We start from the raw sequence: 288,358 nt of genomic DNA, 5'->3' as shown, positions 1-288,358 counted from the left end.
AAATGAGCATGGGAGTTATTCTTGTAAAATTCTGAAATTGCATCAGAAATTATTTTTGAAATGAATGTTGGGAACAAATTATTACTGTTACCATAGAAACACTAGGGAGTTTATACTGAGTCAGCCACAGCTGCATATATGTCTGTAGGCGATATGTACTAAGCCATGAAAAGTGATAAAATGAAGAGTGATAAACCACCAACCAATCAGCTCCTACCTGTCATTTTTCAAGCACAGCCTATGACATGGCAGGTAGGAGCTGATTGGCTGGTGGTTTATCACTTTTCCAGCTTAGTACATCTTTCTGCTGTAGCATTTGTAACTTTGTGCTAATGCCGCTATGAAGCCCTTCCCTTTGACTGTGCAAGGCCTGGGATGTTCATTTTGGTCTTTGCTCCATCAAAACTTACACCAGTCCTATACTACTGCACACCTCCCAACAGTCCTGATTACAGCCGGACAGTCCCGCTATTTGGACACTGTGTCGCTATCCCTCCAACGGGTGGCAATGTCTCACAGGTGGTAGAGCCGCTTGGTGGGAGCCCGAATGCTGTGCAGAGCAGCGGTGAACACTGAAGAGATGCCATGTGCATGTGTTATCCATAAATATGCTTAAAGCCCCATAGACACTAGACAAGAAAGTCTTAGATATCAATAAGTAAGGTGTCTCATCAATAAGGCCCTTAGATTTCTTGCAGCAGTATATGGACACCCAATCCCCCTTGAGCTGCCTGGGACCTTCCTGGGTGGCAGGATCACATGCGATGTGTCGCATGCAACCCCGTTCCCCGCTGACGGGAGCAGGTTGGAGGTCGGACGTGCTAGCAAGTCCAACCTCCGACTCCGGTCTGATGCACACAGGACCGCACATCGGACCCAATGGGATGTCAAACACATCCGATTTGGGCCGATTTCTTGGCCCGATCCATTGGAATTGGTTGAAATTGGCCCAAATCGGACCAGTGTATTGGGTCCTAATGCTTACAAACTAGGTGGTTATGTTGGGGGGGGGGGGGGTAGGTTTCGGATAGAGGCCTAATATAGAAATGATAATCAAGTGTAGATTAACCAAACTCAGAGGAAAGTTATTTTTCCCCCTTCTAGCTCTTTAAAGAGGCAACATTTTTAACACTTTTGAATGTGCTATTCATGTTGGGTCATTGTGTATTTTCTGTTCAAGAAGCCCTGAAACCATAGGAAAATTTCCATATTCTTCCTCATATGCACTGGCTGCATTAGTCTTAGACACATTCTGATGTATACTGATGAAGTTCTTGCACATGTGTTCACCGCTACTAGCAACTGAGCCAGTGCAAGTACGTTAAAATATTTGTTACGCCAAGCGAAGCCCAATTTTTAATACAACACGGATATTTCATTTTCTATGTTAAAAAATGATCATATTTTCACAGCATGCCTCCTATAAAACAAACTGAAATGGTAATTGATTCATGAAAACCACACATAAGTCTGCTTTTGATAAAATGGAATGTAATAGGGGAATAAAATAAGGCAGTGCGTTTAATATCATCACAGTATGCGCGTTGGCGTTGCTTTCAGAGGTCAGAAAGTGCTTTATGAGTCCTGGACATAGAGTTACTTGAATAAACTTTAAGAATCCCCGGACTCTGTGTTATGCACAGAAATTCCCGTAAAACGTTTATGATTAAGTCACATAGACGCTTGCCACGTGCCAGGTCCTGCGATGTTTACTAATTCTTCTCTGTGATATATATTACAGTATGTGATATATCTGCTGACACATGGCTGCTGCAGAATAATGTGTTTTCCACACATGAGGACTTTTTGTGTGTGTTTTAAAGCACTAACACCTATGGGACCTTATACTGGTCCGTTCGTACGGTCGCGTGTGTTCGCACGGGGACAATGTTTGCCCTTTGCGCATTTCTGAGCATGTGCATGGTGAGTGCGGCCACGATGAACAGAATGTTCGCCAGGTGCACCCACCCAACCTTGTGGTCAGTGGGTGGAAGGAGGCGGCGTGGTGGCCCATTAGTATATGGGAACGCCCAGCGTTTCATGGGTGCTCCCATGAGAATGCTGGGCATTCTCATGCTAATGAACTGATGACGCAGGCGCGAGGGGCAGGCAGCTGACATCACCGGATGTCAGCTGCCCGCCCACTTCCCTCAGATTGTGCAATCAGATCTAAGGTTGCACTGAGCAACCTTAGCAATGCGTGCACATTCCACATCATTTGATGGATGCTGACAAACGAATGATGTGGGTGTTACCCAGCAGGCTGCGAATGGATGTTTATGTAAAACCACCATTCGCAGCCAGTGCGTGTGAACGCATGCTGCAAATGGGTGGCAACCAAGTGAATCAACCGGAATACCCCTCCAGCACTTTTATTGGGCTGAAGATAGAAGGCCATTAAACAAACTGAAATATCAGTACCTGTGGGAGGGACAGCGAGAAAGTCTCACTATTTGGAGACTGTCCCTCCCACAGGTGGAAGTGTCCCGCTAAGCAGCGAGCCTTCCTGAATCAGGCCCATATTGTATGGATCCAAATAAGGCGCCTAGTGAATTATGCTGCTTGGCCTATACCTTTACTTAACTCTTAAGCCTAGAAATAACTCACATTGAAACACCTTATCCTAAAAATAAGACACAGACACCAACTGCGTAATTTTAAAGGTCATGGAATATTTATTGTAACTGGTATGACCCTATTTGTTAAGGGATGGCAAAGAAAAGCACTTGAGACCAGCACCCCCCGCGGATGTTACTCATGGCAGCGCCAAGGGCGCCCCAAAACGCTAACATCTCTCCATTGTGGGTACAGCCTGCGCTGTGACGGATATGCCACACGACTCCTATGGCCTGACGCAGACACTTCGTCCTGGCAGAGGGGGGGCCATACCGCACAGAGACCACCTGACACCTGAGAGCGCCTTCTCACTGATTAATAATTAAAGCTATCAATTAAATTTGGTGAAAGGCCCGTGAGCCAGGTAGCACAGAGAAAAGGGAAGGGAGGGTGGGGATCCAGACTCAAAGAGGAAGTCCTTCCTATCCACTAGCCTATATATACCCCTCTCCAAGCTACCTCCCCAATGCTACCTGATTGGCAGATCTAAATGCCACTCACCTGAGATTTCCTATGGCCTTATTCTATCTTTCAATAGCTTTATTTAACAATCACAAATTCACAGGCTCTTAAATACACTCGAGCCTATGCCCTTGTTCTATATAGACAAAATTGATTTACATAATAGTCAATTTATAAAGTCAATACATAATTCTCCTTCCTTGTTGCCATGTACTTTCTTCTGACCGAGGCAAGATGCTCATATCTTGGCAGGCACACTCCTGTTTGCACTCTTTTAGCCCTAGTACAATCAATATGTAAAAAAAGACTGACATACAGTACCACAACCACATCATATAAACCACAGAACTATCTCTGCACAGAATTGCACAAGTCATAGCCCACGTCTGTACTACACAGCATAATAAAAAGCACATGTAGTGATAGCAAATCATAACATCCAATGAAAAGGTGACTAAGGCACCAAAGGATGCATTTCTAAAACAATTTTTGCCTGTAGCCTAATTACCGGATACAATATAATGTACGCTGTTGACCACATACCTGGCATATCACTAGGAAATCATGGCACGGGCGTAATATTTGAGTTAATGGATTTAGACAGCTCCAAAACTGTTTTTTTTTCTTTTCTGGAGAGAAGACGGCCATGGTAATGAAAGAAATACACACAATAATATTTGCTCCGTGGTGACTGTGAACATATCAGCCACTAAACACACCCTTATACGGGACTAACAGGGAGTTCACGCACCCAAGACTGCGGGCAGGGGGCATGGGGTGGCGGCAGATAGTTGCGCCCAGCGTTTCATAAGCGTTCCCAAGAAACCGCTGGGGGTTACCATGGGAATCGCATGTTGACATGGGCACCAGGGGCAGGCAGCTGACATCACCGGATGTCAGCTGTCCGCCCAGTTCCTCCCGAATGTCCACGCATATCCAAGATTAGCTCAGATTAACCTTAGATGTGCGTGGGCTGTCCACATCATTCGATGATCTGCGAACATGGAATGATGTGGGTGTTTTTGTTAAACAGCTATTTGCAGCCCATGTGTACAAACGCATGTGCGAGGGGGGGGCATGTATATCACCATTTGCAGGGCTGCGTCTGGTGGACACGCAAGGCTGGGAATTCGTCATTCATCATACAAGTGCTCTCTTATGTAAGTTATCCCTAATAAAATCAGACTACATTCAAAGTCGGTAATGGAAACACCATTCGTGAGACGTGTTACTATGGGCCAGATGTATCAAGCTTCAAAAAGTGATAAAATGGAAAGTTATGAACAGCCAGCCAATCAGCTCCTACCGGTCATGTTACAGGCTGTGTTTGAAAAATTACAGGTAGGAGCTGATTGGCTGCACATGTTACATCTGCCCCACCTGCAGTGCACATGGTTTTGCCCATTTTCCAAACAAATTTGTACTGCAATCAGATCTGAATAAGGGCCACTGAGTGCATGTCACTTGTGCACATTATTTAATAAGAAAGAAAATTCCTGACAATAGGTAAAAAGTCATATGCAACCATTCTAGACAAATGTATGCCTCTGGTAAATCTGTTCATTAATGTTAATCCCAAAACCTACAGCAAAATCAATGATTTATTGAATGATATTAGGAGACATTATTTTGGAGGGCCGATAATTTTCAGCTGCAGAAGAGGAACTGCACCTACAAAATGCATAGATAAGTTACAAAATCATCGTAAAACACACAATACTTACTACTGTGTCACGAAAGAAATACAGTACCTACATTATAATGTTACATACTCGGTTATGTTAAAATTCATTAACCCTAATTTGGACACTAGCGGCACTGTCATGCATTTTCATGTAGTTAGCAGGACTCAAGAATTCCAATAAATGTAGCCCCAGCACATGAAATCCTTGTCATATCCTTTTAAACCTTTTTTAAAGGGTTTTTCATACGGTATAGTGATCGGAATGTATTAATTTATTAAATTCAAAGACATCCTACTGTTCTCTGTTCTGGTGCTTCAGCACTCACCTTAACTTTTCTTTACCCGCTGCTGCTGGGTTTTGGACCTTCGATCAGCCTTTGGTATTATTGGCTGATAACTCAGCCAATAAAAATTGAACAGACTGCCAACTGGAGTTCAAAGCAGGTCAGGGAATCATAACCCACAACAATACTATGGGCTGACAGCAGCTCCTAGAGAAACATGAGCCTCAAAATAGGAAGTTTACAGTATATTATTGTACACTAGCCGTCAGAAGAAGAGGATTATACCATGTGTGTGTTTGTATGATGAAGGGGGGGGGGGGGTATTTTTTTTCCTTTAGGGGACAATGGGGGAAATTTACTAAGATGTGTATTCTACTTTACATGTGATGTTGCTATGGGCAACCAATCAGAATCTACTTCTTATTTATTTAGCACCCTCTATAAGATAGTAGACAGGATCTCATTGGTTGCCCACAGCAAATGTGTTTTATTGTTTTTACTATTGGGGCCATTGTTTTACTTTATTTTTCCTGAGAGGGCCAATGCGGTTGCTTTTTTGCTTATTTGAGCATATGTGTTCACTTTTTTGTTCTCTTGGGTGGCAAATGTGTTGGGGGGGGGTTTCTTTCTGGGCTAATGCGTCTTTTGTTTCTTGTAGGTGACAATGTGTGTGTGATTTCCTGTGGGGGCTTACATAATTATAATAATAATGGGTACGGGGGGAGGGTATTCAATTAGCCACATTAAAAGATTGATAGTGCGATTTTCGACCAAAGGTCATTATCGGACTATCTAATCCATTTTTATTTAATGCATTACATTTTTTTTAGAGAAACATGTCCTGTTTTTTGGGTGGTAACAAATGGGATCCAGGATAAATATTGGGATGCTATGTGTTATTGCTGCTTGGAGGGCTGCTTATCGGGGTTTTAACATAATCCCCTGAGCAGTGTTGGCATCAGGGCAAATTCAATAGCACCTGGCGAATCAATTAGCTGTGGTATATTTATTGCATAGAGTACTAGTAGACCTGGGGCTTCCCTAATTTTGTCATCCTTCTGGTCTTATCATTTGAAGATATCTCATACACGTTATCTTTTGATTTTTCCATATATAAACATCATCATAATCGCTTCACCATTATCGATTATTTGGAGTCAAGCGCCATCAGTGTTGTTCCCCAACTACAGTGTTCTTCGAAGGAAATATTTCCCGTGAACTCTCCATCAACATTGAGGCAACAAGGACTTCCACATTGCACCTTGGGACTTTCTATTTTTGTTGTTTCTAAGATAAAAAAAGGTCTGTAGAGTACACTGGCCACAAGAACGGCTTTTATAAACAATGCAATTCTAAATTGGACAAAGAACTTAAAGCAACTTGTTTTATTTTTAACAGTTTTTATTTCAGCGTGTTTCTTGGGCTGTTTTTGCCACTTTTCATTGGCAGATGCTCTGAGTATAGAGCGAAATACAGGCGTGTTTAATAGTAGTAACAGATGCAGCGAGAAGTAGTACGTGTGTACGCAGCTCATTAAAAACCACTGTCACACAGCAAGAACTGGGGATACATACAGTACACTCCATCTGTTCCAGGATCCTATTGTTCCATACCTCAGTATTTCTATCGTTGCCGCAAAAAAAAAAAAAACGCTTGGAGGACAACAAATGAGGAAAATATGTCCCTAACACATTTGCTGCATCACTCAAGTAACCAAACACGTTTGTCAGCAATACTTGTTAAAGGACTGAACTTTCCCTCTCATTAGAAGCAGACATTGGAGAGAGCTATTCCAAGGTCAGCGGGTGTTGGCACAGATAAAAGCAAACTCTCCAGTCCAACTTGCTGATGTTGAGCTGTGTTTACGTAGACACAACTTGACAAAATCTGCCTCTGATTAAGCATTGCACTCATTTGTGATGTGATAGTACACAAGCTGCTAATGAGGTTGTTGTAAATGGAAAATGATATCTAAAGCACATCATCCCTATGTAAAAGCGATTAGTACAAACAAATCCCTGGGATGTAATATAATAATAATAATAATAATAATAATAATAATAATAATTTTATTTATATAGCGCTCTTTCTCCAACAGGATTCAAGGTGCTTAGTAAGTAAGTAAGTTTAATTTATATAGCGCTCTTTCTCCAACAGGACTCAAGGTGCTTAACAGATGGAATGAATATAATACATGGAACAATTAACTATACTTATAAGAATTGCACAAAAGCTTGAATAAACAGGAAAGTCTTGAGTCTGTTTTTAAAAGACTCTAGAGTGTGGTCTCTCGAACTGTGCAGGGAAGTGAGTTCCATAGAATGGCTAAATATAACATTTTAATAGTGATTTTAAAATGTGACATTTAACAAAATGACAGTTGGGAGCTGCTTGGCTGTAGCATTATCAGCTTCCACTTTATCACTTCACCATGCTTAATAAATTCCTCGTGTTCTCTCTTATTGCAGGAGATACATCTACGGACATTGAATATTTGCTCACTATTTTAATAAGTCTCCCCACATTTCTCAACAATAAGTAAATTCAGTCCACCACCCAAACAAAAGAGCATATGTAACTGCGCTCACTAACTGAGTATGTCATCAGGTAGCAAGTATGTTATGGTCACTACTTCATAATATAACTATCCTTTATTTATATAGCACCGCAAGGGGTCTGCAGCGCCTAAGTGAGTGCTGAAACAGTATGAACAAAGCAATAAAAGAGTGACAAACGTGGCTGATCACAAAAGTATGGTGCTGTTGTTAGCAGAGGGGAGGAGATGATGTGTATGTGAGGAAAAGAAAATCGCATACAGAAAGAGGGCCCTGATTGTGAGAGCTTAGTGTCCTAAGGATATGCATACTGTATGCACATGTTATAGGTTTCCAGATGCCCAGACAGTAGATGCAGGTGAACCATTCCTAAGATCGCGTAGACATTAGGAACGGATTGCTTTGTGTGTATGCCCCATATTGACGGCAATGCGCAGTCCCACACATCACCATCGCCTGACTAGCTCTTGACTACATATAATCAAGCTCTAGTCACATCGCCAGTGTTCTAATCAGAGAACACTGGTCAGTACAGATGGCCCATACACACATCGTTACGTGTGTATGGGCGAACTAGCCGCCGGGAAGCAGAAGGGCAATTTCCCTAGTCTGCATTGTTCAGCATGCAGGCTAGCAGAAATTGCCCTGTATTTCTGGGGCTTAATAGTTGGGTGGGATGAGTTCAAACTGCAATCTAAATTGCAGTGTAAGAATAAGGGGGGTATTCAATAACAGGCGATATTTCCGACTGTGGAAATAGCACCCACCGCCTATTCAATGCTGCCATTGAGGTGGATCCCGACAAAACATATCTGACTTTCAAACCAACTGGATCTGTTTTGTTGAAAATTGACGTGGATTGTCCAATTCACAGCGGTATCTCGACAATCCACAACCGTTTTCGCCATCACGCCCCCTTCTTGACACTCGACAGGAGGAACATTGAATTCCACCTGTCAAGTTGCAGGACTGAAAATGGACCGGTATTCCGACTGTTGGGGTGTTCCGACAGTCTGAAACTCGAATTGAATACCCCTTAAAGCAGCCAGTATCTAACCTGCACAGAACAAAATAACTGTCTCTGCACATGTTACAGTTGCCCCACCTGCAGTGCACATAGTGTTGCCCATTTTGAGAACAAATTTGTCCTGCGATCAGGCCCTTTGGCTACCAGCTTAGGGAAGAACACTGCAATATATTTCCATAGTTACTCTTATGTGAATATCAACAAAGGGGCTACTGCACTCTTGCTGAGCACTGTATTATAATGATCTCTGCTCAGGAGTCATGTCAAACGACCTTGAAATTAGAATATATGACAAAAAAATACATCAAAAGTATTTACTATTTTTCATTTAAACACGAGCTTAGAAATTAAAAACGTAGAAAATATGAAATCATTAATATACATTTTTCAGACATTTAAAGTTACGTATGTAATAGTGTGTGTGTTAAATAGGGGGGTATCATTTGAATCTAAGAATTTGTATGATTGGAAATTATCTTACTTCTTAAAGGAAAAATTGTGAAAGATGTATGTCAAACACAAATAGAATGAGACCCCCAATTCAAGGCTTCATTGAGACCCTGTACAAAGCAAGTTGTAATAAATGCAGATTTTAACCCTATGTTTACAGCCTGTATAGAAGGAGAAAAGTGGTGTAGTAGAGGGTGGATTTTGGATAAATTCAGCAACAGAGTCAACCTAAATTACACAGATTATACAGATTTAGGATAAAGTACTATGTCTATGCATATCTAGTACAAATAATGGAGATTTATGCATTGTGAAAGCATAACAGCCGCTATTAATTACAGAATATCTATCATAGTATAACCCTACATGTATACATCACTCAGTCAACCCAGAAATTTCTGTGCCACAATTAGCTATTTTAGCTTTTACCTGATTTAATTACTTCACAATTTAGTAACATTTTAAAATGCTTATTTAAACTTAAAAAAAATCAGTTCATAAATTCAAACCTACAGTATGGGTCATGACCCTTAATCTGTAGACTTGATTCAAAATGAAAAGTTAACAGACTTTTACTGACTGCATGCCAGCAAAGTCACATGGCTAATTTCCAGAGAGATTATCTTTATAAACTATAGCATTAATCACTATGACCAACTATTATCAGCACTGTTGCTCCAAGGTAGGCTTCTATGATGGGATAGAGTTACAGTATGATGAGGGCTGAGTTGTATAAGATAAGTGCTTCATCTTTGTTCTTCAGGTTTATTGGGAGTAGTGTGTTACAAATAAGATAGCCTTGTCCTCATTGATTGGGAGCGATCAAGTGCACATTGGTTGATATTGACATGGTTGTGCTGTGCTTCTGATTTCTTTTTTTTATTTTTTATTTTACTGATATTTGCTGTTGACAATTGTGGAGAATTTAACTATCCACTTTAGGTTACGGCAGGAATCATTGATTCCCCCGGAGCTATTCAATTAGCCCCAAAGCCAGGAGTCATTAAGATTTTGTAATTTAACCTGGTGATAAGAAATTCCCAATAACTCTGGGGTTAACAGGTGTCACGACAGGGTTAACACACAAATCCATAAAGTTTTCACAGATTCTGTGATTTAATGCCTGTAAACCTCTATCGAGGCTGGTTAAATGACTAAGTGTTAACAAGCCTATTCAGAGAAGTCGGGAGTCTAATTAAATCACCCGGGTGTTAAAGGCCGAAGTAATTGAATCTCCCCCATGTCTTAAAACCCTCCCCTTATTTTTATTTTTTTTACAAAGCAATATATTATGTATGTAAAAAATATATATATATATATATATATATGTATATATGTATATATATATATATATATATATTACCAGCAGATAAGCGACGGCATGACCGCCTTTACATAGCATCCTGCCACCCCCTTGAAAATCACTTGGACGGGCAAAAATTGATTAGGGCAAGATGTATCAAGCTTCAAAAAGTGATAAAATGGGGAGTAATAACAGCCAGCCAATCAGCTCGTAACTGTCAAGTTACAGGCTAGGTTTGAAAAATGACTCTCAATTTTATCACTTTTTGAAGCTTGATATATCTGGCCCACTGTGAACTGAGCAAATTTCAGCCCAGCGATGTTCCCCATCATTGGTTTGCATACACGTTGGGCAAAAACGGCCAGTGTGTGTATGCACCTTAAATGTTATCTGTAAGCATTGCCTAATATGTGTGATATATGGATAACCATTCATAAATAATAATTATATATCTGTTAAGTATATCTGTCACAAATCTATACCTCTGAAAGGTCTGTCTTGAATACTCTGGATTGTTGCTTAAAAAGATACTTACGGATTTATATAATGTACAAGATTTAAAACTGTAGACCAATTCCCAGTGAACCCATTCCCACTGCAGTACAAATAGTAGATGTTTAGTACCTTTGTCATTCCCTGGCTTCTGTTAAATAAGTCCCTGGATTTGTTAAAATAACTGGAACTGGTACAGAATTCTTTAAGTCTTATGAAGGACTATGATGTTACTATTTAAATGTTCCAGAAAATTTTCCGTTCACCTTTCTGCATGTACAAAACAGTATTACACTTTTTTCTTTGTCTATCTTGCCATCACTTAGACGACACAGTTGCCAACACATAACCGCCTTAGATTTGCCTTAAATCTGTTGGCCAAGAAAGAGGACTCAGGCACCTTACTAAACACCGTGGAAGTTGACTTCATGTTAATTACTTTTGGTTTTTGGATTTTTATTCATGAAGTGCCTGAAATCTACATTTACCAGTGTGTGAATTGCAAAAATAAATAGTGTTTGTTTTTTCTATGTTTCATTCTACTTTTATGAATATATAGCAATTTATGTGGTCTCTGTATATTGGAGCCAAGGGCTGCGGAATATTTAGTATTTTGGACACAGTACAGTGTGTTTAAAAGAAAAAAGGTGTTAATGTTTAGTTATCATTAAATAAATTACTGAACCATGTTATTTGTTCTGGAAACTGTAATTAAAATGCAATGTAATGTATAATGTAAAACCTAACGTAGGCTACAATGTAATTAAACTTGGAGACGGATTACTTTAAAAAAAATGTGTCGTTGGAATATATATACATCATGAATGTCCATAGTGTTAGTGCTCAAGTTCTGGTACAAGGTGGCACCACATATCTTACTGCAGTATTACAAAACGCACGCACCATGCAATGGAATGTAGCAGAGCTGACCGTAGCAGTGATAGAGTCATTTACAGCTGGGTGGTGGGATAGGAGACTCAATGGCGCACAGGGGACACTGCTACCCTCCTAGCACCGTGGGTGGATTTTGAGTTGCAGACACATTTCACTCTAAGTACAGGGTTGTCGCCATTCCAACTGGGCCTACCATTCACCATTTAAAATCAGATAGTGGATAGACAAGTTAGATTTCTTATTATTGATGTTGAAATCCTGCAGTCTTGCTTCACGTTAGTTAATGTTTAGGCACCAAATGTGGACTCTGATTTTATTACTGGATTTTTGCAGCAAAGAGAGAATTAACCCTTGATATTTTGGAGGGGATCTCAACTCCCCAGACCATTTTCCCCAATGTGGTGGTCACTTCATCTATTGGATACTTGCTGCCTCCTACACCCTACTGAGCAGGTCTTTATTGCGCATTGACTATCTTTTATTATCTGATGTTTTAATGTTCCGTCTACACAATGCTCAAATAGATGACATTCTGACCTCTGACAATGCTCCGATTACATTGACATTAACATTTGAATCCTTGTCTTGACAACATATGGTGATTTCCTGTGCCCCTAGCCTCATTTGCTGATTTCCTATCTTTCCTCAAGTCCAAATGGTCCAACTTTGTTGATGACAACATTGGGACAATCCTGGGCTCATGTTGGAAACTTCGAAGACTGTAATGCAGGCCATCTTAGTTCTATAACTAGGAGAAAATGCAATGCTACTTGTACATCACTACAAGATGCTGTTACTTAAACTTTTACTGCCAATACTTTGGACTCCTCTCCCAAGAAATTGCGCTGGTACAAACAGGTCAATCAAATGTTCGAGGATTTCCTTCTTTTGCATGCAAAACATAACTTAGAAGTCTCCAAACACAAATATTACCGCTGGATCAATATAGCTGGATGTTTTTTGGCCACCATCACGGAAATCTAGAACTCATATCTTAGCATTCTTAACCCAGCTTCTCTGTCTCCTATCACTGACTCGCAGGGTATTTTGTTTCTATTTAATACCTATTATTTTCCATATACTCACCTAAGACTATTAAAACAGAACAACAAAGACTTTTGTTAGATGAAGTTCGTCTACCTAAGCTAACTATTAGGACCTTGCCTACCAATAAAGAGCCTGGTCCAGATGGGTAGTCAGGAGAAGATTACAAAATCCTCCAGGATGATTTCTCCCTGCTATTTAGACACATCCATCTCCCCTTCCCTCTTTCATTTAACGTATCTCATACAATTATTTTACCTAAACCCAAGAAGGATCCACATCTTCTGGGTTCCTACACTCACATCACTCATGTCAGCATGGGGCAGATGTACGCTGATGTCTGAGGGTATTGTGGGTATCTCCCAGTGGATTGCTGGTCAGCCAAAAGCACGAGACAACACTGATGATGCTGCAGACAAAACTGGAAGTGAAGTGACGTAGTTCATCTCCAAAGCAACGGGAACTTCTTCCATCATCAGGAGACTCCTTTCTCTTCTTACAACATTACCAATATCATTTTTAAGTACCCCCCAAATGGTCTGCAGTGTACCCTCAGGGGTACATGTACCCCAGGTTGGGAATCACTGCACTAACACATACCTCAAATCACAATTCTTACCTACAATGGCTTTAAAATACTTTCTTCACATTCATGACCAGGAGGTTCCACTAGAGGTCCATGACAATCCTCTACTAATGACAACGAGATGCCTTTGGCACATCCTGCGCCATAAATCTTGCTCTATGCATCATGCTCAAGAATCAATTCATCTATATTTTAAGTAAGGGCCTGTATCATGACTTGGTCAGTTAGGGGATGCATCAATGGCTCACACAATTCCCATCTCTTTCTATGGATGTTCTATGAGAATTACTAAGATCACTCACACTGTTAACTGCTAGAACATATAGTGAGCTCTTCTTAAATGTGAACCATAGGATTTATTTATCTTCCCACAAGTAGTTTAGAATGGGTTTATCTGACCACCATACTTGCCCTAGATGTGCCAGAGAATAGGCTGTTCTTTATCACTGTCTTTGGGAGTGCCCGGTGGTCCAGGGCTTCTGGAGGCAGGTTAGAAGGGAAGCTGGGACCTACTAGGTTAAATTTGTGCCTTTTATCCTTGAGTGGGCCATTCTAGGCATCTTTATGAGGCTGTATTAAGTGATTACTTGCTATAAGTGCTGCAGAAAAAAAGACAATTCTGCAAGAATAGATACATCAACTCCAATGATATAAGGAGAAACTTAAATGTATTATCCAAATGGACTGGGTGGTTTGATAAGGAGAGGAGGGAGTCTTTCTTTTTCGACACATGCGAAAGACTTACAGTATGCCAACATCAACACAATCTCAGTTTTAGAATAGCATGCGTCTGACCCAGTGGTATGAAACCCACATTCTGCTCGGAGATATCCCCATTGTGTTATCTGACAGGTGAGTGCCAGGCGCCCTTTTTCTTTTCTTTTGTCTTTAGTTGTATCTCACTCATGCTGATATTTAGATATTATGGGGTAAATTTACTAAGATGGGAGTTCTATTAAAGATGGGATGTTGCCCATAACAACCAGATTCTGTCTACTAGAGGGTTTTAAATAAATAAGAAGTAGAATCTGATTGGTTGCTATTGGTAACATCACATTTTTAATAGAATGCACATCTTAGTAAATTTACCACCATGTATGTGCTTACAACATACATATATATATATATATACCAAGTCCAGCAGACCAGCACCCTCCCTCCTTGATAAACCGCCGTGGTGCTATGGAGAAGATTCAGATAGATGCGCAGTATCCAGCACCCACGGACTTTCACTTAGTAAGAATTCATACCAAACAGGCTCCTTGTTCAGACAAGCTTTCGGGTTTATTACCCTTCGTCAGGTCCACAATATATACAAATGATACAATAAATCTCACCTTATATTCCTAAGTGCGCCGCCTTTCCTCCATTTCCAAACGCCTCTGATCCGTCCCCCCACGCTGCAGTCTGAAATCCGGATCCAGGTTGCCATGGTTACGTGATACCGGCGTTGCGGAGCACGGGGAGTGCACACCCAGGTTCCGGTGAGAGGGGAATGTTAGATGGTGCACCCGGAAGTGTCTGCAGCGTGGGGGGACGGATCAGAGGCGTTTGGAAATGGAGGAAAGGCGGCCCACTTAGGAATATAAGGTGAGATTTATTGTATCATTTGTATATATTGTGGACCTGACGAAGGGTAATAAACCCGAAAGCTTGTCTGAACAAGGAGCCTGTTTGGTATGAATTCTTACTAAGTGAAAGTCCGTGGGTGCTGGATACTGCGCATCTATCTGAATCTTCTCCATAGCACCACGGCGGTTTATCAAGGAGGGAGGGTGCTGGTCTGCTGGACTTGGTATTTATTTTGGAAACAGGGTGCACCTGTGTTCCATATATAGACCTGTATTGCACCTCCGCTATTTGTACTTACAGCCTAAGTCCACAGTGACTAGTGGATGACTGGAAAACAATATTCTGCTGCTTTTTGTCTCTATTGATTAGATAGAGAATACTGTCATTGATTTTAAACGCTACAGACGAAAAAACTCTCTATTGTGATATGGATGAGGCAAGTGGCTTCAGTTGGACTGAGATACCGACAGGAGAAATCCTGAGTCTATCAGAGAGTGAGACTGAGGCTGTGTTATTTAAAGAGAAATTTGTGGACACTCTTAGCGATTTGTCTATTGATGAAAAATTTAATGGACTGCTGCGGTTGAAAAAGAAAGAGGTGGATTACTTCTTACATGGAGTCACTCTTTCTGATTATGTACGTGAGCGTAAAATCCCGAGGGGATTTAGAGTTAAAAATACACCGACAATCGGCAGTTTTAACAAAATGTTCTGCAGAAGGTGGATCGCAGTCCTCAACAAGTGTTCATTGGACTTAATGACACTTGTTGTGGAGGAATCAGCAAGAGAAATAAACGTGTTAAAAACCAAAATGGCTGATTATGAATCTATCCACAAATCTGCCTTAATACAAGATAAATCGCAGGATTGGTACAATAAATTGCAACAACAAGTTGCTGCTTATAAGAGTGAATTGGTTGCCTTTAAAAAGAAAAAATTGGATATAGTGCATAAAGATTATGACGAACATCAGGTATACCGCTGGCTCTCTGGCAAGCCTGAATCCTCCTTTAGAGACAAAAATCGTTTCAGACAAAGGAATTACAAAAATCGTAATGATAAATTCTCCTCCAGTGACCATCCATCTTCATCGGGTGAGGAGTCCAATCGGGACTCAGGAGTTGAGAAACCCCCTTTGGGGAACTCGGGCCAAGTTGGCAAAGTACGAGGCAGGGGGAGAGGGCGAGCCACAAACGCATTCGCAGAGGGGGCAAACGCCGGAGTAAAAACACGGCGTGGAAAAAACCACAGCAAGTAAACCTGGTGTACAATCTATCCAAACGTGTACTCACTGATACTGAAGAAACAGTGTTAAATAAAGGACTAAGCTTTATACCAACAAATAAGTTTAATAGTTTAAACTGGAAGATTGATATGCATTATCTACAGCGCCAACTGAAGTTACGGGAATTCTTCTCTAAAAATGAAACTCGACCAGAGGCTACAAGTTCTACTGTTACAACGACATTTAAACGAAAATCCACTTTTGAACCTTTCACGCATAATCCAGCCATCCTGGGATTTACAAGAGCCCTGGATGTTCAAGTGACAGAATCACAAGCTAATTGCCTGCCCTATAGAAATAATTTAACAGCACAAGAATGGAAAGCTTTAAAAAACCTTAATAGCTATAGAGATATAGTAATAAGGTCAGCGGACAAAGGGGGAGGGGTTGTTGTCCTTGACGTGGAAGACTATTGCACAGAAATTTATTCACAGCTGGCTGACCCCAAAGTTTACCGGCGTCTGAGAACTGATCCTACTGACGCATTTAAAATAAAGGTGGATGCGCTGTTGGATAAAGCGGTGAAGGAAAAAAAAAAAAAGGGGGATGGGGGAATGGAATGTCAGTCGCACTGGTCTGATCTAGGTATGGGGAAAGAACCGTTCTCCCATTTTAAACATAGAACCTCGTAGTCATCATAGGGAATTCACAATTATAGACTGAGGCGTGCTACCACTGGACAGGAAAAAGCATACAGAATTGGGTTTACAGAGAAAGCAAGTCTCTATGTGGTGCATTTTCAAAGAATTAATATCTAGAAAATAAAAATTAACTTTTAATAAGTCAAAAACATACATACAACATGTAACAATTATAGACAATCTAAAAAGGATATAGTTATCCTGACGTGGCAGAGGAAAGAAATGTCTTTACTGTGTCTCAATTACTAAGTGTAATGGCAGAGATAGGGACCGTGCCACTCTGCTTCGTTTATTATAGCTATTCAGGTGTTTTAATTCTTGATATTGGTTTGACAGCTAGAGTGTTTCAGGAGCAGACACGGTCGGCGTCCCGGCCGTTCTGGTCCTGCACTGATTGCTGTTAGCAGGTAAAGGTAAGTGTTATCTTCCTTCACATAGTGGAGATGTGCGGATGATTCCGCTACAGATGTGATCCCACTGTTGTAAATTACAGTGGCAGCGCCGGCCGTAGCTTGTATATGCGCTTCCCACTGGCGAGTGCACGCAGGCTTGAAACAGCGCTGTGTACACGGACGGAGACAGTTGATTCTCCTCCGTGCTATCAGCGCCCGGTCTTGGCAGAAATCTGCCCTATGTGAACTCACTGATGTGAGTCACTGGCAGCGTCGGCTAAGAGCCAAGTAGACGCGCCAGAAGACCGGAGGATGCGGCACCCAAATTTTTCCTATCTAAGCAATCAAAAATATATACATTCAAATAACACAGTGTGACATTCGCCTCTGCTCACGTGGAACGCCGACGCGCGTTTCGCACAGAGCTTTTTCAAGGCCAGAAATCCGGATCCAGGTTGCCATGGTTACGTGATACCGGCGTTGCGGAGCACGGGGAGTGCACACCCAGGTTCCGGTGAGAGGGGAATGTTGGACGGTGCACCCGGAAGTGTCTGCAGCGTGGGGGGACGGATCAGAGGCGTTTGGAAATGGAGGAAAGGCGGCGCACTTAGGAATATAAGGTGAGATTTATTGTATCATTTGTATATATTGTGGACCTGACGAAGGGTAATAAACCCGAAAGCTTGTCTGAACAAGGAGCCTGTTTGGTATGAATTCTTACTAAGTGAAAGTCCGTGGGTGCTGGATACTGCGCATCTATATATATATATATATATATATATATATATATATATATATCTACAGTATATGTAAGGTATATGTAAGTCAGCATACAGTATTGTTATGGATCCCTAAGGAAGTGTGCTGAATTATATATTCTATGGTATCTCTTTTATCATTGCATGTAACATCTGATACACTTAACTATACATTACATACTCAGTGTTTTTGCTTCAATAAAATACATTTTATAAAAAAATAGAACAGTTTTGATTGAACAAAATTTCAAATTGTATTTACAACAGGTGATCTGGGCATGAATAGGGGTATATGTGATAGCATCAATTGTTACTTTCTCAGATGATCAAAGTTGGAGAACTGTAATTCAATATACGCGTGTCTATATTTACACTGACTGCAGTGTGCCATATACTGTAGCATTATTATTCTGCTTTTATTTGTTTACAGTGATATACAGTACTGTACACTGTATTTCCAGCCAAAATAAATTAAATGTAGTTGCCACCTACCCAAAGTGGCATTTTTTAGGTTGAGCAAACATACAGCTTCTGCATCACTAGGAGCTTGGAACGATACTATGGCATGAGGAATAAAAAGCCTTGTGTCTCCATGAAATCCCTATTGAAGCAATAGGCTGTATTCTCAATAAACACATTTGCACCTGAATAAGAAACATTGACAAGGTCTCCATCTTTGGCCATGGGATTCTACTGCTTCTGTGCAGGAGAATGTTATATGGTTTATTTAACAGTCATTGTAAGATGGCCTTGTTGTCTTCTGCACCTGCTTTGCAGCTATGTAATTAACACACATGGCTCCTAAAAGAATATCCATCAAGACATCTGCTTTAAGGAACAGGACTCATCAAAGTAAAAACACAAGCCAAAGTTCTTGTGCAAGCTACTGATGTATCTTCCTGCCAAAAAGATAAGATAGCGGCTGGAAAACATCATCCCCAGCATGATACTCAACGGAATTGTGACTGCCATCCAAATAAGACTGGGTGTTCTGCTGTTACAGAGTACAAAGTAACCCGACAGTGACCCTATAGTCAATCACAACTACTAAAGCTGACTTCAGAGAAGAACTCCAGTCCCATGCTAATATCAAGTAGCCACATATGTGGCATGTGTCTGGTTCCCAACAGTATTAAGAGATCCTGATGTTAAACTAGATGCCGTTGCTATACAAAGGACTGGTTGAAGGTTCCTTGTTATAGATGTACGTATAGTTCTTCTGCATTTACTAATGCAGATTGAACATACCTCTAAAATACTATGTCTTTTTAGTCTCCCTAGATTCAAATCACATCCTCCCTAATTCTTTTTTTTTTCATGTGGTGTAGAACACTTTTTGAAGGAACCCCACCCAGTATGTGCCTCTTCTTAATGTAACACACTGTTGCAATGTTATTACCACTTTTCTTTCTACACCGAAAATGCAGGTGCACACTCTAAACCAGGACAGGCCAACCTGTGGCTCTCTAGATGTTGTGAAACTACAAATCCCAGCATGCCTTGCCACAGTTTAACACTCCCTTATAGCAAAACTGTGGCAAGGCATGATGGGATTTGTAGTTTGACAACATCTGGAGAGCCACAGGTTGGCCAGGCCTGCTCTAAACTAAACACTGTTATTCGTAATAAATAGAATAACTCCTGCAATATAACAATGAGTAAAATTGAGGTGCATAGCATATTTTTTTGGGCCAAATGATATTAAGTATCTCAATTTCACACTTTGTTCTAGTGCAGAGTTTATTACAATTATTCTGATTGGCAGTGTTTGCTTTTATTTTTTGATAATTCCCCTTAAAAAACATTCACCTGTGAGAAAGGAGAACAAAATGTTTACTATCTAGGAAAATTCTATGCAGAAAATGAAATGCAGATGGAGAAATATTGGCGGTTTTCTACTATATTGTTCAGCAAGGTACAAACAATGGGATGTATTAGAAGTGCTGTTTCTAAATTATTTGGCTCCCAATGTGAAGAGGTAAAAATGCACCACCCCTCCTTATATGCCTTTAAAAAAAAACCTTGCGCGTGTGCTCCAGAAAAGGAGTGTGGCCTTGCATGCAGGGGTGTGGCTTTGCAGGAAAAGACTACCGAGCATGGTACTCACTGTGACAGTCTGCTGTGCAGTGCTTTCTGAGATGGTGGCCACTCATACCTCTGTGGGGTCCCCTTATCAGTGAGGCCACCTACTATGTGAAATATGACCTAGTACACTACTCTAGTACTGAATGATGCTGCTGCATCCTAACACAGGAATCCTGTGATAAGATGTTTGCAGTAGTGCCATTTGGAGTAACTCCTCCCACCGAGTAGAGTACTAGAGGTCGGGTGGGAGGGACATTGACGAATGGAGCACTGGGAAGGCTCCATTTTCAGACAGAACTATCTACAACTCGCTGTGTTGCTATTAAATAATCTGAATACAAGTAATAAATTGTGAGTTTACAAATTGCCAGCAAACATACGCCAAAATAAAAAAACAAAAAATACTGATAAAATTCCTCAAACAGCATGCAGTGTCTAAATAAGAAATAAGAAAACATTTTCAACAGATCTGCCTTGGAATTTGGCCATTCAAAAATGTAGCAAATTGACGGACATCATCGGTGACAAAGAAGTTGGATACAACAGCCAGCAGTTTAGAGGTTAAAATAGCTGGCAATCTTTTTGTTGGCAATTCTCACACAAATTATGTTATTTTTTCAAAAGACGTAGTTTAGCATTAGTTTGCTTATTCCTCCTTACATGGCAAATAAAATCTAACCAAACTGGTCCATAAAGTGTTTCTTTATTGAAACTGCAAGAAAGTGAATTATAAGAAGTGTTTGTTTTTCTTATAAACACCACCAAGAAATACTTTGTGGCTCTCTCTTTGGCATAAATCCACTTTTCCAAAATAGCAAAAAGCTGGATACTACACATAGGTTTTCATAATAACATCTGCACACAAAAAAAAGGTTGTGCATTTTGTTTTTACACTTTTGAATGAAACTCATAAAAAATGCAGTAATAATATGTTAGCCCAAAAAGCAAACTACATTGAAAAGAAGACAACCTACCACAATAAAAACAAAGCACCCTTTAGGCTTATTGGAACCAGAACAAGGAAGATCTGAGCATTAGAACCTAGAATTCATGATGCTTTCAGAGAAGAGCAGACACCCTTTTTCAAATGAGGGTAACCCCAAGATTATAGGTAGGCTGCTTGTGTAGGGTGCTACAGCATGCTTATTACATTTTTCACTTGACAACCACTAAAGGGTTACAAAGAATGAAAGAGGGGATCACCTCATTAAACAAGAGGAACTCTGAGTTCTACTGTCCAGGTTGGAGATGATATGGCACTTTACCTGTATTAACTTCATGCCAAAGGCCTGTACTTTCTATTGTGCAGTGGCTTAAGTCCTGACTATCAGTGACCTCAACACGCACTGATCCAATAACATCTCCTCCCCTGACCCCCACCAGTAACAATTGCCAGTGCAGACAAGTATATTCCCCCGCCACCCCCATTAAGCTGATTTGCTGAAGACAAGTGCGATTTTTAATGTATATGCTGAAGACAAGTCTGAAGGGGTTGGGTATGAAATCACGACATTCAGTATCCCAACAGTCAAAATCCTGATGGACCCTGGCAAGTATTTAACCCTTACCCCTTATCCACTCTTACCATATAGTCTAACCCATGGGTCTTCAACCTGTGGCCCTCCAGATGTTGTGAAACTACCTGTTCCAACATGCATTGCCACATTATTTTCTATAAGAGCATGCCAAAACTGTCAGGGCATGCTGGGACATGTAGTTCCACAACATCTGGAGGGCCACAGGTTGAAGACCTGTGGTCTAACCCTAACCACCACCTCACATAGCTTACTCCTAACCAACACTCCCTCCCCCGAAGCCTTACTCTAACCTCACCACCCTTGCATCCTAATGCTAATCTAAGCTAATACTTTCTGGGGGATCCTTTGTGATTCTTGTCGTCAGGATCCCTCTGTTGGCATTCTGACGGTCAGCTCTGAACCGCATTCTGTCTGAAGGGCTTAAGGGAAATAAACCTGCTTTTAACTATGGTATTTTTCTTTAGATAAATCTTTAACAAACCATTTGGCTATAAGTTAAATCTCTCATTAATGCTGTTCTTGAAGACATCACCTACAACCCCTTAAATAAAGGAAAGTTAATATAAATCTGGGGAAATAAATATATATTTTGCCATTTTTAGGTACCAAGGTTACTATGGGCACAACAAAAATATGTACTAATGTGTGAAATTATTATACTTCAAAATGCAAGAACACAATCATCTCTTGTCACCAGCCAGTGTGTGAATTTAAGGGATCTCATGCAATTTAGAGAGGGAATGTTTTTCCAAGTACCTTCTCTTGGATAAGTGTTGCTGGACAGTGCCCCTTGTGGCCAAAAGAATGAATGAATGGTCATCCTTCAGGCCATTTCTGGATTACATTTCCCATCACGTTTGGCCAATGACTGAAACTTTGCATCCAGCCATCCTTGGACTAGGCACTCTCACACTTGATGAATAGAAACAGCACTGATGCATAATGCATTCCAAGTATTAATTCATATATAAAATAGCCCATCCAAAGTTTCAATAAAAACATCCACCACACGCTTTTTTTTAAAGCAGTCCTGGCACCATATTGTTTTTTAACACTGTGATTGCTTTGTTTTAAGCACAAGTAATTTGCCCCTCTAGATTTATAAAACCAGGCAATAAATCAGAATTCTCAATTTTCCAGTAGAAAGTTTCTCACTGTCTGAAAATTGCTGGCAGGGTCGGTACATCGCACGGTCAGCATGTGCAATCCACTCACTCTATATATAGAAGGGGAAGTGGAGACAAATTCCACAGACAGAACCAGAGAAATTCTTCAGGGAGACCAAAGGAAAAAATGTCAGCTACATCACAATTACTCCCTTTTCTAGTACAGTGTGTAGCCCGCCAAATAATTCCACATCCATTAGACTTTATGTTGTAACGTAATTTCCTTATAATGAGTGTGGAATTCCAGGCAAAAATCTTAATTTCCTTCCCTTTACAAATGTTGCCGGCAGCAGGTGTATTCCTCTTTGTAATTATAAAGTAGCCAAATCTCTTTAACTTTCTTGAAATCGGCTATGTCCTAAGCACATTCCTACTGTAATGTGAGATTTATGCGAATGTCACAAGCTCTCTCTGTAAATGCAGAAGGTGTGCGGCACAGGAATCTATTGTAATAAAATAAAAACGTTTATATCAAACCGGGATAATAGTCTTAAAGTAACAGATTGTACTTAGCGCAAAATATGTTTTTAGCTATCCTTCTATATTTTATATCCGTCAGAAAAATGTCTAAACAAATGCTACCAGATGTTTGTAATTTCATTTTTTCCACTAAAGTCTTGTATTAATGTCACTTGAAAGATAAATAAAGGAGAATGTACCGTACTTTAAATGGAACAGAAAATTCGGGAATAACAATATGTATTTAAGTCATTCTTTTGGAAAGTTATGAATGTTTCTCTCAATAAGTTCATTTTTGAAATTGACCCAGTTATATTGCATATAGTGCAATAACTAAAATGATGTGACTCTTCCTATACACATTGTGTTTATTCACATTAGTATATTCTTTATATGGTGACATTGCTGCTGTTGTTTTTAGTGCAAGCTACACACTTTGATGTACATATCCTGTATTTTACAGTGCACATAGTTCACATTAAAAATGTTAAAATAAAATATTACATAGTGTCTTAATGTTATATTGATTAACAATACTAAATAATTTCAAATGAATGTGAACTTCAACAAATTACAAACTGCAAGTGTAAAGGTCCATACACACTGGGCGACTTTGCGCGCTCCCGCATCATCCCGCTCAGTGTGTATGCACTGAGCAGCTTTCCCCCCAGCGATGTTAGTGATCATCGCTGTCCATACACGCTGGGCATAATCGCCCAGTGTGCATGGACCTTAAATCTTAAAATGTTTGGTAACATCAAACCTGTTAAAGTTAAATGGACTTAATATAAATTCAAATATTTTGAGCCTCCTATTTGTCAATCACTGAGGAATAGAGATGCCCAAATGAATCAAGACAGTTTGAAATTTGATTGAACACATCTAGATCAATGACCTAGATCTATCTCTATGAGTGTGATTGACATGACACCTTTGCTGGTTCAATGTACACAAACTTTATTAATAAATGAGGATTAATTGAATTTCAGGCAATGCGTATAAGGTGTGTATAAAGCAATAATGCATTCTGTGTTTACACGTGGGTAACATCCTGAAAATATCTCAATACGGTATGCAAAAATATTACAAAATATGAAAATATCTGATATACAAACTACTTTTTGCATATATATATATATATATATATATATATATATATATATATATATATATATATATATATATATATATATATATATATATATATATATAGGAGATTCAACCAGTAGCAATATTTTGTATTTTATGAATGGTTGAGAAAATATCTATATATTGCACCATATCAATGCAATATATACGGTAGTAATGTATTTTAGATAAGATAGCGAAACAGATGAATAATTGCTATATAAAAAATCTGACTGTGGGGAGCAGGTTAACCCTTCTACATTTTGAATTGTGGCAAAAAAAGCCATCCTTTCAATGTGGAAACAAGGCCAATCAACTCAAGTATGTACAAAAACATAGGCATTGGGGTGCAGAAAAATGTCAGTAGGTGCTCTAGTCACTAACGAGGAGGGTTGGGGTCAGGCTACACAATGGAAGGGTTAGGGTTAACAGTGTGTGGTTTCGGCATTCTGAAGGACAGCATCCTAAACGCCAGTCATCTGTATGTATACCTATGTGACTAGATCACCGTGAGACATCCCTGTCATTTGTTACCCCCGGTACGTGTTTGTGCTAAATGAGTCAGACCCCAGTTGGACAGCAAAGTTTTTCATAGCTAGCACACTGGCTAGTGGCCAGTTACTCTAATAGTCTCAGTCTCGCTTTCACAAGCCTTATTAAAATTGGGAGGGAGAGGGATGTAAAAAGACAGAACTTACAGTATAAAATAAGGTGTGACCTCTCTCTAATATATATATATCCAAAACAAAACAAAGATACATATTGTGAGCTGTATTACAATTTTACACTGGGGAACTGTCTATAATAAATATTTGTGAGTGTATGGTTTACCCTGTGTATGTCATCTCTCCTTCCAGAACCAGAGTGATTTTCAAAAGTTTGGAAAGAAAAGTGGAGAGGCATTTATAAATGAGACGCAGATGAAACATGGACACAAAAGAAGAAAGGAAATGAAACACACAGATCTATAATGGTGTTTATGATGGGTTTTGATAAAGTGGTTACTTTGTGGCAACTGAGCAGAACATTCAGAAGATGAGCCAGAGACCTGGTATATGTACAGCCTGGTCATTTACAACATAAATCTTTGCAAATAAAAAACACTTTATGTACATGTGCAATCTAATGTAGACATACTGCCGGGACAGAACACGTCGATGCGATCTGAAGTGAAATAACATGTTTTAACTTTTGGAGACTGCGTAGCTTTTCAGGCATAGAAAGATGATAAATAGCCTCAATACTGCATACCATAGCCTTGCAAATAGCGGCTGGTTGCATTGCATTTATGTTATGGTCAGATCATACTTGCCAACTCTCAATGAATTTCAGAGACCCGGATATAGTAGCAATTTCCCTGATTCCCTGATATAGTAGCGATCTCCCTGATATAGTAGCGATCTCCCTGATTCTCTGATATAGTAGCGATCTCCCTGATATAGTAGCGATCTCCCTGATTCACTGATATAGTAGCGATCTCCCTGATATAGTAGCGATCTCCCTGATTCACTGATATAGTAGCAATCTCCCTGATATAGTAGCGATCTCCCTGATTCACTGATATAGTAGCAATCTCCCTGATATAGTAGCGATCTCCCTGATATAGTAGCGATCTCTCTGATTCACTGATATAGTAGCAATCTCCCTGATATAGTAGCGATCTCCCTGATATAGTAGCGATCTCCCTGATATAGTAGCGATCTCCTGATATTCTGACTGAACCCGCCACCACACTCTGCTGCCTTCCCGCTGCTCCCCCGAAGCTGCCCTCACCCCCACTAACCCTGCCCATCTCACTGAAGCAGAGATGGGCAGGGAATCCACTCACCGCCGCTGCGTGATGGAGATGAGTGAGTGTGTGAGATGCTCGTGCATCCCCGTCAGATGGAGTGCCTCTCCACCAGCTCAGGGAATCTGGAGCTGTCCCCTGCAATCCCCCCCCCCCCCAGTGTTTAGCGGCCGGGCGATGTATTAAGACCCGCCCAGGTGTTAAATTGCCCTGGCTGCTTTCGCCAGCTCAGGGCTAGCGTTGTCCTATCCCCCACTGCGGGGACAACGCTAGCTCAGCTTCAGGCTCAGGTTGCGCTGGAGATCTCGCAGTTTTAGCAAGATCTCGCACATGCCCAGACAGCTGGGGGGGGGGGGGGAGCGCAGGGCAGCCGATAAAGAGAGCCGTGGCATAACGGCTCTCCTTATCGGCGGGGGGGGGGGGGGGTGGAAGGATGACACATTTTCCCGTAACAGGTGCCCGCCTCTCCATTTTAAGCAGGAGAAGTGTGACACGTTATTTTACAATCATTATGGGCAGATTTATACATCTGCCCCCTTAATACTTATCAGCCAGGAACCAGTCATCATCCTGTGCTATTGTTTTCAGGCCTCAAGTGTTTGTGCCCCATTATGCTGATACAGTATACCATGATGGCACACCATGTCTCACAGTGTTGAGTAAGATGCCAATAACACTTCTACCCTAAAAAAAACTTTGCATTGTCCCCTACCATTCTATTGATTATCCTTACCAACCAAGGCACTTGATAACACACCTCTCATCTTCCCAGGAGTTAGGAGAACCAACACGCAGGACATAAAAAAGTCTTCTCAATTCCTAAATCGTCACAGTTGGGAAATATACTTTGAAATGGTTAGTAAGGCCATTTAGGAATGTTTAAGCGGTAAAGTATTCACTGACAGCGGCGTGTGTATACAATATCCATGTCAATATATCAAAGACTGAATGTGTTTGACGTTTTCTGGGGAACAAGGAAATTACTAACAACAGTTGAATGTTTCATTACTTCTCAGTTTCTAGTTTTACCATCAAGTATTTTTTTTTTTTTTCATTTTTATGTTTTGATGTGTGTTTCACAACATAGTTTTTGTGTTAATAATCTGACAGCGGCATATTAATTACATAGAAATATCAGCGGGTTTTGAAACTGACACATTTCCAGCCTTTGCTTTATATACAATTTAAAACTAGTCGTCCATAGAAATTTGGCAAATCAAGTTGAGTTCTTGAAATGAATGTTTTTGCCACGTTTCACCAAGATCAGTTCAGAAGACTTGTAAAAACAACCAACAAACGTGATGATATTACACATTTCAACACAGCTTCTAACGCCAACTTTCACATTAAAGGGGAAATGCACCCAAAAAACAGGTTCATATTGTAAAGTAAGTTACTTCACTACAAGAATGAAAATTACTAATTAAAATTTGCACTGCAAAGGCCCCCATACACTATGCAATTTTGGCCTGATTTCACCCAACTCTGTCAGATCGTGCAGAAAATTTGGATGAAATTGTCCCAAATCGCATTTGTATGACATTCACTCTGAGGCGTGGTCCCATGCGCATTGGATCAGAGTCAAAGGATGGATGTGCTGAACGGAGTTGCATGCAATACATCACATGCAGAAAGGTCACATGCAATGTATTGCATGCGAGGTACCGGCCAGCTCAAGGGGGATCAGATGCGACTTTTCCCCTTAGAGAAGTCGCATAGTGTATAGGGGCCTTAAGTAATGATATAATAAAATATATCATTATGTTTTTAACACATAATAGACCGGGAATTTATTAGCTTCCCTTCAAGTTAGATTGATTTGTGTAATCAATCAGATGTAAATGCATCTGTATTAAGATCTGAGTATAAGCTGGGTACACATTTGAGGACATTTCAAATGAATTGGCCAATTCTGATGGGTTTGGAATGACAAATTATTTACATCATCTAGAGCAGGGATAGGGACCATGCTACAGTGTTAGCATGGTCAAATAGCAAAACCTTAGCAGGGCATGCTGGGATGTGTAGTTCAACAACAGCTGGAGGGCCAAAGGTTCTCCGTCCCTCTATCATGATGCCGATGTGCATTCCCACTGGTTGTTGGTTGCTTCTTCTGACCTTTTGAACATGCAGGAAGATTTGTGAATATTGATCACAGCAGCATACACCTGGATTTGGCCACTGATGACATCTTTTGTGAGATTGCACAGTGTGTATGTACTATATCATTTATCTAGGAGTTTAAGAGAAATCATCGCTGACTGCATTGTTGCATAGTTGACTGATGTGTGCACAGCTTTAAAAGTGTTGACCATTATCCCTGCAGAAGCTGAACGGGGATGGGTAGGCATATATATGGAGTGCCTCTCGATCAGCACTGGGGCTCGGCAGAATGCCCCCGCTGGTGAACTGGTGCTCCATCTGACTGGGACGCACGTGTGTCCCAGTTACCGTGCATGCTAGAACGTGAACCCTGCCCTACCCTTCAGGGAGACAGACAGGGTAAGCGGGGGGAGCAGGGAGGTGGGGGATGGCATTGGGAACTGGTGACGGGGACCCGGGGGGAACTCCGGTTGAAGGGGATGCGCGTGCGTCTAGTGTGTGCGCAGGGGGCAGACTAGATGGGCCAAATGGTTCTTATCTGCCGTCAAATTCTATGTTTCTATGTTTCTATCCCCTTCCGTCGGCTGGCGGGGGCTGGCGGCTGCCGATCCAACCGCCAGCCCCTGCTAAGATTAAGGGCACTCCATCTGTAGGTTGCGAGTGTAAAAAATGTGTATACACAGATTTAGTAAATCCTCTGGTGACTTTAGCGTCTTATGCGTCTACAGGAGGCCTTTTGTCAAGATCAGTTGAGATGATGATACTGTAGATACTGTATCTTCAAGGACCCAAACACAGCTAGTAAGCAGTAAGCTGCCTTTTAGCATTCCAATTACTCTGATGTGCTGTTGCCAAGAGAAGGCAAGGCTGCGGGCGGTATAACTAGAGTATAAGTCAGCCCAGCCCTGTGTACGTTTGCATACTCCTCCTTTATTCATCAGCATCATGGTTATATGTAGCCTGATTCAGAGGTGGAAGCTAACAGAATCCAATGCTGATGTTGGTACAGCTGAGTGATTATTTGCTACAGCACCTGTGTGATTTATGTTGGAAACATCAATGGCACATGTGTTTCCCTGATTATATGCACAAAGACCCTGTTGCACATGGAGCAGAGGTTCTGGTATCATAGATATTGACAATGGGAGTACCTGGGTGGTGTCTAGGTGGTGGTTTGTAGGAAGTAGAAGAAAAGTCATCTCGGTGGCATGTTATGGTAGTGTTGTGGGAATGACAGTGCAAGTGCATTCCCAGACTCATAGCCACTTCCATGGAGGCCATCTTTGATCCAGGTCCATTGAGTCAAGTTTCAGCCAATAAGTGACATTTCATTGACATTTCCATTTGAGCTGCTGTAGGAAATAAGATTTGTAAAGTGGCGGCTGTGGTGGCATTTGCATTTCATTACCGTTTGCATGGAAAATATGGTTTTTACATGTTTTTTATTATTTTCTTATTTACTTTGGGCTTTAAGTCCAGCAAGAATTTAACCCAACTTATGAGGAATGACTCCCTGCAAAAAAATAAACCAAAGCTAGCAAGAAAACAGGAACTAATTTATTTTAATTTTATATTGATAAATTATTCGGTTACAAATGTAAGCACGTTAAAATAAAATATGCTTTCAAAATGCTTTATTTCAATAATAAGGTTATAGAAAAGGTTAAAGCAATTATTTGAAAGTCTTATCATTCGGTGGTTGTAAATTAAGATTTCTATGGCATTCTAGAGGGCAGGAGTTAAAAATGCCATTATGTGGTGTTGTATCATGACACAGCTGTTATTCATCCAGTGTACTCCCGCTTCCAGCCAATAATTATTGATATAACCTCTGACTGGAGGGTAGAAAAACACCTTTACTGCCTTTACTGTGAGATGCCCCATTAATCGATAATTTGGTTTGAAAGAAAGTAAAAAAAGAAGGCAAAAAAAAAAATCTTGGCACATAAAATGGAATTATTTCACTCTTTTTACTTCAAAAATTCCCACAAGGGCTCAGTTAACAAAAAACGTTAGTTTTCCACTGGAAAAGACAAAGAGAGGTCTAGCATGCTCAGCCACATGCTAAAGCACACAGTAAAAGAGTCTATACTTTCCAGTCACGTTTGTGGAGCGGGCTATTTATTAGCTGTTTGGCTGCCAAGTTCCACTATTATCATAACTATAGAACATTTTTACTAAAACCAAATTATATTTAGCTTTTCAGTCTGAGAACTGCCGCTTTCAACCATAAAAAAAAAAATGTTCAATGGAGTGTCTTAATAAGTTAAATGTCCGTGGCGGACCGTATATCACAGAGAAGTGCTTCCTACACTTTTAAATCTTGCGTTTTGCCGTGTTCTGCTCTTTATACAAAATGTAAGATCTTTTTGTACACGAATACGGCATATAATGAGGTGGGAGATATCAAATATTTTACTAGTAGAATTTGAGGATCACAGTATACAGTATTTGGAACTGAATAAAGTTTAGCACATTAAATGGACCATATAATAAAGGGACTTTCAGAAACAAAAAGAAATCTCATTTATTTAAATGTCTGCTGTTGCCAGCCAGCAACAATAACGTAACTTGTAAATGTTGCTGTTGTGTATTGCAAAAGCCATACATACTGTATCACGGCTATGTAGAGTAATTTATATGGGATGCAGTCAACATCCAGGTAGTTGGGATCACAAGAGTCAGAATCCCGATGGTTAGAATCCTGACGGATCCCAGGGGTAAGTATGGGAGGATTAGCTATTAGGGGGAGGGTTAAGGTTAGGGTGTGTGGGTTGAGGAGGTTAGGGTTATGCTGCGGTAGGGGATAGGTGGGTTAGGCTACGGAAGGTGGAGGTTAGGATTATGCCACTAAGACAGTGGTATATTATTATTACAGAGCAGAGAAAAAAAAAACAGGGCCTACACAGTAACAAAATTACACATATACATAAATACATGTGTAGGCATGATTATTATTATTATTAATAATAATAATAAAAAAAGCCTAATGCATTTGTTAGTGAATCTATAGGGAGGGATAAAAAAGAAGAGAGGGCCCTGATATTCCAACAAGAAGGAGGGGGAGTATTGGGGGGGGGGGGGGGGGGGAATTATAGCTGAGTTAAGTCCTAATGTGACATTTAGTAACAGATAATGAAAATGTCTTGAACTCATGAAGACTAAAATATTTTGAATGATTTTGCCAACTCTGTCGATAGGAACAATATAATGTACAACTAGTCCAGTGTGTACCCATGAGATAATGGCTTTATGTTTAATGTTTACGAGATCACAGTTGCACGCTGAAACTGCCCTGAAAACGGTGACGACATGCCTACATTTTTGTAGCAACTCTGCATTACTTCACTGAAACGGCTTCTTCCTGTCAATCACTCTGCGACAGAATCCTTACTGCAACTGGCATTACAAAGATAGATTGGTGCACTGCAGTCATGCACGACCTGTCAATAATCGCACAGTTGAGAAAGAATCTGAATAGGGCCCATTGTTAAAGCTTCAGGTTCTTACCATAAAACTGTTCTGTATCAGGGGTAGTGTTAGGAGACTGTAAACTTCTTACAATATGTTCCAGTTTGGTTACACTGATATGAAAATGGTGCAAAAATTCAGCATAGATCCAGTAATTTGAAATACCAACAGGGTCCCACACTATGGAGCCATAAAGAAATCTACTTGATTCTTATTTTAATCAATTCTTACAATGTATCTTGCTGAGATTGTGTCAGTAAAAATGAGGCTTCAGGCCTGCAATGGCAGTCATTGCAACCCAGCAAATGTGTGTTTTTAATGGCAATTCTATTTCTTCCATTTCCAGAGTGTGTAGCTTAAATAAACCAAGGTTAAAGCATCATCAATGCGGGACAGAACGACCTGTTAAAGTATCTCGTTATAAGGCTAAGTGTCTTGGGTTTACAGTAATGAGACCATTTAAATGACATCTTGAAAGCAAGCCATAAGAAACGATTTATTGCGGTCGTAAGATCATAATTAATACTGTTACCTGCAATGCAGAAATAAAGAAAACATGGAGAAATAGGAAATCTAACACTGTGTTGAGTTTTCATAACCTCCTAACAAAGGTTACAGCAATAATTACTGGTTGGTACCATAACACAGTCCATGAACCACAGCTGTCTTGTATGAGCTGGCACTGAACCAAATTGTTTAGACTATTAACTGGTTTCTGCACAGTACTGACAGGCAGCAGATGTTTACTGACGTGTACTCAGCACACAAACAGTCTGTAACATGTTTTCTGCTCTGGAAGTGATGTCTACAGTCCAGACTGCAGAGCTAATTAAGCAATATATATCGCACTTTATCAGCTGGGTTTAGCACAGCTGCTTAGTTACCCACAATTCTATCTGCAAGACAACTGCAAACTTTGGCGCTAGTTTACAAATCAAAGGCTTGCCTGCACTGTATATAAAGGACAAGATGTAATGTTAATAACCTTCTTCAGGGGGCACATGCTCACAGGTTTGTTTACATGCAGCTGTAGTGTAATAGGTTAAAGTTCTGGTCTGGATGTAACACTTCAGAGATTATATTATTATTACAGGGTTGCCGACTTTGAGAATCTCCTCTCTGGGAGAAGCCCAGAGAGGAGACTTTCAGCAGCAGTTCTGGGGGCGGGGCTTGAGCGTGGCGTCATTAAGCCCTGCCCCCATGATGCAAAATAGCCGAATTAACGTATCTCTGTGGAGGGGGCGGGGCTAAAATGATGCGATTGAGGCATTTTAGCTCCGCCCCTCCTCTGAGACCCGCTGATTGCGGCATTTGAATGCCGACGTCGGGGAAGATGGCCGCGATCAGGGGTCGCAGTGGGGGTCCCCCTGAATCTGGGAGGGTTGCCCACCTTTCCGGGGGGGCGGGAGGGGGACTTGATTTTCGGGAGACTCCCGGCCATTACGGGAGGGTAGGCAACCCTGTAGTAGTATTATTATTATTATTATTATTATTATTATTATTATTATTATTGTAACAGGATACTGACGTGTGTAGGCTTCATAAGATTTGGGTAAGATGTGTTCAAATTGAAATCTAAATTGCAGTGTAAAAATAAAGAAGCCAGTATTTACTCTGCACAGAAACAAAATAACTTACACAAATCTAACTGTATCTACACGTTACGTGGTTTTGCTCATTTGAGAAAACTTTTGCATTTGCGATCAACTTTGAAACAAGCCTTTAGAATGGAATTGCCCTTTTTTGTGCCTATTAGGAGAATTGAAGAGAATGTTGTCACTCCTGTACTTTTATGACTGTAGATATTATGTGAGGCTTAGAATTCATGTTTGGTTTTGTATTGATTTTTTTTTTGTGTTTGACAACTTGGGTAAATCACCCAGTACTATAATGATGGTCATTCAATTATTGAATCCCTCTCTTGTTGACCATTTGATGGCCGGACAGTTGATGGATCTTTTTATTAACATGGCACTTCTTACTTATGACTGTAACGACTTCTATAATTGTTGTATGAGTTTGAACGATGTAGCACATACACAGAGGATGACTTCACTGGGACCACTGCAGGGAATGCACTCGCTGACGATATTAACAGGTTGAGCTGCTTCAGTAGACGTAGGGAGGGGGGGTCATTAACAACCCGTGGGAGTGTGCATCGTTGTGCATCGTTCATTGTTTGGAGCATACACACAGGACCTTATTCAATTCGCCGACCATCAAATGATTTGGAAGGTGCACGCAAAACTAAGACACTCTCTGGTGTCTTTGCTTTGCGTGCTCCCTGTATGGGAAGAGGGCGGGCAGCTGACATCTCCGGCACCCGAATCATGGCCTAATTTCCATGGGAATACCAATGAAATGCTGGGCGTTCCCATGGGCGCAGCCTGTTGCCGCCCCCCCCCCCGCCCGCACTGGTAGGTGTGAATGTAAATACGAACTAGCAGATCGCCATGCCCGCACATGCGCATAATATTGACAACATTATCGCTCAGAAGGACCAAAATAAGTGCTATCATTCATTATATTCTCAGTCACTACAGCAGACATAACTAGATCTATAGCAGGACAAAATCATGACCCTAGTAGAACGGGGGGTGCTTTCATGGTAAGGGATCTTTGGGGGGTACCGCGGCATGTTACAGCTGATTACGCAAGTAGTCAGGAATGAGGGCGATCTCTCAAAAATTCCAACATGGGAAACAAATTTGGCTGATCATTTTTGGGTGAATAGAATAAATCTCAGAGGGTTCATTTCATGGAACAATTTATAGTACTGGGGTCAGAAGTCAAGTTTAAGTGAGTCAATCTATAAATAAAATTTTAATAAAAATGCAATAAAAAAAGCAATGTTACCGTTTTGTTTATGTTAAAGCAATGTCATATTCAGAACAATCCAATTAATCCTCCCTATCGCCAAAGATTTAGCAAGGCAAAATGAGAACAACAGAAGATAACAATCAGCACAAGTCATGCCCACACTTCCCCTAAGGCCTGCCTGCTTTTCCAAACCTGCTAACAGTATCTTGGGAGTTATGCAGCATTGGCATGGCCATGTACAGTATACTGTATTTTATTTTAGTATATTGGCTTAATGTTACTGATACCAAGCAATCATTTCTCGCGACTGCGCATAGTCATTTATGCGCATGTGCAGCCGATGTGTGCGAGTGGCCACGTCGAATAGATTATTCACAGGGCACTCGCACACAACAGTGCGGGCGCAGGGGGTGTGGGGTGGTGGACCAGGGGATGCACCCATGGGAAGGCTGGGCGTTCTCATGGTAAATTCCCGATGACGTGGTTGGGGGGGGGGGGCAGCTGATATTAGCGGATGTCAGCTCCCGGCATGCCACAGGGCGCCTGCAGATCTCAGCGGATGTCAGCCTCCGGCATGCCACAGGGCGCCTGCAGATCTCAGACAGCATAGAGATGTCTCAGATCTGTGAGTGCTTCCAAAATCATTCAATGGTCGGCGACCATCGAATGATTTTGTTCCCGCACGGCTGCGAATGGATGTTTATGCAAAACATTGATTTGTGTGCCTGCGGGGATCGCGGCGTGAGAGGTGGGAGCAGGCGGCTGTGCGAGCGGCGTTCGGAGGAATTTGGTGGAAATTTGCAGCCAAAATAAAGGCCCATGTGAGATTTTCGGCTGAAATTTCCCCAAAATCTCGCACATTACCAAAAATCGCACCCTATTACATGTCCCCCCGCATCTCATTTTTAAGCAAGAACACGTCAAGTTTTAGTACAATATTAGTTAAACAGAGCTGGTCTCAGTATTTTGAACATGTGTCTGGCTGCCGATACGATAAAGTCAGGCTGCAATGTTGCATGGAACGCAGCCTTCAGAACTCTGAAAGTTCTATTAGTCACATAAAGACCACATGTGTAATCCCCATGTACAATAGTAAATTATTCCCAGCCTGAAGGCATATAATTGGATTTAAAATAAAATAAATCATTGTAATAAGCTATTTTACCAGTGTAACTAAATATAAAGGCTAAACATGCCAAACAGCAATGCACCACCAGGACGCGCCTAGGGGTTAATGTGCAGCCAGCTAGGATTACACAATAGCCAGTGCTAGTGAAATTAGTAAGTATTCTATTGAGGTAAGGGCAAGTAAGGGATAACAGACAGAAAGCAGAACATCCAACCACAATAATGAGGGCTCGGAATTCCACCCTCACTGAGATTTCTCTATTATACATTTAAAACAGATTTCCAAAACATTCAAAAACAGGACATAGAATTGTTCACATAATTTAGTATTTATACAGCATATTATAGGCAATTACTGAGTTGCACCCTCTATGTTGTCTGCATGCAACCACCTATACAACTCCTTAGATATCAGTTGTCAGCTCAAATCATTGCTATTGGTTGAGATGATGACCAAAAGTGTCATAATGTCTAAATTCATAATATCAACACGAGAATGACAACATGGTCATAATGTCGACATTGACCATGTCAACATTCACCACTTAGATACTGAGAAAGTGTCAACAAATTAGTATGTCGGCATATCATGGTGGTCCAGTGGTGAAATATGTGCTCTACTGACAACTGCAGCAGTTCCAGCAGCATCCTCCAATACCATGCGGACATGTGAGTGGGGATTCCGGCAGTGACCTGCCCTATTCCTAGCATCCTTTTAACATACCCTCTCCCCCGTAGTCTGATCATAATCCTGGTACAGATGGAGAGGTTCCAGCTTATGATGCTGAGTACAAATGGTGCAGATGTCGAGGCTGCAGTTTACAATGCTGATTAGCACTGGTATAGATGGTGAGGCTCCAGTTTATGATGCTGAGTAGCACTGGTGCAGATAGTGAGGTTCCAGCTTATGATGCTGAGTAGCACTGGTACAGATGGTGAGGCTTCAGCTTATGATGCTGACTAGCACTGGTACAGATGGTGAGGTTCAAGCTTATAGTGCTGAATAGTACTGGTGCAGATGGAGAGGCTCCAGCTTATGATGCTGAGTATCACTGGCATAGATGCCGAGGCTCCAGCTTACGATGCTGAGTAGCACTGGAACAGATGGAGAGGCTCCAGCTTACGATGCTGAGTAGCACTGGTGCAGATGGTGAGGCTCCAGTTTATGATGCTGAGTATCCCTGGTGCAGATGGAGAGGCTCCAGCTTATGATGCTGAGTATCACTGGAACAGATGGAGAGGTTCCAGCTTACTATGCTGAGTATCACTGGCATAGATGCCGAGGCTCCAGCTTATGATGCTGAGTAGCACTGGCATAGATGCCGAGGCTCCAGCTTATGATGCTGAGTAGCACTGGAACAGATGGAGAGGTTCCAGCTTACGATGCTGAGTAGTACTGGTATAGATGGTGAGGTTCCAGTTTACAATGCTGAGTAGCACTGGCATAGATGACGAGGCTCCAGCTTATGATGCTGAGTAGCACTGGCATAGATGCCGAGGCTCCAGCTTATGATGCTGAGTAGCACTGGTGCAGATGGTGAGGTTCCAGGTTACGATGCTGAGTAGTACTGGTATAGATGGTGAGGTTCCAGTTTACAATGCTGAGTAGCACTGGCATAGATGACGAGGCTCCAGCTTATGATGCTGAGTAGCACTGGCATAGATGCCGAGGCTCCAGCTTATGATGCTGAGTAGCACTGGTATAGATGGTGAGGTTACAGCTCATGATGCTGAGTAGCACTGGTGCAGATAGTGAGGTTCCAGCTTACTATGCTGATTAGCACTGGTATAGATGCCGAGGCTCCAGCTTATGATGCTGAGTAGCACTGGCATAGATGCCGAGGCTCCAGCTTATGATGCTGAGTAGCACTGGAACAGATGGAGAGGTTCCAGCTTACGATGCTGAGTAGTACTGGTATAGATGGTGAGGTTCCAGTTTACAATGCTGAGTAGCACTGGCATAGATGACGAGGCTCCAGCTTATGATGCTGAGTAGCACTGGCATAGATGCCGAGGCTCCAGCTTATGATGCTGAGTAGCACTGGTGCAGATGGTGAGGTTCCAGGTTACGATGCTGAGTAGTACTGGTATAGATGGTGAGGTTCCAGTTTACAATGCTGAGTAGCACTGGCATAGATGACGAGGCTCCAGCTTATGATGCTGAGTAGCACTGGCATAGATGCCGAGGCTCCAGCTTATGATGCTGAGTAGCACTGGTATAGATGGTGAGGTTACAGCTCATGATGCTGAGTAGCACTGGTGCAGATAGTGAGGTTCCAGCTTATGATGCTGAGTAGCACTGGTACAGATGGTGAGGCTTCAGCTTATGATGCTGACTAGCACTGGTACAGATGGTGAGGTTCAAGCTTATGGTGCTGAATAGTACTGGTGCAGATGGTGAGGCTCCAGTTTATGATGCTGGGTAGCACTGGTACAGATGGTTAGATTCAAGCTTACAATGCTTAGTAGCACTGATGCAGATGGTGAGGCTCCAGTTTATGATGCTGAGTATCACTGGCATAGATGCCGAGGCTCCAGCTTATGATGCTGAGTATCACTGGCATAGATGCAGAGGCTCCAGCTTATGATGCTGAGTATCACTGGTACATATATGGTGAGGCTCCAGTTTATGATGCTGAGTAGCACTGGAACAGATGGAGAGGCTCCAGCTTATGATGCTGAGCAGCACTGGAACAGATGGAGAGGTTCCAGCTTATGATGCTGAGTAGTACTGGCATAGATGCCGAGGCTCCAGCTTATGATGCTGAGTATCAATGGCATAGATGCCGAGGCTCCAGCTTATGATGCTGAGTAGCACTGGGACAGATGGAGAAGTTCCAGCTTATGATGCTGAGTAGTACTGGCATAGATGCCGAGGCTCCAGCTTACGATGCTGAGTAGCACTGGAACAGATGGAGAGGTTCCAGCTTACGATGCTGAGTAGTACTGGTATAGATGGTGAGGTTCACATCAGATATGGTTTAAGGTGTCAGCCTTTAAACTTTGACTCTGAAGACTGTATCCCATATTAAACCAGTATTTGATAAATGTCCCCTATAACTGAATGATTGTGTCCAAATACTGTGAAGGGGATTTATGAAGTGAACGCTATGGAGTGTTTTGATTTTCCACTAGTAAGATTTGATGGTTTGGCCATTGCGCTACAGGCATACCTCCCAACAGAACCTATTTCAGGGCCCTGCGCTGCCAGCCCACCGTCAGCATGTCTGTCCTCACCAGGTGCTGCATGGAGCGGATGCAAGCAATAACCATCTATACATTTAAACATCACATTTTTCTAGGTATACTAATTAATAAGAAACATACAGTTTACATAAAGGGCATTTAGCTATAGTCTTACAGTAATCATTATGTTCCAAATAACGCTAGTACATGTTGCATTGAAGAAAGGCACATACACTTTACCTTCTATAGCTATATTTATTTTAGCTGACCTCATTCCAGCGTCTGTTCTGCCTCCACCCGTTGCTGGATCCATTTACTCCTTTTTTTGTTTTAGTCACACTCACAAATCCAAATACAGCATATCCACTTCTGCACCCCCTTCCAAACCACACCATCCATTCCACCCTCCATGCCGAGCCAAAGACAATCTCAGTCTGGAACACTGAACCTTCCCAGAACTGCCTGGGATCTATGTTTTCATTTATCCATTCTAAACTACTTTAACCGAACTCCATCCAATGGGTTGGAACAGGTGGAGAAGCATTTGTTTTATGGGCTTCTGTCAAGAGCATTGTTTTAACATTTGAACTTTCTTGACATTGCACACATCCTTTTATAGTTTTCAAAACTCCTGTAGTCAAGGCTGTCAAGTACGACTGATTGGTGCATATTAAGAAATCTTCACCGCAGGTCTACATGCCAGACTTGTTGCAGTAACACATCTGATACAACAAATCTCATTTACTAGGCTGCAGTGTGTTCTCTGCTACACAGACAGGGGCCCTTATTCAGATCTAATCGCTGTACAAATTTGTTCTAAAAATGTGAAAAACCGTGTGCACTGCAGGTGGGGCAGATGTAACATGTGCAGAGAGATAATTACATTTGGGTGGGGTGTGTTGAAACTGAAATCTAAATTGCAGTGTAAAAATAATGTAGCCAGTATTTACCCTGCACAGAAACAAAATAACTCAGACAAATCTAACTCTCTCTGCACATGTTACATCTACCCCACCTGTAGTGCACATGGTTTTGCCCATTTTGAGAACAAATTTGTACTGCGATCAGATCTGAATAAGGGCCGGGGTTGCTAGGTGACCCAAATCCCAGACTGACACATTGGAAGTATCTCCTACCAAATACACACATGGCATAAACTTACAGGTAACATTAACACTGGAAATGTATGTTTAATTAAGATATACTTTGGACATGAAATAATTTTTTTTTTTAAGATTATAAATGGTTCTGATGTACCGTATGTACGGTTCCTGGTGAAGGCAAATGTCTAGGTACTTTGTAAAAGAAGTAAATTCATCTAATCCTCAATTTAGCAACCTGCCAACACAAAGACGTCCACTTAGCCCTGTCTTAATCAGAATGTTCATATGAAAATATTTGTTGTTTCGTTTGGAAGACACAATAACTATTGTTTTGATTAAAAATAAATGTAAGTTTCAGAAACAGACATTTGTAGTTAATCAACATTACTGCTCTATACGGCATTTCAGAAAACTGCACGCCAAAAAAGGAATGGAAATACATTTAATTGTAGTTAAAGGGTGTGGTATAGGGGTCCGACAGTTGGGATCCAGACAGTCATTATCCCGATGTCGGGATCCCGACTGGCCGGACCCAGACAGCATGGTGAGCGCAACTAAGCCCCTTGCGGGCACGCTACGCTACGCGACCCACCTATTCTATTCTTCCTCCATGGGGTCGTGGACCCCCACCGGGGAAAATAGCGGGTGGCCGTCGGGAACCCGGCTGTCTGTGTTTTGACAGTCAGGATCCCAACGTCGGGTGAAAGCCTGTCGGGACCCCGTCCGGCACCTGCAGTAAAAGAACAAGGAAGTTCTTAGTTAAATAAAAATAATAATACAACTGGAAATCCCCAACCCCTCCTTCCAACACCATCATGGGGCAACCATGGCTGGATATCAGAAAGGAATAGGTTCATGACTGCAGATCGATATCTCCATTGCGGCAAGTATATCCATGGCAGTCTGTGATAAGTGCATGTGTAATACAGATGCGTCCTACACTCATTTAGTCTCAATATGCCGTGCAGCATGAGATGCCGGGTACGAGTGAGCCACCAGGTCCTGTGCAAGTCTGCGAGCATCAGGACCTTTTTCACTGAAAAGGCTTCTTTATCGGGATTCACTATGAGACTATGGTTGGTATTCAATTAGCTGAGACTATTTCTTGCTGGTGGCATGGGTGTAACTATAGTGGGTGCAAGGGGTGCTATTGCTTTGGTGCCCAGAGGCTTAGGAGGGCCTGGACCCAGGTTATTAAGTTGCACACCAATTTCTCAGTGTGTAGTGGATGTTTTAATGGTAATAATGTGGTATAATTTGATCTGCTCGTTGTAATGTGGAGGGCACCATAATATCACAAGAAATGGGGCACAAATATGATACAATATTATATGGAGGCACTATAATGTGACATCATATCAACTGCGGCATAATTTGAACAGGAAGGGCCCTGTAATGTGGCACAGTATGAACAGGGAGCACTGCAGTGTGGCATAATATAAACTGGGGACACTGCATGTCATAATGTGAATCTGGTATACTGTGTGACATAGGCCCTTATTCTGGTTGGCACGCAAAGCTGCGAACCTCGCAGCTTTGCATGTCATCTATGCACTGCCTGCACGAGCTTCTGCCCCCGCTCACACGCCCAATATCCCCACGTGCATGTGAATGGATGTTTAGCATAAACATCCATTGGCAGCCTTATGTGCGGGGACTTAATTCGATGGTCGCCAACCACCGAATGATTTTGCAAGCGCTCGCAGATCTAAGACACCTCTGTGGTGTATTTGATCTGCGAGCACTCTGTATGGGAACGGACAGCTGACATCCACTGACGTCAGCTGCCCCCCGGCACCCGCATCACCGGCGCATTTACAAGGGAACAGCCTGCGTTTTCATAGGAATGCCCATGAAATGCTGGGCGTTCCCATGGGTGCAGCACTTGGCCGCCACCCCACGCCTCCCGCCTGCACTGCTAGGTGTGAAGGGGCCAGCAAATGAGCAATTCACGGCACCTGCTCGCTCAAAGCGGCTGTACATAAAACTTTATGCGCATGCGCAGTTGCTGACCATCGCTCTCCTGTGCAAACGCGCAGGGGAGCGAATGGATAAGAATAACCCCCACAATGTGTACTGGCAGCCCCACAATGTGGCATCATGTAAACTAGGGAACTATGATGGTTCTTAAATTAAACTAGGGCACTCTTATGTGCCAAAACTGTAATAAATGCTCTGGCAATGTGTCTCTCTAGAAGCAATAAAACCCTTAGTTTATGTTGCTATGGGGCCCACCCCTTAGTCCCAATACACTTATCAGTGATTATGGTTCAGTTATGTCAGGCTATTGAAGCATAATCCCTCAGAGCCGCAATACCACATAGGGTCCTGGTACTTAGTCTGGATAATATGTGTTATTGCACGAAACTGGGACATTTTTCCTTAGGGAAAAAAATCAGGCTTTAATTGGATAGCAAATAGCAGAAGGGCTGATGGCCTCTTGGGCCAGTCTGACCACACAGAGAGCCAGGATGGGTTTAGTACTCTGGCTCTCTATTTGACAACCCCCCCACCCCCACCCCCAAATGTCGGGCTGAGCCTGTCCCTGAATACCAGCCTACGTTGATTTGTTTTATATATGACACTTCTATATTGTGCTGTATGTGACAGTGACCATCTGTTCACCATGAATAACTTTTATCAAGGCCAGCACCAGTTTAGCTAAAAACTTAGAGTTCCAGTAATAAAAAACTGGGTACTTATGTATTATCTGGGCTCCCATGTTAAATGCACCCCATTTTTTCATACCCCTACTATCCAACTACGCATGGAGTTGATTTTATATAGTGTGGCGAGCGCAGCGAGCCATCGTGCCCGAAGCGTGGCGAGCGGACGCGGTCTCATAAGAAAAACGGGAGCCCAGATATTACATAAGTACCAAAAACTCAACTCAGGCAATCCCGTTTATATAACATATGACCAGTAATATATACAAACCAAAATCTCACATAATGTGATAGACATCATAAACCTAGACCCCAGGTTCTCAAAGTCGGTCCTCAGGACCCCACACAGTGCATGTTTTGCAGGTCTCACAGAATCAAGTGAAATAATTAATTAAAAATGTGTCAGTCAGTAATGAATGCACCTATGGACCTGTCAGGTGACCTGGAAAACGTGACCTGTGTGGGGTCCTGAGGACCGAGGTTGAGAACCACTGACCTATACAGTGCAGGTTGGAATACATAGACAAGGTGGTCATAAATACCCAAATAATATATGACCTAAAAAAAAAAGATTGCTATAGAAAGATAAGTACCGCAATCTGGTTCTAACTACTGTAACTGAGAACCGCTGTGAAGCTGCAACCATGCTGAGTGATGTCACAAATAATTGATAAAGACAGTAGCTGTTTTATTACCAAGAATTTTCTGGGCAATGAAAACGAAAGGACTGTCCCAAATATCAGAATTTTACTTCATGCCTTTCATTTGCTGAATATTTTTATTTCAGACGTACTTTTTCAGACATAATTAGATATTTATTTTTCCTGTTAGGGAAAAAAACAAACTTTTATCGGCTTATATTGTAAAGCTGATCCTGGCAGAGGGAAGTCTAGTGCTACACTGAAATGACTTTTTCCAAAATAAAAATCAAACTCTGAGTTCCTATTTGTAGCATTAGGTCAGTCAGACTCATCACTTTACTGTCAGTCCTAAGGCTGCAAGCAGTAGCAGCACTCCACAACTCTAAAGGGCCCTATACACTTGGGAAACTTCTCAAAGTGAAGAAGTTGCCTGTGATCCCCCCTTGAGCCGCCCTGGACCTTCCCGGGTGGGAAGATTGCATGCAATATATCGTATGCGGTCCTTTCACATATACGATGCACTGTACCAAGGCTGCCCGGCTCGGATGCGATCCATCAAATCGTTTCTGCAATCGGTGCAACTGGCAAACTCCAGTGCGATATGCACAGAAAAACACATCGCATTGGACCTGCTGTCAATGCATGCGATTTGGATGCTTTTTATGCGATTGATCGCAGCAATTGCATAAAAAGTGTCCAAATTGCATACAAATCGCCCTAGTGTATTGCCAGCTTTAGGTTTTGAGGTTTATTTGCACATTTTGGTCCACACGGAGTCTTTTGAATGACTACCTAATATATACAGTACATGTTCCTATTGTTCCTCCTACTGCTACAGTGTGCCCTAATAATATGTAATTGCCCTAACCTCATCTAGCTTTATTAGTAGTTTAACAGGTCTCTTAGGGCAGTATTCAATGAGAAAAGTTCTCAGTGTTTTGTGGAGAATTTGTGCTTTGTTCGCCTTGGACGGAGCATTTTGCTCTCCAAAAGTGAACCACCCTATTCAATGTGAAATATTCTCCGTCTTTCTAAGTGATTTTCGCCGTCTCTCTCCGTGTAGAAATTCTCCATCTTTTGATGGAGAGCTGGAAAGTGAACTTTTAAACTAAAAGGTTTTTTTTTTAATTTTGGTGTCAAAAAATCAGTTTTTTTTTTCTGAGAAGGGGCATGTTATTTTTATTCATGTGCTTATAGCACATGAATATATATTTAATTTAAAAAAAAAAAATTCATTTTTTTTTTTTTTTTTACACAGTGCAGCCAGCAGGGGGCCGGAGCGCTCGAGCCGCTCATTACATATTCATATATTCACTGCACCCGATCGTTAATATGCACGAACGGGTGCAGTGAATACTGGGTCCCCCGCTGGCTATAGGGGGGGGCAGCCTGTGCTGCCTGGGTCCCGGAGAGCCCCCCTCCCCTAAACATTCCTCTGGAGCAGCCAGGGAGACTATGGCTGCTCCGTCCCCCGGCTCCCTGAAAGCTCCCTGCCGCGGACGCTCGTCCGCTGCAGGGGTTAAAACTCGCCGCGAGTGGCAGCGAGTCTTAACCACATTGAATACAGGGAGCAGGAGTGGCAGCGAGCCCTCCGGAACACGGAGAGTGCATGGAGAGCGAAATAAAACACTCTCCATGCACGGAGAACTATGACATTGAATACTGCCCATAGAGGGGAAATGTGGTGAATATGCACTAAGGTTTCTTTCAACTTCTTTCTCAGAGAGGCAATTCCCCTACTTCTTTGTCATTACTAATTAGGGCAGCATGGATGGTGTAGTGCAGTGGTTCCCAACCCTGGTCCTCAAGTACCCCCAGCAGTGCACGTTTTCCAGGTCTCCACACAGAATCACAGGAGATAATTAGCTCTACCTGTGATCTTTTCAAATGTGCCTGAATAATGAGTGCACCTGCCGTGTGACCTGGAATACATGCACTGTTGGGGGTACTTGAGGACCAGGGTTGGGAACCACTGGTGTAGTGGTTAGCATTACAGCCTCACAGCACTGAGGTCATGGGTTCACTTCCCACCGTGGCACATACTGTGCAGAGTATGTATATTCTACCGGTGCTTGCATGGGTTTCCTTCGGGTACTCCGGTTTCCTCCCACAATCTAAAAATATACTGGTAGGTTAAAAAAATTAACCCTAGAATGTCTGTGTGTGTGGCGCAGGCACTGATGTGAATATGTGTGTGCTATATAAGATCTTAACAAATAATAAAATAAATAATAATTACTTTACTGTATGTTACCTTCCTTTATACTTGTAGAAACACTTTCAAAACTGAACTTAAACTCTCAGCATAGTTCATCCAAATAATTGTCGTAACAATATGCCAGTAATGTAATTGCTGGCGGCTGTGTGCAGCTGAAGGGAGCAACACTTTAATTCCTCCATCAGGTACCATTTAGTAGTCACCGGTATAAAAGACTTAAATATCCCTATAGATTGGATTTCCTTTGATGAACCATTAGTTTCAAACCAAACAATGTGTATAATGCAACATGACTACAATTACAGTATACAGTACAAACTGACTTGTAGAACTCTATAAACAGCCTGTTTGAAACAGCTTATCCTAAATATTCTATTATAAAATGCTATTTACCAAGTAAAGATTTGGTAAGTGTGACAGAAATCACATGCACTGGATGAAAGCAAAGTTGTTTGTTTTATTTATCACAGGTAGACAACATACAGGCTTGACAGTTTGACAAATTACAAGTCACAGCATTGTAGGTTTTCAGCAGGCAACATACATGCTTAACAATATGGGTACAACACTCCAGGCTCTCTAGCGTAATCCCGACACCGCAAGCCTATTGCCGAGCCACTAACTGACCCTCTGCTCTGTACAGACGTTTAGCAGGAAACTACAGGTGATGTTAATTAGCCAAACCATGATTCCAGCAGATCCTTAGGAAAACCTGGACTGGAACTAATTGGTCCTGCCGCTGGGCATATGGTGGGCACAGATTTTTAAGTAACTCCTGTACAAGAAACTCATTGACTGCCTCAATAGCAATTTGGCTGAATTTTTGGTTCTAAGTAAGGCATTCTGACACTTTTATTTAAAATGCTTTGAGGGGTATTCAATCACCCGCAGCCATCTCCCGACATTGGAGATGGCTGCGGGGCCCTATTCAATACTGTCTTTCCTGACAGCATTGAACAGGGTATCTCGGCAGAACGAGCCTGACTTGACAAGCAGTCTGGCTCATTCTGCCGAGAACGGCCGGGAAGTGATGAGCTCCCGGCTGCAGCTCACAGTCACACCCCCTTCTCATCCCACAGCAGGCGGGACATTGAATCCCGCCTGCTTGTTCTCGGTCGAGTACCCCCCTTTAACTTACACAAATATAATATTATATATATATATATATATATATATATATATATATATATATATATGTACCTGGGAATGGCGAGTGCTGTTTGCACCCCATTCATAGGAATGGCAAGCAATCAAAGAACAAGCGTCACTCCGGATCTTGTGCTAAAAGTTTACTGTGTGCGGTCTACAGCTGTTTCGGACATGTTGTGAAGACAGGCTTACTGCCCGAAACAGCTGTAGACCGCACGCAGTAAACTTTGAGCACTTTTAGCAAAAGACCCGGAGTGACGCTTGCTCTTTGATTGCTGCACATTAGAGGACTCATTCTCTCAAGCGCAGCACTCTATGCTGAACCTGATAGCTGGGTAGTGCCGGACAGCTTTGCTCCAATATATATATATATATATATATATATACATATATATATATATATATATATATATACATATATATATATATATATATATATATATATATATATATATATATATATATACTAGTCAGTCCAAATAACAGGCAATGGCGCTCAGGGGGTCTTGAAAACATCTTTAAATAGTGGTGAAAAAGCTCCCAATGTTTCGGGGTTAGCAAACCCCTTTATCAAGGTTTGCTAACCCCGAAACGTTGGGAGCTTTTTCACCAGATTTTTTTAAGATCCCCTGAGTGCATCTGCCTGTTCTTTGGACTGACGTATTAATGCACCGAGAGGGCACCAGGGTTGCTGCACCCACTCAGTTAGAGTGCCGGTCTGACTCATATATATATATATATATATATATATATATATATATATATATATATATATAGGGACACAGTACCCCAACCGCGCTTCTACAAATGTATGGCAGCAACTCTGAGAGGCCCTCTGTTAGACAGGACCCGGGATAGAGATAGAAAGAGATAGATTCTCAGAATGCGCCCTTCTCACAGTACTGGTAACAGGACAGTTTTTTTGTCCAATATACAACAAAATTATAATAACAATTTATGACTATAAAATTTTGACAATAAAAATTCTTTATTAAAAGATGTCTTTCTCAGTGGTGGTATAAGCCCAACGCGTTCCGTCAACAACTTGACTTCATCAGGGGCATTTGACAGCAGAACAATACATAAGAATTTCACACCGAAATAGGTTCCTTTTGTAAGGCTCATATACAGCAGACATTTCTCATATGGTGATGATAATTTCAACAATAGGATCGCTGAATATTATTATGAAAAATATCCTATGTGGAAATGGTGTCCACTGATCCTCCTATAATTGCCAATAAATTCTGAGGGAGATTTGGTGACCCCAGGGACAATGTAGAGGAATTGGCACCAATTGATATTTTATAAAGTGGTGGCAAAACCGGATGTGAACTCCTGGATTCCAATCACTGAATCATATATATATGTGTGTGTGTGAAAGGCTCACACGTGCCACCAGCCACTTTGGGGCACACGACAGAGCTACGTTCAGGATACACACACACTCTATGTGCACTGCACCCCCACACCATATACTGCCCCTATATATACTGCACCCGATCTTCTTCCATATTCTGCACCCCCTACCATAAACTGCCCCTATTTATACTGCACCCGATCCTCTTCCATATTCTGCACCCCCCCACACCATATAATGCCCCTATATATATGTACTGCACCCTCATACCCCTCCATATAGTACCTCCTATACACAGAGCTCTCCCCTCCATATACTGAATACTCTGTACCCCCTCCAAAAATGTAATTTTATTCTATAAACCTTCAGCAATTACATTAGTCATGCCAATGACACCCTGCAATAAGTAACTGTCACTGAGTATGTCTTGTGTTATTACTGGAGACAGACACCCTCTGTATGACTTTAACAACTATTTTCTTACCCCCAAATGGAGATACAGTACACACTCTTATAATAAAGAAATGATGGCAAAGACCTCTCTTCTTTCCAGGAAAACACCAAGCATATAGCAATTTTACACATAAAAAAGTGTCAAATGTGTCGCCTTTTTTCTACAAGTTTATTTCCAACTCCACATTAGTTACTTTCTCTCTGTGTGATTAAACCTGGTTTCAACAGATCATAAAACCGTTTTTGCAAGGCCGGGAAGAGGGGAAAGGTGTAAGTTTCCGCTGGGTGATAATCATCTTAGAAATTAGGACTGCAGTAATGCAGAACGGTTTGCAAATGAAAAGTGTTTCTAAATATAATAGTTTTTTTGTACATCGTTGCTGTGATCTCAGTGTCCAGACTCCAGACTTTGGTAATAAGTCTCAGATGGATAAGAACCTAATGCTAGACTCACTCCGTGCCTTAGGAGCCACACCTATAAAGTGTTATGTACAAGCTCAGAAACAGCAGCAATAAAGTTTTAATGATTCACTCTTGACTGGCATCTTCTCTGGCAGAACCAGGCATTGTCAGAGTGATGGCATTCTATACATGGATCTGAAATTCAGAGAGCTTATGGTCTATGTCCCATGTGTCCCACATGGAATTTCCAGGAGACTCCTGATTTTAGCTAAGCTCTCCCTATATTCTGGGAGAAAAGTTAACCCTCCTATGAGATGTCATAATGCAATGCGCTATGACTCGGGTTACCGTGTACCCTTTCCATACACACACAACAAAGTGCTGCAAAGCGCTTTATTACATATATCACACAGATGGGGCCATGGCAATGCAGTAATTAGTATCGGTCGCTACAATGCCAGCCTTCCGGGCATGCGAGCCCTGACATCATGCAGTGGAGTGATCTGCTCAGATTCCCTGGGCCTTCTTCCCATAGGAAGGAGTGGGGACCTTACAGAAACGCCATTTGAAGGTGGCTGGTGTTTATTCTTGCAGGCAAACTTAACAGAATATTAGCCAGCCCTATCAGACTAATAATAATAAAAGGGACCAAAATGGATGGAATAGGCCCCTTAATACCAAATGAAGTCCCTTTGAGAAAAATAAATGCAAATAATGCACCAACAGAAAAGCTGTATTATATGGACCGAACTACCACTTAAGACCAATAGATGGCACTGCAAGGCTCCTTTCTGCCCTATACCATACTTTCTAGATTATTTAGTAGTATGATTAATATACATACCGACATGTTCAGCTACAGAAACTCCCAATTATTTTCCTCTTGCTTTAATTTGTAAATATCATCTTTCGCATAAATGTAATGGTGGTAACTATAATGCATACTAGTAAGCCCGCTCTAAGCAAATGCTTCGAAAGCTAGTCTGCAACCTTGTGATTGCCTCTGTGTTTGTGCATGTGTGAGAGAGAAATAGATGTAGTTTCACTTGCTGCCAACACATGGCAGTGTTTCAGAGACACACAAACGTACACTAGACATCTATATAAATGATACGGCCAAATTCAACATGGATCGCAAAATCAAAATCTTTCTTTAAATGGACAAAACCATGGGGCAGATATAACATGGGGCAGATATAACATGCAGAGAGTTAGATTTGGGTGAGTTATTGTATTTCTTTCCAGGGCAAATACTAGCTGCTTTATTTTTACACTGTAATTTACAATTTAATTTGAACACAACCCAACCAAATCTAACTCTCTCTGCGCATGTTAGATTTGCCTCACATGCAGTGTGCCTGGTTTTGTCCATTAGAGAAAGATTTTTCTTTTGTTACCCATGCTGAATCAGGCCCATAGTGTAAGCCGAACTAATCTATTCTTGGGAATACAGCCTATCATATAAAAACCCAGCCGACCTGGCTGCTGGGCAGACCAGAAGTTGGCACTTAAGTTTTGGGGTGAAATTTAATAGGATGATTCAGAAAGTGAATCTTACTTGGTAAGAAATCTTCAGTTTTTTTAAAGCGGCAATCATTTATACTGCAAAATCGATTAAAAAAATGAGAGATTTGTTAAGAAATCTCCAATTTTTTTTAATGCGGCATTTGTTTACACTGCAAAATCAAACTGGTTTTGCAGTGTAAATGATTGCCGCTTTAAAAAAACTGGAGATTTCTTACCAAATCTATCACTTTCTGAATCTCTTGTCCTATTACATTTCCCCCTTGGACCTACTTTTAATCGCAATTCAAGATGTACTGTACACCCAGTTTTGGAAGTGCACCCTAAAAACATGGAAATATACTTTTGGGCTTGCAGGTGCTCTTGAAAAAAACGAAAGAGGGAATACTAAATGCATCCAACTTACTTTAACTTTAAGGCCATCCTCTTTATTAATTTAGCTTACTACATTTTTAACATTGTTCAAAATTGTCAGAATGGGTACAATGCATATCATTCCTTCCCAGCCTTATCCTGCGTGCATGAGATCCACCTGTAGCTGCTGCATCTCTACATACACTCAGCACTGAAGAACCAACAATTCCTTGACATCAATGTAAAACTTATTCTAAGTGTGAATTCCCTATTGCCACACAGTTACACTCATTTAGCCGCAAGTGGAGATCCGGCTAAGTTCCACGCCCCACCTAACTAATCTGCAGATCTGCAGAGATGAATAAGTACGTCTTGTTTGACCTTATGAGCATGTGCAGTTCCAAATATCAAAGATGTGGCTGCTTCGGCCTGAATTAGGTTAAATGTAGGCATATCTTAGTATCTGCTCTCATGCTGAATGTTTAGACAGTTTCTTCCCGTGTCGTGTATGTGGTGGAATTCCCAATGTAAGTTACTACATGTTAAAATAACCACAGAGCCGCACATAGCACTACTAGCCTGATCCTGTATGCGGGTTACAACAGACTCTTACCTGTTCGGTAGACGAAGTTGCCTTCAGTTTCCGAAGACGAAGGGGACACAAGCTCTTCCTCAAACTCATTGGAACTAAATGACCCCGAGTGGTTCCTCTGTCTTGTCTTTTCCCTCATAACCGCATTAGTGGCCATGACATGCCGTAAGGAGTCATTGAGATAACGGTGCAATAAACTGCTTTTGTATTTTGGAGGGGACACATAATCTTCATTGTTAGTAGCTTCTGCTCTGATCCCGGACTTGATGACTGAGCTCTGGTTATTAATCACAGTATGATGGATGGGCTTGTCATATCCTTCCTCATTAGCGTGACTCCTTGGATCATTTTCTCCATCTGTAAAGCAATAAAGAGGCAAAAGATTTTCAGTTTTCTTTATATTACAAATCTTTGTTTTCAGTACAAATCCATCCATTTACACAAGTGTGGTATGGGAATCCGTCAGTTGGGATTCCGACAGTGACACCAATGTAGGAAACCCATCTGCTGGTACTCTGACAGTGGGGCGAGTGTAAAGAAGTCCCTTTTTGACTCACTGCTCTCGCCACACTGTGGATTCGGTGGCGGTTATATACTCCCTCTATGGGGGTCGGGATTCCGACTGTTGGGCTATTAACAATTTGGATTCAGATGACTGTTGGGAAGTCATCCGGCACCCATATACGTTTATGTACCCTGTAATTGCCATCTATTGTATTCAATTGGAAGTCCCTGTTTCCTGTCATGCTGTGAATCCCTTGTGGCACCATATAAATAAAGGATAATAATAATAATAATAATAATAATAATAATAATAATAATAAAATTTGCTGGAACTTTTTAAAATTTTAATTATAATCCACCAATTTTAAGCAGATTAATCAATGCTTGAAGTAGTTCTACCATGTTTATGAGTAAATGGGTTAGAGTTTAGAGAACCTTAAATGCAAATGGCATTTACAGCTTTGAACACAATAGTATTCGCTTTTAAAACTATTAGAATATTAGGTACTTGTGAGTTATCTGGGCGTCCGATTTGGGTACTTACGATTTGCATGCGATTTGCATGCGATATCGCATGCGATTTACGATTTGCATGCGATTTAGCATGCGATTTGCATAAGATTTGCTATTCATTTCATTACCCCACTATCCCCAAAGTGTGTCTATTAACGTGAACCCGAAGCGTGGCGAGCGCAGCGAGCCCGCGAGGGGCGGCGGTACGCGTCCTCCGACCTTTTCATGCCCTACTATCCACTAGGGCGTGGAGTGAGAATAGAATAGTGTGGCGAGCGCAGCGAGCCACCGAGCCCGAAGCGTGGCGAGCGCAGCGAGCCCCGCGAGGGGACGCGGATGTCATGATTGGAGGCCATTTTGTCATGAGCGACCGCCATTTTTACGCCAGAAGGAGCGCAATTGTACCACGCCATTCTTCCCTAATCGTAAATGTAATAGAGAAAGTGACCTGCCTCTGCCCTGGATGGTTGGGAGGACTAGGGGGGGGAAGCAGGAAGGCAGATGGGATCTCTTGCCTTTGAAGTCCATGCTCTGTTTACAATACTGTTTCTGATATGGTGTGCAATCTACTCATCCTGTATTTTTATGTGGGTAAAAAGGTTATTGCAACAACCCTTGCTCATCTGTTTGAAACCTCAGAGGTTATCTCCTTCCCCCCTGCATCTATAAATCTTGTATTGAAGTCCAGTGTCTCTGGCAAATGTCTTCCCAGACCAGAAGAGATGTCAGAAAAGCAATTCCCTTAGACCTCTAGAATGACACCTTATTTGGGATAAGAATTAGCAGGGGGGTGATTGAATGGCTACATTGCTCATCTTCAAAAGGGAAGTCAATTAGCCAGCCCCTGGGTATATCCTCAGGAAACCCCATGGACAAGGAAGATTCCTGAGGTGGGGGCTGTGATTGTGTGTGTTTTTGCCAATCTTAAAAGTGTGTGTCTCACAAGACATTTTTGTTCATTTTCTTGGGAATGGGACGGGTCCGATACCTGTCTCTGAGATGATCCAGTATCCGGAGAGATTTCCACTCCAAAACCCGCTTCATGCTGTGTGTCCTTGAAGTGGTTTGTTTCTTTATTCCCATTTTGTTTTATTCTGAAACTGTTTTTACGTTTGACTTACCTATTAATCATATATCTTGTAACTTATGTTTTCTGTAATATACTGTAAGCCTTGTAGTGTTTTCACTTAATTAAAAAGTCATAATTAGTTCTGGTATCTGCTGTTTTCCAGCCCAAGCCTCTGACGAATTTGCCAGGGCGCTACCCTGTAACTCATAATTTGGTGTGTCGGCAGAATCAAAGCTGTCGCGGACTAAGTCCAAAAGTTTACTTTGATTGGTGGCAAGCGGAATCGTGGTGAAATACGCACACGCTTGGGATACCCAGTGAAAGTGTCACGTGGCCGGGATACTCAGATTGTCGTATCTGGGGAATCGCCGACTAGGGTCGTGACAAACTGGTGGCCAGCGGTGGGGATATTTCAAAAAGCAATTTTTGTTTTTTATTTGGATAACTTAAGTGAATACATTTCACCAGATACCAAAACTCAAGGCTTATGTAGTAGTGTAAGTCACTGTAAAAGCATTTTCTGTTCCCCATCCCTGTTTTATTATTTTGGAGAAGTAACTGCAGCAGAATGGCAGCTACTTATAAGGAGGCACAGATTAAGTGGAGATTGACCTGTGACTCTATGGAGGAAGATACAGAGCATCACGATGGCGGACTTGTGCGTGAGAGTTCACCAGCCAGGGCTACTGAGGTAGCAGGAGGTGGACTTCGTACTGAACTTTTACTTTCTGCGGAAATTAATAGTGTGAAGTTGGATCGTGATGTGGTCTCTGGTATCAACCGAGTGGAGCCTGCCAAGGGGCAGACCAGGGAACAGATGATCCAAGTCCTCAGAGATGCGGACCAGCAGGTAGCTGGGGGGAATCAAGCGGATTCCAGGTCTGAGGTTGGGAATCATTCTGGTTCCAGAACAGAGGAAGAGGAGAAGCGGACAATGAAGATTGCAGGCCCCACAAACCGTGGATTGGATGCCTCCAATTACTGCTCTGCCTTGGATCTGTATATGCAAGAGGCTCTGAAGTATGTGAAAGAGCCAGATAATGCCGTGGTGCTGAAACTGATAATGCAGTTTAATAAAAGGGAGTCCACTGCTGCAAAGGAAGCAGCAGATCGCAAGCTTCAGCTGGAACTAGCTAAGCTCAGCTGGCAGCCTGTGGCAGTGGATGCAAATTTCAATGGACTGCGTCACAAGGATTTCCCTGTCTTTGAAACACACAGGGAGAGCAAAGTAAATGCCGGCTTGGTTGTGGATAACCAGCTGGACCTGGACTTTACTCAGGGGACTGGCATTTCTGCTAGTACCAGGGAGACTGGAGGGTGCATGGCAGTCACAGAGGCTGCGGAGTACCAATCCCCTATGGTACCGGAGGAGTCCAGTGGGTATATTGACCCAGAGGATGATGATGATGTGTTTACCCTAATGAGCACAGAGGAACTAACGGAAGAATGCCAGCTGCAAGGTATCTCCTGCCACAACCATACTCGTGGGGAGATGATCACGCAGCTCACCCAGGCAAGGGACGATGAGTACAATGCCTTCAGCCAGTATCGTGCAGCATTTCGTGTCTGGGGTCCATCTGCGTCTCCTGAGGTGCTGCTGAGAGAGCTGGGAGAATGTTACCAATTCGCGCAGCAGGAGGTCGCTGCTTGGAGAAAGCTGGATACCCCATTTTGGAGAGATCAGTGCCGCCGGGTAGATGCGGAGTGGCATCGCCTAGAACAGCTGCTGTTACCAGCTCTGGAAGCAAAGTCCCAGTTTAAACTGCTGGGAGAAGCAGAAGCTGAGGATGTCAGCAGCTTGCTCTCACCAGGAATGCCCTACCAGGACAAGGTAACTCTGCCTACTACAGTCGTCATGGAACCTGCTCCGGAGACCTCACATCACAAGGCCCAGTTTAAACTGCTGGAAGATGTGAGCAGCATGTTCCCATCCGTTGCTCCAGATTTGTTGCCGGAAAAAGAGGCTGCCTGCATAGTGAAAGTATGCAGGGAAGGGACAATGTCGGAAAGAGGAATGGGACTTTCTGACTGCATGCACACAAATGTGTGTGGGACTACGGATGTGGGACTTTTATTCACTCCACACATATGTGTCAATGTTTTACCCACTGTCGCTGACCCTTCTGAACCATATGATGCATCTCAGGTAGTATGTAACCATGCTGAACATTGCAATGTTGTGATTTCTTGTGAAACTCCTGGGATGATCTGTGATAGTGCCGTACCTTCTGTAGAGGTAAGGGAGGGTGAATTAGAGACAGGTATAGTGGGTAATCCTTGCCAGTTTGTGGGGTTAAACGAATGCCCTAATCTACTTGGGAATGAGACACCCTCACTCACCAATGGTAGGAGTGCTGCTGGTGATGTCATTCAGGTTGCGGTGCTAGAAGCTAACCCTATTCTTCCCCAGGGACCTGAGGCTATAGAGGTTTTATCACTGGCCAATTGTAAGCCAGCAGGATGGGTCCCATGTGTTGTAGAAGATGCACAGGCTAATTTGCAGGTATTGCAGGATGTCTCCCCAGGTTATGAGATTGATGTTACTGTTGATAATGTGATGTCTTGTGCTACTGTGGGAAATGTGGTACCAGGTATAATCAGTGACCTGGTGGGTCCTGGGTGCACTGCAGAACTGTCAGATAGGGAGAGAGTGTCCCTTACTGCAGCTTCCCCCATAGACCCCCCTTCTTCTTGTCAGGACACAGTCACACAGCAGGAGGTCCCTGCACACCCTGAGGGCTCAATAGAAAGTGAATCTTTCAAAACTGAATTGATAACGAGTCTCAGGGCTGCAGCAGCAGCAGCTCAGGAGTCAGATGGCTCCCAGGGTACTCCCAGGCTGTACTGGGAGAATGGTTGTTTGCATAGAGAGTATGGAGTCCACAACACTCCACCAGGGCAAATTACGGAACGTCACCTGGTCATACCCCAAAGGTATAGGGAGGGTCTGCTTAAGGTAGCTCATGAAATTCCCCTCTCTGGACACCTTACGGTTAAAAAGACCGGGGCTCGCCTGCCTAAGTTCCACTGGCCAGGTATGAGGAAAGAGGTGGACTGGTACTGTCGGACCTGCCATACCTGTCAGATAGTGGGGAAGCCTGGGGATGTGGGCAAGGCCCCCCTCATTTCTTTCCCCGTGGTATCAGAACACTTTGAGCGGGTGGCTGTAGATATGGTAGGGCCCCTTGCAGTGCCCAGTAGCTCCAGAACAGAGTACATTTCAATAGGGGTAGATTACGCCACCCATTACCCAGAAGCTGTAGCCCTTTTATCCATTAGGGCCGACAAAGTGGTCGATGTCCTTGTCCCCATATTCTCCCCGGTATGGTTCCCCAGGGAGATATTGACGAACACAGGAACCCAGAAGGGGTCCCCTCCAATCACGGAGAGATTCCGTGACCAAACCGTCACGGAGGCTGCAAGCCTGCAGATGCCAGGTGAGCCGCCTCCCACTGCGGCTGCCCCGTACCTGGGAAGTGTGAAAGATACACATGGGTATAGTGAGAGGGTTGCTTCAGTAATAGAGCCAGTGGCAAGTGCTGTGTGTAACCAGAAGGGTCTGAGGGCCCACGGAGCACAGATAAACTCAGCTCCATTAACCTCTGAAAGGCTGGAATTGGATGTTTCCAACACAGGGGACAATGACCTGTTGGTTTTCCCCCCTGCAGAAACCTGCCCCCCTTCACAATTCACACACACAAAGGCTTTGAGGGAGTGTACCTTCCCCCCAGTGAAAGGGAGGGGGAGTCAATCAGCTCAGGCAAGAGAGCAGGACAAGAGATTCTTGGAAGGTGACAGGATTACCTGTCCCACTGTATGTAGTGCTGAGGTAAACACAGGAAAGGCCCTAGCCCATATGATTTGTATCATATTTATTGTTGTTAACCTCATGTCGTGTAAAGGTACTTTACAACACCTGATAGCATTGTCCCACAGTCCTCTTAAGGCTGCCCCAGCCAAGCAGAGGCTCTGGAATGCCTATACCTCAGGGGAATGCCCGTGTGGGGTGTGGCAGAAGAGGTTGGTTCTGACCCCAGGATGGCAAACGGAACTGCCGGCTGCAGGTGAGAATCTATGCCCAGGAGTCCAACGCACAGCTGGGGTGGGCTGTGTCCTTGCCAGCAAGGATGGCACAAGGGGACACAGCTTCCACTGTATCAGTGTGCCCACAGTTGGCTTGGGCAGGGACACCTGTTTGCCCGCAGCTTGCTGTCTCCTGGAAGAGGAGCAAGAATCCGGTAGTTCGGAGACCCCGCCCATAGCGCTGGTCCTAACCTGGAAACTGCAGCAGTCTGTCGGGCAGGGCGCTGACAAGTGTCAGGGCTCAGCATGGGATACTGTGGCTGGTTTGGCCACTGCTCCCATGCTGATCTTTAAAGGGGGAGGTGTCATGATTGGAGGCCATTTTGTCATGAGCGACCGCCATTTTTACGCCAGAAGGAGCGCAATTGTACCACGCCATTCTTCCCTAATCGTAAATGTAATAGAGAAAGTGACCTGCCTCTGCCCTGGATGGTTGGGAGGACTAGGGGGGGGAAGCAGGAAGGCAGATGGGATCTCTTGCCTTTGAAGTCCATGCTCTGTTTACAATACTGTTTCTGATATGGTGTGCAATCTACTCATCCTGTATTTTTATGTGGGTAAAAAGGTTATTGCAACAACCCTTGCTCATCTGTTTGAAACCTCAGAGGTTATCTCCTTCCCCCCTGCATCTATAAATCTTGTATTGAAGTCCAGTGTCTCTGGCAAATGTCTTCCCAGACCAGAAGAGATGTCAGAAAAGCAATTCCCTTAGACCTCTAGAATGACACCTTATTTGGGATAAGAATTAGCAGGGGGGTGATTGAATGGCTACATTGCTCATCTTCAAAAGGGAAGTCAATTAGCCAGCCCCTGGGTATATCCTCAGGAAACCCCATGGACAAGGAAGATTCCTGAGGTGGGGGCTGTGATTGTGTGTGTTTTTGCCAATCTTAAAAGTGTGTGTCTCACAAGACATTTTTGTTCATTTTCTTGGGAATGGGACGGGTCCGATACCTGTCTCTGAGATGATCCAGTATCCGGAGAGATTTCCACTCCAAAACCCGCTTCATGCTGTGTGTCCTTGAAGTGGTTTGTTTCTTTATTCCCATTTTGTTTTATTCTGAAACTGTTTTTACGTTTGACTTACCTATTAATCATATATCTTGTAACTTATGTTTTCTGTAATATACTGTAAGCCTTGTAGTGTTTTCACTTAATTAAAAAGTCATAATTAGTTCTGGTATCTGCTGTTTTCCAGCCCAAGCCTCTGACGAATTTGCCAGGGCGCTACCCTGTAACTCATAATTTGGTGTGTCGGCAGAATCAAAGCTGTCGCGGACTAAGTCCAAAAGTTTACTTTGATTGGTGGCAAGCGGAATCGTGGTGAAATACGCACACGCTTGGGATACCCAGTGAAAGTGTCACGTGGCCGGGATACTCAGATTGTCGTATCTGGGGAATCGCCGACTAGGGTCGTGACAGCGGACACCTGTGAAGCCCGCAAGGGCACGCGGATACCTGTGAAGGTGTCCGCGTCCCCTCGCGGGGCTCGCTGCGCTCGCCACGCTTCGGGCTCGGTGGCTCGCTGCGCTCGCCACACTATTCTATTCTCACTCCACGCCCTAGTGGATAGTAGGGCATGAAAAGGTCGGAGGACGCGTACCGCCGCCCCTCGCGGGCTCGCTGCGCTCGCCACGCTTCGGGTTCACGTTGATAGACACACTTTGGGGATAGTGGGGTAATGAAATGAATAGCAAATCTTATGCAAATCGCATGCTAAATCGCATGCAAATCGCAAATCGCATGCGATATCGCATGCGATATCGCATGCGATCTAGTACCAAAATCGGGCGCCCAGATAACTCACAAGTACCGAATATTATTTAAAAATAAAAATTTGAATCTCACAATAAAAGAGTCTAGAATGCAAACAGCGAAACATAAACTGCGAGTAACAGTATAGTGGAGATTGTACCACAAGCATCTCTGTGGCCATCAAGCCAGTGAAATCAGATCACATATCAAACCTCTATAAATTTTTAGATCTCAACTATGGATAATTCAAGAGTTTTTTTTGAGATTCAGCCCTTTAAATGCCAAGTAAAAATGCAAAATTACCTTTTTGAATATATTTATATTTATATTTTATTCTGGTGCCAGAATGTACAAGTATTGGACTCTGGTGCAGAATGGGTGGTTTAATGGTTAGCATTACTGCCTCACAGTAATAAGGTCATGGGTTCAATTCCCACCATGGCCCTAACTGTGTAAAGTCTGTACTCTGGTTTCCTCCCACAATGCAAAAGTATACTGGTAGGTTAACCCTTTGAGTGCCAAGTGAATTTGTGAAAATTGCCAAGCAAACATTTTTATTCATCATAATGACCTGTAATATTTACCTTATTTAGGAACTACAATATTTTTTTACACATTTTTTTATTTGAATTTATATAACAAATGTGAGCGACGCTGATATTTTTAGCAGATATTTTGCGCATCTCTCACAGAGATTTTGGCACTCAAAGGGTTAATTGGCTCCAAACAATATTAACCCTAGAATGTCTATGTATGTATATGTGGTAGGGAATATAGATTGTAAGCCCCTCTGGTGCAGGGACTGAATATTCAAAGTAATCTTTCTTTGAAAGGCTTTCAAATGGCGCAGCACGGACGGTGTAATGGTTATCACTGCTGCCTCAAAGCACTAATGTCATGGGTTCAATTCCAGCCATGGCTCTAACTGTGCGGAGTTTGTATATTTTTTCCTGTGCCTGCGTGTGGTTTCCTCCAGGTACTCCGATTTCCTCCCACAATTCCAAAAAAAACTGGTTGGTTAATTGGCTCCTAAAAGAAGAACCCTAGAATGTCTGTGTGTGCGTGTACATGTGGTAGGGAATATAGATTGTAAGCTCCACTGGGGCAGGGACTGATGTGAATGTTCAAATATTCTCTGTAAAGTGCTGCGGAATATGTGTGTTCTAATATAAATAACTGGTAGTAGTAATAATAATAATAATAATAAATACCTAAAATATTTTAAAATAACTTTAGTAGAACTCCCTTTTAATAAAATCCCATTTTGTTTATTATCCCTTAGCTCTACCTATAATGAACAACTTTGAATCAGTGAAGACTGAATGAATCTGACAAGATTTATTTTGCTAAGGCTAATGATACAGGGATGACCAGGGTCACACACTCAGGAAGGATAGGCTAGGTACTGTATTAAACCTGTATTTCAATCATAGGTACAGTCGTGACCTTCTTTATGATCTGTATTCTTGTGTTACATCCTTTACTAAGAAACTCCATGGACTGTACCAATAAACATTCATGGCTGGCTCTGGGTAAATGTGTTTTTAGACTTAATATGCAACTTTGTCTTCACAGAAATAGTCCTCCTTTTCTTAGAAGGTCTGGCTAACCTCCAGTATAAATATAAATACAGTATACAGGGCAGGCTACCTCTGCATAACCCGCATATGAGGGATCAAATACCACCACGTGTACCTTTCATGCATGGCATCCTGAGCTCCTCGTTTATATATACAAATTAATATGATATATATATATATATATATATATATATATATATATATATATCATGTCAATCTTTTGCATGTGTCAACCTTTTGTTAATGTCGACCTAGTGCTTGTCAATCTTTTGACAATGTCAATCTTGTGTATGTCGACCTTTAGGTGCCGACCTATTGACCTATGTACCCGTATACGGAAGGAGTGTAAATATGTGCCCTGATACAGAATGCGTGCCAATATGTGCCCGGATATGGAATGTGTGTAAATATGTGCTCGGATACGGAATGTGTGTAACTATGTGTCCGGATACGGAATGTGTGTAACTATATGTGCCCAGATACGGAATGCGTGCCACTATGTGCCCGGATACGGAATGTGTGTAAATATGTGCCCGGATATGGAATGCGTGACAATATGTGCCAGGATACGGAATGTGTGTAACTATGTGTCCGGATACGGAATGTGTGTAAATATGTGCCCGGATATGGAATGCGTGCCACTATGTGCCTGGATACGGAATGTGTGTAACTATGTGCCCGGATACGGAATGTGTGTAAATATGTGTCCGGATATGGAATGCGTGACAATATGTGCCAGGATACGGAATGTGTGTAGCTATGTGTCCGGATACGGAATGTCTGTAACTATGTGCCCGGATACGGAATGTGTGTAAATATGTGTCCGGATACGGAATGCGTGTCAATATGTGCCCGGATACGGAATGTGTGTAACTATATGTGCCCGGATACGGAATGCGTGCCAATATGTGCCCGGATACGGAATGTGTGTAAATATGTGCCCGGATACGGAATGTGTGTAACTATATGTGCCCGGATACGGAATGCGAGCCACTATGTGCCCGGATACGGAATGTGTGTAACTATGTGCCCGGATACAGAATGCGTGTCAATATGTGTCTGGATACGGAATGTGTGTAACTATGTAACCGGATACGGAATGCGTGTAACTATGTGCCCGGATATGGAATGCGTGTAAATATGTGCCCAGATACAGAATGTGTGTTAATATGTGCCCAGATACAGGCATGCGCGTAACTACTGTATGTCAATATGGAAATGTTCATCCCACAAACATAATAAGACAAGAAACAGTAACAATATTACTAAATTGTACAGCAACAATACACTGTAATAACCATTGGACGTATTCATATTGACAGTATAAACAGCAAAATCTTACCCCTGTTTTCTAAATGGAAGGTCCCACAAGTACACAGCTACATAGAAACACAAAAGCTAATAAACAAACCTTCGGAACAGGAGTCTTCGCTGCTGACACTTAACCGTTCGGCATTTCCCTGTACGTATTTATTATATAACTTTATCCGCAAAGCCCAGCTCAGATCTGGTTGTCTCACAGTATTTTTGAGTCGACGTCTTGCATTTGCAAACCAATTTGAAACCTGAAAAGAAAACACAAGTTACACTGTCAACAGCAGACTGAAATGTAGAACAAGAAGCCCTGAATACATCCATATGCGCATATTAATATCATGATTAATGTCCTGATGTACTGGGTAGCAAACTACACAAATAAACCAGTTGTGGAACTTGTGATGGACAGTGGACACAGTATTAGTGTACAGCGCCGTAACCAATTGTAAAATGGCAAAGTCTAACACTTGAACTATAGACAGTTTTTCCTAAAATAATAATGGCTGAGGGCCAGATGTATCAAGCTTCAAAAAGTGATACAATGGAGTGATAAACAGCCAGCCAATCAGCTCATATCTGTCATTTTTCAAATTCAGCCTGTGACATAGCAGGAGCTGATTGGTTAGTTGTTTATCACTCTCCAATCTATCACATTTTGAAGCTTAGAGCATCTGGCCCTAAAAGAGGGTTAGTAAAATTACTGTAAAAAGAAAAAAATAACAATAATAAGTTTTTATCCAAATATAAAACCAGGACATGCTTTAACCTAACATGTATACATTTGCAAACAGATGAGACTAGACCAATAAGTAAGAGACAGGAGTGAAGTTATTGGGGAGCTGAGTGCCAATATGGGGGTGCAGGCTGGTTTAGAAACTACCAAATGTATGACGGTGATGAAGGTGCAGGTAGAGGTATAACCCTCTTATAGCTTCCAGTTACAGGGATAATATGATAAGGTGTTTACGAGATATTATATACAGACAGACAGACAGACAGACAGACAGACAGACAGACAGATAGATAGATAGATAGATAGATAGATTGATTTATGGTTACATGTGCGCCTAATAAGATATCACAAATGGGAAAATGACACTAGCAAACTTGCAGATAGCTCCTTCAAATTGTCTCCAGATTCCTGAAAAACTATCAGCTACAGAGAAAACCTAAATTACACAGCATTGCTCACAAATACTGATTCACTACATTCCGCCCGTTACATCTGTATGCAGTGCTGAAATCTTACACCATATTGGTCACATTATATTCAGCTTTTCTAAGATGGTAAATACTGTCTTGAAAAGATCACTTAGTAGTAATAACCATCGTCCAGTAGATCTGTTCCATATTATGCCACGTGATTAATGTGTACTACCTCACAATGCAACCTGTGGAGTTGCAGCTGGCCCAATGAAATAAGGTAAACCCTTCTAGGGTGACAAAGTTGTTTACATAGTGTTGGATTACTGTACGCCTACATTACTCCCTGGATTTGAAAGGAAGGACATCGTATAAATGTATACACACTGTACCCCCAGAAATTGATGATATATCCTGCTTTTTTCCCCTAGACCAGTGGTTCCCAACCTGGGGTACTAGTACCCCTGGGGGTACTCTGCAGACCAGTTGGGGGTACTTTAAAATTACATTGGTAATGGCAGAAGAAGGAAAAGTCTTTTGATGGCTGCAGAAGACTCCCATTGCCATGAAGACGAACCACGTTGTGTCACTTTTGGTTCTGTCTGCAGCATCATTAGAGTTTCCTTTTGCTTTTGCCTGACCAGCAATCCACTCGGAGCTACCTACGCTGCCCACAAACATCAGCAATCATCTGCCCCGTGTCAGGTGTCGATAAAGCAGTGGCATTAATCCTACAGGCATTAGTGGGAATCCCGATGACAGTACACAGCCAGCGGCCAGACACAGAGGGACAGGATTCCTGACTGCATACTACTCCTCCGCTACTCCTTATAAAGGACACGCATTTTAGTACACGCATACTGCTCACTTCCACTACACTCGTAAGTACTGTGGATATTTCAATTTGAGATGAAGGGGTACTCATAAATTAAAAGTCTAATTAAGGGGTACGGGAGGTAAAAAAGGTTGGGAACCACTGCCCTAGACTAGAGATGGGTGGACTGAAGAAGCGGGTGGACTTGAAGGCGGGGCATCACACAAGGAAGCATGTTATACACAAGGGCCTGATGCACTGCACTGAGTCAGGTCCTTGTACACTGCAGCACACACAGCCGTGCATGCATACAGGGCCGGCACCACCACTGGGCAGCTTTAGGCATTTGCCTAGGGCGCCGGCCACTGGAGGGCGGTAGTGAGCAGTAGCAGCAGAGCTTCTGCCGCCGCCGAGGAGAGCAGGAAGAAAGTGGCTGGGACTAGAGCAGGTAAGTGAGCCATACCCCTGCCCCTATATAGCGCCCACACACCACTGACCCCTGCCCGCCCGCCGCATCTCCAATCCCCCCTCCCCTGTGGAGCGATATGCTGCTCCCTCACTCTCTCACCACATCTATATAGACACTAACAGAAGTTAGATACCAGCGTTAGAGCGATGGGAGCGTAGAAGACAGTCACATGATCGACATGAGTTTTTCACAGTTTTTTGGAGACGAATGTCACAGAGGTCCCCATGGACACTGTATATGTGCACAGTGTCCGCTTGCCATGCTGTGGCACACTAATATAACCTCACTCTATTTCTACTTGGATAGTAAAGTATGGACCAAGTCAACCTGTGACATCCGGCATCCAAAAAACGTGAAAAACTCATGCTGACCACGCTTCCATTGCGCTAATGCTGGCATACTGTTTCATCTAGATGCGGTTGATTATCTTTAGGCGTCTAACTAGACAGGTTCGACTAAGCGCGGTCAACCATAACATGGTCCATCTAGACATCATAGATCTGTTGAGCCAATACCGTTTAGAGCAGTATTGTGTTTCCCACTTACAATGTTGCCTTATCCATCTCTACCCAGAAAACAATAGATTTAATACATACATACAGTGAGTGATGTTGGCATCAAGTCCTTAGCAATGATACATATACAGCAAGTGTAACTGTAACATGTATGATATGAACCAGTTTGCATATAATAATCAAAATAAAAAATTTGAGTGTGCTATAACAAAAATGTGGCAAGACCACAAGTCCACCAAGACAAATATATAGCATTAATCACAAGTCCAGCACATCCCTGTACAGACACTTCCACTGCCCAGCATAGCCGCTACAAGGCACAGCCTCAATAGCAGCCTTTTCTCTATCCATACAGGGGGATCCGCTCATTCTGTCGACAGTAATTAGGTCAACAGTCATTATGTCTATCACTATTGGTCGACAGTGAATAGGACGACACATGAAAATAGCTTGACAGGCTTTAGGTCGACATTGACAAAAGCTCGGTATCCATGTCGGCAGATTTCGACATAGACACCAAAAAAAGGTGAAAAACTCATGTAGGACTTTTCATTTACAATAAACAATTGGGGCCAAATGTAATAGGGTGAGAGTTTCAGAAAGTGAGAGATTTTGGGAGAGTTTCCCCGTGTTTTTTAAAGCAGCAATCAATTACACTGCAAAACCAGGTTTATTTGGCCATGTAATTGATTGCTGCTTTAAAAACATGGGAAAACTCTCCCAAAATCTCTCACTTTCTGAAACTCTCATCCTATTACATTTGGCCCCTGGTATCTTATTGCTTTACCTCTTGTGATGCTTTTTATGCACTGTCAGCTAAGCATGGAATCTCTTATATATTTGGCTACATCTGTCACTCAAAGTGTGTGAGTGTGTGTATAACGCTGGGTGGAGCCTTTGACTCACATGACTGACTCACATGACAGAGAACCAGCCCAGTGAGCCCACAGACAGTGCCAGACACCCTTTGCCTCCCCCTGCGACCCCCCTCCCGCGATTCGCGGCACACCCAACCCCCCGCGACCCCCCCTCCCGCGATTCTCGGCACCCCACCCTATGACCCCCCCTCCTGCGATTCGCGGCGCACCCCCCGCGACCCCCCTCCCACGATTCGCCGCAACCCCTGCCCCCACAACTCCCCTTCCCGCGATTCTCTGTAACCCCTCCGCAACCACCCCCCCACAACCCCCCCTCCCGGAATTCGCGCCCACCCCCCCCCCCCCCGTGACCCCCCCTCCATTTCATACAATTCTAACCATATTTCTCATATACAAACGTTCACAAATTAAGGGGGCGCAGCCCCTTACAACGGTGTGAAGAGCGCCCGTAGGGCACAATGAATCACCTAGTTCCTAAATATATGTCATTATGACATTGCTGTTGTATTGGCCTATTGCTAGATGGCTTTCAAAAGGGACAAGCGGAATGTGATATTGAATTTACGCTACAAAGTGATCCTTAACAAAGACTGCAGGTTTATTAGGAACAGCAGTAACAGCCATATGTGCACAGCAGTACAGCCTGCATACATACACTGGTGGTGACATCAGCGGTACGGCAGGTAATATAGCAATATAAGGAAGTCTCACCTCTGAGGAGCTCTCTGCTATGTGGCTCTACAGCACCATGGCTCTCAAAACAGTGGTTATTTATTTATTTAATGCCAGTTATTTATATAGCGCACACATATTCCGCAGCGCTTTACATAGAATATTTGAACATTCACATCAGTCACTACCCCAGTGGAGCTTACAATCTATGTTCCTACCGCATGTACACGCACACACAGACATTCTAGGGTTAATTTTGTTGGGAGCCAATTAACCTACCAGGTATGTTTAATTTCACGGTGGCCGATATATCGGATGCGATATCGGCTGATCCGATGCGATTTTTTTACCTGTTCATAACCCCACTATCCACTATGCATGGAGTTGATTTTATATAGTGTGGCGAGCTCAGTAATCCGCGTCCCCTTGCCACGCTTCGGGCTCGGTGGCTCGCTGCGCTTGTCACACTACACTGGAAAAGGTCGACGTGAGGTTTTCATTTTTTGCTATCTATGTTGAAATCTGCTGCTTGTGTCGACCTTTTGTCGATGCCGACATAAAGTCTGTCACCTTTTTCATGTGTCGACCTGTTGCCTGTTGACCTAATTACTGTCGACCAATTAACCGGATCCCAAATGTTGAGTTTTTGACATGTAAACACATGTTTGTATATTGTTTTTAGATTACATGGTACTTGTGTATTTTGGCGGCGCCCCCGATGTCCGTCGTACGACGATCAGATCGCATTGCATCGCATGCCATGCACCCGATGGCATACGATGCGATGCGACGCGATTTTGACCCCCTATACGACCAAAAATCGTATAAGCACCCTAAAGGGTGCTTTTGAGCACCCAAAATGGGTGCTTACAATGTTAAATGCACCCCCACGCCACCCCCCCACTATAAACGTGAACCCGAAGCGTGGCGAGCGCAGCGAGCCCGCGAGGGGCGGCGGTACGCGTCCTACGACCTTTTCATACCCCCACTATCCACGTTGGCGTGGAGTTGAGAATAGAATAGTGTGGCGAGCGCAGCGAGCCACCGAGCCCGAAGCGTGGCGAGCGCAGCGTGCCCCGCGAGGGGACGCGGATACCTTCACAGGTAAACGCGTCCCTTCGCGGGCTTCACAGGTATCCGCGTCCCCTCGCCACGCTTCGGGCTCGGTGGCTCGCTGCGCTCGCCACACTATTCTATTCTCAACTCCACGCCGACGTGGATAGTGGGGGTATGAAAAGGTCGTAGGACGCGTACCGCCGCCCCTCGCAGGCTCGCTGCGCTCGCCACGCTTCGGGTTCACGTTTATAGTGGGGGGGTGGCGTGGGGGTGCATTTAACATTGTAAGCACCCATTTGGGTGCTTAACATTGTATAAGCACCCATTAGGGTGCTTATACAATGTTTAATCGCATCGCATCGCATCGTATGGCATTGTATGCCATGTACAACGGCATACAATTTCAAAATTGTTTGCCATCGTGCACTATCGTACGATATCGCGTCGCATCGCATACCATCGTATGCGTTATGGTATGCGATGTGATGGGCGCCGCCAAAATACACAAGTACCGATTACATTCTTTTACATTTGAGTAGCTCCATATTTATGAAGCAGGATGCTCCAATAAATACAAGCACATCTCACTGTTTATTTCATGGTTTCATGCCCAAGATGGGTCAGCACCACCGTCATTTCCATGTTATTAACATCAGCCAATGCATAGAATAGAATATATACAGAGCACAGGTTACAGAACCATCTCAGAATCAGACTCAGCTATATTGGCCAGGTATACTTGCGTATATTAGGAATTTGATTTGGATTGCTGTGCAACAGCCAGAGAGATAACCGTTAAACAGTGACAGTACAGATATACATAACACATACAGGTATACGCTAGGTCAGGGCTGGGCAATTGCGGCCCTCCAGATGTTGAGGAACTACACATCCCAGCATGCCTTGCATCAGTTTCAGCATGGCCACATAGCAAAACTAATGCAAAGCATCCTGGGATGTGTAGTTCCTCAACATCTGGAGGGCCGCAATTGGCCAGCCCTGAGCTAGGTGTACCTGGGGATTATAGACACAAGGAACATATATTTGCTGAGCTGCACAGCCCCAAGGCAGCCATCAGCGGTGCCACTGGTCGCCACAACAGCCAGACAGGCAACAATACAAACAGGGACAGTACAGTTATCACACAGGGAACATATACCTGCCGAGCAGTCCAGTACCTATGCAGCCATCAGCGGCGCCACTGTCCGTTGCAGCAGCCAGGTATGTAACAATATAAGCAGAGACAGTACAGTTATCACACAGGTAGACAATTGTTATAACCAAGCGCAGGGCACTAATTATAGTCCTATGCTGCCACTTATAAGGGATACTCAACCCTTAGAAAAGACAAAATCAAAGAAAAACAATGTAAGCGGCGCTTTAGGGACTACAATTCAAATATCAAAATATGATTTATTTGTATAAAGAGACACAATAAATATAATGTACAATACCACCGGCCGGCAGGAAATAAAATTATTCCAACATAAACAAACAAAAATCAATTCTTAAAAACATAATGCTGCATAAATAAATGCCTCCTCCCCAATTGAAATAATCCAGCAAATGGACCCTTTTCGTTTAAAAGCTCTTTTTAGCCTTGGGTGAAATTTTGCGTAAATTGCTAATGAAATACTGTCCTGTTAATCTCAGGGAGAATCAGCATCAGGTAATTAGCGGTAAGCAGGTTAGTCAGTCACACTTTCAGAACTTGGTTAGTCTTTCTAGACCAGGCAACTTTAAACAAGCTGTTAAATGCTCACTCATTCAGCAAAAAAAATTGAATTTGATACTTATGCTCCTTTTGACCCAGGCAGGACGGGTTGGAAGTGTATTTCACTGGGGGTGAGATGCGGCTCCCTTAGAGCGGGTCCCCGGCTGCTGATGTTTCCAGCTTACGCAGCTCTCTCAGGGACTCCCGGCTCTGATGTTAATGTCCCCGTTTTGAATGGTGGAGGCGAGGTGCGGCTCGCCTGGAGCGGGTCCTCGGCTGCTGCGAGGTGCGGCTCACCTGGAGCGGGTCCCCGGCTGCTGGTCTTCCCATATTGTGCAGCCTTTTCAGGGACTTCCAGCTCCGGCGTTCGTTTCCCCGGCTCAAGCGGTAGCAGTAGTCGGAAGTGACGGTAGTTAGATGACGCGTTTCCCCGCCTTCAATACGTCAGCGGCTTCATCAGATGAAGCCGCTGACGTATTGAAGGCGGGGAAACGCGTCATCTAACTACCGTCACTTCCGACTACTGCTACCGCTTGAGCCGGAGAAACGAACGCCGGAGCTGGAAGTCCCTGAAAAGGCTGCACAATACGGGAAGACCAGCAGCCGGGGACCCGCTCCAGGTGAGCCGCACCTCGCAGCAGCCGAGGACCCGCTCCAGGCGAGCCGCACCTCGCCTCCACCATTCAAAACGGGGACATTAACATCAGAGCCGGGAGTCCCTGAGAGAGCTGCGTAAGCTGGAAACATCAGCAGCCGGGGACCCGCTCTAAGGGAGCCGCATCTCACCCCCAGTGAAATACACTTCCAACCCGTCCTGCCTGGGTCAAAAGGAGCATAAGTATCAAATTCAATTTTTTTTGCTGAATGAGTGAGCATTTAACAGCTTGTTTAAAGTTGCCTGGTCTAGAAAGACTAACCAAGTTCTGAAAGTGTGACTGACTAACCTGCTTACCGCTAATTACCTGATGCTGATTCTCCCTGAGATTAACAGGACAGTATTTCATTAGCAATTTACGCAAAATTTCACCCAAGGCTAAAAAGAGCTTTTAAACGAAAAGGGTCCATTTGCTGGATTATTTCAATTGGGGAGGAGGCATTTATTTATGCAGCATTATGTTTTTAAGAATTGATTTTTGTTTGTTTATGTTGGAATAATTTTATTTCCTGCCGGCCGGTGGTATTGTACATTATATTTATTGTGTCTCTTTATACAAATAAATCATATTTTGATATTTGAATTGTAGTCCCTAAAGCGCCGCTTACATTGTTTTTCTTTGAAGTTATCACACAGGGAACACATACCCGCCGAGCAGCCCAGCACCTAGGCAGCCATAAGCGTCGCCAATGGTCCCCGCAACAGCCAGGCAGGCAACAATACAAACAGGGACAGTACAGTTATCACACAGGGAACACATACCCGCCGAGCTACACAACGCCTAGGCAGCCATCAGCGGCGCCACTGGTTGCTGCAACAGCCAGGCAGACAACAGTACAAGCTAAGACAGTGCAGTTATCACACAGGGAACACATACCCGCCAAGCTGCACAACGCCTAGTCAGCCATCAGTGGCGCCACTGGTCGCCGCAACAGCCAGACAGGCAACAATACAAACAGGGACAGTACAGTTATCACACAGAGAACACATACCCACTGAGCAGCACAGCACCTAGGCAGCCATCAGCGGCACCACTGGTCACCGCAACAGCCAGGCAGGCAACAGTACACGCAGAGACAGTACAGTTATCACACAGGGAACAAATATCCACTGAGCTGCACAACAACTAGGCAGCCATCAGCGGTGCCGCTGGTCGCTGCAACAGCCAGGCAGGCAACAGACAGGCAACAATATAAACAAGGACAGTACAGTTATCACACAGGGAACACATACCCACTGAGCTGCACAGCACCTAGGCAGCCATCAGCGGCACCACTGGTCGCAACAGCCAGACAGGCAACAATACAGCAGGGACAGTACAGTTATCTCTCAGGGAACATATACTCGCCGAGCTGCACAGCGCCTAGGCAGCCATCAGAGGTGCCACTGGTCAACACAGCAGCCAGGCAGCCAACAGTTAAGCAGACAGTACAGTTGTCGGTTGCTATGCAGTGTACGAGACAGGGGAGGTACAGGGTACAAATGGCTGAATGGCACAGGTCCTAGGCAGCCATTTGCGGTGCCTTCTTGATCATGCTGCTCATGGGCAGCAGCTAAGCAGCAGAAGGGCTCAACAGACCATCTCCCTACAGCACACCACAGGATGGAACCTAGGCTTTAGTGCGAGGGGGGGGCAGCGTGTCAGGGTCCTGGCTGGAGCTGCACTGGGGGGAAGAGCCAGCGTGCAGGGAGGGGGGGGGGGGGGACAGTCAGATAGAGTCAGTCATTTAGGCCGGGGGGCCAGGAGTCCCCATTGTCCTCTACTACAGTATAATCAGGCCAATAAGGGAATAATTGCAGCTTCTTAGCTATTATTTCCATATACAACCGACTGTGATTTAATCTTTTATTTTACTTATATGGCAAATTCCAGATTTTATTTATTTATTAACAGTTTCTACACACAGAATGACCATGGGTTGTCAGGCGCACAAAGGTGCTGTTTTGCAGATCACATCCTCTTTCCGCACTCATCCTCTGAATTCTCTCCTGTGAGAGTTAATGAACTCTGATGCTTTGTACACAACCCTCCTGTAAGTCCAATCACTGTACAGCACTGCTGTCTTCCCAAATCAATGCTACACTACTAATCCTTTCTTCCTTCTCTAGTAACTACTCATTTCTCCCACATGATACATCCTGATGGAACTTATTAGGAACACAGTTAAGTCACACATTTTATTGTGGTTTAGCAGAGGTATTATCGATGAATGTGCTGCTGTGTTCCTTATATATTATCCAGACTCTTTATATTACATTTACTAACATCTTCTTTAGGTTCCTTCAGTCAGCTTTTATTTTATTATTACATTTGGGCCAGCTAGCTACCCGGCATCAAAGGACAGATACTGACTTCTTGTACCCCATTCACATCGCAAATCACACACAAGTTAATTTAATAAAATAATATAACAAATATATACTGGTGTGTCCAATTCTGAACGGTATACTTGACCTCGCCACAAAAAAGCGTGCTTGGAGTTTGTATGTTCTCTTATCCCACAATTGTCGGAAATTAGGTGGATATAGACAATCTGGTGAATACTGTATGTCCAATTTCTCTGTATACTTAGGGTGTTAAATGTCCCATAAGTGGTTTTATTAGCTTGGCTCTGGATAATTCTCCGTATCCATAATAAAGCTGCACACACGGTATATCATACTTGCCTACTTTTGAAAACTAGTTTCAGGGAGATTATAGTTGGTAATAGAATTTTGCAAAGCGCCCCATTGAGGGGGCATGTCATGTTCCACCTAAAGGGCGTGTCTAGTTCTTTATATGGAGAGATTGTGAAAAGAGATTGTGAACGTGGCACCTAGAAGTGTGGGTGTGTGCTGCTACATCTGGGAGGAATCTTTTAAAATTATTTATATACAAATGTAGATGAGCCCCAAAGCAGTTAGGAAGAGATACTATACTTGGTAAAGTGCTGGGAAATGGTGCTGATGATTTAATGTAAATGTAGCTATCTCTCAATCATTTTCCCCCAAAAAAATGTAACAGTGTAATGTGGGCTAGGTGAAATGAGGGAGATTGCTTGACTAATGCTGGAGAGAGGGAGATTGCTGCTATTTCAGGGAGTCTCCTGCAGAATGCAGGAGGGTAGGCAACAATGCGGTATATCCACAAAAAGCAGTAATTACTCACACTGGGGAGAACAATCAGATGACCACGGCTTTTGGTGACCATGCTGAATGCGGTGAAAAGCCAGTGAGACTTGGTCATCTGATCATAATTCCAGTTATCTGGGAGCTGCAGGATTGTAGAGGGTTAATGTTGGTATCAAATTATATTTACTTTAATATATTTATACTATATACTATATACTAATGTTTACATTTTAATTCTTACGTGCGCCTGATTTATTGGAAAGATCCCATATAATCGAAAAAAAAATAAGCAGTGGTTGAAATCCTATGTGCAGTGTGTGTCCTTCTGTTATACAGTATGTGCTTTACCAGTGACAGTCCAAAATATAGCAGAATCTAATGGACCTATAAACAAGCATTTATTTCCATCTATGTCAGCCCTGCAGTGTTTAGAGGTTGTACTGTGTGGTACAGAGAACACTATGCTGCAGGCGGCTGTCAGTGCGCTGTAACAAGTGTAGCAGACAGACTGCTCAGTGTTATACACACATGTAACATTTTTGCCTCCTTACATCTACATGTAAAGGCCCTCAGTGAGGATGGTAGGAATGTATGGTATATGCATATAGATCCATGTCAGATTCCTGAAGATGTACAGTAGCTAGTACTTAATAATGGCTACAGTTATATCCATAATGGCAGAGGAGAAAACTGGACTCACACAGATTGATACCACTTTCACACTGCCTAATCGTTTTAAAAAATGGTATTTTAAAACAGTATTTAAAACGGGTCTGAGCCTTGACATTGCAGTAGATTACCATTTTAAATACCATTTAAATACCATTCACATCAGTCAACCCGTTTTGATCCCCCGAACACGTTTCAAGGCAGATCTGTTGTTTTTACTAAATACCGTTTCAGAGCCATTCTCGCTGCATAAAAAAACGGCTCTGAAACGTGTCGGACTCTGCTTTTTAAACGTGTTGAAATACCGGTTGTCTTTAACCGGTAAATCAACTCTGGCACCTTCACACTGCAGCCTTAAATGTTTTGAAATGGGAAAAAACGTCAATATACCATTTTACAAGTGCAGTGTGAAAGGAGCATGAGACTAGCAGAATTGGTATGGGTAATTGGGTGAACTCTATTTAATGTCGACAGGGCTTAGGTCGACACCTGATATAGGTCAACATGGCTAAGGTCGACAGGGTTTGAAGGTCGACACCTGAAATAGGTCAACATGGCTAAGGTCGACCGGGTTTGAAGGTCGACACACGCATTAGGGGAAGGTCGACAGCCACAGGTCGACATGATTTGCTCATGCTTTTTTGTCCTGAATGACGGAATAGTCGACATGGACACCGTCAAAGTGTACTGCATCCCCTCGCATTGGCTCGCTGCGCTAACGATGCTTTGTGCACTATTTTATTCTTCCATCCCGCTGTAGCGGATGGTCGGGCATGAAATACCGCTCGTTGGCATACGTTGGGTTAAAATTTTTTAAAAAAAGCTCATGTCACCTTTCAACTGTCAGCCATGCCATTGTTGACCGCTTTTGTTGACCTTTCAACCCTGTCAACCTTAGCTGTGTCAACCTATTTCAGGTGTCGACCTAACCCTGTTGACCTTCAGTGGTCAACCCAATGCATGTTGACCTAAGTAGGTTCGTCCTAGTGACCGTTATGCCAGCAGAATACCTGGGTCCTGTGTGCGGATACATACAGGTCATTTCTCTCTGGGCTTAGGAATTCATTATTTTAATAAAGGAAACCATTTAGCCAACAGCCATATTCTGCTTCCGTATGCATTACACCAACAGACCTTAAAAAGCAATTAACATAATACGAGGTTTTAAAATTGAAACAGGATTCTCATTTTCTTCATATTAATGATGTAGGTACAAGACACAGGAAATACATCTGCAGGAAAGTGGGCGTGAGCGAAATGAGAGAGTAATGCACAAAGCAGAAGGATATATCACGTGTAGTAATGTACAGTATATGGCATCTTTCCCATATGTTCCCCAGCAACAGGTCACTGTTCTGAGAGATAGGCAATGTATGTCACTCTGAAAAGCCATCATGCTGAATTCCCTCCAATATGTTTAGCATTCAATCAATGTATATTTGAAAAAGTTTCTCCACCTTTGGACAACTCTTTTTATCAAAACCATCAAAGACAGTAACAATGAACAGCAAGCCACCCGCCAATCCAATTCTCAAGCCTTCTTGTACTACAACCAGCATGAAACACCTTATGTAACGGAATTTGTGAGCTGCTGGGGGCTTATGGGAGACGCAAGTGGACATATAGTATCCTGTAACAGGGTATTATATTGATATAAGGTACTATATGGAAGGTCACGAATGCGCACAGTCATAAGTCATCAAGTGCAGATGCGGCGGAAGGATCTACTTGGATCGCACTTCACAACCATGAACCTCATTTCCTTAGGAAGGAGCAAGGCTCTGTGAACTAGAGGCATCTGGAGATGGCTTTGGTTTCAGCAAGCAAACTCAGAATACTTTCAGTTTTCCGAGTTACTGAATACTAGGCCCCTTATAATGAACATTACGTAAATATATTGAAACTAGCATTTCTGCATACGCCATTAGTGATGATTAATATATCCCAGGGTATCTTAACAAAACAAGAGGATTTCTCTGAAAATGTCTGACTAAGTTCATACTCACTCTGACCAAGTGAGTGGCAAAGGACTGCCTGCCATCCTTCCTTGTTCAAACTCCTTATTCTAAACGCCAAGTGCCTCTGCCTTCCTGCCTGTGTGGCCTTACACTGCCGGAATCGAAGAAGTGTATAGGAGACTATAGTACACAACAGCTAATTGTCTATCCCGCCATCTCACTACATAAGCCCTAGTGCTGTGCTATATTATACTTATTACACGTTATTTAATCATAAAATGTTCCTTTAAATACAACATGTCAGCGAATCTCATGTCATAGAACACACACAAACGATAACTACTGTAATCATTGATTTAATTGGATAGAAATGTCTGCACAGTATTTAGTATATAACTTTTCTATTAATAGGGACCCTTCTAATATATCATGGATTGCTACACAGCATATCTGCAATTAAAGACCTTGTTCAATCGTGCTGTTTTCTCTCATATATTATATGTTGCAAAACCATTCGCTGGAAAGGTCACGTATTTGGGATTAGTTATGTGACAGCTCTGGGATTTAATATGTCCACATGTATTGCAAAAAAAAATCAGTTTGCCAATGACTTGAGTTATAAGCATATTGCAAGGAAATGCTGTTAGGTAACACTATACACATAATCCATAAAACCATCTCTCATTTTCCACTGCAATGATTCCCTCGGACAGAGACGTCTGAATTCTACATTTTATGTAATGCTAGCGGAGACGGCAGTTAATCTGTTACTTAAGGGCTGCGTTGGGGGTAATGAAGAAGAGTGTAACTGCAGAAGACACTACAGTCTATTAATTGGACCACCAGTGTGGATCACATGTTAAAATGATGACTGTGAGATTGTTTCAATGAACAGTGATCCAATCAATATATTTCGCAAAAATACACATCATCATTAATGTGCAGATGTATTAAGTGAAAAAGTGGAAGGTGATAGCACAGCAGCCAATCAGCTACTAACTGTCATTTTTCAAACCCTGTCTGTAACTTGACAGTTAGGTGCTGCTTCACTGGTGTGTTATCACCGGCCACTTTATCACTTCACTAATGCATCTGCCCCAGTAAATCCAGTACATGTAGTGTTCACTCTAGGATTTTTTTAGGGCAGGGAGCTGACCACCAGGTAGGGCACATTTATATTCGAAACAAACAAAAAAATATATATAAAAAATTCCACACTGCGCTAGGATTACGCCCATTACACATGGTCATACTCTGCTATGCCCATTACATATTCTGTCATGACAATTACACATTATGGCACACACTGTAATGCCTCTTACACATTATACCACACACCATAATGCCTATTACACAATATAGCATACATCGTAATACCCATTAAACATGTGGTATGTCAGCATGGTGGGGGGGCAGCGTAAGGGTGGGTGGGTACAGTGCCACACACAAAAAGGGCAGGGTGCATTTTGAGGTTTTAAAAATGGACAGTGTGCGGCACCCTGGAAAAAAAGCTTAGAGGGAACACTAACAAGTAATTTACATCTTCCAAAATCTTAAAAGACCATTATACTTCTAACATGTCATGCTACCTACATAAGCCACAGATAATATTCACAAATATATATTTTCACAAAAATCATACTCTGTCCTCTGTAGCACCAGGAATCAATAATGTCTGCTGTGTGGGGGGCGTGGCTACGACGGACAAGTAGAGGCAGCTAAACTCCGTCGCTCTCCTCCAACTAAATCCTGTATTGCCATCCTGAGAGCGCTCGACTTATATAAACTTCGCACAGAGGTGGGGGAAGCTGCTAGGAACACTCCGGGAGACTTGTGGTGATTCTGCTGTGGGTGATATCCTGCTAACCTGCGGCGGTAGTTGGCGTCTGCTGTCAGCTGAAGGCCTATGCGGGTGCCATCTTGCTGCTGCCGTATGCCTGGGAGAGACGTGCACAGACCATTCCTTGCCTCCGTATCATATATGGTACCCTGCGTGTGCTGCGTGGCGCCCTATTCCTGGTGAGTGGGGTGAGGTGCGCTGGTGATCTCCCGGAGTTTATAGCGGGAGAGCGGGAAGCGGTCTCAGCAGAGAGCCGCTGCCGCAGTCCGCACAGGGGGAGCCAGCGCCATCTGTTTCTGAGATGCCGTGGTATATCCTACCCAAGAGCTCTGCAAATGGTGAGGCTCATCTGGGATCGATTTCTTTATATCTAATGACAACTGCACAATTATGGGACCTTTTGTCCATGTATTCTGGACATTCTCCTGATCTGCTATCGATGATTAGGTTATGTTTCTGGACTTTGACCTTTAAGTGCTCCAGTCACTCCTCTATTTATCCTTACGAAACCAGTGATGCAGAGTGTTGGATTGCATGCTGTGACATTGTCTGCTCTATGGCCGTTGCTCCTCTGTTGATCCGGGATATATACCCACAGGGTCCTGGTTTAATAATTGGAAGCTCCTCTAAATCCCTATCCTGCTACTTCATGCTTGCTGACACTTGCTCAGGATTGCCTCACTTTCGTATACTGTGCTCTGCATTGGGCTGGTTATGGTCATATTACCATTGTGGAACTTATCCTGATATCCCGTTTGATGATGGCGAGAATCCTGCTCCCATAACCACTTCTTTTCCTGATTTTGAAGATTAATAATGTACACTAAATTGTAACTAGTGCTCTCCCATCCTATTTGTTCTTAAAAAAATATGTTGATTATTTCCTAAGCTCTCTAGCTTAGTGAGTGGCAGTATAGCCTCACTTATACAGTCCAGTATATACTATTTAGATATCCTATTTTCTTTGCCCCTGCCAGCTATTCGATTAATATCCTTATTTGTGTGTGTGTGGGGGGGGGAGTTAAATTTGGTAGTAAGGTAGGGAGGGGGTTTAGAGGTAGTATGTTGTAGGGATCCAGGTACACCTAAGTTGGGGGTGGGTAGTACAGGGTGGGGGGTTATATGGAGGGTTGCTTTGGGTCCTTTGGGAGGTTTTTCCTTTTTGGGGTTTATTTTTCTTTATTAATGTTGGTAGTCTATTTAAGTTAGACAATGGTGTTACTGTCAGATGATTATCTCAAGATACAGATCAATGGTGCTCAGTGAATTGCTATACGTTATATCCATGTACTTATAACATCCGATTATCTCTCTGCTAATGGAAACCTGGATGGCGCCTCCGGGTAATCGACTCAATATATGTTCACCTAAATCCTGAGAGGATGATTTTCATTCTGTATATATCATACATGTTGTGAATGTGAATGAATATGGTTTCTATCTTATGGCTGTTACATATCCCCTGTATATGCACCTTTTGATCTACTAGTACACTGCTGTCTGCATAGTTTATTGTTTGGTATCGCAAAATCAATAAAAATTACTTAATTTAAAAAAATAATGTCTGCTGTGTATCTTGTACATAGCACTGTATAAAAAAGTGTAACACAAATCAAAGTACACATTCCCTATAAGGGTGGTTACTCCATTTAAGCTATAACTGACCAAACTCTGTCCATGTCCTCAAGTCATACTAACAGTCTAGGTTTTAGGGATATAAACAGGGCCGACGCCACCACTAGGCAAGGTTAGGCATTTGCCTAGGGCGCCGGCCACTGGAGGGCGGTAGTGAGCTGCAGCCTGCAGGAGGAAGAAGCAGCAGCAGGAAGCTACACTACCGCAGAGGAGAACCCGGCTGGAGGAACTTTGAAAAAGAAGCTGCAGCCAGCGTAGCAGCTATTAGGTGAGTTGATTCGGATCCTCCTCTCCTCCTCCTCCCCCCCCCCCCCCCCCCCAACCTCCGCTCCAGGCAGTGTGATATTGCGCTCTGCTCTGGGACGCCGGGTTCCTTAATGATGGACAGCCTAAGCCGCCCGCGCCTAGGATAGGACAGCTGAGGCGAAGGTCCTGGTCCCCTCCCGGGCAGCAGCATGAGCTCTCACACTGTCAGTGTGTTACAGCGTGAGAGCTTATGCTCTGCCTGTCAGCAGCACAGCACAATCATACTAGAGTGTGCTGTCACTCACCCCTGAGCTGTTTTAAAATATTTTTAAATTGTTCCTGGTAAGGGGGCGTGGCCACGTTGCCCGCGATTTAGCCATGCCCCTAACACTTCCTGTCCATGTCCAGTGTCCGCCTGATAGCTCCTCCTGCCCTCTGATCAGGTACCTTTAATCACCTTAGCCCCTGACCTGCTCCCTTACTATGCACTGTATAGGCATCCCCATTTTTCTCCTTGTCCTCAGTGTGACTGTCTCCACAGTACTGGGCACACAGCTAGTCCCCCAGGTGGGTGTATGATTATACTGTATAATCATGCACCCACCTGGGGGACTAGCTGTGTGCCCACTGCGCAGTACAGTATAATCATGCACCCACCTGGGGGACTAGCTGTGTGCCCACTGCGCAGTACAGTATAATCATGCACCCACCTGGGGGACTAGCTGTGTGCCCACTGCGCAGTACAGTATAATCATGCACCCACCTGGGGGACTAGCTGTGTGCCCACTGCGCAGTACAGTATAATCATGCACCCACCTGGGGGACTAGCTGTGTGCCCAGTACAATATATATAAAATATATAAATATAAAATATAGCTAATGAAAATTATAAAAGTCAATTGTGTATGTGAGAAGTTGGGGGGGGCGGTATCCTGTAGGTTTGCCTAGGGCGCCTAGATGCCTTGCACTGGCCCTGGATATATATAGTGAAGAACAGATGTTGTAATGAAAATAAATAAGAAAGTAACTAAATCACCTGTGCTCAAGCATGGCTATTATTAACACCTGGATTGTTAGTGCGCCTTACGAATCTAGTTACAGAACCACTGATTTAGGGAACAACTTCAGAATATCTAATAACAAGAAATATACATACGACATCATGGTGTTGCATGGCCAAGCTTATATCTGGCAATGATATTGCTGGTGGTAACTCACAATGGGCCAGATGCACAAAGTTTCAAAAAGTGATAAAGTGGAGAGTGATAAACAACCAGCCAATGGTCCCATCTGTATTCGATATACAGATGGGACCATTCTCTTTGTGCATTCTCCACCAGTGCACCATCCGCTGGTATCTGGCAGATAGCGATCCGGCATACATCTACGCACGAGTGTCTCACACGTTCACATGTCCATTGCCGAGAATGGGGAGCGCAAGCGTATGGTGCGCCTGGAGCCACTCTGATGAAAGAGGCTCCATCGGTAGACTAAACGGTAAGGACGTTCCATTTCAATTCGATTTTGCTTATATAAGCAAATTCGAATATAAAAAATAGACTAAATCGAAGCGTATATACACCCTATAAGATTTCACAATGAATGAGATATACATAAATATATTTTATCTTTAAAAGTGGTTCTTATTATTATCACTATTATTCCTTAATTTGTAATATGCCCCGGTAATGTCCAGCACTGGACAGAAAAGGGAACACCATGACTACAGAATGAGATGACTGCCCGGGTGATAGCTAATAAAACCAAAGGCAGCATGAACTGCAGCTGGACAGGGAGTTGACCTTCCGAATTTCCAATGGGGCCAGACAGAGTAATATGGTCTCCCAGGGCACAGCAAATGATTCCATGTGTGTGCATCTAATGTGATGTTACATACACATTTTCAGAAGCTTACTGTTACACTTTATCAGCCAAGAAGACAAAAAAAAAAACAAGTTAAAGATGATTTTTACCAAATGTACAGTACAGTATTACACAATGTTGGGTGTAGTCAGTGTCTTACAGAGTACCTAGCATTGCCATGATAGACTTATCACTACTTTCTAAAAAGAAAAAAACATATGGGAACACTTTAGGGGAAGATAAATCTTTTTTTAGCAAAAAAAAAGAATATTAAGAGGAAAGACCTCATTAATTTATACTAATAGCCCATAGTTACAGACATTCAGTTTGCAGTAAATCCTCGGAGTGATGAAAGTTGGGTTCATCTCTAACACCTGCTTCCAGCAGATTTTATCTGTACTAAACCACTAAGTCTCACAGGACCCAATTAATCAAACCAAGACCACCATTAATCTATCTTTATATTGTAACGTTTCAAAAAATGGATACTTAGCGAGAAAGCAACGTAGTCACTTATTTTACTGACATGTGTTCTTTGTCTATTTATGTCTATAAGACCACGTCATAATTCTAAGCCAATATACAATGGGTGTGGTAGGGCGGTCCGACAGGGGGAATCCTGACGTCAAAACCCCAACTGCTGGTGCTCCGACAGGGGGCGAGCACAAAAAAGCCCCACAAGGGAGAATAGTCCCGGTCAGTCGGGATTCCCCCTGTCGGTGCACCGGCAGTCGGGATTCTGACGTCGGGATACTGACTGTCGGGATTCTCCCTCTCGGGCAGTCATATGATACCCCATACAATAGTATAAAAACAAAATAGGACATTAGGCAAAGGCGACATAACATGACACATATTACAATTTGATGATTCTTGAGCTTATTCTTGTATAACTTAAGCAGAACAATAGTATATATACCTTATGGAACCACATGCATCTATATTAGTCCTGCTTTCTGGATGCTCTGACAAACACAAATCATGCTATATGTACCTGCACCAGAGTCATCTGTGATCCGAGTGCTAAGAGAATTTTCTCTGTCTTGGTAGGGTATGGGTTGTCCCGATGCTTGTAAAGCCACTGTTTCAATGGCCGGGCCATGTCCTGCAATGCCTGGCGTTTATGCCTCACTTTACCGCTGGTTCCTCTTGAGCTGCTACAAAATAAAGACAACAATTTCATTACAATGGATTTGCTATCATCTGCAGTGGGTGCATATAAAGTGTTTAGACCTGTCACTGGACTTTTCATATTCTGGGTTTCAACTAGTGACTGCAATGTCACCTCAGCTAATGCCAAACATAGGAGTTTCCCCTATTCCAGGGGTAAAAACATGGTAGTTGCTAGATCTAACTTGGAGAAAGTACCTTTCACACCCAGGGGGAGAAACAAGGCCGTTGGCCTCGCACATTCCATGCCTTGACATATTGCCTTTAGTAACCAGGTCTGAAGTGTGGTGCGTGAAGCGAGCCCACAAGGGTCCATTTGGGTTTCCATGTTCAGACCATGTTCCTCCCTCTGTGACATCAGAGGTCCTTTCTCCAACTAGGATCAAGATCTTACTGTGAAAACATACCATATGCAAATACATCACTTTGCTAAGACATAACTTGAAAGAGGAGATATTGGGGAAAACTTACTAAGATCGAATGGGTATGAATACACATATTCGTACCCATTCAATGTCAAATACAGCCGCATTTGCCGTATTTATATACGGCAAGTTCAGCTGTATTCTGTTGTACGAATGAATACACCAGGAGCCGTGTTCTGCACAAGTATAACACAGCATATTGGGCCCAAAGGATCTGCTGCACTATGCACAAAGTACTAATGGCCAGTACTCAGGGCATATGCAGGTGCTCTATTGTGCATATGCAATATGGACCCTGCATTGATGAATGCACTGCAGATGCAAACGTCAAGAGAGTGACAGTTTGTATTCGTTTGGGAGTAAGGAGGCGGCAAGAATGGCCTCGGTTTTTCAAGATGATGTTGCAGGTGATCTGGTGCTGCCCTCTAGGATGCAGCACTGGATGACAAATACATATCAGACGCCTCCTGCTGCATTACCATATTAGAGCAGAACTTCTGCGTCCAAATAAGTAGCAGCAATACTGTCTCTAACAACACCTGAATCAGGCCCACCTTCCCAAGGACAGTACCCATACTGCTAAACATTATATCAGAAGAATTACAGCAACAATGGAAACCTTGATACAGCAAAATATAAAAAAAATTGGAGTGGCTTAAATGCAGCAATCACCTGGAATGGTCCAGGCCAGTTAAAGCCCAGAGTTCATTAGGAAACTAATGTGCAGTTTGCAGTTTACCAACAGTCCAACCCAGTGGATCTTGAGGAATGTGCAAAGCTGTTAAAGACACCCTAACACACTCAACGCTGTAATTGTGGCTAAATGTGCTCCTACCAAGTAAATACTGTACATTTCCATGCGGCAAGGAAACATATTGTACAAATTAACAAAATGAACTGATTGTATTGTATGTCCCCTTGTGCAACTTTCTTAACTAAAGTAGATTCACTCTACAGAAATAGCCACACTCATCCAGCGTCCGCCAAGTCGCATGTGCGGCATGCACGGCAAAATGCTTGTGCGTCAGTCACGGCTTGTTGAAAGCATTAGCCAGTGCATGGAGCAGCATAGCATATCCGAGTTGTGGGTATGACTTGCTGCGCCAAGCGGGCCCTAGTGGCTATATTGCAGTGCCAAAAAAATGCGGCTATATCTGTACCTGCCATTCTTTTTTTGTTTTTCAAAGCCTTTACATTTAGGCAAAGTTTGACAGTATTCTAAGACACAATACATGTTTTTTACAGAGCTCTATACATTCTGCTGGTTAGCATTATGTCCACCAATAAAGTGTGACCCTCTTCTATAATAAACATTGTGATTATATATAGTACATGATTTGGATGAAAAGCACAGAAATGGGTTCAAATATAAATTCACTAGTTAAAAGCTTGTCAAAATGTACCTTCATTTTGAGCTGTTACAGTTTTTACTTTCACTTTGAGCTGTTTTTAGCCCACAAGCTCTCCACCCTACTACCAGTCCCTATCCGCTCCTGCCTCCAATCTCACAGCTCTTTATCTCCATATCTAGCAAGTTTGTAACATATCAGTGTCCCTGCAAAAATTGCATTCACTTTCTGTTATGACATCTAGTGGCCTCCAGTAGTCAGTGGCAGACTTCACCTCATAGAGGTGAGGAGCAGTTAGCCTTTTCTATGTATATATATATATATATACAATGTAGAACTGAACGCACAACACTCCCCAGCGTTTAAAGATGACTGTGCCAGGTCCAAATCACATAGTCAGCACATCCCTGTTTGTCAGACAGAGAAGACCAGCACCAGTCCAATTATAACAAGTAAGTAGTTTATTGTCCATTCAGGACATTTCCTTGCTTATGGATTCAGCAATACAACATTATGAGCATGTAATACAACACCCAGCAGGCAATACTTATCGCACGTCGTCCTCGACGGCCGTTTCGGTGCTCCCCGCACCTTTATTTATTTATACCCTCTTGATAAAGGTGCGGGGAGCACCGAAACGGCCGTCGAGGACGACGTGCGATAAGTATTGCCTGCTGGGTGTTGTATTACATGCTCATAATGTTGTATTGCTGAATCCATAAGCAAGGAAATGTCCTGAATGGACAATAAACTACTTACTTGTTATAATTGGACTGGTGCTGGTCTTCTCTGTCTGACAAACAGGGATGTGCTGACTATATATATATATATATATATATATATATATATATATATATATGCATGCAGCAAAAAATGTATGTATAAATTTAACAAGAGAGAAATAAAAGAAACATTTCATTATAAAAAAAAATATAAACAGCACAATGAAATCTCTTTCAGTTCATACATTTGGATTTGATGATCGATTGTATTTTCTCCCTAACAGATGTGTTACAAATTACAATTTCAACAGTACGACTGGCCCAATTTAATGCATTAAAGTTTTGGCAGTTGCTTGATAATTTATGTATATATGACAGCCTGTCACACACCTCATTTACGTATAATTGGACATTTAAAGCAGTCATTATTTAAACTGCTTGCATAGTAAACTAGACAAAGTACAGGCAGAGTTGCCTGAAGTTTAAAGGTAGAAGCAGAAAATGTTGGCACTTGGGCGTCCTGTCATTTCATCAATTTATATTTTAATGTCTTTGCTGGCCCTGACAATGCTGAGGTAAATGATGACAGAATTAATTCCCATTAACCTCAGTTACCTCTTCTGTGTCATTATTGATTATGTTATAGCATTAACGTAGCAGCAGGAGGACAATGTACATCAATTCTGTTAACTTTAATAGCATTCTTCAAAAAAAACACCACTGAAATAAAATTGGCAGTTACTGTGACAGAAAATGACAGCCCTTATTCTAATGGTGCATACACACGGGGGCAATTATAGCAAATATCGCTGGAAATATGGTCGCTGAGTGACCATATTGCCAGCGATGGGAGTGTGCACTGGCAATAAATCACCAGGTCCGCGCTCCCGTTTGCTCCTGCGACCAGCTGATTTCCACTGCCGGGCTCCCCAGGCAGTTTCTTTTTCATCAGCGACCATCTCTGGTCGCTGATGCATACGAGACACAGAGCGATATATCGCTCAGCGTGAGCAATATATCGCTCGCCAATATATCGCCCCATGTTTACAGGGCTTAATGCTGCTACATGTGACTAAAGTCTTTTAGTGGTAATGTTTGAACAAGCAGTTGAAATAACATGAAAAAAACATTAAAAATACGTTTTAATAAAGAATCTTCAATATGTTCTACTGTCACCATACATAACATAATTCTAAAACTGCTGGAGAACTAAAAATGTCATCATGGCCACAGCAGATCACATGTGCATAAAATGTGTCCAGGTATTTGTATCCTATTTCTAACACCTGGGAACTCAACTTCACTGCATTCACATTAAGGCAGACATGTCCAAACTATGGCCCTCAAGCATTTGTGACACAATACAAATCCCAGAATGCTTTGCCATAGTCTTAGTATTCCCTAATAGCAAAACTGTGGCAAGGCATGATGGGACTTGTAGTTTCACAACGGTTGGAGGGCCATAGTTTGGACATACCTGCATTAAGGACTGCACTGTGTATGCCAAGAAACAGAATTGGAGTTACACCCTCTTCATCTTATGCGTAGGTTTCTTTATTGCAAAAGGATGATATCAATATAGTTATTTCAGTTTATTAAAATGACCTGTTTTAATATATATAACATAATGCAGAGATGTAACTATACAGATATTAGTAACAGTGTATACATATTTGCAAAATGTGTGTATTACAAATAATATGATTAAGAAATGCTATTTGAATATAATGCACGTTTAATAACATCACCCTTTTATTGTACACTTATTAAATATTTGATGTTCATGATTTTCCTAATCACATTATAGGTCATTTTAATTTTAATATTGAATGCGGAGTTTTAAATAGTTTCGAAAGGCAATTCCATTAATATTACACAATGCACATTTCCCTTTATTACTGTGAAAAAAAAAAAACCTGGCACTTTATCTTTTGCATTCTGTTAGTTGACAAAGTGCTGTCTCTTGTAGTTTTCTGTTCCAATAACAGACTCTTTAAACCACTTTCACTACCTGGAATTTGTTACTGACATAAACTTTTCCTTGGCAGCTGACGTTCGAAAGCATCTTTTGAAATTCTGGCTGAGAACCAAATACAGCTACAAATGCCCAGACATGAGTAATAAAACGCAACAGGCTGCAAATGGGATTCCAGTAGATGTCACTGCAAGTCAACTTCAGCCCTGCTAAGTGTGTTCAAGACCAACCTCATTAAACATCATCGTAAATTTTTCGAATTTCTGAGAACATCTGAGGAGAAACTCTGGAAAAACCAGCCACTAATGAAAGCTGGTTGACGAGCAATTACACAGTTATTTATCAAATCTATCCCCTGTTAAACACATTAACAGGTTGTAAGTATGAATATCATTTTATCTATTAGCGATGAGAGCTTTAAATGCTCTAATGATGGTTTATGTTACATGCTATTGCTCATTCCCGATTCTGATTTCTGTTTGGCGTCACCACCCAAGGTGTTCTTGTCCATGCAAATTATCTCACATTTGTAACCAATAGAGAACGTGATTTTGAATACAGACAGCAATTAATACAAACCATAGCAGAAATCAAAACAGACGCATGCGAGCAGGTCTAATACATAAACTACAACAATTACTTATTTTAAATATTCAGTCCACAAAAATTAGGCAGTAAGTTTTGTGAGGCAGCAAACAGAAGGGAATATATTCATAATACAATTGGCTTATTCAAATTTAACCCTTTGAGTGCCAAGGGAATTTGTCAAAAAAGGTGTGAAAATTGCCAAGCAAACATTGTTATTTATCGTAATGATATGTAATGTTTATCTTATATAGGAAATATCATTTTTTTACACAACATTTTTTATTTGAATTTATATAACAAATGTGAGCAACGCTAGCATTTTTAGCAGATATTTTGCGTATCTCTCACAGATAGTTATATTCAACTTACTGGTAGAACAATGTTTAAAGTGCAAATAATGCACGTACAAATAATTTTGATAGTCTACAGCAGCGGTTCCCTAATGTTTCTGAATCATGGTACCATGGAGTATAAACATTTTTTTTTCACGGTAATTCATGGTACCCCATTCTAGGCCAAAAGTTTCTTATTGAGAAATTCTGAAAAAAATAAAAGATACTAAATTAAACTGTGCTTATGTTATCCTTCAGTTCAGTTATGTATTAAAGGATTTGCTTCTGTTTGTCCACATTATTTATGACCCGCAGCCACCAGCACTGGTTTTGTGCATTTAATTGACCATAAATAATTTGAATAGATTTCGGACCACCAACTAAGAGCATCCCCACAGGTGCCACGGCACACAGTTTAGGAACCACTCAAGGGGGTTTTCAGAGAGGAGGAGGCCCATGTGCAGCCTCCTCCAGCCGTGCTACCACCTCTCTGCCAGGGGCAGTGACAAAAGCAGTATGGTGCACTAGAGCGGTCAGACTGCACATGCGCGAATCTACTGGATGCCAGAGGGTAAGAATTAGAAAAATGGGTGCATTGTGCCCCCCCTTTTTGACAATTTTTATAAATTTTAGTATTTGTTTTTATTATCTTGTCAATCTTTCTCTTTCTCTCTCTATCTCTCTATATATATATATATATATATACACATATATAGATCTATATATGTACATATCTATATATATATATATATATATATATCTCAATATTCAATTTGGAATAGGTGCGCTGACACCTGCTCTGAATTAGCTAAGAGTCTCTGATGTCCTCTTAAAATAGTCACTTATTTTTTCCGGGCTCTTGTCCGAGTTGACCGCAGCTCCCTTGTTGATACCCCGATTCCCCCGAGGTCTCCAACACACTCTACAAAAACATAAACCACGGGGCGCCCAATAGTGCAGTATCTTTCAGTAAAATTTATTAAATAAACCACATGAGGATGTACGAAATGCGTACCATAAATTTCCTCAGTGGTGGATTAAAACCCACTTGGTATAAAACACATCCACACTGGCAATGCATGAACAGAGAGGGTACATTGAACTCACGGCTCTGCCCGGCATACACACTCAAACAGCGATTCCCGGCACCGCCCGTGTCTCAGCTCACACTCCTGCTCCAATTGCGCCAGTTAGGCCACGCCCATATGTGTTTCCTCATGGACTTTTTAGAATTATGCCTCTGTCTGAGTGGATCTATATATGTACATATCTGTATATATATATATATATATATATATATATAGATCTATATATATATATATATATAGATATCTATCTATCTATCTATCTATATATATATATATATATATATATATATATATATATATAGTATTTATATTATAAATACAGATTTGCTACTATTTTTTAGTATAGCTTAACAAACAGCACATATCCCTTTCCTCCATACTCTCTAAAATACATTTCAATGTGTTTTTGATGAATGAAAGGAAAAGCTTCTGTCGTATGACTGATAAGTCTACAGCATAGAATCTATTCATCTATTATACCCTAATGCTAATAAATCACTTCCTCAGAGCACTGACTGGAAATTCCACTTTGTGAGCAGACACTAAAAAATGCTTTGTATTATTTGATCTATTTCTCCCATCGACAGCAATTGCAAAGCCACGAACACAACTTTTCAACAAAGATATATAGATTACACGGATTTTACGACTGATTCATATTTCACCACGGTGCATTCTCAGTTCAGTAGTTAATCAAAATTATTCTGCCTCGAATGGCATTGAAGCTACTATCAGTGTATCCTGCTCCGCCAGACTAATAGACTAACATATATCATGGAAAATCTAGTGGAATATAATGATTTCATGCATTCTACAGTACAGGTTGAGTATCCCTTATCCGAAATGCTTGGGACCACGAGCATTACGGATAAGGGATTTTTCCGGTTTTTGGAATAATTTTTTTTAGGCATACTTACCTGTCCCCTGGTGGTGCCCCGATGGTCCCTCGGCTCCCATGTTGTCCCCCGGAGTCCACGGCAGGCCTTAAGCACCATCTCCAGCAGTCCCAGGAGTGCATTGCGTGAGTTCCCAGGCGCGCCGGTGACGGCACCGGCGCGCACGCGCGCAATGCACTCCTGGGACCGCTGGAGACGCCGGAGAGGATGCTGAAGGCCTGCTGTGGACGCCAGGGGACTTGGCAAGTATAAAAAAAGGGTTAGGGGGGGACAATTTTTTTTTCGAATTGTTCCAAAAAAACACGTTTTTTTGAATAATTCAGATACAGGATGTACGGATACGGGATACCGTACCTGTATATGAATTCTCTAGAATGTATATATAACATATTTCACAGTATTACATACTGCATAAAGATATCAGCAGTCAATGTTAGAAACCATGCATCTTGTGTGTTAGGGTGAAATGTACTAAGCCCTTAAAAGTGATAAAATGGAGCGTGATAAACCACCAACCCATCAGCTCCTACCTGTGATTTTTCAAACACAGGGGGTTATTCTGGTTCACTTGGAAAGGCACAATCACTCTCTAATGGAAAAAACCATATGCACTGCAGGTGAGGCTGATGTAACATGTGCAGAGAGAGACATGTTACATCAGCCCCACCTGCAGTGCACATGGTTTTGACCATTAGAGAGTGATTGTGCCTTTCGGAGTGAATCAGAATAACCCCTACAGCCTGTGAAATTGCAGTGAGGAGCTGATTGGCTGGTGCTTTGTCACTCTTCACATTTTATCACTTTCAAAACTTAGTACATCTGGCCCATAGTGTGAGAAATTCACTCTTTAGAAAACCGTAAAGAAACCGAGTGCACATTCCCAATGTGTCAGTTCTAATGTAACGTATTAAGATGTGGTATTTAATAGCAATGAGAGTGTTGCACTATAGGAAAAATATATTTTTATTCATTCCCAACCCTTAGAAGAGTTGACCTCACTGTTGTCCCCGCTATCAGTTTAGTCCAAGACTCCCATACTGCTAAGGAAGTGGAACTGCAAGTCCTTTGGCTGGCAGGGTATGCTGGGACTTGCGGTTCCATAGCAGAAATGCAACTCAAAATCTACCAATAATATCCCCTGTAAGAAGCTCTAATGCAGATCCACTGCCAAACATTATTAATCGTCACAAACTGTATCTGCTCTCTATAGTATATATTTCCGTCCACAATATTCACCTTAACTTTTATGTATGACTCTTTAGCTTTACTTAAAGACATGGACTAAAACAAAGAATTTCAAAATGTGTAAAAACAACAACAATTTATGAATGTAATTCCTAAGATGTACAGAAAATGACCAAATTTGCAACCCGCTCAGTGCCTGCGAGCCAGATGCAGTCCATGAGACTGCATTGGCTCACTGTGACTGGCAATGACAATGAAGACCTACCTGCAAGCCACAAACACTACAGGCAGCCCCATTGGGAGGTGTTTCCTCCCTCCCGGACTGACAGTCTGGGCTGCAATAAGCAGAGAGCTGGTCTTCCTGTAGGAATGCGCTCCGTGTCTTTTGTGCAGCCCTAGCCAACTTCTTGCGGCTGCAGCCCATAGAAGTTAGGATCTTGCATATGTGCAGTACCATTGCTGTGACTGCGCATGCACTGGGCCAACATATGTGAACTACTGTATATTGTACAGATGGTGAGGCACAGCGGGTGTCTGGGACAAGGCAGAAAGGATCTGACAGCACAGCAAGCAGCAGCCCCCATTCTACACCCAGTTAGGAGCTGCTTCTGATTGGCACTCTACCTGGTTTGTTCCAGACATAAAGTTAAGCTGGGTACATAGTCACCCTGTATGATAAATTGGATGCTATTGCAATCACAACAAACATTGTATATATGGCCTTATTCCAAATGGATCATTAACCAGAGAATTCACACAAATCTAACTATTATCAAACAAGCATGAGCAGGGTCATAAAGCAACAAAAATATTGATACGCATTTAAGTTGCAGAGTAGTGCAGTTTGAAATACAGGAAGATAGATATTTGGGGCAGAATCATGGCACTGTCTGGGTGGCTCAAACATAACTTGTGCAGAGAGAGTTAGATTTGGGTGGGGTGTGTTCAAACTGATATCTATATTGCAGTGTAAAAATAAAGCAGCCTGTATCATCCTGCATAGCAACAAAAACAACTCCTTCAAATCTAATACCCCTTTCACATCGCACTTTTAAAACGGTAAATTGCCGTTTTTTTCCCTTTTTAAAACGTTTAAGCCTGCACTGTGAATGCACCACAGCCGATTTACCGTTTAAAGTTAACTGGCATTTCGAACCGTGTAAAAAGCAGAGTCCTACACGGTTCCTTGCCGTTTTTTGTGCAATGTGAATGTGTACAATGCTATGCATTCACAGTGAAGGCTTAAACGTTTTAAAAAGGGAAAAAAAACGGCAATTTACCGTTTTAAAAGTGTGATGTGAAAGGGGTATAAACCGGTATTTAAAACGGTAATCTTAAGGCTCTTAAGGCTCTGACCCGTTTTAATTACCGTTTTAAAATACCGGTTTTTAAAACGTGTCGGCGATGTGAAAGTGGTATAACTCTCTCTGCACAAGTTATGTTTGAGCCACCCAGACAGTGTCAAGATTCTGCCCCTCAAATCTATCTTCCTGTCTTTCAAACTGCACTACTCTGCAACTTCAATGCGTATCAATATTTTTGTTGCTTTATGACCCTGCTCATGCTTGTTTGAGCATCTGCCCCACCTGCAGTGAATCATCTGCCCCACCTGCAGTGAAGCATGGTTTTGTCCATTAGAGAAAATATGTGCTTTGTGATCCAGTGTGAATTAGGCCAATATTACTAGCGCAGCTATAAAGGCTAATGAATAATGGAACAGTATTCATTCTGTCTTACATTAACATCGCTCAATGTGTAGGTTTCAGTATGTCATCTCACCAGGCCGACGTATTGACTAGGTACACAGCACTCCAATGTGTACCCAGCTTTACCTTTTTTGGGGCACTTTGATTTCCACTGTCTAAAGAACTTTTAGTGTTTGCCTAGAAAGACTTTAGAAACTTTGGTACTTATGTAATATCTGGGCTCCCGTTTTTCTTATGAGACCACGTCCGCTCGCCACGCTTTGGGCACGGTGGCTCGCTGCGCTCGCCACACTATATAAAATCAACTCCATGCGTAGTTGGATGGTAGGGGTATGAAAAAATGGGGTGCATTTAACATGGGAGCTCAGATAATACATAAGTACCGAAACTTTAAACCGACTGAAAGTCAACTAAAAATTTACTTTAAACCTAATTCAATCTCATACTGCTCTCCTATTGGCCAAAACATATCACATGCACATTTAGAAGTATTGCAGAAGCTGAGCCTTGAATAGACATCACAATGAGGTTTCACATTGGTTTTAGTTTTTTGAGTCAATTTTCAAACATACTATTAGTAAATTGGAGATTTGTGTAGGCTTCTAGTAAAAAGTACTGATGACTAGCTTAATGGTCTATATTAGACTAAAGCCAGTTTTGACTTTAGTAAATTGGAAAATTTTAAAATCGGGTATGGATCATTGGATAGACAGCAGCTAGGTCGACACCAAGAGGTGGACATGCATGAAGGTCGACATGACTGGGTGTCGACATGGGGTTAGGTCAACAGGGTCATTAGGTCGACACGAGCATTAGGTCAACATGGGGAAGGTCGACAGTCAAACTGTCGACATTGGGGTTTTCACTTTTTTCCAGAATGTCGACACAGTTGACATGGACACGAAAAACGCTCGGCACACTATCTTTTCTATCTATTATTCTCCCACCACACCCTAGTGGATGGTAGGGCATGAAATACCACATAACGGTTAAAAAAAAAAGTGAAAAACCCCATGTAGACCTTCCCCATATTGACATAATGCTTTTGTCGACCGAATGATCCTGTCAACTTAACCCCATGTCAACATTCAGTCATGCCGACCTTCATGCATGTCCACCTAGTTGTGTCAACCTAATGCTTGTAGACCTAGCGACCGTATCCCTTCAAAATCTACTAAAATTCAAAATAGAGTTTGAGTAAACTTACCCCCAGGTGTGTGTGGGTACAGAATATCAGAGACAACAGACTACGATTCATGGAATAGCATCATTATAGTGTGAGCAGTGTGGCCTGTACTATTAGAGAAGCAGCATGTGCCCATTTATGCAAGCAGTACTGCTTAGTGTGCACCAGTGCATCCTAATGTCTCAGGCCGGAGCTACACATAGCATTTTAAAGGGTCCCATTCAGCTTGGCTGGAAGGAGATTGTACACAATCTCCTATGCGGCCGCCCACACATACAGTATGCAGCAGGGCCACAACCGCTGGGTCCTACCGCATATAATCCATGGTCTTTTGAGTCACTCATACCAACTGGATGCTCCATTATTGAATCCTATGGACTGTGACTTCATAAATCATAACCCCTCCATCCAGCTATTGGAGATAGGAACCGTCTTATTTCATTAGACTGGTTCATAAGAGGATAACACATCCTCTATGTTTTTATATTTGATGATTCTATGTTGATTATTGTAGGTTACATAAGTATCACTTTTATCAATATTCTTATTTAAATGTCTACATTGTCATATATTAATCTATTGTTGAATCCACAGCGCTGTTCTGTCTGTTGTAAGGTTTTAGTAATATAAGTAATGTCGTATATGAGACTATCACGCTGCTGTTGAATAGCAGTACTAGACAGCACTGTCGTGGCTGGAATCTGTCCCAATTAAATGGTTATTGACAATATAATATAATATAATGTCACTACTAGCTGTAGCATTTATTGTTTCTATGTAAAAAAAATAAGAGATTTCATTAAATCTTTCTGCTGGATATCATGGCTGGTCAATGTTGACTGCACGACCTGTGTCAGTATTAGTTACAGAAGAAAAGAATGTCTTCTCTACATTGTCCTGCACTCGGCTTGACCACCACATTACAGTGAGTCATACCCAGTGCAGACAGTGGCACACCAAATAATCCAGGGGCACATTCAGAGTGACACCAAACCAGTTCTAGCTGAATCGCCTGACCTAATTTTCCTAGGCAATACATCACTCAATGAAAATAAGGTTTATTTGTGTATTTATGTTATGTAACTTAAGCATCCATGTGGGGAACAGACCAACACTCACTTTGATGTGGCACTATGCAAAAGCTCTTACCCAGGGCGCCGGTGGCTAAGACTGGCATTGTCCTTCATTGAAACACTATCTTGTAGACCTAGGTCAGGATTGGGGCTTTCCATTGCCACTACGTATGGCCGAACTCCCCTTTCACGATCACTTGTGGCCTCCTCAAACAGGACCTGACCGCTGATCTTATTGAACATAATGGTGTTCATGGTAAAAGGACTGGAAATGACGTTCTTGATTCCTGAAGATAATATGGAGTTCTGCAGTGCAGGAGAATCAGTTCCTATGGAAAAGAAGAAGACTTAAGGTCACTGCTCAGTTGCATATAAATACGGTATGTATCTCTCTCTCTATATATATATATATATACAGTATATATGTGTGCGTGTGTATTATTATCATTATCCTTTACACAAAATACTGTTCCATACACGAAGCAGAAGGTGCCAAGAGCCCTGCACAAAATTATCTTAAAATCTAAGAAGTTTGAGGGAGGATTAATACACAATGTAGCTGAAGGTGGGTAATGAGCATATGGCTACTATAAGCCACCTATAACAAAAAGCTGTTGGCAAATAGAATTTACGTGCCACTTGTGATAGTGTGGAATGGGATGGAAGGTGGAGAGACAATGGAGGATGGAGATATCACAGATCACGTACAGTGGTTAAAAGCAGACCATGATTATACACATGATGGTTTATACTGGAACACCGTGAGTCCTGGGGTCAGTGTGACCTGGGAATTTCCCAGGTTTTTGGTGTAGTGTGAAGAGGGATCTCAGCATGAGACCTGGGTTGAAGCCAGGTTGATAGATCTGAATCCTACCAATGTATTTTCCAGCACTTATGTCCTAAAGGGGCATTGATGAGCAGAAACATATTGTCCTGCTACTGTGATATCATAATGCGCTTTAACAAGACCTATAAATATAATGTGATGAGCGACCAAGGACCCCTTATGTCTTTAAATCTATTATGCTGCATGTCACTTCATAGACAGCGGTGTATTTGCCTCAAAGCAGGATGATATACTGGAGCCCACATTGTTCCTGCTGGGGGCAGACTGGTGGAATACTATATTTTGAAAATGCAACAGCATAATATACAGTCCATTGTCATTGCCTCGATATTACAGGGGAGAACACTGATGAAATGTGACGCACTACAATCAGAATCTCTTCTCACTCTGGCCCTTATTCTGATCGGTGCGGATATATCCGCGTGCGTTCGGCCCGCCGTTGTTTTGTGTCTGCGCATGTGCAGAGGCGTCTCTGTGCATGTGCGAGCGGGGCGTACGGCCAAATTCCGCATGATATGTGAACACTCCGAACAGGGGGTGGAGAGGGGCGTGAAGGGCTATTTGGGCTCATTACCATATGCATACGCCCCGCGTTTCATGGGAGTTCCCATGAAAACGCTGGGCGTACGTATGGTAATGCGGCCGTGACGCACGTGTAGGGGGCGGACATATGACATCGCCGGATGTCAGCTGCCCGCCCAGATCTCTGCTTTTGCACGGAAAAATGTCCGTGTGGTCTGAGGTTGCGGATGCTGGTGGAGCACTCTGTCCTGCATGCGATGGTCTGCGACCATCGAATGATGGGGGAGGTTCCCTTAGATGGAGAAGGCGTATTCCGTGAAAAATACACGTGCGGTCCGTTCGGACAGCTTCTTACCGCATACGGACGGAGTTGGCGATCCGTATGGAAGGCGGGGTTTCGCACGCACGGTCCTGGCCGCATAATCGGCTCCGGCCGCACCGATCAGAATAAGGGCCTTTGTCTACCGTACATCCGTCAAAATAAGACTGTTGACAGGGGAACATGATTCCTTTTATTAGACAAGGGAAGACTCAAGAGAGTGAATGGTAATTATAAACGATAAGTTCGTGAAAAGGAAAGCAGTTTAGCTTGTCTGGTGTAATTTAGGATTTGAAGAGATTTGTCTGGTTATTTCATAAATTGGGTCCATGCGTAAATGGAAGGCGTTGCTATGGAAAAACTAGTAAAATGCAACCATCCATGTTTAGGAATGCGCTATTTATATCACAGCCCTTCTTCCAATTACTGTAATGTGGGAGGGAGAGGACACATAGTACCACAGAGTAAAATAAAGATGTGGACAGTGTAAGATAAATGGATGAAGACAATGCTAGAATTTGTTCCGCTCAATTTGCCTCGACCCAATTTCTCCCTCCCATAACAATTTGCCAGAACCTGAAATTGTTGAGTTCACTTCTTAATCAAATTAAAAAGATGTGCACAGTTTATCCGTTGCCTATGCCCCAAGCATCTAATTCCCTGTAATTAACCGCAGACATGTTTGATCAGTTGTACTGAAAAGTATTGCAATTACGGAAAGGTCAAATTTAAGAACTTTATTAAACATTCATTCATATGTTGTTTTGTTTTTGTTCAGGCCTGGAAGCCAGAAGGAAGACTATAAACCCCGGACTGCTAGAGTAATTGTCAAAAAAATAATTAAGATCATTTATATATCCTAATGTCAAGACAAATATTCACAAATATTGTGTAATAAGGAATATTAATAATAAACAGTGTCTCCAACAGTGCTAAATTCAATTAAGCTACACAGAATCTATTGTAAACATATAAGATGGTGTTAGATTGCAAGCTTTGCGGAACAGTATGCTACTCACCATGTGTTACACTTGTTATGGTGTCATACATTTAAATGTTATACATGTGGAAAATGTTTCTAGATCTCTCTGTGTAATGAGTGTACAATACGCGTACTTTGTATGTCGAAATAATTGCTCATTTGAAAAAACTAAAAGATGCTGTCCTGTATATGTACAAATCAATAGTGAAATATATTGTTATTTTTTTATTTGTGTTACAGTAAATACTTATGGTTTATAAAACTTAGAAAAAGGAAGTTCAATGTTCGATTAACATATGGGGGGGGGTAATTAAAGGATTATGTATGTTATTAGAGCATCAAATTATGATGAATAACTGCAGCAGTATATGAAATATTTACAAACAAACGCATTTGTTAGCAATGTTTTTATGTGGGTCAGTAGTTATATACATGTGACATACACAGCATATACTCCTAGAAATTAGATCTGCTTTGACTCTATCGGGAGGAAAATGGAGTGACTGTACTAAAGCCCTGAACACACACACACATCGATTTGCTTTTGATTCGATGTTAGATTAGATTTTCTATGAGATCTGGGATTAGATCTTCCCATTCGATTTGGCATTAGATCTGTACTTTTGCATTAGATATTGAATTCGATATACATTCATGGTACATTGTACACATTCGATTTACTAGATCAAATTCGATATTTCCTTGGCTGCACAGTAGATTTTTCTGTTCGATTTTGTGAAAACGAGAGCGCGCATCGAATCAAATGCAAATGGCACAAAAACCATTCGATTTTGTTTAGGATTCGATTCGATTTTGCTTCTATAAGCAAAATGGAATCGAAAATTGGGAAAAATCGATGCATGTGTACAGGGCTTGAGATTTAAGATACATTTACATATTTTTAGATAGCTATGTACCACAGTCAATTATTATCAGCACAGATTAAACAATAGCTTTATTACTGTGAATGATGAATTGTCTAGCTTAACTGTAGCGCTAATAAGCATTCTCTTTATGATACATTAATTATAGGTTACATTTTTCATGAAATTATATCTGAGAAAGCAGATTCTGATCATATATATATATATATATATTATGATAAATTGCTGTAGAGCACATGTATCATAACTTAACCCTTTAAGTGCCAACATTGCTGTGAGAGATTCTCAAAAATATACGCTAAAAACTTCAATTAACTGACGGCTGTATTTGTATTATTTACACTAGAAGAACAGTCGCTGTGAGCGACGCTGGCATTTTCAGCAGATATTTTTGAGAATCTCTCACAGCAATGTTGGCACTCAAAGGGTTAAGCAACAAAACACCACACTATTCAATTCCACGAATGAATGTACTACTTGCAAAAAAAAAAAAAAAGTATATATTTTAAAATATTGTATAGAGAACAGCGGACCCCAAATGTTCACAGCCCCCTAGAGTCATTGTGAAAAAGTTTTGCCCACCTGTCATCATTAGGCTAAGATAAGTGGTGAAGGGCTGGCTTGTGCTTGTCTATCACATTTACTATGAATCATTTTATTTTGTCCTGGACTGTGATGTCGTGGCACCCCTGCATGAGGTGTCAGCCAATTGCACATTTTAGAAGAGACCTGCTTCTTATTAGTTGGTTTTAGTTTTTTGAGTCAATTTTCAAACATACTATTAGTAAATTAGAGATTTGTATTGGCTTCTATTAAAACGTACTGATGGCTTGCTTGCTGGTCTATATTAGACTAATTAGACTAATGGTAGGAAATTGGAATACTGGGCCAGGTTGCATTGTATAAAGAAAAAATAAAATCAACAATAAATGTTGCAAAGGTAAATATTACACAAAATATTTTTCAAAATGTTCTCATCTCTATTGTGCATATAGGGTATATCAGATCTCTATTGTGCATATAGGGTATATCAGATCTCTATTGTGCATATAGGGTATATCAGATCGCAATTGTGCATATAGGGTATATCAGATCTCTATTGTGCATATAGGGTATATCAGATCTCTATTGTGCATATACAGTGCATCAGATCGCTATTGTGCATATAGTGTCTATCACATCTCTGTTGTACATATAAGGTATATCAGATCTCTATTGTGCATATAGGGTATATCAGATCTCTGTTGTACATATAAGATATATCAGATCTCTATTGTGCATATAGGGTATATCAGATCTCTGTTGTACATATAAGGTATATCAGATCTCTATTGTGCATATAAAGTATATCAGATCTCTATTGTGCATATAAGGTATATGAGATCTCTATTGTGCATATACAGTGCATCAGATCGCTATTGTGCATATAGGGTCTAACAGATCTCTGTTGTACATATAAGGTATATCAGATCTCTATTGTGCATATAGGGTATATCAGATCTCTGTTGTACATATAAGGTATATCAGATCTCTATTGTGCATATAGGGTATATCAGATCTCTGTTGTACATATTAGATATATCAGATCTCTATTGTGCATATAGGGTATATCAGATCTCTATTGTGCATATGCAGTGCATCAGATCGCTATTGTGCATATAGGGTATATCAGATCTCTAATGTGCTGTATAGGGTATATCAGATCTCTATTGTGCATATAGGGTATATCAGATCTCTAATGTGCTGTATAGGGTATATTAGATCTCTATTGTGCATATAACATAAATTAGATCTCTATTGTGCTTTTATTATATATTAGATCTCATACAATTACAGAATATAAAGTGACGTATGCAGTGAAGATATCTTAGTAGGAAATTAAAGGAACCAGTTATCCATTTGACATTCAATTGCAGTGATGATGGATAACATTTTAATGGGGAGAGAGAAAGAGAGAGAGAAAGAGAGAGAGAGAGAGAGAGAGAGAGAGAGAGAGAGAGAGAGAGAGAGAGAGAGAGTCTATGTATATGAGTGTGGACAGGTTTAGTAAAATAATAAGTATGTCTGACTCCTGTATCTGTATATACTATGTAGTTACACCATTCCCTGCCCTCTCATGTGCTGATGGCTGCCCTGTAGTCACCCTCTGCCCTGTCCTGCAGTCCCTTCCATCAGGGCAGCCCAGTCTGTGATGGAACTATGGCCTCCTTCCCTCCAGATGAGCCTGCGCTGCCTTTGATCATCCCACCGCCTGGGAAGCGCATAACAGTGTTCCCAGTGTAAGAAGAATTGGTGATATATTACAGTGACCTTCCTTCATCCACTACCATCAACAACCTGCTGCAGCGTCACCCTCCGGATCTCAGTGCGGTTTTACTGTGTTTAGATTGAAGTGGAGCAACATGAAAGGGTGGCCACTATAAATATTTGCAGGGATGTAATTCAGACGTTATTTGTCTGTACTACATAACATATGAGCAGCTGTCTGCCTTCCCCAGACTGTGCCACCGTATACTACAGGAATCTGTACATGCTTCCTACTGGCTACTGTACTGCAATGCGTGCCTGTTATTTATAGTGTACAGTACAGCAGCCCCCAGTGTCCGGGTGTACTACACTGACTGGCCGGGGCTACCCTGTTTCCCCACACTATGCCACCATATACTGTACTACAGGAATCTGTACGTGCTTCCTACTGACTACTGTACTGCAATGCGTGCCTGTTATTTATAGTGTACAGTACAGCAGCCCCCAGCGTCCGGGTGTACTACACTGACTGGCCGGGACTCCTTCACAGGTAGACTATGATAATGCTACCACCGTATACTACAGGAATCTGCACATGGCTTGTATATAATGCGCTTCCTACAGTACTGCTATTTATAGAGTGTACAGTACAGCAGTCCACAGTGTGCGGGTGTACTGCACTCTGCACAACTCACACTGCACTCTATCTAGGATATCTGTACACCGCACCTACTGTGACAGCGATACACGGCGGTTTGATTGGACTTTTAGTTCCACGAAGGCGGCGGGAGGGACGGGTGACTAGCGGGAGGTCCCATCAGATGGCGCATACTCATCATTGGGAGGAATGTTATCCAGGCAGCACATTCATTCGCATTCACCATCCAAACTAGAACCCATAGCGGTGCATATTTTATATATATCCCATAAATATATATATATCACTTGTATACAGAACGTCCCAGTAATACAGATCACGTCTGTATATATCCCGTACAGATAATGCAAGTACACAAGTACAGTATATATCACAGTACAATTTTTTTGCATACTTCCAAGTACAGACCCCGCACCTCTGTCAGCCAGCGATCTATACGGGCCAGAAACCCCGCACCTCTAACCTCTAAGGAATCTATAAGGACCAGACAGCCCGCACATCTGACATTCAGAGATCTATAAGGACCAGAGACCCCGCACCAGGGTTCTATAGGGGCCACATACCCCGCATGGCTGACATTCAGGGATGGGATTTACAGGGACCAGAGGATCCCGCACCTCTGTCAATCAGGGATCTATAGGGGCCACATACCCCGCATGGCTGACATTCAGGGATCTAAAGGAACCAGATAGCCCGCACCTCTGTTAGTCAGGGATCTATAGGGGCCACAGACCCCGCATATCTGACAAGCAGGGATCTATAGGGACCAGATATACCGCACCTCTGTCAGTCAGGGATCTATAGGGGCCACACATCCCGCATATCTGACAATCAGGGATCTATAGGGGCCAGAGAACCCGCTCCTCTTAAATTCAGATCTATAGGGACCAGAGACCCCGCACCTCTTGTCAGTCAGTGATCTATAAGGACCACAGAGATCCCGCACATCTGTCAGTCAGGGATCTATGGGGACCACAGAGATCCCGCACATCTGTCAGTCAGTGATCTATAGGGACCACAGAGATCCCGCACATCTGTCAGTCAGGGATCTATAGGGACCAGAGACCCCGCACCTCTTGTCAGTCAGTGATCTATAAGGACCACATAGATCCCGCACATCTGTCAGTCAGTGATCTATAGGGACCACAGAGACCCCGCACCTCTGTCAGTCAGAGATATATAGGGACCAGAGACCCCGCACCTCTGTCAGTCAGGGATCTATAGGGACCAGAGACCCCGCACCTCCGTCAGTCAGGGATCCTGTGTACACTTTGCCACTTGTTTCCCCCTGTCACTATGCAGAGAGCCGCAGTCGTGCTTCTGTGGGACAGTGGATGAACCAGAATAAATCACTGTAAGATTAATGGTGTTTCCGCAGTGAATCCGAGCTGTGCTGGGGCAGATCTCCCACCGGTGTGTGGCTGGCATTAGTAGCTGGCATAGAGCACATGGAAGTGGTTAGTAAATAAAGGTTACTACAGAAGTCAGGCATGCTTTATATAATACATGTCACACCTGGGTAGATATATTCTGGCTCCCCTGCTACAGGAATGGCTCCCGGTGATCTGAGTGTCAGCTCTGCGGGTCAGCAGACACCCGTAGTCCCGAAGGTCTCTCTCCAGTCCAGGTAGAAGCGGGGAAGCAGCACAGTAATCCCGGCCGTCCTCCTATTCCCATCCCCGGTGTCAGCAGCACATGTTTCCTCCGCTGTCTGTCCCCCAGCACTAACCACACGAACCGCGGCAGCCTCTCCTCTCTTCTATTTACTGAGCCAGGGGCTGCGGGCCCCGCAATGCGCATACATCAAGCGCCTCATGTTTCCCAGTTGGGAAGAGCAGCCTGCGAACATCGTGAGCTCCGAGAATGCAGGTTCCGGGGCAGGCAGGAGGGAGGCGTGTGGGCTGCTTGTAAGGAGGGCTGTGTAATGTTACTCACACACAGCATACCTCGCTGCTTCTGGGCACACATCACAGGTACAGCCCCTGCTACCTTCACAGCAGCACAGAGGACTACAGCGGGGGGCTGCTTGTTCGGCGGTCAGTACAAGGTATCTACACTGCCACGAGGATTGCTAGCACATAAATTGGGTTACAATGGGAAACATGAAGTGGTTTATGATGAGCCATCCCTGCTGACTGTGAGACATGCACAGAACATAGAGGATACATGTATAAACTTAGCAACATTGTAGTAGAATGAGATCCGATAAATAGAAACATTGCTCAGTGTAGTGCAACAGTGTAGATGTTTTATTTACTAATATAGGCTAAAAATAACTCTTGACACCAAACTGTAGTAGTAATATAACGTTTCTGTTGTTCAAGTACACGGCACCAATTTATTTTGCCTGGTATTGTGAATGCACTCTCTTCATCCTGTTACTGCACTCCCTGCCACTCACTAAAGTGCTCTTACTGCACTGTCACACACTCCCCATCCTCTGTACTTATCTGTCCCACACTCCTCATCCTCTTACTGCACTACCTGTGACACACTCCCTGTCCTCTTACTGCACTACCTGTCACACTCTACTCATCCTCTTACTGCACTACCTGTCACACACTTATCATTCTTTTACTGCACTACCTGCACACATTCCTTATCCTCTTACTGCACTACCTGCACACACTCCTCATCCTCTTACTGCACTACCTGTCACACACTCCCTGTCCTCTTACTGCACTACCTGTCACACACTTATCATTCTTTTACTGCACTACCTGCACACATTCCTCATCCTCTTACTGCACTACCTGCACACATTCCTCATCCTCTTACTGCACTACCTGCACACACTCCTCATCCTCTTACTGCACTACCTGTCACACACTTATCATCCTTTTACTGCACTACCTGCACACACTCCTCATCCTCTTACTGCACTACCTGTCACACTCTACTCATCCTCTTACTGCACTACCTGCACACACTCCATATGCTCTTACTGCACTACCTGTCACACATTCCTCATCCTCTTACTGCACTACCTGTCACACATTCCTCACCTGTTACTGTACTAACCTGTTCCACACTCCTCATCTTCTATTCTGCACTACCTGTCATACACTTCTCATCATCTTACTGTACTTCCCCTAACACCCTCCTCCTCTTACAGCACTGGCACTCACTACTCCTTTTACTGCCCTACCCTTCACTCAATAAATGTCCTCTGCTGCCCACTCATCTGTCCTCTTACTGCCCTACCTGTCACATTCTTATTGCCCTGGTACTGCACTGTTGCACACTTATAATTTTCTTACATCACTACTTGTCATTCATCATTCTCTTACACACTTATTGTCATCTACTGCACTGTAGCACACTCACTACCTGTCGCACACTCACCATCTGCACTACCTTTCACACACCGGACCTTATTCTGGTCCGTTTGCACAGAGCAGAATATTCGCAGTGGCTCCGATGGTGGGCGTATGCGCATGCGCAGGGTCATTTCTGCATATGCCAGGTGCGTGCGGAAAGGGTGAACAGGTGTTTGCTGGGTGCACGCACCCAAGTGTGCTGGTGGGGGGCATGGAGTGGCATCCCGGGCCATTTGCAGTCTTCATGCAAATGTCCCAATGACGCGGGTGTGGAGGGCCTCCAGCTGACATCACCGGATGTCAGCTGCCCTCCCACTTCCTCCCAAGTATCCAGGCATATCAAATGATGTGGATGGATCCCACTAGGCTGCGAATGGATGCTACTATGTACCATCCATTCACAGGCCTTTCGGAGCCCTGTCCCTGCAGTGCCAGGGATGATACATTATACATGATACATGATACATAAAATTGTATATCCCACCGTTAGGATCGCAATTTTACAATGCGATCCTGGGTGGTAATATTCTGCCCAGAACACATTGTAAATGTAATCAATGATAAATGGGCCCCTAAGTCTTAAACTAATGATAACTATCAGGGGTGTAAATTCATACTAGGTGCCCAGAGGCATGATAGTTGTTGTGCTACCCCCGATCTGATTGCTTTCAACAATATCCGGTCCCAGAAGCACCCAGACACAGACTCTCTACAGGGGTATCAGGGGCAAGGCTTATAGGAGCGGCCCATTATCTACTAAGAGGAGAATGGTCCCCCAGTAAAGCTGTGAAGAAAGGGGCGGCAAAGACATTTAGGTGCACTCAAGAGAAAGTCTCTCCCTATAGGTATTGTCTGTTGCGTGAGGGGCTGTGGGCCCTGCCCCCTACAGATCACATTCATCCTCCGCCCCTCCTCATATACTTCTACCACCCCGGAAGAACCATGGCAGGGAGATGGCACATGCCCCCTGGGCGCAATGGTTATTCCTGCTTTTTTTTTGTACATTAAGTAAATCTTTGAGAAATGAAGGGGACATTTATACTATCTATGCACCCATATTGAAATATGAAATCTTGTTTTTCCACATGCAGTACTCACTGCCCTTGTCACACACTCACACTTACTACACTTGCACATACACACTGTCCTGTAATTGCACTACCTGTCACACACTCACTATGCTCTTACTACACTTTCACATACACACTGCCCTGTAATTGCACTACCTGTCACACACTCAGTGTGCTCTAACTACACTTTCACATACACACTGCCCTGTAATTGCACTACCTGTCACACACTCACTGTGCTCTAACTACACTTTCACATACACACTGCCCTGCAATTGCACTACCTGTCACACACTCACTGTGCTCTAACTACACTTTCACATACACACTGCCCTGTAATTGCACTACCTGTCACACACTCACTGTGCACTTACTACACTTTTACATACAAACTGCCCTGTAATTGCACTACCTGTCACACACTCACTGTGCTCTTACTACACTTTCACATACACACTGCCCTGTAATTGCACTACCTGTCACACACTCACTGTGCTCTTACTATACTTTCACATACACACTGCCCTGTAATTGCTCTACCTGTCACACACTCACTGTGCCTTTACTGAACTTTCACATACACACTGCCCTGTAATTTCTCTACCTGCCACACACTCACTGTGCTCTTACTACACTTTCACATACACACTACCCTGCAACCTGTCATACATGACTGCAGTCTGGTGTTAGATACTCATTATTATCATTCGCTGTTCTTAATCCTCACCCACTCATTATCGGATACAAAGTCACCATCCAACTACTACACTACATTTCAGATATTCACCATCCTAAAGTCTTCACTGTCAGCCACTCATGTATTTTCTGTCACCAACCTATACTGCACTACTTACCTACCACACAATCCAAGTCTCATTAGCCTTGTACCACATCACCATCATATTACTCCACTACCAATCCCACTCTCACTACTCTAAGGGGTACATTTACTAAGATTAGAGTTCTATTGTAGATTTGATGTTGCCCATAGCAACCAATCATAATTTTAGCACCTTCTAAAAGATAATAGATAAAATCGGATTAGTTGCTATGGGCAACAGTACATCTACAATAGAACTTCCATCTTAGTAAATTTACCCCTAATGCTCTCAACCACTCATTATTTCACCACACTGTCACTGTTCCAGTAACTGCATTTCACATCCACAGTGCCCTTATATCTCACCACCATTATCCTCCTACAACACTGTCACCATCCTTTTTCTATCCTAACCATCACACAATCATTATCATGTTACTGAACTTCAGTACCTGTCTCATATGTGCTATATTATTATATATTATGTACTACACTCACACATTCCGTATGCACTTACTGCATGGTTCCACACTGGTTGCCCTGTTACTGCATCATCATCTCCCTTGTTACTGAACTGCCTGTCATTCACTGCCTTCTGATTGCACTGCCTGTCTCACATTACCTTCTGATTGCACTAATGTAACACACTATCTGCTGATTACCCCACCTGTCATACACTACCTTCTGCTTGCACTGCCTGTCACACACTACCTGCTGATTGTACCACCTATCATACACTACCTTCTGTTTGCACTGCCTGTAACACACTACCTAACAATTGCACTACCTGTCACACACACTACCTGCTGATTGCATTACCTGTCACACACTACCTGCTGTTTGCACCACCTGTCACTCACTCACTACCTGCTGTTTGCACTACCTGTCACTCACTACCTGCTAATTACCTGCTAATTGCATTACCTAACATACAGTTACTACACTGATGATGCACCGATATATACTTACTGATGCACTACACCTGTAGCAGATATCAGCAATTCTTAATCCCCATGAACACCAATCCCTTGTACTTGTACAATTATTTTCCCCTATTTTATTCCCATAAGCAAAGGTGCACAGAGCTGAGCCAGTCTGACATGTACATTGTTTTCTCAGTGAACCTGAGAACCTTCAGTACATTCAAAGTAAAATCACTACTTAACTGTACAATGTATACTGTAGCTGCAAACGCTGTTCTTTTCAAAATACATATACTGTTACACATTGGACATATCATGTATGTGATCCACACAAACATATTTCGTGAAATTGCACTTATAAAAGTACTATTGCTTTGCATAGAGATGGACATAGAACCATATAATAGTCGCACAGTGTATAGGCTATACTTCTATATTTCTACAGAGACCCATATAGTCTATGCAGCTGATAGATGGATCGCGATATAGAAGATATGCAATGTGTATATTCTCACTGATCATCCACTGACTGTATGTTCAAAAAAACGCTTTAGTAAATGTTATTCAGAAATTAATTGGCTTATTACTGTCCTCCTAAATATATTGCTGGGGTGTAACAGCGGTCACCGTGGGTAATATTAAATGGAACGTTATTTTATGCAGTTAGATTTCGAATTAATTAGTATTCAAATGAGAGGACATAAGAAAACCTGCAGATGTGGGATCGCTTCATTTATTTCGTAAAATCGAATTTCTGAATTTGCATGAAACATCCTCTTCATTCCTCGAATCAATTTTTAGCTCAACTCGTTATTTCGTTTTTTTACAATTTTTTTTCATCATTGTGTCTTATGTGTAGATTGCAGTAGGCAGTCCATTATCCTAAAATGATAACAATAATAGGCATGTTCCTATTCAGCGTTTATTGTTGGAGACCTGGCAGGCGGTAAGAAGTATTCGTTTAACCCAATGAATTCAACAAAGCACAAATTTATCAAGAGAAGAAAAAAACATCGATCACAAATATAACGCTCTTATTGAATGATAAATGGGGCCCTTAGATGATAACAACCATTGCTAGATAGAATTGTCCCAGAACCACGAATAATACATTTCGCTCAGATATATGGAAACGGCGTCACTCTCAGCCGGGAGTTGCGCCCGCTCGCTGCTCGTGATCGGTATAAATAGCAATAATCTATCTACACAAACTTCGCTTCCCACATGCAGGTAACCATGAAACTAGGTATCATTTATTCTAAGCTATACTGATGAGTGAAACATTATTTCTCCATGATCTACAGTAGTCCCTGACGACACGAAATAAATGCAATAATAGCAACAGTCCCTGTCGCGACATTGCTAAATGTCAATAGCTGACAATATCGCATAAGTCGCGATGGACAAGTGTGCATTAAAACTGTAATTACAGATATAAAACAGGCGAAAACTCCACCAATCGAGTCAATAAAATACTTTTTGTTTTTGCAGAGATTAAAAACAAAAATAAAAATGATGGTACATTGAGCAGATAGGAAAAAGCAAGACGTACCCGGGAGCTGCAAGCATCGGGGTATCCCTGTAGGAGCGGAGTGAGGGCTGCTAGTCTATGCTGCAAGTCTTTCCAAGCCTCCCCTTAACTCCAGCCCTGCTCTAAAATCCCATTTTCTCTAATTAGAGCCAGGCTGAAATGTAAAAGAATCCTGTTCCTGCAGTTCTGCTCTAAGATAATACTTTACGGAGGGGACGCTGCTGCCGGTTCCTTTTAGGGCTTGCTTTAAAGAAAAATAGTGGAAAAAGTTAAACAAACATAGACAGATATAATGTAGTCATTTTGCAGAGCAATTAATGGCTAGTAAGGCTACATTGTACAGTGTGGCAGTGAGGATTAATCTGTGCCGTCAGGAGATATGATTGCTATTTACTTAATTACTCTGGAATGTGACCTGAGATCAATCACTTGTTCTTTTTTTTTTTTTTCAGAACTGATTTAAGAACAAACAGAGATCAGAATTCTAAATGGTTTATATTAACATTTCATGTACCTATTTTCATACTGCAATAATCACCTGCAGTAAAGCCTTAGGAGATAACTGGTTTGCCACGTACTTTCCAGGATCCCTGTGTACTGTATATTGCAGCAGGTGAGTGTCAGGTACAGTACACCTGTATCTCACACAGGTACACTGACAGTCTGGGAACAGGCTGGCTCATCTCAGCACTATTGGAGTAGACATAGACATCAACTTGCTAAATAAAATAAGCAAGTTAATACAAGAGATGAAACATTAGCTTTTAAGAAGGGTGGGTGGTTAAATGGTTATTTTTTATGGAAACATTGTGATGTTGCTATGGTAACTAATGTCAATGGGCTTTAAAAATTAAAATAATAGTGGTGGTTGTGGTGGTAGGGTTTGTTAATGTATTACATTTCCCTTTGATATCTTTCGCAGGTCTTCCATTTTCCTGATTACACTAACATAGTGAAAAGTAGAAATGTTGTGTAGTTTATTCCAGTTTTTAGTAACAATTTATATGCTATAGTGTATATACAGTATTTATTAATATTCTTATATAGCGCACACATATTCCGCAGCGCTTTACAGTGACTAGTTGAACAGTCACATCAGTCCTTGCCCCAGTGGAGATTACAATCTATATTCCCAACCACATAAATACACATGCACATATAGACATGCTAGGGTTAATTTGTTGGGAGCCAATTATCCTACCAGTACATTATTTGGGACAGTGGGAGGAAACCGGAGTACCCGGAGGAAACCCACACAAGTACGGGGAGAACATACAAAGTCCGCACAGTTAGAGCCATGGTGGGAATCAAACCCATGACCTCAATGCTGTGAGGCGGTAACGCTAACCATTACACCGTCCGTACTGCCCACATGTAGCATTGGACAGTAATACAGCAACAGTGCAACAGTAGGTGACCAGTTTTAATTTCTTTATGAAGGAATGTCTAGGATTGTACATTGAGTAACATATGAGCCATGTTTTAAAACTTTGAGTGTTCTCATTTCTTGCCCTCCTCATTCACCACCTTACTCCCATGACTGTAAATTGTGATGCATAGACATGGTTAGTGGTAACACTAATATTGGAATGCTGAAGACTGTAGAAAAGCCAGAACCTTATTTGCCATTTTAGTCCTTTACATCTACTGAATTTAACTGGTAATAAATAAATAAATAAATAAATAAATAAATAAAGTAAACTCTTGAATCCTTTCTGCCTCTAGACAGACCTTGTGTAATGATTGTCTAAAGCTATCCATTCATCTACAGATTGATTGTCAGATTGGGATGGTTGGATCAAAACCCTGGTAACAGATGAGAGTAAATAACAGTTGACCATTTGCTTTGAAATGCTGGAAAACTGCCAAAAACTGTCACATCCATTTCCAGGTTTTTGTTCCAACCGGCCCAATCTGACAATCGATCTGTAGATGTATGGCCACCTTTAGATTCTAAATCTCAGGCAAAGCACTTTATACAGTGCAGCCAATTCTTACTGGTGTTTGTCACCCATCCTATACATTCATACATCATGATATACTGTATAGGAGCCCATTTATCATTGGATCATATATGCAATGCAATCTGGCCAGCGTTTACCACCCAGGATCACATTGCAATATGTGATCCTTTCAGTTGAATTTATGAACCTGCAGACGCAGGGAGAGGGGCATTCCGAAAGGAGCCTATCCCTGCGCTTTGCTTCACTGGGTGCCGGGGGTCTGTGCAATGCGGGGCACTGCGATAATCCACGGGATCCATTGCAATGCCTAGTAACCTATGAGGGATGCAGCAGCAAGCAGATCAGGAGGAATCACATAATGGACACTTAATATTTGCGGCTAACCCTGGAAAATGGGTGTTTGCTGAGGCAGGTGAAAAAACAGTCCAGATAAGCTGCGGTGTGTTATTGGGGCTAATTGCAACACCCGGCAAAATAAATACTCACAGTAATAGGATAACCCGCATAGAATTTAAAATCAGATAAAGACTGCTTGGCCCATTCAGTTAGCACCAAACACATGCAAAGTAACATAACAGTATGTATTTTTTGGATTTTGGGAGAAAATCAGAATACCTGGAGAACACCACACAAGCACGGGGAGGATATTCAAACTCTGCACAGTGCTGGGAGTCAGTTACAACATCCATACTGCTATAGTAGTGCCCAGGTTTGTTACTATTACGTTTTTCTTTTTTACCTTTTTGTTTTAAAACTTCCAATCATACAAAGAATCCCCAAAACATAAGTGAAAACATAAAAACACAAGCCATAAACACAAAGGCAGCATTAGGCATTTGCCTAGGGCGCTGCCACTGGGGGGGCGGTACTGTGCAGCAGAAGAGGGCAGCAGCGGCAAAGAAGAAGAAAGGAGCTGGGAGCAGGTGAGTGAACCCTGCCCCCCCCCCTAGAGCCCGCCCAGTGCCGCATCCCCAATCCCCTCCCCCCGCCGCATCTCCCGCCAACTCTCCCCCCCCCCTGTGGAGCGCAGTGGCCAGATCACCTCCCCCCCCATGGAGCGCAGCAGCAGCAGCCGCATCACCCATTCCCTCCCCCCCTGTGGAGCGCAGCGGCAGCAGACACTTCAACCCCCCCCCCCTCCAGTGGAGCGTGTGAGCGCCGGGGCCATGCACCGGCCCTGACAGTAGCTTTGATAATTAGCAAGTTATGCATAATAACCTGTCACTCAAAGTGATCCTAAATTCTAGTGATCCTGTCCTCTCCTATGGTCCTCTGTGTTATCAGTGAGTTGGAGAGCTGGTCCCTTCTGTGCATATGCCAGGTCACCTTACAAGTTTTCACAGTGGGGTTCTTGGGGGGAGGTGCCTTGTGGGGTGCTGCACAGACATGGGAGCAGCGGGCAGTCAGCGGTGACTTGGCATATGCAAATGTTGGATCACCTCATTATTATATAGCAGTGCCAGGGCAGAGTGTTTAGCAAGCATAAGGTGACACGGCACATACTGTACAGTTCAGAGTGTCCATGGTAGGGGTCCTCTAATTAACTGGTGCCGGAGAACAGGGAGAAGGCAGATAGACAGCCGCCTTGTTTTTTAGCAATTGTTTTTCTAGATGCAAAATGGAAAGCATTGCTTTCTCTGTTTTCCTGAGTCGCTGTCCCCATACTACTGTATTGGGGGAAGCAATCCTTAGGCACCACTGGAGACATCTGAGATTTCTTAATGGTAACCGATTCTGTGAATAGGAAGAAGCAGTGAAAATCCCTGTTATCATTGTTAAAGGAACCCTTTTTGTTCTCTGGTTTTATAAGCACCCCTTGTAGTGGTTTCCAAACTGTGGACCTGGGTTGGTGGTCCTGGACCAGTTAAAATTATTTATGGTGAAAAAAAAATAGTACTTGTGGCTTCTAATCGTAAAATATATGGGCAAACAGAAGCAAGTGCTGTCCCTCATCAGATAAGTGAACCTAAGGGTGACAATTTACTTAATTTAATATGAATAATTTGGCATGGGGGTGCCATTAAAAAAATTCTAATACTTCAGGGTGTCTTTATTCAAGAACATTTTTGAACACTGTCTTAAGGCCCATACACACTGCAAGCAGCTCTGTCTTGTCGTTTGAGCTGCTTTCAGCTTAAAAACTGGCCAGTGTGTAGGCTCATGAGTGATGAGCGCTGAGGCGTGCTCCTGAATCATCGCCGGCAGGCGCTGTTTGTTTTACCAGCAGACTGAATGACTTTCTATGGAGTCCTTCTATGGAAAGCCATTCACAGTGGTTAAAATCACTGGGCAGGGGGGAAATCGTGTACTGAGCGATTTTTCAGCCCAGCGATAAAATTCCTCCTGGAGAAGTTGTCAACTAAAGAGTCCCTAGTCAGAAAGTCAGGATTTGGAGGAAGACAAAGTTGTTTTTAAAAAATGTTTATTATCTGATAGCTTCCTGTAGCTGCCATGCCCCAGCTCCCTCCCCATGGAAAAAGGCATTGTAGCTTTCCCGGACCTGTTTGGCCCTTGCAGTGCCGCGTAAGGTTATTGTAGGAGCTGACAGCGAGGAAATCTGTACTAGCTCCACTGTCTGGTTTGGGTCTTCTGGTCCTGCTGGGAGCAAAGGCATTCTGCTGCTGGCCTTGCGACAGAGCATGTTGTGTAGTAGACAGCCTCATGTTGATGGGTCAGTGGAAGATCCTGAACCAGTTGCTGAGAATGCCAAATGCATTGTCCACAACCCAATGGGCCCTATCGTGGTTCAGGACTCTTTGCGGGTAGGGCTTCATTATAGGTTTGTGCAGTGCGAAGGCCTCTTCTGCCATGAACACAAATCCCAGGCCATTCTTTGTCTGCGCAGCAGGTGGCAGATGAATGGAGTTGGTGGTGAGCCTATCGTAGAAGTGTGTATTTCTTAGTGACCAGCCATCTGAGCATTGCCCATTTTTCCCAACATCCAGGAAAACAAACTCATAGTTTGTGTTGACCACCGCCATGAGTACAATGCTAAAGTAGCCCTTATAAATAAAATAGTCCGACCAGCTGTTGGTGGGTTTGGTGATGCACACATGTTTCCTGTCTATGGCACTGCCACAGTTTGGGAAATTCTAGCGACTGCCAAATTCCTCTGCTATGGCTTACCATTCTTCCATGCTTGTAGGGAACTGTAAAAAAAAAGTGTGTGAGTGTGTCTGTAACGCTGGGTGGAGCCTCTGACTCACATGACAGAGAACCAGCCCAGTGAGCCCACAGTGCCAGACACCCTCTGCCTCCCCATGCTGCCCAGGAACCTACTCACAGCCACCAGGTGAGTGCCCCCCGCCGCCCCCCCTCCCGCGATTCGCCACAAGACACCCACCCCCGCGACCCCCCCTCCCGCAATTCGCGGCACACCCCCCCCGCGACCCACCCTCCCGCGATTCGCTGCAAAACACTCCCCCCACGCCCCCCTCCCGCGGTTCACGACCCCCCCTGCGAACCCCTCTCCCGCGTTTTGCGGACACCCCCCACCTCCCCCCCCCACGATTCACGGCAACCCCAGGATTAAATGGCACATGCAAAACACTGACATGGCTATGGTCGACAATGAAAAAGGTTGACATGAGTTTTTAAAGATTTTTCAATTTTTGAATGTTTTCATATTCATTCTCATGTGTCGACATGGACACCATTGAAGTGCCACCCCACCACCCCCCAGTGATTTGCGGCACCCCCCCCCCCCCACGATTCTCAACCCCCCCTCCCACGATTCGCGGCACCCCCCGCGACTCCCCCTCCCACTATTCATGGTGACCCCCCTCCCACGATTCGCTGCAAACCCCAGGCCCCCTGACCCACCCACCAACGATTCTCGGCAACCCCCCCGCCCCCACGACCCACCCTCCCACGATTCGCTGCAAACCCCCGCGCCCCCTCCCACGATTCTCGGCACCCACACCCCCCGTGACCCCCCTCCCGCAATTCGCTGCACCACCGCCCCCCCCCCCCCGCGCGATTCACGGCAACCCCAGGATTGCACAAGCAAAACACTGACATGGCTATGGTCGACAATGAAAAAGGTTGACATGAGTTTTTGAAGATTTATTTTCCATTTTTTGAATGTTTTCATATTCATTCTCATGTGTCGACATGGACACCAATGAAGTGCCACACTTATGTCAACATTTACATCTGTCACTCAAAGTGTGTGAGTGTGTCTGTAACGCTGGGTGGAGCCTCTGACTCACATGACAGAGAACCAGCCCAGTGAGCCCACAGTGCCAGACACCCTCTGCCTCCCCATGCTGCCCAGGAACCTACTCACAGCCACCAGGTGAGTGCCCCCCGCCGCCCCCCCTCCCGCAATTCGCCACAAGACACCCACCCACCCCCGCGACCCCCCCTCCCGCAATTCGCGGCACACCCCCCGCGACCCCCCCTCCCGCGATTCGCTGCAAAACACTCCCCCCCACGCCCCCCTCCCGCGGTTCACGACCCCTCCTGCGAACCCCTCTCCCGCGTTTTGCGGACACCCCCCACCTCCCCCCCCCACGATTCACGGCAACCCCAGGATTAAATAGCACATGCAAAACACTGACATGGCTATGGTCGACAATGAAAAAGGTTGACATGAGTTTTTAAAGATTTTTCAATTTTTGAATGTTTTCATATTCATTCTCATGTGTCGACATGGACACCATTGAAGTGCCACCCCCCCCCCCCCAGTGATTTGCGGCACCCCCCCCCCGCGCGATTCTCAACCCCCCCTCCCACGATTCGCGGCACCCCCCGCGACTCCCCCTCCCACGATTCATGGTGACCCCCCTCCCACGATTCGCGGCAACCCCAGGCCCCCTGACCCACCCACCAACGATTCTCGGCAACCCCCCCGCCCCCACAACCCACCCTCCCACGATTCGCTGCAAACCCCCGCGCCCCCTCCCACGATTCTCGGCACCCACACCCCCCGTGACCCCCCTCCCGCAATTCGCTGCACCACCGCCCCCCCCGCGCGATTCACGGCAACCCCAGGATTGCACAAGCAAAACACTGACATGGATATGGTCGACAATGAAAAAGGTTGACATGAGTTTTTGAAGATTTATTTTCCATTTTTTGAATGTTTTCATATTCATTCTCATGTGTCGACATGGACACCAATGAAGTGCCACACTTATGTCAACATTTACATGTGTTGACCTCTCTGTGTTTATTTTTTCTTGTGGCGATTCGCCACATGTGTCGACATGGACACCAATGAAGTGCCACACTTATGTCAACATTTACATGTGTTGACCTTTCTGTGTTGATTTTTTCTTGTGGCGATTTGCGGTACCCCCCCTTCCTTCCCCCCGCGATCCCCCCTCCAGCGATTCGCGGCACACCACCCGGGACCCCCGCAATTTGCGACCCCTCTCCCGCGACCCCCCCTCCCGCGATTCGCGGCACCCCCCAAGACGCCCCCTCCCACGATTCGCGGCAACCCCCGCCCCCGTGACCCCCCCTCCAACGATTCACAGCTAACACCCCCGCCCCCACGCCCCGCTCCCACGATTCGCTGCAAACCCCCGTGCCCACCCTCCCGGAATTCACTGCACACACCCCGCGATTGGTGGACCCCCCCCAACTCCCCCCCCCTCCCGCGATTTGTGGCACCCACCCCCCCATCCCCCGCGATCCCCCCTCCCGCAATTTGCTGCACCACCCCCTCCCCCCCCCCGACCCACCCTCCCGCGATTCATGGACCCCCCAAACCCCCGCTCCCCCCCAATTAACGGCAACCCCAGGATTAAATGGCACAAGCAAAACACTGACATGGCGATGGTCGACAATGAAAAAGGTTGACATGAGTTTTTGAAGATTTATTTTTCATTTTTTGAATGTTTTCATATTCATTCTCATGTGTCGACATGGACACCAATGAAGTGCCACACTTATGTCAACATTTACATGTGTTGACCTTTCTGTGTGTATTTTTTCTTGTGGCGATTCACGCCCCCCCCCCCCCTCCCCGCAATACAGGGCATCTTTCATACAATTCTAACCATATTTGTCATATACAAACGTTCACAAATTAAGAGGGCGCAGCCCCTTACGACGGTGTGAAGAGCGCCCGTAGGGCACGATGAATCACCTAGTATATATATATATATATATATATATATATATGTATGTATGTATGTATGTATGTATGTATGTATGTATGTATGTATGTACTGTATATATTCTCTTAATCAATAGAGAACATTATTGGGTTATTGTGTAGCAGTAGTTCATCAGGTCAGTGAGCTTAGAAGCAGGCAGAAGCAGTTAAGCAGAGGATGTTAATAGTGCTGCTGTTGGTTTGTGCTGTATGTATGCCGTATATTTTGAAAAAGCATATTTATTTTAAGATATCTATTTTTTGGTTATATTGCAGCAGATGTGCTGCATTCTGCTACTATGACGTTGAGTGTCCCCGCTACAGGGGCACAATGCACATATGCTGCTAGGGACAGGTTGATGGTATTGGGGGCCCATCTTCCTACCCAAAGCTGCATGTGTGCATTGCGCCCATGGCTGCGGGGCCACTCAACGTCATAGTAGCAGAATGCATCACATCTGTTGTTATATTGTTTGCTAAAGTTCACCCATGTTGGCCACATATTTGTAAGATGGTGATGTTTTGAAATTAATAAAAAATGTTTCTACAAAATGCAGTTTTAAAATAAAACATTTTGTTAAAATGACAAGCAATGTGTGGTGTAATTTTCTTACCTTACAATACTTGTACTGATGCACCTTGATAATAGCCTTGCAGGTTTCAGGGATGATGTGTCCCAAAGCCTGCGCAGAGATGCATGTCCCAAACTCGAGGTCCTCAAACGACTGCCCAGTAGCCAGGGTAGCCATGAGACTCTCTTAAGCAGAGATAGGAACCATCTGGTCTCCCGCTTCTCGATATAGGGGGTCACCAGACCCTGCAACTCCTGGAAGGTGTGATCATCCATACGCAGGAAGTTGCGGAAATCATCAGGATTATTTTCACATATATGAGCCAGGAGGGGCAAGTAGGACCGATTAGGCCTTTGAAGTAACCAGGCCCTCATCCAGCAAGACCTCTCTCTCCTCCTTTGATGGGCCCTCTCCCTGTCTCCCCTCACATTGAGCACAGTGTAGCACATCAGAGCCTGATAGCAAACAGAATCCATCTCTACACGCAGCAGTATATAAACACTTTGTTATGCAAGCAGAGCAAAGCAGTACACAGTAGCTAGCAATGTGGAATGAGCAGCAGGTATAAACCAAGGGGTTATTCACGTTTGTTCGGTCTTGCGTGCATTCGCACACAGGACCAATGTTGCGCTTCTGCGCATGCGCAGATGGGTTTCTGCGCATGTGCAGACGTATGGTGCGTGCACCCACGGCGAACTTTCGGTTCGCCAGGTGCACACGCCCATGGCGGTGTGCGGGGGGCGGAGATGGGCGGGGGGCGCCATGCTGCCCCATTACCATATGGGAACGCGCAGCGTTCTCATGGTAATGAGGCAGTGACGCTGGTGCGGGGGGCGGGTATCTGACATCACCGTATGTCAGCTGGTCGGCCATATCCACACCAGCGTGTACGCATATGTAAGTAACTTAAAAGTTATTTATATATGCATGCACACAACACATCATTCGAAGATGTGGGCGGTTACCCGAGGCATGCGAATGGATGTTTATGCAAAACATCCATTCGCAGCCTGTGCGGGCGAACCCATACTTCGAGGGGGCGGCGGGTAGGCGTCCATTCGCCGGGCGGGGTTTGGTGGACTTGCAAGGCTGCGAAATCGCAGCAAGTCACAAAGCAAAAATGAGTGCAGGGAGTTTAAAATGACTGCCTGTTTATATATCCACCAGATGACCCAGCTGACCCAGACCTCAATTAAAAATTTTCAAGATCTGTTCGATAATCTGGTGTGTTATTGTCAGCATTCAATGCAATTGCATTCTATCATGTTATACCGTCCGATTTTAAAATCACAAGGGGCATGCGGTAAATCGCAATCCCAAAAAAGCATTTTCAATATGATTTATCGAAAGATGAGCGTTAAGGGAAATCAAACCGGATATCGTGTTGAATGTAATCGCACAATTGTATGGGTAGAATTAGTTAGAGGAGAAGTTGCCCAAAGCAATCAGACTGTTTCTAGCTATCATTTACAGTATCTAGTACAGTCTATAAAATTAGAGAAGCTGATTGGTTGCTATGGGCAACTTCTGCACTTTATCTCTCTAAGGTTTGCTACATCTCCCCAATGTGTGGCAGTTGATCCCCTCCTTGACCATATATGGTTCTGAAGTGTTTTTTAAGTGAGTGAGATCAGCGGTGTCCCTACCTCTTTAGAGACCCAGTGTAGTAGTAACTGTCTACATGGCTTCACCGCAAACCAGAGAGCAGGGTCATGGCCTCACAACTTGGGCGCATGGCCTTGCGGGATGGGAGCATGGCCTTGCAACCTGAACCCCCACTTGGCGCTGTGGGGGTCCAGAAGATGCAGGTTGTTCCCGGAGACTGCCATTCGTGCACCTGGCTCTTGTTACTGTGCAGGACATCCCAGCATTGGTTGCAGTGGAGGAGGGACACGAGTCTGCACACAAAATCAGAGAGCATGGCCTCATAATCAGGGGGAATGCCCTATGCCCATTGGGCTCCCATTTTTGCCACACCCCCATTTTTGACACTGTTGGGGATGCAGCACCGGACGCGGGGCCACGGAAAGGTAAGTAGTAAAACATGGGTGCATTGTGGGCCCCCCTGGACTCAGGGGTCCGTGTGCACCATACACATTGCACCCATTATGGTAATGCCTATGCCACTGGGTGTGGTTTATGAAAGCTTGGAGTGATATAAATTACAAAGAGCTCAAGTGTACCAACCAAACACCTTTTATCTGACATTTTAAATATCTCCCTATATACAGTATGGTAGGAGTGTCAGCCTGGGATATGAAAAGCAAAAGCCCTACAGGGGAATACAAGGTTAGGGCCCATTGAACAACTGGCAGAGCTCGAAAGGGGCATAACCACACCAGAATGTCATTACCCCTCCCTCATATCTTATACACAGACCAGTAGTTCTAACTCTCTATGTGCTCTGGAAGCCTGGAGGTTGCCCATGCAGTAGCTCCTCCTCTTCCTGTCTCTATGGTGAGGTGACTACACTCTGAATGAGGGATGAGCTGTGTAGCCTGCCCCCTGCTGGATCTGCTTTCTTCTCTTTCCCAGCTCCACAGCAGACCGGTTAGAGTTAAGGCCCCCATACACTATAACGATATACCTGATGGATGCAATTTCCCTTGAACTCCCCCTGGACCTTCCGGGAGTGATCCCAGCATTTTTGGTACTTTGGTGTCTTTTTTTCCATGAGATATATCTTACGCGATTGATCAAACCGAGATAAATTGCATGGGATATATCTTATGGTATACAATTGTACCATAGATATATCTGATGGGCTGGTATTAGGGGGCTAGAGGGACTGGAATTGTCAGTCCAACTTCCTGCGATATATCGCCTATGATATATTGCATGCAAAGCACGCCCTTTTCCCATCCGATTCCATCAGATTACGATAAATCACAGGTGCAGTATGACCAACCTAGGGGCTCCTAGCCTACACTGACGGACCGTGCATCGGATCGGATGGAAAACACAAACTGTGTGGCACTTTTCAAACAATATAATCGTGAAATCGTGAAAAATTGTTCTAGTGTATGGGGCCTTTAGACTCAGAAAGACTGAAATGCAGGCTGGTTCCACGCAGATCCCTGAGGCACCAGGCACACTAAGGTATACCCCAACTACCCACCTGCCCAGTCTGACCCTGTATAAAAGTATACTGCAGTGATGCTGGCAAGCGATGTTATAGTGTCAGAAGTAATTATTTTTCAGTTTGTTTCCAGAACAAAGAAACAAAGTTACCATCTCTGTGCTGTATCCTGGATTCACTATTATACAATATTCACGGAATTAATGGATAACCATAGGCGTGCGCACGGGGGATGCCAGGGGTGCACAGGCACCTCCTAATCACCCCCCGCACCATTGCCGGCATTTACGTCCATATTCTTTTTTTTTTTTTTTTTACTAAAGTCTGCTTACCCCTGCCGCGCCGCGGACGTTGCACAGTGGTGTGGTGATGGGGGGGATGTTGCGTGCGGGGGGGGAGGTGGGGATCGGATCTCCATTTGGGATCCGCAGCAGCACTCCTCCCCGAGTCCGTCACAGCCACCGGCGAAGTGCGGGCTGTGACGGCTGACTAGTATGCTGTCTGTGATTGTGCAGCCTGCGCCGGACCTGCGCAGGCTGCAGTAAAGAGACCAGAGCCAGCCGTCCACCTCAGCAATCCCCACCTAATCCTGCCCAGCTCCCGCAATGTGCCAGCCTAACACAAGGAGGGGACCAGAAAAGATAAAGTAGGTGAAGTTGCATATGAGGAGGGGGTCAGGGAGGGAGATATGGGATGTGTCCAGCCAGTCCCAGTGGGTCTGGTCCTCTGCCCCATTTATGCTGTGTTCACACTGTGTAATGGGCATCATGTGTGGCAAAATGTTTAATGAGCATCACAGTGTGAGGCATAATGTGTAATGGGCATCAGGGTATGAAGAAAAATGTGTAATGGGCATCAGGGTATGAAGCGCAATGTGTAATGGGCAACAGGGTGTGAAGCGCAATGTGTAATGGGCATCAGGGTATGAAGCGCAATGTGTAATGGGCATCAGGGTAGGAAGCGCAATGTGTAATGGGCATCAGGGTATGAAGCGCAATGTGCAATGGGCATCAGGGTATGAAGCGCAATGTGTAATGGGCATCGGGGTTTAAAGCGCAATGTGTAATGGGCATCGGGGTATGAAGCGCAATGTGCAATGGGCATCGGGGTATGAAGCGCAATGTGTAATTGGCATCGGGGTATGAAGCACAATGTGTAATGGGCATCGGGGTATGAAGCGCAATGTGTAATGGGCATCGGGGTATGAAGCGCAATGTGTAATGGGCATCGGGGTATGAAGCGCAATGTGTAATGGGCATCGGGGTATGAAGCGCAATGTGCAATGGGCATCGGGGTATGAAGCGCAATGTGTAATGGGCATCGGGGTATGAAGCGCAATGTGTAATGGGCATCGGGGTATGAAGCGCAATGTGCAATGGGCATCGGGGTATGAAGCGCAATGTGTAATGGGCATCGGGGTATGAAGCGCAATGTGTAATGGGCATCGGGGTATAAAGCGCAATGTGTAATGGGCATCAGGGTATGAAGCGCAATGTGTAATGGGCATCGGGGTATAAAGCGCAATGTGTAATGGGCATCGGGGTATGAAGCGCAATGTGTAATGGGCATCGGGGTATAAAGCGCAATGTGTAATGGGCATCAGGGTATGAAACGCAATGTGTAATGGGCATCATGGTGTGAGGCATAATGGGCATCATGGTGTGAGGCGTAATGGGCATCACCAGGCCCTTATTCTGGTTGGTGCGGATATTCCCGCTTGCGTACGGGCCGCCGATGTTTATCTTCTGCGCATGTGCAGAGGTCACTCTGCGCATGTGCAGGCGATTTCGCCGCAAGGATTCTCTATACGCCGCACAGGGGGCGTAGAGGGGCGTGAGGGGCTACTTATCCTCATTACCCTATGCATACGCCCCGCGTTTCATGGGCGTTCCCATGCAAACGCGGGGCGTATGCATGGTAATGAGGCCGTGACGCGTTGGTACGGGGCGGGCATCTGACATCGCCGGATGTCAGCTGCCCGCCCCCATACAAGATTTCACACGGACAAGTGTCCGTGTGGTCTTGTGTTGCGGGACCTGGTGGAGCGTGCGGCCCTGCATTCGATGTTCGGCGACCATCGAATGCAGGGGCTGCTCCCACCATGGAGGAGGCGTATCCCCGTCCAATTTCATGCGGATCGCCACATATCCGCGTACGGACGGCCGTGGCGATCCGTATGGAAAGCGGGGATTCGCCTGCACGGTCGGAGCCGCATATGCGGCTCCGGCCGCACCAACCAGAATAAGGGCCAGTGTGAGGTACAACGGTTAATGCTCATCACGGTGTGTGGCGTAATGTGCAATGGGCATTATAGTGTGTGCACAATTTGTCATGGACATTACAGTGTGTGGCCTGTAATTGGCATTACAGTGTTTAGTATAACATGTATTGGATATTACAGTGTGTGGCGTTACATGTATTGGGCATTATGGCATTTAGTATACTAAGTACTGGGTATGTGATATGTAATAGGAAGTACAGTGTAAATTTTTGGCACGTGGCTTCGCCGTGCACTGTCCCTGTTGACCCTATTTAAGAAACATTTGTCAAGCCCTGGCATAATGTGTAATGGGCATTATGGTGTGTGCAATTATGTGGCATGGGCATTACTGTGTGTGGCATTATGTATAATGGGTAATTATGTTGGGTGGCATAATGTGTGATGGGCATTATGGTGTGTGGCATTATGTGTAATGGACATTATTGTACATGGCATGTGGCATTATGTGTAATGGGCATTACAGTATACATTTTTGCAGTGCTTTCGGCACACACTGTCCCTGTTACTAGTATGTGTGTGTGTGTGTGTGGGGGGGGGGGGGGGGGATTCATAAATAAGTCACCTTCTATTTACAGTAATACACCTTCTATGCCCAGTAGGCGGTGATGGACACGCCCAGTAGGCGGTGATGGACACGCCCAGTAGGCGGTGATGGACACGCCCCTCCAATGGTGCACCCCCTAAGAAAATGGTCTGCGCACGCCTATGTGGATAACCACTAAAGATAATATTTAGGCGGTTATTTTGGTTCACTCCTTCTGACAAATTCCTTCTTAGATGGACAAAACCATGTGCATTGCAGGGGGCAGATGTAACAAGTGAAGAGAGAATTAGATTTGGTTGAGTTATATTGTTTCTGTGCAGGGAAAATACTGGCCTCTTTATTTTTACACTGCAATATAGATCTCACTTTGAAGTAAAACCCCACCCAAATCTAACTCTCTCTCCACAAGTAACATCTTCCCCACCTGCAGTGCACATGGTTTTGTCCATATAAGAAGGAATTTGTCAGAAGGAGTGAATTAAATAACCCCCTATATGAGGAATACTATTTTTTGCTACATGTGAATTTGGTACGCTGTTTATTGCTATACATACCACCTTGCATTGTGTATGAACTAAAGATACCTTTATGTGAGGAATTGTCCTGTGTATCAGTGCCTATTTTCCGATAGGTTGTAAGCTTGTTAGTAGGGTCCTCCTATCTCTATATCTGTCTATCAAACAGTTTTGTCAAAATTTCTATTGTTTCAAATTTTAAAACGCAACAGAAATTGCTATGTAGGAAACTGTTAATAAATAAAAAGTTAATAAGCAATAAACTCCAAATTCCACAATGCATGGTGGTGTATTGTACTTGTGGCAGCTTACAGACTATGCACACAGAAACACCAGGGAGAAAGCCCCACAGAGATGTATGTCAGAGGTTGAACCTCTCACTGGGCTCTGGCAGGACCTACAGATGGCCAGCCTACTTACGTGTCTGCGGCATGGATGGAGAAAGCGCCAGAGTGTTCTTCATCTAACAATGAGACACTAATATATTTAGTTGGTATGAGTACACTCTTCTCACAAGCCCCATACACACGGGGCAACTCGGCCTCCGTGCTGAGCGACTTGCACGATCACTCAGCATATATTGTGGTACACCCTGGATACACCCCGCCATAGGTGCCGATTCTGTGGGTGCTTGAGGTCCTGAGCACCCATGGAAATTGATGAGCACCCACCCGCTTAGCAGCGGCCCACTTGCCCGTGTCCCATTGCACACCCCCTCCCTTGTGGCCGGCACAGGTACTGTAGGGGCATTTATGTATTTGGCACTGGTGGGGGCATTTATGTACGTGGCACTGTGGGGGCATTTATGTATTTGGCACTGTTGCCATAATTTGAATATTGGAGACAACCGTTCTGCGTAATATAAAGCAGTATTATTTTGTGGCCACGCCCCTTTCCCATGAAGCCACTCCCCTATATTTTTGGCTTGAGCACCCACCAGAAAACATAAATCGGCACCTATACATCCCGCTATATGTGCTAAGAAATCTGTGCATCTCGCGGCTTTGCCTATTTGTTTACCCATGATCTAGCAGGAAAGACAGTGCAAGCAACAGTCGCCCAGAGCTATACCAACAGCGCAATCAGTGCTCCATTTCCAAGCGATCTAGTCATATCGCTTAAGGGGCCTACATATGCGGCAATTTCATGGCATTTTCTAAGTGATCTCACTAGATCGTTTAGAAAATGCCTCTACATCACTCCGTGTGTAGGGGCCATAGCGATAGCGATGTGCGGCCCCACGCATCACTATCGCCTGGCAATAAGATCCAGCAGGATAAATCTAGTTAATCACCGGTCATGGCTAGTGTTCTCACTGGAGAACTATGGGGCAGTTGTATTAATATGGCTTTTATGTTTTTAAAATAATGGGTCCCGCTTCTCCTGCATAACGAGGAGAAACAGGCACCCGTTTTGCCCGAATGTATTAACCCCCCCCCCCCCATGCCAATAAGGAGAGGCATTATGCCCAGCATTAACGGCTCTCCTTATTGGCGCCCCAGGCAGCCTTGCGCATTTGCATTTTTTAAGAAAACCTATTCTCTCCACCCGGGTCGGCTCTCTAGACATGCGCGAGATCTCACTTTTATAGCGAGATCTTATGCGCAGCCCGGAGCCAGCAGCAGGGCTAGCATTGTCCCCGCAGTGGGGATAGGACAAGGTTAGCCCTGGGCTGGTGAAGTGGACGATTTAACACCTAGGCGGCTGTTACTACATCGCATAATTACTTGGGTGGATTGCAGGGGACAGGGGGGACAGCCCCGACGAGTGTTACACGGCGGGCTGTCCCTAACGCACGTTAGGTGCGCTTTTAGTACATCTGAAAAAACATAATTTCCCCCAGTAAACTAGTGTTAAGTGCATAAATGCACTAAACGCTAGTTCATACATTTGCCCCACTGGCCCTGGCAGATCGTTCAGCAGATGTTGCTGACACATTGGTGTTCTGTGTGCTGAGCGATCTTGCAGAGCAATCCTAAGCAATCTACATTGCTCAGCAACATGTACACCCCTTTAGAAATGGGTCACTGTGTGCATGCCCCTTTACTCTCTATTATCAGTAACTTTCCTTCTCACCAACTGCTGAAACATTTACATCTATCTTTGCAAATTCCTTGAATACATTTTTATAGGATTAAACTTATATTAAAGGCTCAGTGGTCCTTTAAATTGTGTGGATGGTTAAAGCTCAGTAAATATTCATCCTTTGACCACTAGGGACACTGTTCCACTGTGTACTTTCATTATAGCTTGGCCAGGCAAACAATATAGCAGCTCACACTCCTTCTAATAAATTGGATATCTGGATAAATAAGGCTCCTTGTGATGAATACCTTAAGCCGATATGTTTTACTGAATGTTTATAGAAAACTAAAGTGAAAATAACCCTATATAAATAGGACATATTTTTATGTAACAACAATTTCAACACAGTTCCCTGAGAAGAGGTTGACTGTGACTCATTTTGAGAAACATATCAAAAATGTTACAAGTAAATAAACAAATTGCTGTTGATCTTAAGCACCTTCTATTTATTTTTTTCAAGAAAATCCTTCCAACCCCCTTTTTGTTTAATACATACAAACTACTTATTTCTACTCTCTTGGATTTGATCCATATTTGAACATATCTGATGCTGCTGGTTTTATATGTGGCTCCTGGGTTATTACTGCACTAGTCATACCTCCGGCTTCTAAAAATACATTGTTGTATGAATATACATAGCGCTTTCCCAGTTCCCTGAAATTGAACACAATTTCCTGCCTGCTATAGAATACAGTATGGGCAACAAGGGCAGCACTGCACACACAGAGGTATATGTGTCATAAGTCGTGGTGTATATTGATGTGCAATTCCAGAAGAAATCATCCTTCCCTTCTAAATGTTAAAATACCCATACCCTCCAACATCTGAAGAGCAAAAACCGGCACAAATTCGGAAACAGGGTGTGGTCATGGGCAAAGGGGCGTGGCCACAACCCCATTCCTATTTTTGCAATGGGCAGTTGGAGACCCAAGAAAAGGTGCAGCCATTAAAAAAGGTACAGTTGGAGGGTATGCTACACATGCAAACTGGGAGTGGATCATTAGGTCAACAGTGTCTAGGCTGACAGTCAAAATGGCGACACAAAAATGTCGGCATGCAATAGGTCAACATGGATAAAAGATCGACACAAGCAATAGGTTGCCATGGAAGTGGTCGACACAGAAATGGCTGATACAATTTTTACACGGTTTCATTGTCTGTGTCGACATATGTCGACATGGACCCCCAGTTAGTGTACTGCACCCCCTTGCGTGCCCCTGGGTAGTGTAAAGCATCCTCACTATTATATTCTCCATCTATGCTGACATGTATGGAGAGGAACAAGTCGGTTTAAAAAATAATAATAAAAAAACCCATGTCAACCTTTTCATGTGTCAATGTCGACCTATTGCACATCAGCCTTTTTCATGTGTCAGCCTATTGCCTGATTGACTGTCGACAGTCAGTCATATTCTTTTCTGTGTCAAACACACTAGGGTTACAAGTGTCAAACACACTAGGGTTACAAGTGCAGGTGGGCTGGGGATGTACATGGTGCTCAGTTTTGGTGCCACATATCCTGGGATGGATAGAAAAGGATTCTCACAGAAATATTGCAACTTTCTATGTTGAGTGAACATTAGTGGAAAGCGAGACAGGATTGTTTTTGCTTAATATACACTATGGACACATAGTAACGTCTTTCAAAAGGGAAAAGGAAACTCCATGCATCTGATTTACGGTCTATTCTGCAGAGATTTGGCAATTATGTTCAGTTAATGGAGTTTGGTGCAGAAGTGAGAACTGGTGTCCCCTTTATGACCTTACAATAGGAAACCCGTTATTACAGCTCTGTTTATTTTCCATTTACCAGATGTTATAAGTAATATTTGACCATCATTTAACCACCATAAAGTTTTTGCCCTTCTGCATTAGACTGTATACAAATGTATTTTAGAGGCGCATTAAGGAAATAATTCACACTATTGTTTATCTTTTTATCAGTTTCCATTGGTTCTTAGGAACATATGAAACAATCCTCAGCGAATTAAGGGGTTAATTACCTCAGAGACTTTCCCCATACGCTACCCCTAGGAGTTGTGCATCAGCTTTGGTCACTCTTCTGGAGGCACAACTCAAGTGTCAAAGAGAAAGATTTACAGTGTCCTCATGTAGTTACAGACTCCGACTGGGACTGCACAGGATGAGGGGGGTGAACTGACACTCGCACCTGATTGGACAGGTCTCAAAGCCTTGTACTGCCCTGGTCCATCAATAACTCTTGTCCTGGATACTCTGGAAGGCAAAAAGACACACAGCTCCTCTCCTGCTGCCCACCAGCAATGCTGCACAGCTGGTATAAGGCAAAGGTAGCACCATGGTGGTGGAGTCCAACTGGTGCATTAACTGAGGCCACATAACAAAGAGGGGGGAGGACCATGATGTACAGCCATTTGCAATTGGCTGCTAGTGTCAATATACTGTATGCAAGCATTTAAATAAATTAAATAACCATAATACAGATAATTAATAGGATAACTGTGTCTTGAAAAACAAAAATTATTCAGTCATTAAGGATACAGAGTATATGGGAAATGTAGTTACTTAGCACAGTCAGGGCCATCTTAATGTATGTGCTCAATGGGCAGCTGCCCAAGGACTCCTAAATTCAGCTGAGGCGGATTGGTTTGTGAGCATCTGCCTCCTAAGCCACTAGCCAGACAGTAAATGGCTACCAGTATACTGATTGGTGGATGGCTGGAGCTATACACCAGTAAGAGTGCTGACAGCCATTCGCTACATGGAAAGATAGCACAGGACCACATGAGGGATATGTTATGGTTTTTTTTTTTACATTTTCCTGTGAATAAGTGGTAGAGGGGCCCCCAATGCATTGCTTTGCCTAGGGCCTACAATGCAGTTAATATGGCCCTGAGCGCAGTAGCAGAACTCAGCACAGCCTGGCCCTGTCGTACTTGATGTCGTGATATCAAACAAGCGTGTAGGGATCGGGAGCCTGGTCCCCAGTCTGTGGCATTCTATGTAGCAGAGTCACTCCCAGAACCCCATGCAAGCTGTAAACAGGCACTGACTCTTCTTTATGACCTCGACTTAGGTGGCAATTCAACTACTGGCCATGTGGCACTAAGTATGGCCGTGATGTATATATCAGCCAGTTACAGCACCACCATCATCGTGAGTATTCCTCTAAGGGGTCCATGGCAAAGCTGGCATAGCATCACTCCCTTTACTTTGAATTAAAAATATTTAATTACAGATAAAGCAATATATTAGAAGTAACGTCCGCTTCCAGTGGGAAATGGATACCGTTCTTAATGAATATCATAGTTATCTCATTAGAACATAAAATATCCCTACAAAAGTTTGACATTTCTTTGATTGTATCATATAGAACTTAACAAATTTATTTCTTTAGGAAAAACATCTAGTCCATTATATATCGGCAAAATAAATAAATGAATCGGGGGAAACTATTTAGACCTTATTTAATGTTGCAGAAGGGGCTGCACAGCATCTACGGGGGACATTTACTAAAGGAAATTTGTAAAAAATAGGTGTATTTGTATTTAGAAATACACTTATTTTTGACATTTACTATCCCGAAAATACGGCAATTCGTAGTTGTATTGATGCGCTATCAATAGGAATACGAATTGCCGTATTTTTGGGATAGTAAATGTCAAAAATAAGTGTATTTCTAAATACAAATACCCACTATTTTTTACAAATTTCCTTTAGTAAATTTCCCCCTACATGTCTAAAAGCAATTAACATTTAAGTTCCAAACCCCTACTGATTTGGGGTTGTGGGGTTTTGATACTTTAATCAAGAGTGTAACTATATTCTGAACTTTATAATGTGTATATTCCGCTCACACCTGTGTTTTAGTGTTCTCTTGGTAGTAGAGGTTTTATGTAAAGACAGGTCAGACTTACATAATTTCCTATTAAGCTCACATTTGCATATTTCCTAACTAGGGGTGGGTGAATACTGCCCTTTAAGTCATCGGTAACATATGCACTAGAAAGATGTTCTGTAATTTGCTAGGATTTAGAAGACCAAGGAAATGCAGCCTGCTGTGGGGTCCAAGTGACAGATTTGTGAGGCCTTCTTGTAGTTCTTTAGCTGTTAAACGAAAAAAAAATTCACTGGATGAAAACAATCTCGACCCAAGGTGGCTATAAACTTGCCAACTCCAGCATAAAAGCAGGGTTTCACAATTAATGAGTCAGCATCCTACGTACCTACAGCAGTTCTAGACACAAAACATATTCATACTGTGAATTCATTATTCCAGATAGAATGCCTTGTTGGATTCAAATATATTCATGTGTTGCAGCTATTTATTCTTCTTCACAATAACAAAGATGACTTATTGATTTTTGTATGTTTATAGGATAAAGAGAGAAAAGGGAAGACTGGTCTAACACGGAGCAGGCTGGTTAGCGACTAGGTTGGGATAACATCTCAGTATATAACCCTAGCAAGACCATCCTTTCTGATCAAAACAGGAATAACTTCAATTGGATTGGCTTGGATATACAAGGTGGATGGCCAGATGGCTTCACATTATAGGGCCATTGATGGACCTCACAGATGTGAGTCTCTCATACAGGAATTCAGATCACTGTGAGGGTTTTCTACAAAAATGACTAAAATAAATTTTTGAGTAAAAAAAGAAAGGCATAGCATTATTTAAGACGAAATGAAAATGAAAATGTGAGAGATGTAATTAGGTGCGATCTTTAGTAATGTACAATTTCCAAAAGCACGTGTTTACCAAAAATCGCACATGTATGTATGTATGTAGATTTGCAGTAAAAATGCCATGTTTTGCCGTGAACAAAAAATTGCACATTCAAAATCCCATCCAGATGTTATCAAAATCGCAAATGTTTTTTTTTTCTGGCAATTTGTAGAGCTTGATACATATTATCCAATTTATCCAGAAAATTTCATGTAAGCCCAGTTTACTGACACAGAATTTCAGGGTTTTTTTGTTTTCTCCATTTCTATTTAATTTATGTGAAAAATACTTATTTTTTTCTCAAGTAATCTTATAAGACTTTGGTTAAATAAGACATTTACTATAAACTCAAAATTGCTCCCATGTAAAGCTGGGTCACTATTTATGCTGCTAAACCAGTTGGCAGAGCCATTCTGTTCCACTGAATACGCATGCCCTTAGAGCAGAATCTGAGAGGATGTATTACAGGTTGAGTTTCCCTTATCCGAAATGGTCGGGACCACGAGCATTCCGGATAAGGGAATTTTCCGGTTTTTGGAATAAAATTGTGTTAGGCATACTTACCTGTCCCCTGGTGGTGCCCGGGGGTCCCTCAGCATCCACGTTGTCCCCCAGAGTCCACAGCAGGTCTTCAGCACCGTCTCGGGCGTCTCCATCGATCCCAGGAGTGCTTTGCGCGACTTCCCAGGCGCAAAGCACTCCTGGGACCGCTGGAGACGCCGGGGAGGATGCTGAAGACCTGCCATGGACGCCGGGGGACTTGGTAAAAAAATTTGAATTATTCCAAAAAAACACGGTTTTGGGAATAATTCGGATACGGGATGCACGGATAGGGGATACTCAACCTGTAATGAAATATCACCTTGCACTTATAACATGAATGTCTCAAAGTTGATAGGGCAAAGTCTTCTCTAGCTAACTGAATGGACATTTATTTTCTCCTTTAAAGCAATTGGGAAAACATTTCACAATGTGTATTAATATTATTACCTTACCAAACAGGACACATCATAGCTTAGTCATTTATATGGGAAATGTGGTAGTTTATATAAACATATGAAATGTCCTTGGACTATACTGCCAAGTAAAACATGTATTTATATATATTTATATAATAATATGTGATACAACACATACGTGATGCTGTTTGAGGTTCTGTAGTGATATTCAGATATCAACTTTCTTTGTGAAATATAATATTTTTCATGTGCATGTGCAGTGGCAAAACGCAGGATTCTTAGAGGAGGTTTCCAAATGTAATCCAAAATCTCCCACTCTGCAGGGCATTGGTAGAGCGTTAACACCACCGAAAATTGGTCTTTTTATACACTGGATACAGTATCTGATACAGTATTGATATTTAACCATACAGATTGTCCGTAGTATAGGCTCTTTCAAACATTGAAATAAGATAAGTGGTCAGGAAAAGGTTAAACATATAATAAATAAATAAAAAAACAAACATAACAGAAACAGTATTGCACTTTCTAATCTCACAATCTCCCACTTCATGGTAAAGCTCCTGTCTCTTCCTTCTGGCAGCTACTCTCTGGTCCATTGCAATGTTTGAGAGCTCAGATCCACACATACAGTAAATGTGCTATAAGAAGCCGGTACACTAGACATGTGCAGCAGCTCTGCTCTGTCCCTTACACTGCATGATGTGGTGGCAGCTTTACTGATCATATTAAATACCAGTGCTATTGTTCTCATAATTTAAGGCACTTGCCAAGAGGATGGGGTGTCTGGGCAACCAGAAACCCCCCTGCGTTTGCCTATGTGCACAAAGCTTAATAGTGCCTCTTTCACACTGAAATCCTGAGTCCAGCCTGGGTTTTTGAACACAGCTGCAAGTTGTGTTACAACTTCTGAACTGTGTTCACACTGCAGACTGGACCCGTGTTATTGCTGATTCGCCTCTTTCAGACTGCGCCTGTGCCTCATGTTGTCAGATGTGTCAGCACTTGGAGATGACATTATCTACTAGAACAGCTGTTCCGCCTCTCTGGTCCTTTTAGCATGACCAGGATTGTGGCCTTTTATACTGCAACCTACCAGGTTTGTCCTGGGTTCCTCTCCGGTTGCAACCCCGGTAACAAACCGGGACACATAACCCAGGTACACCCTTTCACAGCAATGCCGGATCTGGGTTGCACCAGCAATGGGCTTAATTCAGACCTGATCGCAGGACAAATTTGTTCTCAAAATGGGCACAACCATGCACACGGCGGGTGGGGAGATGTAACATGTATAGAGAGAGTTAGATTTGGGTCATTTTGTCCGTAAATACTGGCTGCTTTATTTTTACATTGCAATTTAGATTACATTTCAGTTTGAAATCTGATTGGTTGCCCATAGCAACATCCTATCATCAATAGAAATAAAAAAAATAGGCCCTCTGCTGATTGGCCGGCCTATCTTTTGAAATGTTAAAAAGATTCTGTCACCACTGACCGCAGTGTCCATTCAGCATTTCCCGGACACTGTGGACTGCCCGTCCCGTCACTGCACCCATACCCCGTGCCCCAACAACACCCAGGTTTTTTTTTTTATTCTCCTGCCCCCACAGCTACCTGAGAATTTACATGGGATAAATCACATGCAATTTATCCCATGTAAAAAATCATCAAGTGCCAAATCGTTAGTGAGCTCTACAGGGGAGCTCAGGGAAATTAGGTCCAACTTGTCCGCCTAATGTATGGGGGCCTTTACTGTGTACCTAGGCCATACCATGCTGCACTGCAGGTGGGGAAAATGTAACATGTGCAGAGAGAATTAGATGTGAGAGCGGTGTGTCCAAACTCAAATCTAAATTGCAATGTCACAATAAAGCTGTCTAGCATTAGTGAGCTACATTCATATGAAGCCAGTATCTACCCTGCATGCAAGAAAAATAAGTATTTCCACCCCATGTCTTTTGTTACATGGTTTGTCCAGGTGCACACAATACCATACAGAGAAACACCAAAACGATCCCTGGCACTGTCTCCTCTTTTCGCCTTTCAGGAATTTGTATCCAAAGAAACAGAAAAAATAATAATAGTGTAATATTGTTTTACAGGAACATATGAAAACATTTTTTTATATGATTTTGTCCCGTACCGCTAAGTTTTGTCTACTTTTGGGTAGACTCCAAGCGTATGTGATGGAAGCGGTAACGTCACCGATAGGACCCCAGAAATATCCTTCTCTGTACCAATAGCTCCAAAGAAAGAAAAGAATAATTCTTTCTTAGTGTGATACCGCCTAAGTTCTGCGTATTATATACAGAAAAACTTTCCTATATTAAAGACTCGTACCATTATATTTTGTCTCCTTATACAGGTAGACAAATTTACATGAGTAATACTTTCATCCGGGTTGTTTTCAGCTTTCTCCAATTTCAAATATTCAGATCTCATGGAAGATATAAGACCTATATATGGTGCAATACATCCTTTAATCACATAAAATACAATTTAAAAATACAGAAGCCAAAGAAGGACTCTCACCCTGTGTTTTAGTCCACAGTAATTGTAGACTAAACAAGCATGTTGTGATGATATCCCTAGGCGTCCCCGGAAATTGCTCCACCTGGTGACAGTTCAGTTTGGCATCTACCCCTCTCCCTTATCTATATACCCAACGCGTTTCAATACTCCAGTATCTTTGTCAAGGTGTAGACACCGGCATATTCGGCTGCAGAAGCAGCGAAACCCATGGCTAAATGCAGCAGGTTCGCTGCATTAGCCGCGGGTTTCTCTGTTTGGGGGAATCCTCACCGTCCTGTGACAGCAAGGATTCCCCGGGAATGTTGAATAGGGTGAGCGGCCGGCGAGAGGTTTAACAGCGAGGATCGCTTTCTTTTTGCGATCCTCGATGGTTAACCCCGTTTTTGGCCGCGACGACCGGCATTGAATACCTGTCTATGTGATTTTAACAAAGGATATGCATATTATTTAGTGTGTACCCATAATGTAAGGTAATGATGTACGCTCATGTACGCCATTAATGAATCCCCCTGTCGTCTGACTATGCAGTGAAATCTGACTACATCTTCAGCGACTGCATGTTCGGCAGAGGGCTGGTTGACATCGCTGTGTTTTAGCTGTAGGTCGTTTGTGCATCAGCACCGGCAATATTATTAACGATAAGGCAGTGCCACAATTTGTATAGTGTGTATCCACTTTTATTTTAGTCCCAAATCCGAATCAATCAATCAATCGATGGTTACCATCATTGGAACCATTTATGGTTAACCTTGATGGTGTGAAACAATTTGTAAGGAAACCATCAATAGTGCCACCCAATCAAGGCCAATCAAGGGTGTGGCTTCACAGGTGTCAGGGGACTGAGCTATGATCTGTGTCACAAAACTTTTGAGGAAAAAAAAATCCCTCCCTCAATTGTAAATGTAAGTAAAAGTTACCAAAGGTAAAACCAACTGATGGTTAATGGCCATTTCTAAGCTGCACTGTCTGCAGTCATCACTGTAATGATGCCACTATGGACTGCCAGTACCACTGGGGGAGGAGTTTTGAGACTGCTTGATATCTGTAAGATTAGCAGACATGGCTTCTCATTTGAAGCCACTGCACAGCTAACTCCTTCTCGCAGGTCATACAGACTATCAGTGAGTGGAGAGGTTCAGGATCTGGGGAATGGGGTGGGGTGGTGGTAAAGGAGCCGAGACCAAGATGATGCGCCAACATATCTTTAGATATGCATCATTGGCTGTGCCACACAGCCAACAGAATATGTCTATGAACGATGTCCTTCACAGACATATTGCATTAGAGTCATCACTAGAGAAGATGTCACTGAGAAGATGAGGCTGTGGAAGTGATGGAATGTGTTTCGCAGATTAATCAAGGTGACTATACTCAGGAGAAGAGGTGTGTGTGGGGGGGGGGGGGGGGGGGTTGGGGCGGAGAAGACCTGGGCCCATTCAGCAAGCTTGTGTAATTATAACCCGGTTTCCCCCCTCGTGGTGCCACTGGATGTAGGGCTATGGTCAAACTGATGTGAAATTAATGTAGTGATAAACATACCTCTACATGAAACTTCAATTAATTCATACATCACACGTTTATGTTACCTTGAGGTCCATGGATATTCTGGGACATGTAGTGCCACAACAGTTTGGGAAATAAAGGTTGCCAAGTTTATTATATAATGTTTCATAATATTTACTTAAGGCAGCAAAAATATAGTATGAAGTACTTTTTTTCAAATATATTGGTATAAGGATTCTGTTTTTACTCTGTTTCGCATGTGGTAGAACTTATGTTAAAGTAAATCAGCACTTTTTTGTGGTTAGAACTGCTTGGTTTGTGTAATGACCTCATAAACCTGTTCTTTTCAGGAATGGTAATAAAACATAGACTTTAGGAAAATAAAAACTTGTGGGACTCCATTGGGCCTATTCTGAGGGAATTCTGGTTTTCAAAGCGTAAGCATTTTTGTATACCATTTATTACAGTACTGCATATTTGTGTTTTACTTGGATTATTTTTTATGTGATATGGAAATTGTCTTTATTCACAGCTAAATTAAAAATTAAATGTTATACTCTATCTTATGGGGATTTTCAAGTGGTGTAATACTATATTAGAATTGGCTCATTGGAGGTCACAAGATCTATAGCAATTCCATAACAAGATCTATAGCAATTATTGTTCTTGGAGATATGTAGATACATTGGGTCAGACACAGGCGCCTGATGCTATACTGTGACATTATGTGCAGCACTTGGCTCTTTTCACAGTGTGGGAGTTGGCAGCGCAGCCAAGAGAGAGGGGCAGACCAGCATCTCTGAGCATGGCCTTGTGGGAGACACCTTTTTTTGGGCAAGTGCGAGGGGCTTGCCAGCGCATCGGAAGTCACTGAACTCAGTGATGCCCCTGGTCAGAAAGTCTATATAATTTGAATTTAAAGGCTCAAGGTATACAGACCATGGAGTCAATCATTTTGTGAATGGAAGTAAAATTCCCAACAAAACAGACTAATAATGATGTCACAAATTGTGCCATATCTCAGGGATATCACTAGCTCCTATTGAATGGATAGGCCACAGTGAAATATACTGTGCACACATTCCAGTGAAACCGCTCGTCGGAACTACTTCAAAGTGTCACCAAAACCTCTCCACAGAGCACCAGGGCTCTCACTCAGAGCCGTCCCTAGCCTAAATGATGCCCTAGGCAAGATTTTGGTTGGTGCCCCCTAGCACCGCCACTCTTTCCACCTCTGACCCTGCTCCCCTTTCCCAGCACCATCAACCCTCATCATAGCAGTCATCATTTTTGTGCTCCCACCCGCATTATTTTAAATAGAAACAGTGCACACATTCGGTGCGAAGCCCAAATAGGGGTGTCTTCTTGCTGGGAAGGGGCATGGCCACACAATAGTACCCCCAATTTAAATTATGCCACACAGTAGTGCAACTTTATTCACATTATATCATGTAATGGTGTCCCTTATTCAGGTTACATCACACAGTAGTACCACTTTACCTTGTGTACATTACTCCTCACATTATTCACATTATATCCTTAGAAAAAAATCGTGAGACAATATTGTATTTTAAGCACCTCCGTGGCCACACTGTAACCCAGCACAAAGCTGCTGCTGTCACTTGAGGGGAGGGGGCCCGGGGCCCCCACTGGGCCTTCCATCAGACTTTGGCCTGGGTAATTTGTACCCCCTACCCATTTCTCTCGGCACCCCTGATAATACACACAGTACTGCCCCTTACACATGGCACACATTATTAATGTCCTTATAACCATAATGCCCCTTACACATTATGACAACCTTTATTAATGCCCTTCATACACATAATGACACACATAATGCCCCTTACACATATGTTGCACATTATTAATGCCCTTATACACATGACACACATAATGCCCCTTACACATATGTTGCACATTATTAATACCCTTATACACATGACACACATAATGCCCATTACACATACAGTATGTTGCACATTATTAATGCCCTTATACACATAACACACATAATGCATGTTACACATATGTCGCACATTATTAATGCATTTATACATGACACACATAATGCCCCTTACATATATGCCGAACACTATTGCACAACCAACCCACCCACAGACAGCACTCACACAGCCTCTAACACTGTGACCTCTGCCTTTGCTTGGATACAGATGTTTCCTCATACATCTTGCCTCAATAGGCCATGCAGCTCCTGGCCAGTTCTGCTAACGTTGGGTGCCTTTTTTGCGGAAAATTCGTCTTATTTGCACCGTTATGACCAGCACACACAAGGAGCTTCCGATGATTGGAGTGATATGTGGCATGCCTTTATTCTGTGTGCGACTGTGGCTGTACCTGCATACAGAATGCTATGTTACAGTGATTTCCATGAATACACTATTTCATATGCAGATACAGCCTCACTCACACACATAATATAGGCATGCTGCATATCATTTTAATCAGCAGAAGCTGCTGATGCCCCTGGGCATTCCAAATGCCCTAGGCAATTGCCTAGTTTGCCTATACCTAAGGCCGGCTCTGCTCTCACTCCACAAGTGTAAACAACTGCATCACTAACCGCAGAACATAGTTGCCTCACTGACAGCAGCACATCCCTGTCCCACTGACAGCAGCACATCACTGGCTCACTTACAGCCATTTCTGACTGAAAGATGCAAACTGTGTTATTCACTTACACTGTTAGTCACATGTTTATTCATGAAAATAATTCAAATTAAACAGCCTTTCTGAACTATTTTTTCCTCCTTATCTGTATTAGTTTCACCCTATTTGTTACAACAGGGGCCATTTCATAATATAGATATACCACTCTTGGGTGTGCTTTTGTGTTCTGATATACAGTATGCACACCTTGAGCAGTCACAACACACAGCAAGGTGTGCATATATCAGAGCCTGCCCACACACCCAGCAGCAGTATATCTACTATATTTTTCTTTTTTTTAACGAGCTAAAAAGTCTCCCGAGTATTTACAATTTTGTTTCCCAGTTCCTAGCAGCCCTGCATTCTATAACACCATTAACATCTAGTGACAGAATAGCATTGTTTTAATGCTGTGATTACGTCACAAGCCTGTCTCAGGGTACTGAAGATCTGGGTTTCAAAGCTGAGGAGATTTCACGGCTGTACTCATAACAACACTGGAGCCATGAGTCCAATACCTCACTAGGCCACTGTTTATGAGAAGTTTGTATGTGCTCCCCAAGTCTGCAAAGTTTTCTACCAGGTGCTCTGGTCTGTTTGCTTGACTTGTTAATTATGGGTCTAATTCATGTTTGTACGCAATGGAATGATTATTTTTGGACTGTGCATGTGCTGCAATCATAATCTGCATGCGCCAAGATGCCTCTGTGACTCCGCTCATAGGGCCTTATTCTGCTTGGTGCGGTCCGTTCCGAATTATTTCGGAGGGCGCTTTTTAGCCGTCTGCGCATGCGTAGGCAACGCAATACGCATGTGCCACGCATGGTCTCCGTACTCGTTCTCACTAATACTGTACAGAAATGTCCACCGAATTGACTCTGGAAATATGGGCGTAATATGGGCGTCATTCGGACCTACACAAGGGCGTGGTTTCAAAGTTGGCAAAACTGGGCATAAATATGGGCGTACACGAGGGAGTGCACGAACTCTGGTAGGCGTGCATTCGGACAGCACACCGACTGCAAACGAACCAACACGCATGAAATATGCGGTCTTCATAAGCAAGTTTCACTTTGCGGAGACCACTTGTTCATGCGCTAGGCATTCGATTCGCCCAATTAGTACGCCCGCACCTGAATCACTCTCAGCTGAACACAATACAATCCACTCCTCAACTCATTAGTGATTAATTACACTCTTTTCATAGCTTCAATTGGAAGCATTGCTGCCTAAATGGACCATTACTAAATACACAAACATATGCTGAAAGCACGACTGCATTCTTGTTATTTTACACACATTTACACTGCAAGCAATGGGCAGAAATTGGTATCACTAATATAAATATACATGTCACTTTTACGGAAACACCCTGCATCGGTGCGTACGGGCAGCTTCCCGTCTGTTCTGACGCTGTTAGACCATGCAGAATCGTTGTGTTGCCACCGCACACGCACGGTTTGGATGTTGTCCGAAAACACACCCTCTTCTTAGAGAGTGAGTCCGTCCGAATGCGGAGGACCTGTGGGCGTTTGTTCTTACAATCTCCGCACAGCGTGGCGTTCGGTCAGCTCTGAAAGAATTCGGAAAGGACCGCACCAACCAGAATAACCTCCAAAGTGAGGATTTAATGGAAAAGTGATTGACTAGAAGTGACCATTTGGACGTGTTAACAGTGAGTTTATGCGGGGTGGTTGGAAAAACACAGGTGCTTCCATCATGGCCATTCTTGGGCATATCTGCTATCAGTTGTGAGCTTGTTCAAGCACAACGATGGTGCTTATGTCGCTACTGCTGTGTCCAGCCTGTGTCCAGTCTGTGTGTTCCTTAACCAAGATGTTCCTCATTTCTGCATAAGGCTGTGAATGTGTATGACTTTGTGATACCTCCGTAGGGGAGGGGCGTGTTTTTATTTCATTGCTGGGCGACAGCTTCAGGTTGCTAACATTAGCAGCTCCATAACCTAGAAAATCACAACTGCGATTGCATCTGTGTACAGACATTGGGGCCAATTTAGACCTGATGAGCGAATTTGCACAGCGGACAATTATTAATGAACTGCGCATGGGCCGCGATGCATGTGTGCGACACCTGCTAGTAAAGGAATCCTGCTACTTTTTGCCTTCGCTAGCTGTTCGCAAGGTGATTGACAGGAAGTAGGTGTCTTGGGGTGGTAACTGGCTGTTTAGCGGGAGGATTAACAAAAAGTGTGCCCAAAAAACCCACTGGGAGTGTCAGGGAAAATGCCCAAGCGTTTTAGGGGAGGGTGTCAGCGATCAGCTTCATGCTGGATATGCCTGTATTCATCGCAGTTGCTGAGTAGGTCCCTGGCTAGTCCTAGCTTCCGATGACTGATGCCCAGTGGAAAAATCAATCGATCGTGAGCGGCTTGCGACAGACAGGATTTGTACATTTTCACTCGGCTGCGAATTCTTTGCCTACTGTACACATCCATTCGCAAGGTGGGATTTATATATATAAAAATATATATATATTTTCCAAATGACTGATGGAATTTTACATCATTTAGAACACTACATATGCTGACATGACATTAACTGGCAAACAGTCACAAATTGTTGATGATAACATGTGTAAGAAATGACCTACAGAATTTATAACAGCGAGTAAAACTAGTAACTTCACTCTGTGTAATATTGGTGTGACCGGCAGATTTGGCCAGGAACATTCATGTGGATCACTGCAATATTTACGTTTGTGCTCGCTGGGTACGGCCTTACTGGTATATTTGTACTGCGGACACAGTACGGTTTTGTTCCCCTGCATATTTGCTGAGCGTAATGAACCAGATGAAGTATATATATTAGCTGTTTGGTTATAATTAGATGTCATGCTGATGTTTGAAGCTGGTAACATTGTAACACTGTAAGAAATGACAGCATGCTGGTGGAATTATGTAGACATTCCAGCTATTCGGGTTTCTTATTCTGCGATGCCAGACCTCAGGACGGATCTGCAGTCAGCATGCTTTTTTGCGGGTCTAAAAACATGGCACAGAACACAATACCGGAGTTATAAGATCCAGTTCTGTAATATACAGCGCGCTACACAACACATGTTGACATAACACGGACACATTACATATATTGTGTTTAGTGGCTTTTAATGATGAAGAACACTGAGCAATATACATAAAGATGTGGGAAGAACACCTATACATGTACACTACGCGTTACATAACAGGGTCTCACTAAATCTATTTAACAAGTAACCAAAGTGGAGGCAGCTAGCTTGTGGGGTGATCGGGGAACTAGGGTATGGCACCTCACTGATGAGCTGTGGTCTCATGAGCTCACAGAACGACTGCAGCAATGGCGTGCATGGGACGGATTTCCTATATCCTTTCATTTATTGCGAAGTGGGGTGTAGAAAAAAAAAATAGTTCTTCTTCATCAAGTGTTAGCCATATCTTACTTTTTCATTGGCTAGAGCCAGTCGACGGATGTTGGCTATGCAACCAGCAGCAGCCTCTTGAAGAACGTCATCCGAAGAGCCAACCATGTCTATAAGCAGCTAAAAAAAAGAAAAAGGACAATCTGTCAGTCTTGTACATGGCACGGGCACAGTGTTTTGGACATTTTTAGGACTACAATCTGTGGCTCCTTCTGTCAGCCAGTAGAGTGTTTCATTGGGGTTGATTCAGACACTGGACTGCGAATTTGCAGCCACAACGATTATCAAACAACAGTAGATGTGCACAGTACGCTGTGAGCGAGCCATCCCCCGAAGGCACAGAGCCAAGGCTAGTCTTCTCTCGCTGCTCATAGGTGGTTAACACCCTGCAGGCATTTGTGGGTGTGCCTCCGGCGTTTTCTGGGCATTCCCCAGAAACCACAGCCGTTCCCCAGCCATCGGGAGGGATGGTCATTGGGAGCTGATGTCATCAGCATCCTCCTTCTCCCCACAGCCTTTGCAGTGCCCGAGTGAGTCTTGGCTCACTCAGCTCTGCGAGCAGGGGGGAAATCATTTGATGGTAAATGATTTCCCCCCCTGTGTGCACAGCTGTGTATGAGTTCTCAGCCGTGCATAGGGGTGAGGAAGTGGGAGGGGGGGCATGCGTTTGGGGGGGGGGGTGGGCGGCTACCTGCTCGCTGAGCTCTGAACACTCGCAGCCCAGCAAGAGAACTGAATAGGGCCCATTGTATTAGAAAGAGGAAAGATTTGACCCCAATACGCATAACAGCATTGCCAACAACCTGAAGACCAGGTATTGTATGTGTGTATTGTTGAAGCCCATATGCTGTTCATATACATCTTCCCAGCACCTGCTCTGTTCTAGCACCCAGGTTTTTTTCCCATGTGATCCTATTTTGTAAAACAAAGCAACTGGCTCTACCATGACTCTATTGGAGGTGTGTTATCCTGTAATCCATCATCAATCTGTAAGAGCAAACCTGTATTACATAATTCCCTCCATTCACTACTCTGCATCCGATACTGTCTTTTACCTGTCGCTTCCAATGCAACATACCTCTTCCTATGTGAATAAGCACCGGAATGGAGAAAAAAAAAGTAGGTAATTATGTTATATACTAATGGTTTACTTATGTTATCATGTAACTATGCCCCATACATACTCTTCTACCACAACATTGCTGAGCATAGAGAGTAAAAAATCATCCAAAATGTAATATAAAGCCAAAGAACTGGTCTAATGAGATTACACAGAATTACTAGACGACTTCTGTCTCAGTATATGAAATTCATCTGATGATTTTATGTAGAAATGTAAACAGCTACTTTGCTTGTTTCTACGTTCTGCATAAATGCAATCAAATGTATTTTACACTACATTCCAATAGTGTCTAATAAAATATATAAAAAGTCATTCAGGCAGAGAATACCAAAACGTGACACTTTTAGCAACAACAGGAACACAAGCTCCCTGTTCTATCAGTATAAGAGAACATACAACAACATTTCCCTAACCTTTAATTAAATTTGGGATTATTTATATTTTTTTGGGTGGGGGCTATTGGTCTTAATGGATGCTCGCAGAATTCTGCCTTGTGTTCTGGGATTGTATGATTAAAAAAAAATTTGGAACAGCTGTGGCATTGTTTTTTATATTGTCCAAGTCGGTAACTTGTATTAAACATTTTAAAACACGATTAGTTAATGTGGCAGTGGAACTCAGTTGCTATAACTTGACGTGCTAAAAGGTGGTCTGAAACCTGAGAATACCCACTACTACAGGCTAACAACATGGGTGAAGTCTAAAAGAGGTAAGTCGGGAAGCTATATTCTGAATCCAGGGGTGGGTTCTACCCTGCACACTGCAGAAAGACAATTCCATTGTTAGCTGAGCTAGAGAGAGTGGTCAGGTCTCCTGATGCCAGCAAGTGGCCAGGCAATAGGTCATGGAAAACTAGCGGTGGGGAGCCCAAGCCAAGCGAGGTGAACAAAAGGACCTAGAGCTATCAGGTTTTCCATTATATGCAGCTGAAAGAGAAGAAAGACCACGCTACCTTGCAAGACTGTTGGTGTCGTGCTTCTTCCATATTAAGTGCCTCACATTATTTATGTTAGCATCTTTTAACTGTGAGTTCACAATGCAAACAAACTCCAAACCCTTCAGTTCAGGATGAGAACTTTATCCAAAAAACAATTATATAGACAGTTCAGATAACCAGAATGATTAAAAGGTTATGCACACAGACTTGATAATCCAAGTCTTTTGTTTTACAGTACTGTGAGCACCACTGCTAAACATTTTAATTAAAGAGACCCCAGAGACATTATGAGAACATTTTAAAAGTCCTCATCAGGAAAAACAAAGCATTTTGCACAATGGATTCCATACGTACAAAGCAAATAATTTGAAATAACCAATTAAAGATACTGTACGTTGTTAAAGGAACCAGCTAAGAAAAATCCTCTGTATACGGGCACACTGAACAGCAGATTCTCAATTCAGGTATGTGTTGAGGAAGTCTCACTGCATTAAACATGAACTCTTTCATTTCTATGAGAAAACATTGGTAAAATAAAACTGAAACCAATGTTTTTTTATGTTTTATCAACCCACTTAAATGCCTACTGTACTTTTTGCTTTTTTGTTTTTATACTGTTTACACCGATCTTTGGTTTTTATCATTTTGCACTTTTTTTTTTTTCAGAGTAGCATAGAGAAGTGTAGATTTTTACTAGAAGTCCTCACAATAGCCAATCCCTGTGCTGGAAAACATCTCAAAAGTTCTGTCCCCTTTTCTAAGGTCAGTAAAAATGAGATTAAATCATAAGACACGATGAAAACGGGTAAAACAAGGCAGTTGTAGGACATCTGAGGAAACATCTTAGGACACTGACGTTTACATGTTTCTTGGACAGCTGCTTCTCATATTCCAATGTACTTCATGGCATAAAATAGCAGAAAGTCATTAGACTTCTTACAAGGGCGGATCTATTTGATTAGATCCCAGGTGGCGTTCAGCACAGTAGGCAATCAAAAGTGAAGCCAGCAGATAAAAACGTAATCCAGATCATTCTCTATTGAGGGAATTTAATGGAATGTGCTGAAACTGTCCAAAAAGGTAATATTTAGATAGTGTTTGACAATGACAGGTCTGCTCAAATAGTGCACTAAACATTCTTTCATGTTAAGTGCACCAATGAAAGCCATCCCCTCTGATAAAATATAGCAGATCTTCTACTCATACTGACAATGTGGCTGATAACCACAGGGAAATCTGTTATCACTCATCCCAGCTGCATAGTTTCCTTATGGCTTTAACACAGCTCAGAATCCTGAGTTTTACTGAGTATAGGCATAAATTGAATGCAGACACTGGCTATATCTGAAGCCTTGTTACTTGTGACAAATAGCTGCATTTGCAGGCTTACAGGTAAACTAAATACATTTCCAAGTTATGTTCTACATGGGAACATATGAAAAATGTGTTTTATAACATGGTGTAATGCTCTATCCAGAGCAACCAATTAGATGCTTGCTTTCATTAGATTAATGTGCACTGCTTTATATGTGGGTTATACTACATTTGTGCTATTAACATTGTTATTTAATGACCAGAAATGTTCTCACCATGGCCCAGATATACTAAGCTTGAAAAGTGATAAAATGGAGAGTGATAACCCGCCTGCCAATCCCCTCGTACTTGTCATTTTTCAATCACAGCCTGTAACATGGCAGTAAGGAGCTGATTGGTTGATGGTTTATCACTCTCCATTTTATCACTTTTCAAGGCTTCATACATCTCCCCCCATAACCGAAGGGAAACACAATTTTAAATTTAAATTTAAGTTCTCATTAAATTATTAATGATGTATTTAAATGTATGTTATTAGTATGTATGTATGTAATTGGTATAGTTATCATTATGTATCATTGACCAGCTGAAATGTGATGCTCCAGCTTGCATGAGTATGCACTACGCATAGGACGGCAAGGCTGAACAGGAATGTGGCCTGATGTTTTCACGCAGACCAAGGCCATTATTCAGATCTGGTCGCAGTACAAATGTGTTCTCAATATGGGCAAAACCTGCAGTGCACATGGTTTTGCCCATTATGAGAACAAATTTGTAGTGTGATCAGATCCGAATAAGGGCCCAATTTCACATAACTGTGGGCTAAACAGGCCAGGATTTCAGAATCATTTTTTTTTTTTTTGCAAATGATACTAATATGTACAAAATATAAAATATAAATAAAAAATAATATTTTGGTGAAAGGGAAAGATGTTTTCTTTCTGTCAAAATCCAGTATCGGCTCATCTCTTATAGCTAGTTATTGAGATACTGCGATGTTAAGGGCTATGTTAATGTTTTTATTAACATAAGAAAAACTAAAAATGATCTGGCAATTTGCCGTACTATGAAGTCATCCAGAGTACGTCAACTTCAACCAGCAAAAAGAAGTACTTAAAATCTAAGGTCCACCGTGCTTTTACGGTATACAAGAACAAGTCTTAAGTAGCACTTTATCTTTTATTTTATAGCTGTCAAATTAAATATACATTTGCTATTTAGCAGAGCCCCAGCCTTGTACTGTACATAAAGCTGAACAATTGCAAGACGTTGCTCTGAGTATTTCTGTGGTTTATGGAAAGAGCCAAGTCGGAAGGAAAAGACATTCTCTGAATTTTCTTGAAGCAAGATAAATACAGAAAAGAAATACAGATGAAAGATGAAGTTGCTGACCGTGGACAGTGCCAGATTCCTCTTTTCTGGCTCGCTGCGTTACTGGCAGACATAGTCAGTAGCAATCTTTTCCATTAAATTGAGCTACACATATATATTTAGGTCTATTTGTTTATACATTGCATTTTACCCAAGTTTAAAACTTTTTTTTATTCAATTTTTTTTTTTATATATCATAATGATTCAGCCTCCAAAAATAGCGGCTACCTCTGACTTGAAATGCTTCATTTGCTCATGGAAGGGCTTCAAGGGGCTGTCATTGTTGAGTCGTTCAAGAAAACAGGCTAAGCAGTACAAGCTCCTTTTTATAAGGCTAAAGAGATGCTTGACATCTGCCAAGAGAAGCCCTCATGCCAACCGCATAGCAAGGTATCCAAACGATACTAAATTAGATGTCTTTCTATGTACACAGTTAGGCAAAGATAAGCTAGTCTCCCCCGCTGGAGTTTTTCCCCCAGATGAGATCAGACAGACTATAATGTAGGACTTGTTGTGTATTCCAACCGTCAAGTCATTTGATAGTTTTACTCTAGTTTTTGAAAAATTAACTCCAGTCAGAGGTCTAACTCACAGAGATTCTAAACCTTCCTGACCTCTCCAAAAAAAAAAAAAGACTTGAAAAACAAATTTTCCTCATTTGGTGGCTTTATATAATAAACTGCTGTTACTTGTAGACACCTTTGGACTAAACTGGACTACAACAACAGTGTTCTTAGAACCATCAGTTTGCTATTCCCTTCAGGATTTGGGGAAGTGTTAGCACCTGACATACCATTAAACACAGTTTAAATTACGAGTAAGAGTTTTCACCATACAGTAGCCTCTTCCTAGTATAAACAAAGTCTGCAAAAGAATGATGGTGTCTAATGAGTTCGCTTGTCTTTGTGAACTTTCCTCACAGTGAGATGATTGATGCTCTTGCAGCCTGGTGCAGAAAAAGTGGGATTAAGATGTTTTTCTGGAGATGATGGATTAACTAGTGAGCTTGTTCCTGGCGGTATACAGACCAACTAATTAATAGCGAGTGACAGGCATCACCTTAATTTATACTACTTTCACCACTGCACTGCTGGCACGTCATCTGCTCTAGTAATAATAAAATTGCAGCTAGTTATTAATTGGGTGTAATTGCTAGAAGACAAGACAAAAAAAATCTTTCGGATTCATGGTTCCGTGAGCACTTTGCCTGTTGATGCTGCAGCATCTGCTAAATGGTGCATTGTACATCAGTACAGTTACACTGAATAGACCTTTTATGATATGTAATGAAGCCATCCTTTTTATTTCATTAGATCTTACTTCCAATAAAAACAAATATTAACATTAAAGAACAAGCAAATAATATATGTATGACAAGGAAATAAGGGAGCACTGAATAAAAGTATGAAGGGACCTTTTATGAGAAGAATGAGCTGGTTGTAGATGTAGACATGTTTAAGCAGAGCCATACAAGCCCTCTAAATGAAAGGAATATGGAGCTTTAGAACCCTGTGACGTTTTTAAATCTATTGCTTTACTTATTAAGAATAATTCATGGTTTCCCCTGTAATAGCCCCATCACATCTATGACTCCTTTATGGCATTATTGGCCTCCGAGGGTTCATCTCAGCTGCATCCCAGGACTCTTTGGCTAGGCAAAACTAAAGCTGCTATGTTACCTAAAAAAATCTTAGCAATATATGCAAAAGGTTGTCTTTAATTTTATGTATATTCTGAATACAGTGCCAGATTAAGGCCCACATGGGCCTGGAGCTGAAGTTAATGAAGAGTCTATTGTGTGCTACCACAGGGGGTGCGGCCATCATGATGGGACGTGGCTACTATTTTTTGGGTTTGGTTTGCACACGGGGTGTGATCTGTGCCATGTGATCCACCATAGAGAATAGCTACCACAACATACAACCTCAATTTCTCTGCCTTCTTTGCTTATGTTTTGCAACACCATGCAATTTTATTCAATAAAGTTTTTATATAAATTACAGATATCTCAGTAACATAATTTCCCACAATAAACCTTATGCCACATTGTAGTGTCCCAATGCACCTTATGCCACATTGAAGTGTCCCAATACACATTTTGCCAGATTGTAATGTCCCTGATACACCTTATTCCACATTGTAGTGTCCCTGATACACCTTATACTACATTTTAATTTCCTTGAGACACCTTATTCTACATTGTAGTGCTCCTGATACATATTATGTTACATTGTAATGCCCCTGATACACATTATGCCAACAAACACAGCTGTTGGAGAACTGCATGTCACAACAGTTCTGCAGAGCATCAGCTGGAATGCCACAATGTGGCACTCATATCAGCCACTAACAGATGAGAGTGTATGGAAAAAAGGGGTGGTGGAGGTGTTGAGTTTAAAAACTTGCCCAAGTATGTGATCCTGGTGGTACCATACAGCTCGTATTTACTTTCAGTCTACTAAAAGATCTAGCCATCCCCGCAGTGAGCCTGCCGATGTTACTTCTCTGCACTGTAACAGAGAAGCAAGCAGTACTACCGAGAACATTCATCATTAGGGAATAAGCGAGGAGCAAAAAGGAAAGAGATTGCTTCAGAGTTCAGGAGAGGCGACAGGGATTAGAGAATCTCCTCGCCGAAATTAATATGGCAACATTAGGCAACTATTGGTCCACCTTGTTTGTCAGTGGTGGCTATTGGGGTTCACCCTGCCAGCACAGAACCATCTTCTCTGCTAAGGGCCCTGACAGTAATAACTGATTAGGGGTGGAGGCATCTGGGAGCTGGCAAAGTAAGGCTTAAGCTGGGAGTAGACAACTGAGCTAAGGTGCAGCAACTTGTTCACAATAGAAAGTGCACTGACACTGCCAGATCTTATAGGATGCAGTAAGTCCAGCCACCTAGTGAATCTTGCACAGAGGACATGCTATTTTATCTATTATATATTAACAGATATTTATATAGCGCACACATATTCCGCAGACCTTTACAGAGAATAGTTGAATATTAACATAATTCCCTGCCCCAGTGGAGCTTACAATCTATATCCACTACCACATGTACACATGCACATATTCAGGGGGTTATTCTGGTTGACTCACCGCTACATCAGTCAGTCAGATCCGTGCAGGCTTCAGCGTTTAAAAGATAGAAAAAAGTAAATATAAAATTTTTATTAACCCCTTCCTGACAGAGCCAGTTTTTGCGTTCCTGACAGAGCCCTTTTTTTCAAATCTGACATGTCTCACTTAAGTGGGGATAACTTTTTTTTGCTTTTACTTATCCCAGTGATTTTGAGATTGTTTTTTCGTGACACATTGTACTTCAAATTAGTGGTAAATTTGGGTCGATACAGTCTGTGTTTTTTTGTGAAAAATACCAAAATATCGTGAAAAAATGGAAAATTTAGCGATTTGCAAAATGTTAAATTTTCTGCTTGTGAGACAAATAATCTTACCACTCAAAATAGTGAATAACTAACATAGACCATATGTCTACTTTATGTTGACATCATTATTTCAACTTCCTTTTAATTTTTTGGGACACTAGGAGGCTTACAATATGAATAGCAAATTCTCAAATTTTCAAGAAAATTTCAAACACTGATTTTTTTAGGGACCAGTTCAGTTCTGATGTGACTTTGAGGGACTTGTATGTGAGACACCCCCATAAATGATGCCATTTCAAAAACTGCACCCCTCACAGTATTCAAAACAGCATTTTGGAAGTTTGTTAACCCTTTAGGTGTTTCACAGGAATTAAAACAAAGTGTAGGTGAAATTTCAAAATTTCTTTTTTTTTGCAGATTTGCAATTTTAATACATTTTTCTAAGGAACACAGTACATTTTACTAGAGAAATGTGACTGAAAATTGATTCCCCCAATTCTTTTGTTTTCATAAATATCCTATATGTGGCCCTAGTGTGCACGGTGACCAAACCACAGGCTTCATAATAGAAGGAGCACCTACTTGATTTTGGAGCCTCCTTTTTATGAGATTATTTTTTAGGCACCATGTAGGTTTCTAGGCACCATAAGATGCTAAAAGTTAGGAACCCCCCCACAAGTGACCCCATTTTGCAAACTACACCCCTCAGGGAATTCATCTAGGGGTATAGTGTACATTTCAAACCCCCAGGGGTTTCACCAATTGTGGTACAACTGGGCAGTGAAAATGAAAAATTATTTTTTTTACACAAAAATACAGTTCTGGCTCCAAATTTGTCATTTTCAGAAGGTATGAAGGAGACAAAGCACCCCAAAATCTGTGCCCCAATTTCTCCCGAGTACGGCAATGCCTCACATGTGACCAAAAAATACCAGTTGGGTGCATGGCAGGACTCAGAAGGGAAGGAGTGATTTTTGGATTTTGCAGCTCAGATTCTGGTGGAATTTTGGTGGGTGCTATGTCGCATTAGCAAGACCCCCAAAGCATCAATACAGTGGAACCCCCCCACAAGTGACCCCATTTTGCAAAGTACACCCCTCAGGGAATTCATCTAGGGGTATAGTGTACATTTCCAACCCCCAGGGGTTTCACCAATTTTGATACAAGTGGGCAGTGAAAATGAAAAATTACATTTTTTTACACAAAAATGCAGTTCTGGCTCAAAATTTTTCATTTTCAGAAGGTATGAAGGAGAAAAAGCACCCCAAAATCTGTGCCCCAATTTCTCCCGAGTACGGCAATGCCTCACATGTGACCAAAAAATACCAGTTGGGTGCATGGCAGGACTCAGAAGGGAAGGAGTGATTTTTGGATTTTGCGGCACAGATTCTGGTGGAATGAATGGTGGGTGCTATGTTGCACCAATACAGTGGAACCCCCCCACAAGTCACCCCATTTTGCAAAGTACACCCCTCAGGGAATTCATCTAGGGGTATAGTGTACATTTCAAACCCCCAGGGGTTTCACCAATTTTGATACAAGTGGGCAGTGAAAATGAAAAATTACATTTTTTTACACAAAAATGCAGTTCTGGCTCAAAATTTTTCATTTTCAGAAGGTATGAAGGAGAAAAAGCACCCCAAAATATGTGCCCCAATTTCTCCCGAGTACGGAAATGCCTCACATGTGACCAAAAAATACCAGTTGGGTGCATGGCAGGACTCAGAACGGAAGGAGTGATTTTTGGATTTTGCGGCTCAGATTCTGGTGGAATTTTGGTGGGTGCTATGTCGCATTAGCAAGACCCCCCAAGCACCAATACAGTGGAACCCCCCCACAAGTCACCCCATTTTGAAAACTACACCCCTCAGGGAATTCATCTAGGGGTATAGTGTACATTTCAAACCCCCAGGGGTTTCACCAATTTTGATACAAGTGGGCAGTGAAAATGAAAAATTACATTTTTTACACAAAAATGCAGTTCTGGCTCGAAATTTTTCATTTTCAGAAGGTATGAAGGAGAAAAAGCACCCCAAAATCTGTGCCCCAATTTCTCCCGAGTACGGCAATGCCTCACATGTGACCAAAAAATACCAGTTGGGTGCATGGCAGGACTCAGAACGGAAGGAGTGATTTTTGGATTTTGCAGCTCAGATTCTGGTGGAATTTTGGTGGGTGCTATGTCGCATTAGCAAGACCCCCCAAGCACCAATACAGTGGAACCCCCCCACAAGTCACCCCATTTTGAAAACTACACCCCTCAGGGAATTCATCTAGGGGTATAGTGTACATTTCAAACCCCCAGGGGTTTCACCAATTTTGATACAAGTGGGCAGTGAAAATGAAAAATTACATTTTTTTACACAAAAATGCAGTTCTGGCTCAAAATTTTTCATTTTCAGAAGGTATGAAGGAGAAAAAGCACCCCAAAATCTGTGCCCCAATTTCTCCCGAGTACGGAAATGCCTCACATGTGACCAAAAAATACCAGTTGGGTGCATGGCAGGACTCAGAACGGAAGGAGTGATTTTTGGATTTTGCAGCACAGATTTTGGTGGAATGAATGGTGGGTGCTATGTTGCACCAATACAGTGGAACCCCCCCACAAGTCACCCCATTTTGCAAAGTACACCCCTCAGGGAATTCATCTAGGGGTATAGTGTACATTTCAAACCCCCAGGGGTTTCACCAATTTTGATACAAGTGGGCAGTGAAAATGAAAAATTACATTTTTTTACACAAAAATGCAGTTCTGGCTCAAAATTTTTCATTTTCAGAAGGTATGAAGGAGAAAAAGCACCCCAAAATCTGTGCCCCAATTTCTCCCGAGTACGGCAATGCCTCACATGTGACCAAAAAATACCAGTTGGGTGCATGGCAGGACTCAGAAGGGAAGGAGTGATTTTTGGATTTTGCAGCTCAGATTCTGGTGGAATTTTGGTGGGTGCTATGTCGCATTAGCAAGACCCCCCAAGCACCAATACAGTGGAACCCCCCCACAAGTGACCCCATTTTGCAAACTACACCCCTCAGGGAATTCATCTAGGGGTATAGTGTACATTTCAAACCCCCAGGGGTTTCACCAATTTTGATACAAGTGGGCAGTGAACATGAAAAATTACATTTTTTACACAAAAATGCAGTTCTGGCTCAAAATTTTTCATTTTCAGAAGGTATGAAGGAGAAAAAGCACCCCAAAATCTGTGCCCCAATTTCTCCCGAGTACGGCAATGCCTCACATGTGACCAAAAAATACCAGTTGGGTGCATGGCAGGACTCAAAAGGGAAGGAGTGATTTTTGGATTTTGCAGCTCAGATTCTGGTGGAATTTTGGTGGGTGCTATGTCGCATTAGCAAGACCCCCCAAGCACCAATACAGTGGAACCCCCCCACAAGTGACCCCATTTTGCAAACTACACCCCTCAGGGAATTCATCTAGGGGTATAGTGTACATTTAAAACCCCCAGGGGTTTCACCAATTTTGATACAAGTGGGCAGTGAAAATGAAAAATTACATTTTTTACACAAAAATGCAGTTCTGGCTCAAAATTTTTCATTTTCAGAAGGTATGAAGGAGAAAAAGCACCCCAAAATCTGTGCCCCAATTTCTCCCGAGTACGGCAATGCCTCACATGTGACCAAAAAATACCAGTTGGGTGCATGGCAGGACTCAGAAGGGAAGGAGTGATTTTTGGATTTTGCAGCACAGATTCTGGTGGAATGAATGGTGGGTGCTATGTTGCACCAATACAGTGGAACCCCCCCACAAGTCACCCCATTTTGCAAACTACACCCCTCAGGGAATTCATCTAGGGGTATAGTGTACATTTCAAACCCCCAGGGGTTTCACCAATTTTGATACAAGTGGGCAGTGAAAATGAAAAATTACATTTTTTTACACAAAAATGCAGTTCTGGCTCAAAATTTTTCATTTTCAGAAGGAATGAAGGAGACAAAGCACCCCAAAATCTGTGCCCCAATTTCTCCCGAGTACGGCAATGCCTCATGTGTGACCAAAAAGTGGCAGGACTCAGAAGGGAAGGAGTGATATTTGGATTTTGCAGCACAAATTCTGGTGGAATGATGGTGGGTGCTATGTCGCATTAGCAAGACCCCCAAAGCACCAATACAGTGGAACCCCCCCACAAGTGACCCCATTTTGCAAACTACACCCCTCAGGGAATTCATCTAGGGGTATAGTGTACATTTCAAACCCCCAGGGGTTTCACCAATTTTGATAAAACTGGGCAGTGAACATGAAAAATTACATTTTTTTACACAAAAATGCAGTTCTGGCTCAAAATTTTTCATTTTCACAAGGAATGAAGGAGACAAAGCACCCCAAAATCTGTGCCCCAATTTCTCCCGAGTACGGCAATGCCTCACATGTGACCAAAAAATACCAGTTGGGTGCATGGCAGGACTCAGAAGGGAAGGAGTGATTTTTGGATTTTGCGGCTCAGATTCTGGTGGAATGAATGGTGGGTGCTATGTGGCATTAGCAAGACCCCCGAAGCACGGTGAAATTATGAACCTAATATTCCATAGATGTGTGGTATATTTTAAAACACTCCTTTATACATAGGCCGGGTTTGTCGGGGCAAGTGTCACACTGGAAAATAGTTTGCTTTCTTATTCCCTTTTTATAGCAAACTTTGCACCTTTTTTGTGTCCTGCCCTTTTTTCCAGTGGAGGGGATTTCATCAGGAAAATGCTGCCCTGGTACAATACGGGGGCCAGTACTAGAAGTACTGGGGCCCTCTGCCTGCTGGTTCCCAAATATTAGGCCCTTTATGACTTCCTCTTGAAAGTGCATAAATGTCCCCCTCTGGCCGGTAGAACGGAATAGCACGTAAGAGTTATACAGTGCCATCTGGATGATATACACGGCCACCTTCTTGTACCAGATTTTTGTTTTCCGCAGGGCACTGTACGGCTTCAGTACCTGATCTGAAAGATCCACTCCGCCCATGTACCTATTGTAATCCAGGATACAATTAGGTTTTGAGGTGTGGGTACTGGTACCTCGTACAGGGACGGAGGTGGTACTGTCTCCGTGAATTGTTGTCAGTATAAGGACATCCCTCTTGTCCTTATATTTGACCAACAACATATTTTCGTTGCATATTCCCCTGCTTTCACCCCTTCTCATTACTTGGGCAATGTGCGTTTTTGGGAGGCCTCTTTGGTTCTTGCGCACAGTACCGCAAGCTGCTGTACCTCTTGAACCAAGGGCCTTAAACAGGGGGATGCTAGTGTAAAAGTTATCCACATAGAGGTGATAACCTTTATCCAGGAAGGGGTGCACTAAATCCCAGACAATTTTCCCACTAACACCTACGAGGGAGGGGGGGCATTCTGGCGGTTGAATTCTTGAATCCTTCCCTTCATAAACCCTAAACCTGAGGTGCTTTCACACAGTTTATACATTTTTATGCCATACCTTGCCCTCTTACTGGGAAGGTACTGGCGGAATTTAACCCTTCCTTTAAAATGTATAAGGGACTCGTCGATACAAATAAATTTTTCAGGGATGTACACCTCTTCAAATTTGGCACTGAAATGATCAATGACCGGCCTGACTTTGAATAGCCGGTCAAAGGTGGGATCATCTCTGGGTGGGCACTGTGCATTATCGGTGTAATGTATAAATTTAAGAATTGTCTCAAATCGAGTCCGGGGCATGGCCATACGGTAAAATGGAGTACTGTACAGAACATCTGTACTCCAATATTGCCTAATTTCTGGCTTTTTTACTATGCCCATATGAAACACCAGACCCCAAAACGTCATCATCTCTACTGCATCTACAGGGGTCCACCTAGCAAATGATGACGTGGGGTTTTGAGCAATAAACTGCTGGGCATATAAATTAGTTTGGTCCACCATTAAATTTATAAAATCATCAGAGAAAAATAATTTGAAAAAGTCAATTTCTCTGAGACCTGTGGAATCAAATTGGATTCCTGGCATGGCCAAAAACTCAGGAACCTGGGGCTCAAAATTGTCTGGTGGTGGGGTCCATACTAGATCAATTATTGGGGGGGGAATCTCAGCTGATCTACGGGGGCGTCTTTGAGGGGGTCCCTCATCACCAGAGGAGGAAGAGGAGCTTAAGACGAATCCTTCAAATTCCCCGCTTCCCTCACTGGCTGTGTCAGAGTCAGAGGCAAGCATGGCATATGCCTCCTCCACTGAATACATTCTCCTGGATGACTGGGAGGACATTTGGGAGGACATTTGGGAGGACATTTGGGATGCCATTTTTATTTTTGTGTTACTGGTAGTGAAATGTTTCAACACGTGTATAGTGTAGGGGGGGGTACAAACTTTATTTCAATCCGGGGGGTATGTAGTGTGTAGTGTGTATGTGGTGCAGAAAAAAAAAATACTTTATACCAATAAAAAAAAATAAAAAATGAAGGGGTTAAAAATACAAAATTGAAGGGGTTAAAAAAAAAAAAAAAAGGTCCTGCGCCAAAAATTGAGCACAGATGTTGGTCAGTAACGTCTGTCACTGAACAGCGCTCAAAGGCAACAGGAATCTGATAAAAAAAAAATAAAAAATAGATCAACCCTGTGCCGAAAAAGCTGATCAGTGATGTACGTCACTGATCGGCGCACAGTGGCCACAGGACACCCACAAAATCAGTGTGTGTAAAAAAAAAATTAAAAAAAGTCCCCACAGCACTCACAAAAAAAAAAAAAGGTTATCAGTGATGCGACACTGATTACCAGTGAGGGACAGCAGGTGCACAACCTTTGGTGCAACTGACAGTGCAACTGGCAGCAACTGACAGGTATATATATAAAAAAAAAACCTCTGCGCCCCCAAAAAGTTGCTGATCAGCACAGATATACTGATCAGCACAAAAGGGGGGGTAGCAGACACAAAATATACACTCTCTATCACTCTCTGTCACTATCTCTCTCTATCTCTCTATCTCTCACTATCTCTCACTATCTATCACTCTAGGACACTGCAGCAGCAGCACTGACAGTTATATGTATAAAAAAAAACTGCACCCCCAAAAAGGGGGGGTAGCAGACACAAAATATACACTCTCTATCACTCTCTGTCACTATCTCTCTCTATCTCTCTATCTCTCACTATCTATCACTATCTATCACTCTATGACACTGCAGCAGCAGCACTGACAGTTATATATATAAAATAAAACCCCTGCACCCCCAAAAAGGGGGGGTAGCAGACACAAATCTCTCTATCTCTCTACCTCTCACTATCTATCACTATCTATCACTATCTATCACTGTATGACACTGCAGCAGCAGCACTGACAGTTATTTATATATAGAAAACCCCTGCACCCCCAAAAAGGGGGGGTAGCAGACACAAAATATAGCTCTCTCTGTCACTATCTCTCTATCTCTCTCTATCTCTCTCTATCTCTCTCTCTATCTCTCTATCTCTCTATCACACTGCAGCAGCAGCAGGAAGTCTCAGGAAGTCAGATCCAGGAAGCGTCCAGCACGCTACAAGCAGTGATAAGGTGATCAGGTAAGGTATTTGCAAGGATCAGGTAAGTATTAGCAAGGATCAGGTCGGTATTCACGGCAGGCAGGCACGGTGACCGTTCTGCACGCTATTCCAGACCGGAATGGCGTCTGCAGCGCAGTCACCGTCAGTTTAAATGTCGCGCCTTGGCTGTGATTGGTCCGTGGGTCCCACGGACCAATCACAGCCTTGGGGGCAGGTGGGGTGAGGGTGGGGTGAGGTGTCATCGTCACCGATGACCCCCTCATGCCCCCTGACGCCCGGCGGTGATTGACACCTGTGTTACCGAGCGTCCGATTCGCTGGTAACACAGGAAAACGCTGTGAATGGCTGTTCACACTGAACAGCCAATCACAGCGATCGCCGACGGGGGGGCGGCATCGCAGCCCCCCCTGGGCATGCAGGGACATGTCTGCTGTCAGGGACAGCAGACATCGTCCCTCTGTCACTGCGTCTCGAGACGCAGTGACAGTTTAAACTCATGACGTACATTTATGCCATGTGTCGGGAAGTACCTCCCGGCCATGACGTAAATGTACGTCAAATGTCGGGAAGGGGTTAAACACCCCCCCCCCCAAAAAAAAAACCCTCACGGCTATAACGGCCCTGGGCTCGAAGAGCCGGTCCTGGTTTTAAAAATTCACAGTTTAAACCATGTAGGGATTCCCCAGAATTTCTAAAACCAGCACCAGGCATAAGGGCCGGTCCTGTTGCCAAAATACGGGGGACAAAATGAATATGAAAACCAGCATCGGGCCCAACCAGGCAGCAGGGTAATGCCACAGCCGGGGGACACATACTATATAAGGTCCCCTGGCCAAAGCATTTACCCCATGACCGGTCAGCCCTGCGGGGACCCTGGGGGGAGTTTTACGTAAGCTCCCCTATTCATTTTGTTCCCATATTTTTTAACTCGTGAATTTCTAAAATCAGGACCGGCTCTTTGAGCCCGGGGCTGGTAATTGTGGGGCGGGGGCACTGCACCTCAGGTTTTTTTATATAATTTATTTAATTTTTCTATTTTTTACATAGTGATCTGACTGAACCATGCAGGCTTCTGCCAAATGAGGAGTATTTTCCAGCCATATTTTTGGGTCAATTACCGGCCATATTTTACATTCGGCCAGTTAGTAAAGTTAAAATCATCATTTGAATAATGGTGACTCATATTCGTATTCTATTGATGGCATATGCGTTCATATTCTTGAATAGGAATATGAATATGCCTGGAATACGAACACGTATATCGGCAATAGCAAATGTCTATTCGTAGCCATTTCTGCTTAGTACATTCCCCCCTTAGTGACATAGATATAATTTATACCAACCTACAGGCTGCCATCTGGGACATAGCAGAATGCCTTTGTTTATCATACAGCCATCATACCTTCAATATTGAGTGAGAGAAGCAAAAATAACGACCATAGAAACAATGCTATGTAGGTTATCCGCTGAGTATAGTGTACAGTAACTTACCTTCACAACACCATTCTCGTGCATTGTGATGCAGTTGTTCGCATCCTCTGAGAGCTGGAACAACGCCTGAGCTGTAGCACGATGAACAGCAGGGTCATTGGATCTCAGGTATCGCACCAGAGGGGCCACAGCGTTGGCTTCTCCAAACGCCACCCGGTTATTCCCCCACCTGCAGCAGCGTGAAATAGCTTCAGCCAAGTGGCGCCTTAATTTTTCATCTGTCTGCAGAGAGAAAAGCAGAGAGTTTGGGTTATTTTCCTGTGCATAGCTTGAAAACATACAGGTCATGTTTTACATTTTTCATTTAAAGTTATCATTTTGTTAATAGGTCTCTTGATGGTTGGGATAATGCTTAAAAAATATGGAGAAGTTTACAGACTGTGGTAAAGAAAGTATGTACATTATTGGCTTTCCATGACCAAGAAAAAAAACGATTGTCAAGTCTTAGGTGCCATCAAAATCTTATGAGAGAAATGTTATCTTAGGTTTTATTACCGTTTACAGCGAGTTGTCTTTTCACACAGGGAGAGAGGCACTGACTTGTTAAAATTTTTAGCAGCCAAGTGTCATGGGAGTGATAGCAGTCAGAGAGAGAGAGAGAGAGAGAGAGAGAGAGAGAGAGAGAGAGAGAGAGAGAGAGGGGGGATCAAAAGGTGTTATGCAAATTCGAAAGCCTATCGATTATTGTATAAATGTGCATGCGATCGAGTTGTATCGTGCATGAACGAAGACAAAGAGCATAAAATGACAGCGATGAATCTATTTGCAATGCCCCCGCAGTTTGACTGACAGAAGCCGGCATTTGGGGATAGTAACAGCCATTTTCTGGGAGTGTTAAAAAAAATGCAGGTGTGCCCAGGGGTTTTCTGGTAGGGTCTGTGAAGTTAATAAATGATCAGCCTGTCTCTGTCGCAGAATTATGAAAGTAGAGTAACGCCTACTTGGCACAGACTAGGAAAATCATTTGATGGTAAGTTGCGTATTTATTTGCAGATCAGCGAGCCAGTCACTTGTAGACTTGCATAGGGTGGGATTTTACTTTATCTGGGTGGTGGATAACTGATCGCAGTCCTCTGAAAATTTGCACAGTAGTGATCAGGTCTGAATAAGGCCCAGAAATGTTGAGAAAACATCTATGAAATATTCATGGTAACTACAGTATACAGAAGTGAAACAGAAGGACAGAAAACAACAGCAACTCAACAGCAAAGTGAGCTCACTTCATACTCACAACATAATACTCTTGTGGGTGTGGCCTAATCACAGGAGGCGTGGTCACCTCCTGTGATTAGGCCACGCCCCTGAAATGTTTAAATTGGGTGAAAAAAACACTCTAAAATCAAAGTGTTATTGCATACCCCTATGCACCTCAGCAGCAGCAGCAGCAGCAGCAGCACACACCTACAGCATGTGCTGTGCTGACAGCAGGCTCAGCATGAACTCTCATGCTGTCAGTGAGATGCTCATGCTGAGCCTGCTGTCAGCACAGCACATGCTGTAGGTGTGTGCTGCTGCTGCCCAGGAGGGACAGAGAGGGGGGGCCGGACCGGGGCCCCCGTCGGGCTCCTTCAGCAAGCCCGGGTCCGGGTAATTAGTACCAGCCCCACTGCTCCTGGCTGCTTAATCTGGATATTCAGCCGTAATATCACCATTTTTACATCTGCTAAAACTTTGAATATCACTGTTAATGCTTGTATTTGCACTGTCAGTTTTGAAAATGCCCAGCTGTACCTCTAATGATTTCACCTCTCCTGCTCTTCCATGATAGTAGGTGTCCCCCAACATTTTATTCTTGGTCCTCTTTATCTCTAGCTCTACACGTCCTCTCTGGGTGAGCTTGTTTGCTCACTCGACTTCCACTATCACATCTATGCTGATAATACTGAAATCTACTGCTCCTTTTCTGATCTCTCTCCCTCTATCCTCACTCAGGGGTAGATATATTAAGCTCAGTGAAGTGATAGTGTCTGGTTTTTATCACCGTCCAATCAGCTCCTACCTGTCATGTTTCAAACCAAGCCTGTAACTTCACAGGTAGGAGCTGATTGGCCGGTGATAAAAATCAGAAAGTTTATCACTTCACTGAGCTTAATAAATCTACCCCTCATTTCTCAAACTGTCTCTCTGCTGTCTACTCTTGAATGACCCAGCGCTTTTTTAGACTTCAAATATCAAAGACTAAGCTGACCTCCTCCCACCCTCCTGCATAAAACCCGACCATCTCTCATCCTAACCTGTTTATGCCCACTTCTTTCCCTTCTGTGTCACCCCTGTCTGTCTAACCCTCCCCTTTAGAATGTGAGCTCTCACAAGCAGGGCCCTCTCCCCTCAAGTGCCTTTCTTAAAATATATAAACCTCTGCCACCCTGATGATTGCTTCAGTGTCCTGTCCCCTGATGCATCTATCCATATTTACCATGTACTTGTCCTAAATTGTCTTGTACTGTAATTCATTATCTGTTTTTGCTCATTTGTGTATTGTTAGATGCTGCAGAACCTTTGCAGGGCCATATAAATAAAGGATAATAATAACAACGATACATTGATGATCCGGTCCGGGCAGGCACAGCGACATCTGTTTCATGTGACATTTGGGGTCAAAGGGGACAGCTGTGATGGGCCCCAACAATCTGAGAGTTCCCAAAACATGGCTGCAGGGGAGGTGATGTACTCCCCCCCCCCCCCCGGACAGGCACACCCCGACCCTGTCCGATGTCCAGGGTTGGGTCCGATTCCGGTACTCTGTAGTCATAATCATGTGGGTATGATGAAAGCACCTACTGGTCTATAAAACAATCTCTGACCCCATTGAAATTATTGCTCTACTGATATTTGAAGAGTGTAAACCAATCTTTCTATCTATCTATCTATCTATCTTTATATAGCAATTACCGTCCATGTTTTAAGGATATCCTTGCATGAGTCCAGATGGTTAAATCAAATTGATTGAGGTACTAATGAAGTCACCTGTGCTCAAGTATGGATATCCTTAAAACCTGGACTGTATTTACGGACTGCATTAATGGCTATTTATTCCCTTCCTTTGACATACATTCATGGATATTTATGCCCTTCATTTGATATATATGGTTAACAGCAGCTAATCGCAAATTATAGGAAGGTAATCTTTTAAAAAACTTCGGATGAGATTACATGTTATGTGAGGATTCTACAGAATGGGATCATTCAGTATATACAGTATGTAACCGCTATATATTCTTATCAAACAAAACACCAAGCTTGAGCCTTGCTTGTCTGACAGCTGTGGTGGTATATTATCATTTGGCTAAGAAGATTGCTTCGCTCTGTCACCTTGCATTTGATATGGGGTCATCTGACAATTCTGTTTTGTGCAATATATTATATATAGTTTTTTTATCTGAACTTAGATTAAAAACGTGGTTTACATATAATATGCAGACATCACCAAATGTCTGCAATATATTCTTCTTCCTGTATTCCTATAGCGTTATCAAGCTTAGAGCAATGTTCTACAACATAGATCAAACAAGCCATGGCTATATTTGTCATTCCTGCTATTATGTAATGTCTTCTTTGACTGCCTCTGGGTACGAGCTGATTTGCCAAAACTCTGCGCCGCATTAATGGAAAATGATTTAGTGCATGGGATGAGACAATAAACAAGATTTGTAAGGCATCAGCAGTTTAGGAAGAGCCATTCTGTTTCTGCTTAAAGAAGATGTCTACTCAAATAGATTTTTAGCATTAAGCCACAGTTACCCAATTGTCAGAATAGCAGAGGCCTGATATCCGGGCATTCTCTATTGACTCCATTCTCATGTTTCCACAGCACATGATCAACAGACACAGAAATCCCTTACATGAAGGCATCCCCAAATTTGTCAGAGAAGCTGATGATGACAGGAGGCCAGTGCTGCACATATTTCATTTAAAAGGATTTTGTGATATATGGAAACAAGTTGTAATAACTGTGGCAGTAGGGAGGTGAAAGAGAAACAGTCAAATTAGCAAAGCTAATTTATGGAAAAACTAGAACAACAATGCACAAGAGCCTGTTACCATGACGATGGAATACCTCATTTCAAAAGGTGTACTTTGATATAGGATGACAACCTGCTTGACAGCTTTTGCATACAAAATTAGCTGGAAACAGTGGTGTATTTATGGTACTTCTTTACTTTCACGGCGCCACTAGAAATCACGGGCATCGCGGCCATTGAATGCACTAAAAATCGGGTGCGACGCGACCGACGCGATGCCCGCGATTTCCCATAGGGAACAATGTTAAATTTCTCAATTGACCCGATTTTACTGTTCAATGCCTCAATTGACACGATTTTTCCATAGGAAACAATGTTAAATGGCCCACAGAGGCCAAATAGGCACCCTCAAGTGTGAAATGGCCCCCACAATTGTTAACGCCACCCCACGATCAACGTCAACCCGAAGCGTGGCGAGCGCAGCGGTACGCGTCCTCCGACCTTTTCATACCCCCACTATCCACGTCGGCGTGGAGTTGAGAATAGAATAGTGTGGCGAGCGCAGCGAGCCACCGAGCCCGAAGCGTGGCAAGCGCAGCGAGCCCCGCGAGGGGACACGGATACCTTCACAGGTAAACGCGTCCCTTCGCGGGCTTCACAGGTATCCTCGTCCCCTCGCGGGGCTCGCTGTGCTCGCCACGCTTCGGGCTCGGTGGCTCGCTGCGCTCGCCACACTATTCTATTCTCAACTCCACGCCGACGTGGATAGTGGGGGTATGAAAAGGTCGTAGGACGCGTACCGCCGCCCCTCGCGGGCTCGCTGCGCTCGCCACACTTCGGGTTCACGTTGATCGTGGGGTGGCGTTAACAATTGTCAGGGCCATTTCACACTTCAGGGTGTCTATTTGGCCTCTTTGGGCCATTTAACATTGATTCCTATGGAAAAATCGTGTCAATTGAGGCATTGAACAGAAAAATCGGGTCAATTGAGAAATTTAACATTGGTCCCTATGGGAAATCGCGGGCATCGCGTCGGTCGCGTCGCACCCGATTTTTAGTGCATTCATGGGCCGCGATGTCCGCGATATCCTATCTGTCCTAATCTAGTGGCGCCGTGAAAGTAAAGAAGTACCGTATTTATAATGGGTGCAATGTCCACAGTGCACACAGGCCCAACTCCCAGGCGGGCACACACTGCACCCACACCGCACCTGCCTGGAGGAGGGTGCACACAGGCCTCCTCTCTTGAAGCACCCCTGCCTAGAAAAAGTCAACAATTATTATTTTTTGTTTGTCAGACCATAGTGCCTATACACTCCGACATCCGAGGAGCCAGAACCGGTACAAATTCGGAAGGAGGCGTGTTCATGGGTAAAGGAGGCGTGGTTATGCCCCCTTTACTATACTTAAAACCCCAATAAAATCTGCCTCTATACTCCTTAACCACACATCATCGCTTGGGTTCTACCAGTGGACCTTCTCACCCTCCCATGTGAATGGGAGTTCACTTGATCTAGTTTTCTCTCAACGGTGTAATATTTCTGATTTCTCTAACTCTCTGTTTTCCCTCTATGATCACCACCTGCTCTCTTTTAACTTATCTCTATTTGCCTCCCCATCTCTACCTCCTAATGTTGCCATCATTAAGCTTAACATTGATGCTAATGAACCATCTCCCTATCCTCCCTGATTGACTCCTGAACAAGCCACTTCAATATACAATTTTTCCCTTACTTCTGCTCTTAATTCTGTCACTCCACCAAACACTATTCACCCTTTCAGATCAACACGTCAACCCTGGCACACCAGATATTTGCAATAATGCTCACATACTGCTGAGTGACAGTGGAGAAACTCATACTCTAATGCAGACTTTCTCCACTTCAAACTTATGCTCTCATCCTTCAGTACTGCCCTTTACCTCGATAAACATACTTCAAGAACTTAATCTCCTCCTAGTCTAAACCCCCCTCTTTATTGTCAACTCACTTCTCTGCCCACCCTACCCCCTTTCTTACTCTCTGCTCTTGACACTTACTTCACATTAAATATTTACTCCATTTGTCAGGACCTCGCATTCCATCAAAGCATCTGTAATCAGCAACCTCCTCTCCCTTATCGCAATCCCCATACCTCCTACCTACTCTGACATCTTTCTCTCCTATATCTGGTGAGGAAATCATGGCCCACATCTGTTCTTCTCACCCCTCCACCTCACCACTTGACCCTATCCCATTCAGCTTCCTCCGCTACCTCTCTCCTTCTGCCTGTTCCCAAATTGCCCACCTCCTCACTCCCTCTCATCGGGCACTGTCCCTTCTGCCTTGAAGAATGCACTTGTCTCCCCTATTCTTAAAAAAGCTTCCCTTGATCCTAACACCCTTTCCAGCTGCCGAACCATCTCACTCCTGTCTTTTGCCTCTAAACTGCTTGAGTGTATTGTCCACTTTACTGACTCCCTTTCCTTCCATTCATTGCTTTGTCTATTCCAGTATGGCTTTCGTCTTCTCCACTTCACTGAAACTGCCCTAAATAAAGACGAAAGTCTGCAACTACCTCCTTTTGCTAATCTGAAGGTCACTACTCTCAGCTTATGCTCAGTGATCACTCTGCTGCTTTTGCACTGTGGACCACCCTCTCCTTCTGCAAATCATTCACTCCATTGGTCTGTGTGATACTGCCCTCTCCTGGCTATCTTCCTACCTATCCAACCATTCCTTCTCTGTCTCCTCTTGTGACTTCACCTCCACCCCCACTTCCACTGGTCACACTCTATACATCTTCTTTGGGTAAGATCATTAGCTCCTTTGACTTACAATATCATCTCCATGCTCATGATCTACCTTTCATCCCTTGATCTTTCATCTGCTCTCCTCACTTGTATCTATTAATTGCAATTCCCTTGTGGATTTGCATAGGGTGGGTTTTCTCTCTGTCTGGGCAATGGCTAACTATTCGCAATCATCTGCAACTTTGCAGATAAGCGTTCAGGTCTGAATCAGGCCCATTGTCTGGAGTTTGCTCTGTGTTTGTAAACACACTTATTAGTACATTTCTGTGTTTTATTATTTTTTATTGAAAGTACTTGTGGGTAGGTTCGATGGTATATTGATTTTTATTTAAGGATTCAAAGGTGTTTTGCAGTTCAAACCGTGATTTTAATTGCGTGTTTGCCTTTAGTTTGCCTTGAGATTGAAAGAAAAGTCTAAACATACCCAAGAATACAATCTCAAGCAAACACGATCTTTAGAACTTTGAAAATTAACCACTAGGCGTTTTAAACAGAAAATCACATGGTTTATTTTCTTGGGATCTCAATAGGCCCAATAAATGTTTGAAGAAATTTTGAAGAGAAAATCTCATTTAAATGAGGACAGTCAAACCTTATGTCCTTGACAAAGGACTATGAGCTGAAACGCGTTGGTCAGCAAAACTACAGCACCCACAAGGCACTTCAAGTCTCCTCCCCAGTGAGTTGAGCGCGCTGACGCAAGCAGTGATGTGCTCAGCGATGCCAGGTTTGGAGAGGGAGGTTAAGGGCTCGACACTTAGAAGGGTTAGGCTGTGGGTTGTAAGGGATAGATTCAGGCTGCGGGGTAAAAAGGTTAGGGTTAGGCACCAGAGGTGAGGGTAAAGTTGGGTAAACATACAATATACTCCATGAATGATATTTTTAATGATTTCCCTTGAACTCCCCAAAACTCCAGTATATCTTTTGTGAAAAACTGAAAGATTTCTCAAACGATATCTTCAAAAATATCTTCAGTGGCCACATTCAGCCCTGTCACCTGGTGAATAGACGCATGTGCACAGCATCTATTCAGAGGGTGACGGGGGGACTCCCATCTGACCCCCTGCCGTGGGACACTGCTGGCCCCGGGCAGGATGCAGGAACATCCCCAAAAACTTGGACGTTCCTGCAGAAAGTGGGACAGTTGAGAGGTATGGATGCCTAGGGGGACTGTGGAATGTACAGTAAACCCTCCAGTGACATTTTTGGTCACTGTTCAGTATACAATATGTATTTATCTAGGAGTTTATACAGCTCTGTCTAATATTTATATATTTAGTTTTTGTCTCCGCTTCACTAAAGACATGTAGTATGATACCAGCAGCGTTTTAGATGCCAAGTGTATGCTTAGGTTTATTTGTGGGGTGGATGGTTAGTCACACAAGATTAGATGGTTCATAGGTTCGTTATTTGTGAGATATGTAGGCCCCCTTGTTGCCCTTACTTTGATAAATCACAGTATTAGGGGCTACTGGGGTGTGCTACCACTGGACACGGTTTATCAATGACCAAGAAAAAAGAGAAAGAAGATTTGTCACTATGTGGTGCACCAAATAGAAGGGGGTACTCCTAAAATGTAACTTTTATTAGTTAATATACTTTAAAATGCGAAATATAAAAACACACGTACCTACTGTACATGAATGAAACAAATAAAATACATAAATTGATAAAATGCTGATGTGGGTGTTTCAATGCATTGATTTTTTTGTATTGAATATTGCAGTTACTAGCGTCTCAATATAGATGTATCAATAGTGATAATTCTGTGCTTTACAGCCGGGTCACAGATACATATAATAAAGTGTGGGAAAAACCTTTTACTTGTGTCAAGCTGCCTACTTGTTGATATCTTCAAACTCAGCCTAATGTTTGTATTGGCTTCAACAAGTGAATTGTATCTTATATTCTGCTAAATTGATCCAATGTTGTATGTCACCAAATAAGTAACAATTACTGTAACAGATAGGAGCTCTATTAGGCACAATATAAGCAGTTTGTTCTAGACATGGGAGATGAGTGAAATTTCTTTAAAGTCACATACAGGAGTCAGGTATAAACCACCTTTAAATATATATATTTTAGCTCTCACCAGTAAAGCCTGATTTTATATTAACTAATAAAAGTTACATTTTAGGAGTACCCCCCTTCTATTTAGTGCATCACACAGTGACAAATCTTCTTCATTCTCTTTTATGCTTAGGTTCATACAGCTTGGCAACTTGGCACTTCCTGGTATTTGAAACTCATTTGTTATTTCCGCTTCCTCCAGTGGAATGCATGTACGTATGCGCACTCCTCCCATCTGGCGGTGTCTGGCTCTTGTGCCTTCCCCTTTGAGGGGTCCAATGGCCACTCCACAGAAAACACAGTTTGCTAACACATTCATGTGTGAGGTGGAACGCAACCTCTTTTTTAATGATCTGCAAACCACTAACAACATTTTAAGATACCATAGATACATAGATGACCTGTAGATTTTTTGGGGGGGAAGCGAATGAATTAGAAGAATTGATCTCAACACAATCAACTCCAAGGGCCCCATTAAATTCACAATGTCCTTCAGTCAAAAATAAATTTGCTCTCTAGAGATGTTCCCATAAGCACCAGCCTTTTCACGCAATCCAAAGATCGAAGCACGATCTTGAGACATGAAAGTTTCTACCCGAGACCAGTCAAGAGGTTACCATATTCGCAATACCTACAGTTATGTAGAATAACAAGTGATGAAAAGGAAAGGTTGAAACAGCTTGAAATTATGACACAAAAATTCGTAGAGAGGATATCCTCGCCAGAACAAGCTAAACAAAAAGTGCTTAGACGCATCCGGGAAGAGATCCTACAAGAGACAGTGGGCAAAAACCAAAATGATATATTCCCTTGGGTAAATCAATACAGCCTGAACAGTAGAGCCATAGCTAAAAATGCTAAAAATTATTAGTCTATTATTACCACAGACCTGGAGCTAAAATTGTTACAAAAAAGTAAATTCATGCCTAATTACACAAGGGAACGCAACATAAAATACCGTAGTAATCGTAGTAAAAATTGACATAACGTCTTTTAATAAACCGGTAAAAAAAAATGTAACCAGGAAAAATGGATGCTGCAGTTGCCTAAGTTGCACATCGTGCAACTACATGGCAACTGGTAATGACATTGCTCATCCCCATACCAACAAGAGGTATAAGATTAATAGGCCTCTAACGTGCAGAATTAAGTATGTGATATACGTAATTATATGCCCGTGCAGGCTATATTACGTTGGTAAAACAGATTGCCAATTCAAAGTCAGGATGACACAACATCGGGCAGCAATCAGATCAGCATTAGAGTGGGGTAGGAGATCAGCCCGTAGCAAAATATTTTTTGTCATTTAAACACGGGTTAGCAACCCTCAAATACAAAATCCTTGATCATGTGCCATGGTCCATTAGGCGAGGTGGCCATTCAAAAAAATTGCTACAACTAGAATCACGGTGGATACACTGGCTGGACACCGTACGCCCTAAAGGTCTAAATGAGTCTTTAGGTCTTATCAATTTTGTATAAGCAGATCTATAAGCAAAAATTACACTTAAGTATAATATTATAGCACTTTAATAACAGGATATTAATGTTTCTAATGCTAGAGCAAAAAGCCATTTGAAAAAGGAAACAATATATATTATATATATCATAAGCCACAAGTGTCAGTGTTTTTAAATGAAAAGTCACATTTGTCTACATTTGAACTTTTTAATAATTTGCGCTATAGATTCACAGAAGTCTGAAAACAAACAATTTACATAAAGTCCAGATTGATTTATCTTAAATAATCACAAGTTGTCATATTATGTAATTTTGTTTTACAACTGTATTTGCATGAGTAGAGTTTGAAGTATTGATGTTGGTTACCATGGCAACCAACCCCGTCGCGGCCAGTGTTGCTATGGAGATGCTCCCAGTGGACCGCTGCATGACTTCCGCCGGATGTGACGTCTGTGCCTGGAAGTAGGTAGTCCAGAACGGGGATGCGCTCCAGACACAGCAGGAGGGGAAGCCGGCTGATTGGTAAGTGTATATATATTTTCACAATGTGCCCACTGTCACTTATCCTGATGAAGGGGACTAGATATTAAATACACGCTTGATTCACTGCATCTATCAGCCTCTGAGTGCTGCCTTTATTTTGTGCTATATATATATATATATATATATATATATATATATATACATAGATAGATAGCAGACTATTAAAAGGGTCCAATAGTCCCTATGCTAACACCCCCGGCCTATCACTTGGGTAGATATTCCATAATCGAGAGCAAGGTTACTCTGCCCTGGAAACCCTTATTTCAGGAAATCCCAGGTGCTGCTAATTTCACCTGGGATTCTGCTACTGCTACCAAAACCTGGTCTGGATCCTCCACATTATTTTTATGTGCAGGAATGCTGACTCTGCCACACTCCTCCCCCCTTATCTTCAAACCCCCCCCCCCTGGAAGCTACACAACTGCTTCTACCTTACTAGGCTGAGATTTAACCTGACATCTGCACACATTGTACCCCAAATACTTGGCCTCAATCATACCAATGGCACATTTCTCAGGGATGGCGGAAAAACCGGTGTTGCTGTAGAGACTGTAAAATGGCTTCTCCTTTGGTAGGTGTGACTTCCAGTCAGAGATAAAAATAATAATGTCATCTTTCCATTCAATATTAGTAACACCAAACAGCCATTTACCAAAACAGCCTAAAAGGGTTTCAATGTGTGGTATGTAATTACTGCTCTGTAGTGGCAATGTATTGCTACTGGTTAGTCATACAGGCACCATAGTAGTTTTTCAAGTTAATCTCCAAAGCTGTCCAAGGCAGTATACTTGCGATCTCTCCTGTGCTTGTAATCTGCCAGTGCGGGTGCCGGCCAGCAGTAGTTAGTAAGCCACAAAGCAAACCTGCAAATTCGCAGCCATGTCAACAGTTCTGAATCAGGCCCACAGTCAGGAATGAGCTGTATGCACAGATGACAGGGTCGCACTCACGGCAGCGAGCATCATTAAATAAATACACACTAGACGATATGCACGAAAATATCTTTAGCAATGGTTGTTTTCTGCATATCATTTAAAATATCATCTATGTATATATGTATGCACATTTAAAGTTAGGCTATGGGGGGTAAGGGTTTGGCTCCAGGGAGGCTTAAGTGTGGCAGAAGGGATGTAAGTAATCTTACCAGACCTGGTGTCTGTATTTTGGCCACTGGCATGCCACCCGCTGCTCATCCATATGTATTCCTTTGGCTTTTTATAAGGCTAAAAATTAGGCCAGAGGTCCTGGCAAGTTCAGTCCCATTTGTTACAGACACAATAAATTGCACATACATACCGTGTTTGCTAGTGCGGATAACATAGGAACTACTCCGTGATCTGTTATGACTGCTAAATTCTCTTCATCTTTGGCTATATTGGTGATAGCTGCGCAGACGCTTGCTAGTACTTCTGTGTTTTCAGATTTCAATAAATTAACAATCAGTTCCAGGCCTCCTACAAATGAACGAACCATTTCCCCAGCATCCTAAAATGAAAGAATATTAATTGACTTAACATTTGAGATTACTCATTCACGTATGTTTTTGTAAATCAACTAAGGTATTATAGCTCTATGATACTCTGGGGTAGATTTATTAAACTCCCGTGATGTGATAAAGTGTCTGGTTTTTATCACCGGCCAATCAGCTCCTACCTGTGAAGTTACAGGCTTGGTTTGAAAAATGACAGGTAGGAGCTGATTGGCCGGTGATAAAAACCAGACACTTTATCACTTCACCGAGCTTAATATATCTACTCCTCTGTCCCTAAATGTCATCATTATTAAAAATGGTAAGGCTCAATGGGCCTGATTCAGCAGATTCCGCTCCACATGCTGGCTCCCGCCCCACTATGAAAGGTTTCATTCACTCCTCAAACGGTCCGGACATGCCTGCGTTGTCTGGACCTCACTCTCTGCCCAGAAAACGCATCGCAGCCCCTACCAGCCATTACTCTATGGTCACATTTTCACAGAATGCGACTGCACTTCAGTAGTCATGCACATGCTCTAACTCATGTGTGCATGTGCAGATTACCAAAAAATGCCCAATAGCGATTTTTGTCAAACAGCGACCAGTGCTGAATTAGCCCCAATGATCACTATAGGTAATGAATGCACAGAACACATGGGGGGGGAATTTACTAAGATGGCGGTTCTATTTCTAGTTCTAAGCGCAACCAATCAGATACTATCTTCTAGAAGGTGCTAAATAAATAATAAGTAGATTTTGATTGGTAGCCCATAGCAACATTCCATGTGAAACAGAACTCCTATCTTAGTAAATTTCCCCCATGGTGTCTACAGTAGGGAAGCCAATCCTGCCCCAATTCTGTATTCACAGGATTCAGGACTAAGAAAAACTCAATCCCAGGATGATTGATTGTACAAAGATATCCTCTCTTCAACCCCTACTTTCCTGCTCTCTTGTTCCCCCCTGGCAACTCTTTTTTTTTCTTCTCCCTCCGCTATCACCTATCTTGGTCAGTAGGGGCTTCTCTTGTTGGCAAGTGCATTGCCCATTCCACTTCCATGCTTAGCTGGAGTCCTGTGATGCGGCTTTCAAACAGTATCATGAGACTCCATCTATACCATGGGCAGCTGGGAGAACCTAAGAGGATAAGGTAATGCAACCTGAACCGAGAAGTTGAGTATTATCCCATAATACCCAGAATTCAATTATTCTAATCCTGGGGCTCAAAAACATCTGGGACCTTGTGATTGGCTTCCTCCATTAACAATAAAGACTTGGGCAGACCAACAATACAACTTGATGTAAACATTTACATTCATGGTCCATACAGCATTCACTATGAATGGTATTTGGACTATGTACCCATTTGATGTAAAATCAGTAATCTCTACTCCAAACAACTCTGCCTTAAGACCCTGGTTGTATCTCAGGCTGTATGGACATTAGATACATAAGAAACCATGAGTATGATTCTAGTCGGGAGGCCAAAAAAATGTACATACTTCTTGCTATAATAAAATGATTATGTTGAAGCACATTCCAAGTAGACATACTTTAAAGGACATTGCAGTATTATGCTTGGGAAACTTATGTATTACTATAATATAAACTAGCTGGGTTTATATTTAAATTCCAACAATCTAAATCAGGTCTTTAAATGTTTTAAACCGATTAGGCCATTTACATTTTCCAAATTAGATTTTGTTTGTAATGGCTAATTTTGCCCCAGACTAAGTACAGAAATCTACTTAGGAACTTGTCCTAATTGGGTTATTATCAGCATATTTTTTCCACTAAAACTGCATGCAGGATTCATAAACATTGTTTTATTTAAAATGTTATCACCAAAATCTTAAATTCCAGTTTGGGTCTAGATCTAAGTAACATTTCAAAATGAATCATGTTCTCTTGGGTGTTATGTTCCAGAAAGTTGACGTTTCTGAGTGAATTAGGGCTCCCGATCATTGGTTTTATTTTCAACCACTGGCATAGTTTGTAAATGAAACTTTGTGTAATTGATAATGTGCCCAGCGGGTCTGTTATTTACAACTGCATATTGTACTTGGGTTTGTGCTGTATTCAGCTACTTTTTCTCAGCTTTCTGTCTACTGTATTTTACTTCTGTCACAGGATTTTTAAAGGTGTCGGCAAGGACACACCAGGCAAGTTTGTCGCCAGTTTGTCTGGACTACAGAAGTGGAAATATGGATGGTAATGTTAGTTTTGCAGTTTGCTGACGTGACAAAGCAGTCCATAGAGGCTGAAGCACATACAATTGCTGTGTTTATCCAATTTTGTGCCCACATATACAGTACGTAGGATGCTGATATGTCCTTGCTTTATACTATGTACATTACTGAGCAATACATGTTTCTGTAACAATATACAAATGTAGTAAACTAACCAGACCGGTCTTCAAAAATCCATCCAGTTGCCAGTAATTAAATTAAGGTTACAAAATAATGTATGACAACGGTATATGACATATTGGGGTAATTCAGGTGTGGTTGGAGTTGCGTTGGTGTCGGAGATGATTCAACACTGTGACCTACTGTAGGATACAGTTCGGATCATTAATGCAGCAGGAGGCATGACTCCTTCTGCTGTATTATCATATTACATCTATCGCCGCTGCTTCCATGTAAGAAGCAGCGATAGCCATACCACGGATTTAATTAGCCACACTAGATTACTCTGGGTTAATTGATCTCCAGGGCTATCCAAGTAGCCATTGAGTTATTGGAATTTCTTTTTTACCTGCCTTAGCGGGTCAAAAAAAAACCTTAAAAATTCAGAAGATAATGGGTGCCGCACAAAACAGCATTTTCACAGATTCTGTGCATTCTCGTTATTCCATGTTAATGGCCATTAACAAACTACTTTAATGAGCGCAAACAAGGCTATTGGGGAAATCTGTAGTATAAATAAACAGTAATTGAACGTCCTCCCTTGGCATCTATTGCATTGTTTTTTGTGGCTATGGGTTTCAATAAAATTGGGGCTTATCATGAGTAGGACATATTTGCACCCAAAACGTCATTAGGGAATGATACATGTAAGTGCAGAATTTGTTTAGTCAGACAAATCTCAAGATGCTTCCAACTCAGATAGAAGCATATGCAACCAGACAGGTGTCCAATGTACAAGGGGTTACTTATACTGCTTTCACATTGCAACCCTGCTTCCAACCCATTTTTGTAAACGTTTCATAAAACGGGTCAAAAGCCAGTTAAACCCCTTCACACTGCATGTTGTAACCAGTATATTACTGTTTATATACCGTTTTGTACCTTTAACATTCAACCCGTTTCACCCATAAAAAACGGCTTCTTTGCAATAAAACTCTATTGTGCAATGCAGGGAGACAACCACTGACCCTTGTGCAGATTATCATGTGTAGTTCAAACCGGTTACCTCCCTGTTCGCCCAGTGCTGGCAAAAACACTGGGAAAATGAGCGCTGCAAAAATTTGATGAATTGCACATGCACAATAGAGATGTTGCATGCAAATCTGAATCAGCTGCAGAGAAAATATTAGCTGAATCAGCTGCAGAGAAAATATTCTATTCATCATCATACCTATATCATAGCTCTACCCATCCAGCACTTGCAAGAGGGGGAGTCGGTCGGACAGTGGCATCTTGATGGTAGGAATCCTAATGGACCCCAGAGGTAAGTGCTGGGGTTAGGGCAGTGAGGTGAGGCAGGTGAGGAAGAGCCTCTCCTGTCAAACTCCAGTATACTACGATATACTATAAATACCTTTTTTGTATTATTCTAATAATTTTTATAGTCAAAACTCTGAAGTATAAAGTATATGATAGTTGGAGCAGTGCCTCCACCTCCTAGCTTTTACCATACACACAGATGTAGCAACGCGCATCTTTCCCTGATCACCATGGCTCGCTCCCATTTGTGGTAACAAATCCACACCTGCAGCTCAGAATCGCCACACTGCGATATCGTCGTTCAATCCGTTTCCATGAGCTGTGGGAGCAAATTAAACGCATGCAGATGGCAATGGAATCATGCCAATAGCCATGATATTCGCATGTGGCGATTGGCAAGGGATATATGAGCTTGGATACATCTGTATCTCTGATCAACACTCAATAAATTTCCTTTTATTTTGTGTAAATATGGGTCAAGCCAGTTCCTCCGCAGCGATTTTGGCCGAGAAAACTGGTGAAATCAGCCAAAATCGCATGTGATTGACATCAGATCCAATCCGATGCTCAGTCCTGTACACATCAGATCAGAGTCGGAGGTCGAACTTGCCTGCATGTCCAACCTCCAACTCGGACCCCCTCCTGGCTGCAGGGAATGGGGTCACATGTGATATATCACATGCAGAAGGAATGAATGCGATGTATTGGCCCTGATCCTGACGTCCAGGAAGGTCCAAGGCATCTCAAGGGAGATCTGACAGGGTGAGTGGTGACAGCGAGCAGGAAGATCTGCTCGCTGTCACCACTCGCCCACAGCATTGAATACCCCTATTTTACTTTAGGGTCTTACTTCCTCACACACATGAATTGTGACTACTGGGCATACTCAGAGTTTATACTGGGGCCAATTTAGATATGAAATGACGTTTGATTTATTTTGTCTAAAGCTGGTCATACACTACTGTCGCAGCAGTGTTTGGCCATTTGTCAGTATTTAACGCAGCCCCCTCATACGCCAATTTCCCCTCGCTCCATTTTTTGAGCGAGGGGAAATTGGAGTATGTGTCTCCAGAAGCAGCGAGACTCGCGGCTATATACAGCGAGTTTCCTGCATTAGCCGCGGGTCTCGCTGTTTTGGGGAATTCTCACCGTTCTGTGACGGCGAGGATTTCCCCGGAACGTTGAATAGAGCGAGCGGCCGGTGCGGGGGTTAAACAGCGAGGATCGCTGGTTTTCTGCAATCCTCGCTGTTTAACCCCCTCGCTGGCCGCTCGCCACGGCATTGAATACACCCCAAAGTGTCCATCTGACAACTGCACTGGACTTCAACATTTACATTGTGTTCTGCAGCTTCTCAGAAAACTTCCGGTATCCGGTTATATGGCGTCAGACATCAGATCTTTACTATTGCAAAGTTTAATAACATTCTGTTTTAATACTCAACTAAATATATAAATCAAAGTCTGTGCAAGGGCAACGGTTCTGATACCAGAAGCAAACGGGTCATGTAGTAGAAATACTGTCAGCGGCTGGCACTTGCGTAAAATTTATTTTTTCCTCTGGCTTACGCATGTATCTTAACTTACTTGTACATAAAGGGACATTTCAAATAACTACATGTTCTTTTTCCAGCCAATGCTGTGCAGACATGAGGTTTTTAATGGGTTGCAGCCAAAGGTCAAGATATTTTAGGATGCATAGTCATTTCTCATGGAAAATTTGGACAACATTGTCCGAGAATGTGTGTCTAGGTACCCCACCCATGATGTGATAGATGCATGAGCCCAGCAGAAGAGTATTCCAAGGATGCTGGCATCATACAAGGCCCTAATGATCAGGCTGGCCATTGTCTGACACACACACTGATAAAAATAAATCACTCCCTTCAAAACACACGGAAATCCAACTATAATCAGAAAGTGGCTTCATAAATACATCGGCTTTAGTGCTTGGCAAACCCTCTCACAACAATATTACACTGCTGTGCCCTCCTACTACTAGTTAAGGTATGTAAGATTAGATCTGCATTTACTGTAAGTACATAATAAAATAATGCTGTATACGAGGAATACAAATTATTCCAGAGATCCACTTCAAATGTTCTAATTTTATCCAGTAAAGGACTTGTACTCTTTCCACATAAATCTGGCCCAAAATCTGAAGTTAAACTTACAGTGGATGGGTATGACATCATTTCAAAGGATTTTATAGATTGGTTACTCTTGATTCTCCAGTCTCAATTTCTTTTTATACAATCATTATTCCTAAAAACTTGTTTCTTCCATCTGAATGCGGCCAGATGCACCACATTGTCTCCCAAGCTAGAGATAGAACCCAGATGTATGCTCCAAGTTACTCTCACTTGCACTACTGCAACCTCCTGCTAGTGGTTTTGCCCCCTTCTCAGCTTTCCCCTACATAGTCTTTCCTTAGTTCTGTAGCCAAAAGCAAAAAGAATCAGCCATCTGGTTACATTGCTGTCATTGTCCAACCATATCTGAGTGATGTCAATCAGCAGTGGAGCAGTGGCAGTCAATGTTTTTTGTTTTTCAGTTTGATACAATTCTAATGACTTTTTATTAGGTACGATGTTTATGATGTATATAAAGCAAATATGAGTCCTGCAGGAGAAAAGCACTATATAAATACAATGATTAATATATTTAGTATTATGGTGTAATGGTGATGAAAATGATGATGATGATGACGATGACGATGATCTTGTATTGATCCCTATCTGGCTCCCGCTTCAGAGCAGCTCATAATTCCTAGGCTGCGGAGGGTGCAAGAGAAGGCAGGAGGCTGCTGGACTAGCGAGGACAGAGGATCCCCACACACTGGCCTTTATTCAGATCTGATCGCAGTACAAATTTGTTTGAAAAATGGGCAAAACCATGTGCACTGCAGGTGGGGCCGATGTAACATGTGCAGAGAGAGTTAGATTTGTGTGAGTTATTTTATTTCTGTGCAGGGTAAATACTGGCTGCATTATTTTAGCACTGCAATTTAGATTTCAGTTTCAACATATCCCACCCAAATTTAAATCTCTCTGCACATGTTACATCTGCCCCACCTGCAGTGCACATGGTTTTGCCCATTTTCCAAAAAAATTTGTACTGCACTCGGTGTGGATGCTGGTGGTGGCCCAGTCGGAATTCCATGCCCGGTTACTTCATACTGGCAGCTCCCCTGTTGCCTGCCACTGTGCCTCTATCACTGTGGAAGGCTGGTGCAGCCTTATTAGGTGCTGCAGCCCCATTTTTTGTGCCAGATTTTCGGGGCACTTCTGAACACTGGGGCCAGGTATGTGTGTCACCTTTGTCCCTCCCTTTAACCAGACCTGATGAGAGAACAAATATTTATACCATTGACCAGCCAAATGACGGAACAACATACCAGTAATGCTATTGTCAGTGGCTGTGCTCACCTGAACAAGCAACACTTGAATTGCTCCATCGGGTGCCATCTAGCTCCCAGCACACAACATGCTTGAATCCCCCCCAGAGGTGCGGAGGAGTATTACTCTTTTATGTAGGATAACTGTCCACAATGCATGATATTATGTTATGGGTATGAGTAGGCTTACCATATTATCCCAAACCATGATACTCCTGAATTACACAGGTTCTGTGGCTAATTAAAACCAGGTGAAATGCAGACTTGATGCCAACCAGCCACAGAACCTGTGTAATTCATGAGTGTCCTGGGTTAAATGGATAGAAAGGTAAGCTTAGGTATGAGAATTACATGAGCTTTTTATGATGGTTGCTTTAAAGCTCTGTGATCCATATTTTATAAAGGGATTATGAAACCAGTAGATATAAATTTGGAACACGGACAATCAGGACCATGTTATTTATTGTAAAAAAATATTTATTTCAGTTTACAAATTATTTCTATGTGTTTGGTAAATGTTCCAGCACCTTTTTTTTTCTACCCGAACAGAATTGCTTAGAAAAAAGACATCTTAGGAAAATATAGTTAGTTGAAAATAATCATAGATGACATTCAGAATTGGATGGACTGTGCCAAACTTATTTCAAGTCCAAAACCAAACTGAACAAATGATACAGTAAAAATGTCTTTCCTACGGATCCAAAATATGCATGTACTAATACAAAGCCATAATTAAATTTGATCAAACTTCCAAAAGTACGCCTTCATTTATGTTATACCGCTAGTATTTCTTTTCTGCTAGTATCATTATCAAATGTCTCTCATGTTATGTCATGTTAGTCTAGCCTAGTCTCAATGAATACTTCTTTGTGTACAACGCTCTCATTTTAACCACCAGTACACAACTCTTCATCGCTCGCCATCTCAAATAATAGTTCTGCAGCCACGCATGAATTACATTGGTAAAAAATGTTGGACATTTGACCTTTGTTTCATATAGAGGTGCATTTGACACCACAACCGTCCCAAGCCACCTTGCCTAGAGTCTGGAACTGGGTGCAGACGTATACGATGGTTGAGCAGATCAAGTAGTTTAACAAACTGAGGGCCAGATGTATCAAGCTTCAAAAAGTGATAAACAACCATCCAATCAGCTCCTACCTGTCCCTTTTCAACATGACAATTACAAGCTGATTGGCTAGCTGTTTATAACTCTCCATTTTTCACTTTTTGAAGCTTCATACAGCTGGGCACTACTATGGTACATTGGCAGCACTGTTTAAGACATTAGGGTACTGTTTACCTAGCACGGCGCCCATCGCGTTGATCGCATGTACATCGCATGCCATTATAGTGGCATGCGATGCATACGATGCGATGGGTGCGATTGTAGCGATTTTAAATAGGGAACAATGTTAAATTACCTTCCAATCAACCAGATCAACCCAATGGACCCGATTTTACATAGGGAACAATGTTAAATTCCCTTCCAATCAACCAGATCAACCCAATGGACACGATTTTACATAGGGAACAATGTTAAGTAGCCCCCAGACCACAAATTGAATAGAATAACCACCCTGAAGTGTGAAATGCTCCCCCCCTTTGTTAACGTCACCCCACGGTCAACATCATCCCGAAGCGTGGCGAGCACAGCGAGCCTGCGAGGGGCGGCGGTACGCGTCCTCCGACCTTTTCATACCCCCACTATCCACGTCGGCGCCCGAAGCGTGGCGAGCGCAGCGAGCCCCGCGAGGGGACGCGGATACCTTCACAGGTATCCGCGCCCCCTCGCGGGCTTCACAGGTATCCGCGTCCCCTCGCGGGCTTCACAGGTATCCGCGTCCGCTCACCACACTTTCTATTCTAAACTCCACGCCGACGTGGATAGTGGGGGTATGAAAAGGTCGAAGGACGCGTACCGCTGCCCCTCGCGGGCTCGCTGCGCTCGCCACGCTTCGGGATGGCGTTGACCGCGGGGTGACGTTAACAATGGGGGGGGTGCATTTCACACTTCAGGGTGGTTATTCAATTCAATTTGTGGTCTGGGGGCTATTTAACATTGTTCCCTATGTAAAATCGTGTCCATTGGGTTGATCTGGTTGATTGGTAGGGAATTTAACATTGTTCCCTATGTAAAATCTGTCCATTGGGTTGATCTGGTTGATTGGAAGGGAATTTAACATTGTTCCCTATGTAAAATCGGGTCCATTGGGTTGATCTGGTTGATTGGAAGGTAATTTAACATTACAAACACATAAGATGCATGCGATGCCTGCGATTTGCGGCAAGATACCCGCGATATAGATCGTGGGCGCCGTTCTAGGTAAACAGTACCGACATTAGTTACAAAAGTAAGGGGCTGATTTTTAGTCTATGTCTGCTTTGCTTGACGGTCGCACATCTGGGACTTTAGGCAAATGCAACTACAAAGTCCTTCCCCGGTGAACATCTGTCAGCGTCCATAGTCGCAGAATCAAAACTTGCACTGTCCCTTTGGCAGGGGTACTTTCCCCATCTGAGTATGGCGTTTTATGTAAGCGGTTGAGCATATGTGCACGCAACCACTTTCACTGACATGCCCGTGACACTTCCATAACACATCCATAAGAAGAAACATCTCTGTGGATCATTAAGCCACCACCTGCCTAAAGCTTTCCCCCCAGGAATGTCAAACATATTTTAAAAACTCTTATGAGACCACACATCTCCTATGTATCTCAATTTCATTTCTGATCTGGGTGCCCGTGCAGCATGATTTATGGTTGGTACACACAGTGAGATTTCCACTATTTTTCCTATGGAAGAAAAATTGATTCGGTACTTGTGTATTTTGGCGGCGCCCATCGCATTGCATACCATAACGCATGCGATGCGAGGCGATTTCGTGCCATAGTGTGCGATGGCATACAATTTTCAAATTGTATGCCATTGTACATGGCATACAATGCCATACGATGCGATTAAACATTGTATAAGCACCCTAATGGGTGCTTATACAATGTTAAGCACCCTAATAGGTACTTACAATGTTAAATGCACCCCCACGCCACCCCCCTACTATAAACGTGAACCCGAAGCGTGGCGAGCGCAGCGAGCCCGCGAGGGGTGGCGGTACGCGTCTTACGACCTTTTCATACCCCCACTATCCACGTCGGCGTGGAGTTGAGAATAGAAAGTGTGGCGAGCGCAGCGAGCCACCGAGCCCGAAGCGTGGCGAGCGCAGCGAGCCCCGCGAGGGGACGCGGATACCTTCACAGGTATCCGCGTCCCCTGGCGGGCTTCACAGGTGTCCGCGTGGCGAGCCACGCGAGGGGACGCGGACACCTGTGAAGCCCGCCAGGGGACGCGTATACCTGTGAAGGTATACGCGTCCCCTCGCCACGCTCTGGGCTCGGTGGCTCGCTGCGCTCGAGCCATCTAGCTCCCAGCGCACAACATGCTTGAATCCCCCCCAGAGGTGCGGTGGAGTATTACCCTTTTATGAAGGATAACTGTCCACAATGCATGATATTATGTTATGGGTATGAGTAGGCTTACCATATTATCCCAAACCATGATACTCCTTAATTACACAGGTTCTGTGGCTAATTAAAACCAGGTGAAATGCAGACTTGATGCCAACCAGCCACAGAACCTGGGGGTATGAAAAGGTCGTAGGACGCGTACCGCCGCCCCTCGCGGGCTCGCTGCGCTCGCCACACTTCGGGTTCACGTTTATAGTGGGGGGTGGCGTGGGGGTGCATTTAACATTGTAAGCACCCATTAGGGTGCTCAAAAGCACCCTTTAGGGTGCTTATATGATTTTTCATCGTATAGGGGGTCAAAATCGCATCGCATCGCATGCCATCGGGTACATGGCATGCGATGCGTTCATCGAACGATGCTGAAATCGGGCGCCGCAAAAATACACAAGTACCATTGAATCAAAATCGAAAGGGGAATTTAATGGTTTTTCCAATATTCAATGCAGATTCAATCTCAATGCGTGTTCAGGTTTAGTGGAAATTGAAAAGAAAAATGGTATTGCCAGGCAAAACCATATAGTAGAAATCAAAACTAAATCAAATCGAATGCCAGATCAAATTGAACAGCATATCGAAGCAAAATCGAATCGAATTCTACATCTAAATGTTTGTACCCATTTTAATTACGAAGATGGGAGTTCTATTGAAGAAGGGATGCTGCTCATAGCAACCAATCAGAATCAACTTATTTATCACCTTCTTGAATATAATAGATATAATCTGATTGGTTGCCCATAGCAACATTCTATCTTCAACAGAACGCCCATCTAGGTAAATAAACCCCATGCACAGAGGAAAAGAGAATTGCTCCATTGCAGCCGATATCACCGATGCGTGTACCTCAAGCCCTTCTGGAGCAATACAGTCTCTTCTGTCACCTTCGTCTTTCATTCAATATCTTTTTTTTATCATCTGCTGTAAAAAACGGTGTACTTGGATGAGATATAATGCATAACTCAACAATGTAGGCCTTTGAATAACTTGAGAGATTTCCAATCTCTGGTACATGTTGATCTTAAAAGGTCTTCTATTTCATTCGCTCATAAATTTCTAGAGGTTTAAGATACAATAATTCCTTTTATCCTGTTTGATGCATAATATGATCATCCTCTTCATTTTTTCATTGTAGGCATGAAAAAGGGATCTGCCAAGCATGATTTTATTTCTCCGAAAGGACACGTGTGAGATTACTACTTTATATGGTATTGTCGTAAATTCTTTCATAAATGCTTATAAGGTGTTCATAGTCACCAGTGATGTAGCGTGTTCCCACAGTGCCCGGAGCATGTGTGTGCTACGGCGCCCCCTCCAATCCAAGGGCAGTATTGCCATACAATTATGCCATTCACAATGAGACAAAATTCACTTTATGCCACATAGAATTAGACAAAATTCACACAGAAGGAGACAAAATTCCCAGGGAATGAGTAAAAATCACATTATGCTGCACGGAATGAGACAAAATACACACTGGTTGAGCCAAAATTCACGCCATGCCACACGGAATGAGTCAATATTCAAGCCCTGCCACACAGAATGAGTCAAAATACAGGGAGAGACAGCGGGGGATGTGGGTAAAGGTACAGCGGGGGATGCGGGCACAGGGACAGTGGCAGAGGGGAATGTGGGCACAGGGACAGTGGGGAGAGTGAAAGGCAGCAGGGAATGCGGGACAGGTACAGCGGGGACATGGGGACAGTGACAGAAGGGACAGTGGGCTGGAGCAAAACTACTTACTTTTCAATAACAGAGGGCTGCAGCGGCGGCAGGAGGGAATGCAGGCTTCCCAGAGGGGTCTGGGTATACACCCGCAGCATTAAGAAAGCTGGGATGGCAGTACTGGATATTTATTACTGCTAGGACAGCAGTACTGGACCCTCTGGAGATTATATATATATATATATATATATTTATATATATATATTGTGTTAATTATACATACATACACACACACACACCTTTGACACTTACTGTTTAAAACAAGGGATGCAAACAGTTAAACTGTCTGCCCCAAACACATTCTACTCCGTGCAGCAGCAGGAGGGAGGGCTCGGTAACTTGAGTGCACTGCAGGGAGAAGTTCTTTGCCTCTTGTAAGTAAGGAACAGAAAACGGCTAACTTGTCTGGACGGACTCCGGAGTGTGCACGGACTCCGGAGTTTAAGGCTGTCCTGTCAGTGAGTGAGCAGGCATGCTGCCTGAATGCACTGTTAGGAAGGAGGGGGGGACGAAACTGTATCTTCAGGCTGCCGGCGCTGTGCTGCCCAGAGTGTGACAGGTACAGCGGCAGCAGAAGCAGCGCACAGCCACAGTAGTGGGGATGCAGAGCAGAGAGCTCATCCCTGCACTGCATTCAGCGAATGCCCGGCGCCATCACCAGAGCAGGCGCCTGGAGCACAAGCTCCACCAGAACCACCCTAGCTACGCCTCTGATAGTCACAATGTACGTCTTGGTCAGGCTTCTCAGATTTCACAGTGCTTATTACTTTGTCCACTTTAAGGAACATTTGTCTTTTGTTGAAGTGAGTTGTATTTCTTGTCTACGTTATATGTCTCACTGTCTCTTGCACATTAAGTACTTTAAGTTACTCATAACCAGTTGTTCTTTTACATAACACGTTGCAATAAATATACGATAAAGAATCCCAGACACAGATACAATGTTAAAAACCCAGGTATAACTTTTCTTTAGACAAAGCCTCACTAAGCACCCTATGAAGCTTTTACCTCAGAGTGACCTCTGATTATGCATCAAATGCACCAGTACAGTATACCTGTAGTGGATGGCATCATTTATTTATGATAAATGCATGGTTGCTCCCGGAATTTCAGCCTGCACACTGAAAAGTCAGACTGCTCATGTGCAAGTCATGAAGCGAAAGGGTCCTACAAGCGCGACGTCATGATGCTGCTGACCTATTATGTACATGTCAGCCACTGCAGGGCTCTGCGGGTAGCGTTGGACGCAGCATACAGCACCTACTCATTACACAGTGGCAGCAATATGGAGAGGCACCAACTTGGGACTCATCTCCAGTGACATACAGTAATCAACAATGAGGGCCGCCAGTCTTAAAAGGGTCACAAGCCTCACTTATTTTGGAGCTGGGTACAAAATCCCTGGTGCGACCCAGCAATGAATCCTTAGGAAACTGCACTGCCAGTAAAGAGGAAAGAAACAGCTGTTTATTGTTTAAATAAAATATCAATAACTGATATAATTATATGAAATAAAATGTATGCTTTTTTGACATACAAATAAAGAACAGATTTAAAACACTTAAGAAGTCTCTCAAAATCTTTTATCCTAGCTTGCAAAATAACCCATTATTAGAATGGAACATATAGAACAATTACCATATGTATATATGCATGAAAATTCAGTTCCTGGAGAACCCCCCAACAGTTCATGTTTCTGTTTGTGGGAACAAGTATTAAGGAAATCCTTAAAACATTCTGTTTGTGGGAACATGTATTAAGGAAATCCTTAAAACATGACCTGCTGGGGATACTTGCATGCTGGATTTAAGAACCCGTATGCCTTAAATTATTGGACAATGTGAATTGACAAATCTCTTAACATTGCTGAAGCATTGAGAGTCATATCTAGCTGATGTATACACTAGAGCAGGCATTCCCAACCACGGTCCTCAAGGCACACCAACAGTGCAGGTTTTGTAGATATCCAGGCTTCAGCACAGATGGTTTAATCAGAATCCCTCAGATACTACTTAAGTCACCTGTGCTCAAGCCTGGATATCACTAAAACCTGCACTGTTGGTGTGCCTTGAGGACCGTGGTTGGGAATGCCTGCACTAGGAACTAGAAATAGAGTAGTATTTCTCTATTTCCAGTCTGTACTAAACAAAATTACGAAATGGAAATGGTTTTATAATATATTCTATATTGTTCTATACAATATATTGACATTCGTCGTTTAATATTTTATATGATCATATATTACCCATTATGATTTGTGCGATATCCTTTTATGTCTCTAGCATGTCTCTGCTCTGAGATGTCCAGGCATCTGGAACAGGTTGAAAAGGGGCTGTATGTGGCATACGGATAAGCATTGAGACTTTATTCTGCATTAAAAAGTAAATTAAATTTAGATAGATCTATTTTCCAGAAAGCAAAACCCTTCAGGTCTCTCGAGAAAGCAGAGTTCATCTACTTAAAAAAGTAGCAAACAGAATAGAGCCAGGAAAAAATAATCCTAAAACTAAATCAGGTTCTCATTTGTTTCTAAAACCAAGTATTGTTCTTATTTCATAGATTACAACTAAATAAACACAGCAACATGCAGTGTCGATAAACGGTTTTCATACAACTATCGTCTGTGTTTCTTGGACATCTTAGAAAGCTTGCGCTGTCAAAAATGATTTGTCAGCAGAGCAGGCCCGTGCCCAAAAATGTGATGGTATGGTTGTAGAAATAAACTCTGATTATCAACAAAAATCATCTATGGGCTACTTACATTTGCAAAAGAAGATGTAAAATATATTTAAATAGTGGCATGATATTAAGTTGTTAAAAGTAGTCTACAGTTAAAAAAGGTAATGTTTTAGTCTCCTAAACAGATGTATTCTACAGAGCTGCTTGGCATGGCTGAAAGGAAGGTCATAAGTTTGAAAATTCAGTGTTCTACAGTATCTCTGGAATGATTCTCAAAAGCAGCCATGTGACCAGAGCTCAAATGTATAGATCAGGCATGTCCAACGTTGGCCCTCCAGATGTTTTGAAACTACACATCCCATTCCCAGCATGCTTTGCAATAGTTTTAGCATTCTCTAATAGCAACACTGTGGCAAAGCATGCTGGGATGTGTAGTTTCAAAACATCTGGAGGGCCAACGTTGGACATGCCTGGTATAGATGGTGTTTGATCAGCAAGAGGCAGTAACCTCCCTGTGAAAGGTCTTGCAACCTTTCTCCTAGCGTAATGCTTTCCTTGTATAATTGGCAAATGCTGCAATTCTGTGCTAAAGCTGAGTATTGCATTAGATAACTCAAATTTACATAGTGCCTTCCAACTGCACCACTTTTGGCAAAACAGTCACACTGTCTCGTGGTCATGCTATCAGAATATTGATCCCAAGTAGGACTGAGAGATATTTACTATTTTCCTGGTACATGCTGTCAGAGATGGTATGACATCCCACTTGTCAGGATTTCGACAGTGATTACACCATACCTCCCAACGTCTGTGAAGGCGGAGGAGGGACGGTGTGCGGGCCTTCGGCGTGCGGCGAATTTTGGGGGCGTAGCCTACCAAAAAGGGGAGTGGTCTATACTTGCGCCACTACCGCGAGGCCACGCCCCTGTTTTCCGCCACGGTGGGGGCAAGTCTACCCCCAGCCCCTATCCCTGCAAGAATAGACGCTGCGCACATGCGCACAGTGTCTATTCACGGACTACAGGAAGGTACTCCCAACTGCCCCCGCCGCGGGACACTGCCGGCGGAGGGAGGGACTCGGGAATGTCCCAAAATATCTGGATGTTCCCGCGATAAGCGGGACAGTTGGGAGGTATGATTATACCACGGCTTATCAGGGATTTTGTTTCACCTGCCTCCATCTGAAAATGGGTATTTTCGGGCATCCAAATTCGAAAGCCGGAAAAAAACCACTGGCGAAACGAGAAAATAAAACAGACTTTTTTCACACAAATTTTTGGCCCTTATTGAATATCGTCTCCTTAGTGTGTGTGTGTGTGTGTGGTTAATATTCATTTTTATTGCATTTTTTACCAATGTTACATCATAAAAAGCACTACTTTTTACACCTATTGTATTGCAAATAGACCAAACACAACCACTCTTACTGGGCAATGGCATTGCAGTTCATTCACCAGCCTTCACATTTGTATTTCCGTATATTCGTGTGAGGGTCAGCTAACTTAATAATGCAACACATGTTTAGTTAATAACTCACTGAGGGGACGATTAATATTAAAATTAATATTAAAATTATTTTTTACTAAAATAACGTGATAGTGTTTTCACACCCACTTCACATTATTTTAGTATCATCTGAATGCATTAACCCCTTCCCGACATTTGACGTATATATACGTCATGGCCGGGAAGTACTTCCCGACACATGACGTATATATACGTCATGACTTCTAATTGTCACTGCGTCTAGAGACGCAGTGACAGAGGGACAATGTCTGCTGTCCCTGACAGCAGACATGTCCCTGCATGCCCAGGGGGGGCTGCGATGCAGCCCCCCCGTCGGCGATCGCTGTAATTGGCTGTTCAGTGTGAACAGCCAATTACAGCGTTTTCTGTGTCACCGGCGAATAACGTTCGCCGGTGACACGGGATCGGAGGTGATTGGTGCTGTAAAGTACAGCACCAATCACCGCGGGGTGTAAGGGTGACACTGGTGTCACCCCACCTCACCCCGCCCGCCCCCAAAGGCCGTGATTGGTCCGTCGGACCGACGGACCAATCACAGCCATGGAGGGGGGTTTAAACTAACGGGGACTACACTGCAGACGCCATTCCGGTCTGGAATAGCGTGCAGTGCGGTCACCGTGCCCAGCTGTCACCATTTACTGACCAGAACCTTGCTCAATACTTACCTGATCACTGCTTGGGATCTTGCTTCATCTTGTGACATCCTGTGCTGTGTTGTGCTGCTGCAGTGTCATCGAGTTAGAGAGAGAGAGAGATAGAGAGAGAGAGATAGAGAGGCCTAGTGACAGAGAGTGCTATATTTTGTGCTGCTGCAGTGTAATAGAGTTATAGATAGAGAGATAGAGAGAGATAGAGAGAGAGAGATAGAGAGAGATAGAGAGATAGTGACAGATCGTGCTATATATTTTTTATATAACTGACTGCTGCCCCCCCCTTTTGTGCTGATCAGTATAAATTAACTGATCAGCAACTTTTTGGGGGCGCAGGGTATTTTATATATATATATATACCTGTCAGTGCTGCTGCTGCAGTGTCATAGAGTGATAGATAGTGAGAGATAGAGAGATAGAGAGATAGAGAGAGATAGTGACAGAGAGTGATAGAGACTGCTATATTTTGTGTCTGCTGCCCCCCTTTTGTGCACCCCCAGCAACTTTTTGGGGGTGCAGGGGTTATTTTTCATATATATAACTGTCAGTGCTGCTGCTGCAGTGTCATAGAGTGATAGATAGTGAGAGATAGAGAGATAGAGAGAGATAGTGACAGAGAGTGATAGAGAGTGCTAAATTTTGTGTCTGCTGCCCCTGCCTTTTGTGCTGATCACTATATCTGAGGTGATCAGCAACTTTTTAGGGGTGCAGAGGTTTTTTTTTTTTATATATACCTGCCAGTTGCACTGTCAGTTGCACCAAAGGTTGTGCACCTGCTGCCCCTCACTGGTAATCAGTGTCGCATCACTGATCACCTTTTTTTTTTTTGTGTGTGCTGTGGGGTCTTTTTTTAATTTTTTTTTTACACACACTGTGATTTTGGGGGTGTCCTGTGGCCGCTGTGCGCTGATCAGTGACGTACATCACTGATCATCTTTTTCGGCACAGGGTTGATCTATTTTTTTTTTTTTTTGATCAAATTCCTGTTGCCTTTGAGCGCTGTTCAGTGACGGACGTTACTGACCAACATCTGTGCTCAATTTTTGGCGCAGGACCTTTTTTTTTTTTTTTTTAACCCCTTCAATTTTTTTTTTTTTAACCCCTTCAATTTTTTTTTTTTTTAACCCCTTCATTTTTTTTTTTTTTGTATAAAGTATTTTTTTTTTCTGCACTACATACACACTACACACTACATACCCCCCTGGTTGAAATAAAGTTTGTACCCCCCCCTACACTATACACGTGTTGAAACATTTCACTACCAGTAACACAAAAATAAAAATGGCATCCCAAATGTCATCCCAAATGTCATCCCAGTCATCCAGAAGAATGTATTCAGTGGAGGAGGCATATGCCATGCTTGCTTCTGACTCTGACACAGCCAGTGATGCAAGCGGGGAATTTGAAGGATTCGACTTAAGCTCCTCTTCCTCCTCTGGTGATGAGGGACCCCCTCAAAGACGCCCCCGTAGAGCAGCTGAGACCCCCCCCCAATAATTGATCTCGTATGGACCCCACCACCAGACAATTTTGAGCCCCAGGTTCCTGAGTTTTTGGCCATGCCAGGAATCCAATTTGATTCCACAGGTCTCAGAGAAATTGACTTTTTCAAATTATTTTTCTCTGATGATTTTATAAATTTAATGGTGGACCAAACTAATTTATATGCCCAGCAGTTTATTGCTCAAAACCCCACGTCATCATTTGCTAGGTGGACCCCTGTAGATGCAGTAGAGATGATGACGTTTTGGGGTCTGGTGTTTCATATGGGCATAGTAAAAAAGCCAGAAATTAGGCAATATTGGAGTACAGATGTTCTGTACAGCACCCCATTTTACCGTATGGCCATGCCCCGGGCTCGATTTGAGACGATCCTTAAATTTTTGCATTACAACGATAATGCACAGTGCCCACCCAGAGATGATCCCACCTTTGACCGGCTATTCAAAGTCAGGCCGGTCATTGATCATTTCAGTGCCAAATTTGAAGAGATGTACATCCCAGATAAATTCATTTGCATAGACGAGTCCCTTATACATTTTAAAGGAAGGGTTAAATTCCGCCAGTACCTTCCCAGTAAGAGGGCAAGGTATGGCATAAAAATGTATAAGCTGTGTGAAAGCACCTCAGGGTACACTCACAGGTTTAGGGTATATGAAGGGAAGGATTCAAGAATTGAACCGCCAGAATGCCCCCCCTCCCTCGTAGGTGTTAGTGGAAAAATTGTCTGGGATTTAGTGCACCCCTTCCTGGATAAAGGTTATCACCTCTATGTGGATAACTTTTACACTAGCATCCCCCTGTTTAAGGCCCTTGGTTCAAGAGGTACAGCAGCTTGCGGTACTGTGCGCAAGAACCAAAGAGGCCTCCCAAAAACGCACATTGCCCAAGTAATGAGAAGGGGTGAAAGCAGGGGAATATGCACCGAAAATATGTTGTTGGTCAAATATAAGGACAAGAGGGATGTCCTTATACTGACAACAATTCACGGAGACAGTACCACCTCCGTCCCTGTACGAGGTACCAGTACCCACACCTCCAAACCTAATTGTATCCTGGATTACAATAGGTACATGGGCGGAGTGGATCTTTCAGATCAGGTACTGAAGCCGTACAGTGCCCTGCGGAAAACAAAAATCTGGTACAAGAAGCTGGCCGTGTATATCATCCAGATGGCACTGTATAACGCTTACGTGCTATTCCGTTCTACCGGCCAGAGGGGGACATTTATGCACTTTCAAGAGGAAGTCATAAAGGGCCTAGTATTTGGGAACCAGCAGGCAGAGGGCCCCAGTACTTCTAGTACTGGCCCCCGTATTGTACCAGGGCAGCATTTTCCGAACGAAATCCCCTCCACTGCAAGAAAGGGCAGGACACAAAAAAGGTGCAAAGTTTGCTATAAAAAGGGAATAAGAAAGGAAACTATTTTCCACTGTGAAACTTGCCCCGACAAACCCGGCCTATGTATAAAGGAGTGTTTTAAAATATACCACACATCTATGGATTATTAGGTTCATCATTTCACCGTGCTTCGGGGGTCTTGCTAATGCCACATAGCACCCACCAACATTCCACCAGAATCTGAGCTGCAAAATCCAAAAATCACTCCTTCCTTTCTGAGTCCTGCCATGCACCCAACTGGTATTTTTTGGTCACATATGAGGCATTGCCATACTCGGGAGAAATTGGGGCACAGATTTTGGGGTGCTTTTTCTCCTTCATACCTTATGAAAATGAAAAATTTTGAGCCAGAACTGCATTTTTGTGTAAAAAAATGTAATTTTTCATTTTCACTGCCCAGTTGTATCAAAATTGGTGAAACCCCTGGGGGTTTGAAATGTACACTATACCCCTAGATGAATTCCCTGAGGGGTGTAGTTTGCAAAATGGGGTCACTTGTGGGGGGGTTCCACTGTATTGGTGCTTTGGGGGTCTTGCTAATGCGACATAGCACCCACCATCATTCCACCAGAATTTGTGCTGCAAAATCCAAATATCACTCCTTCCCTTCTGAGTCCTGCCACTTTTTGGTCACACATGAGGCATTGCCGTACTCGGGAGAAATTGGGGCACATTTTGGGGTGCTTTGTTTCCTTCATTCCTTCTGAAAATGAAAAATTTTGAGCCAGAACTGCATTTTTGTGTAAAAAAATGTAATTTTTCATTTTCACTGCCCACTTGTATCAAAATTGGTGAAACCCCTGGGGGTTTGAAATGTACACTATACCCCTAGATCAATTCCCTGAGGGGTGTAGTTTGCAAAATGGGGTGACTTGTGGGGGGGTTCCACTGTATTGGTGCAACATAGCACCCACCATTCATTCCACCAAAATCTGTGCTGCAAAATCCAAAAATCACTCCTTCCCTTCTGAGTCCTGCCATGCACCCAACTGGTATTTTTTGGTCACATGTGAGGCATTGCCGTACTCGGGAGAAATTGGGGCACAGATTTTGGGGTGCTTTTTCTCCTTCATACCTTCTGAAAATGAAAAATTTTGAGCCAGAACTGCATTTTTGTGTAAAAAAATGTAATTTTTCATTTTCACTGCCCACTTGTATCAAAATTGGTGAAACCCCTGGGGGTTTGAAATGTACACTATACCCCTAGATGAATTTCCTGAGGGGTGTAGTTTGCAAAATGGGGTCACTTGTGGGGGGGTTCCACTGTATTGGTGCTTGGGGGGTCTTGCTAATGCGACATAGCACCCACCAAAATTCCACCAGAATCTGAGCTGCAAAATCCAAAAATCACTCCTTCCCTTCTGAGTCCTGCCATGCACCCAACTGGTATTTTTTGGTCACATGTGAGGCATTGCCGTACTCGGGAGAAATTGGGGCACAGATTTTGGGGTGCTTTTTCTCCTTCATACCTTCTGAAAATGAAAAATTTTGAGCCAGAACTGCATTTTTGTGTAAAAAAATTTAATTTTTCATTTTCACTGCCCACTTGTATCAAAATTGGTGAAACCCCTGGGGGTTTGAAATGTACACTATACCCCTAGATGAATTCCCTGAGGGGTGTAGTTTGCAAAATGGGGTCACTTGTGGGGGGGTTCCACTGTATTGGTGCTTGGGGGGTCTTGCTAATGCGACATAGCACCCACCAAAATTCCACCAGAATCTGAGCTGCAAAATCCAAAAATCACTCCTTCCCTTCTGAGTCCTGCCATGCACCCAACTGGTATTTTTTGGTCACATGTGAGGCATTGCCGTACTCGGGAGAAATTGGGGCACATATTTTGGGGTGCTTTTTCTCCTTCATACCTTCTGAAAATGAAAAATTTTGAGCCAGAACTGCATTTTTGTGTAAAAAAATGTAATTTTTCATTTTCACTGCCCACTTGTATCAAAATTGGTGAAACCCCTGGGGGTTTGAAATGTACACTATACCCCTAGATCAATTCCCTGAGGGGTGTAGTTTGCAAAATGGGGTGACTTGTGGGGGGGTTCCACTGTATTGGTGCAACATAGCACCCACCATTCATTCCACCAAAATCTGTGCTGCAAAATCCAAAAATCACTCCTTCCCTTCTGAGTCCTGCCATGCACCCAACTGGTATTTTTTGGTCACATGTGAGGCATTGCCGTACTCGGGAGAAATTGGGGCACAGATTTTGGGGTGCTTTTTCTCCTTCATACCTTCTGAAAATGAAAAATTTTGAGCCAGAACTGCATTTTTGTGTAAAAAAATGTAATTTTTCATTTTCACTGCCCACTTGTATCAAAATTGGTGAAACCCCTGGGGGTTTGAAATGTACACTATACCCCTAGATGAATTCCCTGAGGGGTGTAGTTTGCAAAATGGGGTCACTTGTGGGGGGGTTCCACTGTATTGGTGCTTGGGGGGTCTTGCTAATGCGACATAGCACCCACCAAAATTCCACCAGAATCTGAGCTGCAAAATCCAAAAATCACTCCTTCCCTTCTGAGTCCTGCCATGCACCCAACTGGTATTTTTTGGTCACATGTGAGGCATTGCCGTACTCGGGAGAAATTGGGGCACATATTTTGGGGTGCTTTTTCTCCTTCATACCTTCTGAAAATGAAAAATTTTGAGCCAGAACTGCATTTTTGTGTAAAAAAATGTAATTTTTCATTTTCACTGCCCACTTGTATCAAAATTGGTGAAACCCCTGGGGGTTTGAAATGTACACTATACCCCTAGATGAATTCCCTGAGGGGTGTACTTTGCAAAATGGGGTGACTTGTGGGGGGGTTCCACTGTATTGGTGCAACATAGCACCCACCATTCATTCCACCAAAATCTGTGCTGCAAAATCCAAAAATCACTCCTTCCCTTCTGAGTCCTGCCATGCACCCAACTGGTATTTTTTGGTCACATGTGAGGCATTGCCGTACTCGGGAGAAATTGGGGCACAGATTTTGGGGTGCTTTTTCTCCTTCATACCTTCTGAAAATGAAAAATTTTGAGCCAGAACTGCATTTTTGTGTAAAAAAATGTAATTTTTCATTTTCACTGCCCAGTTGTATCAAAATTGGTGAAACCCCTGGGGGTTTGAAATGTACACTATACCCCTAGATGAATTCCCTGAGGGGTGTAGTTTGCAAAATGGGGTCACTTGTGGGGGGGTTCCACTGTATTGGTGCTTGGGGGGTCTTGCTAAAGCGACATAGCACCCACCAAAATTCCACCAGAATCTGAGCTGCAAAATCCAAAAATCACTCCTTCCCTTCTGAGTCCTGCCATGCACCCAACTGGTATTTTTTGGTCACATGTGAGGCATTGCCGTACTCGGGAGAAATTGGGGCACATATTTTGGGGTGCTTTTTCTCCTTCATACCTTCTGAAAATGAAAAATTTTGAGCCAGAACTGCATTTTTGTGTAAAAAAATGTAATTTTTCATTTTCACTGCCCACTTGTATCAAAATTGGTGAAACCCCTGGGGGTTTGAAATGTACACTATACCCCTAGATGAATTCCCTGAGGGGTGTAGTTTGCAAAATGGTGTCACTTGTGGGGGGGTTCCTAACTTTTAGCATCTTATGGTGCCTAGAAACCTACATGGTGCCTAAAAAATAATCTCATAAAAAGGAGGCTCCAAAATCAAGTAGGTGCTCCTTCTATTATGAAGCCTGTGGTTTGGTCAACGTGCACACTAGGGCCACATATAGGATATTTATGAAAACAAAAGAATTGGGGGAATCAATTTTTAGTCACATTTCTCTAGTAAAATGTACTGTGTTCCTTAGAAAAACGTATTAAAATTGCAAATCTGCAAAAAAAATGAAATTTTGAAATTTCACCTACACTTTGTTTTAATTCCTGTGAAACACCTAAAGGGTTAACAAACTTCCAAAATGCTGTTTTGAATACTGTGAGGGGTGCAGTTTTTGAAATGGTATCATTTATGGGGGTGTCTCACATACAAGTCCCTCAAAGTCACATCAGAACTGAACTGGTCCCTAAAAAAATCAGTGTTTGAAATTTTCTTGAAAATTTGAGAATTTGCTATTCATATTGTAAGCCTCCTAGTGTCCAAAAAAATTAAAAGGAAGTTGAAATAATGATGTCAACATAAAGTAGACATATGGTCTATGTTAGTTATTAACTATTTTGAGTGGTATGATTATTTGTCTCACAAGCAGAAAATTTAACATTTTGCAAATTGCTAAATTTTCCATTTTTTTACGACATTTTGGTATTTTTCACAAAAAAACACAGACTGTATCGACCCAAATTTACCACTAATTTGAAGTACAATGTGTCACGAAAAAACAATCTCAAAATCACTGGGATAAGTAAAAGCAAAAAAAAGTTATCCCCACTTAAGTGAGACATGTCAGATTTGAAAAAAAGGGCTCTGTCAGGAACGCAAAAACTGGCTCTGTCAGGAAGGGGTTAAGGGGCTTTTGGAGCAGTGTAATGGGGGGGCAGCTTTGGTGGTAGTGATGGTGATTTTGGCGGAGCATGTGCAGCTCATGGTCAGGGTGTTTTTTTATGACAAATACCCCAATAATGCTTATTTATTTATAGTTTTTGATATAGCACAGAATATTCAGTTTCCATTGTTTACAATTGGAAACAACAGTTATAAAATAAATTGGGTAGAAACAAATCGACATAGAGGTAGGAGGGCCCCGCTTGCAAGCATACAAGGAGGGATACATAATGATAGGATTCCATAGTATGGCAGTCCCACCAGATTTGGGGCCTTATTTTAGTTCACTCTTTCTGACAAAATCCTTCTTAGATGGGCAAAACCATGTGCACTGCAGGTGGGGCAGATGTAACTTGTGCAGATATAATTAGATTTGGGTGGGGTCTTACTTCAAAGTGAGATCTATATTGCAGTGTAAAAATAAAGCAGCCAGTATTTATCCTGCACAGAAACAAAATAACTCACCCAAATCTAATTCTCTCTGCACATTTTACATCTGCCCCCCTGCAGTGCACATGGTTTTGTCCATCTAAGAAGGATTTTGTCAGAAAGAGTGAACCAAAATAAGGCCCTTAGTGTTCATTCTAGCACCCGCTATCTTTGAAAACCCATGCAGTTCCTGTTCCCTGCCTGGGGTGTCGCTGTCTTCTGTGGTGTTTCTAGCACAGGTCTGGTTTGCATATCAGTGCTGATATACAGATCACACTGTGCTAGAAGCACTACAGCAGACAGCGACACCCAGGCAGGGAAGAGGAACTGCATGGGTTTTAAAAGATGGCGGGTGCTAGAATGAACATTAGATTACAAGACAGTCCTGAGAGCTTTCTCGCAAGTTCTGTCCCTGCATGTCATAATTGACACCTCCGTGCAATGTAATCAATTATCGCTTCGCAAATCTGGCCTATATTCTCACAGCACATCTGCATCTGAGGATGCGGATGGTGATAAACTGGCCTCTTAGATATTGTACAGGATGCAGTATTAGTAGATTTCTTAAAAGCATTTAAAAGGCTGCTCATTTCAACAGCAGCCGTGTTGCTTTAAAACTATGCAATGCACAAAGGTAAAAGGTAATTCATTCATTTTGCCTGATTAATGAACATGGATCTGATCCACTTTGCAAACTAAGAAATGTTATTCTTCTTTACAGAAATTTATGGAAGAAAGTACCGCTGGAATTTGAGCACAATGAACAGTACTGGTATATAAAAGTTATTATGTCTAGATATGTGTCTACCAGCTGTTTCATGTTAAATCTGTTTTGTGAATGCTTAGAACATTTGAACCATTAAATTAGACTGTTTTGGTAGAAGACTGGAAATTTTTAGCAAATTTCAAGAGAAAAAAAATTATTTGGAAAACAACGACAACTGTTTGTAGACACATGTAGGGGTGAAGAAGGTCATGAATAAAATAGAGCTTCTTTATAATTAGCAGTGTTTTTACAAAAAACACTTTCTTTACATTCGAGCCCCGCAGTAGTATCAACTGTAAAAATCAAGCACATGCAGGAGACATCCCTGTTCCTGGATATCTAGGAACAGCAGTTACCACCTATTTTATACCACAACTTTAATATTTCTCAAACATTAGTGTGCCTCCCAACTGTCCTGATGTTCACAAGGCAGTTCCATTTTTGGGACGGCACCTCTCTCCACTTGCAGCAGCAATGTCCCGCTCTAGTGCACAGAGGGGCAAATGTATTATAGAAGCGCATGTTGTGTCGCTAAAGTGCCTCCTGATTTGTCTCTAGTATGAGGCAAAGCAGAAAGGTACACCGGGGACAAGTTTTAACATCTTGTTTGCAGCAGTGGGCCGCCAAGGGGGGGGGGGGGGGGGGCGGGTAGCAATTGCTGGAGGGGCCCCCCCACCCCTCCTGGGCAGTAGCACACACCTACAGCATGTATGTCTCACTGACAGCCATGCTGTAGGTGTGTGCTGCTGCTGCTGAGGGATGGAGGGACAATAACCCCCCCCCCCCTCATCGACTTTAGAGTGTTTTTTCACCCCCCTCTAAACATTTTGTGGTGTGGCCTAATTGCGGGAGGTTGTCACGCCTCCCGTGATTAAGCCATGGCCCCAAAATGTTAATGGGGCCCAGCATACCTCTCGGCTGCCCTGGCAGTGGGGGACTGAAAACTCCCATCTCCAGCAATCCCCATTAAAGCAACATAAGATATGTAATATATGGTGTGAACAACTATGTTTATCTGTGTGAAGATTTGGTACACCTGTGCCCGTTAAATAGTGCTACGTCACGATTGGATACCTCAGAGTTTAAATATCTGATTAAATAAAACCTTGTGTATACCTTCTGAGGAAACAGTTACACTTCATTAATGGAGAAACGCGTAAATACACTTGATCCCCAGAGGTGTATCGGTTCTGCTGAACTCACTGTGGTTAGCTGTAAGGGACTGAATCAAGCCCCTGCAGCTGCACTGCTTGCAGGTGACGGTACACTATCCAACTGCAGGCTAAGCATCAATCTCATTCATTCTTCAAGTCCCTTCAGTCACCCCCATCTGAGGCGGTGACAAAGCTTTAACTGGAGGGCACATGCACTCTCATCATCACAGTCTACAGGCAAGTATCCGGCGATTCTTCTTTATAACTATTATGCACATATATATCGCTTAAGAAGTAAGAAGCCTTAGCTGCTGCACTTCTACTCCACATCTGTGCTACTCCACATCTCTGCTACTCCACATCTCTGGGCCACTGAGGACCAAACCCTCTAATAGTGCTACAGACAGATGGAAACTTTACCCTGTGAAGAGGCTAAACTCAAGAAAGTGACTGCTTCCTGCAGGTGCTTTAAATGGTGAGATGTTAATTCAACAAATATCAAGGGAGGACAAGCATAGCGTCCCTGTCATCATCAGTAATTGTATCAGTAATTTGTGGACATTTTAACGGACAATATAAAATAACATGTACCTCTGCAAATAACCATAGTGGCTTTGTTTTATCGGTACTTGTTTAGTTTCACGGCGGCAGCATGGCCGCGCGCTACTTCCGGGTCTCACCCACGCTTCGGGCACGGTAGCTCGCTACGCTCGCCACACTATCTAAAAATCAACTCCATGCCAACGTGGATAGTGGGGGTATAAACTATCCACATTGGCATGTAGTTAATTTTGGCAAGCGCGAGGGGACGCAGACCCGGAAGTAGTGCGCGGCCATGCTGCCGCCGTGAAACTGAACAAGTACCGTTTTATCTATATACATTATGTAGAATTTGATATTCCTTGTTTTAATGAATGCTTATACATTTTGATCATTAAACTATTTTTATTAGTAACTATTTATGGTTTTGCGCTCTCAATACTGGTTTGACTAGTCAACTGTCGGCAGTAATTAGGTCGACAGCGCCTAGGTTGACTCCAAAAGGGTCAACATTCGAAAGGTTGGTATGGAAATGGTCCACTCATGAAAAGGTTGAATTCGTTTTTTCATGTATATGTGAGAACCTGGACCCCCAATTATTGCACTGCATACCCTCGCATGGCTTGCTTAGCTAACCATGATCCAGACGAGGTGCCTCGCTCTGCTACCTCCGCACTCAGCACACTTTACTGCTCAGAAGTCCATGTGGATGGTGAAGTATGAGAAGTTCAAAAAAATGTAAACAATTCTGAAAAACTCATGTCAACATTTTTGATGTGTCAACCACTCCCATGGCAACCTTTCGCATGCGTCAAGCTATTGTCAATGTCGACCTAATGCATGCTGATCAATACTGGTCAGCCTATTGACTCTCGTCCTAATGCACCCAAAGCCTGGATCCCGTCATGGCATATATATTCTGTATGAAAGTAATACACAGGGCTGCCATCAGAAATTGTGAGGCCCACATCTCACAAAATAGGCAGCCCCCCTCCTTATGGCTTACACACCTCACCCTTTTAGCTCATTTCTATGACTTCTCCCTATGATGTGATCAAGGAGGACTATGGATGGATCACACAATGTTTTGAAATACATGCAGACATGAGGCCTAAGTCTTGCAGCTGTATAAGATCTAGGCACTTGGCTGCAATGTCACTTTCTGTGCTGAGATATGCAGTGGGGTGAATATGATGGCAGCTTTAGAGTAAATAGTGAGCAGGCGCAGCTTGCAAACCCTAGAATGCGCAAAAGACGTAAGCCATATTATGGAGAAGGGACTGTATTTGTATACCAAATTATGTTAAAGTGTTTGGCAGGAAAACACTGTAGCATAACATTTTGTGTTCATATACAGACACGAGTATACACAGAACCTAGGTATGCTGCGTGTCATTTTAATCAACAGAAGCTGCTTCAGTGTCAGATTGCAGATTCTGTGAATAAGATGCATTTTGTAGGGAAAATTTGCAAAGATGACATGTACAGTACATGAACTATTTTGACGGATCAAATTATATTTTTGACTGATTTTAAGGTTAGAAATAAATTTTAAAAAGTGTATTTGTTGTAAATGTGCTGTAATTGAGTACTTGTAATTGATTTTCAAAATTGACAAATACAGCTCTCTAAAAAAAAAAAACAGCTTTATTTAAGTCAGACTTTATAGAGCTGTTTTGTGTGAGACTTACTAACTCGGAAAAAGTGGTTTCCCCAAAAATGTGTTTGAGGTTTGTTTAAAAAACATAACTTAATTTCAAAGTAAAAAATTTATATAGGGATAATTTATATAGGGTGTGTGATGCATGATACATTCGGGTGCCAATGGGTGACATTCTTTCACACTGTGCAACTGTTATACTACTGTATATTGAGAATTCCACTTGGTCTAAAAAAAGTAGGCACTTCCTGGTCTAAAAAATCTGAGCGTTTGGATCTGATTTGCATTCAGAGCTTCAAAGATGCACGCCATTACATTGGCCGAGTTCTGGAAAGAAGTTGGGCATTATAACGTACATTTTCATGCGACTTTTTCCAGGACGCTAAAATCCGCTTACATTACATTACGGTCATACTGTAGCCAAATATATTTCTAAAGCTATATTATTGAATTTTTTTATTTATTCCTCCTGCTTTGTCCCAAGATGGTGCTGTGTATTCCCTCTGATATGTATTATATGGCATGCGAGCCTGGTTGGCTCAAAGAACTATGAGTAACAGTAAAAGTAGTTAAGCAGTAATGCCAGTTCTGAGTGAAGTTTCCTTAATATAATATAAATAAAGAGAAAATAATAAAACTTTACATCTGATTACCTTATTATATAAATTATTTGAATCTAACACAAGATGATGATTTGGCACAAAAAAAAACAAATCTTGGCAGCCAACGACAATGCTGCTTATTTAATGAATCTTTCAACATGCATACTTTTTACATTTGTGGTCAATTGGTTTAATTGGTTTTATCAAACTTACCAGTTATTCACTTTTATTCTACATTTTATGTGTCTTTTAGCAGTTTAAATGTCTAATTTGAAATAAAATATGTCTTATACAGAGCAATAAAGGACTAAAATACTCTACATCGTTGTATGAACTGGATTTTTTTTTACAATAATGTCAGCTTTTTTTAATTTACATGTACCTACAATAGATTTTTTTCTTTTTACATTACAATAATAATAATTTTATTTATATAGGGCTGTTTTTCTATAGAAGTCAAAACGCTTAACAGATTGAATGACCATATTAAAACAGAAAAAGTGACCACAAAAAATTGCTTTTTCATGAAAACAGACATAATGGAGATACAACTTAAGGGTATGGGATCCATTTTGGGTCATCAGTTGAATGTATTATTCATCTTACCCACGAAGGGGACCCAGTTGAGGCAGCCATTTATGTGTACTACACTGGGCACAAAAGGCAATGTATAATGGAAGCGTACCTGCTTACTTTCCCAGAAGTTGCAGGAGACTCAATATCTTGTGTAGTCCCCGCACCCCTTATAGATTAGGTGGATCTGTGGATCTACCACATCCTAGCCACTTCCTAGTAAAGCAGGTAGGATGGTGAGATAATTATAGCGCTGTATGAAGTATTGGGACTAAATTAGGCAAATCACCTAATGGGCCCTACAAAATGGCCAGCAGTGTCTCCTTTCTGGGCTTCTCCCAAAGAAGAGACATAAGAAGTTGGCAATTATGAAAAGGAGAGATGAAAATACTCAGCATGGTCCTTACAAATTCCTCAGAACCATTCATTTTTCATTCTACACAAAGTACTAGGTGAGGCAGGCATGTTGGGTGCACTACACTTGTTACAATGGGCGAATAAGCACTGCATGGAAAAAAAGGCATGCAAAGAAAAAAGAACAGTGAACTAATGGGATACACGCTGCATAAATAATTCCACTGGCTCATTTAATTGAAAGTTATAATAAGCTGAGAACGGAACATCCCAATACAATAAGTTTTTTTATTTATTTAATACTATCGTAGCTATGCTCTATAAGCAGATGTACACCACAATTGAATAGGTATGTTCTTCAAGTTTTTCAAATACATTTGCAGATGGAAAATAATCACATATAATAATAACAATAATAAAATAAGTTATACTGTATAACACTTTTCTCCCAAAAGTGCTTTACACTTGCCTTTACAAAATAGGCTTAACAAGGGACATTAGTGAAATGCGTGAGAAAACAGTTAAGTCTTGAGTCTGTTTTTAAGGAATCTAAAGTGAACTGTGTGGGGCCGCATATTTTTAACACCTTTATATTTATAATATAACTTGATTACTTATAAAATAAGGAAGAACTTTTTGTGTTTTTCATTCTGACAGATTATTTTTAAACAGGATTTTTACTTTGGCCCATTAGCCTGGAGTAAAATTTAATTTGATCACTATGACAGCTGACCTTTTTCACTCACATCAAAAAAATCATTAAACTCTAAAATGGCATAAAATAGCTTATGGATTATTTGGACATTTTGCCTTATAACTTGTGCTAAAAGGTAAAAAAGGAACATTACAGTGGAAATTCAATTAGCAATGGTAAATTACTGCAGCTAATTGACTCCATGGGGTAATCCATTTGCCTCTGATAGCCGACACAATCAAGGATTTTGTTTGCCCTGCCTTGTGGCAGGAGAAACAAAATCGGACATAAGTGACATATTTTTGCCGCTGCGATTACGAAAACACATGAAACCGGGAGCTTATTGCCAGATCCTCTATGTGTTTTGCATGAAAATAGGTAAATAATTTAATGGAAAAAAGGGGAATTCATTCAATTGCCTGAGAAAAACATTGGTCAAAAAGCAATTTTTTTAAAATAAAAAATGGTTAATTTAATGCCCCTATTTGTCATAGGAATTAGTCATTCATAAAAACAAATTTTACCCATCCCACTTCCAATTAAGGATACACAATATGGGTATATTTAAAAAATATTTTTACATTTATAATAGATACCAGTACAGAAGGCAATCTCATGCAAACGGAACAAATGGAACAGATGGAAGCTTGCTAATGTTAATAGAGGTAATGTTTACTAAAATAGGTATATTATAGTAGTGTATACTTCCCAATGATTACTAAGATAATCTATCAACTGTTTTATTATATCCGACTGTCTTCTGGTTAAACTTATTTTCTTTGCAATACTATGGGTAAATAATTTTACAAATTTGCTGCCACAAATTAAAAAAAAAATGGCTAAAAAAAAATGCAATCATCTTCTTATCAATAGAAAATATAGTTTACCATAATAAAGTGCGAAATTCCCTTTTAATGCAGAAAGCATTATTTATATACTTTAATTTACATGTCAGAAAAATGTTATTTTACAAGAATCTCTCGCAATAGTTTTGGAAGAGTAAGATAAAGACATTAGAAGTGATATTCCCCAGTACTGCATTGCAGTGTATGGCTGAGAAATGCAGGCAGGATTATAGTTCTCACCTTTGCGTTCTCAATGCACGGACAGATGGCCCAGGCTGCACTTGCTTGAACATCTGGGTGAGGATTTTTGAGCAATGACCACAGTAAACGAACTCCATCTAATCGGTCAATTATCCTGTTGCGGAGTAAGGTATTGAAGAAATAAACATCAATTATAGTAAGAGCAATAGAAGATTCCGACTGTGCAGAATAGTGTTTGGCCAAATAAATAACAGAGTCAAATCTGTTTGTTGTTTTGTGGATTTAACATAAGACGTTTTCATTAAAGACATTCTAATGTTATAAAGTTCAAATTGGGTTCTGTTCCTCTTTCTTGTGTTACATGGGATATATTTGTAATTTAAGCTAGAAACACGCCAGTTCTTTCCTTAGCTGTGAGGATTTAATGAAATCCAAATATACTCAAGTATAAAGAAGCAGTCAGACTGTAACAAGCAAGCATTTTCCAAAACAAATATTTATTTCAGAACGTATTGCTTGAGGAGGATGTGCGTGTTTTATAAATAACATTGCTTTATGTAGTTTCCCATTCTAAGTCGCTGACTGTTGGTGATGTCCGCGGTGTAATGCGGAAAGGGAAAGCATCTGTAATCCTGATACAGGTTTAAGTTCTATACCACAGTGCACCCTTTGTTGGAAGCTTATAATGTTTAACTTGTTTTCCATGTGCTGCCTACTAACATGACCAGCATTAAATACTGTTATAATTACTTAAACACACTCTAATCAAACTATCTTTATGACTAACTGAAGAATGAATTATCATCAGGATCATCACCACACCAGCTGTTGTGTGTTTATACATCAATCAGAAGGGAGATCATAACTTTGTATCAGAGCCCAGTCTAGGACGTGAAAGCGAGCAGCAGACCAGACTAAACCTTATATCCTCCTTACAAGCATATCAGTGCATATGGACACGGCAAACCTAAAACTCATTAAGGGGCTGATTCAGAGCTGGAGCAATGCAAAAACAAAGCGTAACATTACACCTTAGCAAAACCATATTGCACAGCTGGTGGGGTGGATTTATATTGTGCAGAGACCTTTGCTATTGGAAGGGACATTTGCAAATCTGTGTGCGACTGAGTCTGAATCTGTAGACGAAGTGCTACGATGCAGCGGGCAAGGCTTTTTCTCTGCTATGCTTCATCTGTGACTTTGCATGTGTTTAAAACTAAGGGGCCCAGTTATTATTCAATATTTGCGGCTAATTACCCGACAACACCTATTTTCGGGGGTTAGCCACAAATATTAAGTACCCAGGAGAAACTGCAGCGGGAATTTACGATCCTTCCTGCGATCCCTCCTGTCTCGGCCTTAGTATCACATCACCTGCCACAGCTACCACCATTCTGAGATGGCAGTAGCCATCTCAGAATGGCTACTGGCGGGGTCAGCAGTAACCACGCATGCAGACCCCTGGCACTCAGCGAAGCAGATCCCAGGGATGGGCTCCTTTCCAGTTAAAGTCGCAGCCTTTGTCTCTGGTGCAGATTGATAGCTGGTGTCTGTGATAAAATAAGAACTACTCACATACACCATGTCTTGCACCATATGGCTTATTAGTTCTGTACTCCTGTTTGCTCGCTACACTGAACCAGGTCTTAAGAGATTCTGTTTAACGTTAGCTTGGAATAGTTTAGCTAAAAACCTACAACAGCATTTTGTCTACAATGAGAACAATGTGTAATTAAAACAGAACAATATAAAAATAAATGTATTTAATCAAATGTGATTTGTAAAGGATAGGAGGCAGGGGGCTAATGGTAAAAGCAGCACTTTTAGAAGTGCTTCATTGACAGGGGCTGCTGTGATTGGACGGCAGATCCAGCTGTTTTCCAATCACAGCAGCCCCTGTCAATTAAGCTTCTAGAAGTGCTGCTTTTATCCTGCTCTACCCTGGTACCCTTAATAAAAATGAACAACACGTAGTATTGGTACTGCCAGCACTAAAACATTGGGTATTTGTGCATGAAAAGGTCAGAGAAAGCATACTGCCGCCGCTCGCCATACTTCAGGTTGGCATTGACAATGGGGGTGCGTTTAACATAGTAAGCACCCATCAGGGTGTTTATACAATTAAAAATCACGTCATACAATTAAAAATCGCATCTGATCGCATGCTATCGCATCACATGCGATCGCATCGCATGCGATGCCCTGCGATCAAAATCTTGGGCGCCTTGATAATACACAAGTACCAAACATTGTAATATAATAAAATAATAATCACTACGATCAGACAAATCAGCTATTTCGAATACTTTTTTAATAGCTTAATAGAACCTTTAAACTTACGCCATATTATCTGGATCAGATGCACAGGCTCCTACAGCATTAGTAACATTCACCAGCAATGCTTGGTTGGTGCCAGTCAGTAAGTTGACCAAAGGATTTATCCCTCCACATTTACGTATGATGGCCCGATTCAGAGGTTCCTGGCCACATTCTCCCAGTGCTCCAACAACATTAATGAGGACTTCCTCTGGCTGGCCAGTCAGCAATGTAACCAGGGTTTCTATAACCTTGTATTCCTGAAACCTTTACATATGAGGAAAAGATAAATTAGTAACTAGATAGAAATGATATGTTATTGTTATGCTATATACTCTCCGCTAAGTTTATAATGAAAGTGTGCAGACATTGGGCGGTATTCAATGAGCCTGATTCGCCATGTTTTTATGGCGAATTTGTGCTGTTTGGCGAATTTCTGACTAAAACGGTGAATCACCCTATTCAATGACCACATGGCGAATACATTTGAAGGTTTTTTTCACCATGATTCACCGAGTAGCAATCGCTATCTTTTTATGGTGAAGTGGAATGTGAACTTTTAAAATAAAGTATTTTGTTTTTTACAATTGGTGTCAAAAAATCAGGAATTTTATTCTGAGGAGGGGCATGCTATTTGTATTCATGTGCTGTAAGCACATGAATATATATTTAATTAAAAAAAAAAAGATTTTTTTTTTTTTTACACAGCAGCCAGCAGGGGGCGCCGGAGCCGAGCCGCTCATTACATATTCATATATTCACTGCACCCGATCGTTACGATCGTGTGTAGTGAATATACGCTCCCCTGCTGGCACCCCCGGGGGGCAGCCTGTGCTGCCTGGCACCCGGGGAGCCCACCTACCCCCCTCAAAGTTCTGGGGCAGGCAGAGAGACTACCATCTCTCTGCCTGGCACCATCCTCAGGCTCCCTGCGGCAATCGCCGCAGGAGCTCATATTCGCCAGTCAGGGGCAGCGAGCCCCTGACACGTTGAATACCGGAGCCCGCCGGCTCCGGAACATGGCGAATGTGCAGCGAATCCTAAAAAGGATTCGCTGCACCTCGCAGGTATTCACATTGAATACCGCCCATTATTTCTATTCAAATTCAGTCAATAATATACTGTTGTGTATTATCTAGCTATTACGCAATAAATTAAAATGAAGTAAAATTGCTATTGTGCACACACAGTGGGTGAGATTTAATAGGATGAGATATTCAGAAAGTGAGAGATTTGGGAAGAAATCTCCAGGATTTTTTTAAAGCAGCAATCATTTACACTGCAAAACCAGTTGATTTTGAAGTGTAAATGATTGCCGCTTTAAAAAAACTGGAGATTTCTTCCAAAATCTCTCACTTTCTGAATATCTCATCCTATTAAATCTCACCCAAAATGTTTAGAAATGTTTCACATATTTTTCTAAATCAGATATATGACCACTGTAAGGCTGGCATCCAATGAGCTGAAATAATTTATTCGGTTGGGGCTATCCACTTAGCCCTGATACACGTAGTTATTGGGGATTATGCTTTGGGTTCCACAGTCACCCTAAGTATAATCTGCAATAAGCAGTTGTTGGAACCACAAGAACACATAATGGGGCAGATGTATTAAGCCTTGCGAAGAGATAAAGTGGAAGGAGATAACGCACCAGCCAATCAGCTGTGTTTGAATAATGACAGTTGGGAGTTGATTGGCTGGTGCATTATCTCCTTTCACTTTATCTGCAGTTTATCTCTTTGCCAGACTTCATACATCTGCCCCAGGATCGGAAAATTCACACAATCCCATTTATTGTCGCATGATCATGGGTCATTTAGGATAGTGCAAAAATTTTCCTCGCTCAGAAATCATCATGGACATTTTTATGAGACAAAAAGGTTTGCACCAAATAGGATACTGACTAATCTCAGGGCTTTCTCCCATTGGGCCAGTTTCTCAGTTGCGAGCAAAGAAAAAAAAAAGCCAATTAACTGTGCATCTTGACTTTGTACTGCAAGTGGGGAGATGTAAATATTTCCAGAAACTTTTATTGTTAAGAGTGACGGCTGGATGAGAGTATATATGTGTGTATATATATATATATATATATATATATATATATATATATATATATACTTGTGTAGGAAAAAATAAAAGAAATATGTACCAGCGCTGGCTGAATGTGGGTTAGAACAAAAATTTGTGGAACGGTATCCTGTACAAAATACAATTTATTATGGTAGAATTTAAAAAGCTGTAATAGCATATAGAAGTTTTATACTTCATAAAAAGGGGGTTACAATAATGTAAAATGTATAAATATACACATGTGGACATTCAAATCACAGCACAATGGTAGTAGGAATAAAGCATGTAATTTGCATATTACCACATAGACATCTTAGGATGTAGTCCCATGAAAGCAGATGACCAGGTGGCCAATGGCGATCCCAACAACAGAGTCCAGATGTAGAATTAGGTGTCTCTGAAGAAGCTGGGTGCCCTAGCCCAGAGAAACGCGTTGAGCCTTTTATCAAGTGGACAACTTCATCTCCAGCACATCACTACAGCCTGAATTCATCCACAGAATTAAGACATCTCTCAGTGCATTCGCACCATCCCATCCGGACTCATTATCCTAGGCAGACACGGATCATCCTCCATCCTCCAGGTTTTACCATCTTTTCCACCAGAGACATCTAATTCTACATCTGGACTCTGTTGTTGGGATCGCCATTGGCCACCTGGTCATCTGCTTTCATGGGACTACATCCTAAGATGTCTATGTGGTAATATGCAAATTACATGCTTTATTCCTACTACCATTGTGCTGTGATTTGAATGTCCACATGTGTATATTTATACATTTTACATTATTGTAACCCCCTTTTTATGAAGTATAAAACTTCTATATGCTATTACAGCTTTTTAAATTCTACCATAATAAATTGTATTTTGTACAGGATACCGTTCCACAAATTTTTGTTCTAACCCACATTCAGCCAGCGCTGGTACATATTTCTTTTATTTTTTCCTACACTCTTAGGACCTGACAAGTCCTGGTACCAGCTGCAGTTAGTAGCGCACTGATCACTTTTTCCTTGTTTTTTCCATATATACTTGTGTGTTTGGCCGGCACTCCCAAGAGCAGGTCCGAATATCTGCTGACCAGGTGCCTTCCAGTATGGACCCGTGGGTCCCAATGCAGAGGATCGAAAGATCAGGCGGCACTCTCGGATTTGATGAAAAAACTCAGTGAAAATGTATTGCTCCGACATGTTTCGGGCAGTGTATGCCCGTCCTCAGGGATCTCTGAGGACGGGCATACACTGCCTGAAACATGTCGGAGCAATAAATTTTCACTGAGTTTTTTCATCAAATCCGAGAGTGCCGCCTGATCTTTCGATCCTCTATATATATATATATATATATATATATATATATATATATATATATATATATACTGCAGCATTGTGTACAGCCAAGTACACCCATTGTACACCCAGTACCCAGCCAGGTACACCCAATTGTGAACACCCAGGTACAGTATAACACAAATGACCAGCACACCACAAATGGTGGTGTGCTGGTCATTTGTGTTATACCTGGGCTTAACACAATTCTACAGTATCGAACGAGGGTGCGGCACTCATAGCAGAAATAAAGCACACTATGCAAAAGCCTTAGTGATCGTTTCAATTTTTTTTTAAAATCAAATTGTCATCAGGATTGACAATTTGATGACATATTGATAAAAAAAAATTGAAACGCTGATCACTAAGGATTTGGCATAGTGTGCTTTATTTCTGCTATGAGTGCCGCACCCTCGTTGGATACAAATCTTTACTTATTGTGAAGGCACCGACACAGCTCCCAAAGTAATAGGGAGTGCCGACCCCACACCTACTATATATATATATATATATATATATATATATATATATATATATATATATTTGACGGTCCGGCACTCCACTCCTGTCGGCAATAACCCTGGTGCCTTCTGGTTGCAATTGATAGAGGAACTTTGCTTAACTAGCAGACAAACAGCGGCACTCACTGGGTTTTTTCAAAAACGTGTATTATAAACTAACGTTTCGGGGAACTAGCCCCTTTGTCAAGGTACAAGTGAAAAAACTTGTACCTTGACAAAGGGGCTAGTCCCCGAAACGTTGGTCTGTAATACACGTTTTTGAAAAAACCCAGTGAGTGCCGCTGTTTGTCTGCTAGTTAAGCAGAGTTCCTCTATCAATTGCAACCAGAAGGTACCAGGGAAATTGCAGACAGGAGTGGAGTGCCGGACCGTCAAATATATATATATATATATATATATATATATATATATGTGTGTGTGTATGTAATTTCTATATATATTTGATAAGGTGAAGTGATGGCTTTGAACGTTCACCGGATGATAGAATGCTGAGTGTCAGCATGAGGTCATTGGGATCTGAAGTCACCCTTGAAAAGCTCAGAAGCAGATTTGTGACATTAGTCATAATATAGTCTTTGCCTTCTATGGCATGTCCTGCACTGTCCAATGCATCTGTTCTTAATGCACTAATATGTCATGGTGACATCGTGGCTCATCCTCAGTAAGAATAATGCTTTGTTTCCAGTGAACCTGGTAAAAGGTCCTGAAGACGTCTACTAGCTCAGGAACCTCCGAGTGCCTCAGACATAAAACACTCTATTATTAGGTGTTCTGGGAAATGGCTCCAGAGCACATATGTACGCTTCCAACACCCAGAAGGAAGAACCATAAAATAATCGAGGAACAATTCTGTAAATCTTTAGGGTGTAAACTGATTTGTCTAAGAATGGATTAGGTTTTTATCTGTATTATACCACACCGTATATCAGCAGCAGGCCAATTAAATGACATCTGGACTAAGTTGTACAGCAGATGAAGCATTTTCCTGGGCTAATGTGTAGGATAGCAGTAAGTTATGGGCAGATTTGATGATATGTGGAGATATTTGTTGTCTTCGCTCCTTTGCCAGCAGCTGCTTATCACGGAGACTGATCTTTAAATTATCCCCTCCGAGACGTTTTGATATATATATAAGTGCTCCTGAAGGTTGCTTACTGTGTCAATCTGATATTTGCCGTCTCGGCACTTGTTACCTAAGCCAAAGAACTCATTTAAGTTTCCTGCTACTTTCATTATTCATTGATCTTGTCCTCTTCGTTTGAAAAGAAATCCCTCACATTGCTCATGACCTTCTTTCAACTCAACCAGCTGGCCAGTAACAGCCCAAAAACAGCTTTTAAATTGAACATTATCACTGTCTGGGTTTTAGATAATGCGAAACACACATCAATGACATTAGAAAATAGACAAAATCAAAATGTTAGTCGTACTTTGTCACATTATCCCGGCTGATGGAACACTTCCAGATGGCTCCGGTCACGGCTGCTAGTAGTTCCTTATTGTCAAACTTGTTAAGCAGCATGGCTAGGGGTTGTAGTCCTCCGTACTGTCTAATTAGATTGCGGGTCTCTTCGTCTTCTGCACACTTTACATAACAAACACGGAACAATGCGAAAAACATTCACCATACCGCACAACAACAACATACATTTTCCAGGAAAAAACATTATCGTTTTGTGTTTGCCAATCAACTGCCTAAGTAATAAGATTCGCAGGCTTGGGTAATATGAATTGCCTTATGAGGTGGGAATTGGTGATTATGGTTTGCATGTGGCTGCTGTAGCACTGCCAATACATCTCTGTGCATGTTATCCATTTCATAATACTTGGACATTTAATATGACATCAATTACAAAAAAACACTGCTGCCACTTGAATTATATTTTTTTTGTCTAGTTATAAAGACAAAGTGGATGACTTAAACAGAAAAGAATGCTTGCAGTAGAGTTAATCATAAAACCTGATGTAATAAACAATACCCAAGCAGTACGAATGGTAAGTACTAAGAAGCAAAGCAATAAAATACATACAAAAAGCCAGACAAACACGGGAGTATGCTGAACCGCCTGGTGTCTTGGAATAAAAAAATAATAAAAAAATGAAAAAAGAAAAAAAGTTAAACTTTTGTCGTCACTTAAACCACAACATATGTAACTTGCAAAGTCAAATAAAAACATAATGTGTGGACATTATTATGGGAGTCATTTGAAAAAGACAAAATGAAAAAAGGGAATGCCAAATGAGGTGAAGAAAAAAAATTCCCTTAACAAACATTTTGGTTTGGACCAGAACTGCTGGGAAAGGAAAAACAGTTATTTTCACTGTCTAGTATTCACTGCTTTGGTCTTTGTAATTTTGGTCAAATGTTCTAAAGTATGATGTATAATTCTGTAAGACTTCATTCATAACATGCATAGATAAATATATGGGATCTTTGGAACCTATTGTTCATAAAGTTCAGAAAACCATAAGAAATAATTGGTAAAAAAATGATTTCTGTTTGATGATGATCACCAAGTGCGTTCTTTGTGGTCACTGGGAGGAGCACTGCTAAGCAGTAAACAGCGAAGGGACTGCTCCAGCACAGACATCATATTTTATCTTTTTTTTTTGTGCAAAATTCCTGATAAGATATTTGTATGAAGCATTATAAAGATTAGTAATATTAGAAATGCCTATCTGAAATCTACAGATGTATCCTCATACACTGTTGCTGCAGTCCTTCACAGCCTGTCAAGTCCTCTGCTACTTGGCTTGTGCCAAGTGTCTTTTTCGCACAAATATGCAACAAAACTGTCTTAATATTAATTAGAACTAATTTTATATGCAACACTACTATATGCATCTATGTGCACTGGAGTCTGAATCTGTATACAAAGAGCTTAGATGCAGGGGAAATGCCTTATTTTATTCTAAGTTGGCACAACCTGTTGCATACAGATATACAGGCAGTTGTCTCCCATTGTGTTGTGATTATAAAGCAAATTCAACAAAAAAGACACTACACCCCTTGGGGTGGCTCACTTGTATGAGACATGACTCCCTCCTCATTACCTCATAGCTCACAATAAATACTAGGGAAAGAATGAGGGCTAGGGAGAGATGACAGGTCCCATGAAATGAGCATTGAGAATGGATCCCAGAAGAAAGAAAGAAGTGGGCACAAGATGGAAGACCAGAGAGTAGGAGGTTCCAGGAGAGGGAGAATAAAAAACAACAATACCCACTGTACAATAGGAAGGGAAGTCTAGTGGGAAACGGTGGAAGGATACTGACAGGCATTGGAAGAGGCAAGTCACTAGGTCGTTCATGCCCAGGGCTGGCCTTCGGGAGAAAGGAAAGGTGACAAGGCGGCAAGCCAAAGAGAAGGGTTTCCAGGAGAAAGACAGGAGAGGGGACAAGGTGCTAGAGCAGAGAGGAGTGGTGAATGGATGGTGAGAGAAAGAAAAATAGGGGACAAACCGCTAGGGTAGACAGGGGGGTTGCAAAAGAGAGAAAATAGGGGAAAAACTGCAAGGGCAAATGGGGGGTTGCAGAAGAGAGAAAAGAGGGGACAAGGTGACAGGCAAACAGAAGGTATAGAGAGAAAAGGTGAGGAGTGCTAGGAGAGAGAGAGAGGCTTTAGGCCAGGAGAGAGCAAGCTATGTCCAGTGCTGGCCATGGACACACCAAAGAGGATGAGATGGCAAGGTATAAAGTTGGGGTTCCTGCAATGAGAGAGCAGTGGGGACAAGATAGCAGGGCAGAGAGGTGGTGTCCCAGAAGAGAGAGATAAGAAAGAAAAAGATGCCAGTGCAGGAGAGAGAAAGAGATGTATATGCCCAGGGGTGACCATGAAGGAAGGAAATGTACAAAGACAGAGAGGAGGGGTCCCAGAAGAGAGAGAGAAAGAGAAAGCGTGAAAATGTGTCAGGTCAGACAGGAGTCCCAGAAGTGGAGACAAGGAGTGGTTCCAGCAGAAAGCAGTGGAGACAAGGTGATGTGGCAGAGATAAGGAACCAAGGAGAGAGTGGAAAGGGGACAAGGGAACATGGTGCCAGGACAGAAAGGAGGGGTCCTGAGATAGAGAGAGAGAGAGAGAGAGAGAGAGAGAAACACAGCTTGCTCTGAACAATAGGAAGAGAAGGGAAGACTAGTATAACACTGGGAAAGAATACAGAATTAGAAAAGTGAAAAAATACTGTTTGTGATCCTGTGAATGATGGGTCCAAACCACAAACTACTAGTAATGACATATTCATTTGTATACATTTCTATTTTTTTAAAGGACACTGCTGAATACTGCAAACTATGTCCCAGACATATATAAACCGGTCCAGTATGATATACCGGCGGTCGGAATGCTGGCGGTCGGGATTCCGACAAGGGGACCGCCGCAATGCCAACAAGGGGACCGCCGCAATGCCAACGTGGATCGCTGTGCTCACCAAGCAGCGGGCCCAGTGCCTCGCTACACTCGGCACACTATTTTATTCTCCTTCTATGGGTGTCGTGGACACCCATAGAGGGGCAAAGTGCCGGCATTGCGGCGTCTGTATTTCGACCGCCGGGATTCCGACCACCGGCATATTGACCGCATCCCATATAAACATAGTTTAGAAATGGAAACCTATGTCTGAAAAGGGATACAGAATATACACTAAAAAATTATACTTAAGGGGGGTCGTGGCCTGGCTGTTAATGGAGGAAGACAAGATATCCCTGTGCTCCTGATCCCCAGTGCCTTTTAGCCCCTTTCCAGGCCATAATATCTATGTCTCCTTTTTATTGCTCTCTTACCTTTTTACCCTAACCTAACTTCTCCTTCACCCCCCCCCCTCTCTCTCTCTCTTATTTCCCTATTCTTTAACCCATGCTTCTAATAATTTGTCCTTTGTTACTGTTTTTATTTTATCTCTCTCTTTCTCCTCTTACGATTCTATGTCTACATGTGGGATAACTATTTTATTGTCTTTACAGTTTTATTTACTTTCTTTGTATAGCTGTGATCCTGTTTCTTTTGCGCATGTGTAAACGCTGTACTATACATGTCTTATCTTTTTTTATCTAGTATTGCAACTATCTTTCTGAAATGTACCTATATGTATCTATACTGACATGTTTCAAAAACCTAATTAAAAAAATTATACTTACACAAAGAGTAATTACCTTAAATATAGCACTTGCACAATGCATCTGCAGCTCTTGATTTTCACTGTTCAGATTCTTCACAAGATCCTCAATCATCTTTTCTGTCTTAATTGCAATTCTATAACTGGGCTGAAATAATAAATGTACACAAATAAAATAACATATGGGCAGATTTTAAACAGATTATCCAAGTTAAGATAACTTTTTATTGGTTTAAACTTGACCGCCTGAAACCTTTACTACATTGTATTATAATTCTGGTTTTGTCTGTAGAGGTTGAATATCCTTTATCCAAAATGCTTGGGACCGGAAGAATTTTGGATAATGGATTATTCCGTATTTCAGAATATTTTTATATTTCAATGATGTATCTTGAGGTATCTTGCATTTATGTTGTATAAACACATGGAATGCACACAAATATATTTTATTTGTGCATAAAACAAGGTTTCGAAAAATGAAACATAGTTTGTGTGCAGATACTGAATGTCAATCAATCATTTTCTTGCATATATTTAGTGCCAGTTACATATTCTGTCCCCAGTAGTGCTGTCACAGATGTCCTCAGTAGTGTTTTTAGCAAAAAAAAAAAAGCAAAACATTTTTTCACTTTCTGGAATGTACAGTTTTCAGAATTATTTGGATAATGGATATTTGGATAAGGGATACTCAATCTGTATTTCTATACAGCCTTTATCTCAAGTACTGTAGTTTATCTGTGTTGTCATTGTATACAACATAGTATACAACATAGAATTGCTCTATAAACACAGTTTAGTAGAACTGATCTGTTCTTGATCCATGGGCTCGAGCAATAAATAACCTCAGTAGGTGAAAAAAGGAAAACAAAGCCAGACAAATAACTCAATAATTTAATATAATAAAAGTTTGAGATGAACAATAAAAAACAAATAACAAATAACTTCAAATAGTCTGGACATGTATAACCCCTTTAGTCTAGTATATACATATGTAGAATGTGACTTTTGTATAACAAAAATAATTATTAGAATAAAAACATTAAAGTCAAACAAATGTGCATCTAAGTACATGGCATTTTCCAGATTGCTCTCTGGACCACTTTGGGGCACCATTTAACATTACATAATTTTTTGTTTGTTTTTTATATATGTAACATTTCACACACCTACAGTATCGTTCCACTTTTAACAATTAAAGTAGCCTTTTTTACGTTCCTAACACTGATACTGCACTTCACTTACACTCTGATACTTCACTTTTTCTTCTTATTTGTGTGGTGCCCTGGGGTGGTCTTGATGGGGTGGTTTGGGGGTACCCTGCACCTCAGGGGTGAACCCCTATAATGTTAGGGACCTGTCCTACAAGGGCACCTTGACGAGTGGTGGGCAGGCTCATACTATTGGCCAATACTATGTCAAGAACCTCATATATTATATATAAAAATTTAAATGACGTATGGTGCACCTGCTATTCTGTTCCTATGTTGTTATATAGGCACCTTTAGTCTTAGCTAGGTAGAACATCCCATTAGTAGTAGCTAGGGTGTGCAGTCCAGGCCCCCTACTCCTGAATTGATTCTAAACTTATCAAATAAAGGGTTGAAAGTGTTATTAGATGTTTTTATAAATTAAAAGCTATTATGCTTTAAACTATGTATATTGCATTTTAGTACACTATAATAAGCATATTTTATTTACTGTTTTCATATTTAGACCAGTATCCTATTACATGTGAATTATTTGGGTGAAAAAAAATATTTTTATTATTGTGATTTCAGCCCGAAATATAGCCCATTTTATTTTGTCCGAAATAATATTAATTATCATGCAATAAGACGTGATCCGGGAATAGTTCCCGATCCCATGTATTTTGGCGGTTCTAAGGGTCAGCTTTTCGAATATCATGCTTCATGTGTCTGAGGCACCCAATGCATAATCCCTGATACAGTAAGTGCTGTTTATCGGGAGAAATTGATAGCCCCCGGTGAAGCTATTAGCAGCGGTAAATTATTTTCCACGGATTAAAATTTTTGATGTTGCATTGTTGAAGTAGAATTGTAGAATTGTAAATTCAATGGAAAGTAATTTTTTTCAATGAATATTTTATTTTCTTATTTAAATTGAAATAAAGTGGAAAAGTCATAATAATATATAAATAACAAAAAATTACCCTAAAGTATTACACTGAGTTTAATATAAAGATAATGCGAAAAAAATACAATCGCTGTGTCTTGTGTACTATCATTTTACAAATCTTAATAAAACATTTTAGTCTGAAATTTAACATTCTTCAGAGACCCATAAAGTTTACACCATCATGCTGTTTTAATTATTTAAGTAACAAGCAAAAGGTTAATAATAAGACTATACAACGTAGATAGTAACATTATAACTAAGTATTCTGTATTAAACAGTAATAGAGGATTTAACAGATGACGTTCCTATTAGTTATTGCACAGATGTTTTAGCCTAGCCTATCAAGGGACATTAATCTTCCAATACAATTTGCAATATTTGGAACTTATGTGAAAAACAGAGTAATGGTTACTTAATGTAAAATGTACTTTTTTTCATTTTATGTTCTTCTGGGGGAAGAGAAGTCAAAAACATAAAAATATAAAACCGCAATTATAGTGCTAGACTCATGCCAAGATAAAACAACCAATAGGTCAGGTTTTCACTAGAAATTATACTATAATAATATTATGAATATAAACTTTAGGAAAGTTTTAAAATATATGCTCCCATCTGACCTCTTTAATCAAATTTTACTTTCCTAGGTTTGCTAACCTGTTTAAAATTACTATTTCGTCTGGTATATGTTTTGGTTAATAGTTACGATTTGCATAAAGCAGGTTCAGGTAGAAATTAATACCCTTTGCATTTGCATCAATTCAATGTAATGTAACAATGTAATGTAACAGCTTTACTTCGCTTGAATATACAATTTATTTTACATATTTACGGTAATAAAAAAAATCTATTGTGTTAGCTTACAGTATTCTTAAGGGGAAAGGCTTAGAGTGTTGAAACGTCTTTTTTAAACTTTAGTCTAAAGCTAAAATAGCAGTTCTATGTAATAAGCGTAAATAGATGCAAAAGATTCTGAAAATGAAAAGAGATTCTATCTATCATTCCTCATTGCTCAATTGCACCCTAGAAAATGATAGACTGTATCGGATTGGCCGGCGGAAATAGCGGTCCTCGCCTATTCAATGCTGCCGTTACCGACAGCATTGAAGACAGTTTCTGGCAAAACAGATCTGACTTTAAAACAAGTCGGATCTGCTTCATCGGAATTTACCGCGGATTGTCGAATTTACAGCTGTTTTTCGGCAACCCGTGGCCGTTTTGCCAATCCACAGAGTTTCCGACACTCAACAGCCTGAACATTGAATTCCAGCTGTCAAGTTAGTTGGGTACTTGTTTTTTTTCTCGGCGGCCGATATATCGGTTGCAAGATCGGCCGATATATATCGGCTGATCCGTTGCGATTTTTTACCTGTTCATAACCCCACTATCCACTCTGCATGGAGTTGCTTTTATATAGTGTGGCGAGCGCAGTAAGCCGCGTCCCCTCGCCACGCTTCGGGCTCGAAGGCTCGCTGCGCTCGCCACACTATATAAAATCAGCTCCATGCGTAGTGGATACTGGGGTTATGAACAGATAAAAAAATCGCATCGGATCGCATCGGCCGATATCTTATCCGATATATCGGCCGCCGTGAAAATAAACAAGTACCGTTAGTTGAATGGAAGAAAACAGCTCAGGATTTTGACTGTCGGGGGGAGGTTCCGACAGTCGGAAACATGGATTGTATACTTATAATCAATTCAAATGGTGAACATTTATTAACAGTTGTCAATTTGCAAAGGTTTTGTGTTAAACAGCACATACTTGTTACATTTTGACTACTACAAGTTACAGTATGTATAGGAAGACATTTGACAGAGTTTTTCATCACTCATTCAATGTGAACACCTAAAGCTTTAATCCACAATGATCATGCCAAGAGAGATCTAAAGGAGGTGGGGAGAGAGTATTGCCAAACAATGAATAGTAATTCAAGAACATGCATTTATATTTTTATTTTAAAGAAGCACTTTCATTTAAATGTCTTATGTAGTTAAATGTGGAAACAATTCTCTTAAATGTAAGAACAGCTTGGGTACATTATTTTCTTACATGCTGACATATTTCTGTGAAAGTATACTGCATTGTCATTAGTAATGGAGTTTAATTAATAAACTGTTTATAGCATGATTTATGGCAAACTTCAAAAAGATTGAATGGTTTTAGTCTTCTATACAGTACAGTAGAAATGGTTAAGCGTTATATGTGATATAAGTAATTTCTGTGGATTCTGTGAATACCCAACATCACCTCCTTGTCAAGTTCATTGACCGGTACAAATGTCTTCCTGACAGAAGTCTGATCCTTTATATGACCACGAAATAGAACACTGAAATCAAAATCATGCATTTCTTTTTCTATAACATACGTCTTGCTACAGACAGATACTTGCCTCTGAAGCGCATTCCTGTAACGTGCCCACCACAGGTATGAGCATGTTTGAATGGGGAGATTTTAGCAGTCTGGCCAGTAATGGGATTCCTCCAGCTCTGCGTATTGCCTCTTTATTTCTTGTGCTTTTAGAACAGCTCCATAGAGCCAGCGCTCCGCAGCGGGCTACCTCGATATCCTTCTCTTGTTCTGGTGTCAGGTTAGAAGATCTCATGGGAACACAGTCCAACAGTCCAACCTTAATGAAAACATTTCCAAAAACACAATGACGGTTAGCTGCACATAAAACTCATCCATTTCAATCACATTAATAAAAATTTTTTGATTATTAAAAATAAAATAACAGTGAGTGCAAAGCTACTCTTTACTTTGAGAATCATGTATATAAAGATCACAGCACCAATTTCAGCCCATTATCATTTCTTAATTGTTTGATAAATTCCTATAAACCAAACTTCAAGTGAAGAGTTCCATTGTGTTCCGGTCTTACAAAGACAATCCTTGTTTCCGGTCTTAGGGCCTAATTCAGCATGGATTGCAAATTAGAGAAAAAGCAGTTGTCTGCGTTCAAAAAGTCCCCACCCAGAAAGAAAGAATAAATTCCCCTTGTAAATTTGCAAATGCATCGCAATTACCAATGCATTCGCAAAAAAACAAAAAGATCAATTTTTTTTCCATCTGCACCAGTCTAAAGAGGCATACATACGTGGTGATTTCATCCCCATTTCTAAGCGATCTGACTAGATTGCTTAGAAATGGAGCACAGATTGCTCGTCCGCAGGGAAAGACCGTGCATGCAAACCCCCACTGAGCACAGATCGCTCAGAGCACATCACGACATAGCACCTCTGCAACCTAAACTATTGTGAACTTATCAGCCTTGGTCTTTTCCGCCTCTGTTGTATATGCATCCTGCACCGCACCGGTAGTTTATCCTAGAATATTGGCTATAATGTTCATCATCTACAGCAGGCATGTCCAACCTGCGGCCCTCCAGATGTGCTAAAACTACACATCCCAGCATGCATTACCATCATTCTAGCATTCCCTAATAGACAAATTGTGGCAAGGCATGCTGGGATGTGTAGTTTTAGCACATCTGGAGGGCCGCAGGTTGGACAAGCCTGATCTACAGTATGTCACCTGTTGCTGGAGTGATTTGGATCCATTCCCTTACTATTCTGTTTTCGATGCCTCCCCCTTTTCCCCTACCTCATGAACTTGTCTATAGTCTTTTGCTTGTCTGTCACATTCTGAGTTTTTTTTTTTTTTATGTATTGTTGTTTATATATGTTTATGTTTCTATATATGAGTCTATCTTGCTTATGCTTCCTGAGGGCTCAGAATTTTTCCTATTGCAACTAGCGATCGGCCATATAAGCAAAATTAAAATGTAGCACTGAGGCAAAAGTAACAATGATGAGGAAACAGTATACAATTCAGATGAAACAGACAAAAGACAGGTCTTTCAAGACTAATCCTTGCCATGCATCATTATGCTTAATCTGTAAATCCCAAATAGCTACAGATGTGTCCACATACATACAGCCTCCTGGGGTGTCAAACAGCTCTTCTAGTCACGCCATGCCGTTACATAACCTGACAGTGCTGAGCTTCTTTTCGTGCATTGTTTTCCATTAAAATTTTCTTGTTCACATAGGGGGTGATTCTTGTTCATTTGGACGGGGCCAAATTCGGACCCGATCCTATGTTTGGGGGACCTTGCATGCGCGAATCCATATTTGGGCATGTGCAGACCCCAGCAATGGTCTCTGTGAGTTACACACTCCCCTTGTTTGTTGCGGGGCAGGGGAGGGGGGGGTGCAGGGGCGAACGGGGACATAAAGTCACTCTGGACCATAGGAACACCCAGCATTTTATAGGCATCCCAATGAAAACCCTGGGCGTTCCCATTGGTACGCAGGCCGACGGCTGATATCACCGGACGTCAGCCGCCCGCCCCGTCTTCATCCAGGCTCATGCAAATAAAAGTAAGTTTTCATTGACTTCTATTTGCAAAGGCAGGAGAAATCATTTGATAGTCGGCGACCATCGAATGATTTCCCCTGCAAGTGGAGGCATGCAAGAGAAGGTGTTCTTGTACACATCCCTCGCATGGTATAGAGGGGAGAGGGGATTCGGCGGGACAGCATCTCAGGTCCATTATGCAAATAGAATCCACAAGCAGCTTATGCTGATTAAAATGATAAATGGTATGTCTATATTCTGTGTGCGACCGTGGCAGTTTCTGCATCGAAAATGCTAGGTAACAGTGTTTTCCTAGAAAATGCACATATTGCATATCATTTTAATCAGTACAGTCTGTGTCTTCATCGTAACACTGAAGTATATTTCCTGCAAAAATGGATGATGTACGCTAAATAGATTGCTAGGAACCTGTCAGCTCACTCACAACAGGCATCTCCCACTTTATGGCGTATGGAGGCAAGATGTGTGAGGACACATCTGTAGTACACTATTTCTCCAGGAAAATGGTGCAGCATCCATTTTCCCAGTGATCTTCTTACTGTGTATATGGCGGACAAATTAACAACATTTTCTTGGTGGTTTTTGCTGCCCTGCTGCTGCCGAGGCAGGCTTTGGGAGGGTAAATTTCAGCCATTAGAATAACGGAGTGCCTGCAATAGGCATGCAGTGGGTTAAACATCCCCAGCTGGTGTCATTCACTGGCATGCATGTGACTCGGGTTATCCTATGGGATAAGGGGGTTTGGCTAACTGCTAAGGAATATAGGGGCAGGAAGAGGAGGAGGCTCCCTCTTCTTCCTGCAGAAATTCCCGCCCTCCCCATTGGGTTAGTTGTTAGGGTGGTGGTTTTTTGGTGTTAATCGCGTTAGCTGATAGGCGGGAAAGAACGGCAGTTTTTAATAAATTAGTTATATATATAGGTGTTTGAGTTTTGCGTACATGGCTTGTTTTCGGTGCACTCACCTCTCATTGGCTTAGGCCTGTTGCTGTAACACCCGTGTCGGGGTCAGCGACCTCACCCGGAGGGGTGGGTAGTCAAGACGACAAGGTTGAGTTGGATACCGCTTGTTATGAGTTAGGCCAGTTACGTTTGTAGTTGGGGTGGAGTTTAGTTTAATAGCCGTTCTTTCTTGGCCACCATTAATTAATCAATCAATTCAACAACAAAAATTAGTTTAAAAGTTTACAAATAAATCAGTTAACAAGTTCTGCCAAACCTAAGTCTCCGAGTCATTATTTCAGGTTTACATAGTAATAAGGTTAAAGTGTTAAGTTTGAACATGCTGAAGAAGACGGGTAAGATGATGGGATGTTTATAAATATGCTAAAAAACAGGTATCACGATGAAGGCAAATGTAGAGGAAAAAGTAGCAAAATGAAGGGAGATGTACGCAGTAGTACACAAAACCAATGGTTTTAACACTACTCTGATGGCAGGTAGACTGTGCATGCACAGGGCTTGTAAAATATACACAGAACTGACAGGAACAACATTTACCAACCACTAGTATCATGAGCTGCACCTATGCAGAACTTAGCAAAGGGTGACATTTACACCAAGAATCCCATGCATGTGAATTTTGTATGGTTCTATGACATCCCATGGGTGTCCTTGTTCAAATTTTATGATTGTGCAGCATAGCAACTCAATACTGTAAGGTAAAATTAGAAGCATTTTGATTTTATGTAGAAAAATAAATATAGTATATTGTCTATGTTTAATTTGTCAGTCATATGACACTTTGATATGTTAATTAATGGCATATTTATCTGACACAAAAATACAGCTGACTGGAAACTAATTTGCAGTCAACATAGTTCTTAGTTATACATGGGTTTATATTTATTAGATGCACTGAGAACGGATTAAAGGCTGTTTTTGTTTATTTTAAATACAATTGTTTTCTCATCAGGCATCCATTAATTTTTATTAACTGTCTTTGAAAAGAATGGTATTTTCCAGATGCACAACATACCCACAAAACTTGCATTCCAATCTTTCCCCAACATTTAAAACAAATTCTCAAATGTTTTTTTTTTTTTATTCCTCGCAAGTATTTCAAATTGAGTCAGTTTTAGAACTGGAAAATGACTTCTTGAAAAACTAGATTAACAAGCCAAAGGAGGAGGAGCTATTGGTCACACAGCGTACTGTCCGGCTGTCAATGATTAATTAATACTTCTCATAAGCTTTATAAGTTAAAAAAACGGCCTGTCATAAATCCTGGTATAATGAAAATCCCAGCAATTTTAAAAATTGGCAAAATATAATTATATTACTGGACGTATAGACATATTGTCACTGTTACGAGTGCACACACAGCGGTGGGTTTACTCTATCAAGTTTTAAAACATCAATGTTTTATCTTCCATAGAATGAAAAGTTCTTTTGAGGTTGCGGTGTAATTTTTGGTGGTGCTTTTAATCAAATAAAAACAATCTAGACATTTTCACTGCTTGAAAAAATATTTTGCCAGAAAAACTTGGACCTGCAGACAAAGCATAAATGTTCTCCTATGTTCGCAGCCAAAGCAACAGTGTGTATATTAAACTATGAACCCCTGTTCCAGGTATAGTATATATGTATAGTCCAATAGATATTGACAATCTTATAGACCAGGGGTCAGGGAACTTTTTTACCTTGTAACCCAAAATATATTTAGATACGCCGATGTTACCCCTTGATTTGAAAGGAAGGAAATCATATATTAGCAGCACTAATATTTATTATATATTGTTTATATATATATATATATATATATTATATATTTAGCCAGATCCGTCACTCACAATCAGTGTAGGTAACGGTGGGTGGGCTTCCATGGGTGATTGACAGGCCCGTCCACCATTAGCCACAATGCAAAACCTGGCCACTTCCGTTCTACACATCACCCCCTTGCCCTCCGTCCTACACAGCAGCTCCCACACTATCCACCCCCTTCTCGGCCGCCACTCCCCATGACCGCCCAAACCCCGCCCCACGCCTACACACCGCGCCCCCCCTCGCTCCACGACCTGCTGTCCCCAAGCGCAAGCCTCCAGGACCTGCTGCCACCGCAAGACACCCTCCAGGATGGCTGCGGGAGGGCTGCTGCACATGTGCGGCCGGCGCAACTCCTCCCACGGTTCTTTGAGTCAGTTTGCCGGGCAGTGGGGATGATCAGGTCAGGAGCAGCCAGCGTTGTACGGGCGGCGGGCAAAGCAGCAGAGTAAGGCAGTGTGTTGTGACACTGAGAATGCAGTTCACGGAGGCTGTGTGCTGAGCCTGTCACTGTATCCGGGAGGCAGCAGCAGCGACAGCAGCTAGAACAACCTCCTTTCACACCACCAATCCCCCCCCCCACTCAGTCCTGTAATGTGGCAGAGATACGGGCAGTTGGGGGCGGAGCTACGGACGGCTGAGGGGGCGGAGCTACAGGCGGCTGAGGGGGTGGAGCTATACGGACCTAGCCACTGCAGCAGGAAATCAGCTAGGCCTGTCACTGTATCCGGGAGGCAGCAGCAGCGACAGCAGCTAGAACAACCTCCTTTCACACCACCAATCCCCCCCCCCCCCCACTCAGTCCTGTAATGTGGCAGATATACGGGCAGTTGGGGTCGGAGCTATGGACGGATGAGGGGGCGGGGCTACAGGCGGCTGGAGGGGCGGGGCTATATGGACCTAGCCACTGCAGCAGGAAATCAGCTGGGAGAGGATAGCATGTTTTAGAAGAGTGTGAGTGGAGGGAACAGTAAGATAAAGTGTGTGTGTGTGCCCACAGTATCCCCCCACCTACCACTCCCCCACCCACAACACTCCCAAGCACGCTTGCACCCGACCCTCACCCACCCACCCACCCACCTGCAACACCACAGCACCTACCCCTCTACCACATATAGCACACCGCATCTACCTGCGGAAACATGCTACCCGCCCCTCTCCATCCTGCAGTTCACCCACATAAAGGCGTTCACATGTTAAGGGGGCGGAGCCCCTTACGACGGTGTGAAGAGCGCCCGTAGGGCGCGATGAATCACCTAGTATATATATAGATAGATAGATAGATATACATACACCAGTTAGAAAGGTTGGCACACTCCTTAGTAAAATCCACAACTGCCTGGGGTGTCCATCCAATGGCCTGTCTGGCCAAAAATATAAATAGCAGGTAGGGAAGAATGCACTCACCAGGGTTTCTATTCATTTGCATAAAAATACTTTTATTCTCTCACATTAGTCACAGCGACATCCTTAGGTCATGTGTCGACGTTTCGACTGCGCACAGGGTGGCCTTTCTCAAGACACCACTACAGTATCGCCTCGTGTTTGCTTGTTGGAGGCGATACTATGGTGGTGTCTTGAGAAAGGCCACCCTGTGCGCGGTAGAAACGTCGACACATGACCTAAGGATGTAGCCTGACTGCCATAAGTACCGAGATGAGACGAGATCCTCAGACCCCTTTTGAGACCATATGCTGGTGAGGTTGGCCCTGGGATCCTCCTAATGCAAGACAATGCTAGACCTCTTGTGGCTGGAGTGTGTCAGCAGTTCCTGCAAGATGAAGGCATTGATGCTGAATCCAATTGAGCACATCTGGGACATCATGTCTCGCGCCATCCATCAACACCACGTTGCACCACACACTGTCCAGGAGATAAAACTATCGATGGTTATCCATCACATAGTTTATGACTATCAATGGCTTGGTGCAGAGTCACCGATGGCCATCCCTAGCTGTGGGCAACATCAGACCCTTCCTGCCCCAGCTGTCTGCCTCCTGTGTATATTTGAGCGAGCGCCGAGCAGAGTAACGTCATGGTGTCCCGCTGGACAGCCGCTCATTACCTATGCATTATGCATAGGCAATGAGCAGCTGGCAGGCGAGCGGAGGGAAGCGCAGCAGACCAAGAAGGGATTGTCCCGCTGCCGAGACACAGCCAGGCATGCATATTTATTCATACACATGCACGGCTGTGTCTCAGCAGCGAGAACGTTCATTACCCCCAGGAATTACATTTTTACCCCATTTGTGGTAATTTACCCCGGTTCCTCGACCACTGTTATAGACAATACAGTTTAACTTTGTAGTTCATATATTTGTACAAACTGTGATGCAGACCAGCGATATATAAAGCAATACTGTATAGCTACTTTTATACTGATCTTATTTGTTGTGGCTCATCTAGCCGGCTGGGATTTCATATAGAACTATCTTAACAGTAACATTTAATTAAGAATACAAGATGAAGCAATGGATAAAAACATTACAATGTTATGAATTATCTTTGAGCTGTTAAGCTTTCCTGGAACAAAATACTCTGCCCCAGTGTGCATGTCCTAAATTCCAATCCAAGGGGTTTCAGCTTATAATTGTTCTTGGAATAAAGCTCGTATCACATCTAGCATTGAATCAAATCACTAATTTGCATTTCCAAGCCTACATCATTTACCAAAAGGGGTATTTTAGAAGAGAAGGAGGCCCATGTGCAGCCTTTTCTGGTTGGGCTCCTTCCTCTCTTCCGGGAGCAGCGCAGTGTGTAGTAGGGTCTGAGTACTAGTGTGCTTAGACCCTACTCCACATGCGCGAATCTCCAGTAAAATGGACAGCAGCTATTTTTCTTTCGATTTTCGCATCGCTTCTGCTGCCAGCAATAGCACAGCATTGAAGAGTTTGAGCAATAGAGAGCTGACTCAACTGTGCATGTGCAGATTGTCCACAACTGTGCATGTGCAGCATCAAGGTTTCCTGCGATTTAGGCAGTGCTCCTGCAACAGCCGCTGGACTCTGGAGGATAAGTCTTAATAAAATATGTCCAGCATCTGGGCTCCATCGGGACTCAGGGGCCCGTGTGTACCACGGAAACTGCAACCATTTCAAATACTGTACACTACTGTTTTCAAATATACAAATGGCATATCCTTCATGGATGGATTTGATCCCATGAGTCAAGAGGACTTTTTGGCCATGCACCAATAGAATGGGCCTGTTGACACCTTTTATAGTTTGGCATCAGAGCTTTGTGCATGCTGTTCTCCTCGCTGCAATGGTAGAGTTTGGGTCCTGTGATATTGTAACTCCCTGTCACTTAGAGGTCACTGCATAGTACATATCAGCCTGTGATTCAGGGGTTTATTTACTAAGTGCTCTATTAAAGATGGGATGTTGCTATGGTCAACCAATCAGATGCTGTCTATTATCTTCTAGAAGGTGTTAAATAAATAAATAAATAAGAAGTAGATTCTTCAATAGAACTTCCATCTTAGTAAATTTACCCCTCTGACTCGACTCTAAATCACAGGAGAGTACCGGACAGCCACCATGTTGTCCAGTACATGGCATACCATGCTGAAAGGATACCACAGAAACAGTGGGTGGAGGAATCGAGAACCCGCCTTGTTATACCACAGCTTCCACTATTTGTTTAAGGCAAAGGAAGATGAATAGAAGATATATATATATATATATATATATATATATATATATATATATATATATATATAGGGTGTTGGAGAAACAGGCGGCACTCTCGGATTTGATGCAAAACGTGTAAACAGATTTTATTGTTTGGAACAATAAATCTGTTTACACGTTTTGCATCAAATCCGAGAGTGCCGCCTGTTTCTCCAACACCCTGCATTGGGACCCAAGGGTCCATACTGGAAGGCACCGGGTCAGGAACAGTCTGGACCAGCGTTTGGGAGTGCCGGCCAATACACAAGCATATATATATATATATATATATATATATATGTAGCAAAATGGGGGTACCCTTTCTGCGCTCGAGAGAGTGGAAGCAGCACCTCTGGGGGGTCCTCTGTTAGGCAAGACCCAGAATAGAAATGAGAAAAGGAGGGGGTTTTCCAGAGGGCGCTAATCAATAACAATCAGGTGCAGGTCGGTTTATACCGTTTAATATAAAAGTGGTAAAAATACCCTTATTTGGGGTATCACAAATATATCAGATATACACATAAAAACTGCTTAATACAAAACAAGGCACATATGCTTGTACAGGTTCGCATGAATAATGTTCGATTCAGTTCGAATAGTGGGCTATTTCTCACTGAATCGAACATTATTCATGCGAACCTGTACAAGCATATGTGCCTTGTTTTGTATTAAGCAGTTTTTATGTGTATATCTGATATATTTGTGATACCCCAAATAAGGGTATTTTTACCACTTTTATATTAAACGGTATAAACCGACCTGCACCTGATTGTTATTGATTAGCGCCCTCTGGAAAACCCCCTCCTTTTCTCATATATATATGTATACATACACATACACACACACACACACCACATGAAAAGCCTGCATTTGTCCCTCTGTACCTTACTCTGTAGGACTGGCTCAGCGCTGCCTCTGATCAAAAACCCTCCCATGATCAGGCTGCTACTGCTGTCCTCCATGGGCATGTGCTGAGCTCCACCAATCAGAGCTCAGCACAAGCCCTCAGCCTCTGAACTCTTGTGCAAAGTCTCATGGGACAACTTCCAGTAGTATGGAGTAGTATGGATAATGAGCCATACCTGTAACATTCAACCCAAAATCTTTTTAGTGTTCCCGCTAGGCTGTTTTAGCGGGGCGCTGCGCCCTGCCCGTTTTTTAAAGGGCAAAATGCGCCCTGCCCCTCTAGCAGCGCCCCGCTAAAACAGCCTGGTGCCTGCCCGACTCCTTGCACGGGGAAGCCCAGCGCCGCCTTAGACGCCGATGCCCGGCGCTTCCCTTCCCCCTGTGGTGACAGCATCTTCGGCGCGGCCGGGCCCGCCCACTTTAGTGATGCTGGCGGCCCGGCCCGCCCAGTTTAGTGACGCCGCCAGGTGGGCCCGCCCGATTTAGTGATGCCGGCGGCCCAGCCCGCCCACTTTAGTGACACCGGCGGCCTGGCCCGCCCCCTTTAGTGACGTCGGCGGCCCGGTCCGCCAGCTTTAGTGACGTCGGCGTCCGGGACCGCCCACAAGTGTGCCGTCGGCTGCCCCGGCCCGCCCCCGGCACCCTGCCCGGCACAATTTCTAGAGTGAACACTACTTTTAGTGTCACAAATATATATACAATGGGTGAATAGCACTGATTCTGGTATTACATACACAAAACCATAAAGAAGTGCAGACAGGTGGACAGTGGCCTAAAAGGTTTGCCTGTATCTTTAATATTAAACCAATGGAGACTCCAAAGTGCTTACCAATCTCTTTATGCCTCCATGTTGCCGAACTGTTTGCCGAGCTCGTCTGAACTTTGCGACATTTGCAATGGTTTCAGCTGCCAGGCATTTCAAATCTTTGTCTTGGTAATCAAGTATTTTAACCATAGTCTGCAGTCCACCAAGGTCAGCAATAAGACATCTGATTTGTGCATTGTGGCTAATTTCCTTCAAAATCTTCAATGAACCAATCTAGTTGAGAAAGAATACATTAGTACACTAATTATATATTGCCATATATGTCTATATCTCAATAATATGCTATATTGGATAACTGTAATATGATACAGGCATAACCTGGGTCGTCACCCATGTATGAACAGGGACGAGTACAGAAAGCCCCGGCTTCACAACTTGTGCTGTGGTTTGAGCTGGGTGGAAACCGGGGTTTTATGTTTGAAGGAGGTATATTAGTCGTTTTTAGATATTTTATTAAATGCATGAAAACTAAATTAAATGAGTCTAACAATAGGAATAAGAGTTTTCAATAAAATGCACTAATGCAGCAAGTGTAAGTCTAAAATAGTAGATAAAAGTATTAACAAAAGTTTAATTTAAAAAAAGGGGTCTAACAAAGTTCCATACCATACACTTGATCTCTTCTGTATCCAGCAAGTTAATAAGAACTTCAAGTCCCCCGACATCTCTTATCGCCAGCTGGCATGTTTCTTGGGTAAGATTAAAATCTCTCATTGAACACAAAGCAATAACAGTGGCTGTCTGGTTCCCTCCCTAAAATCACAGGGGGAAAAAAACCACTACAATTACAATGTACTTGCTTACTAATTGTACAAAATGTGCTGAAAATAGTATTGGACGCATGTCATATAAACAATTTTTTTTTAAGACTTGTGTGTCTGATAAACTCCTTAACCATTCGATCTACATATAGCAGAATAATACTGTAGGATCCACAGCCAATATGCCACATGTACTATGGTAATAAGAAGGTATGCAATAATTACGTATTTTCAAATAATTGGAGAACAGTGATGATAAAATGTATGACCAGTTACAACATATAGAAATAATGTTAGCACTTCTGTGTGTTATAAAGAATACTAAACCATCAGGTTATCTGTTCTGTATATGCCTTAAACTGTTTCTAAACTAGCTGTCTTATACTATTCCTCAGTGTGTGGCAGGGTGCAGCCTGACATTTGTAGGCCCCATAGCAGCATTTTAAAGGGCCCCATGTCCCAATACTTCTAAAGAGACACCTCTCCATAGCGGATGTTCGTGCTATAGTTTATTTTCAGAACCAGAGTAGTGCCATAGGTAATAATATGGCCCATAGTAGTGCTCTAGTTTATTTTATGAACCGTCATAGTTCCCTAGTTTACATTATGTCACATTGTAGGGCTGACAGTACACATTATGCCGCGCAGTGCCCCTAATTCACCTTATACAGTGTCACTAGTTCATATTATGCCACATAACAGTGACCCAGTTCATTGTATGCCACACTATATGGTCTCCACTTAATATTGTGCCATATGACAGTGCCCCCGTTCTTATAATGCCACACTATACTGCCTAAACTCCATATTGTGCCACATAATAGTGCTCCAGTTCTTATGATGCCACACTATATTGCCTTCACTTCATATTTTGCCTCATCACAGTGTCCCAGTTAATATTATGCAACATTAAAGTGACTCCAGTTCAGTTTATATCACATTACAATAAGCAGGTTGAGGAGCTACAAAGATATATTGTGGGTCCTATCTATTACCCAGTAGTGAAATATGTATATAACACATGTAACATTGACAGGAAAGGTGGGCCGCTCAACTCTGGGCCCCATAGCAGCTCCTCTTCCTACACCTATGGTAATTATGCCTTTGATGTGTGGTAAAGGACACATCATTGATCATCAGATTAATCCTATCCAGCATCTTCTACAGCACTCTACATTTACAGAATTATTATTATTATAATAATTTTCATCAGAAACAAATGTCCATGTTCACACCAGGGTTTCCAACTGTAGGATAATTAACAGGTAGAACTACAGTACCAAGCCTTTAGGACCTTGATGGCTAACCTTGACACTCCAGCTGTTTTTAAACTACACATCCCAGCATGCTCTGCATCAGATTTAGCATGGCCAAATAGCAAAACTGAGGCAGAGCATGCTGGGATGTGTAGTTCAACAGAAGTGGGTCAGCACAGACATGGTTAGCATTACTGCCTTACAGAACTGCAAGGGTGATAAAATGCAAGGGTGATAAGGAGAGATAAACGTCCAGCCAATCACCTGCTAACTGCCATGTTACAGGCTGTGTTTGAAAAAAGTCAGCAAGGAGCCGATTGGGTGGACGTTTATCTCTCCTTATCACCCTTGCATTTATCTCTTGTTAAGGCTTAACCCCCCACTGACTGTAAGCTCCACTGGGGCAGGGACTGTAAAGTGCTGCACAATACTGTATGTGTGCACTATATAAATAACTAGTAATAAATATGAAAAATAACTGGAGCAATTACATCACTGTACACGTTTTTAGACAGTATGGTCGGTGTAAAGGTTAGCATGGGTTTGCTCTGGTTTCTTCCCTTAATCCAAATACAAGGTATATACTGGTATTTTAATTGGCAACTGTTAAAGATTAAGCCTTGTGTGGATGTACACAGACTGGATGGGCTTGCTGGTTCTTATCTTCTATCAAATTCTAGGATTATAACTTTTAGGTCCATACTTTGACTAGTATTTCACAAAATGAAATGCTTAAAGTGACAGTGGCAGGTAAATAAACTCCTTCGTGAAATACCAGATACCAAACTTCTATATCCAGTTTAGTGCTAAGGAGATCATTTTGGTTACTTGGTCAATCAGTAAACATTAGCCAGACGTTTCCATAAGAAAGCCTTTGCATTCAATACTATGGCAGTGTGTAAGGACTCACACCTCATACTTATCATCACAGCATGTCAACAGTTCCTTATATTTGAGATAAAATGCCCTGTTACCTATTCAAGAGCTATTATTTCCCCATCTGGGGTATCTCTAACTGCACTAGGTACTAGTGGCAAACACAAGATTTGGTACTTGTTTAGTTTCACGGTTGCAGCGCCTCAGTCGCAGCAGCGTCTGTGTCCCCTTGCGGGGTTCACTTGGCTCGCCCACGCTACGGGCTAGGTGGCTCGCTACGCTCACCACACTATCTAAAATCAACTCCATGCCAACATGGATAGTGGGGGTGTGAACTATTCACGTTGGCATGGACTTTATTTTAGAAAGTTTGCCGAGCCGCCGTGAAACTAAATAAGAACCCAAGATTTTTAGAAGGGGTTTTCCAAATGTAATCCAAAATCTCCCACTTTGCAGTGCATTTGAGTAAGTACGGGAGTTTGGGGGAGCGTTAACAGTCCTGAAAAATGTATGTGTGTAGATATATATATATATATATATATATATATATAGACGTAGGGTCCTGCACTCACATCCAAATGACTTGATTAGTAGGGGTGCCCCACTAAGGCAGTTCAGTCCAAAAAGCCAAATATATCCAGGATGCTTAATAAGCAGGGGCACTCACCATTTTAGCTTCAGTCAGCAATCTTAATGCAGAAAATCACTCATAAAGTCAACTATTAAGCATCCTGGATATATATATATATATATATATATATATATCTACATATATATATCTACATATATATATCTACATACACACACACACACATACACTGGATACTGTATGGAATACAGTATTAATATTAAAAAGTACAAATATTCTATAGGCTATTTCAAACATTTAAATAACATAAGTGGTCAGGAAAAGTTTAAACATATAAGAAATAAATACATAATTATAATAGAACCAGTACTGCACTTTATAATCTCACAATCTCCCTCTTCGTGGTAAGGCGCCTGTATCTTCCTCCTGGCAGCAATTATATACCAGTGCTATTGTCATAATTTAAAGGCACTTGCCAAGTGAAGGGGGGTTTCCAGGCCACCAGAACACCCCCCCCCCTGTGTTTGCCTATGAGGTAAGCAGTCAGACAGGTGTGTGTACCACCAGACACAGAAGAATAGGAGGTCATACTGTAAAAATGTATGCGGCTTACTAGTTGAATGTAATGATGACCAAGAATGGTTTTGTACTTTAATCCTCACATTTACCTGAACCAGAAAAAGCTCATGAAAAGTACAGTATATATTCGAGTATAAGTCGACCCGAATATAAGCCGAGGCACCTAATTTTACAACAAAGAACTGGGAAAACTTATTGACTCAAGTGGGACCCTCACTCGAGTATAAGCCGAGGGGGGCTTTTTCAGCATAAAAAATGTTCTGAAAAAGTGGGCTTATACTCAAGTATATATGGTAACTGGATTTTATACATATAAGTCTGAATATTGCAAGAAATATCCAGTTTCTGTGCACCATGTAAACTTAGATACATACTGTATGTGTGGCTATTCCCACAATAGTCTATAGTAAAAACAAATGGGAAAACAAGATCAAAAAGAAGTACAAAACCTGACATTAACACAGCTATTCCTTTACGTAAACTCCAGCCGACCCCATACTGTCTTAGGCAGCAAGAGAAATTATTCTGCTTTTCCAACTTTTCCCGCCATGGAGCCTTCTGACCCACCCAATCAGACAGGTTATTTGTGCAAGTCTGAATGTCAGTTCTCCGGAAGCTACATTTTTCTAGATTGATACTTTTCTTTTGAGCTTGGGGATTCTTAACATGGGGAGTTCAACTGCTAAACTCATAAGGTTTAATGAAAAACAATTACTACTGGGAATAATATGTAATATACTAGAGTAAATTACTATTTTCCTATAGGTTTACATAAATGCCAAACCGAAAGCTTAGTGATTCAGAATGACTAGTAGTTTCTATCAATTGCTAAGTAACTTTCACTATAAATTCACTAACTACTGATTTATATGTTTTTAAATTTCAAATACACAAACTAATTGATCTGAAAGTTTATATATAGTTTCCAAATGTCCCTGATATTCTGGGACAGTTCCTGCTATTGAAGAGATTTGTAATAAATATTTGTCCGTTCATGAGAATGTGCCTAGTTTTAATACTGGCCAATGGCCTAGTGCAATTTTAATTTGTGTGAACTGCTGGATACAGTTTGCAAAATCTATTGTTATGCTACATATCAAACAATATTTAAGATTACCACTGAAAATGTATTAAAATTACAGTATGAATCTAGTGAGCAGGACATATTAGAAAGTTGTCGAGTGCAATGACTGCTGGCAGTTTCTTTATTCAGCTTAAAAAGACAAATGGACCTGAACAGTTAAACATTTCAGTCCTTCTGGTTCTTCATAAAAGTCTGGAAAGACTGAAATTTAGAATTAACCCCACTGTGGTAATGTAATTGGTTTTGCACAAGTCCCAAGAATGCCACCTTATTTAACCGTGATTGTCTTCAGGAGGGAGGGCACCAATGCATTGCAATATTAGCAATGATGGAGTGCCAGTGTATACTTCACATTTATTATATATATATATATTACACTTGTGTGTAGTTGGTCGGTAGTTTTATGCTGCTTCCTTGCTTCCACTTTTGTGCAGTGGTACACATTCACTTTTTTCCAGTCCTTTGGAATTATTCCTGTAGCTAGTGACTGGATGTATAATTCTGTAAATGGTGCTACCAGCACCCCTTTAAGCTCTTTTAGTATCCTTGGCTGTATCCCATCTGACCCCATTGATTTATCCACTTTTAGTTTTGATAGTTCTGTTAGGACCTTTTCCTCTGTAAATGTACTTTAATTAATTTTTTTCTGAATATTCCTGCAAGTTCATTGTGGCCACCTAACCTCTTTGTCAGTAGTGAATACTGAACAAAAATAATTAAGATGATCTGCTATTACATAGTCTCCCTCAGCAAGACTCCCACTCTCTAGTCTTATTATTCCGCCTTTTGTTTTTCTCTTTTCACTTAAATACTTTTTTTTGTCTCTTTGACATACTGACTGAGCCATTTTCTCCTCAGCTTGTGCCCTTGCACATCTGTCTAACAAAATACATTTATTTATCTTCATTTTTTGACCATTTAACAAGGCTAATGGTCAATATGGAATTCGGCTACAAAAAAAAGTCAACCCAAGGTTTTCACAGTGTTTTGACAAAATGTGTAGATTTCACAGTCTTTGACCACTTTTAGTACAACGTAAACCCTTTTGGGTTCTCTTCATTTACCATGCTTCTAATAAGATGGCTCACCGCATTTGCCATTGGTTACGAATTCTGATTGTAGTACATAAAGCAAACGGTAAAAAAAAACTACTTGTCAACCATAGTCATGTCCACCTTTTGAACTCCTCAACCTAGGACTACCTAAATACACCTGGTCTATTCATTGACTGAAACCCATACTTATCTATTGGGGTATCATACTTTCCAACATGACCCTCTCCAGGAGGGACACAATGCTCTGCTCCTGGACTTTCTTCTTAACGCATGATTACCTTAATCTTTGTTGAACAGGTTAATTGTTAAGAAAGGTTGCTTCAACATAGGTGATGGCTATCATGCATTAAGAGGGAAGTGCAGGAGCAGAGCAATGTGTCCCTCCTGGAGAGGGTCATGTTGGGAGGTATGGGTATTCAATTTGTCCTGTCTTTAAGTGGCTAAAAAAATTGGACGTTTTCAATCTCTGTGTTTTCAATTGTGTGTACTTTTGCCCGTTCTCAGTCCTTTTTCACTGATGCAACTTTACTTTTTTTTTCAAAACTACATCTGCAAAAATGGGAAAAAAAAACAAATTTCACTAAAAACATTTGGATTGGCCAGCAATTTGTCCACGCAAAAAACTCTGTGCCAATTGAATTCCTCCCTAAATTGAATTCCTCCCTAAATTTAGTAATCACATGAAAGTATATATTTATTACCTGTAACATACTTCGATGCATCTCCAAAATTGTAAAGTGAAGGTTGACAGTTTATAAATCAATATGGGCAAGTGAAATCAGGGCCGGCTCGAGGGACGCTCTATAGGAGCGGCTGCGCTGGGCGCCGACTCCTAAGGGTGGCCTCAGTCCGGGATGGATACAGGGGGAGGCAGGTGGGTCTGGGCAGCGTGAAGCACCCAGGGGCTGTGGGTACAGCAGAGGAGTGGGCAGTACGCAGTATCCGGGAAGCACTAAGTGAGCAGACACTGCGGACAGCGGTGGCAGAATTTAAAATATTCAAAAGATATGCTGGCCGCTGACTGGCTGAGAATACTCTCTCTCAGCCAATCAGCTGAGAGAGAGATATAATGAGAGAGAGAGAGAGAGAGAGAGATAATGTCTTAAGAGGTGTACACAGAGTGCGATTGCCTTGCTATTCGATACTGATGGATTTTGATCAAATTGCAAGGCATGGCAAACGCATTTGATTTGGAATATATATATAGTACAGAATATATAGTACTGCAGAGTCTTTTTTTTTTTTTTTTCGATTTCAATGCTGCGGGGTAACAGCGAAATACAATAGAAAAATAGACAATATTGAACCGTGTGTACGAGGCATTACAAAAGGAGCATCCAAAGCAACACTGGCTGCCTGCTATCTAGAAGCAAGGGCAATGGGGAAGAGTCTTGCACTGTAGGAAACTCTTGCTTTGCCCAAGTTGCAGCCATTCTGCTATTTGAAACATATACTGTAAGCACAAGTTCTAGTATGAAAGTAACAATGATAGAAAAATAAGGTTTGTTAATAGCTACATTATTGCACAGACAAACATTTGTTTAAATTACTCAGGCATGATATCAAAGCTACTAATGAGGTCTTAGGCAAAGGAGATTACATGCTTCACTTTTATTATATTAAGAAAATTTATAGTGTTACATTCAGGATTTCTAATACACAGTCAGTTTATGTTATTGGACCTTAGAGAGCAACCTGCTTGCTGAGGCTTGGAAGCTGGCCGAGTGCTAGATCTTTAGCACGGTCATGTGGCCAAAAGGGATTTATGAGGTAACAGAAAGAGGAAGACTGCTGTTTCAAAGCGGTGTGTTTGTGATGGCATTTAGGTCTGAAATATGCCCGTCCTCAAATAACAATTTAAGTCATGAAGAAACATTAGTGGGGAAGTCTAAACTGCACAAGCTAACCGAAACAGAACATGCTGTGCCCACAGCGTGTCATGAGCTCATTCAGCAAATTCAATTACACGTGTACAGGAGGTTTATTTCACATTTGTTGGGAATGTATGAAGAAATACAAGTAACTGAAAAATTACTCTTTATGTGAGGTTGCATGCATCAAGTAAAAAGAGATGATCAATTAACATATAAACAATGACAAATTAATTAACAACCAAACTCCTGTGTTGGTTCATGTTTATATCAGACCGTAGCATTGTAGGTAAAGCGGATCATTTTCCCAGCATTACATCACCCACAACACACTTTGTATAATGTCATTCCATAGATGGAGGTAGCCTGATCTCTCTCTGATACATAACAACACCCTACAGCGTCTGGATAACAGAAAGGTAAGCAGGTGAGTCAATCACTGTTTGCGGAGGTAGGGTGAGAGACATTTGTATGGTTCCCCTGAAGGTACAGTATACAAAAAAATGCCATGTCCAGTCTGTGTAGCCATGGACCAAACTTTAGGCCCAATGGATCAGATGTATTAAGCCTTAACAAGAGATAAATGCAAGGGTGATAAAGAGAGATAAATGTCCAGCCAATCACCTGCTAACTGCCATGTTACAGGCTGTGTTTGAAAAAAGTCAGTAAGGAGCTGATTGGCTGGACGTTTATCTCTCCTTATCACCCTTGCATTTATCTCTTGTTAAGGCTTAATATATCTGCCCCAAAGTTCCTTGTTCTTGGTATAGACTGTGAATGTGTTTGTGATGGCTCATGTGGGCAGCAGCATCAATTGCTAATCTTAGCAGCTCCATAGCTTAGAAAACTTGGAATGGTATTTGCATACAAAGAAGAATTAGGCCCAATGTTGAAGCCATGGAGGGAAGGACTGTAATTAAACAGTAATGTGTACACATAGGCGATGTACAGTATTGCAAACAGCAGCAGACTCTGGGCATTCTCCACTAAGGAAAGAAAAAGTAACCAGAATCAGGGGCGGATTGGGCCACCGGGAAACCGGGCCATTTCCCGGGATTTAGCCACTGTCTCTCCCCTGGCCGGCTGCCAGGCATAAAGATGGTGGCCACGGAGCTAAAGGGAGCCCAGTGAGTGAACGCCCCCGCCCCCTGCAACCCCCTCCCTACAGCTGGGCCGCCGCTGTATCCCATTGCCGGCTGCTAGGCATAAAAATGGCGGCCTCTGCGCTGGAGCGGTGCTGCGTGCTGTCCTCCCTACCTGCAGGTGAGTGAAGGGCCCCCCGGTGCAACCCGGCGAACAACCTGCCACCCCCCCCGGCCGCGAGCCCAACAGCAACCACACACAAACACCCCCAGCCGGCGAACCCGACAGCAACCCTCCCCCCCCCCCCCCCGGGCTGCTGCTGTGGGATGTCTCCCGGGCCGGTTAGGGTCACCAATCCGCCCAGACCAGAATGAAACCACCTTCATTATAGTCTCAGGTATTACTGAATTGGATTTTGGAAGTCAGCTGTGATTGCGACATACATCATAATTAATGAGATGGCATTGGATGAGAAACTTTTTGTTTAAATGATAACATTAAATATAACAATTATTTAAAAATAAAAATGTAAACAATATATAAAACCTATCAATTTACAAAAAATACTTTAGCTTTAATACGCAATTAAGCAAGTCTGTTCTAGCCAGGTAGTCCAGATGATAGAAAACTATAATAGCAATATAACAGCAATTTGTAGCAAAAAAGAAAGAAGATAAGTAGATTTATGTCTTGGGTGCACTGGGATCAGTTACAATATATGTAAAAGTAAAACACTATTGGTATTTATTAAAATTGGGTACTTATGTAGTATCTGGGCGTCCGATTTAGAAATCGGATCGGATCGCATCGCATCGCATGCGACCAAATCGTATGCGATGCGATGGTCAAGATTTTTCCATAGGATTCAATGTTAAAATGGTCTGAGTCCATTTTCACATAGAATTCAATGGGAAAAAGGAGTCCTTTTCCTTTCCTCACTATCCAAGTGGGCATGGAGTTGGATATAAACCTGTGGCGAGCGTAGCGAGCCACCGAGCCCGAAGCGTGGCGAGCGTAGCGAGCCCCGCAAGGGGACACAGAATACTTTTTAAGAAATATGCGTTCGCTCGCCACGCTTCGGGCTCGGTGGATCGCTGCGCTCGCCACGCTATATAAAATCAACTCTATGCCCACTTGGATAGTGGGGAAATGAACAGGACCTTCTTAACATTGAATCCTATGCAAAATCGCATTGAATCGCATCGCATCGCATCTGATTGTATGCCTTAAGGTAAGGCATACAATCACAAAATCAGACGCCCAGATACTACATAAGTACCTAAAATTGTTATTGTTTTTACAGCAGTTTTTTTTTTCAACCCCTGGATGCTACATGGAACGAAGAGGACGCGATGTGCGATTATTTGGTGAGCATAATTTTCTTCCGCAGGTACCCTATGGATTCTACTGGAGGAAGGGCGTACAGTGGAACCTATAGGTAAGTATGTATGATTAAATGTAGTATGAATTAAAGTTTTATTTTTCTAAGGTGTCTGTGTTATTTCACTATTGGTTAAGCTGTAGATCTACAAGTAAAAGTGGACCCTTTAATGCCTCGCATGCCGGGACATGTGGTTTGCCAAGTCCCTGCATGCGGGGGAAGCTTGCTGGGACTTGTAGTTGGCCGGGGGAAGTTATATAAAATGTTTCCCCTGCTGTGGCATTAGCCTGCTGACTGTTTGGGCCTGGTGCTGGTTGTCGAAATAAGGGGGACCCCCATTTGGGAACCAGGACTGGCCCATGAGCCTGGTGCTGGTTATAGAAATATGGGGAGAACCCACTTTTTTGTACCACTGAACTTCTAAAACCAGGACTGGTTCAATCATCCCAGGGCTGGTTATAGCCAGACGGCAGGACCCCATGCCATTTTTTAAAGTGATTTATTTAATCTTTTTTTTTACACTTGGAAGCCTCCTCAGCAAAACTCGCCGCAAAAAGATGTTCTATTCGAATTCACCAGTACGAATGATGGTAAATTTGCCGATCTCAGAGAACACTATGGCCGCATACGGCCATGTTCTAACGATGGCGTATGCATTCGTATCAGCGCTATCCAGCTGTATTACAGATCAAATGGGTACAAATTACTGCACTCGTAGCAATTCGATCTTAGTAAATATTCCCCAGCCTCTGCATCTGACTTTAAGTGTTCCCAGATATTCCAGCAATGGCAAACTGACACATATCAAAGTATAATAATAGTACTAAAAATACAATAATACAAAATATACAAATTAAATTAAAAGACTTATACAATAACGAAGATATACATTAAAGAAAATAAGAAAATCTTTTACTGAGTATTTCATTCTGCAGAAACTATATAATAAAGGTCACTCGGAGAAACATAGGAAAAGTAGAGTGCAGTAGAGTTCAGAGCCAGGAAAAGAACATTGGAGATAGAGCTGTGAATAGATCTACCATAGATAATTAAAATTAGAAAAGGAAAGCTGATCGTTGTTTGTCTGGACACCAAATCACTGGAACATTTTGGAGCATTTAAGCAATTTTTAGTTTAAAAAAGGGATGGAAAGTTAAGGGAGTAGTCACAGGGATATTTTGAAACCTGAGGGATGATGAATAACTATGTGATGCCCATTTTGGTTACAGATATTCTTCTCGCTGAATGCTGCAGAAATCTAAGTTTACAGACATTAATGAGGTGGACCACTAGACTCAGATTCCACAAATTATGAAAGACTTCCATTTTAATGTTAATTGTATTTCCAGGGATAAGAGTTTCATCATTACTGATTCATTGCTTTACTGCAGCCAGATGAACACAGTTTTCCTAACAGCACCATGAAGAAATATGAAAGAGAAAGAGTACTATTGTAGTGTACATGCCGCTTCCAGGAACTGAATGCACCAACATACTGTATAACCTGAATAATCAACCTATAAACCTGAACCATTCACAAGTTCATAGCACACCTTACAATGTTTCTATTTTGGATCCAAAGCCTAATATTCCTTTTCCCTTTCAACTCGTTCATTTTTGGACTGACCTGGGCCCCTCTATCAAGTCCGGGCAATCAGTTGCCCCCATGCCCTCCCAGCACCTCTGTTTATCAGTGGAAAGCATTGCAATCCGTTTGTAAGGATAAGATGGAGAAAGTAACACTAGCAGGCCATCAGTTTTACAATACCCTACGTTCATGGACAAATCTCACCCATACAGTAAATTGAACTTTAATCAGAGCCAGATGGAATGCGATCTGCTTCTTCTGCAAATTTCACGACACGTGTCTCTTTCCCAATGCAAATAGGGCTTTCAATTATGTAGGTCTAGGGGACTGTGGTCTTGGCTGACATGGATGTGTGGACATGCATCCTGGGCACTGGCACATAATCAAACTCAGTGGCCAATGCACAGTAAGGTTTATGATAAAATGGCAGCTGAAAAGGTGCAAACATAGCCGCATGGAGTTGTGTGAGCTCTAACTTGTGTGTTACGTTGATAATGATGACTACTTTAGATTGGTTAATACTATTCATTATTCTTTGCATTTTACATGTTCATATCCATTTGTGTACTTATTATCTGCTCCATTTGGCAATTAACTGTTATGTGTTTCCAACATACACTGTGATATTTAGTCATTTCTAAAGTCACAGTGAAACCATGCAGCCAGTGGAGGAATTCACAGCCTGAGACTTGCAAATGCATGTCATTCAATACTTACCTATTTTTAAAAACACATCTCCAGAAGAAGCACAGAGAGGTGAAGCAGGTGGCGGAGCCAAGTGGGTGCATCATTAGGGCCCACTCCCATGATGGTGAATTACGGGTCCTCAAGGAGGGGATTTGGCTAAAAGGAGGGGAAACTGAGACATTGGTGGCATTTTAGCCATGCCCCCTCTGCGAGGACCAACAATCCCAAGCTTTATATGCGTATTCTGCCCACTTCCCTAGGAAGCTAGTGCAGCACCCACTCTTGGTGCTGTGGAGTTGCGGGGGACTACCCCAGAAACCAGGAATCTCCCGCAACTTTCGGCAGAGTAGGTAAATATGTTTCTAATGCGCTATTGCACACAGTTTTTATGGAAGCATTCTGGATGCTATGCTGAGTAGTGGAGACAGAGATACTGTACATTTTCTGGGACTTCAGAGGTAGTGAAGAATTCAGGTTCTTTGCAGGATGGAAAAACTACTTTCCAGCACAGTAGTGTACAGCACTGTAAATGCAGTGGTGTCCTCATACACTTAGTGTCTTTGTGAAGTATGGCGCATGAGGACTGGTGCAACTGAGATACTCTAAGCAGAGCAGAGTACAAACTTTTTCTTTAAATGTGGCATCTTAGTCGCATAGCAGTAGCGGCCAGAAGCCTTTGACGGGGTACCAGAGATGCTAGACTGCGACTTTCCATATAAAGAGATTGATATAACATACATGCAAAGTTGCAGAAGTAACGGTCCATGTTGGGACACTTCTTACACACAAAGATGTAGAAATACCACAAGTCCATGTGGTCAGTGTACATGAGTAATACAGTTTTAATGCTTCTGTTTTATCTAATTGAAAAATACACTTATATTGAGTGAAAAAGATGCTTGAAACAGTCGAGATTGACAGGGGGCCTGTTTCAGAGCTGATCCCTAACCAGCGACTTCGCAATTTGAAAAATTCTGGAACTGCGCATTATCCACATGGAGAAGAGCGCCCACAATTTGCAACAAAATTCCTGACCGATATGTAGTCGCAGTTGGATCGCAATAGTCGCAGTTTGATTGACAGGAAGCCAGTGTTTGGGGTTGGAAACCTGACGTTTTCTGGGTGCGTTAAGGCAGGCATGCCCATGTATTTTTGAGGAGGGTCTGTGATGTCAGAAATGACCACTTCCAGCCTGTCTCACTCACAGATTATTGGAAACATCAGACCTACTCACAATTGCAATGAAGGTAAAAACTGTCCAATGTTTTGGTAAATTTCGACATGATTTGCTAGTGGATAGTGATTAGCGATTTTCATTCCAACCATAGAGATTGGACAGATAATAGTGCGTAGTCATTTTTAAATCAGGACACCTTCTAATAAAAGGTTAGATATTCTTGGTAAAATGTAATGCAAAAAAAAAAAAAACTTTAGACATTCAATCCTGTGCAATTCTAAAAAACTTTTTTCTTCTTTTTTTTTTTTTTTTAAATCAAAACATACAGTAATAGAATCCTTTAATACCGCTGGCAAAATCAAGTCCAAAATTCTGTCATTGACTTTCCATTATAGCATTAAACCCAAAATAATGTTTGGACAGGTATTCATAGTTTATGCAAGCAATATTGTTTTCTAATATTACTCTTAGCACCACAGTAGAAACACCCAGCTATTTAGTTATTACAGTGAGGCAAACACTGTACAATGTGTTGACAAACCAAAGAGCGAACACACGTTTCAAATTTTCTGTGTGCAGACAGAAAAAAAAAAAATTGACAGAAAAAAAGCATTATGGGAAAATGTAATTTCGATTGGGTATTTGCATATGAACACCACAATAGATCAAAACCAGGTGGCTCTCATTTATTTACATTGTGCGTAGTCCAATAAGCCTTTCCCAGTGAAAGAAAACTGTTCTCAGCTGCGGTTAGATGTTTTATTCTGCATCTATCTATTAAACACTAATGCTTGTCATATAAGCTTAAAAAAAATCATTCCAAGCAGTTACAACAAAATAGTTATTATTTGTACCATGTTTAAAAATCTAAATTAGAAATGAAAAATGCTAAATACATTTCTTCTTTGTTGTAAATTGCTTAAAATGTCTAATATTGGATATTCACGCAAACCATAATAAACTGGTTTCATGTGTTCTAGAACATGAGGTCTACAGCGAAGGCACTACTACTACTGCGAGTGGTTAGAGCAGACATTTCAGGACATACCACTTGTACGAGTGGTGTGGCACACAAACATTACTCAACATGGAAATCTTCTGCTGTCTGATCGATTCACAAAACCAAAATGTTGTTGTTATTCAATAATTTGAAGCATGATTCTTGGAACATTTTAAACTGGCGCATGGTCAAGGAATCTATCGAGTCAGATTCAGTAGACATCTTGTGGCTGGTGGTCTCTGTGTCAATGGTATGGCCCAGGGCCATAATATAAGTATTCCTTGAAATACCACATCTAACAAATGCTCTTCTGTTTTGCACATAAATTGACAAAGGTAGAGGTGTACCATATATTTATTTTTTACATATATACTTTTAAAAACACAATGCAGCAAAGTTACTTTGTGGCGTATTTATTAAGGACCACTTAAAAATCTTGCCAATACCCCTTTCAGACAGAAAAGTCTGAAAATCCCGGCAAATACACAGCATTTAAAATCCCGGGTCATTTTGCAGAGGGCAGCCTGACAGAAGAACAAATTACCATGTTGAAAATTTCTACCCGGTAATTTGCTGAATAACACGGGTATTTCATCTGTGTGAAAGGGTCAACCCGGGTCATAAATCCCGTGTCCTCGACCCTGGTCAATTCCAGGGTCGAAGACACGGGATATACAACCCGGATGTGCCCTTACCCATAGAAAAAAGGACCCGTGTTATTCATGAAATTACTGGGTAGAACTTCACCCAGTAATTTTGTTTTCTGTCTGAAAGGGGTTTAATTAACAGCCCCCTGCAATTTTCCCTTTGGACCTGCTTCCAGTAGGAAAGTTCAGTGTCAGGGAATGATAAAGAATGTCATTGTCTTTATATAATACGTATTGTATGTATTATTCATAGGCTTATTTATTTATTCCTTTACATTGCTTTACAACAAGCTTACTGTACTATACTGTACGTTTAAACTGGGACACTCATTAATTATACAGATTCATGGTAATGAGGCTGTGACGCATGTGTTGGGGGCGGGCATCTGACATCGCCGGATGTCAGCTGCCCGCCCCCATACATGCTTTCACACGGACAAGTGTCCGTGAGGTCTATGGGTGCGGGAGCTGGTGGAGCGTGCGGGGGCTGCTCCAAGATGGTGGAGGCGTATCCCCCGCCATTTTCATGCGGACCGCCACATGTCCGCGTACGGACGGCCGTGGCGATCCGTATGGAAGGCGGGGATTCGCCTGCACGGTCGGAGCCGCATATGCGGCTCCGGCCGCACCAACCAGAATAAGGGCCTTAGCCTTGAAAATTCAGGCAAGCGCACATCTTCACCAATGACTTTTCTTGAGATCCCATATGTGTTCCTATTGATCCTTTGCTAAACCTGATCTTTCATGTAGCATGTAAATTTAGAAAAAGATCTGCGGGAGCGCGTATCCGATCGAGATCGGTCAATTTGGGGTAAAAATTGTCAGATTGGTCAGAAATCATCCAATCGACAAAAAAAAATCGTTCTGGTGTGTGGGCACCTTAATTCACCATGAGAGGCCCCATTTAAAATGCATAGGGGTATATGCTATTATCAGCAGTTATTTACCGCTACTAAAACTAATTGGGTATCAGGATATCTGGCTAAATTTATCATTCAAAAATGCATTGGTGCTAAATGCATACTCCCAATAGTAAGCCTAATTCACTGGAGGGCGCTCAACCAAGCTCCGTTCGGGACATGAACACTGCACCTATATACACTGCACCCCCACCTCTTCCAGATTCAATCCTCCCAACATATACTTCCCCTACATACACACTACACCCCCATACCCCTTGATAGGGTACCCCCACTACTCCATATACTGCTTTTTCCATATACTATGCCAAATACTCTACACCCCCCTCATCCATATACCATGCTGCAACTCCAGGTTACATCTCAGCAACAATGACCAATAAATGGATGGAGGAACCACCAGATGGTCCCACAGCTCTCAGAGCGGAGTTATGGGCAACACATGTTGCCCCTTACCAGAAGGGGGAGAAGATGAATCAGTTTTTCAGGAAGGGGAGAGACCCTGGTGTGGGGTGAGTAGTCGGTGGATGGGAGGAGGAATGGTAGGCTGCAGATGATGCGGGTGAGGAGGCTGCAGAGACCCGGAGCAGCTGTGGAGGGGTGAGGTCCTGTGCTCATCCCTCTCACACACTGCACAGGCCATGCCAACAACCCTCCACTCAGCTGCTGGTAACCACTGGTGTCCTCTACCTTCAAATGGGCCAGGAGCTGTGCAGGGACTGGTGAGCTTACACATGCCAGTACTGGTGTGCCTCCAAGCAACAGGAAACCCTCCAACTCCTGTGTGAGTAGTGGACGACCACCCCATAATCCGGCCCAATGTTTGTCATTTTGACAGGCTCTTAACTAGTTATCCATAATCTTTATATAAGAAACTGTGTACATGAAAATACAACAAGTGATATGCATGGTATACGGTCACTAGGTCAACACATGAAAAAAGGTTGGCATGGCTTTAGGTCGACACAAGCATTCGGTTGACATTGGGAAAGTTGACAGTCAAAAGGTCAACATGGGTTTATCACTATTTTTGGGGGGGAGTCAACATGTGCCAACAGGAGGTATTTCATGCCCTGCCATCCACTAGGGAGGAAGAATAGAATAATGTGTCGAGCTTTGCGAGAGGACGCGGTGCACGGATACGGTGTCCATGTCAACATTTGGAACCAAAAAACGTGAAAAACCCATGTTGACTTTTTGACTGTTGACCCAATGCTGCGTCGTTAAAATGACTCTGTCCACCTAAAGCCATTTCAACCTTTTTAATGTGTCAACCTTCAGTGGTCGACCTAATGATCCACACGCATTGTTGTCTTCTGCTCACATTCATTGTGAGCCACTGAAATAACTTAGTTAACTTTTAAATCTTACTGGTGGGAACGGCTAACCACATTGTTACTCTAAGGTAGCGCTCTGCAAACGTAACTTTTAACTTCATATATCATGAAGACTTTTTTTTCCAGCATCACACAAGCCAAATCTTTTTGTTAGTTTGGGCAAGTGTGCTTTATTTATTCTTCAGCAAATAATTAAAAGCATGTGCGTGCTGATATAACAGTTCATCAATACAGCTTGCCTGATTGCCTGTGGTATGGCACTATCTCTTTCATTCTACATATGACACTTGTTAGGTATGCTGGCTTCCATTTTTTCATATATGGCCAAATGCTTAAGTTATGTTTTCACTTTGGAAATTTTGGAAGCTGTATGATTTAAAGCAGCTTATCACAACATGACACAAGAGGACAGCTTGATTTTCAATTAATCTGTCAATGTTACAGCAGAGAAAGAAAACCGTGGACGTTAGCAAACAGGTTGGAATTCGGTCCTTAGTTCTTGGCTCATGCATTCACATTCCCCTGCATTTATCTGAAGGTTCAGGTGCCTGGATTTTGCACCTGGTTTGAAAGCCCTTGTACAGTTTTTCTACTGTAAAAAAGTATAAAACTGTAATGACAGCTATAATTAATGCTACATAACAATCTGTCAGCAACTGATTGTAGTAGCAGGGACTAGTGGAAGAGACCTTTGGAACTGTAAAGGGGAAGTAAACTCATATCCTCCAACTGTACCTTTTTGGCAGGTAGAGTATCGTTTTTATGGCCTGTACCGGCCAAAAAGAGCTTTGTACCGGGATTCTAGATTAGCAACTGTCCATTGAAAGTATAGAAAAGGGGCATGACCCACCCCCTTTAACTGTGGCTATGCCTTCTTTCTGCCCTTCAGATGTTGGAGGGTATGTGAAACCCTATGGTAATCTCAGACCATTCTTGTCTACTTTCCTGGAATTCCTGGGAGGCTGCCACTTCCTGTACACGTATGCAGTGAGCAGGGCCCCAAAGAGGTTATTTGCTGTGAATCACTTTGATGTGGGCCCCACCTCCCGCCACAACATTGCATCATTTGTGGCATTTTGCAATGAGAGTTGGGACTATCAGCACGATGCACAGCACCACCCCAGGAAAACATTTTCTATAGTGTCAAATTAGTTAACTACAAACTAGAAAAAGTATCAATAGAAAAATATATATTTTTCATAAAATTATACATGTGCTAATTGTTAAGTTGCAAAGGATAAAAACTAAAAAAAATTAAAAAGTAAACGCACAACAAAACAGCTCACAGAATTAGACTATATTCAACATTTTGTTAATGTAAGGGCTTGTTTAGGAAAGTATTAGAAGGCCAGAGTATATATGCTACTTTTCAAAAGTTTTGTGAAGTAAAATGTTTTTCATTTAATGGACCCTTAAACCTTAACCCCTTCGCTGAGCTAGGCTGCATGTGCGGGCTCTCCTGAGAAATTTCCATGCATGCCACAGTAAATAAAAAGTGCGCCAGTAAACTACTGGTGCACCACCATCCTACGTCACTGATTCCCCCCCCCTTCCCATTGCCAATCGGGGAGGTTCGGGGAGGTTCGGAAGCACTCCTCTACTTGTGTGGAATGCTCGAACAGATGAACGACTGAGCGCCTGAACACCCTTGCGCTCCCAAACCCCCCTAAGCAGCCCCAAACTTCTCCAAGTGGCAAACAGCCAAAGCCTGCAGCACCAGCCCCAGAAGGCAGCAGATGCCCCTTCTGTGGTGAGTACTTCCTGGGCAGGACAAACCTACCCTGGTAGGTTTGTCCAGCTCCAGGAAAACCCACCACTCATGGGGTTAAGGTTCACTTAGGGGAGTCTGTTTATTGTGTTGTATTCAGTGCTGTCGAGAGGGTGGGGGGGGGGTAACTTTTTACCAGGTCTTGGAGTCTGTTGGAGGGTCCCGTGCCCCCCTCCCCTGCTGCAGAGACTGGGCTGTGGGAGTATAGAGCAGAGGTTGCCGCAGCACAACCTGTCTTCACTGCTCAGCACACGCTGATCAGAGCCGTCTGCTGAGCGAGCGGGGGAGAGGCGCAGGTGCAGCAGATACCTGTGTGCCAGCACACAGCCCGCGTCCCCTGCAAATTTTTTTTACAGGGGAGTGGAAACATCACCTCGCATTGGCCACAACCCTCCCATTGAACACTCCCCTTTTTTTTACCATGGTCTGGCAGTGCTTTCAGCAGCCCTGGTTGTATTCAAAAAGTCATAAGCTTCCAATGACATATCACAATGCATGACAGCAAAAGAAATAGCATGGAACCTTATGACAGCACCCTTACAGGGTCGTCTGATTAAACCCTTCTTTGAACTTAAATTGTCCCTTAAGTCTTAAGATGATAAGTTAGTATGCAAAGTTTGAAGATGATTAGTTAAAGAATTCGAGAGTTATTGTGGACCATACACACACACACACACACATCATTCAATTCTAGTTATGTAGATTGTAAAAGTATTCTAAAAGTAATGTGGGAATCACAGAGGTAAACTTACTAAAGCTTCTAAGAGTGAAATGAGGTGATGTTGCCCATACAGATTCTGTATAATTTCTCTATTGCAAAGATGATAGACAGAATCTGATTGGTTGCTATGGGCGATATTACCTCTTTTCACTTTTAGAAGCTTTAATAAACTCTGGCTTCCTCTCACACACGCAAAATATACTGGTGGGTTAATGGGCTCCCAACAAAATGAACCCAAGAATAAATGTACGTGTGTGTATATGTGTTAGGGAATGTAGATTGTAAGCTACACTCGAGCAGGCAATGATGTGAGCGTTGAAATATTCTCTGTAAATAAATACTATGGGCCAGGGTGGTCTGAAGTGCAGCCTTTAAGGCAAAGGCAGTGCTTCCTAACAGGCAGCTGTCAGTGTACATTGGACTAATTCATAGTTGTTTAGGCAGCAGAGAGATTATCAGTGGTCTGTGCATGTGTCACTGCCACAATGCACAGTGCCAGCAACTGACTCACAATTACAGTGGTAGTGAGGATTCATTCACAAAAGGCTAGGGAGTGGCCATTTTGTGTGTGTGTGGGAGGGGGGTTAACGTGGAGTGGCGACAAAAACATGGGTGCCATGGGACTTTTTTTAAGGTGTGTATCAACAGTCCACTGCTATCCTGTACGCACAAAATATGCATCTTGCATCTCATGTGCGGCTGCCATTCTAAGTGACCATAGACCATTATATAGCGCACACATATTCTGCAGCACTTTACAGAGAATATTTGAACATTCACATCAGTCTCTGCCCCAGTGGAGCTTACAATCTATATTCCCTACCACATGTACATGCACACACAGAGACATTCTAGGGAGCCAAATAGCCGTCCAATATATTTTTGGATTGTGGGAGGAAATCTATTCGGAGTGGACATACATAGGTTTTTTTATACTATGAATGCATGCCAAAATGCATCCATACAGAGTATCTCAGACTTGTGGCTCCCTACAACTAGAGATACATAATGGGAATATACAAGTGTAAGTTGAATAAAGAATAGGTGTGGTAAGAAGGAATGATGGAAAGGGGGGAGAAGGAGGAGGAAGAGGCTCGGATACACCTTCAAATACTCCTCTTACAATCTATTGTGGGTACAGGAGGCTAATGAGAACACCAGCTGCACTATCAGTTACTCTCTGTACAACTTGAAGGAGCCAATTATTCTCCGCCAGCACTGAGCTGGTAGAAAAATTATGTTCTGCTGTAAACATGGAACATGTCTAAGAATTAACTCTTTTTATTCTCATTTCATGAAATTCTCATGAAATCTGGATTTTTGAACTTCTTCATAGTGTCTACTGACCTTATTCACCTAGAAAAGACCAATGGTTGGCAACCATAAATGGTGACTGCAGAGATTATGGGGACATCAGGGCATATTGCAAGCTATGTTCTTGTAATGATATATTCTAATTCTGCCCATATACATGGAAAGGAGTTTAATCAGGAAGTTTAAGGGTAAAATGTGTAGTTTCATCAATATGATCATTATGATGGTATCCTGTGAGCAGGAAAATAGAATACTGGACATACAATGTGCAAACAAAAGCCCTTTGATATATGCATATGGGTGACATGGATCTGGTTAGATTACACTAGGAGCTGGTTAGTTTGATAGTCATTTGTGGGCACCAAAAAAGCATGGGTATTCAAACAGCAGTCTGACCAATGGTGTGCTCAAACTTCAAGCAGGAACAAAGACCAATACCATAGATTATCTGTGTAGAATCACACATTTATAGTTTTACATATAGCTGGGAGCCTCATAAAGAAACACATTACATTTGTGGGCTCGGTAGACGTGATTTGAGGGCATCTGGGTCTTATGGTTGAGGAGAAATTAAGTGTAAAACCAGTTACATATTATGAGGTAGTCTTTTTTTACACTCATTTTATAGCTAAATATTAGAAATCTATGTAAATACTAAAATTCATGTGGGTACTATACACAAGAAAATCTGTACAGTTTTTTGTACTTAGGTTAAATTATGTGGACTGTTTTGAAATGGACCCTAGATAATTATCTGGCCAGGCATTTGGGACTTTGTCATGCTATAACTATGGGGGGTGGAGAAGTTGAAAAAAGGTATGGGAGCATTTTGCTCTCCGTCAGACTTTGGGGGATCAATTATAAGTTGAATATTGGACATTCCTTTACTTCCATTTTCCTGGCCCAGAATAATTAATTCTTTGTAAGTTTTTTTTATAAATTGCAACACATGTTTTTGTCTTTGTATTCTGTAACCCTTTTTATTTATATTATTTTTACTGTTTTTGGAAATAAAGTGTTCATTTATTCACCTACAGCATTTTCGTATATATATGCTCCAGAACCCAGTCTTTGAAGAAGCTATTAAATCACTAAGGTTACACTATAACAATTATTTACTGCTAGAAGTAGGCTAGAAGTCAACCAACTGATTGCTAGTTGTGTCACAGAGACTATACAACAGAGTGATAGAATATCAATTGTATTATATTAGGCTCTGTCCTCGCTACACCAGGATTTGGGGATATGCGCAATCATAGTCCAGACACTAGTATAGTTCTGGTTGGGGTGATACGGTTATTCCCTGACTGAATATGAGTAAAACATATATATAGGTTCCCAACCATTAGTTTCCAATTGAAATTATGCCATAATTATGAGGCTTGCCATCATGTTTCTTTCCAATGGGTGCTAAAATCCAGAGCCGGCCTCAGGCATAGGCAAGCTAGGAAAATGATAGGGCATTGTGAATGCCCTGGAGAATCCAAGTCTGCTTAGGGCTGACCCAGCAGGGGTTTGGACTGGCTGTCACGATCTGGCAACTCAGCCAGGTGCCGACAGCAGTGGGAGCAGAAGCAGAGGGAGCGTTGTGCGTGCGGAGCAGGGGGAGGTTGCTGCGGCGGCTGGGCTGCCTCCTTAGCTAAAGCAAAAGCAGCGTCAGCGTGTAAAATGGGGCAGGAGTGTCTCTGCGGTGACTGGGCTGTCTCTTCATATATGTAAATAGAGCAGCTGGCAGCTGGTTGTATATAGGTGGAGCTAGCCTGTAGCACGCAGCAGTCTGCATGGCTGCATTTCACTACTTGCCAGGAGAAGCTCTTTTTTCCTCAGCCCCAGCTAACAACCACAGGTAAAGGCAGGGCAAGTGTGTGTGTGTGTGTGTGTGTGTGTGTGTGTGTGGGTGGGGGGGGGGGGTTATCTGTAATATTTAATAATAATAATACTGTATGTAATATGTGACAAGAAAATGGGTAGGGGTTCAGCGACCAACGATGCTATATACCAGTGATGTGAGGGGCCAGAGATTCTCCATCATATCATCATAATAACACAATTCCTTGCACATGCTGATATGTTTGGACAGTGGCGTCACTAGGGGGGTGCAGGGGGTGCGGCCCATACCCAGGTGTCACCCTTTGGTAGGGTGACACCAAACAGTCTTGCACTGACACCCGCACCCCTGCCACGGTCTGTACATACCCATGGGCACATTGCAAACTTGGAGCAGAGGAGAAACACTGGTATAGACAACATAGTACAGTTTTTCTTCATTTATTTCAAATGGAATCGGTGGCCATTTTTAAGAAGTTTTTGTCTCCAATACAGAAGGGTGCCATTTTTTGTTACATAGATTAATATTAAGCTGAATAGAAAAATGGACAGTTATCTGCATGGGCATGTGCACGGTGTGTGCCTGGTGTGCCCAGGAACATCCTAATGTCGGGCATGCCCATCAACAGGGGTTCCAGAGGTGTCTCCCATTGCCATGGAGATGAACTGGTTCCATTTGAAGCATCATTAGCGTCTCCTCGTGCTTTTGCCCGACCAGCAATCCACTGGGAGCTACCCGATCATACATCATCGATCATCTGCCCCGTGCTGACATGGGTGGAGGAAGCAGCGGCATTAATCCTACAGGCATTAGCGGGAACCCTGGAGACAGTACACAGCCAGCGGCCAGACACAGAGGGAGACTTTTCCTGACCGCACACTGCTCCTCCACTACTCAATAAAATACGGACACGCATACCGCTCCCTTCCACTTCACTCATAAATACTGTGGATATTTCAAATTGAGAGGAAGGGGTACTCATAAATGAGTAGCCTAATCAAGGGGTACAGGTAACGGAGAGGAAAAAGGTTGGGAACCGCTGACCTAGGACATTAACTTTGTAACGGATCTCCTACATCTCTAAATATTATCACTGCTGAGTAAATGCACTTCTTCCTTTCCTAAAGTTTCATCTGAAAGTACCAGATGCTAATCATTTGTTTCTTTCAGCTTCATGTGCAGTTTCTGAGTAGCCTCCTTGCACAGAGACCAAAAACAATATTACTGAAGTGTTTCTGATATATTCCTCAGTATTGAACATAATTACAAATGGGAAACAGCGATGTGCAATAATTAGTTCCAGAAACTAACTTACCTCCACTGTATCCAAGAGACTATATACATTTTTTTTTATTAATGTCAATGTTTGTCTTTTCTCATTTAGCAGAGTCTTAAGTTTTGTCTGCACACTAAAGTTCAATGAATACATAAATCTCCCACACACTTTTGTGGAATATTTTTACATATTTTTTTAAATGAAGAAAAATAATTGTAACACTATATTCCTTAGTGTAAATGACAAAGGTAATAAATGTCACTGTAGACTTCTGTGACTGTGTGAAGAGACTGGGCTCTATGGCGGTAATACAATTACAAATTCCGGAATGCCCTTCCCAACAAATCATGATTTACTGTACAATTAAATCTATGTCACATCTCTGGCCCATGTGACCACTATCCACCAATGAAAAATCGATCTCTTAAAAAGCCTAGGATATACAAGTTGTTTAAACTTCTTTTTCTACCTCTCGTTTTGTAGAAATTTGTTTCAATTTAACAATTACTGAATTATTTATACCAGATTCTGCCTCCTTTTCATTAATCTATTTTATTTTAGACTAAATTGGACTGATTGATGAATGTCATCTCACCAATCTTGACCACATTCGATCAATATAAAAACCCATGTGGGAACAACACACAGTCACCTTTGATAAAGCCCTTTGACACAGCGAAACGGCTTAATGTGATCGTAACACATGGTAATTTAGCGCTTATTAAATCTAAAGGTTTCATTCTGTTTACCATTCACATTTGTATTCCCATGAATGGGTGGGTAGAGGCAATGGGCAGTATTAAACTTATACAGAGCAATAGTAATACACTGAGGCAGGAGCAATTATCAGCACATTCCCCCACCAACCTTGTAAATGCTATAAATTACCCTACTTCCTGGCCCATTATTTACCTTTAAATACTTGACCAGTTTCTGGATGTGCCAATATTCTGTGGGCAGGTCAGCGGTGCCCTCCTGACGTCGTTCCGGTTGTTCCTCATCTTCTTCGCTCTCACTAGAACTTTCACTATATTCTTCTGATTTTGTTCCAGGAGTTTTACTATTAATATAAAGGAAAATAACTATGCTATGATTATAACAGAAAATACTGTATTCAAAATATATATAATTTAAGCAGAAATAACGCAGAGCTGATAAGATACTTTCTGGTAAAATTTGATTATATAAATCTTGTTACAAACTATTCCAAGTATTCTTTATGAATTCTGCCATTTAAATGTACAATAAGTGTTGTGAAATTATATTAACGCAACTGACTAGACGTATAGTATGGATTTTTAAGGAGGGAGACAAACTATTATAGTCTGGTGTCAAGATAATAGTAAGATTTCTCAAAGTGAGAGATAACCCAGTGTTTTCTTAAAACACAGATAGAAGTATGTGTCACAAAGTTATCTTGTAGGAGTGCTTCATATACTTCCCACTTTACCCAAGTACTGTCAGGTCATATGCATTGTATTATTATTCCAAGCTGTCATCACACTTTTAGAAAATACTGTAACTGTTGAGCAGATGGGACTACATACACTTGTGTTGGTTCTGGAATCAAATGTTCCTGATTTATTACAGGTTGTAATGTTTTTACCAGAGGTGGGACCATCATAACAGTCTTTAAGGAAGCTATTCAAATAAACTACTGAAATACCAAAGAACAGTTTAAAATCAAGATGGGAAGAATTCTGTGAGTGCACAAGAGGTTTCCACTGCCCGTTCTGCCAATTTGCACCAGTTTGTATGGGTATGTACATGGTAGTACAACTGATCTGGTCCAATCTGATCTGGTGCTGCTTTTGTTTCTGGGGAACTGGACATAATCATAGACATGCGCACGGGGGCTGCCAGGGGAGCACAGGCACCTCCTAATGACTGGCAGTGCCCTCTTCCCGGCCGGCTAGCAGTACCTGTGCTGGCCTGGGTGCATGAGTTTTTAAATTGGGGCGTGGCCACAGGGATCCATGATTAGGCCACGTTCCTGACTTTTCCTGTGTCGGGGTGACTTAGGGCAGCTGCAGCCCTGCTTACTGATCTGTGGCAGGCTGGCTCCTGGCTGAAGGTAATGTGTGCAGACACTGGGGATCAGTGAGTAATGTAGGATGCACACCAGAACAACCATGATCGTGCAATGATTTCCTTGAAATCGTACGATGGTCATATGATCTGTTGGAGCACATGATCTGCTCACAGTCTGTACCCAATGTAGATGAAAAAATCTTTAGCGCAGCAGAAAGAAGTCTCCAAAGCGACCAAATGACTGGCGGGGGCGCGACCAAAGGATTGTGTAAATAAGCTATTTTTTTCTCCATGGGTGCCACATTTTATTCACAAACTGCTGAAGGGAAGGATGTCAATATGTTTCCATTGTCTAGCAAATAAACAATGATAGCATTCAAAATATTTAAAGAGAGGTTATCAGCATATTAATTGGGGCACTCTAGTAAACAGCCAAGTAGAAAAGATAAGGGTGATTTAGTGGAAATTTAATTGGGGACATGCAATGTAAAAATCAGCTCAAGGATTTCCCATGTTTTTTTTAATTAGTATAATATGTAATGGGCATTACAGTGTGTGGCATAATGTGTAATGGGCATCATGGTGTGAGGCGTAATATGTACTGGGTATCACAGTGTGAGGCGTAATGTGTAATGGGCATCACAGTGTGAGGCTTAATGGGCATCACGGTCTAAAGAGTTACATGTAACGGGCATCACAGTGTGAGGTGCAACGTGTAATGGGCATTACTGTATGAGGCACAATGTGTAATGGGCATTACTGTGTGTGGTGTAATGTGTAATGGGCATTACGGTGTGTGGCGCAATGTGTAATGGGCATTACAGTGTCTGGTTTAATGTGTATTGGGCATTACAGTGTGTGGCATAAAGTGTAATGGGCATTATGGCATATGGTATACTATGCAATGGGTGTGTGACGTGTAATAGGCATTACGGTGTCAGTTTTTGACGCATGCCCTGACATAATGTGTAATGGGCATTACGGTATGTGTCATTTTGTGGAATGGGTATTACTCTGTGTGGCATTATGTGTGATGGGCATTATGGTGTGTGGCATTATGTGCAATGGGCATTACTGTGCATGGCATTTTGTGTAATAGGCATTACAGTGTGTGGCATTATGTGTAATAGGAATTACAGTGTGTGGCATTATGTGTAATGGGCATTACAGTGTGTGGCATTATGTGAAATGGCCATTACAGTGTAAATTTTTGTAGCGCGCCTATGGCGTGCACTGTCCCTATTTCTAGTATGTGGGGGGGGGGGGGGGGGGGAGATGAGTCATTCTGAAGTGCAAGATAAATTCTTACAAATGCTGCATCAGCAGTCTGATGCTGCATTTTCCCTGTGAGGTGGCACCTCTGCATTTTGACAGTACAAAAATGTCAGTTTATAAATGGCATATCACTTGTACCAAGATAACCCTTTATACTTCAGGGAACTGGGGGCAGATGTATTAAGCCTGATGAAGTGATAAAGTGGGGGATGATAACGCACCCGCCAAATAACTCCTAACTGTCAAGTTACAGTTTGAAAAATGATAGTTAGGATCAAATTGGCTGCATTATCACCAGCCACTTTATCACTTCACCGGGCTTAATAAGTCTGCCCCAGGGTAATGTATGCTACAGAAGAAATCACGGAGATCCCAGACTAAGGGACCCATTTACTATTGAATATTTGCGGCAGTTTTCAGGGGTTAGTCACAAATATTAAGTACCCCCGCTTGTAGGTTTCTATGTATCCTTGGGCAGCATCGCATTGGGCCCAGGGATACCGCCATTCTGAGATGGCAGTAGCCAATTGTAGCCTATAGGCTACAGTCCCTACTGCTGGCAGGGCAGTCAGCACAGATGAACCGTGGATCAGTGATAACTATGCATGCACAAACCCCTGACACCCAGCGAAGCAGATAGCATACTGTATGTACCTCTGCAGACTCTGCAGGAGAGCTACTGTAGACTTTGCAGTAGATACTGCCCAGATCACATTGCATATGCGATCCTATGGTAAATGGGCCCTAAACTGCGATTCAATTAGCCATGGCAGATTACTATCAAATTAGTTACAAATGTATTTAATTAGGAGAACACCTACACTGTAGGTGCTAATGTACTGTATAAATAGCTACTGCAGCAATTGCCAAATCGGAGGTTAACCTTAGCTTTGAAGCAGATCAACTCAGATTGTTTGGCAGTCCACAAAGCAGATAACTAACCTATAATATATGTATTGGGCAGGAGTACTAAGCTGTGCAAAGTGATAAAATGGAGAGAGATAAAGTACTATTAGCCAAACAGATCCTGTCATTTTTCAAGCGCAGTCTATAACATGGCAGTTTATGAATTGAATAACTGACGGGCTCAGGATCCTGCAAATAACTACAGTTTTTAGATCACCCAGCAGGTCACATGATCTAGGTCAGCCAGCAGATGCACAGGGGGGAGTCCACCAACTGTCACATTGTCCAGAGTACAGTGGTGATGCATTGCAAATGGCAGGTGCAGTTTTGCCACATAACTATGACAAAAAGCAACCAATTGTGTGATCAGTCAATAGCATCATATAAATATGTTACTCATAAAAGTCATCCTTCTGTTACTCAAATATAGATGCTTTATAAGTGATATCCCTGCACTAGCTAAATACCAGTTTTAGTTCAGCACCGTTGCCCTGCTTACATTATAGACTCTACAGATGCAGTCAGTTGTTTTGTATACAAAATAAAATGTAGCTCAGTTCTTTGTAAGGGTTCAAATTCCATGAACAATTATTTCAAGTGTTGGATTGCAAAATTGGACTGAATTCTCTAGGTAAAATTAGATAGAAAAATAATTATGTGAATACCTAGTATGGAAGATGTACCAATGTGAATGTGACATCTGTTTTGCATTACCTTTCAACAAGAGTGAATCTTTGTTAGAAAATATAATAAAATATAATAAAATAAGCTATAGTTTACCCTTTTAAAATGTTCTCCTTCTTAAAAATCCCAAATTTACATTAGAGGGAATAAATGAAGGCCTGTAGAAATTAAACAAATCACAGACTGCCAGTCATTATCAGTTCAATTTATTACCATCTGCTTTTGCTTGACATCAATCAAAGTTAATCTTTCGGCAATGATCATACCAATTTTTTTTGTCTAGTCCTGAGTGCTAGACATATTACAGTTCATCAGGACAACTAAAGTCATTGGCTGTGTCCAACGCCTATGAAATATCAGATCCAGATGGCTGCTTCCCACTTAGTCTTAGTCTGGATTTTCTCTTCACAAATTTTGTAAGTCTTCTGTATGTAAATACTAAATATCCCATTATCCAACAAGAGAGATAGCATAGCAACAATAAATCAACTCTTTCATTGTTAAATAGTAGCATGTGTGCCAATCAGTGTGCACACTAATATGTAATTGTGGCCATTTTTCTGCCTATAATATAGCATATTTTATGGAATTTAAAGCTTAAATGAAATTATGTTTTGGTTGAATAATAACTCAAAAAAATGAAGGTTATGATTTGCTTGTAGTGAAGGCATACAGTAAAGGCCTCCATACACTTGTCTTACTTGTGGCTCAGACAACTCTGACCCAATTTCCCTTGAACTTCCCCCGGCAGCTCCCAGGGAGTGCGGACATCTGATTTGTATGCCAACTTTATATAAGATTGATCACATTTTAAAGGACTCCAGTGAAGCTGCTGATGGAGTTCTAAGGGAAATCGGATGCTAAAAAGCATCCTCGATGTGATCCTGACAGATACACATACGATTTATCTTATGTGCAGCACGTCCTACCTGCCCACAGCATCGTGCATCGGTCAATTTGGATGTAAAACACATGCAATTTGGCCAGATTTTACCAGATTTCTCAGCCTGATCCTTTGGAATCTTTTGAAAACAGGCCACATCGCACTAGTGTAAACGGGGCCTTCAGTGTTTGCACCATGCACAATTGGAGATTAGAAGACCCTGCATTCTGTTATAGGGCAGTCTCATTCTAGACACCAGTTGCATAATTTTTAGTTTTTTTGGGTGCATGTGAAGAGGAAAAACATTAATTGTATATTAGTCTTCGTCATTTGGGCACAAAAACCTGGAGCCAATGTTAGCAGAACAGAGTATTTCAGAAGATGAACAGTGTATGACTCTGTTCACGCTGAATAGAGCAGTGTTATGATCTTAGGACTTAGGAGTGGAAAGAAGGCAGCAGGGAGTCAAAGTCTAACAATATTGGCTACCTGCATAGTATAAAGAAGCCCGACCCAAACTGCCTGAACCCTACGATGATCCATAGAGAAATGTCCACTTTTGTGTCACATCAGAAAATCGAGACTGTCCTGACTGAGGGAGCAAGGTGAGCCAAAGAATGCCAACCCATTTACCGGTAACTATATAAAATTACATTTATGAAAGACCCTAGTTCAAGTGTTAACTGATTCAGATCTTATATAATTTATTTATCATTCTTTCAGGCACAAATAAATATAATGTAAACCATAATGGGCCAGATGCTCTAAGCTTCAAAAGTGATAAAATGGAGAGTGATAAACAACCAACCAATCAGCTCCTGTCTTACATTTTTCAAACACAGTCTGTGACATGGCAGGTAAGAGCTGATTGGCTGATTGTTTATCACTCTCCATTTCATCACTTTTGAAGCTTAGTGCATCTGGCCCAATAACAGGTAAATGTCCCAAAACAATTGGGGCAAGCCTTACAAAAAAATTATGTGCATTTTATGGCAATAGCAAATAAATAATAAAATAATGATTGCATAACATTATTAATAAGACAATGTCATTTGAAACTTTCAAAACTCTCAGAAAATGGCAACTAATATTTATCCTGTAAATATTTATATCCATCTTGTTAATGAAGTTTCCAGATCTCCCTCACTGTATGGTTTTTAAAGGAAATATTTGATTTGGGTCAAATACTGAACAACTACAAAATAAGAAGTAATAAGTTCTGAATGCAAGATACAGTTTGGGCATGAGATCTGCAATATACGTTCTACCATAGCAAACTACTGTACAATAAAAAAAACTAACTTTATATTTTTTATTAAGCCACTACTACATTGAAATATTCCAACAGTTATATCCTCTATTGACATTTAAATTAAACCATTCTAACCTTTTTAATGCGGACTGTCGTCTTAGCGCAGACGTGAGATTATTGGACCGTTTCTTGCTCTCTCCGCTCGTTGGTTTCACTGTTTTCTGATCTCTGAATAACTCTATTTTCACTGCAGACTTCTCTTCCATAATATCTTTGGTTTTAATTATGGTTCTGGAAAAATAAATGAAAGCACTCAGACACTGGCGAAAACAATTCTCATTTTCAGTGAAATTTCATTTCTCTACATTTTCCTTTCCCGAGCATGATTGCACTTAATGAATTTCTAACTAAGAGAGTTTTATTATAAATTTGCCTTGTACAGAATGAAATTCTATTTTGCCACCAGGGAAAGAGCGGATAGCCATATCTACATTCTCCAACATTAAAGAGGAATCTATATACTCCTTAATGTCAGCAGATACAGTAGGTATAGTAAATTGACCGTAGCTAGACAGGTTTCCAGGGTCATTAGACTATATGTATACCGGGACATTAAAGTCTTACAAAATTAGATGAAGGCAACATTTATATCAGGGTCAACACCCTCCCTCTGCAGTGGTATCTATCTCAGCCTTCTACAAATCAGCAGGATAACTAGTGTGCCTGGCGGCTTAGCGATGGTCAGACCATTCTTTCTAGGCAGTCATATAACTCTGGAAGAGTCTAAAGTAAACCATATGCCAGATAGGCAAATTCTAGTCTTCTACAGGAGGGTTTCAATTCCTTAGATCTAGAACATAAATATTCAACCTATGGCCCTCCAGAAGTTGAGAAACTACATGTTCCAACATGCATTGCCACATTTTTTCCTATAAGAGCATGCCAAAACTGTCAGGGCATGCTGAGAAATGTAGTTCCACAACATCTGGAGGGCCACAGGTTGAAGACCTGTGATCTAGAAGATGCCTACAGAAGCCAAGCCTTGATTATCAGGGAAAAAAAAACAGTTCTCAGGCAGCCTCTACCTCAGTTCCACTAACCCTATGCATTAGCAAGAATGATTCAGTTTCCAAAAAGATTGTCCTCACTGAACCGCAAGATCCAGATCAAGGACAAGCTGGGATTGGTCTGATAATTCCTTGAGATTCATATTTCACTAACTGCACCTTTGGCAAGAGATCAGGGCCAGGTCGATCCTTGAGAATGACTGGCGGGTATGAGAGAAGCAAGAGAACCACATACAAAGATGTCTCACACTTGAGGCATCCTCCAAGCCCGGCTCTGTCACAATAGTAGCATATCTGCCACAACTTGGAGAGAGTGTGTCAGAGGCGGTATGACATTTGTCTAGCATTGTTGAAATTGCCCAAGCACAGAATAGGGGTATCAGGATATATTGCAGCAATATGCATACATAAGTAAGAAAATATTAATAGAAAAAGCATGTCCAAGATTGTCCAGCCAGTATAAATATAAACCAACCTGAATCTGCAACTTTTAGACCTATTTAAAACTTTTTCCTCTAACATTCTAAGAGGATGAAATGTTGGAAAGTCTTTTCAATATGATACATAATTTTTAAGAACATTGAGCCATAGAGTCCTAGCTTGCAGAGCGGTTTGCATAGGGGTCCTCCTAACTCTACAGGATTATACAATAATAAACTAAATTACATTGCATTTTATTACTTTTAAGAAATCCAGTCCTTCTTAATTTCTCATCTTTATTAGATTAGTAAATTACAACGTCCACGTAAATCAAGACAGAATTTAATAATGTGTTCTGTCTGTGATTTTTTTAATAGTATGTACAAAGACACACAATCTCCAATTTTACTGAGGTTTCCACAAAGTTTTTCCATTTGCTAAATCACCACAACTAACTAAAATAATTTGGCCTCTGTATATGCTTCTAGTTAATTTAAAATATCCATAAACTATGTGAATTGCAAGGTATTAGAATTGAAAAGAGAACATACTCTTGGTGACCATTAAGAGTTAGGTTCTTCCATTTCAGAGATGGCTCTAATTTAGCCTTGTTAGTCTGGCTTTTTACAAGGGGATGCCTTGTCTTCTCCTGTGCTTTCTTTTCTGGGTACTCATTAGACCAATGGTTTTGGCTTAAGTCCTCCTCCTCAGCAAAATCCAAGTGTTGCATGGTGTGAGCCACTGGTGGGTCTTCGGAGAGAAGAAAGTCCTATAAATAGAATATACATGCCTGTGAGTCATATGGTCATTTTCATAAATGTACTAAAGACTACATTAAGGAAAAGTATTAAGAAAAATCATTAGAAAATGTATGAAAGGGTAGTCACTGACAGTCTAATACAGGCATGTCCAAACTATGGCCCTCCAGCTGTTGCGAAACTACAAGTCCCATCATGCCTTGCCACAGTTTTGCTATTAGGGGATGCTAAAACTATGGCAACACATGCTGGGATGTGTCGTTTCACAACAGCTGGAGGGCCACAGTTTGGATAAGCCTGGTCTAATTATATTGTCTATTCTCAATGTGAACAACACGGGTGATAAGTCAAAAATTATATTAAAAACATATATTTTTATAAAATATAATTTAGCCAGAAGACGTAACTTAGCAAGCAAAACAGTCCCGTACATAACTATCAGCAGATAAAACCAATATTTCATTTTTGGTGGATTTCATAAAGTAAAATGGAAGAAAGGAAAGAAGGGAAAGGAAGGAAAAGTTGGGGGGAGACCATGGAAAAAATAAGGTCAATGACCTATCCACTTGTGGGAGGTATCGCATGTGATACCCCGCCAACTCACCCTGCGGCTTCCGGGCGGTTGGATCGCATACGATTTGCATATGATGTATCGTATGTGATCCCAAGGGTTGTGATAAATATTCTGATCTGCACTTGCGATGCGAGATGCACAGGAACGCACCCCCAATCGCAATCACAGGAAAGGGACCGCGATTTATCACTTTTCATGCGATCCTTCGCAAGAATGCATCTGAATCACATGAAAAGTGCCCTTATCACACTAGTGGACTGGGGCCTTCAGACATGACAGGTAGAAATCAGCGAAATACTATATAATCCAATTATAAAGATCAATAGATTAAGCTGCGTTTTATAAGAAACTGTATGTACCAGAATATTAGTGTAAAGCAATTCTTAATACAGTATCTTATATAAGAGATACTGTATTAAGAATATTACAATGATGCTAAGAGGCTGACAGAGGCTAAGACACAACTGCTGTTTTGCAGAAAGTTTTCATGGAAGTCCCCATGTGATGGGCAGCAGTAACAATACTTCTGTGCTGTGGTGGTAAGACCAGTATCACAATGCCCCACAAACAGCTATAAATATGGCTTCAGACAATACAATACCTGCTTAGTGATATTTTCAGCAAAATGTGGGGATTTGTCCTTTAGCAGTGTTATGAGGTCTTTATAAATGTCACTTTGCCTGCCATAGTTAATATCATCACTATCCTTCATTTTACCCTACAAAAAAAGAATGCATGGAGGTGAGTGAAGAATTCCTAAAAGCTCCGAGTATGATACAGGTCCTTGCTCTGCTTACCAGGTTTATGAAAGCACCTGCTGTGCTATAGGTCACACAGAAAGGACTGGTGTCATGTGGTGTAACCATCAAATAGCAGATTTCTCCATGAACCTGTCTCCACGGCGGAGTGCGACAGCCATTTGAGAATTCGTAATCTACAAAGAATTCATAGTGCTGTTAAATTACCAGAAAAATGTGCAATGCTTGTCTTACAAATTCATCATTTATTGTAACACAGTAAAATTGTACCTGTCACCTGCACACGGTATAAGTAGATATTTTCTGAGGTGAACGACTAATGTTAATAAGAAGGCAGCCAGATCACTAGCAGGAACTGGTAGACTTGTGTTGATTCAGTCCACTCACTGCCTGTGGCCAGTATTCAATGCCTCTAATTCTCCATATTTTCTGGGGAATCAGGCAATGCCCCGGGTTTACAGGGAATTTTCTCACTGGAAAAACAATTCGCCCTATTCAATGGACACAATTCTCTGCAAATGAAGAGCGAATGTCTGGCGATTCTCTGTTTGTGATTCTCCGCGATTCGCCAGTGGTTTTCAATGGGTTCAGTCAATGCTGAAGTGGAGGACTGCTTTCTTCAGTGATTTTCCCCCAGATTCTCCATTTTACATTTGTCATCTTTTTCTGGAGAACTGGAAGGTGTTCTTTGAAAATAAAGCGTTTTTTATTTTTATTTTGGTGTCAAAAATAAGAATTTTTTTTCTGTGAAGGGGCATGCTATTTTTATTCATGTGCTTGCAGCACATGAATATATTTTCATTTTTTTTTTTTTTTACAATATTTTTTTTTTTTTACACATTCACCAGCAGGGTGCCGAGCCGGGAGCCGCTCATTAATATTCATATATTCGCTGCACACTGATCCCGATCATTACACATGCACGATCGGGACCAGTGTGTAGCGGCTCCCTAACACAGCCCCCTGCCAGCTCTGGGGGCTCTCCCTGTGTCCCCCACAGCCCTCCTTCACCCCCGCAGTGACCGGCGCAGGTAGGGAGGCTTCCATCTCCCTGCCTGCAGCCGTCCCCCTGCTCCCCGGTGGCATTCCCTGGGGGGGGGGTGTTAAAATTCGCCGCCGAATAGGGAGAATTGGGGAGAAAGTGCAGCGAATCCTACACAGGATTCGCTGCAGCTCCCCATAGAAAGCATTGAATACCTGCCTATGTGCAATTATCAGGCTCACTTTAATCACATAAAGAACTACAAGGGCAGTTTCTGGGAGAAGCCCCATCACACATTTCTTTGCTAGATTTAGAGGTTCAGTAAATGCAACCCTATCATTTCAAAAACTGTAGGCAACAATAAAATAAAACCTATAGTACTGTATATTTAACCCTTTGAGTGCCAAGTGAATTTTCAAAATAGGTGTGAAAATTGCCAAGCAAACATTTTTATTCATCATAATGACCTGTTTTGTTTACCTTACATAGGAAATAGAATCTCTTTTTTTTTACATGACATTTTTTATTTGGATTTATATAACAAATGTGAGCGACGCTGGCATTTTTAGTGGATATTTTGAACTTCTCCCACAGAGATGTTGGCACTCAAAAGGTTAAAGGGGCAACCTGGAAACAAGCATGTGTGTTCATGGTGCGCACTGCAGACTGTAACTGGGAGGGTGTGGAATAATAGATCAACAATGTCCAAACTGACATCATCCTGTCGACAGGCACAAAAGGTCGACATGAAAATGTTTGACACACACCAAAACAAATGTGGGGTTATTTTGTTCCAGATGTGTTATCTGAGCACTAATAGTACTAACTTGTACACTCGACATAGGTTACTTTTTCCCAATAGATGTTCTCATAGATAGTAAACAATGCAATTCCTAAATTTTGGAAAAATAACAAATGTGCCGACTTTTTGTACTGGTCGACCTTTCATGCCTGTCAACCATATGGTGCTGACCTATACCAGATACGGTAACTGCATGTGTATAATGGCATCATTTACAGAACTGGTATAAATGGTCTGTGCGCAATGTGTACACATCTGTCCCAAGTTGTACTCTGAGTAATACAAAATTCTACGTAATCTGATTTAAAAACACAATGAAATTACCATACTAGATCTGCTCAATTTGGTTGATTCAATAATTGAGACATTATTTATTAATTTATAGATATTTTTCTGCTTCTACACAGAGCCAGCAGAAGTGACCTGGCTTCTGGCCAGTACAGCAGTTAGCACATTCCTGTCATTTCCAATGCTATAACACTACAACTCCCAGTACTGCTCTGTTATCTAGTGGTGTCAGCAAGAGTGGCGCTATGTTAATGAGAGAATCCGTAGCGATAATCTGGGGTGTTTCGCACGTGAATGCGGAAACCCATGTTTTGAATTGGTTTAACATTATTGGTTTATTATTAATGGTTTATTGGTTTAATTACTGACTTAAACATTGTATGGGCAGCAACAAAGACACCCTGTACTGTAAATGGGTAACACAAATGCTAGTGGCATCACATAATTTTACGGTGATAATTTTAAACACATTAAAAATAGAAATATACAATACTTTTGAAGTGTGACCTTTAAATACAGCGTATGTCTTCAAATAGAATCCATTGCTACAAATACTAAATACAAAAAAGGTAAAAACCTGAGGTGTATTCTATTGATTTTAACACCGATTTTTCTTCATTTTTGCAGAAACGTCTAATCAGATCAATCTCGTTCCCAACTGCGGTAGGAGTAACACGTACGTCTCTGAAATGGAAACCAGAAAGCAATTATTATCCTGACCTGGAACATCTGTCTTTGCTGTAAAGTGGACTGCCCAGTGTGTCGAAGAATTAGCATTTCAAACACAGAACTTTGTTCAGTCACATGAGGTAATTTTCCTCACACAGAAATCACCTATGGATTATATACATTTTGTGCCAAGACTCACAATTATTAATCTTAGCAAAAGGTTAAACAATAGAGACTGCACTTACTCTGTTGCAGTATACAATATACAGAACCATATCTTGTGTACAACAATGCATAGCAAAATAAGTTGTGGCACTGGTTATGCACAGGGTCTATTTATCACCTGTGAATTACAGATTCTAAACAAGAAAATGTAGATGACCAACTAGAGCAGTCTATCTGTTCCAGAACTGAAAACAAATCATTTGTCAGTTGTAGTGTCCTCAAATGTCAGTGTAATGAGGAATGTCCAAAGGAAGGCCCTCCAGCTGTTGTGAAACTACAATTCCCATCATGCCTTGCCACAGTTTTGCTATTAGTGAATGCTAAAACTATGGCAAGGCATGCTGGGATGTGTAGTTTCACAACAGCTGGAGGGCCACAGTTTGGACATGCCTGGTTTAAATAGTATATTGGGAAGGAGACTGGAAGGGGACTTTTGTAGGACACTTCAATGCCCATAAAACAGTTATCTTTGATTCTCATTCAAACAAGCATCTTGGGCATGACTATACTGACAAGTGTGCTATTGGTGCTCCTGCCCAGAGCTTATGGGCAGCATGGTTGCTACTCTGATGGCACCCCACAACCATCTTATGCCTTGTGGCATTCCTGAGGAGGCAACCTGCTCAAAAGTGAATGGATCCACCACCTCTACCCTGGCACAAGGAGCGAGTGATGCTGAACCAGGGTGCCTGTGTGCCCTCTTATGCCACTATAGTTGGGCTAATGAGTAGCTGTCCAGTGAAGCAGATGTTGTGTGTTTCTGCAGTGCACATACTCCAGCTCGGAGAGGGTGTGCTGATGGAAGTGTAAAAATCCCTCTTTCCTGACTCACTTACTCCAAGTAAAAGCTTGAACAAGCCCACACTGATGATAACAGCATGTATTAAATCAAGAATACCAGTAAGGAAATATGCCATCAACTCTGAAAGAGTGCGAATATACGCATTTAGTTATGTAGACACAATGAAGGCGCATCTGCAGGCAATTTGCATATATTGCAGCATGATACCCCAACAGGAATGTATGAAAACTCCACTACAGCAGTCAGTGTAAGGGGAACAATAGGTGGTGGTATTCTTTTGACATTATTATGGTAACCAAGCTTCAAAATGACAAGCTTGAGTGTACATATTGACTTTTGTGATTTGCATATACATGTGGATGTCAGAATGTTGCCTGTGTCATAGAAGGAAATTGCCAACTGGGCATGTGTCAAATCGCACATGGGCAGAGATTGCTTGCGTGGATGGATTGAGCAAAAAACTTTTGAATAAAAGTGGCATTGTGGAGATGTAACTTAGTGGAAACCATGCAGATACACTTAACTGCAGATGACATGGAAGTTTCGTAGGCATGCAAGTTACCCACTATGAGCTTCAAATTCTGCCTGCAGCAAAGTGCATGGCTTTGTGGAGCAAAATGATAGAGCTTACAAAGTCAGGGCCGAAACTAGGATTTCCGGCGCCCGGGTCAAGGCAGTCATTCGGTGCGCCCCACCCTCTGACGGGACGGGGGGACGACCAAATGACCGCCTTGGCCCTGGCGCCGGAGACCCCACACCCGTTCACTGCCCCGCTGACAACATAAATTACCTTCTGTGTGCAGCCAGCGGGGGTCTGGTGACAGGCAGCGGGGTTCCGAGTAGCCGCTGTAGCGGCAGCTTGACTCCGTCCGTCTCTACTCTCTCCTACTAGCGCGGCGGCGGGAAGCGCTGGTGATGACTTTGAAAAGACTTGCCGGACGCCTATTGGCTGTAAGACTTGCCGGACGCTTATTGGCTGAATTCAGCTAGTAGGAGAGAGTAGAGACGGACGGAGTCAAGCCGCGGCGGCGGGAAGCGCTGGTGATGACTTTGAAAAGACTTGCCGGATGCTGATTGGTCAGCCAATCAGCGTCCGGAAAGTCTTTTCAAAGTCATCACCAGCGTTTCCCGCCGCCGCGCTAGTAGGAGAGAGTAGAGACGGACAGAGTCAAGCTACCCGGAACCCCGCTGCCTGTCACCAGATCTCCGCTGGCTGTCCCCGGACCGGACAGCGCCCCCCCCCCCCTCCAGCGCCCGGTGCGCGTGCCCCCCTCCCCAGCCCCCCCCCCAGTTACGGCCCTAACAAAGTTGCTGAGGTTTGGAAGAAAAAGAGATGAGGAGTTGGGCAGTGTGAGGGCAAAGAACCAAATATTTTATCACTTCACTGAGATCAAAAAATCTGCCCCTCGATCATCAGTACCCCACACTACGTCTTCCAAGTCATCTGTGGAATTTTAAAATGAGACAGCTGGTGATACACAGCGCTCCTGCTGGGTCACCTGGAAAGTGTGACCTGTTTGGGGTGAGAACCAAGTTTGAGAACCACTGCTCTACAGCATCCCTTTCTATGCAGAGGCGTACACAATCTGTTACATAAGTGCAAAACAGCTTGACTTTTATTTCAACTCAGGACTGGTGGTCTATTAATGAACTTAATTCCATGCTTACAATGTAATATATCACAGATCTATAAGGAACATACTGTAAAGAGAGCTGCAATGTCCCCATACTTTCTTAATAATCTCGTTCAAGATAGGCACACTTCCAGTTACGGGGGGGAGGGGGGGAGATCAGAGAATAGACGTGCTCCCTGCAGTGCACATACAGTGGGGTAGGGTAGAAACGTGTTAGGGGGAAGCAGTGCACAACATATTATAATCATTTAATGTATGTAGAAACGCTCCATAAAATGATTGCCACCCTAGGTAAGTGTGTGGTTAAAAATGCCAGGAAACTCAGAATTGTTGTGACTGACCCTTTTAGTAGGCACACAGTCTAGTTTCGGGATATGGTTGGTTGGTTGGTTGGTCGACCTAAAGATGGTCGACAGTAATTAGGTCGACACCACTAGGTCAACATAATGCAAGGTCGACATGGGTCTAGGTCCACATGGGATAAGGTCAACACAAGCATTACGTTGACATGGTCTAGGTCGACAGTCAAAAGGTCTACATGGGGGTTTTCACTGTTTTTTGAGCCGACATGTGCCGACAGGTGGAATTTTATGCCCTACCATCCACTAGGATAGTGTGGCGAGCGCAGCGAGCCAAGCGAGGGGATGCGGTGCACTTAATCCTGTGTCCATGTTGACTGTGTTGACATTCGGGTAAAAAAAAAAACAGTAAAAAAACTCACATCAACCTTTTGACTGTCGACCTTGCCCATGTCGACAATATGCTTGTGTCGACATAATGACCCGTCGACCTTGTCCCATGTCGACCTTGCAGTATGTTGACCTAGTGGTGTCGACCTAATGACCGTTGACCATCTTTATGTCGACCCAATGATCCATACCCCTAGTTTCACCTACGGTATGCACTGATATTGTAAAGAGTATACAAACAGCTACATTCATAGACAACACTAACTCGACACAAAATAGTAAAGGCAAAATCGTATTATATGATTAAGTGGGTATCCGCCTAAACGGCTGAAGACAGGAGGTCCTTTCTGGCAATAGAAAGCAATATGCTGTCCTTGGCTCATGTGTAAAGTTATTCTGACTGGTGTTGTAGCCAAACCCATGTGGAAATTATATTCAACGTCTGATCTAAAGACACTGATAACTACAGTGGCTCCGATAGCTGCATCACATGTTTTACTGCTAAGCCACTGACCACAAGATGTCCCAATAAATGGAATCGCGGCATTAGGGCTTGTGTGGTACACACTTAGTAAGCGTAGTTGGTGGTGTTGATTTAACAACTGGAAATATATTCTTTTTTTAGCAACTGGCAATTGACTGGATGTCAACTAAAATAGTTTATATCATAACCAGAAATATAAAACATATGTACACAGTTATCATCCCATAGAAGAGTTGGAAAACAACCTTTTTCCACTTCAATTAGCTTAGCCTTTCTATGTTTTTAAATCAATAAATGTAATGATTTTCATATCTTTCACCTTCCCGTCATTATTTTTTCCTAGCACATAAAAAGCAGATGTTGTTGCTCATTAAAAAAAGAAAGAGGGTTGAAATGATAGACTGGAAATATTGTAGTTTGTAAATGTACTTACTGTGAAATGTGTTTTAAAGAGCTGTCCAGCAGCTGCATATCAAGTTGCTGGAACAGCAGAAAAATCTTCATCTTCACTTCCTCCTTTTCATCCTGGTTCTGATGCAGTTTATCCAAGAGACGCAGCATAGACAGGTCTTCCCCCTCCACTGTGGCAAAGCCAGCTCCGAGGATTCTTGCAATTGGGTCTCTGTTTGCTGGTGATACAATGTGGCAGGTGAATTAAGAGTTTGGGGCAGCTGTTACCATACACTTGCTATGCACTATCACAGTGGTTCTCAAACTCGGTCCTCAGGACCCCACACAGTTCACGTTTTCCAGGTCACCCAACAGGTGCACAGGTGCATTCATTACTCACTGGCACATTTTAAAAGATCCACAGGTGGAGCTAATTATTTCACTTGATTCTGTGAGGAGATCTGCAATACATGCACTGTATGGGGTCCCGAGAACGACTTTGAGAACCTGTGCTCTATCATAAGTACTACCCAAGTTTCCATGGGCAGAAAAAGGCTGACACACTGTAGAGTAGAGCATTTGCCCCCTGGTCATATGCGACAGTGCTGAAAGAAGATCAGTTCATTTTTACATCACCAATGCTGCTCTGTGGCTAAATACTTGGCCTAACTTGGCCAATATCTACAGTAGATCACAAAGGGAAGTACATTATTGTGATCTTGTTATATCAACAAATTAGACAAGTATGTAATATATATTTGAATTATAAAAAAAAAAACTGTTCGTAATTAAACATTCATAATAAAACCATCACATTCAAAACGTTGTTTGGATTGCTGCATGGACCTTCCACCAAGCCTATGCTGACTAAAGATGTGGCTACTTGCTGGCCACTTACTGTAGCAGTACTCAGCCAGTCAGTTTAATATTGCAGCAGAGACCAGGGGATACAGGCTGACTAGGATCATCAGCTGACTTCCGGCCCCATCCAGACACCACTACTAAGACCCTGGGACAGGGCTGCTGATGTGCTGTGGTTGCAGCTCATTTTGCCTATTTTGCCTCTGCTGTGCTCGGTGCAGGTCCCGAAGCACAGGCTTCTTCAATGCAGGATGCTGGCGGGCCAATTAAAATGCTGCACCGGCTTTTGAACAAATCAGAGCTTGTGAACCTTTAGCCAATCAGAGCGGCTGCCGGTACACACGCTCTGATTGGCTCACCAGCCAGTGCTGCATTTTAATTGGCCACCGGCATCTTGCAATGATGAAGACTGTGCTTCCAGCTTGTCTGCTGGGGATGAGGGACTCGGAGCAGGAGTCGGACGGTAAGCGAATGGAGAGGAGATTAGATGGGGGGATGGGGCCCGAATGGGAAATCAGTCCCGGGCCCTTAAATTCCTAGTGGCTGCGCTGCCCAGGGATATAGGCTGACTAGGACCATCAGCCCCATCCCGTACACATCCAGACAGCACTACGGCGGAGACCAGTGAATATGGATTCACTGCTAATCATAGCTGTTTCTACTATCCCCTGCCCCCTGCATAAACTAGAGTTTACTCAGCATACTGCTCTGGGGGATACCCGTGATTACAGACTGACAGGTACTTTCTTGCGATGTACTAATAAGTGGCTGTTATTAACAACTATTCAGCAAATGATATAGCTACAGCCAGGGCTATTTTTCAGTAGGCTCCAGCAGGAACTGAGGCCCTTATTCTAGTTCACTCTTTTTGACAAAAGATTTCTTAGATGGACAAAACCATGTGCACTGCAGGTGAGGCAGGTGTTACTTGTGCAGAGATAATTAGATTTGGGTGGGGTTTTACACCTGCCTCACCTGCCGTGCACATGGTTTTGTCCATCTAAGAAATATTTTGTCAGAAAGAGTGAACTAGAATAAGGGCCTCAGTTCCTGCTGGAGCCTACTTATACAGTCGTTAGGCCGACACATATAAGGTTGATATGCATTGGGTCGACCACTGAAGGTTGACATGGCTTAGGTCGACAAATGAAATAGGTCGACATGCACAAGATCAACATAGTTGGAAGATTGACACAAGCATTAGTTTGACAATGGCTATGTCGACAGTCAAATGGTCGACATGGGTTTTTCACTTTTTTTTTAGCCGACTTGTGCCAACAGGAGGTATTTCATGCCCTACTATCCACTAGTGCATGGAGGGAGAATAGAATAGTGCCCAGTATAGCGAGGCACCATGGCAGAAGCATGCCAAGCACAGCGAGCCACCATGCGAGGGACCCGGTACAGTGACAAAAAAAGAAAAGAGAAAAGCCCATGTCAACCTTTGACTGTCGAGCTAGCCATTGTCCACCTAATGCTTGTGTCGACCTTCCAACCATGTCGACCTTAGGCATGTCGATCTATTTCATGTGTTGACCTAAGCCATGTCAAGCTTCAGTGGTCAACCTAATGACCCATTAAAACTGCGTGCACACTGGACCCAGGATTGTGCCAGGATTAAAGGTGCCCATACACTGCTGCATCCGAAAAATGGCCGCAACTGAATTGATATGTGTTTTTTTTTTTTCAGATAGCCCAAAAAAAACAGACTGACTGACTGACTGAATACCCCCCCCACCCCCCCCCCCCCCCCCACCCCCACCCCCACCCCCTCCTCTGAAAGTGAGTGCATAGGCACCCTGGTGGTCCAGGACCAACTCAAATTATTTGTGGTCAATGTAATAGGCGAAACCAGTGCTTGTGGCTTCCAATCATAAAATGTGTGGAAATAACTGGACCCAAGGATGACATAAACACAATATACTATATTTCTCATAAAGACACTTTTGGTCTAGGGTTGCCTTAAGAAAAAATACTGATACTATAGGGTGCCATGACTGAAATTTTGGAAAACACTGGTAGACAATGTGCCCTGCTTAGATAAAGGCATCATAGAAATATGTCACTCACATATAAAAGTCATCATTCTGCTATTAATATATAAATAATAATAATAATAATAAAAAAAAATAATAGGTATGTACGTCTTTACATCGATTTTGAACTATAAAAGTATAATGATTAACGTGTATACTATATTGCAACTTCCAGAGACAAAGAACACTTGACAGTGCATTGTTTTTAATGTTATTTCACATATACATGTTATGACAACATTGAATAGGCGCCCACCGCTATTTCCCCTGTCAAAAATAGCGGCGGGGGTTGAATACCTCCCCAAAGTCTCCTTCACACGCCACACAGATTAGATCCTGCATGCCAGTTGCATAACCTTCATTAAATACACATGGGCAATATGAAAGGCGAGTCCCTGAGCCCTCATTCATGTGTGTTTAGCAGCATTATATTTAGCAATGTACTGCATTAGCCTGGTGCACCTGTAACCTTTAATAAGGCCCTGGTTAGGACAAAATGCAGTTCACTGAAATAGGAATGGTCAGTACAAGGGGTGAAATCGTCAGTGCTGCCTCCCATTCAGTGTAATTTTCAACTAACATCTTAATTGTCCAAACTGCTTACCTACCCATAAGGTTCTTGTGCCCACTGTACATTTTGCAGATTTGTGTATATGCAGCCAAGGAATTTACACACGAGAACAAACTGCACAATACATCAATTACAACCATCACTAAAGCTATCCAATGCTAACTGGCAAATCTAAAATAAATAATAAATAATATTACTTTCTTAAGGGGGAGATTAAGTTCCAGCCAAGTTTTCTGGCAAGGCGAATAATCGGCAATGATTCGCCGATCAGTATTCAATAATGGGTGTTTTCGCCTGCTTTTGAGTACATTTTCGCCCATGCCAGATCACTTTTTTTTTTGGGGGGGGGGGGGGGCGCGCGAATAGGCATTGGGGAAAACGCTGCAAAAAATGCCCACAAATTCACCAAAACCATGTGAATTTCAAGTAAATTTGCCGGGTCATGCAGTTTTGGAAGATGCTGGATCTTTTGCCAGGTGAAAAATCGGCACCTGGATTGAATAGGGCGAGTCAAGAAATGAACGAAAATTGCAGATCTTTCGTCTGCCCAGAAAATTCAGCTGGGATTGAATACCCCCCCCCCCCCCCTGTAATCACACAAGCCAAAGCTTCATATGACTAAGAGCTGCATGTACTGCCTGTCTGCCACACAATCTATGAATGGGAAATGCCCCCATTATACCATCAAGCTATGGAGTAACCAAATTACTTCATTGGTGAGGCAAATCACCTCAATCAAAAATGAATGTCTTGCAAAGATTCCTATACCTCCTCCACAGACTGCCTATACCTCTCCCTACAGCAACCAATAATGCACTAGGCCAGTGGTTCCCAAATTCTTATAAGCCACAGCATCCTAGTAAATCAGAATTCATGTGATCAGGTCTGAAAAAGGCCCTTGGTTTGCTTTAACCACTTCATTGGTATGCCCGGAAATTGAGCCACGCTGCGGGAGCAGGCTCTCCCGGAAAACCTGTGGGCATAGCACCGATAAGGAGGTGTGCGCCTTTGGTGCCTCCAGCTGTGCACCACCTCTAGGGGCACTCTCCGCCCCCGTGCTCCTCCCCCGCCTGTCGCTCCACCTCCCCCCCCCCCCCCCCCCCCCCCGTTGCTCAGCTCCACTCCGCAGCTCCCATGCCGTTGCCCCCCCATTCACAGCAGTGACCAGGTGGCAGGCCCCCCTCGGGGATGTAGCGGCAGGCGAAAACCAGTGATCCGAGGTGGGGACTCAGGACTGACTCACGGTAAGAAACAGGGAAGGGGGTGCAACAGGGGGGAAAGCTTTCCCTAAGTGCTGTGGTGGGTATTTCTAGGGCAGGACATTACCTGGCAGGTTTGTCCTGCCCCAGCAAAAACCACCACTCCAGGGGTTAACTCTGAAGCCTCCAAATACACCTTGAAAACTAAGGGACTAATTTAGACATGATAGCAAAGCACCTTTTTTCTCAAACGGACAAACCATGCTGCACTGCAGGTGGGGTAGATGTAACATGTGCACCGAGAGTTAGATTTGGGTGAGTTATTATGTTTCTGTGCGGCGTAAATACTGGCTTTATTTATATATTTGATTTATTTGTACACTGCAAATTAGATTTCAGTTTGAACACCCTCATCTAAACCAAAAGCCCCATACACAGGGGGAAACACTGCCTCCATGCTGAGAGTGGTGCTTGATCTCAGACACTCAGCACACATTTATTTATTTATTAACAGTTTCTTATATAGCGCACACATATTCCGCAGCGCTTTACAGAGAATATTTAAACATTCACTCAGTCCCTGCCCCAGTGGAGCTTACAATATATATTCCCTACCACATGTACACGCACACACACATTCATTCTAGGGTTCATTTTGTTAGAGTACCAGTATATTTTTGGATTGTGGGAGGAAACTGGAGTACCCGGAGGAAACCCACGCAAGCACGGGGAGAATATACAAACTCCACACAGTTAGGGCCATGGTGGGAATCAAACCCATGACCTCAGCGCTGTGAGGCAGTAATGCTAACCATTGCACCATCTGTACTGCCCACCATCGCGGCACACAAGCGATGCGGCGGCATGGTGTGCTGAGCGATCTGTGCTGAGCAGTGTTTTGCTAAGTAAAACACTGCAATCTAGCAGGACAGACAGTGCATGCACTCTATCTCTGCAGGGAATGGCAGCACATCGCCATCGCTATGAGGCACACACACAGAGTGACCTGTGCTTCATTTCTAAGTGAACTAGTCAGATCTCTTAGAAATGGGTGTATCTTTAGACCAAGAGAAGTGGTTGGACATCTTAATAAAAGCAAATTGCCCTCATTAATGTACATATGAAGGAGAATATATTGCTGTATTAGTAGTGCTACTTTCCCATTGGGCTGTGAAAAAAAAGGCCACAGGTTTCGAGTTACCATAAGTGTCTCATATAGCCTCACTTGCTTGCGGGGCGAGCTGCCTCATAGCTAACTGCATTAACAGTTTATGTACAGTATATGACTTTACTCCTGGGTTTGTTCTAAAGTGACTCACCTTCCAAGCACGCCTGGGTTTCTTTTAACTTTTTATCACGGGCAACCTGTAGAAAACGTGATAAGTGCTTAAAGCTTTTGATTTTCACTGTAGAAGAAGCCAGAATGAGCAGTGGGCTGTCATCTTCATCTTTATCTTCAGACTTCACCGTGGTATCACTGAAATGATAGGTGCCAAGCAGGAGTCAGAGCCGTAGTATATGGGAGAAATCACAGGTCACAGTTGGCATTGTGCAATGAGTTTTCCTAAAATGTACTGTATGTAACACATACTGTATACAACTACCAGATAGCGTATTTACTGACCCAAATCCCACCATATAAAACTCCAGCCACTTCTATTACTGACATTTTTGGATCACAAGCTTTTACACGAGAAAGACTGGTAACATATAAAAGTGCAGTCTAACCATATGAACAGATACACTGAAACAAGTTGGCAGCTACAGTATTACCTCACAATCCAGCGGCTGCATACAATCGATGGTGAGACAACTGTGTGCACATTGGGCCTTATTCATGTCCTTTTGTTCGGACTTCATTCATTCACAAGGGGTCAGATGGTGGGCGTATGCGCATGTGCATACGCCCACTGCTCCAAGCTCGCCTTAGAACACCTGCGATACGGTTTGACAGGTGTACCGCCCCAGGTGTAAGTGTATGCCTGGTGCATGCAGATGCGGCAAACAGGGTGTTCTATGGCCACGTGCACTCAAGTGTGCGGGCAGGATGTGTGGAGGGGTGTGGGACGGTGGCCTGGGCCATGCTGGGCATTCTCATGCAAATGCCCCGATGACGCGAGTGTGGAGGGTGGCCAGCTTACATCACCGAATGTCAGCTGACAGCCTATGTACTGTAAGTGACCTCAGAGTCACTTTTATATGCGTGCACCTTCACCATCGAATGATGTGGTAGGATCCCACTAGGCTGTGAATGGATGTTACTGTGTTACATCCATTCGCAGGCCCTGCGAGGGAATCACCCTTGCGAATGGGTGGCGGCCAGGCCACCATTCGCAAGGCGGGGTTTGGTGGACACAACCAGACTAACCCCCATTGTGTGTCCAAAAGCCACCAATTTCTCCCAGGGAGTTGAAAGGAAATCTGGACACAATAATGATTGTTAGCTGGTCTTTCAAATGGCCAGCTTAAGAGCACAGCACCGATACACAGATACACCTGTCTATATTAATTGTGGATGACTTAGGACTTGTGTTCACAATTGCAGAGACACCTATGAAGTTGAAACCACGTCTGAGCCTGAAGATGCAGCATCGGAGCAACTGCGTGAACATCACAACGTAAAATCCTGGCAGGGGATAGCGAAGCTGCGGTGAATTAAGTAGCTATTATCAAGCCCATGAATTGAGGCAGTGCAGCCTTCTGCAATCTTGCCCGCATGCTCCGGAATCTGGCTGATGGTTGTAGAAATTCACCTTTGCCCTCGGCCGTCCCCAATTTAATGAACAACTGAATGATATCACGTCCCATCCTACATTAAACTGCACCAGGTTGCATGCAATATCTTCTGGTTGGCCATGCAGCACTGCCAACAAAAAAATGCTACATGCCACTCACAAAAGCACCCAAGTTTGCATACACACTGCATAACGTAGACAATTTGAAAATCTCCCAGACATCATACAAGTGTGTGACCAGCCTAAAGTTTCAAATGTTGTATTTTTGAAACAAGAAATTTGGTTAGCAAAATATTATCATTAAGCAAATGTTTACCTTGCTGCAGCTTAGCATACAATGCAAGGAAATGGGCAAGCGAATAAATACAACCACCTGTAAAAATCGGGAATTTTACAATCTTTCTCAAATAATTTAGCTACAATAGTTACAATGTATTACATTAGACCTTTACAAAAAGGATTCAGCTTGTGTTCTAGGAACCAAAACCCGTAAAATAGAAACCCTGTCTTTAGTATCTTTTTATTAGGAAACCACTGCAGTGTGTGCACGTCACTGACAAATCCTCAATAGGATCCAAACTATAAAGGCTGAAATAAATGTTTCCACTGCAGTACTTACTAGAAAGCTAAGAAACAATAACACTATTGCAATACACAATATTTTGTCCATTACTCTCTAGAATGAATCACCCTTCCTATTAATCCTTTAGGAGCCACGAGTCACGTTCCGGATGGATGAGGCATAGGGTGGTCTAAAAATGGCCAAAATATATATATTTTTTTTTTCAAAACATTTTGTTTTAAACTTATTTTTTAATCCTATGAAACAACTTTAGTGGGTAGGAGGATGATATTTTCGAAGTGCGTTTTTAGACAACCTTAATGAGTCATTACATGGCTGCTTCTAAAGTAATTGCCTTTTGTAAATACAAATATAAAAATACTAATATGAAACATCTATTTTAGCCTTCTATGAGGCATACCCATTTATATCAATTATGTTAAGACGATATGGAGTAAATTTGCTAAGATGGAAGTTCTATTGAAGATGGGATGTTTCCCATAGCAACCAATCAGATTATATCTATTATCTTCTAGAAGGCGCTAAATAAATAAGTGGAATCTGATTGGTTGCTATGGGCAACATAATATCTTCACTAAAACGCCCAGTTTAGTAAATTTACCCCTATGTATATTATAGTAGCCTTTAGCCTGTGACTTTGTGCTGTAATATAGGAATTGAACTACTTGAAAACTTCCACTATCCCTGTTGTTCCCGGCAGAAGCTGCATTGTCTCAGAAATACGGCATGTGATTTGTTATTCTGCATATGTCCAATTTAGATACATATTGGAGGTCATTCTGGTTGACCCACAAAGCAGCAAAATTCGCAGCTTTGCGGGTCATCTAAACACCGCCCACACGAACGCCTGCCCGCACACAGATTACACCCACAGGCATTTGCATAAACATCCATTCACAGCTTGCATGCGGGGCAATAATCATTAGATGGCTGCCGACCATCGAAAGATTTCTCTAGTGCTCGTAGATCTAAGACAGTCTCTGGTGCCATGCCTCGGTAAGGAAAGAGGGCGGGCAGCTACGTCAGCTGCCCACCCCTGTGTTACCAATGAATTTCCAAGGGAACGCCCAGTGTTTTCATGGGAACGCCCACGAAACACTGGGCATTCCCATGGGCACGACTGCAGTGTGCGGCAACACACCCCCTGCCCGCATTGCTAGGGGCAAAAGGGCCGGCAAATAATCAATTTGCCGCGCCCACTCGCACAAAGCGACTGCACATGCGCATAAATGCTTATGGCCATGCGCAGTTGCAAAACATCGCTCCCCTGTCCGAACCTGCAGGGGAGAAAGCAAATCCGAATGAGGGCCATTGTGTATGATGGGAGATTAGGCTGAAGGTATGGTGCCATAAATACACCATAGGTGATAAATTACCATTACCACATCTTTCTAGTTAAGGATACAATGAAACAGATAAGTCAAAAGAATTGTTTTACCAAGCATTTTTACTGGAGATTTTAAACCATTTCGCCATATTGAGCAAATAGAATAATGCATAGACTTCATATTTCTGTACCTTTTCATTTTGTTTGTTATATACAGTACCTGCAGTCCATAGGTAGTAATGGGGGCTGTGCATGTCTGCTATTTATACCATTATTTATAAAGATTTATTCATAAAGATGAATGAAGCTTTGCTTATGTCATTGTTTCATTTAAAGAGAGAGTTAGATTTGTGTGAGTTATTGTGTTTCTGTGCAGGGTAAATAAATACTGGCTGCTTTATTTTTACACTGCAATTTAGATTTTAGTTTGAACACACCCCACCCAAATTGACCTCTCTATACATGTTACATCTGCCCCACCTGCAGTGCACATGGTTTTGCCCATTTTGAGAACAAATTTGTACTGCAATCAGATCTGAATAAGGGCCACAATCTGTAGTGCATGTCACTCGCATCCGATGGACAGCACTGCAGCAGCAATACTCACTGCTTGAAGCTGTTCCTAACCCCCTGCTAGCCAGATGCAGGGACCATTAGGCAGTGCCAGTGCCACCACTACCTACACAGACCATGCTATGGCAATGCTTTCACACGCCTACTGTAGTTATGGCCTAACCCTTACTGAGAACACTGCAGGTGTTTTTTAATAATATATAATTATAGCGTTAAGAAAAAGCACACGTTAAACCGTTTTACTATTGATAACAACAAAGAGCTCGAAAGCTGACCATACATCAGAACGATATCAGGCCGAACGCATGATTTCGATGGGTCTTACGATCGATTATGTGCACATTGGCCCTTATTCTGGTCGGTGCAGATATATCCGCGTGCGTTCGGCCCGCCGATGTTTTGTGTCTGCGCATGTGCAGAGGCGTCTCTGCGCATGTGCGAGCGGGGCATACGGCCAAATCCCGCATGATATGTGAACACTCCGAACAGGGGGTGTAGAGGTGCGTGAAGGTCTATTTGGGCTCATTACCATATGCATACGCCCCGCGTTTCATGGGCGTTCCCATGCAAACGCTGGGCGTACGTATGGTAATGCGGCCGTGACGCACGTGTAGGGGGCGGACATATGACATCGCCGGATGTCAGCTGCCCGCCCAGATCCCTGCTTTTGCACGGAAAAATGTCCGTGTGGTCTGAGGTTGCGGGAGCTGGTGGAGCACTCGGTCCTGCATTCGATGGTCTGCGACCATCGAATGATGGGGGAAGTTCCCTTAGATGGAGGAGGCGTATTCCGTGAAAAATACACGTGCGGTCCGTTCGGCCAGCTTCTTACCGCGTACGGACGGAGTTGGCGATCCGTATGGAAGGCGGGGTTTCGCACGCACGGTCCAGGCCGCATAATCGGATCTGGCCGCACCGATCAGAATAAGGGCCATTGTGAGGTATTACGGTGCGATGCCCGGTCCTGCAGGTAAAGAGGTCGCTAAACTAACTGATCATATGTGCTACATGTATGATCACTCGGGATGGCTTGCGATCGTTCAATCGATCCTACGACCTGCATTTGTTCTAATCTATGGCCGGCATAAGGCTGGGTACACATCAGAGTGAGGTGTTCCTGGCCATTTGAACGTGCAATGGGACACTGCATAACACCATGCATAGACGCTTGCACAATTCGTTCGTCAGCATAGTATAATAACAATATCTTCTGATTGACAGTGCGGTGCGGCCAACCAGAGGATATTGCATGCTACCAGTGGGAGTGCAAAATCGGGAATATACACTTTCCAATATGCATGGTACAGTATGTCATTCCAACTTGTCCTGAAATAACATAACATTGCTGGTATTTCAATGCTCCAAATAGTGTAAGGAGGGTGCTGGTAGTCAGGGTCCCTTTGGGGGGTAGCACCTACGCGTTTCGCTGTCGTGTGGCAGCTTTTTCAAAAAAGCTGCCACACAACAGCGAAACGCGTAGGTGCTACCCCCCAAAGGGACCCTGACTACCAGAACCCTCCTTACACTATTTGGAGCATTGAAATACCAGCAATTACAGTCTCATTTGGGACACTCGTTATTCCATCTGGCAACTGGCCACTCATCACCATCCGAGGCACAAGCACAGTGTGGAGGAACGCCACCTCCTAAAAGAAGCCCGGGAACCATCTGTGGAATACTAGTGGGAATCGGCACTGAGTGTTTCCCCCACCACTTGGATTACAAAATAATTATCCAGGACAATTACATCTTGGGGACCATTCCCCCAACCAATCTGATATCCATTGCTCCAAAGATTTGGGTGACTATTATTTCATTGTCCCTATTTTTAATTTTACTTTTATTCTTTTTTATTGTATATGTTATAATAAATGCATTTTCTATTTTTCTTACACACCTGACCACTCATATTTGTTTATATCGATATTCATCCATATTTATCCTAGTTTGATAATGCACAATATGTTCTAGCGCAGTCAATTACTTTTGTTTTTCATGTTGGATTTGTGCCTTTAAATTTATTGCAACTTTTTTTTTAAATAGGCAGACTCACTGGAATGTCACAGACGTCTGCATATCTCACAGACTATTACATTTACCCGTGAAGATAGTTTTAAACTAAAATCCTGTATACAGTATGCAGAGGATCCTGTTTCCGGCTTAGTAAAAAGGGGAGGTACACAGAAGAGACTTTCTAAAGCAGGGCTGGGCAACACCGGCCCTCCAGATGTTAGTGAACTACACATCCCAGGATGCTTTGCATCAGTTTCAGCATGGCCACATAGCAAAACTAATGCAAAGCATCCTGGGATGTGTAGTTCACTAACATCTGGAGGGCTGGTGTTGCCCAGCCCTGTTCTAAAGTATACAATCAAAAACGCTGAACCAGATGCATTCAGCTCTAATACCAGTGGTTCAGGAAATGATTATGCAAATGTACACCTTTTTTTTTTTTTTTAAATAAGGTCAATTTAGGATCAACTAACCACAGTAAGTGCAGCCGGGAGGTTGCTGTCTCACAGGACAGGAAAGGGTTAAATTGGAGGGAACGCCACCGACATTTCAGCTGAGAAGAAAACCAGTCATTTAGGCTTGTTAGTGCGCTTTTTAAGTATCACTACTATTTTTTTCTTGCTCCAGCCTCACCTAATATCATAACCAGACCCAAATGCCGATGGCTCCAAATTGGTTTTCCATTCCAGAGGTTCTCTGAAGACAAACTCTGCCTCTTCTGGATGCCGGGAGCTGAAAGCCTCCACATACTTTATGATGTCGTTTAGCAGAGCTTCATTCAGAGGTGTGATCTCCAGCTTGCCAGTTCCATAACCAGCGTTTGTCCACTGAGCGGCTCTCGTCAGTGCCACGCCCATTGGAGCAGCTGTTTTACAGGGATGTCACCTTTTAAAAGAAGTGTAAAGGCACAGTGAAAGGAACGGCCAAGTTATATGCAAAGATAAACTAATATAATTAGCAGTTTTCAACTACTGAAAAAATATAAGAATGTAGTCTACTTATAGGTTTTGGTGTAAGTATTGAAAGATAAACAATAATGTTACTGATTCAACCAAGGCGCATAATGCATATTAGGCCGTGAACTATTAACTTTCATAAGGTACTGGAGTCGGGGCCGCTGAGGGGGGTACTAATTACTTGGGCACAGACACGCCCCCCCTTTCTCCGCCATCCCTCACGGGTGAGCAGCAGTAGCACACACCGACAGCTTGTGCTGTGCTGAAAGCAGACTCAGCATGAGCGTCTCACTGACAGCATGAGAGCTCATGCTGAGCCTGATGTCAGCACAGCACATGCTGTCGGTGTGTGCTGCTGCTGCTGAGGGGGGGGGGGGGGGAGCGAGCAATAACACTCCCGCCTCCTCGACTTTAGAGGGTCTTTTTCACCCACCTTAAACATTTTGGAGAGCATGGCCTAATCGCAGGAGGCAGCCACGCCTCCTGTGTTTAGGCCACATCCCCAAAATTTTACCGGGGATCGGCATACCTCTCGGTGGACCTGACTGTAGTTGTAAATATACATCCCGACAGGCAGTATACCAACATTGGAATCCTGACTGTCCACGACCCCATAGAGGGAGAATAGAACTTGTGGCTAGCGCAGTAATCCCGCAAGGGGCTTTTTTGTGCTTGCCTCCCTGTCGGAGTACCAGTGGTCGGTCATGTCCATGTCGACCTTAAGCTTGTGTCAACCTTCTGTCATTGTTGACCATTCTTACCCTAGATAGACAGTTAATCCGGGTATGAGTCATAGGGTCAACAGGAGGAAGGTCAACATACATTAGGTGGACCACTGAAGGTCGACATGGGGTTAGGTCGACAGGGTCAGTAGGTTGACATGGGCAAGGTTGACAGTCAAAAGGTCAACATTGGGCTTTTCACTTTCTTGTCACGAATGTCGACATGGACACTGTGGACAAAGTGCACCGCGTCCCTTCGCCATGCTTCGGGCACACTCATTTATACTCCCCCCACGCCCTAGTGGATGGTAGGGGATGAAATACCACCTGTCAGCACAAGTCGGCTCAAAAAACAGTGAAAAATTCCATGTTGACCTTTTGACTCCCGACCTACTGCATGTTTGGCCCTAGTTAAACTGTCGACTTAACCCCATTGCGACCTTCAGACATGTCAATCCTTCATGCATGTCGGCCTTCAGTGGTGATCCAATGCATGTCAACCTTCCTCTTGTTGACCTAGTGACCAGTTAATTTAATGAGTTGTCAGGCTGCAGTTTTGCAGTTGTAGTGCCAATAAGTTGTAAGTGCCAATAGGTCGACATGGTCAAAATGTCAACATGAAAAAGGCAGGCGTGCAATAGGTTGACACATGAAAATGTCCACATGAGTTTTTCATGTTTTTGGACTTTTTTATGTTTCTCCCATCTATGTGTACTACAATTGAGGATGGTATGCATGTAGACCTTTTGGTGTTGACATTTTAACTGCCTATCTAGACACCGTCTATACACACCCTTAATAGCGAAAAGCTGCAACTGTTTAAACTATTGCGCTCCAGCTTTTCCCAGTTACTCTGCAAATGCAAAACTGTAGCCTGATAACTCATTGGATTCTGGGAATTGGAAAGTAAGTTGGAAAAGCAAGAACAAAAGATAAATAATATATTAAACGGAAAATGAATTAAGCTGGCTTCCTGCAATATATTTAATGAATAATTAAAGCAACACACACTACATCTTCCTTCATGTCACAGCTAGCTGGCTCATACACATACAGATATATATAATGCAGCGTCTGTACAGTACACGCATAATATTACACTTCACATACCACAGTCTGGTGAGCACACGGCGCGGGACAGTACCGGGGACGCACACCGAGCAGTGCTGTAGTCTCATACACCCAGCTACCGCCGCTTGTTACCCGTTACCACGGAGACAAGGCCGCGCCTGCGCACTGCGTGTTTCCCGTTGCCTGGCTATGGGAGTAAACAGCCGGGCGCTGCAGTTCAGGGCATGCTGGGATTTTCTGTTGTACAGCTAAAAGTAGCTTCAGCAGCTTGCTGTCAGATACATTTCCTCCCAACTGCCTCAGTAACAAAACTAACCAAGTAGTGGTTTGTGTTTTTTTTTGTTTTTTTTAAAGGAAATCAGCCCTGCGCTCCTGTCCTGGCTGCCTTGTAATTGTCACTTACAGTAGATCTCCCTCAGACCTTAAATAATGGGTAAATTGGAAAGTGGGTGTGAAAAATAAGATTGGGCGCCCGCCGCCAAGGATTTAAAATCAACATAATTTATTTGTACATGGACATAAAATACAAAGCGTAAAAACATATAAAATCTTCTTACCCCTAAGGGTATTTGGAGCCAGCAAGGATGGAAAAGGGTAGGGATGCAGTCAGGAGTGTGCACCCTGCTAGTGGCTCCAAATACCTTAGCACTGGGCAAGTGCGGATCAGGGTGTGGAAGATACCAGTCACTGCCAACGCGTTTCGAGCATCTAAGTGCTCTTCTTCCTGGGCGCAGTGACTGGCATCCACTATGGGCTGGTATTTATGGCTAAAGATTAGCACCGCGGGTCAACCGTGACCAGAAATGCGTCACTTCTGGTAGGGGTTTTTAGGTAGACTTTCTTTTATCATTATTTCATATTTATCCAGCTAAACTGATTCCATCAAAACTGAGGATTTGTAACCACCTCAAAATTTTATTTTACAATTATAAATATAATAATATTTGTTGTTATTATTATTATTATTTGCTTATATATCATCGGCATATTCCATTTTGCTTTATTGCTGTTAACACAGACCTTAATCAGTCCTAGATTTCAGTCAATTAATGACCTTAATCAGTCCTAGATTTCAGTCAATTAATTCCTCCAAGATAATTCCACCAGGTTGAAATATATTTTAATCATGCTTAGCAGAACAAGTATCAAATAGTCACTAGATATTTAAATGACCTAGTTTACCTATAAAACACCCATAAACCTATGTTTCTGCATAATTTAATGTAATTAGCCTTTTTAAGAAGAATGAATAAACCCCTAATTTTTATGACTGGGTGCTTCCTCAGCTAATTTACCAAACTCTCTCCTGGAAACTATCATAGGGC

General features: G+C 42.5%; 2 protein-coding genes across 4 annotated transcripts in view; both read right to left on the bottom strand.

The window, feature by feature from the left end:
* The window catches only part of MKX (mohawk homeobox), a 106,188-nt gene extending 2,885 nt beyond the window's left edge, over positions 1-103,303 (bottom strand). For both annotated transcript variants that reach the window (XM_083186352.1, XM_083186353.1), the window contains exons 1-5: positions 103,109-103,303; positions 95,211-95,463; positions 82,434-82,596; positions 62,296-62,449; positions 51,402-51,737 (exon numbers count right to left, since the gene is read on the bottom strand). In XM_083186352.1, the coding sequence (XP_083042478.1) occupies positions 51,402-51,737; positions 62,296-62,449; positions 82,434-82,596; positions 95,211-95,389 (832 nt within the window). In that variant the 5' untranslated portion in view covers positions 95,390-95,463; positions 103,109-103,303. The remainder of the gene's footprint in view (positions 1-51,401; positions 51,738-62,295; positions 62,450-82,433; positions 82,597-95,210; positions 95,464-103,108) is intronic.
* A 38,594-nt stretch (positions 103,304-141,897) lies between these two features.
* On the bottom strand, positions 141,898-287,208 carry ODAD2 (outer dynein arm docking complex subunit 2). 2 transcript variants are annotated; one of them, XM_083188911.1, is made up of 20 exons: positions 287,073-287,208; positions 284,918-285,169; positions 278,373-278,530; positions 272,430-272,625; positions 268,071-268,177; positions 265,461-265,597; positions 265,265-265,381; positions 263,883-264,100; positions 261,980-262,135; positions 255,726-255,873; positions 230,622-230,768; positions 230,019-230,228; positions 219,865-220,101; positions 215,376-215,486; positions 211,658-211,812; positions 206,336-206,578; positions 204,035-204,149; positions 171,436-171,624; positions 159,313-159,534; positions 141,898-142,309 (listed from the first exon to the last, which is right to left on the bottom strand). In XM_083188911.1, the coding sequence occupies exons 2-20, from the start codon at positions 285,139-285,141 to the stop codon at positions 142,196-142,198; spliced, it is 3,204 nt and encodes a 1,067-aa protein (XP_083045037.1). In that variant the 5' UTR covers positions 285,142-285,169; positions 287,073-287,208; the 3' UTR covers positions 141,898-142,195. The 2 variants fall into 2 exon arrangements, with proteins under 2 accessions (XP_083045037.1, XP_083045038.1); XM_083188912.1 differs by lacking the exon at positions 171,436-171,624.
* Positions 287,209-288,358: the final 1,150 nt, after the last annotated feature.

This window comes from Crinia signifera, chromosome 5 (assembly GCF_055691185.1).
Source record: "Crinia signifera chromosome 5, ASM5569118v1, whole genome shotgun sequence".
Classification (NCBI taxonomy): domain Eukaryota; kingdom Metazoa; phylum Chordata; class Amphibia; order Anura; family Myobatrachidae; genus Crinia; species Crinia signifera.
Note: the sequence above shows the minus strand (reverse complement) of the source record. Positions and strands in the feature narration are given on the sequence as shown.

What these genes read in the sequence shown, in the direction of transcription:
- ODAD2 (XM_083188911.1), bottom strand. Translation starts at nt 285,141, where the DNA reads ATGGGCGTGGCACTGACGAGAGCCGCTCAGTGGACAAACGCTGGTTAT. An exon ending in GGGTCTGGTTATGATATTAG is followed by an intron (nt 278,531 to 284,917) that starts GTGAGGCTGGAG and finishes CTATCATTTCAG; the next exon opens with TGATACCACGGTGAAGTCTG. An exon ending in TATCCGCACTAGCAAACACG is followed by an intron (nt 159,535 to 171,435) that starts GTATGTATGTGC and finishes TTCTCTCTGCAG; the next exon opens with ACAGATGAAAAATTAAGGCG.